Raw genomic sequence first — 251,614 nt, 5'->3', positions numbered from 1 at the left:
CACAGAGCTCCATTGTCCAAAAACACATTAATGAGCCACACTGTTGCACTGGGTGACACGTTCCTTCATTACCAGGAACCCAAACACAACCTCCTGCTACTGTAAATACCCACTAGAACACCAAACGTGTATCAAGCCGTGGAGGAAAATAGTCCCCAACAACACAAATTATTCCCTTTTGGGTGACGGGTCCAGTTCTTTTTTTTTTTAGGTAATTACTGAACCGTTTTTAAAAACATGTTGGCCTATGAATGTGTGTATGCAGGTTTGTGTGTGTGTGTGTGTGTGTGTGTGTGTGTGTGTGTGTGTGTGTGTACACACACCATAAAAATTCAATTAAAAGCAGAGTCCCAATTAGATGCCTGTGTGGGTTTTATAGAAGTCTTTTGGATGTATAAAACCCCAGAAAGCCCACCGGGTCGCCTAATTTTTATACAAGTAATATTCATACTGGTTGAAAAAAACAACTAGTTCTTTATACATACATATATATATATATGTATATACATACATGTATATGTAATAATAAATGTATAATATGTATGTTTATATGTATGAATCCCATTGTACACCTCTTTGACACTGTATTTTCTCTTTTTCCTTGTAAAGCACTGTGCACTCTCTGGTTTTATTAATATATATAAACCTTCCTAGTCTTCTTATTATTATTAAATGAAACTATGTATTTATGACCCATTTTTAAGGTTTAAAACTTCTGTAGGACTGACAGAAGAAAGTTATAAGAGACGAGCTAACGCATTGTTGCTTTTGGTATTTTCATGGAATTTTTTGGCAATAGGAAAAATATAGACCGTATAACACCATATCCTGTACCTGCTGTACAGGGGAATCACTGATGGGTGTGCTCTTACCTCTGTCCATCACTGACCCTGCTCCCCCACACAGAGGAAGACCACTCTCAGCGGGGAGGAGAGGAAAGGGGAGAGGGCAGCTCTGTACCAGCTGGAGAGCGGACGGATGGAGGATGAGATGGAGGAAGGATGGTTGAAATGGGAACATGGATCTTTCAATACAACACTGTTTGGCGCTTTGTGCACAAACCATTAAGAACGCCAGGTGAAGTTTTGGATCTATTACTGATTTGATTGGTTACACATAATGTAGCTCAAAGTGTAGTTGAGAGGAGGAAGAAAAGAAGCCCTCTGGATGGTTGAGACATTAATCAACTCAAAAGCAGGAAGGTGTTCCTGATAGTTTGTACACTAGTGGCCCCATTTAAAATTGAAATATGTTAGAAACTTAATTACAACACATGATATTAAGAGTTTTATTCCATACTGGGATCTCCAATTTTGAAAACTAACAGTACATTTTTAAATAGACTGCACTTTTACAGCACCGACAAAGCGCATAATCCCTAGTCTTACAGAATTAATCACATAATTAAACAAAGTATGGCGCTTTCCAAAGAATAGGGAGGTAACCTAAGCCCTTGGTTTGCCTGTGAATGTGATATAACTTGAACACACAGACTCCCCTCTACATTAGAGGATCAGTCAGTTAGTCAATTTCATATTAAATGATAAAGTTTTTTGTAATGATTTCTATTCAAGTCAGCCAGTTTTATATTAAATGATAAAGTGAATGGAATTGTTTCAATTAAAGTCGCTCCATTTTTAAATATTAAATAATACAGTTTTTGGAATAAAACTCTTCTTAAAGGACTACACCGATGTTTTGGAAAACTGATCAAACTGCAAGGGGGTCGGCATTAAAAAAATGAGAAAACTTCAGGTATCTCCCAGAGACAAAAGAGACGTTACATCGTGAAATCATTGTTTAAATCGTTTTATATGTAAAGTTTTCCCAGCGGTGAAGTCCTTTAAGATGTAATATGAGATGTAAAGACGTGGTGATGACCTGGGGGCCAGGTGGTGGGGGGTGTCCTGGATAGTTGACCAGGATGAGTTTGCTGAAGTTGAACTTGTAGGTGAATCTTTTCCCTTTGGTCTTGTGCAGGATGCGTTTGTTGTAGTAGTATCTGGAAGTAAAATGTTTTCTGTGTCAAACTACACTTTACACTACTCCCACTGTGTGTGTTTATGCTGTCTATGGTATGCACTCATGCTCCTGTAGGGCACTTTAGATAAAAGTGCTTACCAAATGGCATCTGTGGCCATTTTTGGTTTAAAATTTTAATTTGACAGCATATGTTGGCGAGGAGTACATTTTATTTACAGCATCAGCCTGAGGCAGAAACTGCACAGAGAAGGAGGGTTACTCACATTTAAGAACGCAACCCAAGGTGGTTATTTGTGTGCGGTTATGTGTCAGTATGAATATGTTGACTTTACTCGTGCATTTTGTACTACCTGAGAGCCCGGCTGAGCTTGTCATAATTCATGTGTGGTTTGCCCTTCCTCTCCCCCCACAGCCTGGCAAGCCTCTCGGGGTCCCGAATGACAAACTCGCCCCACTCCCCTCCCCAGCCGATGGCTCCGCCCTCGCCCCGCCCCAGCAGCTCCAGCAGGAAGTGCCAAAGCTGGACCTGTCTGGAGCCGGGGGACCAGGCTGGTTTGTAGGCCCAGTCAGGGAACAGCACTGCTGGAGAGACGAAAGGAAGTCGGGAAATCACTGACATGCAACTTATTTTCTTATAGGGTTTAGTTCAGTGATTCTCATAATGGAGGGGCATGGATATTGAAGAGACCTAAAGCTGCATGAATGTGATTCATGTGGTGGCATAAACAAAACAAGGGGTCCTCTGATGCTAGCAAGGCTATTTTGCTAATTTTATTAATGATTGATAAAAACAGAATCCACTTTTGCTGGAGTCAGGGGCTTGAACTTCTTTGGACTTCTAAGACAGAAAACATTTAAGTACTTTCTTGCTGACAGTTATATGAGAAGGTTGTTACCACTGTCATTACTTTACTGAGCAACCATGATGAAGATGTAACCTGTTAGTGAGCTTTCGGCAGAGCCAGGCTAGTTATTTCCCCCTGTTTCCAGTCTTTATGCTAAGCTAAGCTAACCAGCTGCTTGTTGTAGCTTCAAATTAACTGTACAGATATGAGAGGTAGAATTCTTCTCATCTACTGTAACTCTCACCAAGTAAGTGAAGAAGCGTCTCTCCCAAAATATTGAGTACTTTTGGGGGATATTTTATACCATGTAACAAAGGTCCACCATCAGATTCTAACCGGGGACATTACAGTTCATAGTCAGCGCCTTGAACCCCTACACCACTAGGGTACCCCAGTGTTATGGCATTTTCACACTGACTGATCCAAGAGTGGGTCTTTCCATTGTTTGGTGGGTGGTTTGTTTAGTTGAATGAACCATATTTTACATCGTGCAATATCTGATTTGAATATACCTAATGTTTAGGAATTTGTGCACGTTGCTGGTATTTTTACTTCCAGTTAAAAACTGAAAACTACATCATACAGTTTTTCCTCATGTCTGATATAATTTTGATACATATTGAATGACATGTCATGACTTTGATCAAGACAAGTACTTTTTCGAAGTCTGATCTAAATCGTTTTCTCTCCGTGTTCATGACACTTCTTTTTGCCAGGATAATCTTTCTAAGTTCATGTGATTTCTCCACTCTAAACACACATACACAACTTGCTAACACACAATATGTATGTACAATGTGTATATTTTTATATGTGCCTTGTTAGGGTTGGACAATATGGCCAAAAATGTTATGATAAAAAGTTTCATATCTTTCGATAATGATTATTATCACAATAAGTATCAAATAGTTTTTTCTTTCAAGTTTAAAGGCTGATTTTTGCTCTTGAGTGAAAGTTAAAGAAACCTGATGGTTAATTGTGGTTTAAACTTTTCTTTATGGTCAACACTTGATGCCAAACAGTGGATCACATCACAAATCTGAGATAGAACATTCAAAATATTTATGATAAAATCTTTGTCAACAAATATCTTTTAAGTAAAATTAAGTAAAACCTTTTTCAGTCTTTTTCCTCAACAGAATAAACATCTTAATAAGAAAAATGAAGTCCTAATTTGTGTATGATTCAAATGAATAAAATCAAACATTTATTGAATATTTACTGAACATTTGTTATATTGTTATTGAAAAAAATATATATTGCGATAATTATTGTTATTGTTTTATTGTCCAGCCCTATGCCTTGTGTTTAGAGTGCATGGAGAAATTAAAACTCACCTGGAAGAAACCATGAATGCTTTTAGTCCTATTTAGAACATGGGGTAGTGCAGTCCAGCTGAAATGACTATTACAACAACAAACAAAAAGTACCCTAAAACTAAAATCCCCTTTTACACCCAGATTCCATTTTACTGGTTACACATTTTCACAAATAAACACGGGTTTTTATAGTTATGTTCTTTGGATGTATAAAACCTTGTAAAGCTTGACCAAACATACAAATACAAATGTTTAAACTTTTGTCAACATAGATCGGTTAGATTCTCCACAATTCAATTGTTTAGTTCATTTACAGAAACCATGAGAAACTATTTATTTAGGTTTACTGACATTGTGAAGAAAAGAGACGAAAAAATGGTCTAACAGTCACCGATCAAAAGAATCAAAACGGTTTTTCATGAAAACTAATCCAAGTTGAAGTATGGTAATCTTAGCCTTTCATTCTATCTAAGGTACTCTCCTGGTATTTGGATACAGGCTCTCTCTCTGCATAAGGTTGGCCTAGATGCGCTGTCTCGCCGAGCTAGATCAAATTGCAGATTCGTAATTGATATGTTATTCAAAAGCAACATTTTTATACAAGTAATATTCATACTGGTTTAAATAAACAATTTGATAGTATTTCCCATCTTTGCTGAGCAAGAGTTTTGTGCAAAACGAAATAACCAAAATATAGGCAGGGTGAGTTCAGAGGCTGAAGCCAATAAAAGGCTTATTAATTGAAGTTTTACAGTAACTTGATCCTGGCAAACCCCTTTTTTCACCTGTTCAAAGTCATAAACAAAGGAAAGAAAACAATTTACACCATACTTAGGAAATGGATCACCAGAATTTTTATTTTTCTCACATGCCTCTCAGGAATTCCGTAAGAGTGTCCCCATCAGAGTTCACTCTGAAGAAAACATGCTTTATGTCGAAACAGTAGCAACTTATTCAACATCCCCTAATATAACCGTGTGCTCCAGATCTCATTATTCCAGATCTTCAGTTGTCCTGACTTAAGCTTCAAGTAGGCTTCGATTCTTTGTTTGTGCATTTGTTCATCAATTTCTTAATTAGTTTGTACAACAGTGTATCACAAATGACTGTTTATTCAATGAGGACAAAATATGGGGGGAAAAAACATTTCACCACTCATAATTAGCAATTAACGCGTTTTTTGAAGCGGAGAAGTTGGTAAATAGTTTCAACAAGACGTGCCGTGCAAAACTTTATCTAGGGCCAGAGAGGACATACAGAGAGCATGTGTTATCATTTCTTTCATTATCTATTTTTTTTTTGTGATCGTGAAGATTTGTTTTTCTGTGAGCACAAACTAATTACTCCTTCATTATGAGAACACAATTTCAGGCTCATTATGTTGAGTTAACAACATGGCTATTGCAAAGTTTTAAGTTTCTCACAGCAAAACAGATGTCTGCAAATTCTTCAGTTAGACGTGACTTTACAAAGAAAGTTTATGGAGTGTGTGCCCCTCGTACACTGTTTCTGTGTTCCTATTTGTTATGTTAATTGAGTATCAAGAGAAACAGCTTTCTTGTGAGAAGGAACAAAACAACCTTATTTTGTGATCACAAGAAATTTAACTGGCTGCGATTGAGCTAAAGGGGGCACTAAATCTCACAGGTCAAACTTACAATATTTGTTGGTGATTGGTCAAGAGCGGGACTGCATCATTTGCCAGGGATGAGGGGTTGACTGTTGCTGTTGTTTTTCAAGATTTTTCCTCTATTTTTATCATGCTCCTGCGCTACAGGCAGAGCCACACTGGAACGAATGAATGTATAATATAACTCATACATAAAAATGAAAAGATCTCCCAGCACACATGACAGCCCACACACATGTAAATTAAAACAAAGACACACACACACACACACACACACACACACAAACACACACACACACAGACACACACTTACTTCTACTCCAGTAAGGCGATGAAAGGTGTCCGACCGAAGAGCTGCTCTGCATCTGAGAACAAAATAAGAACAGATAAAACTGCTCAGTATCTTCATCACCGGACTGATGTTAGAGAGCCGTGAAAAGTTTCTAAAAGAAATATTAATTAGCTGTCACGTGGTGTTAAATCAGCCATCACAACAAAGCACAGATCACAGCAGCTTCTGCTCTCAGTATCACTTCTACAATTCAATCGTCTTCACACCCATTAATGTAATGACAAATCTAAACAAAGACTCCAGAGAGATTGCATCAATATAAATATATCTGTCAGTAAATATAAGGTTTATAGAACTCTGTCAGTTCATAATGTGCTTGAAATTACATTTACTAATTCAATAGCTGATTTGTGATTGGAGCAAATCAGATTCTTAAACAGTAATGTAAATGTATGAAAGCATCATTTTCCCTGCAGACACTGGTTAGTATTTTCTATATTTGTTCTGCAATATCTATAAACATACACATAGTCCACCCACAGACATAATGACCTTCTTGGGTGATTCGGAGCGGAGAGAGACACCCACCATCTTTCACTGGAAGGCTGAAAACTCATCTCTTAAAGGGGTACTTCACATCACCCTTTTCTCCCACTGGATGATGTCTCCCCTCCTTTGAGCCCTCTTCCACGAGCTGTAATATACTCTTATCTCGGCGAGAACAAGTAAAAAAAAAAAAAAAGATTTCTCCCCATAGCTCTTATTTTATTTCCGTTTCCCATGCAGCCCTGCACTCACACATGATCACTGCAGGGTCACAAGGACATTATGAGGAAACCGAGCTGAGCCAAAGACATTTTTATGACAGCATTTTGACAAAAACCAGGTTCCAAAATATTGTGCTTTCAAAAGACATTAACAAAAAGCAACAGTAATGCAAACAAATAAGAGTAAAATGTAATGTTTCCTCTGCAATTGTTTGCAAACTTTGGCTCTGATATTTCTATTGCTCCCTTTGTATTTGATATTTTGTTACTACTACAAAACTACAAATTAAAGGTTTTTTCCAGTGGGTAAGATCATCAGCCAAGTGCCTAAACATGCAACTCTAAATCCGCCAACAATGTAATGATGGCCAGAATTACACTGGATGCTACAATAAAAACTAATAAGCCAAAATCAGTCAAACACAAAAGGCAGACAGAGAGGTGGTTTTTAGATAAAGTAGAATTCATTTAACTAATCACTTAGAAGAATTCACTCATCTCGTTTACAAAGAGGGAGCTAATTAAAGACTCCTGTGTAAGTGTAATAATAATTCAATTGGTCCTGTTACCTTGATTGGAGCAGGAGTGGAAAATAGCTTCGTTAGATGAATGACAATGTCTGTCTGCCGGCCCCGCTTCAAGTCTGGGAGGACTGAAAGGTGGATGGACCGAATCTTAAACCTTCTATCTCATCTCACCCCCAACCACACACACACACACACACACACACACACACACACACACTTCCACCTCCCCCCTCTCTCCTACAACATCCCTCCCTCTCTCCCCCATCCCAGAATTAGAAAAAAAAAAATATTAAGTTGATTATTTTGATGCCCTTTGAGAAAAGTACTGGACTACATATAAAAAAGGCTTCTCAACTCTCAAACTAACAAAGCTTCAAGAAAAGTCCTCCTGAAAATTGTTTTCTTGGAAGTTGTGATTAACCATTCTGTGGATTAATCAATTAGTTGAATTTTGAACAACAGGGCACTTTACTAACGATATATATGTAAAAAAGGAGCAAATCCTCACATTTGAGGTAGTAAATAAAAAAATCGGCACATTAATTGGCATACAAAATTGTTGCTAATTTATTTTCCATCAACTGACTAATTGATGAGTCCTCTTGTTTCAGCACCATTTGTCCTTGTAAGTAAAAATGTAAAACAGCTTTTCAGATGTGATGATTTGCTGCTTTTTTATTTGTTTTATATCACTGTAAATGGAATATTGCTGTGTATATTTCTTTTAACTGCTGGTAGGAAAAAGCATTCAACTTATTGATATCAACGTTGACTCTCGAAATTATGCAGGATGAATTCTTCACTTTTTATTGACTAAACAATGAATCAATTCAGAGAAGAAACTGTTGAGAGACTAATTTAGAAACCTCAGTTGCAGCCCTATACAGGATGCTCACTAGGAGTTGTTTGAGGGGATGAGTCTAGGTCAACTTCTGCTATTACCCAGGTGAGTGCAAAAAGGGCAACAGTAAAATAGGCTTAGATTACCATCATTACAAGTGAGAGTATAAAGGGTCACACCTGAAGTGAAGCACAGGGATAAAGGGAAAAAAATAAGATGGGAGGAAATAAGTGAAGGTACTATAATTCGCTCAGGATTGAGTGTATTACAGTGAGCCGAGGGGGACGGTATGACTGAGCGGCTTGAAGGTGACTGGAGTTTTTGTCCTTGTTGAATCAAATAGGTGATGAACTCAATACCAGAGCCACACTCCACTACAGCTGCTTTTCACTCGACAGGCGTGACCTTGGGACAAGGTCAGCAGGCTGTAATAGCTCTGCCGCACAGGCTGTTAGAGGAGGAGGCAGCGGTGGCACATTTTGCTCAAGCAGACGTCCTACTAGTGGTGCCTCAGGTCTCAAGAACTTTTCTCACTCCGGTGAAACTGAGGGTGAATTACAGCCAACACCACCAGAGGTAACATTACAGAGCAGACAGACAGTTAAGAAAATCATATCACGTATATCTGATTTTGCAGAGCATTTAATGGCCCATTAAATCTTCTGCGGCAGGGACATGCTTTTAATCGTTCTAATTATTTAAACTCAAAATATTTCACATTCAAAAAGTAGCTTTTTTGTTCAGACATTTAAATTAGCCTAATAGTTTGACATCTTGAGGAATATGCATATTCACTTTGAGTTAGATATGAATAATATCTATACAGTAAATATGAAGCAGCTGTAAGTGGATTAGCTGTGATTTGGTTTTCAGAAGACGTACAGAGAAGCTCCAAGCAGAAATCCATTTAGACTTATGATAGACATGTATCCCTATACATTCCCTCCCATAACACACACACACACACACTTATCGTCCCTCAGATGTGATAGCTGACACCGGAGGCTTTTAATTCCAGTGTAAATACAAATACTCTCCCAGACAGCTATCAATTATGCATGCCGCTAATTGAGTTGAATGTTGTGCTTTTAGCAGCCAAGGGATCCTGGGTCACATGCAAAAAGCCTGAAACCAAACGCATGCACTCTCTCTCACACACACACACACACATATATATATTTGCACTTGTAAGGATTTATATCATGCATTCCCTAGCCTCTAACTTTAACCTTAATTGAGCGTAGCAGTGATTCAGTTTTTAGCCCATCTACTACACACGAAGAATATTTTATATAACTGATGAAGATTTTGCAAACCAAGCTGTAGTGTTTCAGTGCTGTGGGCGGCCACTGGTTGACATTAATTTCCATTTGGTGTGAAAATCAATTGGCAGACTCCTGGAACTTAGAGTAATGTAATCCATCAAAGCAAATGTTCAGGCTGCATTCATTTTTCTTAGCTATATTATTGTTATGAGATATCAGTGTAGATACTGCACTTAAACTGCATTACCATGTAACAATACAGGAATCTTCATTGTGATGGATTACTAAAATCAGTAGTTTAAATATAATAATATACAGCATGCTCTGCATGGTCAGCTAAAATGTGCAAAAACTCTGTTGTGATCCTTTAACTATCACAAGTCCAGCCCTTAACATAAACCTAATTTTAATCCAAAGATCAAGTTTTGAAGCTTGGTTCATTTCAAAGGGAAAAAAAATTAACACAAATAGAAATGTAATAAAATAAGAATTTGGGGTTTTAGTGGCAGTTATGTTAGTACACAGGTCCAGGTCATTCAGGTCACTTACTTCCAAATATTTCTATTATAAGTATTCTTCACTCACCTTTTATTTTCAGCTATGATGCACTATTACCTGCCTAAAAAGGTGGAAGAAGATGATATCAGACATTTCCACCCAAACGTCTGAATTTTACAATTAGATTCTGAATCTAGTGAAAGTTGTGGTGTTGTTTTCTTATGTTGCCGTGGAAACACCACTGCACAAGCTTTTGAGCGTTAACCACACTAATGTATAACTAAGGATGTTATTACCTTTATTATCAATTGTTTGGTCACCCATATTTAATGTTACAAAGGAATACTTGTTTACACTTGTTTTGGACTTCACATCAATTTTGGCTTCAAAGTTGAGCTTTACAGTTCATTCTTGACAAAACAACCACCACTCAATGCCTGTTCTGGAGCTTCCTTTCTCAGCAGATGCTCAGTCATAAAGTTGTTGTCAAGGTTTGACAAGTTACGTGACAACTGAGCAAACTGTGCTGATGAAGACCGTGTGGCGCTGCTGAAAGCTCCAGAATGTGGACCTTGTGTGGAGATGGTTTTGTCAGTTTTCCTGTGCTCCAACCCTCGAGCGGCCCTTTGCAAATGTTTGCCCGTCTTCTCGGCTTTCCAAATATGCTCCCAGTCTCAGCCACCAAAACTCAAACTGGTCTTCTCCAAGATAGAAGTACAGGAGGACACACACAATCAAAACACTGCTGCTGCTGCTGCTGACACACTCAACACAGACAACAAAGGAAGAGGCCCCTCACAGAGTATAAAAGCTGACAGTTTGGAAATTGAGCCTTCGGACTGATGGAATCGCCCAAGCAGCATCCAGAACCAGATGATAGAAAGAGAGATTTAAACAAACAGGCTGGATATTGAGGAGAGCGGCGTTGTCAGGGGAATATTACTGTAAAGATGTAATATAAACACAGGATTGTGAGAAGAAGAAACCCCTCTTCTCTGCCTTATTTATTCTGCGGCGTTTCTGTGCCAGATATTAGCCCAGTCTATCACCAGAAGAAGCTGTGAAAGGGGGAAAAAACAAATATAATGAAGGACTTCTGCCTGGGTATAATAAAACTTCACATTCCCTGAGGGGCAATTTAGGTAGCGGCACACAAAAAAACGGGCCTGGAGACGGGAATTTGCTTTCAACCAAGATTGTCATCCTCTTTTTTTTCCCTCTCATCTCCTTCAGTGAGCGGCATTATCTCCTCTGTGACGAACTGTGTGCGTGTTTGTGTGTGGATAGAGGATGAGGAGGATGGTGGGGGTTAAGTCTGGATTTGATCCCCACTAAAAGGACTGTTTGTTTTACAGCTGACGACCCCGGAGCTTAATCCGGTGCTTAGCTGCCTGCTCAATCTCTCCTTCGTCTCCCTGCATCCTCTCATCCTCCCTGCCTCGCTCTCTTTTTCCCCTTCATCTCTCTCTTTCTCACTCACTCAATCATATCATCCTCTCACAGCGAGTTAACCCCCACCTCAACACCACCACTCCATCATCCTCCTCTCTACATCCCTCCATCCCTTGTCATCTCCTTATTTCTCTTCTCTTTCTTTGCGTGCAACGCCAGGAGCGGTTGTTCGCGATTTAACTGGATCCATCAGGTTGTGTGTTATGCGTAAAATTAAGCGGTGTTACATCATACAGTACAGTGTGTGTGTGTGTGTGTGTGTAGGAGGATGGGAAAGAGTGTAGAGTGATGGTTTCAGGCCCTGAAATGTGTGCATGTATGTGTGTTAGGGCCACCAAATGTGTGTGTGTGTGTGTGTGTGTGTGTGTGTGTGTGTATTGATGTGTGTGAGACAGGAGGACAATAGTGAGAGTGTATGTTAAACAGGATGATGGTGTTGCAGCAGATGAGGGTCATGCTCCGGGACTTAAGGGTCAAATCCTGTTAGAAGTAAGAGGGATCAAGGCTTTAACAAGGCACTGCCTTTTTTACTGCTGCAATATTCACTGACACTGTGCAAGAGGATCTCTGTGAGTGCATGTGAGAGACATTCGGGGTGTGCGTGTGTGTGTTTGTGTGTGTAATAACAGATTAGTTTGATTTGGTTGAGCTTAAAACATGCAAGCAATAAAACAGAGGGAAATTATTTATTGTATCAGGATGACCCCCTTAAGATGCATCATCTAGTGTGGGTGAGAAAACAGAAACAGCAGAAAAAACCCTTAACAAACTGTTCCCCTCTTTTCTTTCCCTTAAGGGTTAAATCACTTCTGTCAGCTAGTTTTATTATTTTCTTCTGAATAGTTCCAGCTTTTCATTAAGCACTATGATGCTCACACCGAGTCTCCCTAGTTTGTATCAGTGCACCAATCAATCGAATTGAAGTATTCAAGTTGTATAATTTTATACACATTTCCCCAAATACAGACACATTTGGTGTCTTTGGATCTGGAATTTAGAAATAAAGTTGGGTTTGAACAATGTTGGAAGAAATGACTATGTAAAGACGTCTGGTGCAGCGTGGCTCATTACAAGAAGATAATTGGGGGATCCATTTTTGATATTACAGGAGTTATTTAATGTCTAATTAAGCTGTGACAGAGTTTTAGTGTGCAGACTCAAAAAATACTACACTTCTACGTTAAGTAATTCTAATTAATTATCTGTTAACTAATCATATTCATAAGATGGGCACTCATCCAAATAATGTAATGTACAGTATTTCACAAAAGTGAGTACACCCCTCACATTTTTGTAAATATTTGATTATATCTTTTCATGTGACAACACTGAAGAAATGACACTTTGCTACAATGTAAAGTAGTGAGTGTACAGCTTGTATAACAGTGTAAAATTGCTAACCCCTCAAAATAACATCACGCAGCCATTAATGTCTAAACCGCTGGCAACAAAAGTGAGTACACCCCTAAGTGAAAATGTCCAAATTGAGCCCAAAGTGTGTGTCATTTCTTCAGGGTTGTCACATGAAAAAATAAAATCAAATATTTACAAATATGTGAGGGGTGGACTCACTTTTGTGAGATACTGTAATAAAGTTTGTATGTTTGATAAAATTAGGGATGTATGGTAAAAGGAAAAAGAAAACAGAGATAAGTAAGAGGGATATATATACATATAGTTAATTAGGCCAATACCAAATTGTCTTTGGTATTAGAAACTGACAAAAAAAAAGAAAGAAAAAAACCTTGTCAAATGTGGACAATGCAAAAGCCATTACCATTCAAACACTGGATTTGTTATAGGGCTGCATTTTTCAAGGCTCAAATAATGCTGTTAAATAAATAAATAAATGTAAATAATTATCATTAAATAGGGCATTTTCCTAAGTAATTGGGTTAACCAAATGGTAAAAGGTTCCTTGACTGTGAAGTGCAAAAAACATATTCTGCAAAATCTTATATTGCAGTACAGTACATACTGGACATCGACTACAACAGCAAACTGAATGTTGTGGTAACCCTCTTGATGTAAGAAAGGCACAGATAAGACAAAACTTTACACCAAATTACATTTCCTTTCTCCTTCCTGCCTTATATCGTCTTATGTGTCCCACAGCTGAATTGTCACTGAAGAATCTCACAAGGGAAAACTGTCAAGATAGCAAAGAGAGAACAAAAGCAGAGAGCAGAGGCAGCAACTTTCCCTACAGAGCTAAAGCTGTATAATATCATGAATGCAAAATTAAGTCAATAAAATGACAATGGACATGAAGCACTTTGAGTAGGACTGGGAGTCCATGTGAGAAAAGAGGCTCAGTGTGTGTTTGTTTTGTTACAGAATGAAAGCAGGCTAATGCAATCTCACTTAAAATCAGATGGTTATGGGACCAATTGTCTTCCTCACTTCCTAGGTTGTTCTTTTTTCCCCCCTTTTTCCCCTCCACTCTCTGGTCTCACAGCCTCTTTGGTTCGTGCTGCTCTCCAGGGAGCTGTGGTTTCTGAAAGGTTTCTCAATGTCCTTAATCCCTCCATCTCTTTGTGTCCAGGCAAAAAATATATCCGCATGAAACTCAAGAGGCCGACAGGGGCCAACTTATGTGAGAAAAAGATGAGCTTCTTTCCAACCTTTTTGAGGAAATAAAAAACAAGGGAGAGCTGCTCTTTACAAATGAAGATAAAAAGTAATTTAGCTTCTTTTTAAAGAGCAGCACAAAGCTTTAAATAAGTGGTTCTAAAACTGGACTCATTCAGGTTCAGCAAAAAGAGGAATGGTTTGATTTCACTTTTTTTAATAACTAGGAATTATCCCAATTAAGAGTGGATGACAGCTTTAATTATGGGTTACAGTTACTAACATTATTTCAAACGTACTCTAGACAGTCGTTTCCATAAAATCAACGAATATATCTGAAAAGCATTACAGGGTCTAGCCTATATATTATGAGCTCCGTGGAAGTCTTGTGTACATAGTGATTCCAAACCATTAGGGGGTAATGGAAAGACTATGGGTCAGCTTAGATAAAATAGGAATTATGATTTGATTAAAAAATATATCAATGTGTCCCCGGGACCCTGTACGCAGGATAAGCGTTGACAATGTGTGTTAAGGATAAAAATGAACATAAATAGCATCAAATCGGTGTATGTTCATCTATAACCACAACCTCAGCTACAATAGGATGACTGCACAGTACATGCCACCAACTTTATAACCCACAGTTATAATAAATTAACACAAACAGATAAAGTAAAATAGTTAGCTATGTTAGTTAAGTTAAAGGTAATGGAAACTGTAGAAACTGTTAGTTAAAGGTACAGTGTGTAATATTTAGGAGAAGCTATTGACAGAAATGCAATATACCATACATAACTCTGTTCATGTAGTGTGTTGGTCATGTAATGAATCGTTATGTTTTTATTAACTTAGAATGAGCCATTTCTATCTACATACATATAGGTCCTCTTATATGGACGTTGCCATGTTGCGCAGCAATGTTTCTACAGCAGCCCAAATGGACAAACTGCTCTACAGAGCGCATTTCATCACTGTGTTGAATAAGAACAACAACAAAAGGTATGTCAGTAGTAGTAGTAGTAGAAGCTGACTGGTTTATTCTAAGTAACAAAATATGTGAAATTTGGACTTCGCGCTTGGAAAGGGAGGGGACGATTGGTGACTGACCCTTTTTCCCTCCTTAAACCTTTATAGAAAAAGAGAAATAAAGTGTACATGGGACAAAAGTATACAGTATACAGAACTTTGATTCATGCAAAATTACATATTGCATGTATATGTTTAGCAATACAATAATATGATTATAACAGTAGGTTTGCTGTCTATGTAGAGTGAACTAGATCTATGTGTGTTGTTTATATGCTCTGATAATGCTAATCTAACAAATCTTTGTAGTAGTGTCCATGTTGATTCTACATTCCGACTTCAGAGCACATGAACACACGCTGAAGATCGGAAGAATGTCTTCACAACTCGGGAAATGGGACCATCCGAGGAGCATGTGAATGCACCGTGAACCGCTAATTGCAATTCGTAACCCTCACCACTAGATGTCACAAATCCTTACAAACTGAACCTTTAAAAGTAATGAATAAACAGTTTCAACAGTAAATAGTAACGGATAAACGGCTAGCTAAAAATAATGGGAAAACAGTTAACAGGTTAAGTGAAAAAAGTTAGCTAAGCTAAGGGAAACACAAGAGAACAGTCAAAATTTATAGAGAACAAGGTTAAATAAATGGTTGGCTATAACTACGGTTACCTTCATTGAACAGTTGATTTAGATGTTTTTTTGAAATTGTTAGAGTTGGTTACTTTACTCTCTAACCAAGTCATGCAGTAATTATTATTAATAATAATAATAATATTAATTATCTTAAGGTAATTACTAATGAAGCTGCTGTGCAAACACCGTACATGGCCACTAGATGCTGCTGTACCAATGGTTAGCTTAATGGAAATACAGGAGAAGAGTCTTAATTGACGTAGCTTCATGTCACGTCAACGTAGGTTACCTTCATTAAACTTGAAATAGATAGCTAGAAGAAATGAATAAAAGGTCGAAAATGTTAAAAGTAATGGATAAAAGGTTGGCCATATTAAGATGAAATAGTTAAAAGTACATTTATTCATTACTTTTAGCAAGTTGAAATACTAAGTAATGGATGGTCCAGCTTCTGCCACTCCAAGTGGTTGTAAAACGTTAGTACTAACTTGACCAAACACTGAAATTTCTACTTAATCAATAGTGTTCAATATAATCCAGTTCAAAATGCACTCAAAATAACATACTGAAAACATGACTGTTGTGTTGATCAAGAAATACTTGAGCTCATCTGAGTGGGCTGTAGGGGTACCTCACACATAAAAGCTTAGGAAACACTGGTGTGAAGTCCAAACCCAGTATTATACAGGTGCAGGACAAAAGCAGCATACAAAGTAAAGAAAGAGGCGCTCCTCACACTGAATATTTCAAGCTCGCAAAATATTTATGATGCAACAGCTTGACTTCCAACATCTTTGTCTGGCAGTCTCACCTGAAAACGTTGCATCACATCATCCCAGGTTTTGTAACATTAATATTTGAGGTTACTCTACTTTAAGCCTTGTGAAAGACATTTATTTTTTCAACTAAATGAAATATAAAAACTAAAATGAAACTTTATGGCATTATCAGATCCTGTGTGTTGGTAAATAAGAACTCATCTCAGCTGTTTTGTACATCATCATGTCTTTAATTGTGTGTAAACAAACTCTGAAAAGAGCATCAGCCAGTTCTTGGTCATTGGCGTTAACATGATTGATTTATTTTGCAGTCATGGATAAAACATGATCACTCCACTGCAACAAAAAGGTCTTCTTAAACAAGTCATGTCATCTTGAATTCTGTCCTACAATCTTTTTTTTAACACTTATTTCCATCAAACTCTTAAAAGTTAATGCACTGACCATAACTTGAAACGGGCAGATCATTGTATTGATATGGAAAAAAAAAAAAAAACCTTGGTCCAAAGTGAACTAACCTCACTTCATATCAGACTTTTTCCACAATAAACAAGATTTTAGGACCTGATAAATGACTTATTTGTGGCCTTTTTTGCAGCGCATAATAAATAACATGACTTCCATCTGCGACCTCAGTTCAGTCTAGCAAGGTAACGTCATCACATCTTACTTGTGTATGCAGCGTTTCTCACTTCTGTATAAGGTGCTGGGTGGGTGTGTGTGTGTGTGTGTGTGTGTGCGCGCGTGAGTGTGAGAGATACAGAAATGTCACTGCTTGGGAATGCGATTCAGTCATGTTTTGTTGGTGTGACTATGTTGATGGGTTTGTGGTTAAGATTTGGACACGACCAGGTGTCCAGAGGCTTATTAGGTTAGTAGTTCATCAAATCATTAAATATGTAATAGGTGAAAAATAACCTTTAAAACAATGAATAAAACGTCCGCAGCGATCACAGCAGTAGTGTTAAACCCGGAGTGCAACATAATTCGCTTAGCCACCTCCATTGTACACAAACAACAAATATATTTACAATCCAAACAAAAATACATGATTCATAACAAAATAAATGTCACCACATTCAGAACCACAGACAAGTCAGTAAGTGACTTACACAAAGTGAGAATGTATGGTGTAGTGTATGTTTATGTTACCGACCTATTCTGATAGACATTAGCCTTCATTAGAGTTAGGTAGAGCTTTTCTCTTCTACAGATGTTCCACTGGCATTAAAGGTGAAAGCTCCATCTGGAACCAACCCGTAAGAGAGCTCAGGACCAGCCTCCAACTTCAATGACAAAAGACGGACATATTTTCACCATGAATGGTCTCAAATGCAATGGCAGACTTCAGCAACCTGGTGCTTTTCGCATTTCGATGTACATCTAAAATTTTTCATTTTTAATTTTATAATAGCCTGACCTGCTGTATTTATTTAGCTTACTGTTGCTTAGCTTTCACAGATTCAGCCTCCGCAACATACAGAACAGGCCTCGTTCAATTCAGCTCTAAATCCTCTTCATATAGACAAACATGGACAGAGGTTTACAAGGATGAAAACCTACATCAAACAACAGGAAGCAATTCCAAAACACACCTTATGCTCACGGGGTGTGGTGGGTATAAGGTGGCAGATATTGACAGTTGTTAAAGCCAATAGCTCTTTGTGTTTAGGTCTGTTTCGGAAAGCCAACCAGAGTAAAATTGACCGAGGTCAAGCCATATAGATATAAGTATTGAAGTAAACCAGTCTCTTGAAAATGGGAGGAAGGATTACGCCACATTTCGCTGTTTATGATGTCAATTGGGGATCGAATCTGGCATTTCTGTATAATGGGTAAATTAATAACAAAAAGTTTTTAAAAAATAAACCTATTGGCTATAGTTTGGATGAAAGAAAAAAAAAAAAGCTGTAGATGTAGTAACGCATGCATGTCGCTGTTTCCTCCCTGAAATAAGGACAACAGTGCAGAGGAAGTCTGTTTGCAGGTCTGTCTTTGAAGAGAGAGGCTGGCATGCCTTTGACAAACTGGTTTCTGAGCTGTTGCAACTCGAAAAAGAGCATCATCCTTTTTGTTGTGTCCCGGTAAGCATTCATGTGGCTGTGTATGTATGTGTGTGTGTGTGTGTGTGTGTTGAATCTTTCTATCACACCTCCTTTTTAAGGCTTTCAAGCTGCTTTGGATCAAAGTCAGTCCCAGGGGATAATTCAGCATAAACATAGAGTTCAGAAACATCATAGCCTACACCTTCACATACTGCTGAATTCCAATTTTTCAGACACATTTCTAAACCTGCTTGATCTTGTGATTCACAAAAGGAGGCTGACGTCCCTCCGGCCACTCATCTTCTACTGGCATCGATTTGATAGCTTCATCTGACTTCATCACCCCCCGTTCACAAAATAATTTGTTTCTCGGTTTAAAAAAAGTCAAATGCTCAAATACTAAACCTAATGTCAAATTAGGATTGAAGAAGGAGTGTCCCCCTATACAAAAACAAGGGCAATATTCACATCTAAGACTTCACTTTAAGCCCTCATCTTAGAAGTTGCGAGAGTGCAACAGATGTGCCACAATCCAAAATGTATAAAGGGCGCAGGGGCAGCGCGAGAAGAAAAATGGTTGTAATTGTTATCATGTTAAAACGAACCCTACACTGGCCACGAGATTAGAACAGATAAACAGTACATTAGGCTATACGCATCATCATAATTACCGATAGATATATAGCAGTCGCAGCCACCGCCATCCAGTTTTAGAAACACATCAGACTAAAAGGAAAGGGACAGGAGGAGAACTGTTTCTTTCTGGAGTTGGATTTAAATAAATATTCTGGGTTTTTTTGTGTTTTGCTCGATTTTTCTTTAAAGCCATCTTTCCTCCTGCCTGGCGGGTTGGGAAGAGGGTGCGGCATGATCTGCAGGGGGCTCTATGTGAAGTTCTGGAGGGGCTGGCTGACCCTCATGCAGGCCCAGTAGAAAGCCCGAGCCAGGGTGACGAGGACCAGGAGCAGCAGCACGGCCCACGAGGCGTAGATCCCCTGGTAGGTCTGAGCCTTCGCCCACGTTCCAGCCTCGGGAGAGACGACAACAGAGGAAGTTTTAGAAAATCAGATGTTACTCAAAAAGCCCTTTAAAAGGGAATTATAAGCACATCCAGAGCGTGGTGTGGTGATTATAATGAGCCAGCTCGAGCCCAATCAGGCTAAATGCAAGAATCCAGACAGATAAAGCTACAATTAGACTTGAAAGTGTTCTGTGCATTTATTATACGACCCATTTATGTTGTCAGAAAATGTATAAAATTCCAGACAAGTATCTGGTGAAACCAGTCTGTTTTTTTATGACTGCACAACATAAATTCACTTCGTTTTCACGCAAAACAAACTAAACCTTTTATTGTATCTATAGTGTATGATTAGTCCACCTGCACCAGACTCATGCAGTGACTGCGTCTTTTACTATTCCAAATGCACACATTTTCATGGAAGAGCACATACTCAATACTTAAGAGTGGCTGAGGGGTAAGAGAGAAAATAGCTTTCCCATCAAGTATTAAGTGTGCAGCTGCTCAGAAGAAAATTATTTAATGAAGATGGCAAAAGTGACTTTGCGAGAACCCACAGGGATTTTGTGAGAATATGGAAATAGAAATTTGTGTTTCAAAGTCGCAACACTAGAGCAAAGCTAATGCGGGTATAAAAAGTCGAAAACAAATTACAAAACTTGATCAAGGCAGGATTTTTTTCCATATATATTGCTATACCGCTTTCAGGATTGTCATACGTTCTTGTAATAAATAACATTCTTTTCTGTTTTGACACTCGCATATCTCCTGGGCGATACACAGCCCTGGCTCAGATGATTAATGCCATTCTTGAATAAACTGCCGACCAAGTCCAGGACTAGACAGCCTGATAAGGTTTTGTGTATGTGACGGGTACGTTTCGGTGCGATTCTCCTTAAATTCATTTCATTGCTCTTCTCCTGTAAATGATCTGTGAAGTTTTAATGATTCAGGCTGCTCTCGAGGACCATGGCATTTTACCTGGCATCTCTTTGCTCATGCTGCCGAGTTGGGGACACACCACAGCTCCAGAAGGTTTACAGCTCTCGTGGTGATGAATCTCTAAGCCACGCTCAATTCGTAACTACCTTCAAGTACTGTAAAGCCACTGCATCCTTATTCCTAATTATATGCAGTCTGGAAAATAAGTTTGATCCGTTACTTGCTTGGGTTGTTGCTGATAAAGTTTATTGATGCAACGCACAGATTAAACGGTCAAAACCCTGTGCTCTTGTACCATTCTTATGATGAAAACAACCTTTTTATTAAATACAACCTGATCTAATGTGACATTTATTGCCACTACACTAGCTTTATACAATGCTGTCAATACAGCACATTTATTGTTTCCACATTGCTTACTCGGTGGTGATGGAACAGTGGATAAGATGCATGCCTTTGGTGTGGGAGACCGGGGTTCAGCTCCCCACTGTGACAAATCCACCAATGTGTTCCTTAACCCCTAGTTGCTCCAGAGGCGTGCGACCTCTGATATATATGTATTGTAATCGTAAGTCGCTTTGGATGAAAGCTAAATGAATAAATGCTTGCTGTTCTGTGTCAAATTAAAATTCTGTGCGGGTAGGCACGTATGCATCCTGCGTTCAATCTGTCTGTACTGTGGGGCGCCGTTTCGTGCTCATCTTGCACCCTCTGCTGTTTCTGAAGCAGAATGTTTCCATTATCTAATTCTTTCCATGTATCCATGTTTTTTTTATCTTTTGTATTTTCTACAGATGTCTATAAAACTGATCTAGTTGATTGATAATTGGGACATAATTCCCCTGTTGCACTGTTATTTTAACCATTTATAGAAGAGCAACAAATACAAAGTAGAAATTACATTGTGAGCCCTGTATGATTGTATGCACACACAGTATAAAGCCAGCCATGAATAATATAATCTGTTCTGCCATCCTGTGGCTGTCGAAGCTGGTGTTGCAACCTGAATACTGCTTACTGTTAAACTAGGCTGCGTTTGTGCTGTATCTCACTGACAAATAGAGGCCTGTCACATAGTGTCTGGAGGGCGGCTATGAGGTGCGGCCCCTCCATGTTAAACAAGCGACAAAAACAGATTGTAATCGTACTGCTTCTTCCTACTTTTTCCTTTGTTTTGTCTGCAGTTGTAAGGTTGTCACATTATAAAAAGACAAAGGGGTGGACGTTCAGAAAAGACGAGACAATATGGTGAAATTATGATTTGTCATTTTTAGCCTGCTAAAAAGATGAATGCCTACAAGACAACGTGCCTACAAACCAGCTATGGATACTCTTATTAATACTGGCCCCTAGCTCAAGTTGTCTTGCGGCGTCCACTCACCATCAGTCCGGCAGTGGAGACGCTGAATAGCAGGCAGAGTAGAAAACACCACAAGCTTCGCCTCCTGGGATACCTCTGGCCAATGGAGGAGCTGCAGGACCAACAGAGGAGATAATCAAAACATTTCAACTTTTACTGTCACATACACAGAACAATGTATGCGAAATTTGTTCTTTGCATTTAACCCATCCTAATTAGGAGCAGTGGGCAGCCACTGTGCAGCACCCAGGGACCAATGCCAGATCTAAGCCAGTGCCTTGGTCAAGGGCACTGACTGGAGAAATTAACTTACATACATGTTTTTATTGGTGCGGGCAACTGGAGCACCCAGAGGAAACCACGCAAATCACACTGCTAAACCCTGAACCACCATGCTGCTAAAATTTATTTTATTAGGAAATTAAATTAAATACAACAAATATACAGATGTGGCCCTGTGTTTTTATGAAGTATTAGCCTTTCTCCACAGCAGGCATTTTGACCTATTTGTTAATGATGTCTTTTCAAGGGTCCCAACAAGCCATGACAGTGACAGCGAGCCAGCATGGACAATATCAGGACCCTGGAATTGAAGCAGCTAAATGGAATTCAGCCATCGTTAATTGTCTTAATTACACCTGTGCTTTTCCTACTGCGACCTGTCAAACGTGTTCTTTGAAAAAGTCCAAGGGATGATTTTTTTTTTTTACTGCTGCCAAAGCAGGTAAACTCTTACTGGAAGGGCTGAAATAAGACATGAAGGATGATGGTTTAACACCTGCAGACATTCAAGCAGCACCTGTCCAGGTTCAATCCAGGTTCTGAGGCTATTTTAGATTTGACAAACTGATGACTAAATCCGTTCATAAAGGCACACCTGTATATTGCAGTAATACAACTGACACGCAGAACATCTCTTTTCAGCACCTTGTGAAGTTAAATGTTGTGGAAAAAGAAGCGAGGAAACGTGTTGCTTTGTGTGCCTGACAGATTCCAGAAACTTGCCTGTAATGTCTGTTCTGATCATTCGTGCGCATGTACAGACGAACACGGACACACATTCTCTCTTTTGTAAATATTTGTTTGATGTTTTACCTTGTCCACTGTTCAGCATAAGTACGTAATTCTAGGCGTAACCAGAAATCCCAAAAAACTATAATGTCAAAATATATCATCAGAGATTTGGCTTGAAATTATAAGTAAGATTTGCATTGTATCTGGTTATGCCCGCTAATTCCTTTCCCTGTAAGTGAACTTTGCTCAGCATGTCAAGAAGCTTATGGAGTGATATAGAAATGTCGTTTGCAGCAAAGTTCAAGGGAAATTCTGGAGGTACAAAATGCACATGGAGCTAAATCCCACACATCAGAAAGCTCATGTTACGAGACACATGCAACACCCTGAGGCTGGAGAGGAAAATGTGCTGCAGCATTTGAGGTAAAAGACAAACAGGATGTCACAGGTTTGATTCACCAAAAAAAAAAAAAAACCCAACCTGTCCTGTCCTCGAAAAAGGTCCTAAAACCACTACTTGCCCACACTTTGTAGGTTTCACTGAGTAAAAGCTTCAGCTAAGCGCCAAAGGATGTAAATCCACAATGTGAAAGTACATTGAGAAGGAGGTGATGTAATGGATGAACTGCGACTTACACTTTCCTGCAGTGTGGGCACCGGGCCAGCGTCCGGTCTGTGAACTCTGTCCACTGAAATTAGAAAGAGAAAGACACGTGACCTTCAGCTTCAGCCAAAAACCAACATGCATGCGTGTTTGACAAATTATCACAATTTCCAATTCTGACTGACCTCTACTCGAACATAAATTACCAGTGTTTCTGCAGCTGCTTACACAAAGCATGGCTGTGCAGGAAATCGAATCAGCAAAACAGCAAATATGTGCAGGTGTGAAAGATGCCAAGTCCTCCACTGCTTGTTTAAAATGTGTTTGTCAGAAGGTTTTTTATATCAGTGACCTGATCTGTAAGTATATAAGTATAAGTCACATGGAGGCAATGTACAACTTTTACGATAGATTACTTGTCTAATTACAGATGGTATTTAAATTGAACTATGGATTTAAATTTGCCCGCTGCTGCATGGATTGATAACATATTTAAAGAAATTAACACAACCATCCCAGTTCTTGCCAACAGGCGCGGCAAGCCATCCGCAAAATGAAAAAGAAAAATAGTCTTCTTTCAGTGTGTAGACATTTATTCCCCCCCTTAACATCGGGGTATGATACATTTGTAAACCCCGCAGAGCAGAATACACTGTGCATGCTGTACATTCTTCTTCTGACAAAAAAAAAAAAACACTCTGTATGGGAAGCACTGAGAACATTATCAGCTGATCCGCGACAAAAAGGATCATCTCTACAATGCCACACAGGGCACAGATTTGTATTTTCATTCAACGCCGCTGTCTTTAAGCAGGTAGAAAGGTGAGCTGAATGCTAAACACCCTGAACCATCCATCTAACCTCTTTTTAGAACTCTATTCTTCTTTTTCTCTGACTCTGCCACCCACTTATCTTTCACCGTATATCTGAACCATCTTTACCTGCCCCACACATTGTTAAAGGGCAGTAAGTTCAAATTTCACTTCCCCTTTAGCACAAAATGGTCCGAATATATCAGCAGAGAGTTGATAGGGTTATTGATCTACACCAGTAACTCAACATCTACTTGGCCTGGTGCTTTGGCTCTTCAATAATTCACCTTTCTGGCTATGCTACAGAACATTTAACAACAAAGACCTCGGAGGTCCACTGAAACTGTCACAAGATATTTCAGCTACAAATGATAAAGCTTCACTTGAAAGCCAAAAAAAGCAAATGCTAAAGTCGGTTTATCATTCAGCTATTATCCACTTCATAAACATATTTTCTGGATCGTGGCTTATTAAAGTGAAGGTGATCTTATTGATCTTTTCAGATACGTGTCACTCAGAGAGACCTGGGCCAGAGACTTAAACAGTGATTGTACTGTTGTTGCAATTCAAAAAGATCAAACTTTTTTCTTTTAAACTTTTGCTCAGAAAATTTATTTTAGCAATATATCTTAAAAACCTCTGATATGTTTCCTGTCATATTTAGTGGACATATATGGTAGGAACAAAGAAGATTTTGTAAAAAAAAAAAAAAACCCTGACCTGTGTGAAACTTGATTCCTTGGCCAGCTCCATTCGCTGAATAAAAACTGTGTGATGTGAATGAAGGCTCTAAAAGCTAGGAAGTGTTCTTCAATTTTGTGACATTTCTTCAATGTCACAAAAATGAATAATAAAAATTAAATTAAAAACTGTTGTGATTAAACATTTTTAAACAGAGAGAGTGTGGTACCAGGAAGGTGTTGCTGCAGTGTCCACAGGAGACGCGGGCCCCGGCTGGCTGGGGGTCAGGACTGGCCGGACCAGGATGAACTGGACCCAGATTAATTATCCTCTTACTATAAAGAGAAAGACAGAAAAACAAGACAGACAAAGTCAACATTCACCCCCCAAATAACTCAAGATATTAGCCCGCATAAGTGCAAGCCAGTTTTCACAGCCTGAGTAGGAGCCTCATTCTGATGGTGAGGAAAGAAAAGTTTCACTTTGTGGGATCCATTAGCAGCAGGTCCTCTCGTCTTCAATACCAGACACCTCAGACGCATACAGTAGCTCAGAATCACTGATCAGACAGCAGCACAGAGATGTGTCTGGTTTAGTCAGCATGTCTGGTTTGAATGCAAAACAGTGCCAGTGGAGGTAAACTCTCTAGAGCAATTTCATGCAGGAAAAGTGGCATACGAAGGAATATATACGACCCTTTGGCATCACTTTAAATGGATAACCTTTGGTCAAGTGTAATAAAACCAGATATGTGAACAGTTACATCAGAAACATGCAGAATCTCACCACTCACCTATGAAAGATGAAGTTTGCTGTTTTTCTGCCAACAAATGTCAGCATCTCTTCCAATTTCAAAGTTATACATGTGACATAAAATTCACAGTTCAGTAACAATATTCAAAGAAAGCTGAAACTGAGACTCATTTTGGGAACAAGATTCCTCCTCTGTTCCTTAGATATTAGGACATTTTATTTGTTTGTTTTAAAAAAAAAAATAAAATAAAAAAAACTTTCTGCCTGGTGCATTCATGAGAAACTACGAAATATTTAAACATGCAAACCTCAATTAGGCTTCCCCCTTACCTAATGATCTGAGCTGACAGATGGATTATGTGTTTCAGATCTTTATGACAACAGACTTTGTGATGTACAGTTTAAAATTAGACACATTTACATAGCAGCAGAAAATTAACCAAAAGGCTAAAAATGTTGCTCTTGCACATTTTATGCCTCAGGCATAAACAAGGAGTCTTATCTGTTTTACTAATTACACTAGGCTGCAGCAGCATGATGTTCAGATGAGCTGCCAAAGCCGTACATTTTCAGTGACTGACATTAGCCTTTTTTACAACAAAAATCCCAACACATTGGCATCTGTTTGACCTGTAAAAGTGTTTTAGGGCTGTTTGTTCAGCTAACTTTCCGACAGAAGGCAAATGAAACTTTTCTTTCTCGAACTGAACTTTCAGCAACCCAGTATTGTTTACTTTACGCACTAGAAAATGAAAAACAAATGCCACACAAGGGATATTTACAACAATTTTCTTTCTTCTGTTTTTGTTTGAGGCTTGTGAATGAATCTGCTATGAGTGGATTTGGTTAGTAGCTACTCTGCAGGAATTTAGTGCATAATTAAAGCATCTACATGCTGAATCCATTTTATGATTTTTTTTTTTTTTTGCTGCAAGGTGCAGATTGAAAAACAAACCTCAGTATAATCCCCATTCCTGAATAAAGTCTGGCCAAACAGAACACACACCACATACTGTATATTACTCATACAGGCACTCTTCTCATATGTTGGCGATATGCTGAAGTGAAAGCAGTGATGCGGCTGTTCTAATGAGGCTGCTATTTCCTCATCCGGCTCGCTGAGCACTGCATGTAAACTGCGCTGCGAGCACAGCCTTAATTGAGGGACTGCTGCTCCCACTGCACCTTGTTTCCTCTGCTTCACTCCTCTCACACACAGACATACAGCGGCATACACACACTTGGGAAAGGATTTCTCACCAATATGGCCTGGGACAGGCAATCCTCTGGGAAGTGACTTTGCAGATGAGCAGGCAATTGCAGGGGCAGCGAACGTACTTCTTCCCTGCTGGGGCATTCTTAATGGGCTGCAGAGGGAGACAGAGACACACAGGAGGAGGAGATAAGAAGACAGCAGAACAACGTATTAGAATAGGAGTAGATAACAAGCCAATTATTCTTGACGGACGACAATTAACTAATACTACATGAGGGAGAGGAGTATTCTTGGAGATATTGGAAGGGGCCGCACTGCTGTCGCAGGTAAGTAACCAAGTGCCAGTGTTCATGATACATCATGATAATGTTGCTGCTTCATTATCCCTAACACTTCAGGGGCGTTAAGACATGAGTTAACACATCAAGAGCTCAGACTTTGCAATCAAAAACACATTTATTGATAAGTGAAAGGACAGATAAGGCCTTTTAGAGGTCTTCTGCAAAGCAACAGGTTTATCCAAAACAGCTTCTAAGCTTAATACCCATATAAAGGGAAATGCAGATACAGGCTTCAAAACTGTTTGGGGCCACAAGCTTGCATTTGATCATATTTGGTTCCATTCTGTAGGCTCCTACCGGATACGTCAACATGCTGTATATAGAATTCACATAACAGAATAATACATCACAGTAATTACACAACTGGCTTGATTTATGCCCAATCATCCAGTTATATTCTTATAAAGCACGTACGGTATTAAAATAACACTTTAACAACTCACTAGGCCAGATAATACTGCAGGCCAAATTCAAGGACATTGTTTGAGCTCACACAGAGAATGGAAACTACAATCTGTTTTTTTTTTTTTTTTTTTACACAAGTACAACTACACAAATTACACACCTTCCTCTGGGCTTAATAGAACATCCTGCTGTCAGACTGTTGTTTGTCCTGCTGATGGGTCTCTCCACTGCATCATTAAACTCTGACTAACCAGAACAGATTGAGTCCTGCGAGTTCCCTGCTCCATTATCAATTACACTTACAACAGCTGTGGGAGTCAAGTTTGTGTCTGCACTAGAGGCAGAGAGGCAATGATAGGGAGAGGAAACTAATATTGCAAGCAATCATTTTATGGTGGATTACCTAAGTCCAGTCACCTTAAGTTACTCAAATTATTGTCATGTGTGTCAGTGTTCACATTTATATTACTTTCAATGCAGTCTACTACAACAGCCCTGCAATAAATCCTTCCGTCATGTGTTTCTGTTTATCATTCAGCCTATTTTATAACTAAATCTATTCATTTAAACAAAATGATGTGTTGTGACAGGAAACTAATCATTCCACAATACAAACATTTGATGTTCTTCGCAACTTTGCATCTGACTTCTCAATATATAAGCATTGCTTCTGCTGTCTCAGCTTACTCCGTGTTGCTGCTACTGAGCTGCTCCGCCTCATGATTATAACCATTAACTGCAACAGACATCTGTGGCAGTGAAATAACCATTTATATTGTTTATTTGCAACTACTTACATTGTGATATCCTCCAACCCCAACTGTCAAATTAAAGCTGGGCTACACAAAATTGTTATTTCACAATGTGTCTAATTAACAATGGGGGACTGACACAAAGAGGAGTGGCCCCATTCAACAACAATAAAGACTCTGCAGATCAAACCTATTTAATTTCAACAAATACTATTTGCCGTCACACATATTTTGCCTCCTATCTACATCACTGTGCAAGTCTTTGGATTTGAGCCAATAGTTGACACTGATGATGGAATCTCCATCTGTACTGTACTCCTTTGCACATGCAGACAGATTTCAGTCTAAATGCATCCTCATCTGTGTGTTTGATAAGGCTGTGGCCAAAAATCTATATTTTCACACCCTGGACATATTTCTCTACATGTACATATGTTTCCTCCATCTGCACATTGCTCATATTGCCAACTGGTACATCTGGACACATTTCACATTTCCTCTTCCATCAGTACATCGATCTGCACAGCCAGTGATGCGCTCTCGTGGAGCCACTTCAACCTGTGAATTTGACAGTGATGGTTGTTGAAATTACGGCATCCAAAACTTGATGACTAAATTTACCTTCACATGTGTTCAACTTTTCATAGCTCAGGAATGTCAAAGCGCAGCTGTGAATCTGGCTTTTTGTTATACCTTGCCACACCTGACCAGTAACACGGCATTCTTTAGTTAGAGGTAGCATTATGAAAAACTTCAGTGTATCTCTGTCATATTAAATGTGATACCTAATCCTGCCTGTGTAACTACTACAAAAGAAACAGAACAATGACTCCATGGTCAGGATGGCAGGCTCTGTCAACTGCCTTTGGTGCTTAAATGTCTCAACATTTGGACCACTTTTGAGCGCTCTTTTGCTCGCTCGGTGCTGGTCAAAAAATTCTGGCACAAAAAAAATAATTCATATGAACTTACATGTAACTAATTTACAATATATGACCTGATCATGCTGAATTATTTATACATTTTATGGCAAAAAAGAAGACCCAACAGATAAACAACAAGGTATAATTGTTAAGCTTTTTAATTTATACAAAGTGTTAAAAATTTAGAGCATATATCTTTTCATTTGTCTACACTGCGTTCACCACCGTGCTAGTTTGGTGCACATACGTGACACCATACTCACCTGACCAAACACACCAGATTAAATAAGTACATGCTCCATGTTTTGGATGAGCGGAAATTACTGTTAGGAGTGAACTTGCCCTTGGATTCCCTGGAAAAACAACTTTCTGTTTAATGTCATAAGACTAACCAGTCTCATGACATAAAACAGAATGTTGATTTTCCGCAAATCCAACTTGGTGGGCAGCTGAAAAACAGACTGTCCATCTTTATCATCTAATTTCTAGATGTTTTCATGATGTTGAAATACTACACATAGTACACTTAAAGCTACTTTCTGCCAAAGAATGTTTTCATGGGGATTATAGGGAGTATTAATGACCTCACTGTGAGCTCTGTGGATTATCCGGAGTAAGGGGGATACTGATACTGGAAATAGATTGTTGAGTTTTCATTGTTTTGAGCACCAAAAAACACTTTAAAAAAAGACACCGGTAAAGTGTGTGTGCAAGTGTTTTACGGCATATCGTAGATAAACACACTGAGTGCGTTACATCTGGCTGTACCGATTCCTCTGGTGACCTACCGTAGCTTCATTGCAAACCCCGCACTTCACCACATGCTGGTGGATCTTTCCCTCCACAGAGATCAGGCTCTGACACACCCGGCAGCTGATTACAGGAGCACTGCCACTCTCTGGGGAGGTAAGAGGGGAGTAGGGCGGAGGGTCCTCCCCTAGGAGCACTGAGGGCTGAGTGGGGCTGGGGAACGGAGGGAAGCCTGCACAGGGCGGGAGACAAGGAAGGGAAAGAATGACGAATACAAAAGTAGTACAACCAGTGACAAATGAATGGATTGTTGAGGGAACAGGCCCAAGAGTTGTGCAATGGCCTGAAATAAAGCCTCAATTCCCATTGACAAATACCGTTTCACATTGCGATTAACAAGATAATAAGATTTGGTCTCGAGTTCAACTGAAAGGAGCTTTAGAAGAAAAACACTCCTGGAATGTGGAGCGGGGTTAGTTTCAACAAATAACAGTGTCAGTATTTGTGAGTGACAGAGAGAACTCAGAGATGGAAGTGAGTAAAGAACACAACATACAGTACTACCTGCTCTACATTTCTAGCATGCAATGTGAATGATAATTTTAATGGTTTAGAGCAGGTTGGATGCAAAACACAATTAGGAGCCATATCTCATGCCTTTTCAATTAATGTATTTAGGCACAGTCCCTCTCCATGTGCGCGGCCATTGGTAGCGGCTCTCTCTTGCAGCATCCCTCAGCAGCCCTCTCATATGTCAATCAAAGAGGTTTCTCGGATGCTAGCTAGCTAAGTGGTACAGTGATCCAGCTTGCGAGTACAATGGGGAACATCAGCTGTTCAAACGCAACAATTTTTGTTGGGAAACGCAAATAAAATATGATTTAGTGACAAAATTTCTGAGCTTCAAACCCGAAGCTTGGCGGGTGGTTTGCCGGTGTTAACCAGAGCTAGCTACCAAGCTAATATAACGGCTGCTAGGTTAGCTAGTTAGCACAACGCTAATTCCCTTCAGTCCCTCCTCACGCCATGATTGGAATAACGCACATTTCATCCCACATGAGACGCTCATAAAGAAATACCCTGGAGGCTAGCATTATATCCTGCACAAACACAGTACCGACAGCCTGATTCACAGCTGAACTAGCAGACTAACCAGAATGCCCTGTCAGTGGAAGCTAACGTAAGCTAGGCTAATTAAGGTTGGAGGAGAGAGCACCATGGATACTCACTCTCTGGTTTGTTGGGCACGTAGGGCGCTGAGCCGGGAGACACCCCGCCGTTACCGCTGCCAAGAGCACCATCTCCCAGATCTGATAGTAACGGGGACCTCTCGCCGTCCGCCATACCGAGAGCGAGGCGTGGGGGGAGAGAGGGAGTGTGAATGTAGACCGGTCCGGTGCTGTATTGTTGTGTCGGAAATGCAGGCGTCACATGATCACACCACCGCTGCTTCTGCTGCGGTAACGATGCACGGAGGTGTGGCACCCTGCACACCCAGATATGCTCCCTTTCCACTAAATGTGTGTTAATGTACCTGTGGAATATGTTTCAATTATTTCCCAACAAAAGTGGCGCATCTGTGTGACTTTTAAACATTACTGTGACGTGTAGTGACAGTAGGCATTCTTCATCTCAACCCTTAAAATGTAACTTATTCTGCATCCAGGCATTTTTTCCACTGGACGACGCAGTAAGATGTCCAGTTTTTCCATATTGCACTGGGCAGCTTCACTTTTGCACTTAGAGGCAAGGGCATGGCACTTAAATAGTTTTTAAGAGTGTGGAGAACTCATTTGTTTTGTCACTTACCTGTTGATCTTGATTTTAGTTGCTGACGTTTTCATTTACAAGTCTACTTCCTCAAATGTTAAGATGTTGCTGGCCTGAAACAGTTAAAAGGTGTTTAATATACCTCCACAGAAACAATAGACAAATGTTCAGACTTTGTCCGCTGTAATAATTCCAAAAGTTATTGGCAATAGTTCAATTTAATGTGTGCTGTTCACACAGGCCCTAAAACGATCTCTTCATAGTGTGACTTCAATGTAAAGTAAACGATGGAGTAGCCAACATAATTCGCATCCCTCTTTTGTGCATTAATGCAGTCCAAAGTGCAGCCGAAGCTAAACAGGCCTGATTAGTCAGGAGATCCAAATCAAGTGGGCATCTTACCAAAGAAAGGGAACGACTACACTCACCAATAACTCCCTTCAACCTAAATATGGGCACAATAATTTGAGCCTATCCTATAATGAATGCCTTTCCCATTAACGCTCATTATTCTAAATATCAGTTTGCAATAGCAGCTCTTATGTGCATTATGATTATACCATCCGTAATAAAGGTATCGGACTAAAACGATGAGTAAAGCTTACGTGGGTTTAATATCCACAAACATCTGTGGCTATCCCATAAAAAAGCAATCATATAATGAGACAAAAGATTTATTAGAAAGACATTTTAATAGTCATCAGTGGGAACAAATGTCAAAATAGCATTAAATCACCATTTACAGAACATAAACAAACAGGTTATGCATATGCTGACCATTTCTCTGACCACCTTTTTCTTTGACCCATAAAAGATGCCTGCGTCATCTCCTCTGTGGACCGGCTTCAGGTCTAACTCTGCATCTTTGTAATAGCGTTCCTTCTTATTGCATGTTGATAAAATCCATGGGACGATTCATTGGGAGAGTTACCTCCAGTTCCTCCCTCTCGCTGAAGAACTGAGCCTTTCCCCCATGGCTGTGGGTCGGATGTGGGAGATGGAGACCCAGTTTACTGAAGAGAGGAGAGAAGACAGGTTAAAGAGACGGAGAGAGAGAGGGGGGATGTTAAGAGCGGTGTGAAACAGCAGTCAAAGCTCAGATCATGATGGGAATCTTTGATTAAAAGGAAATGTCTGTGAATGGGAGCTTTTGGTCTGATCTGCCGGACTGCGTCTTGAGGGGATTAAAAATAAAAGAGAACATTTTCAAAGCATCCCTTACTATTTTGGCGTCCGTAGATCAAGGAACTTCTCTTTTACATCCAGGACTACATCTGTTGCTTTAGTGTCTGGTAGTTTGATTTTCACCTACGAGTGGGGGGGGAGTCAGCATCTTTAATATTGCACATTATGAACATTTTAATCTTGACTTTTATTCAAAAAGGAAACCAATATTCCACTTATATTGTGTTAACCAAGTTATGCCATTTCCTCACTGTTGTTAATATACGCTGCCTTTTCACTTGTAATGCAGCAGAGTCTGAAAAACTATCTAGGATGTAAAAGTGAAATCTCTTTACTTAACTCTGATTTAATTTTTTTAACAGTTACACTCACTCTGCCTTGTCTGTGCTGCTCAACAGCTGGATTTTATGCCCCTTAACAGTTTTTACACTGTCTGCAAATTGTTTAGTATCGGTGAGTCTGAAATGATATAGTTCTTCAAATTAATTCTCTGAAACCAGCCCACACAGCAATAGGAGAATCCTGTAATATTGCTATCTCTAATCTCACATCCTTGTACATTTCATTTTTTGTGGAGTTACCAGCATGGCTTCACAGCACATGGAGGACGGGTCCTTTCCGTTCAAGCCCAAAAACAGATCCTCTGTCCCCACACTCTGCTTCAGGATTATTTCATACCTGCACACAAAAGTTATACACACACGGTCATGCAGGCATAAACACACAAACAAACAGCATTAATTTCATTTGACAGAATCAATAGGGAACAACATCGAACAGAAGCAGGCAGAAGTGAGTGTCAGCTGAGGTCAATGGATAGTGGAAATTGTGGTATCTAATTGTGATTAATACTTTTCTACAGGCTGCCTCGCCCTCCCTTGCACTTCTATAATTAATTTATAGTACAAGGGTAACCATAGCAAAGATTTGTAATAATAAACGAACTGGTTTGTTTTTTTTATTTAAAAAAAAGTAGCACAAGGTTTCATAATTAGAAAGGTGTGTATTACCCTTAACAGCGTGGCTTTTTGGTTTTAAGGCTCAATAAACTCAAGATGTGAGAAAGGTGCAATTGCAGTGAGCGGTGAAAATAAAGTACTTGGTTTTTCCCCAGTGTTTGACCACAGTATATACAATGAGGAAAATAAGTATTTGAACACCCTGCTATTTTGCAAGTTCTCCCACTTAGAAATCACGGAGGGGTCTGAAATTGTCATCGTAGGTGCATGTCCACTGTGAGAGACATAATCTAAAAAAGAAAATCCAGAAATCACAATGTATGATTTTTTAACTATTTATTTGTATGATACAGCTGCAAGTATAAGTATTTGAACACCTGTCTATCAGCTAGAATTCTGACTCTCAAAGACCTGTTAGTCTGCCTTCAAAATGTCCACCTCCACTCCATTTATTATCCTAAATTAGATGCACCTGTTTGAGGTCGTTAGCTGCATAAAGACACCTGTCCAGCCCATACAATCAGTAAGAATCCAACTACTAACATGGCCAAGACCAAAGAGCTGTCCAAAGACACTAGAGACAAAATTGTACACCTCCTGGCTGGAAAGGGCTACGGGGAAATTGCCAAGCAGCTTGGTGAAAAAAGGTCCACTGTTGGAGCAATCATTAGAAAATGGAAGAAGCTAAACATGACTGTCAATCTCCCTCGGACTGGGGCTCCATGCAAGATCTCACCTCGTGGGGTCTCAATGATCCTAAGAAAGGTGAGAAATCAGCCCAGAACTACACGGGAGGAGCTGGTCAATGACCTGAAAAGAGCTGGGACCACCGTTTCCAAGGTTACTGTTGGTAATACACTAAGACGTCATGGTTTGAAAGGTTCCCCTGCTTAAACCAGCACATGTCAAGGCACGTCTTCAGTTTGCCAATGACCATTTGGATGATCCAGAGGAGTCATGGGAGAAAGTCATGTGGTCAGATGAGACCAAAATAGAACTTTTTGGTCATAATTCCACTAACCGTGTTTGGAGGAAGAAGAATGATGAGTAGTAGTGTAGTGTGAAGCATGGGGGTGGTAGCATCATGCTTTGGGGGTGTTTTTCTGCACATGGGACAGGGCGACTGCACTGTATTAAGGAGAGGATGACCGGGGCCATGGATTGGGAGATTTTGGGGAACAACCTCCTTCCCTCAGTTAGAGCACTGAAGATGGGTCGAGGCCGGGTCTTCCAACATGACAATGACCCGAAGCACACAGCCAGGATAACAAGGAGTGGCTCTGTAAGAAGCATATCAAGGTTCTGGCGTGGCCTAGCCAGTCTCCAGACCTAAACCCAATAGAGAATCTTTGGAGGGAGCTCAAACTCGTGTTTCTCAGCGACAGCCCAGAAACCTGACTGACCTAGAGAAGATCTGTGTGGAGGAGTGGGCCAGAATCCCTCCTGCAGTGTGTGCAAACCTGGTGAAAAACTACAGGAAACATTTGACCTCTGTAACTGCAAACAAAGGCTACTGTACCAAATATTAACATTGATTTTCTCAGGTGTTCAAATACTTATTTGCAGCTGTATCATACAAATAAATAGTTAAAAAAATCATACATTGTGATTTCTGGAGTCTCTCACAGTGGACATGCACCTACGATGACAATTTCAGACCCCTCCATGATTTCTAAGTGGGAGAACTTGCAAAATAGCAGGGTGTTCAAATACTTATTTTCCTCACTGTATAAGTGAATCCTATGTATGTGTTTCTTTCTGCCCCGCAGTCTTACTCAGGCTGAGGCCGCGGGTCAGCAAGATCATCATACTGGGAGCCCTCAGCCACCTCTTCCTCGCTCCAGATATCTTTGCTGTTCTTCTTCACACAGGCATTTGATACTAAAAAAACAGCAACACACACACTGCTATCATCAACCCACCAGAGTTACCATCATGACTTTAGGAGGTTTTTTTTTAGGGAATTACTAGATACAATGCATTACCTTCTTTATCTTTTTTGGGTGGGGGGCCAATGTGTCCAGGACCCAGCTGTGCGCAGGCTGATTCATTCTGTAGAGATTAACTGATGTTATTGTAACTTAGTTCAAATAAACACTAGCTCAAGGCATCCAGTTGTTCAATTTGCAGTCATTATAAGGTGGTTATCAGTAAAATGTGCCCAAAAAAATCAGTGTAAACACGCTAGCTTGACTTTCAGAGAAGTAGGCTATTTTGTGTCTTCTTTTTAAGTATAGGCTATATCTACTTGAGCAATGTGAAGGCTACTTACATTAACCATAGCAATAAGGCCAAGTGAATTAAATGAACAGTTCAAATCTTACTTTACAGTCTTCATCATCATCATCATCCTGCTGAGCTGATAACAAAGCAGACAGAGCCTGCAGGTTCTGAAAGGATGACTCTCCAACTAGACACTCCATTCAAATAAATTTCTGCTTTTTTTAATCCCCCAAAAAGCAACAATGCCCTCGAAACCGCAACAGGCAATAGGTAAAACTAAGCAATGATAAAAACTAGCGTTAGCCTGAAAGTGTAACGTTACTGGATCATGTGTTGACGATTTCCTGGAGATTCAGGCTGCCATGGGAACCAGTGACGTCACAAACGAAAAAGAACCTTTGAACAGTGAATGGGGCGAGAGCTGCATGCTAATAAAGTGAAAATAGTACTATAAATAGATAGTAAACAAAACTAATGTAATAATAAGAACAAGCCCGGTGATACCAGGGTACAAAAAATAAATAAATAAAAAAAAAATACAAACTGAGAAAATAAAACTAACCAGTGGTGGAGGACAATGTAGTAATAATTGAATATTCATTAAAACATATATCAAGTAAAAGTTCTAATTACAATATTTTAATAAAAAGTACTTAACTTTTAACGCAAAAGTCTTCTTAAGCCATCTTAAAGTGCTGTATTATTACATGCATTTGGCTAATGTTGCCCGATATCAGCAGAATTGACAAATGTGGTCGGTCCCTGGCAAAAGTTAGTGATGCATAACATGTAGCAGCCTTTTAATAATGAAGTTGGTTTAGGTTGAGCTAATTTTAATCACTTTACATGCTGTATTACGCCATACTTCACAGTTTAATCTAGCCAGTAACAACGCATCATCTATAAATCATAAATCATCATGTTTAATAGCATATATAAAAACGGCAAATAGCTTTCAGTTAAAGGAGGTGGAGCAAAAACTAATATTTACAAATTAAATGTAGTAAAATAGAGCCATAAAGGAGCATTAAAATGAAATACTGAAGTGCCTCACAATGAGTCCTTATTAGCCATTCTCAATTTGTAGGCCTATTTATAGTTAATTTACAAATTCAATTAAATCTATCATTCGAAATAGATAGCATGCTTTCAGGCGTAATGAAGAAACGTCCGTCAAATTTCAACATAAAGGCGGCGTGATTATCGCTTCGACTAACAGTCATGTCCCTCCTCAGCCACCGTAGTGAATGCATGGCACGCGGGGATCGTGTTGAAGGTGACAGGTAGAGCTATGCCGGGAGCTCTGAGTTTGTTGCAGACCACCGTGTTTGCTGCCGGAGACGGGGAGAAAGAGGCGGCCGCCCCGTTCCACCGGGATGAACTATCGTTATACACCGTTCCTCAGCAGGAGTCTCGGTATGTGGAGCCTGAAGCGGGTCAACTGGAGCAGAGTGTCGCCACCGTCAGGAAGTTAGCAGAACCATACACGGATTGGTGTCGGGACACCTACGACAAAGTTAAACCCAAAGTGCAAAGTGTCGTCCGGTTTGGGAATGACACATACGCCTACCTGAAGAACCCGCCGAAGGACTTCTACCCCCGGGCAGGAATTATCGGCTTCACCGGTGTCCTGGGGCTGTTTCTTGCACGAGGCTCCAGGATTAAAAGGCTCATATACCCGGCGGGCCTGGTGACCGTGAGCGCCTCCCTCTACTACCCGGAGCAGGCTGTGACCGTCGCAAAGTCAACCGGAGACACCATGTACGACCGCGCGGTGCAGAGCTACGCTGCTGTGGAGAAGCTGCTGAAGCCTCAGAGCAAAGCTGAAAACGGCACCGGCTCAGAAACTAAGCCCTGAGGGCCCCACTGTGATTCTGCAACAACTCAGCAATAACAAAATAGCAGCAGCCCCCCCGATGCTGTAGATTGACATGTGCTTTCTAGACAGGCTCTAATGTGTGACTTCCTCATGCCCACTTTTTGCACTAAGCTTCACCTCAGGCCGGGCATGGCCTGTCACGGCCTGTCACAAGGGATTTGCAACTTGACTGATTTACTTCTGATCTGAATGTATATTTATGTAGAGAATTAATAAAAATCAGCTGTCTAACGTTTAAATCTAGAGAGATTTGTTTTAGACTGTCACGTGTTACCTCCTTAATTCTGTCTGGAGCACAGTCCCAAACGCAACATGAATACAAAACAGCTTAAATAATGATTAAATTAAGAAAAAAGAAAAGAAAATGGGCAGCAATGTTGAAGTCAGTTAATCATAAATTTCAAGCAAAATGTCAAACTGATGATGGTTCAAGCTTAACTTTGAGAATGTGCTTCCTTGTAACTTGAATTTCTTTGGGGTTTGAACTGCTGTACACTAAAAAGCTATTTGAAGACGTCACTTTGGCACCATGCCAACATTTCTCTGATTTACAGAGCAAACCATGAATTGATTATTAGAAAATTATTTCATTAATAATTACTTGAAGCCCTAAAATATACATTTTAATACTTCTCAAAAGCATATTTAAACATCAAAGGCTGCACAACAAGGAGTTAACAGTGAGCAGTCTAATATGTGACTTTTTAATTAGCAATATAAGCCTTCCAATAATGTTCATCAGCCATTTGTGAGAAACCAAACTGCATTTTGTTACAATATTACCAAGGCAGAACACTGTATGACTGTTTAATGTCTTTATTCAACTCAGCCAAAAAGAAGGGAAAAAAAATAAACAAAATTTAAATATGAATCACTTGAAAGAAATCAGAGCAGCACCAGCTTCTCATTTAGAGCAATCTGTGCTTGGGTGAGGTTAGCCAGGTAGGTCACCATCAACAGGTCCTGCAAATACAAAACAGTGTTTCCATTCTGTTATTACAACCTTAATTATTGTGAAAAAAAAACAAAGTGTCCATCAGTAAAACATGATAATGCTCCTTCAACAGTGTTACAAGTAAAAGTCAAGGACTGTGATGTTAGAAAGAAAGATCCCTGACTACCGATTTAACACCTAAGTTGGCTGTGTGTGCTGGACATGTAATAAGTAAACAAGTATGAGACAAGAGGAGCCAGGAGAGCACTAACGATAGGAAGCAAAGTATAATTAAATGTTTCCTGTAATCAGTGGTAGAGCACCAATGTGCTAAAAACAGCCCTGAGTGCAGCAAGTAAATAAGCAATGCAAGTCTGAAGGGGATGCACTCAATCCAATGGAGGACAAACAACCATCAGCAGAGATTAGAAAAAATATGTTGTTTATATGAGAAATGAGCTTACATTGATGTTGGAATTGAGCATGTTCTCAAAGTCCTCGGCTGAGATGGTGGGCACCTTGTTGACCAGGTCCATCAGAAAGCGGCCCACGCTGTTATCTGCTGTCACTTTGCCAGACTGAGACAGACCAAACAGCATTACCTCTCTAACTACCATCAGTGTTGAATTTGATTACATCACAAATGATCTCTAGAGACACACTGATTAAATACAAAGTGGAAAAGCTGGAATATGAACAGGAAAACAAAAAGCAGGCGTTATCACTCTCCATATGTAAACAACGCACTAATCTGCATTTGCGCTAAAACTCACCAGCACATCCTCAATGTATGCAAGCACAGTGGTCAGCATGTCCTGTATCCTGGATGCAGAGCCAGCCACCTGGGACAGATCAGAGGTAAGCCCCTTGGTGCGACTCGGAGTTATACGTGTCCTCTGTAGAAGATCCACTGCAACAAACAGATGGGAGTTTTAGAGTACAGTATTACAACTGAGAGCCAAGCACTGAGATAAGAGTAAAAAATAAATAAATAAAAAATAGACTGAACAATCTATTATTGGCAGTATCTATGTTGACTTTACATTGATATGAAAACCACTAAGTTATTTTAGACACTGCAATTGAAATATTTACCACATGACAAATTAGAATTTTAAAACATTCCCAAAGAATATATTTGGTCAGGAAGCATTTGTTTCCAACAGTCATCTTCATTTATTGTTTGTGTTCTTACCGCCTATCCTTTCAGTGTCATAGTAGACATACTTGACGGACAATGGGGTGAACATCACACCAACTGTCTTTGTTGGAACACCCATCTGCGCACTGTACAGGAGATACACAAGCACATTAAAAACAAAATAACACACGCACAAAATCTCAGTCTGTAGTTGATCACATAAACAATTAGTCTATGGCAGGAAGATCAGCCAACCTGACGTAGGCACGGATGTTCATCTTGCCACTCTGCAGTGCTGTGTCCATGGTCAGGTGAATGGGGTTGGAGGCCTCACGGCTATAGTACTCATGTATGAGCACTGAGTGTTCTGTGATGTCAAAGCCTGTGGCATACCTGGGAGGACAAATGTCAATGTGGTGATTAAACTGCTTTTTTAAAAAATAAAATTCTTTGAAATTCCAGATTTCATCGAGTGACGCACCATCCAACGATGACCTCTGTAGGCGACACCCTCTTGTGGAGCTCGTACATGTTCTTAGCAAACTCCATGTCCACAGCAACCTGTTGGCAAAGTGGATGACCTTTAAAAAATGGCCACTTCTTTACAAAAGATCTTCACTCTTTTACGATGTAATTAGGCAGCCATCTAGGTCTAAAATTATTTTCAACAAGCTCAACAATGTTACATTTTTCAATGCCGATTATCTGTACCACATACAAATATTCTCTGTGAATACAGAATAGTTACGACTCCCTAACATAAAGCCCCACAAGAATCTGTTTCACTTGTAAAAAAAGACCTGCGGGAATTACACAGGTATTGTACAGCCATTAAAAAAAATTTCCCGCAGAACAATTCATAATACTCCATACAATTGAGAGGTCCGATTTTAAACTTCAACATATAGATCCTAAATGCCATTTCAATGAATTAACTTGCCAATTATTCGCTGTACATCTGTGTGAAAGGAAATATCAAAAATCTAAATGTACTGTTTATAATTTGTTTGTGACTGATGCGTCTTAGCTGCAGCAGCAATACAAAGTGATATTGACAAAAAATAGTCTATCTGGAGATATCCAGCTGCACAATGATGAATGTTGACTTATTAACCAAAACACGGTATCATACTGTGAATAAATGAGCCTAAAGCTGATGACGCACGGAGCAACTTTTAGAGCATACTGGGCAATATTGCCTTCAAGGTTAATGAGTAACGTTAAAAATTACTACCGTAATCCCCACCACCCGCCCCTATCACTATCAGAGATACTAACAAAGATATTAAACAAACAATAAATCTGCTTGACTACAGCTGTGACTGTTTACAAAAAAAGTTCGTACTATCCGTTCAAAAACACAGTCGGACAGCAAGATTGTTCAGCAACATTGCTCAAAAAGTTGGCCCCGTGTATCATCAACTTAACAACATACCTCATCTTCAGACTCATTGTGGGGGACAGAGAAGCAGTTGGTCACCTCAATAGAGTGCTTGTCAATAGTACCTGAGAAGAACACGTTACACAATGAGGCTTTGTTATTTAACGTTGGCTAGCAATTCTGCATAGTTAGCTAACAAGAGGGTAACGTCAACATTCTTCAGGAGGTTAATAACAATCAAGACGATCTCAATGGGCAACGGCTAACGGTAACGCTAATAACAACGTCCAATCCTGATTACTACACGTCTTATCAGTACAAAAAATAACAGAAAAGGTTGGATGGCTTAGCAAATAGCCAATGTATCCATCTGCTAACCCTTTGAACGGGAAGCCAGCTGTTACAAGTGATGATGCTAACCTAGCTATACAGCTATCGCTAGCCAGATGTAACTGCTGGTCTGTCCCTAGGCAGCATGCGTTAGCAGGCAAGCTACAATTAGCAAGTAATCCACCGCCCGTTTTATCAGAAGTCCACCCAACGGACGACAAATATGTCAAGTTCCTTCTTACCCAACAGGGTCCCGATCACACGACTCGCTCCCTCATTTCTTCGCTCGTAAGAGTCGCAGATAGAAGCGAGAACGACGGGGTGAATTTTCACCACTGGCCCGTACACCGACATCTTGGAAAAGGAGGGCTGCTTCCTGGCGCCAGTGAACACATTATACTACCACCTGGAGGCCGGCGTCTGAACTGCATAGACTGCGGTTTATAATTATGACGCTAATTATAATCACTGATAAATTTGATGATACAATGCAGCGAGTGCCTGTAGGCCTATCTGATCCCAGCATAAGTTGTTTCACTTGTGAATAAAGGCTCTATAAATTATTTTCATCGGCATAATAATTTCCGCGTAGCAAAATAGTAGGCCTAAGCTATTAAAAGGAAACGTGCCACATTACAAAGGGAAATCCAAATAGATACTCAACCTACTATATAGCCTACTATCCGTCATTCTGACCAAACATTTAACGAGATCTTTTTTATTACATTGTAATGCGTCACAAAAAAAAAAAGGCCTTTGCATTAATGTGCTCATGTGTGAACTGTGTGCAGATGCTGAGGGTCTGACAGTCAGCGGAGAGGAGGGAGAGGACTGTCTCTTCTGGTGTGGAAATGAGAAGCGTCTGAGGCAGGCAGAGTTGATAGGGGCTGGGCTGATGACAGCATCCTCCGCCGCTCAGTGGCTCCACACCTGACTGACTCCATCAGATGCACAGATGATGGAGCTCTCCGTGCTGCCGGGTTATCCTGTTGCCACCATTTCGCATGCCCACTGCCGGACACATGTTCTACAAATGCCGAAATAATTACACTTGAATTTTTTTTCCTCCCCCGGGACTTTTCTTTTTTTCTTTTAAATGCTGTAGCGTATCAGTCAGTGGCTGCGGTGTGCGCTTTAAATTGATAGTGAATGCTGAGGTCGGATCGAGGTGCTCTTTGTTTTTCCTGGAAAATCGAACAGGAGTGGACTGATGCTGCGTCGCTACTAAACACCAGATATGGGTGTCATTGAACCAAGGCTGCCAATCGCGGTTCGTTCTTGGACCAGATTTTGGTTTTTCTTATGACAAAACATCTGCCAAATCTAGGTCCTATAGCCTACAAGTTGCTACACTGAGCAGGTAAGATTTGGTTCATTCTTAGCTGTCTGACATTGATCCACAAGCTTAGCCTGTGGTTTCTGTAGCGTATTGGCTGGCCAACAGACACCCTTTCATAGAGGCTATTTTTGATCCATCCATCAGGCGTACTGCGTCATCATGATTGTCACTATCAGTCTCCTCTTGCGTCCATCCGCCAATTGTCCAAATGGACGCACATCATCCATTTTACTGTGCACATATCTCAGACAGTGAGCCATGTCTCACTGTCTACATACATATTTAACCCACTTCTTACACTTATGTGTGACTTATGTAAGAAATCTCAGCAGGCCTGTAGCATAAATCCACCACGTTTAACACAGCAGTAAGTGCACTTATACAACACACACACACGGACCACACACACACACACCTACCCCAAGGCCTTTATTAAACATGCAACGGAGTGAAAGTGGCTCTAATGTGCATATGCCACACTGTGCTCCAGGTTTAGGCTTTCTTTCAAAGAAATAGAACACATTTATTCTCCCTTCATTTCTATTTCCAAAGACTTACAAACACTGAGATTTCCTTCCTCATTCTTATGCTTATTTTGCCTTTAAAAGGATGAAATGATGAAACAGGCAGAGACAGGAAGTCAAACCTGTATGACAAGCAACTCCAGAATCTACAGGCCTTGTTGTTAACGTAGAAAAGCAAAAGAAATTAAAGGGACAGAGGGGCTGAAAAGCTCCTGATGTAGGTTGGTCATTGGTCAGTGAATTACTGTGACATATCATTGTGTTCTTCTCCTATATTCCAGGCTTCAGTCAAGCAAACAAATGGTCCAATCAATAGCCACTGGACAGAGTCTGCCATAGGGAGGACATCAATAACACGCTAATACACTTGACATACACGCACACACACACACACACACACACACACACACACACGCATACGCCATGGCGCTGGAGAACTCGGACTTCCCCTCCCGCCCGGACTCTCTCTCGCTCCCTGTGGAGGACAAGGGGGAAGGGGAAGAAGTGGAGGTGGCCACTGAGGCCAAAGCCTCCACCGGAGTCTTCAACCTATCGGAGGAGCTGGGCCATGTGGTCACTACAGAAACGGCACCGTCCCCTCCGCCCTTAGCCAAGGTCAATAGGTCGTTCCAGGCCAAGCTGGCTGAGCGCGAGGCCACCGCCAATCAGCCCAGGAAGAAGACTCAGGGGACAGAGAAGGAGAGGGGACGATTTGGGTGGGGTGAGTGACTCTGCATGTGACTGATGGCCTATTTAATGATGAAACAGATGTTTTAAAAATGTTATGGTGACTTTCCACTCATTTCATTCAAGTCTGGAGAAAACTGAATGAAGGTTGCAAGTATGCACATTACTGACTCCTTTAACTCCTCCAGAGATTGGGAGCTACTGGCTGACTACCCAGTCAACGTACACACACTGTATATTGACTGAACTTGTGCACCTTGTTCTTCCCTGCTCTCTTGCAGTAGTTGTGAATTTTCTGTACTTTGGACTGTGCTGCAGTGCTTCACCCCTCAGTGATTTTCATAGTCTTACACATTTCTTTTCATTAGGCTTCTCCAGTAGCTCTGCTCTCTAGTTTATCTCCTCTTCGCTGTACCTGTGTGAAAGGAAAAATCAACCCTAAAACCTAAAAATATTGTTAATTAATGAACTGGACGTTCAATGTTTTTGTACGAAACAAGACCGTTTTTTACACTTAATCGGTAGTGGACCTAAAAAAAACGTAAATGGCAGATATGTTTGGTCACTTTCTCAAAAAGCTGTCAAAGAGCAAAGACTTTGGAGCCTTCTATTTGCACCAAAACATCAACCTACAGTGATACATGTATAATAAAGGCAGAGAGACGGACATTTTGGACTGAACTATTCCTGTAAACCTTAAGATATGACTCCATAGGTTGACTAGGTGGCACACTGATTGGTCTAAGTCACACACAAAAAAACAGAATAGTTTTGCATCCTGCATGTTTCATAATCTCAGTTCTGGGTGTTTGTACTCATACTAAAAAGGCTCTCTACACAGAAAAAACATCATAAGTTGCCTTCAGGGTTGTACAGTAACTAATGTAGCTTTTTGTCTCTGAGTGTTTGATGATGTAGTCCCATTGTACTTCATCTCCTCTCTTTTCCTCACCTGTCTGTTTTCATTTCTGTTATCCCTTCTTCACCGGCTTGACTTTCCTCTGAACATGTCTCTACAGTAGTACAGTTTGTCCCATGGCACCTTCCTCTGTTGATTCTCCAATCACTCTACGAGCCTTCATTCGACTGCCATCCTCTGACTGCAGTCCGAGTGGTATCTTCAAATAGCAGAACTTTTCAGAAATATCAAAAGGCAGCCTTGTATGTGATTTTGAAGTTTTCTGAGGGGTTTTGAAAGGGTTTCTTGGTACTTTGGGTTGTGAAACACATGCAGACTAATCTTCGACCTTGTTTCAAGCATAGAAAAGCATCAAAACTCAATAGCAAAATCCCCCATTTTGTCTATGTCATATCTCTGTCTACATTTTTTAACTCCAACTTCTGTAATCAGTTTGTCGCTTCTCCTCTCTCCCTCCCATGTCTCTCATGATTCCCCATCACCCTGTCTCTTCACCAGTCCGGACTCGGCGTAAGAGACAGCGCTATGTGGAGAAGAACGGTCGCTGCAATGTGCAGCACGGTAACATGCGGGAGACTTACCGCTACCTGACTGACATCTTCACCACGCTGGTGGACCTCAACTGGCGCTGCTCGCTCTTTGTCTTTGTCATGGCCTACGCTGTGACATGGCTTTTCTTCGGGGCCATCTGGTACCTCATAGCCTACTGTAGGTAAGATTGTTAAGCAAGGGGTTGGATCAAATTTATTTATTTAGATCTCTTTGGTCCTGAGTCATAGAGAAATCTGTAGATTTTCATTCTGCATGAACACTACTGTTGCTAAATCCCAATGACAATGAGCAAGATCAAATGTCCTATAGCACAACCTGACAACAGTATTTGATCACGTTTTAAAAATCACTTTCAGACATTGTTGCAAAATGTGTATTACCAATAACAGGGCGTTCCTTAGTTGTGTATGTTTGTCTTTCCTTCTCCTTCTCCTTGCTTGTTATTGCTTCACATTTTGGGCTGCGCTTATCTGCTAGCTTGCCAAGAGTTAGATGGAAAGATTGATACCACTCTCCTGTCTGTACCTTGTAAATATGAAGCAACAGCCAGGGTATGGTTAGCCTAGTGTAACTGAAGGGTAACATGCAAGACATAAGGTGTTAATTAGTGAGCTTTAGATGTGCTGGTAGGCAGATTGTTTTTGACCTTTGGACAGAACCGGTGTTCTGTTGATTTATGCTACCTATCGAGATATGCTACGGAGCGGTTCTGCGCATGCGTATGACCCACAAGCGCGGTCTGTTTCCACGCCCCCATAAATCTGTGCAACCTTGCTGTTGGGTATGCCGTCGAGACAATGGCTAATCATCAGCAATATCAACAACAACAAAAAAATCATTATACCCCATAATATAGTATTTCAACATTCTCATTTCACATGGAGTGAGTAGTGCAATATAAAATGATTCTGTAGAGGGAGAATTATTTGATAGGAGACATCAGAATACGAAATGATATAATCAAAAAACAGAAGATCTCATAATACTGTGAGAGTTATACTTTTATGGGATTGGAAAAGGGAACACATAAGGTAGCATTTTTCTATAAGGCAGCATACATCTTCAGAACCCAGGCTAGCTGCTTTTCTTCTATTTCCAGTCTTTGTGCTAAGTTAAGCTAACCGTCTTCTGGCTGTAGCTTCATATTCAGCAGGCAGATTCGAAATGTCCCAAAATGTCAGACTATTCCTTTAATGAAATAATCACGAGGGAACTGCGCAAAGATGGAGGAGGATGCTGCGAAAGCTAAAAAATCTTTCAGCCAAAAAAGCAGATGACAAAGCAGTATTAATACTACAGTGTATTTCATCATGATGTGTTACCTCTTCACAAGAAGATGTGTCTGCTGGATCCCCGCTCTAATTAGCTAACGTATTCATCTCATAAAACCGTGACCTCTTTATATCAATTACAGGCCACCTTAAGCTGTGCCAGAGAGCTGTCAGTGTTGCTGCAATTCCTTGGTCACCAACACAGGTCAATAAAAGTCATAGATTATATAAATTACTTAACACCACTTTCATTAATTAGCTCTCCTTTTCTGGCTGGAGCTGTGTTAATCAGGGACATTAGCTTGTGTAGCGAGTAGTTTGAAAGAAAATCAGCACACTCTTAGTGGCGCAGGACTGAAAGACCAGCAGATATAGTGAAGATGCTGTGTGATGATATATGATGGAAAAAGAAAATTTTTGCCGCATCGACAAAGTGACAGGATGAATGTTAAGTTAATCATTATGGTTAATATGAGGAATATGTTTACGTCCTATTTATTATAAGCATTAGCTGAAAGGTGACTGTAAATGTAAAGGGAGAGATGGGTCGTCATACACATATTTCTGCACCTTCATTCTAAATATATAAATCTTCTCGCTCTCTATTTTTCCCTCTTAACACCCACTTTGTCACCCTCCCACCTTCCCTTTCTCACACATTCTCCTTTTCTCCTTCCTAAGGGGTGATCTGGACCATCTGGAGGATGCCACGTGGACACCGTGCGTCAACAACGTCAATGGCTTCATCTCGGCCTTCCTCTTCTCCATCGAGACAGAGACCACCATCGGCTACGGCCACCGCGTCATCACCGACCAGTGTCCAGTGGGCACCATGCTGCTGCTGCTCCAAGCTATACTGGGCTCAATGGTCAATGCCTTCATGGTGAGCACCAGAGCTGGGGGATGACCAGGGGGAAAAACATTTGAGATTCACTGGCATACAGTGATTTGATTTTGACATTCTTATTACAAATTAAATCTGGGAGAATTTCGTGAAACCTAAAAATACTGGACATAACCAATTATGGTGATTTGTAGAGAATTATTTCCACATTAAACTAATTAAAAGATATTATTATAGCATATTATAACGATGAAACATCAATTGAAATTCACATAATGCTTAAGTCTGTATTCTCAGTAAATTGTTTTGCATATAAGAACCAATGTAGGAAGAAAACCTGGATGTCGTTGCCATACTGATACAGAACTTATCATTTACTGTCAGTATGTATTGTTTGCAGAGCTGAGTCTAACACTTAGCGATTATCAAACTTTGCTTGGCTCTCAGATTCTTATTCAAATGTTCAAATGATCTAATTCCATTTGACAAACGCACCTGCATAGTGAAAGCATACAGAAAAGTACATGTAAATACTGTTTGACCTGAGTCAGTTTGATTAGAAGGAGGCCTCCTGTCAGATCAGCTGAATCCAATCAAAAGATACATTTACAATTTATTCTCTTGAGACTAGAGAGATGACTTTGAAAGTGCTGATGGAGCTAGATTTTTGAATCCACACACCAACATCCAAGCATGTTTATGCATGTTTGCAAGCTGGCAGCATGCCATATTAGCAACTGATGGAATCGTGGGCTGTTTTACTATGCGTGTTAAAAAAGGATTGAGTCCGGGGTTAATTCATTTCATGTTATTAAACACTGAACACTGGAAAAAGCAAACTCTATAGAAAATACGAATGAGCCCTGTTTGTATTCAGCCGTCACAACGAATGTTTTACAGCTGTAAAGTCTACATCATTCATTCATTTTCCAATAATCCCCTGCTTTACCACCCGCTCTGTCTGTCTGTTTCCCCTCTCCTTTAAACCTCCCCGCTCGGTCCAGGTCGGCTGTATGTTTGTAAAGATCTCACAGCCCAACAAAAGGGCAGAGACACTGGTGTTCTCCAAACATGCCGTCATCTCCCGGAGAGACGACAAGCTCTGTCTGATGTTCAGGGTGGGCGACCTTCGGAGCTCCCACATCGTGGGGGCCAACATGAGGGCCAAGCTAATCAAATCCAAACAGACTCAGGAGGGTGAGGCTACCAGATAAGACAATTAATGATAGTATTGGTAAATGTTTTACTCACTACCAAAACTAATGTGACTACTATGACTACTACTACAACTTGTACAATTACTACTGTTTACTACAACTACCATAGGTGGAAAATGACAACCTACTTATAAGAACTCTTGTTTCTTTAAATGACTAGATTATTTAAAGAATTATAGATTAGTCTGTGGTTATGCTGTTATGACCCAATCAGGAGGATCTTTTTAAATCCGATGTGATAAACGCGGCAATCTGTACAAAAGCACATTGATAAAGAAAAGCTTTCATGTAAACTCTTTCTCCTCCCTTCCTTCTTTTCTCACCTCACATTTGGTTGTCTCCTTCAGGGGAGTTCATCCCGCTGGACCAGACAGACATCAGCGTGGGCTTCGAGACAGGCGATGATCGGCTCTTCCTGGTCTCGCCGCTGGTGATCTCCCATGAGATTGACGCACATTCACCCTTCTGGGACATGTCGCAGTCCCAGCTGGAGAAGGAGGACTTCGAGATTGTGGTCATCCTGGAGGGAATGGTGGAGGCAACCGGTGAGGAATGGGCCAAACTGTCTATTAAAGAATTGAGATTATGAGACCTTTTTAAGGGCAGTTATGTAAACTGGCATGTAATCTTAAAAATCATGTTCATCACGAAATGCAACATAAAAAGAGCTGAGCTGGAATGCATTTGCATGTTTGCATATACAATGAAAATGTGGGCGATGGAAAAACCATGTGCTGCTCCAAATCACCGTGCTGTGAATGAATACATGGTTACTCACTGGAGATAGTGACAAAAATAAATGTAGCTACTGTGTATTGAGCTGATGATTATTACATTTTAAAACAGATTAAGGTACAGGCCATATAAAAATACAACTAACAATAATTATTTATTTACTTATTGCTCAAACGTCTTTATATGATTTGTTATAGGTGCTTTTGTGATTTAAAATGATAATAATGTTATAAAATAAAACAACTTAACAGCACTGCATTGCATGGGATATAATACCTTACAATTTAGTTTGACTGTAAAGTTCTAATGGCCTCTATGCTGTGAATGCATGTTTGGCTGCATAGCTGCCGGAGCATTAGGAAATTAATCTTGTAGATGCATACAACTGTATGATATTACAGCAATACCATCACTGTTTTACAGAAAGTAAACCCTGCCCAAAACTGTCCATTAGAAAATGAAATTCCCCTTCCAGGATGTCTGAGTTTAGATCTGCATTTCTCTTCTCAGTCTTTCAGGAAGCTTTTAGAGCCTAAGGATGATGTTATTATGGTGGAAATACATATTATATTTAGATATATAATATAAAATATAGTAATATAAAATATAATATAAGTATATTAGTGAATGTGTTATATAACAGGGAACAAAATGGATAAGAAATCGCTGGGGCAAGTGATCTTCATGTGGATGTTTTTGTGTTCAATTATTAGTAGACAGACCATCCACAACTGCGCCCATCCCCTTATCTGCCCTTGAGCAAGGCACTCACGCCTTAAGGACTAACTCGCTAGTTACTCACGCTGGATAAATCATCAGCTAAAATGTGAATGTGTCATGTTATACTTACTTAGAGTTCTCTGGCTCAAACACATTTAACGTTTTCATTTCTGAAGCTCAAATCTCAGAAGAGGCTTTACCAAATCTATCAAAACTTGAAGAGGTCTGGATTTACAGTATATTGAGTGGGGAAATCATTCACACCAGCTGCGCAACACATTATCTCTGCTCAGAGATCACTTCAGAGATTGCATATTTAGGAGCAAAGTTTGACACCTGTGTTGTATTTCATGTTGTTGGCAGGTATAAAGAGAGTCTGGCAGGAACAACTAGCCAGTTACCTGTACCCTGAACGGATTTGGACAGGCCTTGTTTATCTCTTTTTCTTTATCCCCTTCTTAGATTGCCTTATGTCAACTTAATTCTGAGAGGATAATGTACTCAACTGTTTCTCACTGTTTGGCAGGAATTCAGTGTGTCAGAGCTATTCATGATGCATCTCCATGAGGTAAAGGTGGCCTCTCTGCCCACTCCAAATATTGATTCCTTTAGTCAGAGTGCTGCGGAGAGTTACAAAGAAGTAGCTGACAGTCATAACTCGGCTGCAGAGAATATTCCTATGAAGACAGCTTGCCGTTTAAATAGTTTGTGACTAAATGGGTAAATAAATTACCATTGCGAGTTTTTGGTGTGGTGCTTTGACGTTCTGCTCAGATTTCTGCCGCAACCAAGCATAGACAATGCTAGTTAGTTCCTCTGATGTATCACAAGGGCCTGGACAAATGTTGTGAGGCACAATGAATGTATGTGCTTGTGTGTATGTGTGCGCAGGGATGACGTGCCAGGCGAGGAGCTCCTATCTAGCAGAGGAGGTGTGCTGGGGTCACAGGTTCAGTCCGATGATGTCACTGGCAGAGGGCTTCTTTGACATCGACTACGGAGCATTTCACCACACGTTTGAGGTAACGCATTTCGAAGCCGGGGTAAGGACAAACTACAGGCTAATACAGAGGTGTTTAATTTGGTAACCTTGGTGAGCTGTCTCATATGAAATACAACATTCAAACCGTGTATAAATCTGAGAAAGCAGAAAATCAGCCATTTTTAGGTTCTAGATTCTACCTAAAATACCTGTTTGCTGTTAATATGACAGCTGCTGTCAATATGTGTAGCTTGCATTTCTAGCTCACATTCCTTTCTGTCTATAGGAGGACAGAAAAAGCACTGTAGCAGTGTAGTTATAATTAAGCGTGGTGGCAGTAAAGGCTTTGACAATTTAAAACTTTATCATACATTATTAAACATTGATTTCAATCCCTTTTAGCAGTTTAACAATTTTGGAAGAGGCAAACAGCGTATCAGTTATTCCATTGACAGTAGACAAGAATTCAACTACATCCCTATTCCTGTCTCCACCTACATGTATAACCAACAGCTGAATTCTCACACTTGTTCTCATGGGGTTTTTGAAATGCATGCTGGGCAACTATTGTATTTTTTTCATGTTTATTTTGGTAGGGACAAGTGCACAGCATGGACCAGTGCCACACACACCAAAGCTTTCATAACCTATGCCTAAATTTACTCAAACGCACACAACTCAACAGGACAAACAGTAATACAATGGGCAAAAAATCTAAGAAAAAAGCTACTGATCAACATGGCTACATGTTTGACCCCTCTTTAGTTTAAAATGAACCTAGATCACGTTCCATTTTGACTTCTGTGGGTGAATTCCACATATTGATCCCCAAAGTAGGTTTTCCAAAAGGAAGCGTTGCAGTTTTTGTGTAGAAACAACAAAAGTCAAATCTTATGTGCTACTGGAACCTCGTCTTCATAGTCAGGTCAGCTGAACATGACTCCACTTCGACAGAGGTTTGACATTTTGGGAAATTCACTTTCTTGCTGAGGTTTAAAGAGTGATGCCACTCTTCGATTTGCCTGTTAAATATGAAGCTGCCACCAGCAACTGGTTAGCTTAGCATAAAGACCGGAAACAGTGGCGAACATCTAGGCTGGCTCTGTCTCACAACCCACCACCAGGTGCATTGCTGGAGTCGCACTTTTTTTTTTCTTCAAGTTTTTGCATGGATTAAGCAAACGAGCAATGTTATTTATTGAACTTTAGATATGCTGATTTTTTTTTACTTTTAGAAAGAGGCAGGCCAGCTGTTTGCCCGTTTCTAGTCTCTGTGCTAAGCTAAGCTAACCAACTGCTGGCTGTAGCTTTGTATTTACTGTACAGATGAGAGTGGTATCATTTCTAAAATATAACTCTGGGAATGGAACATCTTCTTGTTATCATGGTGATGCAAATATCTAAACTGAGAGTTTTGACCAACTCTCATATTTCCCCTCCGCCAAGGTGGACACGCCCTCCTGCTCAGCACGAGAGCTCTCATTGGCTGCAGCCAGACTCGACGCTCACCTCTACTGGTCCATCTCCAGCAGGCTGGATGAAGAGCCCACCCTGACCAACCAGGCGGCCAAGCATCCGGACAGCGGCTCGGCCAGCAGCAAAGGAGGGGAGCCGACCTTCATCGTCGGAGAGATGACTGACATCCAGGAGCAAACAGGACCGGGCGAGCTGAACGGCTGCATCGCCACCGATCAATCCGAATCAGAGGCCTAGAACAGAGAATGTTTACAAAGACCTTCAGTATATCACCACCACACCACAATTAGTGTTTGCAGACCTTTTCTTTCAAGGCAAATGAATAGTTTCATTAGGTTCAGTTCCACACTATATGCCATATCATAGGAGTTTATTTCTTGATGTTCTTGTCTTTTATTTCTGTGTTGATCTTTGTGAAGATTCACAGTCATCCAGGTCATAGTTATCCAAGGTGGGTTAAAATCAAGGAAAACTTGACTTGGTTGAAAATGCTTCAAGTGTCTTCAACCGTTGGGTATGTTGATCTTTGTTACAAGTGTAGTGTATCTATGATATCTCTTTTCGATCTGTTGTGTTAGCTCCAATCACCCTTGCCTATATCTACATTTAAATGACAATACTGTGCTTTAGGCAGGGACAACAATAGAACATCCTGTGCACCAAGGCTAAATGCTAAACAGAAAGAGGTCATTTGTCTTATTGGGCAAAAAGGTGACAAGGTGGTTTGTTTGTGCACATTGTGGGATTGTTCACGTTTAAAATAGGTAAGGTGCCTAGACACATTAGTTTCACCTGCGCATGAATATCACTAGATGATATTAAGGTATAGGCTGAAATTTTAGAAATCTTAAATTTCTTTAGATGCAAAGATTGTTCTAAGATTTATCATATATCCATCAGGTGTTAACAGAAAAGAACCAACACACAGCCTCTGGTATATTTGTCTTCTCTGGTAGAAACTTCAAACCATCATTTGGTGCTAGAAAAATGTTTGAAAGCTGGTACCCGCCATGGGTGGAAACGATTTCTTATCTTCTGGAGGCACCGAGTATTATGTTTGTTAAACAGTAACTTATCACCATGCTTAAAAAAAAATGTGTTTTGCTGCTTTCTCTGGTTGAAAGTTTCCTGCCTGTTTAACCTCCGACCCAGCATCACTGTTGGCTGTAGTCATAAATGTGCTCTGTTGCATATGTAACCCCAACAGAGCACACATGTACATCACTACAGCAAGGTGAGAAGTTAAGTCTCTGGAGAAAAGCAAAAACAAGATTTTAAGTAAGTGTTTAGTTACTCTTTAATAACACTAATATTATTGCTGCTGATGTTGCTAACTGCACTCACATTATGGTGATTAGGGATATCTATCTAAAACCTTTAACATAGACACAGTTTAACACTTGATCGTGTCTGTGGCTTCGTTTCACATATGTTCACGTAGCACAGGGATTATCTGTCTTTTGTCCCCAGCCAAGTAGAAATTAAAAGCACAGCGTCCTGCTCAGTTCAACAAACTCCAAACTCCTGCTTCTGCTGCTGTGTATATATGTGACCATTTTTACTTGATGTTTTTAATATGTAATATACCACATCAATCAGAAATAATAAACTACAGTATATTCCAGACCTCCTGTCTTAGATTGCGTGATATTCTGGGGAGAGGCCACATGCAAAAAAGTACTACTGCTGTACATACTAAAACTCTGAAACCTCTTTAGGATCTTTAATTCGGCCGTGTGAGATTATATTTGGTAAAGAAAACAGACATGTACAATTCAAAGATTTGTACCGGGTCCTGAAAATAGGCTTCATAGTAAATTACATTGTATAACTAGGACTAGAATTTTAAATACATTTGTCTGGTCTTTCTGTTAGAACACTGCAATTTAACATCATAAAATAAGTGTTGGGATATAATTAAATACATTTAATCTCATACTGGCGACCTGTCCAGGGTGTACCACGCCTTTCTCCCGATGTCAGCTGGGATTGGCTCCAGCCAGAAGGAAATATTATACTTTTTACTCCCGTACATTTATTGGAAAGCTATAGTTACTAGTTACTTTGTAGATATTACACACATAAAATATGACCATCTTACAAATTATGATAAATTTTTACGGATTTAACTTCTCAACAGTTATGAAGTCTTTTTACAATGTGGTATTGCTACTTTTACTTACTTTACTTTACATAAAACACCTGAGTTTAGTTGCACCACTGTATAAAATACATAAAATCAATTATTGGTGGAGCTACTATTTTATGATGTATACTGTTTGTTTATACAGCAGGGTAATTTAATCCATAACCATGCTACATGTTATAAAAGCTAAACATATGTTTGACATGTAAAATCAGAAAATGACTTGTAACTAGTACATATAAATAGTAGTTCAAAGTACACTACTTAAAACTGCTGACATGTATGATTTATGTCAAAGAAGCATAAAATACAAAATACTCCATTAAAATACCTCAGAACTGAACTGGTACAGTACTTGAGTCAATGTATTTAGTAACTTCCCACCACTGGTGTTAGCTCCCTCTATCTAGAAAAAACACATTTATGATTTACCTCTTGATGTATCAGAGGAGTCACTCTTTTAAATAAGTGTGATCATTTGCTCAGCCTCAAGCTTAAGATGCCTTACTGTATTTACAAAAAACATGTTTTTAATCTCATTTTGTAAAACAAATCACTGATTACCAAGTAGGTGACTATTTGACTAATGGACCATATTAGACTTTTCATGTAAAGCCCCACAGTGTGCTGTATGTCATTAGAAATTGTGGGCTGGATTTCAGGACCAGGAGAAGCCAGCATATTGGGTTACCAGGCAGAATCTTGACTTTAAAAAATGTCTTTCTCCATCTTGGCTGCTAGATGGCGATAAAGATCCAACGCTTCTTCTTCCAGCACACAATCATACTGGTGTGTACCAAGATGGGGTCCCCATCTCAGCTGTCTCCTAGGCAACCAGGGCTGGGGACAGGGAGAGGGCAGAGTGTGTGTGTGTGTGTGTTTATGTGAATGTGCATGTGTGTTAATGTGTGTTTGAACTGGACATTCACAACTGATGGGGGAGTTTATGAGGATTGTCTGAGAGTTGATGTGACGTTATAGTTTTGATATTTGTGTAAGACTGGATGATGATGATGATGATGATGCACAGCAGTGACCTTCAGGTGGAAAAGAACAAATGCCCTTGACATTGAAGCATAAGTCAGGAAGGACATGTTTTTATATTTGTTCTTTACCTGTCAAGATAAAACATATATAACACAGAAATATGAATATTAGTATCTAAGTAAGTAATTTTTTGGACATTTTTGTTGACTAAAAAGGACAAAACAGGACAGTTTAGCAAGTGTGTTTCCTAGAGTCCAAACCTTTATAGAACCAAACAGTTAGATTTCAATATAATGCTGCAAACATACGTCTTCAGCAGATATGCAGACGTAGCGTTTAGCTTTCACTTCACGTTGTGTGAGATGTCATAGCCGTTTTGTTTGAGAGTGAAAGGCTAAGTGCAAGTTTAATAGTTTTCAGTGATTTTCGGCTCGCCCCCGAGTTGAACCCCATGTGCCATTTCCAAGTTCTAATTATGAATTTAATGAGAGGCTGTTTTGCATGATCCCCGCTGAGCCGAAATCAATGTTTCTCTTCATGGAAGGAAGTCATGACAGTCTTGTTTCGGTCTAGGCAGACAGCGAGAGGAGAAGACGAACATTTTAAAAATAGAAGAAATAAAATATTACCCAAAACACACTGGCCACCAGTTTCTCCGAGACAAACAGAAAACTAAATGCAAAATGAGGCTTTTGGAGTTCACAAAACTTTCCACACTAACATTAAAAGTTGTTTTTTTAATCTTAAGGTGTATATGAATTTTCTATACACAATCAAATGCAAATGCAAAACCTATGATAATGACAATTATCATTGTATTGAGAGTTATACTGGGTCAATACTGGGTCATTATTGTGTAGTGATATTATAGTCATGGTCAATATGAGCATTATTATAATAATTTGCTTTATTGCTGTTAAAGTTGCTCTAATTAATACTTTTATATTAACTATGGATTAAATGACTACATCGAATGTGACAGGGATCACTCTTAGTAATGAATCCACATAGAATTCTCATTTGATTCTGCAGTTCCCTCAGCCCTACAGGGCATTTTAGCATCATTTAGCTAATTGTTATAGTTTTAAGGCCTTTAACTTTACTGTTTTGCTTCCCTCTCACTGCTGTGTTGTTTCCAGCAGCAGCAGGCAGCTGTTTTCAGCAGATAAGCTCTGATAAATCAACTGTTCACTACCTGTCCAGCAGGAAACACAGACAGAGTTTGCGACTAGCTGGTGAACATATAGGGCAGCATTTAACAGCCAAAGAGCCAGATATTTCTCTCAGGAGTTGGTGGAGAACAAAACAGAGCTAAAAGGAGAGACCGGAAACACAACGCTAAATGCTAATGTTGCCTGTGTCTGTTGGACACAGGTGATCGGTGATCAATGTTGTGTTTACAGCTTTGTGCACTGCCCCCGAGTCAGCAATAAATGTAATTCCTATTTAAATACCTGTTAACAATGTGAACAGAACAGCTCAATATGGAAATACAGAAATATGGGAAGCTGTGTTGCTGTAATTGAGGAAACTCAAAGCTGTAGCAGGTCTACCAAGTATGTGTCTGTGATACACAGTATCTCCTGATAGAGATTTATTTTTTAAATACAGATATGGAAATAACTTCATGCAATAGTCACTTCTGTTGTGCAAAAAAAAATTTAAGTTCACAGTACTTGACTGATTATTTTTCCTGCTGCTTTTAATTGTTCATATTCATGACTCTTTCCTTACTGCATGAACCACAAGGCTCCACCGTAACTCTTTAACATTGTCACCAACCTTCCTCTAGTCTCCAACAACCCAGTCAGATCTTTCTTCCTTCTGTACCACTGATGGTAAAAACATGCAGCAACACCTCCTGTATGTGTAATGAGGACAATCTAAAGTGAGATATTCACCTACAGGTAACAGCTGCTCTGAGAATAAGTTCAGTTAAAGCACAACATTAAATCAATGGCTGGAATTGTTTAATGTGAAGATTAACATATGGTTTGACAAAATCTCAAACCATATTTTTCCAAGAGGTGTAAACAGAAGTGCAGTCTTTAGACAAACCATCTGATGCCCGGAGATGCCTCCTCAATTCCACAGTTGTCTTGTAAAGTGCTTTTTCTTTCACATGTCTATGAGCCCTTTAGTCGATTACTTTAAAGACAGTAAATTAGAAGCAGTAAAAGTCAGCCGGCCATGTGAAGTAAAGCAGAGCTGATATGGGTGTCAGACCACCCACTGTAGCATGCAGCAGGCTACACAATGGGCCATGGAATTCTTCGACTGCCAAATGACATGATTCAGGATCGCATTGCTACAGCAGGCAAATACAAACCTTCTAAGCACATGTCGAGACCTCATACGGTCACTCAACATCAAGACCAAGACACGCAATAAACAACTCAGAGATCATGAACAATCGCAGCTCATTCCATAGCTATGGAAATTTGAACATCTACAATTTCGTGACACTTCTGGTAAGGACAAGCCAGAGTCAGCAAGAGACACGTCAACCGTATTTAACATATGTTTAAGAAAGTTAGAAAGGTCAAATTAGATTAGCGCTAAACAACCTGCTAATTAATACTTCCATGTCTCTCAGGTAAAGCATTCCACTAATAGTGACCCTTCCTGTGCTCAGACTAGAGTCGGGCCTTTGTTTCCCTTCGGGCAGTCGTACTAAAAAAGAAGCACTCAAGTATTATTGTACAAGGTACACGAGCGTCCACCAAATGACATGTTATGTTGCCATAGAGATGGGTATTGCTGGCAGTGCCTTGACAGTATGGCAGGAAGCAGGAGAAGAGCTGATACAGTGGTCTGTATTTAGCAGGTGAAATGACCAGACATCCAACACAAGGCAACTGCACTGGTTGGTGGAATTTAGATTTTCGAAAGCTCTTTACTAGCTGAGACAGAGTGTAATTAGTTGAGGTTTAACAATACATTGATTGAATTTTTATGCGTAGATTCTTAAAGGTATATATTACAAAACAAATGCAGCTGAACTGTGTGAGAATACACTCTAAAACATCTGCACAGGCTGCGTAGTTTGAGCTCATATGTTTAGTCCAACATTAGGGGGGTTATCAACCACTTTCTTTTGTACATGTAATTTATATATTGACTATATATTACTAAACAAGATGTTTGTGCCCTTGCTCTGTGAAACACTCATTTACACAACAAACGCATAAGAGGCAATGGTTTTCGTTTCTTCTAGTTACATATTTTTCATCGTCTTAATGATGAGTGGTTTGGGCAGTATAGGAGGCGGATAAAAAATCTAAGGATAATGTAGTCGGTTGGACGTATGCTGTTAAGTTTGATGTGTGACAAATTGTGTGAAATGCCTTCCAAGCACAGCCAGCCCAGTCAGGCTGATAGGAGCAGACTGACGTGGCTGTGTCTTGGATCAAAAGGCAGCTGCCCATGTTTTGTATCAACATTCAACTACGTACTGAAGATGTGGACTTGGACGAATCTGGAATGAAAACCAGCTACAGTTAGCAGCACTCAGGTCAGCTGTGGGCCAATGTCAGCCAGGTGCTTCATATATCATATCATATATCAGTCAGACATCAGGGTGTCCTACAATAAGGTCAGGATTGGGTCACCTGAACTGCACTCCCTCCGTTCTTAACAGATTTCATTTGCTTTGTCTACCTGGACAAAAAGCGACCAAAGGAGCCAGTCCTGATTTGAATGTATCTCCATTGATCACAACTTGTTGAAGTGCTGTGGCTGAGAGCCGCTGGCCATCCCGAACTGGTTACACTGGGCAACTCCCAGATTTGGATACATGTCAATTAACACCCTTTGCCCAAATAAAAAAAATAAAACGCTTACATGGTGTCTGCTTTCTGCAGCGACCCCTGAGGTCAGGCTTTAACACTTTGTCATCTCTGGGACGTGCGCATTGTCCCATTACTCCTCTTGACGAGGGATCCCTCAGAGTGCAGCATGTCACAGTTGGCACAGGAAGGCCTGAGCCCAGCACACTTAATTAGCCAAGCTGTCTTGGCATTGGATGGGAGGGGGGACACACACAGTGACGAGTCATCAACATCACCAAGGGCGCGGTGCTGCTCACTGCTGTACTGCACATCTAAAACTTAACAGGATGGGAAAGGGGCGTGTGGGCGTTTATCTAGAAATTTGTGACTGAGTGATTTTTTTTATTGGAAAGTCAGCTGAGTAATGCAGCAAAAATGAGCACAAGCAGTGACTGACCTTTCTAGTAGAAATACATCAGGTGTGTTCCTGTCAGGTTTTAATGTACCAAACATGTTTGACACAGATTAAGATACAAGGAGACATCCGCAGCACTCACGGCTCCACATGTCTGTGCTTATCATTCAAGTCAATATGTCAGACTGAATGAAAAAATGACTGTTGCTATGAAAAAAAGCAAAGTTAGGAGAAACAGTTTGGAAGAAACCATTCTGACATCCCTCTCTGTAGTTGCCTGCATGTGAGGAGCCCACCCCGCCTCAGCTGTAGTGAGGAGAGCCCAGTCCAGGCAGCCAGCAACCAGCGCGTCTCTGCCTACCAATAGGCATGCTCGGCTCAGGCTCTGTGCAGTGCTCTCAGTCTCAGCAGCTAAAGCTGGGCGCAGGGGAACTGCGACGGCCGCGCCAAGAATCTTCCCAGGTATGCGCCTCTCTGTTGCTACGCCCTTATCCTGTTTTTGCAATGTTATGGCATCTTGCTGCATGCTGTTTCCCACTTTGCCTCTGACAGTGGCTTATTTCTAGGGAGGGGTTGCTGTATCTTTTTCTTTTTTTTTGTGGCTCACGCAGCCTTCACGGTAGCGCAGGGCAGCGGCTCTTGGTAAACACTCACAGTCAGCGAAGACGCATCTGCAAAGCCTCCTCGTTAACCGCGCGTCAACTTGCACACACCTCAAAATGTTCGCCCTTCGACCGATCAGCGCCGAGCCGCCTCTGCTGGTGGCGAGGCAGGGATGCGCGCTGGCTGCTGCGCTGCGTGCATTTCTTGGGCAAAAATTTGCAACGAGGTTATGATTTGGCCAAGCGGCTTTCGTCAAAACATGACCGCTGACTATATTTTCAACTTACAGTGCGTGCAGGTAGAGGGTTTTTTTTTTTCTGGTACGCGCCACACTTGCGGCACTGAGCGAAGCAGGTATTGGAAGCTGATATGAAAAAATCATTTCATAGCAATCAATTTTATGTAGGCTGTGCCATATAACACTGCAGTATAGTAGGTCATACTGTGTCTATGCAAGACAGCTATTCTTACAACAGTGATACATTATTGAAAGCTACGTGTTATGATACCACGGATCTATTTCAAATCATTATTCATTCATACAGTGAGTTATCATCCAGGGAAAATGATGGTGAGGAAGATGCCCCCCCCCCCCCCCACCCCGAGATAATCAGGTGGACTTAGTTAACACAAAGTGCCGTTAATTATAAACGTGCTGAACTTGAGCTTAAATGAGTTTGCATACGCAGTTTTTTTTTTTATGAATAGCCTTGTCTGTGGCGCTCTGTTTCCCCTGTCACTAGGTAGGATGTAGGTACACTCCCTGAGCAGTTAGGGTGGTGCTGCCTGCTAGTGCTGATGTGCTACAGTGGCCACTACCTGTGCATGCAGTCTGTTAGGCCCGGCTGTGCATTGGGGGCCTCCCCTCCCTCAGCTCCGGGAGTGGTCAATAGAACTCCATTTCTAAAAGTTTAAAGTGAATTGAGACTTATCATCCAAATGGAAGTTGTGTTTTTAGAGCATTGCCTTGAAAGTTACCAATGGAAGCTCCTCGCATAGAAATTGATCTGTGTTTCAGAAAAAGGACTCCGCTCTTAATGGCAGTGCTTATCAGCTGATGAATGACCTCAACAGCAACTTTTACAGCAGCTGACCTTATCCTTAGTTCTCCTCACACACAAAACTATCATATCTCCCTGCATGTCAACACTGTGCATGTAAAAATGTGGTTGTGTCATAATTATTAATGGTGCTGTTGTTGTTGCTATGCAAAAAAAGGCTCATGTGCTATATTTCCACTGCAATCATTTGAAGCTGTGACCTTGTCAAAAAGGGCCACTGTGTGTCTGGTTCGCTCTCGTTCCCCCTGATAAAACGATGTGTTAAAGGAAGCTACTTTTTCTCTATAAGTCTATCTTCACAGGGCATGGCTGCTCTTGGATTTGGCTAATTCATGAAGCCCTTGAGTTGATTTTTGCTGCATTTACCACACTATCTGTTCACTCCACTTGACGAGCCAGGAATAGTTGGAGGACTTATACATCAGAAGCCTTGATTTCTACATGCAGATTTTTAATGTCTGCTCAGGCTCATCCTGTCAGTAAAGTTACAATGACATTCATAAATAGGCTAAACCATTTTCACATGTGTTGCCCTTGAAAATATGATTACACACGGTGTGGTCTTTTCTGCTGAGCCTTTTACATCTGGAAAGTATTCATTTTCTCCAGGCTATATGTAAAGTGTTTACGGTGAATCATACAGTATGAAATAAGCTCCCATGTCGGGGGGGGGGGGGGGGGGGGGGGGGGGGTGACTCCTAACTGCAAAGTGGACAAAGTTACAGCAGGTGGAGTGAGAAATGTTAAGGTCACCTTAAGGTCATGACAAGAGGAGGGGATTTTTCCAAATGATTTGAAATGGTCTTTCATAATGTCAATATTTTGCATCATTGATGTAAATGGAGCAAAAGACAAGCTGACATATTTCTTGGCTTAGGTTTACTGTTCTTGGAGCTGTTTTCTACGTATGTAGCTGCAACAATTAGTCAAGTAATCGATTGGTCTATGAAAAGAAAATTAATCGGCAAATATTTTGATAATTTTTTAATCATTTCGGTCATTTTAATGTAAAAATGCCAACTATTTGTTGGTTCCAGCTCCTCTTGTGAGAGTGAATATAGTATACTTCGGTTCTGGACTGTTGTTCGAACAGAACAGGATGTAAGGGTGTCACTTTGGGCTCTGGGACGTTGTGATGGGTATCAAATGTTTTAATATATTTCTTTTACTAAATCATTTATCAATAATCATGAAAGTAGTTGTCACATAAGTTTATTTAAGTTGATTTGTTATTAAGATCACACTCGTTGTTCAACGTAAACTACCAATATGAAACCAGTGCATTTTGTTCACACACAGAGGAAAACACAATGCACTGCGACAACAGGTACTCTTTCAGAGTTTACTGCAGCACTGTAAAATGTTTTCAGTCTGTGTTATCTTTGGTATTAGATATGAATCTGTTTACATATCTTTGGATGGTCAAGTGTCATTTAAATAAGTCTTCGTTCTGTCACATGACCTCCATCCCTAATGTATAATGTAATCAATCAATATAATTTCTTTAAAAGCATAATAGTGTTAGGAAAAAAAAAAAAACACATTTGGCATCTCATCGCTCTAACTTTAAGCAAGAAGTCTATTCTAACACTCATGTCTTTGATTCAACACTGTACTTGTCCTTTCAGTGTCACCTTCATAATGGAAAACGAATAGTGAGCCACTATTCAAGTCCAAACATGATTAGCCAAAATGCTAATGTGTGCAAAGCCTTTGATCACCGTGCTACTGTTTTATAAGCCATCCGCTGTCATCTCCAGGCAGGAAAGACTGTTATAGCCACTAATTAATATATCAGACAAGCAGGGCTGCTTTTGCATTCCCATACACACACAAGTGAACACACAAACAGCAGAGGAACTCAAGAGAACAGACTCTTCACATAAAACTTTTAGTCTGTGTTAAAGCACTCATAAAACAAGATTCTCCTTTTTTAACCTACTTGCAGAATTATATTTAGATCTGAAATGAATAGTCAATTACACAATAAGATGATCGATAGACAATTTGTCAGTTATTTTGATGTTGATCGTTTAGTAAGAACAATGAGAACAATTCTCAAAAATGTCCCAGTTCCCACAATGTCTTTTGTGATTGAATATCTTTGGGATTTGGACTGTTGGTTGAACAAAACAAGCAGTTTGGTATTACCTTTGGCTTTAGGAAATTGTGATGGGCATTTTCCACTTCACATTACACAATATCTGCAGATTAATCGGCAATTTGGCAATTCATAATCTGCTTGATTTAGTGACAAGACACAGTGACAGTCTGAGAGAAGCGCTAAAAAACGTCATTCATCATGTCGACATGTTCACCTGAAAAGTTTCAGTTTGGTTGGTTTTGGTTTAAATTTAAATTATTATATAAATAAATACAATTTGATGCACCCACAAGAATCTACTTGTGTAGTAATAAAAAAATCATTAAGATGAATTATATGGTCAATATACACATTTCTAGAAGTAAGGTTCATGTTATAATATGACATGAAACCTTAAGATTTACGTTATATTAATTAGTTTCAGTTCTATTTATGCCTATATTTAGTGTTCATTTTAGATTTTTTTGTTAACACTGCAAGTTAGACTTCAACATTGAACTGGATTTTATGATTCGGGAGCTGAATCACTTTAATTACATGTAATAAATGTACCATATTTTTTCCCGATGCCATTACGACAGAAGAAATACTGGCAACTTACAAACTTACACCATGCATGGTGACACACAGCACAGAGACAAACGGCAGTATACATTATGTACAGTACTTTGCTTTATATTGAATTCTCCATTTTCCTATACAGATGGTGTTGTATTAAGTTACCAGAATCGCAGATATATGATGCAAACTATAGTGGAGGTCAGGAGATTACCGTAAGAGTATCTGACACAGACTGTTAGTATGGTGAGGTATTTAATCTCCTCTTTATACTAAATGCTGAAGAATTACTTTTAGTTTCTGTTAACTATTCTTATCTATTGGAGAAAGTACATCATTGTCCACATGCATCGATTAGTGCAGCTGACCAAATGCTGCTTTGAGTATCCGACAATAACAGCGATTGTACAGATGGATGAAGAATGTTCTTCAGAGAAACTGCTTGTGTTGAGATTAAATCATATTTTCCACTGTATTTATCCCAAAGAAAGGGAAAAGAAATCATTATGTAGTCAGTGGTTTAATGGATAGGAACAACTCTCAATTTAGCAATTCTTACGCTGGACAATGGTTCCAGACAATTTAGAAAATTTATGTCTTTCTGAGGATGGAAGGGTACAGCTAAGCGCGCACATTTTCTGGTTTCTAGATTTGGGAGCGAATTGTCCATGTTCATAAAAATCAACTGGACTACTACTACTAACAGTCTGTATGGATTAAAAATAAATTAATTCTGCAGTGTGCACCTTTCAACTTCAGTTGCACATTGCAGAGTTGCCCTTGGAGACACAACATCTGGACAAAAGACTGTGTTTAATTTAGAACACTTAAGTGAGCTTTCAATAAATCTGTATTTTTTGACATTGGCTAGAGTGTTGAAAATGACAATTCATCCATTTAGGTGCATCTAGAAATAATCTGTTCACATGTTACCTCTTCCCTCCCCTGTCCTCCCCTTAGTGATGGCCTCTGCTGAGCAACCGTGCTCCAGCTTCCACCAGCAGCACTGCGCATAAGGCAACACACCCACCTTTGCCCTCCTGCCCAGAAGTGAGAGACACCACCATGTACAGTGTGGAGGACCTCCTCATTTCGCACGGATATAAATTGCCCAAGAGCGGCCCTCCGTCTGCCACGCCTTATGACAAGCGCCCTGCTGATTACCAGCGTGAACTTGTGGACAACAGGGCTGGCCGGGGGACATTGAACGGGTATGAGGCGGACCGGGGGGCATCTATCACAGGCATCTATGGCAGCAGGCAGGCACTGGTGAAGGGCTACCCCGCCACAGACAACGAGAGCGGGGAAAGGAACCAAAGGAGAAAAGAAGCCGGTATCGGTATCCTAGGTGACGCTCAGCCCTTGGGTGATTCTCTTGCCACAGATAGTGGGTGAGTGTTTTTTTCCCTCTGTTTTGCGATCCCCCACACCCTTTACCTTCCCTTTTTTTCCTCTCTCCCCCTTCTCACTGGGGCCCTTCGGTATTGCATGCAAAACTGAGTCTGCACTGCGCAGGGTTTTTTTTCCTCTTCCCTTTCCCCTCCTTCCAGAGCTGCAGAACACTGTGGCTGCAGCAGCACCACTGACATATCTTATGCTATAATATGAGGAATTATGAAAGGTGCCTTTGCACTCGTTAGAGTTGTGTAAATGCCTGCGCAGAGAGGTGACTTGTGCCTCAGTGGAGCCCACCCATGCACTGGTATCGTCTCCACAGCCTCCACCACACAGGCAGATGTAAACAGCAGCACTAGACAGTGAGCAAACTGAGGAGGACTGAACATGCCTCAAGACAGGCGCGTAATCACTCCACTGTAAACACTGGCACACTGAATCACGCCCAGCACGTGCTCTGTGATGTAAGCATGTTGCTGGGCAAGGGTGCACAGCGCGGCTCCCCTCAGCCATACAGTAGCATATGCTGCTGAGGATGATCCACTGACTCTGCTGCTTAAATGAATGAGTACAGTGACTAACACAGTGATATAGTGCAGTGCAGATATGAGATGAAGCGCTTAAAAGGGGCATATTATTCTTTTAATTAATACATTTTTTAGTTATCTTTTATTATTTAATAGACTGGATATTTTACTAACTTATATTCTGGTAGATTTTAATTTGTTTTTTTTATGGAACTGCTAACTGTAAATCAAGCCCCTATGTGGCTGTATCATAAATATGAATCAACTAGCCTGAGAAAATACAATTATTGATTTATTTTATTTGAAGGATCTAATGGTTACATATGAATTTCAGCAAGGATTTCAAATCCACGCTTCCTTGTTCCATTATAACTGACTGTCATCAGGGTGGCTTAAAACATGCTTGAATGTGACTAAATACTGTATATTCATGGATATCACAGTGTTTCTTTCGCTTTATTCAGCACTGCTTTTCCACCACACCAAGAAAACAGCTTAAGAAAAATTGAAAAATAAAATTACAGTGTACTCTTACAAAATGAAAAAGAGTGAACCTCTGTTTTTTAGACTTAATCTTTATGATTAAGTGTCTTTCTAAGAAAATTGTTTTAGCAGTGCAAAATGCATTACAGCCATATCCTGCAGAGGTAAATATGGACCCATAACTAAAATCATCTCCAGGCGGCACACCTTTATCACACTGCAGTGATTACTCGTTGCCCTATTGCTATTTTTTGTTAAATTCAGCAAGGATTTTAAAAAGGATATAAATATTTGTGATACTACATATTTACCCTAGCAACAAAATCTAAATCTGATTTTCTCCTGAATTATCTTTTATTGTGACATAGTGAAGCAGAGTACTTTAAAAGTTATTGCTTATAGGTGGGTCATACTATATTTCCTAAAAGGGTACAGTTTGATCTTGATAATTGAGTTATGTGGTCAATTAAACAGAAAGAAAGAGGTACTTTTGCTTTCGCGTCAAATCAGGTAATGGGATGTTTTTGCTTAGCCTTTCTCTATAAGCCACAGTGAGTGTCCAGATGACCAGCTTCCTATATAAGGTCAGCACAATTTAACATGCAGATCATATTGCAGTAGCATCATAATTTCATGGTTTCTTCAAGGGGCCGCTGACTTAAGCACTTGTGTCTCCTATGGGCTGGCTCTCCTTGATTAAGTCGCGTTGGAAAGCCAATACTGCCAAAACCAAAACACATGCTTGAGATTGGCATGGACATGGCTCTAATATTTGACAATTATCAAATCTCAAAATGGTGGTGTTGTTTTATTATATTATTATAGAAAATTAGCTAATACTAATTTTGATTCATTTTGTTTTGTTTTTGGGAAAGGATGTTCATTGCAGATAATTTAATGTAAGAATATTTTCTTTTTAGTGTTTCTTTCAAACTATGGAGCACTGTCAATCATATAAAAGAATATTGCCTTTTAGATACTATTCTGTGTTTGTCTGCAAATATAACCCTAATGACTGTGTGTCAGTAACTCTTGCAACTTCTGTAACCGCAAGTGTTTGCAAGTGTCAACCTAGATTCAGAGTTCACATCACCCCCCATCTATGACACTTAACTTTTCTGTGTTTGCAGATTTTACGATGTTCCCAGTTTGACTTATTCAGAGCCGCTGAGCTATGATGAGAGGGATGTTTCCTACTGGCGAAGGAGAGGCCAGGACTTCAGCATCCTCCTGGACTATGCTGATGGCAGGGAGCTGAGGGCCTCTGCTGGTGCATGGAGGCCACAGGCCCTGATTGCAGCAGAGGAACACAGAGCAGAGAGGCAAGCGCAGCAGCTATGGGAGGACATTTCCTGGCTAAGGGACTTGGACGCAGCCCCTGGTCAGCTAAGGGTGACAGGGGAGAGGAAGTGCCAGAGCCTTGGTACAGAGGAGTGGAGGCCTGCTGTGGGCCTGGGAAGGCAGCTGTCAGATGGGGACGGGGAGAGGTGGGTTCAAGACCAGTACCGCCGCCTGAGGACACCGGAAGGTTTTTTTCACCCTAGAACTAAAGCAAAGTCTCAGTCTCTCCCCAGAGTTTTGTCACCTGACAGAACTGGTATCAGAGAGCTCATTCCATCCAGACCTAGCCTACCTGATAGACAACAGAGGATAAACAGCACTGTCTTCTCTGGGCCCTATAGTAGGTATATCTATAGCGGTGCTGTTGTCAGGGACCGGTGGGGTAGGAATGCTGGGCCAAGCAGCCATGTTGCACTTTTACCAAAGCCCAGGTTCAGCAGGCCTTTAAAGCCTCCGTCATATGAGATTCACCAGCAGACTAGGGGTAGCGCAGAAATGCTTGCTATAGACCAGGGTGCCAAACAAAAAGACAGGCCTATCTATTATCCAAGGGGTGGGGAGCTGAGACATGACTATTTCGCACAACACTCTGCCATTTCTGGAATGGAGCCCCCAGGCTACATCCCACCCCCATCTTATAAAAGGGCCCCACCCCCAAGAGCAGTTTCACTTAACCGCAATGAAATTGCAAACCTAAGATGGAGGGCAGAAGCTCTGCAGATGCCCAGCTCAGATCCTGGAAGGTGGTTTTCCAGGCAGGCAGGCGGTTCATGGCTGGAACATTATGGAGAGCGAGGTGCATCCTATCGGAAACAGGTACATTCCGGACATGAAGAACAACCAGGCCATGCCCGTCAATTACCCACTGAAGACCCAAGAGGGAAGCAAATCTCAGGAGGGCCTAGCGGAAGTTCTCTCACTGACTCAGACAAGATCCGTAACATCAACAAAGAGACTCCACCCGCTAAGATTTTAGGACAATCTACACATGATAGTGCCTTTCCTCCCCAACAGGGGCCAGCTCTCAATACTGACAGCCGCAAAACAGCTCTCAATGACAACGACAGCAGTAATCGATGGTGCAACAGGGGAATAAACAAAAAAAGTGACAGTGTAGCTTCTGAACAAAACCGTAGTCAGTTTTTTCCTTCATCTATTCTTGGTAAACCACCACCTCCTCCATGCAAGCCGGCTGACCAGGGTGTCTCTGAAACTGTAACAGAAGTAAAAAAGGTTGAACAACCTGAACCACCTGAGAAAGACAAATCCAAGAATCTAAAAAAGAGACTTAGTGAGACAATTTTTTGTTTGGTGTCCGTCCCTGTTACTCCGCAGCTCAGTGGGACAATCCGCGATCAGAATAACAACAATGAGAAGTCACCCGACCCAGCGGACAGTCCTAGTGACAACAAAACTGGCCATTTAACAAACCAAAGTCTCCAAAGCACATCTTCAGCTGAAGCTGAGCTGCAAGCACTAACTGGTAGCATAGCGAGCAGCAAAACAAGCAGCAGAGCAAGCAGCAAAATGTTTAAAAAAGTACCCTGTAGACCCCCTAAGATAAATCATTACAAGGAGATGAAACTGTCAGGAACCTGGCCTGCAAACCAGTATCGTGACCAGGAGACACAAACTAGCCCAGAGGCTAGAAAACCTGCCCCTGAAAACAAGGAAGCACAACAAGAACCTGTCCCTCCTGGCACTGAAGTCCCTCCTGATAGCAGTAGTGCAGTGGGCACTGCCTTCAGTTTTCCTATAAAGGGAGTGAAGAGCCTGAAACTGTCAAGCAACAGCGCCTTCTCCCTGACCTCCACCTTCTCCAACCAGCTGAACAAGAGCACAGCTCAGCAGCCAGCAGTACCACCCTCAGGAAATGATGTGGAGGAGACCAAACCAGCAGCAAACAGTGGGCAGGAGGCATTTGAACAGTCCCTGCTGAAACCAGTGAGCCAGCGACCATGGGATGCTGTCAAAGAGCTGGAGACCATCAAAAAAGAGGTCAAGGATCAACAGCAGCAGAGCAGCAAACAGGCCAGTGTTGACAAGTGCATAGAGGACCTCAACGAGGCCTACAAAGACATATTGGAGCTAGGCACTGCCAGCAATAAAGTCCCAAATGGTTCTGTTCAAATCCCTGAGCGTATCAAAATCCGATTGACATCAGAACCTCTCAACAAGCCCAGTAGCCTTAGGCGCAGTGCAGTAAGCTGGTCTGTTGACCCAGAATACAGGGAAGTCAAGAGCGCCTTCTCCAGGCCTGCGACAAAGTCAGTAACCTTCAGCAAGCAGCTTAGGGAGGAGCTCCCTGTCCCACCCCGGGAGACAGGTTTCAGAGAATACAGGGTTGTAGCGCATCTTTCGCGCAGACGGAGCAATGATGGCAGGACAGTAAAACTAGACCTGCCAGATGAGCCTATTGAGACACCACTTTGTGACTTCAGTCCAACAACAAACACTGCAGCAGCTGAGGTGCCGTGGGCAGATAGACAACCCATGCAGGATGCCTCTACGCTCACTAGTCCTCCTGATTATGAGGACATATGCCAGACTTTGCGTCAGTCTAGAGACCCGATGGATGTCAATAAAGCGTCCACAGGCAATTTTAAACCTAATGACGCAGAGCCTCTTCAAGATCTCAGTGTTGAATCAGAGGAGGAGTGCCCTATTTGTAAAAGAGAGCTTGAGAATCAGATGAGACAGGGCCCATTGCCTCCACTTCACGAGGAGAATAGCTCGGACAGCTCAGCCACTCAAAATGGCAGTCCACCACAATGCGCTGCGTTAGAAAGTCCAGCAGAAGATACAAAAACAGAGCAGCTGAATGACTCAAGTTTGAATCAGTCAGGGTCTGACCTGAGTGCTGAAACAAGGGAGCAGCCTTCATTGACACATGAAAATGTGGGAGGGGGTGGAAAAACAGACAATGCTCAGGCAGAAAACTTGGACAATATATGCGCAGTTAATCCTGCTGAAAGCATACCAGTAAATGGAACTACAGAGGACAGCGCAACCACACTAATTGCAACTGATGTGCCTGCAGACCCCCAAGTCATAGAGGAACATAGTGTCAGTGAAACAGTAACTAAAGAAGTAGAATTAGAAGAGAAGGAAGCCATTGCAGGAGAAACACCTGAAGGCAGTGCAGACATACAGACAGCTGAAGTGAAAAGTGAGCGACAAGATAATACCACTTCTGATGACAAGCAGGAGCAAGAAAAGAAGCCATTAGCTGTCCCAGAGCATAGACTTGGACGGACTCATCTGGGGCGAGACCACCCAGCGCTACCGGAATTTCCACCAGATAGACTGCCACTTTCAGTTCCCCCAAACCTAGACCGCAGGCTGTCTCTTAGCTTGGAGGGAGAGAGGAGGAGCAGGGGCCCCTCCCACCGAATCGAAGCGCTGCAGAACAAGCTGGCTGTTTCTCCAGGTCGGGTCGCAGTTGAGCGCCTGGCCCGAATGAGGGAGGTGGATGTTATGTATCGTATGAGGCGCCTCAGCATCAGGAGTACTGACTCTGGGGAGGGGGAGGCAGAGGCAGAGGGCAAGGACGAACAAAAGCAGGAACCCCACCTTGCTCCTCCGGCAGACAAGGAGAACGATCAAGAGGTCACCGATTCACAGCAGGTCTCTGAGGAGACAGTGTTGCAAGATGAGGAGGAGTCATCTCTCTCAGGTAAGACAAGAAAATTAGATGAAATGAACTATGACATGTGGAAATGTGTTACACAAGTTTAGAGGACTGAGCTGTACACATGTAAACACATTCTGAAATTATCATAGGTAACTTTAAAAGCAAAACATTTATTTACCTTGAGGTTCTTGGTACACACATATTTAGTAGACTACCAAATTGAAAAAAGAAAAGGGAAAATACCAAAAAAACTATTTATTATTGTTATATATTTCTTCAATGCATCATGCAATTTCACTGTCCCTATCCACAGATTTATTATGCACGCCTCAGGATGACTGCAGACTAAACCATGAGTGAATGTGATCATGACATTTAAATGCTGACAAATGTGTGGGTAAAACTAAGTAATTACTTGCTTTGAAAATCAGAATCTTTATATAGACATATGTATTAATAGAAAATTATAAACATCTGGCTGTTTAGAAAACAAAGCCATTTCCAAAACATTATTCTGTAAAGGAGACATCAAAGTGTGTTAAGAGATTTATTAACTGTTATGGGCATTTTCCTTATAAATCTTAAAAATGCAAATTACTAAAAAGGTTATAGTTCCCTGTAAGTAAGGGAGCACAAGTGTGCATAAAAACTTAGGAGCGCATTGCATCATTTACATCCAGACGTCTCTAGTTATCAAAATTGAAGAAGCTGTCAATGGGTCTTGCTGTTAAAGACATCTCCACAAGATGGTGTCAGTGCCCAAAGATAGTGCAAGTATTCTACCCCCCTCAGCAAATTCACATCCATTAAACATATCACTGACAGTCACTGGAATAAATAGAATAAAAGAATACCAGAAAACATGTTTGAATGTTCTGTGAAAAGGAATTATTTTCTGCAATACTACGTAATTTGCTGTGATATATATTGCCATTTTTTTGTCAATACTTTTGCACTTTGCACCTTATTACCCCTATCTTCGGTTAAGATAAACTATATGATAAATACAATACTAGATATAGATAAAAATACGCTTTATCTGAATGAATATTTTTCTCCTTTATGTCCTAGAACCACATGATCCCAGCCGAGTGGAGACAGTGTAGAAAGACTGCGTCCGTCATCTCCATCTGAGGTTTTTAGCTCCAACACTGTGACCTGGCTGCCTACTAGAATGCCTTCATCTCATCTTGACACTGAAATGGCCTTCTTGTCCGACAAGAGCATTGTGTACACCCTCACCCTCGGCGCTGCGTTGACTACTAAGAGTGCTGTTCCACTGCCAAAGGGAGGTGCCCCTTTAACTTGTGGGGCAACTTCCACCCCAAATCCCTCCCCTGCCTTCCCAAACTGACTTCCCACTACCCCTGTCTGTCCTCCATCCCCAAGCCCATCCTCTAATAGGGTTTCTGATAGTTAGTCTTCTTGTAGCGGCTTGTCCTTTCTATTCTATCCTCCCTAAGCTTTTCTCATTGGCAGACATTATGCAATTCTGTCGTGCATACTAGAACTTCAAAAATGTCCATAGTGAATACGGTCGAGACATTTTTTGCATACTGAATGAATCTGTTTGTTTACGGGCGAGCTGTTAAGGATATGAATGTAAGCGTTTATGTTTAACCTAACGTAGACATAGAAGGGTTATTGTCACAAACCTGTTATGTTGCATTAAAACTACACCAAAATAAACTGCGTTTCTGATTGACGTGGTGAGGCGACAGCTGTTTCAGAACTGGACATCACTGTCTCTGGCTCAAGAACTGTTTTGATTTTCAGATGAGAGCAATTAGCCTTTCTTTTTTAAAAATTTATGACATTGTGCCCTGACTCATTGCTTTTGTATACACTGCAACCATAACCCATAGAGCTCTTCAATGAAGAGTGACTCTGCACCATATGACATGATAGATCAGTGACCTAGTATACGATACATTGGTTCTACGCTGGAGAGGGAGAGTTGCCTTCTTTAACCAGATGTGTGTTAGTCCCCTGATCAATCCATTGTATAGCTCCCATTTCCAGGTAATTTCAGGAAGCAATAAAGGCATGGATTGAGTTGAATTGGTGGTCGGCAACTTTGATAAACATAAAAGATGGATATAGGGATATAGAACAAAAAAAAAAAAGACGTAGAGCAATATTGTTGTACAAACAGCTCAGTGGTGTAGTGGAGCTACCTGTAGGAACCATTGTCAGGAGTTTTAATGTAAATGTGTCATTCAGATCATATTACAGGGAAATGGAATCGTGTCAGGGTATATGGGGTCTTAACGGGGGTGGGTGCTTTACTTCATCATATATATCTATGTTCATACGTCTGTATTGCAAAGAGACGACATTTCACTGAATATTTATTTTTGTTATCATCAAATTGTTAATCAGTTTGCATAATGTACAAAATAAAGTATATTTTCACTATTTTAAGAGATATTTTGTATTTAACCATGAAATATTATTTCTCCTCACTTAAATCAAGCTGAAAGTATCATATGTCTGTATAGTATCATACTGAGAGTTAACATAAAGTAAACATAATTTTCTAGTGCTTTAAAATCTAACAGAGTGATATAAGAAGGGATGGCCCTGTGGTGTGCCTTGATCACACGATTTGGTTTCAGTGAGCGATAGGGTTCATCAGTGCCGGTGTTTACGTGATGGAAACGTTTTGATTGTGCCACGATTTCCTATTTGGTAGTGCTTTTTCATACGCTAACCGTCAATGTTGGACACTCCTTGTGATATTCGAGACATCAATCCATCTCAGCTGTGTCTCATATGTTGGTGGTCAGACGTGACCTGTCTTATTTTTGTCTTTGTATGTCTTCCAGTTCAAATCATGTATTGTTCTGTTGTTGGTTCCTCGAAACATGTTTAGAAATAAAAGTGGGAAATTATTTTCTTTCCTTCCTTCTACCCTTCCTTTCTTCTTTCCCTCCTCCCCCAATTTCCTCCTTTGTTTCTTTCATTTCACAGCGTGTCCATTTTGTGTAAATTGTTCTGCTGTCTGAAATACTTATTGCACTAAAGGATACAATGCAGCATGCTATTTTAGGCTAAAAACCACATATTTGCAAAAACTATAAAAATACTTTTTTAAATACAGGGGTTTTTAAGAAATTTCAAATCATAATCTAAAACCTAATTAATGACAAAAACAAGTTTGGATAAATTTTGCAGTTGCGTGGTTTTTCCTTAACAGCAGCGCTGCATTGGTGTAATGTATCAACAACAGATTTGTTAGAATCCATCACTCATGAAGTATGACTTAATTGTTATGTAGCATTTTACAGTTGTAGCATTTTATCAAATCAGAACTTTGTCTTAGTATTTCAAACATTTCTTGTAAATTTGGAATTATCATGTCGCCTTATTATGCGTGCATTACATTATACACCAGGCAATGCCAAATACTAAGTACTAAGCACTGTTTCATACCGTAGGTTTTTACAAACAACTTACTGTTCTGCCATGCCTCTGGCTGGAGAGGTACAGTAGCATTGTGGATAGTTTCTGCTCTTCATGCTGTTTATCTGTAGGAACATTGATTCAAAACTGTGAACTTCAAGTAATACTTACAGTATTGTTTAAAAAAAGTACAGGATGAGATTCAGTGTTTCATGACAAGCCCATAGTCAGCATCACAGGGAGGACAAGCTGGCACGCCCAGAATTACTAACACATCTCATTTTCAGTTTATTTTTAAGACTGAAAGGCCTTGCCTTGGTCTTGTGTGTAAACTGCCCCGACAACATTTAAATAGCTATTTCAGTACATACGTCCCCCAATAATTGGCATGTCAGGTACACTTGAACATAGTGTCATTTGACTTTTTGTACTGCAGGTTATGTGCAACATGAAGTAATTATGCACACTTGTAATATTTTCTATTTTCATATGAGATTTAAGTGCTTTTTGTACTCACTGACATCTTTTTTTCTTCCTTGCATGAAATGCAAGAGAGGAGGAAAAAAAATGTTTTTCATAAAATATATTTGCATTTGGTATTCCAATAGTAAAACCGGTGGGCAAAACATTGTTTCATAATTTCATTTACAAAACTATGCCAAGTATTTAAATGCTATTTTTAGAGTAAATCAAAAGAGAACGCATTCATTTTTTTTCCTTTAAGACATGCCTTTATCTTTGTATCTATAAATATGAGCATAATCCATAGTCATATGATTGTGCTACTGTTGTATGATACTGCAGTCTGATTCATAAATAAACTCTTTGCATGAATGTTGTGTTTGTGATCAATTGCCTACAATTGCTTCATATTCATAACTTGCACTAAAATGTGCATTATTATATGGGAAGAAAGGAGCAAGGCAAACCGAAAGACCAGTCAATAGCAAGTTCAGTAAGAATGCCATCATAAGTGATTTCAAATTTTTCAGAACTTAGATATTTCATTTTCAAATGAAACTCTTGTTTGAGTTGACTTTTTTGTCTTAAAGTAATATTAAGCCAATAGATAATAGCGTAGATAGATGCTTAATTATATGTGTGTTTTCACAATTTCAGCCCAATTACCCTGCCAGACTGTCACACTGAGCTCCACTTGCACGATCAAAGCGCTGGCAAAGACAGTACTTCAGCTGAACCTTGTAAAAACCTCCCAGCGTGCTCTCTGAGGATTGGATGCCATCCATCTTGCAACGCTGTTCAAATTTCTCTGTGTGCCATCTTTTTCTAAAAGGAGAGTGAGAAGTCTGATTAGTACTTCCTCTGATGTGATATTTTATTGATCCCAATTTAGGTAAGCTTTCTTTTCACATCATCCAACATCCTAATGCTTTGCTGTAAGCCACTTTGGCAGGTGCTTGACAGCAGGTAGGCTGAGAAGGAGGATGGGTTATTTGGAGGATGACATAAAAGGTTGTGGCATTGTATACATGCAGCATCTGTTGGTGCTAGTGAATCTATTTAAGAAGCATTATTTAGCTAAATTAGCTCTACAAAATAATTAAAAGGCTGATATTAAATGTATATATACAGACAAATTCACAATTGATAAAATAACCCACTTTGAATGGAGAATATAGCCACATAACATAATGATATAGCCTACTAATACAGACAATCATTATGTAACTATATGCATAGAATAAGTCTAACAGCCACTTTCATTCACTTTCATTCAGCGCAGTTACATAACATTAGCTATTTTGTTTGTATTTTCTATTAACTGCCACGCCTAATGCTAACTTAGCTAAGCCAGGACAGTTTAGCAAACTTGGCTGTAGCAAACTTTGTTACCCCAAATAGGATAACTGAATTTCTGAACTAAATGTTATTTACATTACATTTCCCACAGAATGTTTTGTTGTGGTAGGTTGTGTTCTTACCTTTGTTGCTAACCATAATTCAGTGCAGGTTAACTTGAAAACTTAAGCAAGGCTTGACCATACTTACATCGATTAACTTTGAACTTTGTTTTTTCTATATTAATGTTCACCTCCAATATGGCCATTGCTAACCGTTTTTTTTTTCAGGTAAAACTGTGGATAAGCAGCATATAACTGTTCTATTTTAACTTTTTAACATAATTGCTAAAAGACCCCACTTTTTCAAACTTTGTGTAGGCCTATTTGTCATGTGAAAGACCTAAAACATCCTGCAGCTTTGATTACTAATAGTTTACTACTTCAATAATGTCTACTATTACTAAGTTACTTGCTGTTGCTGCTCACTTTACAAAATGCTACTGCTACTATTAATTTACAGTCTATGCTATTAATACCATTTTAAATGCCAACCTACTACAACTAGTAGTACTACTGCTCTGCAAACACCACCAAAGAACAGTTGAATTCAAAAGTCAAACATTGTGTTTGCCAATGAATTTCATTAATTTAAAACTTATTATAGAATATTATAGTTATAGTAGCCTAGTTACAATAAATCTCATTACATATGAGATGATGTAATTTAATTGTCTGTGTTTTCTAAATATCTGGTAATATAGCACACCTTCTTTTCACTCTGGATATTTGGTGTCCTCAAAAGGAAACAGTCCCACTGCCACTGTTCTTCGGACCTCGCTGCCATTAATCTCCAGCTGTCCCTCCATTGCAGCTGCCCCAGTCTCTGAGACAGACCACAGTGAGTAAACTACTTGTTGGTACTATACACCTGTCAAGTATGCTGGCCTGTGTTGCTTGGGGGAATAAGTAACTCCATTAATGGCACAGTGACAGTTGTCCTCTTTCTCCACCCCTCTGTCCCTTACACGTAGACTGCATTGTCAAATGTATGACAAACTAATACCGTGGAAGAATATTACACTGAAAAGAGTAGATCACTTCTTACATTTAAATTTGTTTGTCTAAACACCTGGAGTAGAATTACAGACAGCAATGACTGTATAGCTATACTTCTTAGGTCCACAAGATGGAGCCAAACTATTATAATAAAATACCAAAAACTTGGAAAAACCCTGAACCAACCCTACTTTTTCTCCACCAGAGGACGTGAAGTCAGAGAATACCTTTACCTGTGTATTCTAGTATATTTCTATACAGCATACATCTTGTCACTTTGTCACATATAGTTTATGCAGGTTAAGACAATTTACCCATCCAGATATGCTCTCACACCCATGTTTGTGTTTGTGTAGGGGAACAACTCAACATGAGCAGCACAGAGGAGATCTTGTTTTGTGCAACTCACAGCTGTCCTGTAGTCCTTTGGCGAAGGATCATGTATTGCATAAAGTCATAAGTGGAGATACTGCAGATTGTGGCTCAACACTTTCCCTTTAGTTTAACAATGCAATGTTTATAAAACATATACAGCTGTTTGACTGAAATTAAACACAATTATATAAACAATAATAATATTATAATAATAATATATTAATTATAACACATATAGTGCCAATGTGTAGACAAACCATGCGTTGCTCAAAGCAATATTAAGTTTATTCCAGCTCTGTGCTGTAAGATCCCAGTGCTGTAGTACAGCAGCCCCTGCAGAGCCTAGATCACACTGCTGGATTGTAGTTTAACAGCTGATTCGATCCCCCTGTGTTGGGAGACCAGCGCTCTCTGGCTATTTATGGCAGATGCCACTATCAAGGCTGCTCTCTTCAGCCCATACATGGTTGCTGTGGGATGAGGTTACCACGCCGATTTTGGCCCACACTCCCCAAACCCCTTGGAAGCAGTGTTGTATCGCCTCACACCGTCAGTCTAAACTATCAGACCAGGGTCCCAAACGTGGTTTACAACAATGGGCATGTTAGGAACAGTTCTGACTTTTGGAATAGTTTGAAGAACCACTTGTAGAAGTATAAGTCTGTTCTAGCACCCTCTTGTGTATTTTTTCTCAGCTTCATCCCTGTCTCTCTCCTTCACCCCTCTCCTGCATACCCCACTCCCTCTTGCTCCCTCACCCCTCTTCTCTTTCTTCTTTGCTCGGCTGTTCCTGGACTGATTTATTTGGCCCGGTGCAGCAGAGCTAGTGGGAAAGCACCAGGCTATATTTGTCGGCTGCTGAGGTTGGACCTGCTTCATGGTGAATGACTTTGGATCTGGGTTTACCTGCTCACACCTGTACCTGCTGCCTCCTCAGCATCTGCTTTGCCCTGAAAAAGGAACTAGCGAGACCCTTTGTTTGGTAGTTTCATACTCCTGAATCCCTCTGTCAGGATAAATGGAATTCAGATGTGAAGCATTTCTCCTAGTCCCTTATTATTGGAGCTAAAGAATTGTAAGTATAGTTTTCTCTTTCCTAGTTTAACCTAATACATGCAACGGTATATAGTAATTCAGCAAGTAAGCAGATGGTTATTTTTTGATGAATCTGACAACGATTCATCATTCAGCTTTGTATTGAGTTGTAAATTGTAGATTCTTGGTTATATGCTAATCAGGTAAAGGGAAGTTTTGCCATTATGTTAGGCTGTTTCATTTACCTTTGAGCTACACTCCCCAATGCCTTAAATGTAAAACAAATTGTAACACCTTGTCATCTGGCTTTAGAAATGGTAATTAAACCCTCCTTTTGGGCTAATTCTGGCATATTTACATTGCTGAAAAGCTAAGATGTCCATTAATATGCACTGTCCCTTTTAAATAAATAAAAAAAATTTAGAAAATGATTTAAATGCGTGGAGGTTTCAACACACCTAATCTAGTAGACTGGAAAAAGAGATCAATTTGTGATGAAACCATCGCACATACAGTGGTTCAAACCCGTTGCATATTATGGTGACAGAGAATCACTTTGGTTGCATCTTGCCCAAAAGAATTATATTGCTGCAGAATCCAGAACCAATGGACAAAGCAGAATAACAGAGGCCAGCAGAACATTTTCTACTGTGTCAGTCACAGTACCTGGTGGATTTCAAAGTTTGGCAGCCAGTTGAAGTATTGTACTAAGTAAAGTGTTGTCACTATTGGGAAAGTCACTCATCATTATTTTTTGCCAAATTATCCAGAAGTGGAGGCAAACTTTGGTGTGATAACTCAGCAGGACTTAACTGATGTCTGGTTGAAAATCCCCCATGGAGGACTGAATGTAGTGTCCCAACCAAGCCTCCCTCTTGTTCCTTTGTGCTGTTTCAAGTAACCTCATGGGTATTAGCATTCCAAGCTCCAGATTATGGCTGTATGTTGGTATGTGTGTGCAGCTGATCTATGGGCTATGTGTTGGGCTGGTGTGTTGTTCCAGCACTGGCCAGGCGTCATTTCTGCATGGTTTTGTTTTTACAGTGGGTGCGTGTGACTCTGCACCTGCTGCGCCCATCAAAATGAACAGACAGGTTTACTGGCCGGCCCCATGCTTGACCTTCTGCCACTGGATTCTGTTCATCTACATATACAGATTTGCACATGACTCTAAGTGTTGTAGACACGTGTTATCTTCCAGCTGTGATGCATTTGTTTATTATTGAAGGCAAATGAAGCTGAAGTAATGTTTAAGGTATTTGCCTATTTGGAGATAAATATGAACAAATGCATATGCTTTACTACGCTATCCTTGTGGCACTTTTGAGCTTCTTTGAAGAGTTCTTAGCAGATTCTTGCGCTTTTTAACTTTTTCGGTGGTGATCTACAGCTCCACCGCTATGTTGTTGTTGGCTGCTGAGCTTCACAGCATGCAGCAGATTGTAGCAGCAGATTGTAGCAGCAGATTGTCATAGTTGTAAGTATAGCTTTCTTCTAAATGAAAGGGCAAAGATTCAATTCTCAGAAGAGAAGAAGAGTGTCCTATTAATATGTCCAACTTTAACTCTTTGGAGCGATGAGCATCTTCTTTTACATCCTTTCATCATTCTCCTCCTCCTATTTAGAGGGGGTTATGACCAAAGTGACTCAAGCTCACGGACCTTCCCTCGTATTTGTATTCAACAGGTGTGTGACCTGTTGAATATGGTCTCATGCACCTATTAACTTATAGCTTGTACTCTGGACCATCCTTGATTATCCACACTGTCTGCTGTCTTTCTGAATGTATTACTGCTGCTGGGGTCACATGTGGCATGGGTCACTGATGATGGCCACTACATCCATGCTCCTAAATGAGTCCTGTATTCCACGCTTGTTATTTATGTGCCACGTAAAACTTAATAATTAATAATTAATTCTGGTATGTGTTTGCATCATCTTATATGTACTTTTATTTAAGTGTGGGGACAGGCATGCTGGTAGTATGCGGTAATTGTTAATAGTGTAATTTCTGGATGTTGCTGTGAAATTTGAATAGAAATATAAATCCAGTCAGTTCAGGTTTTCTTTGAAAAACACAGATATTGTAATCTAAAACACTGGGAAGTAAAGTGGCTGCAGCAGGATTCAGCAGAGAAAAGACTGTAGAAGAATATAACAATATAACAAGAAATGAAACAAAGTCGAATAAATTAAATAAAACCTTTAAATCTATTGTTTGGTCATTTTATGGATGTTTACAAGACAGTATTGGAAGTTGTAATCTACAGGTACCACTTGACTGTCCTAGATTTGTAAATGTGCTGTGGAGACATTGCTAAAGCTATATATTGTTTTGATATGTTATGATTAAATTTTTTTTCTAGTTTATGGCTACTGGGAAAGACACAGGAATGGATTTACCATAGTTTCATAACGTTGACTAACTCTTACCTTTAAATTTGTTTTGGCTAGTTTAGAGTATTCCCAATAATAGTTGTACATATGAATGTCTCAGAGCGTACATACTGTAACGTGGTTTATGTCGCATATGATCTTCTCTCTCCCATCCTAAGTTTCTGTTTTCTATCTAACCAAAAGGAGAAAAGCTGCAGAAATGACCCTGCAATAACTCTGAGAAGACTTACCACACGTTGCATAAAAAAAATGACTGCTCATGATTTACCATACCAGTTACCTCATCATGTTACATGATGTGAAGATGTTCCTGGACAATGTACCTTTTAAGAAAAGACAGCCAAATCCTCAAGTTACCATTTCTGGCATGGAAGCCTCCTCTTCCTGCTCCTTCACTCTCTCTCACTCTGTCTCTGTCTCCCTCTCCTTTTCCTCCCTCTCTCCTGCTCTGTCTAAGAGTTGCAGAACTTCACAAGTGTCCCGTCTCTCCTTAGCAGCGGGCTCTGTGCTCATCGATATCCATATAAGAGCAGGGAAGGCAGATATCTGAGTGTCAGGCTGAGTTGATGCAAGGCAGCAGAGAGGAACGCGGATCTGGATCTAAAGAGTGAACTGCCAGAGTAAATGTTTTAAGGAAGGAGGAAGGATGGAGGTTCCTGCTCTGCTGCCTAAGGCTCTCACTCGTCCCGTGTATTTGTGTGCGTGTACCTCATGTACCGCTTGTGCATGTGTGTGCGTTTATAATAGTGCATGTGTGTCTTGGTGTACACTGCATTTGTACAAGCTAACCTAAACAGAGAAAGTTTCTCCTAATAAAGGCAGGATAGGCTGGAGCACAGTGGCTGCTGCTGCAAAATACTCTATTTTCCAGATAAAACAATAACCAGAATTGTCTGGGAAAGGTCCTCTAAGATGTTACACGCAGTCATGCATTTTATGTATTGTTAAAAAAAAGAAGCGATTAGTTAATATAAGTAGTTTTATACCAGTACGGCCGAACAGAAATCTACAAAATGTCCATTAACAAGGAGGACTACCTCTAGTGTGGGGGTGGGGTAGAGGTTAGAAATGCATGCTTGATTCCCCTAACCAGCAGTCTTGCAATACCTTCCAGTCATGTGTCCATTCCAAGTGTCACCCACCTAGTCACTCACTAACTCAATGATTTAAAGTTACTCTGGATGCAATACTTGTCAAATAAATAAATGTCAAAGCATCTTCAGCAGGGTCAGACAATACGTTCTCTAAAAGCAGTTACTACACTTCATTTCCTTAGTTCTGAAGATTGTAGATCACATTCACACTAAATGGCCTGTCTCATCTAGACATTTTCCTCAGCTGGCAGCCAACATACACTATTTGTTATAAATGACAATCTATTGAACATAATGATAATGTATGACTATTTGAAATGTTGATGTTTAAGTTTTCTCTGCTCAAATAACTTTAATAAAAAGTGTGTGCAGTAGCTGCAGGGAAATGCCCAGGGCCAATATAAATCTGTCTTACAGTGATTAATGTGGCTATCTGGTTAATACTCATACTCATGGCAGAAAATTCCTTAATCCACCAGTGGCTGGAGGATATCAAACCAAGTGACTCCCCCCAGATGGAAATAATTAGAAAAATATCTTTCTTTTAACTCTTTGGCTGGATAAATAGTAAGTAATTGTTATACGTTTGGCCTGTTAAAACAGAAGTCTGTGCTCAACTCCAGTCAGTCATAATGTACTGTATATTAAAGCCTTGAGCCCTGTAAAGCTCAGGTTGTATGAAGACAGACTGAAACAAGGGATCATGTGGTGTTGGTCCATCCTTAGCTGAAGCCCTGTATGACCAGTGTGCTGCTGAGCTTCACAGCTTAAAGTTTGATCAGCAAAGAGATGCTTTCATGTTGAGTCACACAGGGATCTGTTGAGGTGCTTTTCTCGTAGTGTTTACATGATGTCCTCGGTGTTGAGTTTTATTGACTGGTTTGTACATCTAGTGTTGCAAGAAGAAATTTTTGAGCCAGGTTTCACATTTTTGTTTGACTCAACGGGCCAAGACAAAATGAAAGCCAGAGCAAGTGGTCCCATTGGTGCAGGTTTTTCTCTGTAGCTGGTAACATGTCCCCACCAGAAAATGATTCTTCAGTTGACCTGACAGCAGAGGTGGTGAGTAGAAATTGTCAAACTGTAATGAACAGTTCTGCAGACCTTTTAGTTATATGATTTATGTACAGATAAAAACTGTAGTCGGTACTTCTACATTTAAAACCTAAGGTAAAAGTACTTTTTAAATAAGAAATAATGATCCTAAATCCTCACAGTAGTGTTTTTTAAATAAAGTTGTTTTCACTTTTTCCCATGAAGATGGAAAAAGCCTGAGTTTGGGCCAAGATCATCAGTATTCTTTACATTCAAACATTTACATGCAACATGAGCTTATTTATTGTATATGAAAATGCAAAAAATAATGCAGCAGAGCAATGTGCGGATTGTGAATGTGAGATACAAAACTATTAAAGGATTTTTTAAAACATCCAACCAAAATTAAAGCTAATAGACACAAATCTGTCAACAAATATACTAATGTATGACTGTATGTATTATTATTCATACATACAGTCTTGCATTCCTTTATTAGATAATAAAGGTGCTCTGCAAATCCAGAAGTTAACTAGTGTTGTAGATCAAGCTCCCATGTTGTGATCGACTCACCCACCCTAGTCCATCTCAGGTTGTTTACTTTTTTTTATGTGTTATGCCAGTGTGGTTTACTTCTAAGAATGAATACATGTGGCCTGTTATGAAATTTTAAAATGCATTCAACCGGTGAGACAGATACAAAGTGATGTATCCTGTTTGCTGCGCAGACTGGCATGGGAATTGCAATGGAAGGAGGGGCAGACCGAGTGATTCAATGTTAAATGGATATAGATAAGGAAATAGATTAAATAATATAAAACAAAAGAAACACATAGAATGTAAGAAAGAGAGGAGAAAAGGAGATGAGGAATGAGTAGGAGTTTATAGGAATGAGTAGGAGGGGCCAGAGGAGTGAGCAAGATGGATGGCAGGGATGCCAAATCTGGGGAATGAAAGGGAGAAGGAGTGGGAAAGAAAACAAGGCAGAGCAGCGAGCAGGCGTGGTGACGGTCCCCTGGTAAACACGGCCGTCCAGGCCGGCTGACAGGGTGACCTCTCCCAGGGTGACCTCTCCCAGAGGCAGCCACTCACAACACATGTTGCCTTATTAGGGGTGTCTACAGGGAGAGGAGGCAGGCTACAAAAGAAGGGGGTGGGGTGGTTGTGTATGAAAGGGTGAGAAAAAGCATCACACAGACGAGGCGAGCGAGTCTGCAAGTGGGCAAACCTAACACCACAAGGGTGTGATAAGTGTCAGCTCACCTATTCATTATAGTTCAGATTGCTTTTAGATTAGAATGGAGTTCTCTCACCTGTTCAGTGTGATATAATGTTACATTAATGACACATATCATGTTAAGTGGTGTGATACTGAAATTCATAAAGGATAGGAATGTTCGTAATGATGCCTGCTTTTCTAGTGCTGGAGGTTGTACTACAAATGCTAGTATTTCTACAAATAGATCTCTAGTTTCCAATAAAGGTAAACAAACGTAGGTGGCTAAGATTAAGTGAGAATGAACTGACAGATTGAAGTTTTTTGGAGGGTTTCAAGTGGATTCAATTAACCACAGTGAGCACTAACACAATCCTAATAATAAAAGGGTATTACATTAGATTCTTGAGGAAAACTTTTGTTAAGAATGATGCATTCTTTGTCTTCTAAGGAAACATGTTTTGTCTTCTGTGTGTGATGCACACTATGTTTTTTTGTGCCAGCCTTGGTAAACATATGTGTGCGAGGGAAAAAGACAATTTATGGTATTATACTCATGTGCTCATATGTAGCAGTGTCTTCCAGCCTCTACAGGACATCACATTAGAATATTTTATCAGAACCTGTCAGGCAGGTGTGGTTGTATTTTAGCTGTGATCCTGACTTAAAAGGAAGTAAACTTTTTGTTGATTTTGTTCTATTTATTTGGCTCCACCCTCCTGCTGGCACCCTTTTCCTTTGTTTGCGTGTCATTTCTCTAAATTGTGTCAATTTGTTTTTGTTATCTTAGTTTAGTTTATCTTTGTCTACTACATTGCCTGATTAAACCACTGTTGTGTGGATTCCTTTACCTGTAGTGCTTTCTGGGTTACAGTTACATATGTACATACAAACAAATATGATTGTAAGCCCAAAGAGTAAGGTAAATGGCAAACAAGTTATTATCATTTATAATTATATATAAAGTAAATTAGGCTACTTTACTACTTTAGTGATCCAGGTTCTATAGGTACCTGTCATTTGGACAGCTGAGCTTAGATTTTGAAGTCCTTATGATGTACTTTTACTATTGAGAAGTTCAGTCACACAATATATTTAAATATATTTGAGTCTAGAAGTGACTTAGGGACTCTTAGGGATGATTAGTCATGTGACTGTTCTAGACACTCACTGTAACCTCCATTGTCTCCTTGTGTGACTTCAATTCTTGCCTCTCACCACCTGATGTGATGACTTTGACAAGTGGGTTTTGCCGTCTGATGGAGATCGTGTCTGCACCCACTCTGTGGGACTGTGTCTGTACTTCTGAATTTAGGCCAACAGAGTTAAAGCCTGTGTGACTTATGCTAAGTGTGCATGTGCGTGCTGTAGAGTGTGAAAAGATAGAGGAAGACAGCGAGACAGTAAATGAGGAAGGACAGGAACTAGAATAAACTATAACCCTATTAATTAGGTTTAGTCAAAAGAATTTGAATTTGGCAGGAAATTATGAATACTGATCTACTGCATTGCATTTAACAGCTTAATAAAGCATTATTTTAGTGGCTGAACTGGCATCAAGACAAGGCTGTAAGTGTAAACCTTGCAACCATAATGAATCGTATTCCCAGTGGTATACTGAATTTTATGATCCGGTGGACTCCAACTGTATTTAAAAACAGAATAAGAAATATTTCACAGCCAAACCATCTGATGACTTGTTAATGATATTAATATTACTGCAATTTCTGGCTTTAGTTTTTGGAAGTTTCACAGCACCTGGCCATCCTAGCGGAAGCATGCATGATGTGTGCGTGTGTTAAGGATACCATTTGACTTCCAGTAGCCGCGGACCACCCCCATACCACCCCCTGCAGCCCTGCTGGCACCCTCCTCCAATCCTGTTCCAGAGTTTTTATCATCAAGGCTAATTTCTGCCTGTAATCTGATTAGGGCCCTGAGCTGCTTTAGCACCCTGCTGTGCTGTCTCTCTTTCTCAGCTCCCTTGCGTGCACACACACACTGACATGCACACCGACACCGACGCACACTTGTGTTGGCTGTAGCTTGCTGTGTAGTCGGGCGGCAGTCACTGTGGCTGTGTGCTTGTCCGTTTGTGTGTGTGTGTGTGTGTTGTCGTGTCACCACCTCCATCCCTGCCTGTCTGCTTGCCGGTAGCAGCCCTGTTCACCACCGTCCCCACCGCTGTGACCAGAGCGGAGTCCAGCAGCGTGGCTACTTCTGTTTTTCTCCTTAAACATGTTTCGAAACTCAAGGATCTCTAGTTACCATGTGAACCATGTGCAGCCCTGTGGCCAAGGTAAGGCCTTTGAAAGGGGAAGGCTTGGTCTGGCTATAGGATGACTTGCTTAACCCACCCTTTGCTATATAGACTGCTTGGGGGGACTTGGCTAATGCAATTTAGCTCCTTATTGAGATAAATGACGTAAAGTTTGTGAATGTAAGTGATGCAGAAAGCAGGGGGATTCAGCTTGGCAGGAGGCTGCAAATTTTCCTGGTCGACTCCTTATTTTGCTTCTGTTTGCTTGGTTGAATCAGATGAAACAAGGATTCACGACATGTGTAAGAGTTACTCATCCCTGTCTAGGGCATTTAAGGATTTTGGGATATCATGACTAGATATAGAAGATCTATTACTATGGGCATGAATGTTAGCATCAGGCTGCTTTGAATGAATGGAGCGTTTGGTTGAGGAGTGTAAGATCATTTTTGGTGCTGTGTATTCAACAGGTGTGTGCTGCTATGTGCTATGCTTTTCTCCTGTTTCCTCCTCTCTGATGGTTTTCCACGACCACTGCCTGTTGAGATGGAGAGCTGTTCACATTCAACCAGCAACCTTTCCAAACAGATTGTGTTCAAGCGAAGGCCCAGTTCTCTCAGGGAGTCTATTTTGCACCTCTGAATATTTATAGAAAATCCCTCTCCTCACCACGCTCACTTTGGGACCGTCAGCAGCCTAAGCTGCTCTCTGGCACTGCCAGCTTTGAGCCTTGTGCTGCTTTTTTGTTGACAACCTGCAGGCGTTTCCAAAGACAGCCTGACTGACTTCTGTGCAAGGGGCTTTCCAGACCGATAAACAGACAGATATTGTGTACATTTACCTCCACAGGATTCAGAAACCATGAATGTTCGTGGATTTAAGACAAAATAATGCATTTTTGAGTATGAAAATAGAGCACCAAAAGTTGTCACGGCTATCTGTTCTAGGATTTCTAGAAAAACCTCCAAACCAGATTTCTGGCCTCGTAAATGTCTAAGTATGACTTCTGTCATGACTTACATCAAAACTTGTCATTTTTGAGGCCTTGAATTTCTGCGGGTCACCTCACAAAACCCTCAGGAGCCGTTGAACTTCACGTCAAAGTGAGCATTCGGATTCTACATCCACTACTTTCTGTCCTGGCAAACATTGTGCTGCTGTATTGCCACTCAGTCTCTGGAGGCCAAAATAAGCCGGAGGTGTTCTTAAGGCGTCTGGAGCAGTAATATGATCTGTCTCCTATACTGGGATACAACTTTACAACAGGCTGCTGTTGCTGTGACGTGAGAGTGAGAGGGTCAACTATCAGGATGAGAACTTTCTGAGTAACCTTTTTTGAAGAGTGACTCATACTGAATGGCGCACTGTTGTTGTTTACACTCAGAAAAGAGAAGTGATTCTCTTGATCATCTTTTCAGTTGCATATAAACCTTTTAGCAGCATTGTATTTTTATTTTAAAACATTATATTCTTATTACAGTACATATGCCAACTAAATACTGTGGTTGAAGTGCATTAATTAAGCAAGGTTAAAATCAAGGGCAACTGGACTTGGTTGAAGATACTCAAAGACGTTTCATCTTGTATCCGAGGCTTCTTCAGCATTAATGATAGTTATTATGTGTAGGCCTATAACTATTTTCAAAAACATATATAAAAAATAATTACTTCGATTATTAGGATTATTAGGTAAAAGATTTTGTGAAGCATGTTCCAAGTATGGCTCATCATTAAAGGAAGAGTTGTGAATGGGCTGTTTGTTTTTAGTCTGTCAAATACCTGTTGTATTGAAGAAACCATCCAGTATCGTAAGAAAGTAATATTTTTTTCATGGGTAGCCTGAGTGGGAACCAACAAACCACTAGAAGGTGCCTGACCAGGTGTTCACATCAAAAACGACACTGCTTTAGAAACACACAAGAGGCTGCGTCAGTGAGGGCACGTTTCTTCAGATTCCAAAAAGACAATGAAAAATAAGATTCAGGAGGTCCAGTTTGGTTAATACATCCATGAATTTAAAGGCTTATCTGACGGCAAAACGCTGTACAGAAGTTTGTAATACTATTAGACAGGATTTTACAACTCTCAGCATCATTTTGTCCTGCATCCTGGCAGTTTGCGAGGTAAACAGTAGAATTATGCTGCTCAGAGAACTGAAGAAGCCGCTGGGATGAGAGGCGAAACGGCTTTGAGTATCTTCAACCTTGATTTTAACCTTCCTTGGTTAACTATGACCTTGGTGACTAAGAACCTTCACAGGCATCTATGCTGCTCATGTTACGAAGTAGTTAACCTGGAATGTGTGCTTGCACAAAATTGATTGGCAAACTCAGTGCCATGTATGGTGGTATCACATTGAGCCAGGTTTGTTTTTTTGCTGGAGCCCTCTGTGTTAGCACAGCTAAGGTCCTGACGCAGAGGGGTCCAGCAAAAAACAGCTCAGTGAAATTAATTAGGGGGTTGTGGGTTTTTTACACCAGACTCAGAACACAGCCATACTCTTCTCATCTACCATAGCCATCTGAATATTGTCTGAACATCTGTCCTGTGATCAGTTATGTCATTAATCTATGGCTAAAGAACATAAATTGATCCTTTTTACAATGTAGATCTAATGTACTTTCAAATGCCAGAAATGTACAGTTGTTCTGATACTCCCAATGTCAGCACAGACAGCAAAGTCTGACTGAGTCTTGTTTCCCTTTGAAGGAATTGGATCTAAAGCTCCCACCAAACTTTGCAGCTCAGTCTCATTGCCAACAGAAACCTTAAGGTGAGTTTTTTGTTTACATCGCACATAGACATTGGTCAAACTGGAAATTCGTTTTATTAACAAATTGATTGATTTAACCCTATGTGACAAGGAACACCAGTTTTAGATTTTCTGTAGATTAATGGCAAAAAGTGGAGCTACAGAAATTACATGTTCTTTTTTCTAAGAGAATTTACATTCATCTTGTATTTGCTTTGTCATCAAGATAAGGATATAGGTTTACTACAGTAGAGTGCTTTAGCTTATCATGCACAGTAAGCATTAAAAGCTGGAGATGCCTGGAACAGCTTACCCTAAGACACTTTTTTGTTCACATGGCATTAGAGCCATAATACCTCCATCAGGAGTACTTTGCACAAAGCCCCCTTTTAGTTTACAGGGTTTCCTCTGGTTGTTCAGCATTAGAGCTTTAGCATAGCAAGCAAATAAATTTTACTCCTACAGAAAATGTAAGACAAACTTGACTTCACGTAACAATGTACAATTTTCAAGGATCCGGATTTGAAGGTCAAAACCTTTTTTTTTTTTTTTTACTTCTCTCACTTTTATTAGAGGCATATTATGAGCTCATACATATGAATATAAACTCTCAATGACAAGCAGTTTTTACAGATCTGCTCCTTTGAAACAATATAATAATTTACCAGTAGAAAATGACACAAACTGACGACAACAAGGCTCACCAGTTCAGATTAGTCTTTTGTTCCAACAGCTTAATAGTACATGCACAGGTTTTTGGAATGGCTTGGGTGACCTGTTGATTGTGACATGTAAATACATTAAGAGAAGACCTTGATTGTCTGTTTCCACTTGGAGGAGAGTCAGGACTAGATGACCTAGTTCTTAAGCTGGATCCTCAGTGACATCAGCTGAGCTTTACCATTACCTGCCATCACCTCATCACTAGGTGTTTGAAGCATGGCTCTGAATGAGTTGTAGAGCACTGTGGATTTGCAATTCTGTACCTTCAGTATCACCACTTTGCATCTCTTTTATCAAGGAGTAAATTTAAATAAATCACCAGCTCATCCTCCTATAATCATTGATTTTTGACAGGGAAGCATTTCTAATAAACTGCTTCAATGAAATATTTCTTTTGCGTCCATTAAGAATTCAGAATGTAAAAAGTTTCATCTTGATAGCATTTTTTTGACTCTCATGTGTATCTTCTCATTCAGTTTTCAGAGTGACTTCTCTTTGGGTGACAAGACCGCCTTGGTCAAGAGTGTTTCAGATTCAGATGCCAAACTTCTGGCTGTTCTTCCCAAGGGTGTGCATTGGTTCAAAACACATGCAATAACTCAGAATAAAACAAATAGTTTCTTACTTTTGACATTGTTATTAATATTAATATTTTTCTGTTCTAATATTCAGTTTCAGAGTTGAAAAAATACTTTGAGGGAGTTGTCACAAAGGATTTGGGAATGAACAGGTATCTCCAGGGCTCACTACACCGTATTTTCACAGAAACACATCTAAATATTTTCTTAAAGACTAACTCAGCTGAACAGACCAGCTTTACCCTCTGGCTTTTGTCTCCGACAGGAAGGAGAGGATAGCCCGGCGCCTGGAGGGGATTGAAAGTGATGCTCCACCTGCACTGGTGCCTGGCGGTTTAGTAGCCAACAGAATGCTGGAGGAGGATCCTCCGCGGTACACCCGCGCCTCAGATCCCTGTGAGCCTTGTGTGATGGGTAAGCATGGCATGATGCACTGTAAAAATATATGATGCTGCCTCTATTGGACTTGCATTGACTCATATTTGAAAAAGAACCATTGTCATTCAATATTTGTAAACCATATAATTTATACTGTTGAAAATATTGGCCACGTTACCTGGCTCCTCCAATGAAGCTGCTCAGGGCTAACAGTTAATATCTGTGGTTATAGTGGGCAGCTGAACTGCAGGTTTTGTTATATGTGACTGTGTCAGTGAAAACCAAACACAAAAAGATCTGAGTTGTTGCATGTTGTCGCATTTTGCAAGAACGCACCAATTGATGTGAATATCTTCGATATGTTTTAGTAGAATAGTGTCACATTTGTGTCATATGGGATGGAAAGGAGCGAGCTTTTACGTCATTAAACAACTCAAGACGGCTATAAGATCGCAGAGTTGGTCGTATGGGTGTTAAAAAGTACTGTGCATAGCACAATAGCACTATATCCATTCAATGAATTACCTTGAATTTTGGACTGTAGCTGGCACGAAACCTTTTTTAATACTTCCATATTATTTAGCACCAAGTCGGATGTATCTGAGCTTTCAGAAAAACGTCCAATCGTGATGGTGACTTAGAGATTGCCATGAACGGTATTTACAAGTCAGAACTGGTAATTACAGTAACTCCCATGTGACATGAATGTTGTTCGTCGAGGAATGTTGTTGATAAGTAATGGAGTATTTCTGCTATTTACCACAGTGAGGCGTTACAGTCGAGAGGAACTGGAGGCACCCCAGAAGCAGCTGTCATCTCTAGACAGATCACCACAGGTCAAAGGTGGTGTTGGCAGCAGCCGTCCAGAGCCAGTGTTGGTGTATGTTGACCCGATAACATTGTCCACCTCCTCTACACCCACATCTGCCCCCATAGACCCCACCAGCCTCAGTTCCAAGGCTGAACGCATTGCCCGCTACAAAGCTGAGCGCCGCCGGCAGCTGTCAGAGCGTTATGGCATCCTCCTGGATCAGGAGGCGGACGTCGATTACACACCACGCTACCGTTCCCGGCGTGATCCAGATGCCTCTGACCGACAAACGTCTGCCAGGCGAGACAGAGACAGACTGGAAGGAGATGAACAAGGACGGGAACCCAAGGTGCCGTACCGCTCTGGAGTGGGCAGAGTTTACATGAGGACTCACCCGGATCCTGCTTCTGTTTCCACCTCCAGCCCCGCCCACTCAAACCAAGCCCCTCCCCCGACACAAGAAAGACAGAGAGGATTCTCGGAGCGAGAAAGAGTAATGAACATGGAGAACTTCCGGCGCGGTGGGGCCCAAGAGCGCTCAATTGCCTCTAGGGCCAGAACCCAAGAGCAGCATCCGCCCCAGCCAGAACAGCAGCATCACCCCCACCGCCAGGAAGATGCCCACCAGGAGCCAAGCTCCGCCTCCACAAGGGATTACAGCATCACAGCGGTGCCCAGCTCCCCTCGCACCGCTCGCCGGGCCTCCCTGCCCTCCAGTCGCTACGGCATCTCACCTGGGGATTTATTTATAGAGCAGCAGGCCCAGAGTATCCTCAACAGGCAGGGGTGAGTTTATAAAAACCCCATTATATTACATTACATTCATTCAGAAAATACAAGTAAGACTGACCACTTAACAAACTCAAAGACATGGGTCTGATGCAGTGATAACGCTTACTCGAAACCTAATAGGCCTACTGCTAGAATAATCCAAAAAATTAAACTTGCACACCAAGGTTGTGTTAGACTTTTTCATTGTCCGTCATTTTGACAGACAAGTTCTGTTATTTCCCCATTTTAATTTTTTTAATGATAATAATACATAAAGCGTATTTAATAGCATTCCATTATTAAAGTCATCTCAATCTAAATACCATTAAATTTACAGATTATGCATTTACAAGAGCATGGAGAGAAAAGATATAGTCCTTAGTCTTAATCTGTCAAAATGATGGATAGCCTTCAGATTTCCCCATCATTGTTTAAAAAATCCAGTCAATGACCAAAAATATTCAGTTTACGCGACCTCATTTACTTGATTTTGAATATCAGATTTGCAGTAATATGTCCTGTGAAACACACCTTAGATGTCCAACATAACACTAGAATTAGGAATATCCATTTTTCATGTGTTTTCCTGGACACATCTCTGTCACCACATTATAAATGATTCTCCTGTTTTCTACACCTATTAACCACATGAACCGGACAATATCAAGACAAATCCACTGGCTGCTAATAACTTCAGGAGCATGTTATACATCTTTTTTTATTGGAAATGTTTCATCATTACAAAGGTTGTTATTTATTGCTATACTTAAAACTGTGCCAAGAAGAAAGCTGGGTAAGGAGAAATCTCAAAGAGAAACAGATGATTATTCATGAATTGGTGCCGTTTGGGCTGTCCACTGACTGCTGAGCCAGCTAGCCTGCTGCTTTTACCACCATGCCGGTATTAGGATCTGTCTAGCCTGTGGATCCAGCACTGTCACGCTTGCCCTCCTCTAGTTTCACATAGAGAAGTGCTCTGGGGAGCTCATCAGTGAAAGGTTGTGGGGCAGCAGTGTAGATAGCAGGGTTGGGATTTGGAGGAAATATGATTTCCCTGCTTGCCCCCAGAGGTAACCCTGATTTAACAGCAGCTTGATTCATTAGCCTATGTCACTTTCTATTATAAACTTGAATATACTGCCACAAAAGGAATAAGTAATATTTGTTAAGTAAAGTCAATGGGAAAAAATGACAACATTCAAGAAGAGTGACATACTGTAATATGAAGTGAAACCTATAAATAATGTTGTTCATGTTTGTGAAGGTTAAGAAGTGACATCAGCAAAAACAATTGTGCAGCAATTCAAAGTAGTCACACTTTAACAGCAATTTCTGAACTGAACTTTCCTCACACTGTTCTGCAACATCTGAGAAGATTCTTGATTCTAGTTCATCTGATCAGTGCAGCTCACTTTGCTCTGATCTTTAAAAGAATGATAAGAAGTGTCCCTCAGGGATTGACCCTGTCACCACATCATCCTGTAGCCTTGCCGCCCTGTCAAAGAGCGACTGGTCTCTCAACACAGACTCAGAGAGTGACACGCAGTCAGCCTTCAGCTGGCCTTCAAGGTACTGTCTGTTCAGGATACCTTCAGTGTAAAGACCTTCCAAAGCCCTGTAGTCCACCGGGTACATGTGTTAAAGCTGGCAGTTAGATATGTCTTCACAACATTGTTATAGGTCTTTAAAAGTGGTCAGTATTCTGAAATCTGCAGACATCCTGTCGTAATACTGCTGGGAACGCCATATAAAAAGGAAATAATAATGAGATAATGAGCCAGCACTTTAAAAACACGTTCTCGGTGGACATGCACCTAACTCGTTCCAGTAGATACCATATAACAGCATAATATAGTATTTCATTTAGTAACTCTTCCCTTATTGTCGTTTTGGTCTCCCTAATTGGTCTCCCATTTAACAAGTTTGTGGATTTTAATGGGTTAAATTTTTTCCCTAACTTAGTCTTACAACTTAACATTTAGTCATCAAAAGCTTTATTGAATGCACACACCTAATTTTCATCTGTTTTCTTTTTTGCCATCATTTAAGTTATAATCCTATCAAACCATTTAAAAAAAAAGTCCCAATCTGAAAGAAAGCAGTAAATGACCTTCCTTAAGACCATTTCAGTAATAGTCTCTACATCCAAACTGAGAATCAAACTAGGATTTTTTTGATTAGTGCTGTTTCACTAAATACTACGCCTTGGATGCCAATTGTCCTTTTTATTCTCTTTAAAACTTGGCATCATCTATTCGTTTCAAATCAGAAGAACAGTCTCTGTTAACTACCTGTCCAACTTCATGTAACAACTCTTCTGTCACATAAGTCGGATCTTGTTCTATTAACATACCCAGAACTCTGCAAAACTGACCTTTTTTTCATTAACACATCCCCTGCACTTACATCCTTGTTAAATTAGTTTGGCTGTGTGTTGATGGGGCGACAACATTAGTCAGCTGGATGCCCTGACCCAGTCAGTCGCATACCCACTGACTCGGCACTTGTCAGCTGAGGCTGCCCTCAGATCCCCCCTCCTCAGATTCTGGCCTGTTAACCCCTATGAAATTACATCTGAGTCTTGCGCCCTGTCAGTGACTTTGGAAATGTCATCACATAAGACATGAATTTCCCCTTGAGAGTTTGTTTTTCAATCACCTGATATGGTTTTGTGGTGAACAGATTCTAGAGAGAAACAGATAACCTGAAATCTTTGATTTTATTTGAGAGCTCCTGGAGAGTTTTCCATTAAAGTTTTAGGGTATGATTGTATTTCTGGGCCTGACAGTGGCCCAGATTCGTGACATTGCTGGCTTGCTGATAGCCTGTGAAAGGATAAAGGCTCGTGTACCCGCCTTTGAGCTTTATGGACAGGTGAAATTTGTAGAGGCATGGCTAGCATCGTCAGACAAACCTTCCTAGAGTGTTAGTATAGCTTGATTGATTTCACTGGTACACATAAACAACAGCTTTTCTTTGATGCCCCAGTTGCAAAATGCAAGTAATACAGCCTAGTTTTTCAAAAGAAAGGAAACACACGTTAAAATTTTTTCTTACTAGTGTGTCTCAGGAGAGGACATTATGATCACTTTTTAGCTAGTATATGTGCTCAGTGTATGGCACCGGCACAGACTCTTTAGTCTTATCAGCTGCTTATGCTAGCTAGTAATAGTGTTTTCTCACAGTACTGTGTAAGTCCTTCATGCCATGTCAGATAAAGCAGAGGCCCATCAATTATGTCTGGCTTAGTGGTCTACAATGAGATTAGAGCAACCTTTGACTACCAGGGGTTAGAAGGCTGTAGATTAAAATAGTTTGGCTTACTTTTTTGGCACGGAGACGTCAGAAAGAGAGAGAGTTGGTTGAAGCAAGAGTCAAATTTAAACCCAGGACGTGCTGCTACTTGACCTTGTTGCAATTCTAGTGTTGGATTTGGTAGCTTAAGTTGGTCCCATGATGGTTCTTGTGTCATAAACCTTTGTGCAATATGTTTCACAATATGTCCTTTGAGCACACATGATTGATTAGGTTTGTGATATGCCAGAATAACATTTCTAGTGGGAATTAAGTTTGTGCAAAATTAAAAGCAGTCAAATACTTTTAGTTTTGAGCTTTGGGCAGTAAGTTTGTCTGCCCTCCCAGTCACCTAGGAAAATAGGCGATCTCTGGTCAGATACACCACTCTACTAATAATGTCTAGTTGGATAGCCTTTGATTCCCATGGAGAAAAGAATTCTTGGCATATGCCCACTAGATAACCTCTTGTTTGAGATGTGTTCTGAGCTCGGAGAGAGTTGTAGCTCTTTAATTTAACTGGAATCTCAGTGTGCCTTGTCCGTTCCTTTTCCCAAGAATCCGAGTAAGGGAACGATTGTCCAGGGATGAAACTGTCCAGAGGCCCCCAGACTGGAGTCCAGACAGGCACCAGGCTAACAGACACCGTACTCAGGGGAACACTGCTCAATATACGCCGCAGCGCTCAGAACCCACCCAGCAAAGGACTGTTCCCCAGCCTCAGCCCAGCCCAGGCCACCATCCTGCCCACAGCCAGACAGCCTATCCTCCCTCTGCTCCTGAGTACCAACACTCTGGCCCTTCTGTGGACTCTCAGCCCTATTTTGCCAGCCCTGCCCCAGCGGCCACTGCCAAACTTCCTGCACCCCCTGAGGTACAACCACGAAGGAGAGTGAGTGCTGACCAAATCAATGCCACCCACAGGGAGACAAGATTGGAGGCGAGGCAGGCCCTGAAAGAAGAGGCCCATACAGAGGGCCTGCTTAAGAGCAGGAAAGCTGTGTTGCCCTCAGAGATCCGCCGAAGAGAAAGGAGTGTGGATGATACTCATAGGGGCCGGCATGAAGACATGGACTGGCAGAACCGCAGCCCTGAATGGAGGAGAATGAGTAGGGGCGAGGAAGACTGGGATAGGGTGAGGCCGAGGGAGAGAGGGAGGGAGAGAAATGTCGAGAGGATCAGAGAAAGAGGGAGGGATCATCTCTCTAGCCAGGAGGAGAGAGTATTCAGATCTATGCAGCCTTCCCACACCTCTGTACGCCAGCAGCCCAGGCAACATCAATCCGCAGAGCCTGTGTACCATCAAGAGCCCCAAGTTGTGCAGCAAGAGCCTCAAACACACCATCAGTGTGAACCCAGAAAGACACAACATAGTGCTCAAATTCAACAACATCCTCAAAGGCAGCATCAGTATGACCTCTCGAGACAGCCACAAAGACAACAAAAACAGCAGGAGTATGAGCTCCAAAGACAAGAGCCTCCAAGCCAGCAGCAAGACTCTCATAGAAAACAAGAGCCCCAACTAGACCAGGACTTTGAGCCTCAGAGGCAGCCGCAGGGTCCCTCTGGGCACCAGAGGTCTGACTCTGCTGTCTACCTCCAAAAGGGCTCCTCTCTGCCTCAGGCCAAACAAAGAAGCATGGAGATAAGTGGTGGACCCAAACTCAAAATACGAACCCGCTCCATGTCAGATATAGGTATAAGCCAGCATTCTGCCATGTATCATATGGAGAGGGCAGCAGCCAGCAGAGAGACATCGAGGGCCGTCCCTCCATCAGGGATGGCTAATGGGGAGAGCACCCTGGACACCAGGGTGTCAGTAGCACAGCTGCGACACTCTTATCTGGAGAATGCCAACCGGAAACCTGAGCTGTAGGTCCACTGGCATGGGCTCTGTGTTGCATCACTAAATAACTCTAACTCTGCATTAGTAAGCTGCTGCAAATAAAGAATCTAATGATCCAAGAAAATATGATAAAATGTCATTCTGTGGCATGGAATGTGTCAAGGTGCTTATGATATCTACCACGTTTATTGTAGTGTCTGCAGTTTTTCTTTTTTAAACAAGCTTATTAAATTGTGCAAGTTACCGTCAGTTCTTGCAAGTTACCCTTGGAAAACTGTCTGCTGCTGCATGTTAACACTGGACAATGGCTCTTAGCAGTTAGGTTGTGCTCAGTGTGTGCCAATATCAGTGTGTGAGACCCTGCTTTTCTAACTCGAGTGCAGTTTCTGGTAAACTGCTAAAGTACTAAAACAACATCCAAACCAACCATCAATAATAGCTTTCTTACTTCTACTTTTCCTTTTTGTTGTCCTCGTCAATCTTTCTAAATCTATTCACCACTCGAAAAGTGAGACTCCTAAAATAGATCTGCCAGCAATCGAGGTAGATCCGGCTAGCAGCAGTGATCGGGACAGGGGTGCTCGGAGGCCTCGGCGCTACATCACTCCTGGAGACAGTCGCATGTCGGAGAGGTTTAGGACTCAGCCCATCACCTCTGCGGAGCGGCTAGAGTCAGATAGGTACAGGAGGGGCTCTCTGTAGCGATCTGCAGGAGCTCTTCAGAATCATTTTATTTACAAAGAACAATGCACTGAATAGGATGACAGAGCATGGTTCTAGGTTGGCATGATGATATCGAGTGTTTCCTCAAATTAGAAAATGTAGTCTAATTGCTGATGCTTGATGTGTATTAATGTTGTTTGCAGGTCTCGTCTAAGCCCATCACAGCTACAGGAGGCCGAAGGTAAATTCAGTCTATTGCAGAATTCTTTATAATTTATTTTAGAGACATTTTTCCAGAAATGTAAATACAGTTGAAGCCATGTAACATAATTGTTCTCTCTTTTTTAATTAGACGAAGAAAAACTGGATGAGAGAGCCAAGATGAGTGTGGCTGCCAAGAGGTCTCTCTTCAGGGTACACTTCCTACTTTATGTACATTTCAGTCATCGGGACAGATGATTAAAATTGTATATTTTGAAAACTAAATCTCAAATTAAGCTTGAGCTTCGTTGAGATTTACAGCAGACAGTGGTGTTTGTGAATTTCAGGTGCAATATATAATAACTTTAAGTTAACTGGGCATAGCTAGACCAACTCACAAATGCAAAATAGTCTGGAGTAGTGTTGTGTCACTGGTGAATGAGTCAGCTCCTTTAAGTTAGCAGTTAGAGTTGGCTCTTGTCTGAGTGCCTCTGGACACAGTTGTATAAACCTACAACCAATCAGAGCAACCAAATGTGGCCAGCAGGGCCAGTTGGTAAATTAAACTTTGACAAAATCCTGTCAAAAGAATGGCAAACGTCTTTATTATCAACAAAAGCCTAATGTTAGCCCGTAACAAAAAGGTTACGTTAGCTACCAGCTAGCTTGCTAGCACTGGCTGCAGCAAGCTGGTTTCCCCAAACCTTCATGTTAGCTAGTTAATGCCTGTGTTAATGAATCACTGACTTCAAACCTAATTTTTAATATTAAACAGGTTTCAAGACGACTTTACCAAAACGAGTCACACCTAATTAAATTTTATGTGGTGTCATTTTAGGCAAAGCAGCAATAAACTACAAAATTACAATGGAAGTTTGGTGCAATGTTAGGCAGCCCTGCTGAACAAAACAAAATCATTTGTCATGGATTTTCTTAGACAATTTAGTTCATGGATTATATATGTGTCAAACTCTTTACAGTTTGATGGTGAAGTCTCCAGCTTCATGTTCTGAATTGTGATTTCAGTAACATTGAAGGTAAAAACAATGCTACGCGATATGAGAGATAAATTTGTCTGCTTAGAGGCGCTGCTTTACTCAAAAAGGAGCAGGGGCATGACGCATGGGGAAAGTACCCAGATCTATTAGCCTAGCGGTTCTGATTGGCCCGTCATGGGCCAGGTTGGCTGAAATTCTGTTTGAACAGGAGGGGGACCAGACGCATCTGCCAGAGCAAATAAAACATGAGCTTGCAGATTAGTGTGGTTCCCAGGCTAAACTGGGTGTTCATAGACATTCAAATTGATATTTTTTCTTTTTCACTTCAAATATCACTGTTATGGCCTCACCTTTACTAAACCAAAATGCTGACATTTTCTTTACAAATTCTTCTAGGAGCTGGAAAGGACGTCAGAGGGGGGTGTTCCCAAACCGCGCTCTCGAAACGCTGCCGTAGAAAGGCGTCTGAGAAGAGTTCAGGATCGCTCACACACACAACCCGTCACCAACAAGGAGGTGGTCAATGCTTCAAGGTAGATCTTGGATTTTGCTTCTATAGCTACATTTTGCATCATACAGTTTGAAGAGAATATACAATTGGCCTGTCTTTTTCTTTTCTTTTTCTTTCCATCTTCTTTATTATCCTCATTATTTTACCTGTTCTTGTCTGTCATTTTCTATTCCGCTGCTATCGTTTCATTCTGTCTCCTCTTTGGTGCATCTTCAGACATCTCTGGAAACAAGTCTTGTTAATTTTTCCTCTCCCCTCCTTTTCAGTGACTGTATTTTTTTTCTTGGCCTTGCATTATCTGCATTTCATACTTTTATAGCTATACCTCCTTTTCTCCACTTTTAAGTGATCCTGCCACATCGTCACAACCTCTGGGCATCCACACTAATGTAACTTGTGTCCCCAGCCCCACTGTAATCAGCACCAGTGTGACCAGCATCAGGTATAGCTGAGCCGGGCTGCTTACTTATATGTGCTTTGTATCAATATGTGTGTGCATGTGTTGTTTATTTACTTAAATAACATGTATCTATGCTTCTTTTTTTTTTCTTTTTTTACCCCTGTAGGGTATATGTGGCTATGTTACTTCAACCTATAAAATATCTTTATTGCATGAAAATCATCTAAGTTGCAGTGATTTTCAGGATATCAGTTTAATGAAAGCTTTACAGTAGCTGGAACTCTTTGGGTTTAGAAATGACCATGAATGGGGGCAATTTTAATGAATTTGAATCTAGTATTGAATCCAATTAGTGAATCCAATTCTTTTTGTTTTTTGCACATTCCTTTTTTTGTAAAAGCTAAAAAAAAATCAGAAAGATATTTGCTAGACTTTGAGCTTAATTAAAGCCAAGTATTATACCAAGTGGATTAATTTTGATTACTGTAGAGATGACTTTGCAATTAAGCTAAAAACAAATCTATCATCTATACTTTATGACTCTACCACAAAGGAAACTGTTTCATTGCACAATGTATATACATTGATGAAGGCTTCACACCAAAACGCATCAGCAGTTTGTCAAGAACACATTGGAGTTTATTTTTGTTGTTGTTTTTTGACAGAAGCCCCCCAGTTTCCTCATATGAACTTAGTTTGTTATTTGTACTGATTCTGAATAAAGTGAATGTGCCACCATTACATTTTACTCTTCATCTCCCTCTCCTGGTTGTAGTGCTGATCTGCTCATCCAGCTCATCTTACCTTCTTATTTCTGCCCCCTCATGTACTACTTCTTAGCTGTGTGCACCTTATAGGGGAAGGAAGTCTGTGTTTGCACAATAACTTATTTATCACTTTCCATGCACAGTTTCCAAACATTCCCTCTTGTGGTGTTTCTCACATGCAGGTCACAAATGTCAGTTACATATTGCATGGAAAGGGCAGAGGTTGAGGCCAGTTAAAGCCCTCTGCATGTCTGGGTTCACATGTCCTGCAGTTTGTTTACTGACCCCAGTTTAACTTAGCACATTGCTGTGAGATTGCCATATCCCCTGCAACTATCCAAGTGCATTATATGATTATGTGGCATATGTGTGCTGATGTATTTGTGTCTCTGTTGCTGTGCCTGTAATCTGACACAGTTGTAACAATTATTTTACCTGCTAACTGGTATTTGCATGCATGTTCAATTCTTTGATATTTAGCAGATGAGTACAATATTTTCTGAGGGCTTAAGACTGCATGTTTAGAAACAACTTCAGATGTTTTGTTTGAGTGGAGAGGTTACAGTTATTTCATTTAAAACTGATAGTATCAAGCTTTTGATAAAATACTCAAATATTTTCTAGTCATCCAGATCATAGGATATATAAAAGTAATGTTATCCTCTATTACAATTTAGAAACCCCATATTCTAAATTATCAAATTTCTGCCTTGTGGATGCAGGGATGGTGATGATGATGTGTGTTTTTAGTGGTTGGACAAGATCTTTTATCACCAATAAAAATAACAGTATCTTCAGACATTTCTAATCATGTTTGTTTAAGGCATAAGCACTTCCCAGTCCACAAGATGAGCTTTCACCCATTCCTCATCCACTGTGATCTCCCTCTCACTACCCAGCATCCAGGCCTCCTCCCAGCCAGGCTCAGGAGTCCAGGATCAGGAGACGGAGACCCAGGAGCACCAGAAACCAGCTCAAGCTCCCAGTGCTGGGGTGGAGGGAGATGACCTGGAGGCTCTCTCCAACGAGCCTGACCTGTCCACCCTCAGCTTGACCGAGAAGATGGCCCTCTTCAACCGCCTCGCTCAGGCTACGGGCAAGACAGCGGAGGGGGCCAGAGGAGACAGCCGCCAGCGCAGGGCCAACGCCCGGTTTCAGACTCAACCCATTACCCAGGGAGAGGTGGAGCAGGTAAAAAAAGGTTTTACCTCATGCAATGTTTTTTTTTTTCAAAATGTGACCAAGAAATGTTGAAGGAAGGTTTTGTAAAATAAAAGACACTAACAACAGTCAATAATGATAAGGGAGTGCAGCTTCTCAAACATATTAGGTCAGTAGATTTCAGTTTCAGTATATGATGAAGTTTTAAGGAGGGAAAAAGGTCACAAAAACATTTATTAGCAGGCCAAATGTTAGAGGTGCGGAGACCAGTGTGAAATGTTTGCTAAATAATTAACACAAAACTATACCAAGAATAGTCTAAAGTGCCAAAGCAGCCCAGTAGAACTATTGTGCATTATATATGAAGTGAAATTAACTATTCTGAATCTTTAGGATTATTTTAATGTATGACCGTCTTAGAGTAAAAAGACCTAAAGCAAAAGACCATTAATTTCAGGGTCACTTACAGTGCAGTGCTCCAGTTTCCATTGGTGCGTGATGGATCTCTGTGCAGCTGAATGACTCTCAGATACGACAAAATGAACAGAGGTCACAGGGTTTATTCTGCTTTTGCTTTTTACTACAAATGCCTCTAGATGTCACAAATGACCAACAATTCACATGGAACCTCAGAAATACTGTATATAAGGAAACCATTTTGTCAGTGGATATGCACAACGGCACAATATAGTGTTTGTTTAATCATAAAGAATCATCCTGCTTTAAGGAATATATTTGATCTCATTTTGTGGCTGATTATGATGTTGTTGATGGGATGCTTTCCCATCTGCATTGCCAAAACATCAACCGATGCGTCACCACCTTACACGGAAATACTGTAGTCTGTGCAGAAGTTGGGAAATTTGCATCCCATATGCCACGATTCCCGAGAAACATGTTTAAACACTGGGTGAAGTACAGTGCACAAATAAGTTAAGAATTGTTATTCCTCAGCTAATCTATATGCACTGAAACACTGTCCCAAGAAACACAGTGTCAGATGCTTCGTAAAAGGTTGACTTCACCTCCTACCAATTCTCAACAGTGAGTCATAGTCAATCACTGGTGTCCACACAGGAAGCTGAGCCGCCGGTAACCTCTGCGGTGTGTAACGGTGACTTAGAGGCCAATCAAGGAGAACATGTAAGACCCCTGCTGCTTGTGCAGAGCTTCTTGTTGGTTGCTTTGATTGATTTGCTTGGTCCCGCTAGTGACCAGTGTTGTCTTGTCGTGCTAAACAGTAGCCGGGCTGAGTTTAATAATGTCCATAAATGCAATCCAGTGTGTTTTTTTTTTAAGTTTGAAATGATCTTGCTTTGTCATGAGGAATTGATTTGAAAGTTTAGGGCGCCTTGTTTATTCTCCATGGCTCCTCATTTTTGGATGGTAGCAGCTTCTGTGACATGCTTGTTCATTGCATAACAAGCATGGGATTATTTGACAGCAAATGGTGCATGCTAGTTTATTCACGTGTCCTCCCAAACCGAATAAACTAGCATAAAACGAATGCTTGTCCGGGGAATAATAATACTGTGTGCAGAAATGTGTGAGGTTCAATACAAGGCCTTGCAACCGAAATCAATTGACATTAGTCTGGTGTAGAGTCTAACCCTCTCTGCCAGAGCTGTTGGAAGTAGAGATGAGTCACATTTCAATATACAAAACACTAATATTGATGCCAATAGTGATACAAATTTAATGTTCTGTTCTGGCCTTTAATGCTGTATTAAAGGTAAGTAATATCGTTTCCTGAATTTATTTTCCATTTCCAGTTGAGTTAAATGAACAATAAATGACTCCTCCTGCTTGACATTAAATATATTAGAGTTCTATCATTGTCTTGGAGTCACATCACTGTTTAAGTCATTTTTAATGTCACATGATCAGTACAGTGGTATTTATCATCTGATTTTGTGACTATCATCCAGCTCTAGTTTATAGTTAGGTACTGTTCCTCAGGGACAAAGGGGTAAATCGACAGTAGCATGTTAACAGGAGTAAGCATTGCCACATCAATTGGGAAATACTGCAGACAGACACCACATGGACACCAGTGACAGTCCCATGCATTATATAAATCAAATGATATGTCGCTTTACAAGCAAATATGACCTGAAATAAAATGAAAACGTTAACCTGCCCCAGGCTGGATGAATGCCATTGTGTTATAATTATTTATGAATGACAGAGCTTAGATGTTTTACAACTGTCAGAATGAACTGCTGTAAATGAGGGGAAATCTTTTGTCTCATTTATTCAGTTGTGTTGGTCTGTGCTTCCTGCTGCCATTTTGTGAATGACAAAGTTGCACATTTAATCCATCCCTTCTCCGTATCAATCCCTTCAGCTCTCCTTGTCATTCTATCCATCCCGACTTTCTGACATGATTGATGCTGTTCCTGCAGCTGAAAAATGCCGGTGAGATCAAACTGGAGCCCCTGACTGCCTCCCTGGTCCGCTCTGTGGCAGCAGTCACCTCCCAAGCCTCAGTCACAGCGGTAACCATCGCGCCAGGCGGCAGCGGCGATGATGTCGGTCTCCGTCCAGGGAAGTCCACCGCCATCCCCTACATCCCTGCCCAACAGCAGGCTTCCAGCACCACAAGCAGCCACCAGGAGAGGGCGTTGAGGTATTTCTCCATGACCCAGAGCGGGGACCCAGGCCACCCCGAGCCTGAGCGCAACTCCTCCCCTCTCCTCCCTGAGAGCCGAGAGAGAGTGGGGGCTCCTCTTGCTCCCGCTGGATCTGCTGGTCACAGGCAGCAGGGGGAGGCAGTGGAGGAGGGCTGGAGAGAGCGTCAGGAGAAGGAGGTTAGGGGGAGACAACAGGGAGGAGCCAGAGAAGAGAGCGAAGACAGCAGCAGTAAGGGAAAGCTGCACTCCCCCGACAGGGACCGGGACGGCAGGCAGCGGCAGCAGCATCCCCAGCCTCAGCACTCTGCCGAGCCCTCTTTGTGGAAGGGCGAGTCAGAGCCTCTGCCAAGCTGGAGAGCCACAGACAGAGACTCCCAGGAGAGTAGGGAGGGAGCAGAGGGAGGAGGAAGAGGACGAGGAGGCTACCTGAGAGAGGCAGCTCACAGTTCCTCCACACAGGAGCAGGAGAGGAGCAGCGGCCGGAGCCAGGCTGGTATTTCAGGTAGGAGGCTTCTCCCTTGACTTACACAGGAAAGCGATGGAGAGGAGTGGGGGAAAGACTAATAAAGATATGCAAATAGCTGAGGGTAAAAGGAAATACGTGGGAAGAGAAATGAAAACAGAATGGACATAAAGAAAAGGAAGGGAGAAAGGGAGTGACAAAAAAGGGAGGAAGCAATGTCTAGGGAAGGAGCTGTTCTCATTATCCTCATTTTCTTATGCAGTGTACTCCCACGCACAATTTCTTTCTGCCGCCTGCACACACACTTGTCCCAGCTGGGGGTATTTGATTTGGCTGAAACAGAGAGCGAGGGAGTGTGTGAAGGAGAGGCAGACGTCTGAGGCTGCATCTAATTAGCATATTTTTCCATGCATTTGCCTCGTGGCTCTCTTTGTCCAGAAAGAGGAAGTCCTTTCCTGACATGCTGTTTGTCAGCTAAAAGACATCAAAGATTTTTTAGAGCTAACTGTGTGTGCTCGCTGTCATGGCCTATCATAGGGCTGTGGTCCCCGCGCAGCATATTATGCCTGTGGCTTAGCCGTGCACATGCTGCAGTGTAATGGGCCTGACCTGTTTTTAGGTGCTAATACAGAATGTGTCCGGGGGTGGTCTTTTCCCATGCATGCACACAAACAGCACACAGAAAGATGAAAGCACTCAGTGAGAGAGTGCAGAACAATTGGCCAGCACTTACATGAAGCAGGTAGAGGACAGGGAGGACACAATGGAAGCCCTGTCTGCAGGCTATACTCTCATTTAGTTCTGCATGGGTAGATCTTTACTAAAGTATAGTCTATTATACTATACAATCATGAGGTTTGAAGGACTTTCACTAATTCCCTGAGAACTTACCACTACATGCTTAACACCAACTCTTACCCTGACCTCAACAAAAGACACATTTTAAGCCATTGAGATGTAGTGGTTTTTGAGAAATGAGTCTCCGTTTATGGTAATCAAACAATAACATGTTGTCACTTCTGCTGCATCCAACTCTTAACTTTATGGGGACTCCCCTGTAGATTAGGGGTTAAGACACTGACTATATACCACGACATCCCCAATTCTTATCCATCTATCATTTCCTGTCATCTCTCCACTCTTGTTATCAAGTAATATAATAGAAATAATAGAAATAAATGTTGAATTTTGAGGCATCCGTGTATGAGCTAACTAACAAACTAAAGGTGGCAAATTCTTTCCTGTGATGTGTTGAGTTTCAACCTGCTGCAAGTAAATTGTAAAGGTCCTAAGGTGTATACAAACTGTTCTTGATTGGCATCCTTTGACTCTCATTTTAGTTTGGTTGTACCTTTTAGGTTGGGATAACTTGTACCTTTAAGATTGTCCGGAGCAAACTCTCAATTTTGCGTCCAATAGCACCAAACCTCTAAATGTTAAAAACCTCTAAGAGTTTGAATCAGTCAAAATCACTGGCAACACCTGTGCATGTGCATGTGCAGAGCCATTAAACCTCAGTGAAATGAACAGAAAACAGTATTTGCCTGGTAGGACATCAACTGAACAAGAGCCAGCATTAATAATTAATTATGTACACCTCAGTCAGTTTCAGATTTTGCTTTTGCAATACAATGATGAAAAAAAAATGTAATGTGCTTTACTGAATAAAATATTAATTTTAATACATCATTCCTCTAAAGGAGAAAAAAGTTCTAATAATTTTGCCAAGTAAAGGTAATTTTACAAATGATTTAATCTCAGACATTGTACCTGCATGATTATATACTGTATACTTTTCTTTCAGACTTGCCGGATCATCCAGCGCCACTGAGGCCACTGATAGCTAAAGTTTCCTCCAGGACGGTGTCTCACGTTTCAAGCAGCCAGCAGCAGCAAACCAACATCCAGCCTCCTCAAACTCTTCCTAAACCCTTCACACAGCAGCCTCCTCCAACCCAACTTAAACCTCAATCCGACATCCAGGTCCAGCCGTACTCCCAGCCCACCCAGCCGCCGCCAACGTACCCCAAACCTTTCACCAAGTCCCCACAAACCCAGACCAAACCTCAGGGATTCGTTCAGCCTCTCCCTAAGCCTTACCCGCAGACAGCCCTCGAGCCTCACCCCAAACCCCAGGTGCCTCCACAGACACCACCCAAACCCCAGTCCTTCCCCCAGGCGCTGGTCAAGTCCCAGTCCCTGCCCCTGGACCACAGCGAGGACTTCAGCAGGCACAGTGTCAGTTCTGGAGATCTGCTGTCGCCCACAGAGTCTGGGGAGCTACTGTCTGACGGCATGTCCAGCAAACAGATGTCCATCAGGGAGAGGTGAGTGAAGGTTTGAGAGTGATAGATGTTAAAGACACATTACTAGTTAAGTTTGTGAGGCCAACTGACTTGGTAACTATAATACCAATTCAATATTATTTCCAAAATAATTAATAATTTTAAACAGGTGTAGTTTTCTGATAAGTCTGTTATTATATCTCACTGGGTGACCACATTTGGACAGTGTAAAGCAGCTCTGGAATGTGTAATGTGTAATTTCTATGCAAGGTAACCATCTGTGTGAGGACACTACTCTAGAGGTCCGTCTGTATTTTTTTGTTGTACTAACTGACTTTTGAATTAAATACAGAACAGGTTATAGTTTCAGTTTCAGTTTTTATGCTCATCCATTCTCTCCTCTATGCTCTCTTTGTCTCTCCCTCAGTTGTTTTTTTTAACTTGTATCAGTGCTCTGGCTTGTGCAGTGTGTGTTTGTTGGGAGGATAAATAGAGAGAAAGACACTGGGCATACTAATGAGGTGTGGAGAACACACGTTAACGTTTGACGTTCCGCAAAACATTGTCAATATAAAAATGGTTTGAGGTGCTAAAAAAATGTATGAAAAGCTTTGATGTAAAAACAACCTCATTGATAAATGTCCAATTTTGGAACCCGTCAAACATCTAAGAGCAAATAAAGAGCCACAATTTTGCACAGATGTTCAGCAGTCGTGCAAGGTATGAGAGACATTGTAGCACAGACAAACCAACCAGTTATTCTCGTCGGGTGTCATTTGATACACACACCTATTGCTATCACAGAGGCTCTCACTCGGCTTTAAATTGTCAAATGGAAACCAGGTCTCCAATAATAGCCTGTTAAGAAAAACAAAGCTGCAGACACAAGGCACACTTTGAATCCATTCACAAAGGATTTACACATTCCGAGTTGTCAGCACAGATCAGACACTGATAGCGATTTTTTGCTAGCCAGGTCAAAAGCCAGTGCCTCATAAATTTACAGTGTTTGACAGAATCAGGGAGAAGTCACTGTAAGCATGTCCTTGCAGCATACAGGTTTGTTCCACCCTACTACATTAATGGTGGTGAGAGATTCATTTTTAGCAACACTGTGTTTCTCCTCCCAGCCAGCAGAGAGCTGTGTAGACGGGACAAATCCTCGGAGATTTAGCAGATTCCTCCTAATGCCCTCATTTCTGCCCTGTCAACATTCAAGCTGCAGAGATGATGACATACTTTCTGTTACCCCCACCCTCCATTGCTTTATACACCCTTTTTAAGTCACGTTTTCTGTCTGCACAGCAGAAATCTCTGACCTCGTTTTTCATCCTTGAAGGATTTCTTTTGTCGTTTATGGAAATTATCATCATCATCAACATCATGATGATGATGAACATCACCCTGTAATCGAAAACAGTATTGTAGTGCAGAATTTAAACCTCTGAAAATCCGGTTATCCCACTTTTTTCACCTGAAGTTGCTTTAAGGTTGGAAAAACATCTTTTGTTTTAGCTTAGCTTAGTTTATTAGACATTATGAGACAGATGGCATTTCAATAAATAATACACAACTACAGAAATGTCAAGGATGAGATTCAATTTAACGCAGCAGCACAAGCGAATGTAGTAAAAATAAAATAAAATAAGATAGCAAAAATATATACAACAAATAGATGTGTATATACAGTATTTCACAAAAGTGAGTACAACCCTAACATTTTTGTAGATATTTGATTTTATCTTTTCATGTGACAACACTGAAGAAATGACACTTTGCTACAATGTAAAGTAGTGAGTGTACAGCTTGTATAACAGTGTGAATTTGCTGTCCCCTCAAAATAACACATCACGCAGCCATTAATGTCTAAACCGCTGGCAACAAAAGTGAGTCCACCCCTAAGTGAAAATGTCCAAATTAGCCATTTTTCTTCCTCGTTGTCATGTGACTCGTTAGTGTTACAAGGTCTCAGGTGTGAATGGGGAGCAAGTGTGTTCAATTTGGTGTTATCGCTCTCACACTCCCTCATACTGGTCACTGGAAGTTCAACATGGCACCTCATGGCTCTCTGAGGATCTGAAAAAAAGAATGGTTGCTCGTCATAAAGAGGGCCTAGGCTATAAGAAGATTGCTATTGTTTGTTAGCGGTGTACTGTACTTACTTTTGTGAGAATCTGTACATGCGCAATAGATGTATTATATACATATGTGTATACAATATGATGTTTTCACTGAGTGACCCAGTGCTACATGCTCCCAAACTCAGCCCAGCATACAGTATTTTGTATCTTGTGAATCTTTGAAACAGAATGTGTGTTTGAGCAATGATTGGCTGCGCAACACGAGTTTGTGATGTGTTGATGTGTAATCAAGAACAAATTGTATAAATCAGTTTGGTTATCAGCCTGTTTTTCATTATGTCAGGTTACCTCTCGTACCTAATGCTCTTATTGAAATTTAGTTTTTGTTTTATGTCAGAGTGGCACTTCTGAAGAAGAGTGGTGAGGAGGACTGGAGGAACAGGATCAACAAGAAACAGGAAGCGGTTCAGGTGGCGTCCACCGATCAGCAGGCTCAGCTATGGGAGACAGAGCAGACCTGTGAGAAGAAGGTCAGTCTGATTTGCACACCAGCCTATAATAGAAATTCATCATCATAAATCATTTTCACACCCACATTAACCAGAAGGTTACACTGTCACACACATAACATCAACATAACATCTGTAGCCTATATGGAAAATTTGTGTTACAATGTAGACTTTGTTTAGCTCAATCAATATAATCTGTGACCCCTAATATCCTCTAAACTGGTCTTTAATTCATATCATCTCAGTACTTCCCTTTTTCTGGATTATTTCATTCACAGCAATGTCCATTATAGCAAACAGCACAATCAGCAAAACAAATGTGTGCTTGTCCCAACCTCTGATGTAACTTTTAGTTTTGGATTGGAGACATTTGCATCACTGATAACAAAGCAGCCCACCAACCTGGGAATAACTATGAGCTCAGGTGTGCACAGTGTCCGCAGCAGTAACACCTGTCTCAACAAGTACACAGGATCATACAGGGTGCTCTACGTGTTATTATGTTATCACTTAAATGAGACAATTTGAATATGGCTGGTATAATTTTCACATTACAACTTTTATTTACTTATGATTTTACTGTATTTTAAAGCATTTGTGTTGTTTGCTCTAAAGGATTCCACTGTAAATCTGTATTTACTAGAGATCCCTGAAATCTCTGCAATACAGCGGGTTCTATTTTACCATAATTAAAAGGAATGTTGAAATTAATTAAAAATTTCACTGAGTGCTAGAGTGCTAGATTTTTTTTTTAAATGCATACATTTACCAAAATTGTTACACATCTGGGTATAATGGTTTAGCAGCTTTACCAAAGTAGCCAGAGTAAACATAAGTGCCACATTTCACCCCCCCACCATCCTCCATGGTTACCATGCCAGCTCTTGTCCCCTCTCTTTTAGCTAAGTGCTCCTTCCATTTCCCCCTTTAGTCCATCTGTTGTTTGGACCAAGTGGTCCAGAACAGTGCAGCTTGCAGCCCCCATAGGCTGTAAACCAGGAAGCATATGGGACAGTCTGCTAGTAGAATTAGCAGCCTGGCATGGGGTTTTGGGAATTCATTCTCCTTTTTTTAAGATCAGATTTGGGTAAGCTCCAGGCGAAGTTTCAGTAATGACTTTAAAGGCTCATTTGACAAAAGAAAATGGTTTAAGAATCTCTGATATGTATTTATTGGTTTAAACAGGAACTGGAATTAAATTTAGAAGCTCAAAGAACCTCTAATTTTAGGATTTACACTTTTTCCTGCAGCTCATCTACTTCGCATTAGTATTCTGTTGGGCGAAACTGCCTATTTAAACCCTGGATGGTAATCTTCCAGGCGGTCTCAGCCCTAAACCCATTAAAGCAACAATAGCCAACACCCCCCATCCCCTCTGACCCAGTATTTCCCCTGTGTTTAACCCCTCAGGAGGAAGGGGTGGTCGTTCAAGAGTACTCCGCTGTGTCTGTGTCTGAACAGCTGTGGGTAAGATCTGTTGGCGGCCAATCAGCTTCATGTAGGACCTCTGTTATCCAATCACAGCTTTGTGTGGACTTTGTGTGAGGGTGATTGCTTCTCCTGAATCTGTGGGTCTTTGGGTGCTCTTCACTTGCAGTCTGTGATTCTATGGAAATGGAGGGAGGGTAGTTGGAAAGTTGCTGATGCTGAAACTTTTCTAAGCTTTCTTAATGCTGATTCTGTCTTAAAGGCGCATTCATCAGTTGACTTTAAAGTGAACTTGTCTGAGGAATAGTAAATCAGTTACTTCAATTAAAACTGTTGTTCAATAATATAAATTCTACTTTCTCCAGACGTTGTAACACCTGGATGACTGAGATTAACCTTCAGTGTCAAAATAAACCTTTATGGCCATATATTTTATTATATGTGATGGGCTATATACTTTTACAGTTGCTGAAAAAAATACAGTTTCATAAAAGATTGAATTCATAAGAATACAAATGTTGTTGCTTGAGAACAGGATGTCTTCAAGTTTAAAATTAATTCAGTCAGTGCTGTATTATACTAAGGCTCAGTGATTCAGTGGGAGAAAAGTACTTACTTGATACACCTTTAAGATTTAAGCTGTGTTTTCACTGCACTGGAAATTTAATATGGGACTTTCTGTGCCTTTAACAAGCTCTTGCAGTTTGCTGCTTTGTTACTAACAGGAAACATTAATGTTGTATTCAATGGCCTTTAATGATTTTATGTACATTTTGTATTTAGGGATTCATAGTCTTTTAAATCACAAGCAATTTGTTGTACTTTTGAAATGATTTTGTAATTTCTTAAAGATAACACACTCATAAACATTGTGCATGTATGTTCCCAAAACATGTTTAAATTTATGATAAAGTTTTGTTCATTTTGTACAAAAATCATTGCGTACATAACTTTTAGGCCTGAAGAATAGTGAGTAACCTTCGTAGTTGTCATGTGGCATTCCCAGTTTCTTGGCTTCTCTTCTTTACATCCCACGTTGATCTTCCTTCATCTGCATGCTCGTCATTTTCCCTTCCATTTCCTCCTTTACTTTCTTTCACTTTTCCATCCTCCTCTACATCCTCAGGAACCTGTTTTCTCTTCCACCTTTTCTCCTCCTATCTCCCTTGGTCAAAAGTGTCAGTATATTGACCATCACAGTCAGGTAAGAACGTGCACTCGGCACGCTCGAATGCGCTGCATGTTCTGGAGTCTTATCTTTTCTGCTTCGTTTGCAGCTACTGGTTGCTGTTGAGATTTATTTGATTCTGACTGCATGAGTACAGCTCGATGTAAAGCCATCACTTCTGCAGTGGAATAAAGTAGATTATACAGGCTAGAAAGGACATGCACCTAGTATGCTTGAGTGCATCAAATCTTTTTATATCTGCTTGGTTTGACACTGTGGCTACATGATAATTGCTCCTAAGGGAAGTGTAGAGTCACATTAAGTTGTAGTGAAGCCATTTGAGATGTGATTTAGTTTTCTCAATCTTGGTTGATCCTGTGGTGTCTGGAAGAGTTTTGGTTTGGCTCCATGATCACATTTTAAGTTTTAATGCAGCTTAGGCCTGGGCGAAAAATCGATTGAATGAATTAATTCGAATTTTTTGTTGCGGGCGATTTAAAAAATAAGTAAATCGAGTTTTTGTGTAATAGCACATTTTTGGCTCCCCGGGGTTTCCGTAGTGTTCGTTTCCCATAGCGACAACATCATACACTAAACAGCAACAGCAAGCGACAAAATGGCTACCGGTGAGAGCGGGAAGTTTGTTCCCAAGAAAGGAATAAAGTCATCTGTTGTTTGGAACTGGTATGGGTTTGCTGCGACAGATGTGGAACAACAGACACCACGCTGCAACATTTGCCTAAAGCCTATCGCAGTGAAAGGCAGCAGCACCACAAACCTATTCCAACACCTGAAACAGAGACATCCAGCCGAATATGAAAAATGCCAGTCTCTCCGCGATGAACAAAGCCGCACTGACCAACAAACCTTATTGCTTTCCTTAAGTAGGGGGGGAAATCGGAAAAAATCGTAAATTGAATTAAAGTAAATAAAATCGGAGATTTTATTTTTAGGCCATATCGCCCAGCCCTAATGCAGCTCTGAAAAGAATATAACTCCAACATGACTGAAAACGCCTTTTAATTTATTGCTTTGCATGCAAGACCTGGCGCTTTAACTCAATAATCTTTCATCATTTTACGTCTGATTTCCTGTCCAGAAGGTGGGAGAGGATATCGAGGCCAAGATGACCATTGAGGAGAGAAAACAGATGATCTCGATCCGCGAGGATGCCTGGAAGACAAAGGGCAAAGGAGCAGCCAATGACTCCACCCAGTACACCGTGGCTGCACGTATGGTCAAGAAAGGTCAGTGCACAAACCTGCTATTATCCACCCATCTTCACTGAGGTGTTCTCTATTTAGAAATACCAATGGGGATGATTTGTTTGCAAAAATACACCTTAAACAAAACAGACATTGTCCCCAATGTACTTTCATTATCTGCAAGTTAGGTGTGTTTCCCAGTGTTAGATTTTGAAGCCCAGTATGATCATTTAAGGAAAACTTTTTGTGCACAAGTGGTAGTAGAAACTTAAGTGTGGAATACAAAAGTGTCTTCTGTCTCCTATCAAACAACTTCTGCGTGTGTGGATGTTTCAGAAGTAGCTTTAGGTCACGTTAAATGATTTTCGGATTGTCAAAATTCAGATTCTTTCTTCTGCATCAAGTGCTGCTAACGTGTGAAGTTGCATAGGGCAATTTCAAAAGAGACACCTAATCTGAGAGCTGAATATAAGCACAACATTTAAACATGCTGTGATTTGATCTATTTTTACAAATTGATAATATTTTCATATATTTATTAATAATATTTCTGAATTTAATAAAATAGGTGGTAAAGTTATTATGTTTCGAGTTTGAATACAACATGACTAAATCTCCACTGTGCGTTTAAATATATATAATTAAAAGTAAGTAACAATAAAGATTGAAATATACCTGTACAGCATGTTATCTCGCCACAGTGTCATATATTTTGCCCTATCTGGTGTGAATTTCTGTCCGCAGGACTGGCAGCCTCCTCCTCAGTTATCAGTCCCATCCTGTCACCGGTCTCCACCAAACTCAAGAGCAGCACGCCTGCTGTCAACAAACCACAAGAGGGTGAGACAGATTTGCAAGTCCTGTGTCATCACATCAGCTGAGGAATTCCCAGTCGCAGGATTTTATCAACCAGTGTGGTTTAAACCTGAATGGAATGAATTTGTTGTTGTGAACTTGCACTTTTAAAATTATTATATTAAATATGCACTGCCCAATACATACATACAAAGTCAATTTCATCAACAACACACAAGAAAAAACATATGACAAATGCAGTAATTGAACAATCAAAATGAAAAACCTAAATATTAACATGTTTAGTTGGTTAAAGAGCATTTATGGTCATCATTAGTGAATTATTTCATTTATAGAAATTGAGGCCAGACCAAACATGGAATCGGATAAGAAACTAGACAAGTTGGAGAGCTTCTTGGGACGTCTGAATAGCAAAGGTTTGTACTTCCTCACTGCCTTTAAGCTCATTAGGTGATATTTTAAGCAATGTTTTGTGTCATATTTCTGCAAATTGCAAGTTGTGTATCAATGTTATATATTAAATTAGAGGCTAATCTAGTTTCTGTTCTGTTTTTCTTTGTTGATCAGTGGCAGGTCTGCAGGAAACCACCATAACAGTGACCGAGAAGGCAGTGAAGGAAGTGATGAAGCTGGATGATGAAATCTTCTCAAAGTTCTACAGACGCGTTTCTGAATTTCCACGCATGCCCACCAGGATCGAGATCAGTGAGGATTTTGACACCATCTTTGGTTCTCAGGGTCCCAAGTAAGAAAATTATAAAGCTTCTAATGACGGCTGTAGTGGAGGGCTGCACAGAACACATACATGTCATACAACACCTGCATGGATGCCTATATGGTTTTCTCCTTTTCCAGGTTGACGTCGGCCATGGTGCAGCATAAGCGGTCTGTGCGTCCATCCAGGAACGTCCAGTCGTCCAGAAACCCTCTGAAGATGCTCGCAGCCAGAGAAGACATCAGACACGAGTACACCGAGCAGAGGCTGAATGTGGCGCAGCTGGAGAGCAAGAGAATGAAGGCCGAGAAGAAGGAGTGTAAGGAAGACAGCATGTGTTCATGTATTTGTGTTTATGTAGTCCAAAATCCCAGTGGAAAATTGGCAACATTATAATTGTTTACAGCCTACAAAACTACATCCATCTCCACCTCTTTGTTTATACTATTAAACAGTACTAATGCCGGCTCATGTGACCCACTTCTAGCAGTGTTTACAGTAGGGATTTAGTGTCTTTAAACTTTAATGAAGAATTTATTTTTCTACCCCCTGTAGGTCTATACTTTTATAAATGTGTACTCTTTCCCATTCCAGTGAATAAAACCTCGGAGTATTCTGAGGCTGCTCTGGCAGGTCTGGCCAGTAAAGAAAACTTCAGCAGCGTGAGTCTGCGCAGTGTCAATATCTCTGATCAGATGTCAAACAACAGTGCTGTGCCGTACAAGAACCCCATGCTGATGCAGATCAAAGGTAAAAACCCTTTGAGACTGTGCTGAGCTCTATTGTGTGTTTGGTTTTATCATCTTCTGCAGTATTTAGACTGGTAGTGGATATTAAGCTTTAATTACAGCCGGGGCTTATGCCAAACAGAAGTGTCCACTGAAAGTCTGTATATGATTATATTAATTTAGTGTTTTTAGGGAAAGAAAAGTAGGAATAGAATAAACTAGGATTATGAAACATTGACTAGGAACAGTTGCTGGGCAGATGCCCGGAAATCACTGCTCCTAGCCAAGAAATAGTTTGGCACATAACCACCGATAAAAAAGCAAATTGTTGTTTTTTTAAAACAAAAAAGATGTAACATGTTAATTAGTGAACTAGAGGTGCTGGTAGGCAGATTTTGTTACCTTCACACAGAGCAAGGCTAGCTTTTCCCCTCTGTTATGCTAAGATAACTGGCTGCTGGCTGTAGCCTTACATTTAGAGTGAATCTTCTCATCTCTACCAGAAAGCAAATCAGCGTATTTCCCAAATGCTTAGCTACCCTAAATTAACTTTTTTATATTAACAATTAACTTTGTTTATAATCGGATAAGAACTGATTTGTTCCAGGAACTGAGAGGTATAACACAGCAAATTAATAAAGTTGACTGCATTACCTCCAGGTCGTCGTCACGTTCAGACCAGATTAGTGGAGCCGAGAGCGTCATCACTGAACAGCGGCGACTGTTTCCTGTTGGTCACTCCAGAGCACTGCGTCGTCTGGATAGGAGAGTTCTCAAATGTCATCGAGAAGGCTAAGGTGAGCGCTGTACATGTGTTATTACAGATGACGCCTTAAGAGTTTTGGGTGTGCAGCATCAAGGCTGTTGTAATATTGGAGTTTGAACAATGATGAGTCATTGGTGATTCCGCCTCTTTCCATTTCCTGCGTGCGCACACACACACACACACACACACACACACACTGGCACATATACCCATCTGCGCTGCTCATCAAATACATGCTTTCAGGCTATTTCTCCGAAGGATGTCTGTCTAGACACTTTCCAATAAACATTTGTTTGTCTGCTCCGCCTCCTCGTTCAGTGCTGTTTACTCATTTCATTATTATTTTATGCACAAAACAACAAAGATTCTTCACAGTAAGCTTGCTTTGTATTCAGTTTCTGACTCAGCAGTTAAGTTGTACATTTTCTCAGATGTTGTCCATAAATGTGAAGCAGGATGTTGTAGAGGTCACTTCACAATTCCTGGATCAGTCAGGAAAAGTCATATGTCCTCGTTGTTTAAACATCAAAGTCAACATGAGAGCATGAGACACTTTTAAAGGCCAAAAAACAGATCTTTGTTTCTTGCCCGTAGGCGATAGATTTGGCCACCTTCATCCAGACGAAGAAGGACATGGGCTGCAGAGCGAACCAGGTGCAGACCATCGAGGAAGGGGTCAACCCACAGGGTCCAGATACCCAGCAGTTCTGGACAATCTTAGGAGGACAGACTGCTTACCAACGTAAGACATGAACCCCTAACACTCAGATTTGACAAGAAAGTTTAGGTTGTTGGATTGTGTTACAATTAGTGGACAGATACCCTGTTACCACTGTTGTTTTCTCTGGGTGATCTTTGATGCATGCAGACAGTTACTCTGATATATGGCACATTATATCTCTGTATAATTGTGTCATAGCGGCGGGTCCACCAGAGCAGGATGAGCAGTTTGAGAATGCCATTGTGGAAACCAACTGTATCTTCAGACTGCTGGATGACAAACTGGTTCCTGACGATGACGAGTGGGGGAAGGTCCCTCGCACCTCTCTGCTGGCGTCCACGGAGGTCAGTGGGACTTTTCGTGGTACCACAAAAGCCTCTCAACATCCTTTGCTGTCTTGTTTTTATAATTGAATGGAAAGGACGTGCTGTAAGCGTTTATACTGTAAGAGTGATGTCTTTTAAGTTGCACTGTTCAGCTTTGATTTCAGCTGTCCTTTGACTGACCCTGGATGCAGTTTTTCTGTTGCCAATAGCCTCATTACACCAGAAAGTACTGCAGCATCAACACTATGCAACTTTCATCATGCTGTAATATAATTAAGTGCAAGAGTATCTGACAGTGGCCTTTTCTGCTGAGGCACCAAGCTCTGAATATCAATATTTATAATACACATATTAAGAGGAGCTCTTTGCTTCAAGCTGGTTTTAATTTGTTGCCTAGCAACAGCAGGTGCCATGGCAAGCACCTCCTACATCCATCTGTGCACTGCTGCTGAAGATATGGGTTCAGGACATGGGCTCAGACCAAGGAGTGCACTGCAGCTCCATTGCTTTTTTTTGCATATAAATAATGGATCATTGTACAGTCTATACAAATTTTGTCTAAACTGTCTTCTACTGTGGTTGTACTAGTTGAGGTCGGAACAATGTAGTTTGTTGTGATTTCTTTCTTTAATGTTGAAATTTTTTTTTGATTTTTTGAATTACTATTATTTCTAATGGTATTACATGCACATATCACATACATGTAATATACTGTAGATGGGTTTAAAAACTAGAAGAGACCTTCTTACTAATTACCATTGTCCATATGTTGCTTGGTGGGGCATTTATTAAAGATAAAACTGGTGTGTAGTAAGGATGGGTATCTACTCGATATCTTTATGGTATAGACCGCAACAGTCCAGTATCGAGTAGAATCGAAATGTCTCCAACTTTTTGTATCCAGATCGCGGAAAAAAGTTGCTATTTGTATGGTTTTGCTTGCAGCCAAACACACAAACAACACACAGAAAGACAGAGAGGAGCACGCCTTTAGTTTATCACCACAAGCTTGGCTTTCCGGCTTCTGGTATCATTTAACACTTCTCTGAATGTTTTTATTTGCTATTCACATCACTTGTCACTGATCGATCGCTATGTTCCATCACATCAATTCAGGTGGAGTTGGTTTGATCAGCTGGACGTGCAGCCTCTCTTTTCCTCTGTTTGCGTCTTTAGTGTAGTGAAGTGACTTGTTTAACTCCTTATCATTTTATACTTGTGACTGTCGTTTTTGGAGGTTTGTCACCGCTAAAGGTAAAAACACTCGCGGAGATCTTTCAATTCAGTTTATTGATCGAGGCGTATCAAAAAAATACCTTAAATTCATTTGCCACAACTTATTTGGTCACTAAACTATTTCACTCCTCTTTCATTCTAATATAAAAAAACTTTCCCCGTATGATAGCCTACTACCCGTGATGATGAACTAATTAAGAAAATCAAATCTGATACAGTTTTCCAATACTTTTATGTAGCAGTTATTTGAAACAAGAAAAAATAAAATGGATAACCTTGCTTGTCCATAACAACAATAAAAATAATAATAGACTACCAATCAACTACTATGGCTTCAACAGGTGGCATTTTATGCAAGGTATCGAATGAAGTACTCTATTGGTATCGGTATCACTTTAAGGGTACTGGTTTTGGTACTGGTATCATAAACTTTTAAACGATACCCAACCCTGGTGTGTAGTGTTAATTTGGACAGACAAAAGATGACTCACCTCTGCTTTCCCATTGTTTCTGTTGTTGTGCCCTGCATGCTGCAGGTGTTGGTGTTTGACTTTGGCAGTGAGGTGTATGTGTGGCACGGTAAAGAGGTGACTCTGGCCCAGAGGAAAGTGGCCTTCCAGCTCGCCAAACACCTTTGGAACGGGATGTTTGACTACACCTGCTGTGACATCAACCCGCTGGACCCAGGAGGCTGCAATACACTCATACCCAGGTGGGAAACACACACATATCACTTGCCATAAGTAATAATAATAATTGTTATTCGCTTGCAGTCAGTTTCTGAAGGTCAGGACATTCCTTACTATAAAACATCCCCCCTCCCCCCCAACATGAAACTTAACCTTAGCCATACAAACAAGTCTTAATGCTCAGATTGTCTTCTGAAGAAGTCAAGAATGGAGAAATTGTCCAAAAAAATAAATAAATAAATGAGCAAAAGACACAAACACATTTACTTTTTTACCTTCCCTTAGCTTGCCCTATATAATTGCCACTATTGTCACTATGGTTTCTCCACAGCGATGTATCTGAAAAACAATAGCGCACATAAAATACACTCATTTATAATTACACATGCATATTCACATTCACTAGACTGTAATGAGCATGGTGTCTTTGATGTAGCATAGCGCAATGTTTAATCTTTTCTCCTTCTCTTTGTGTCTGTGTCTGCGTTCATTGACAGGAAGGGCCAGGGCCGTCCTGATTGGGCGATATTCGGCAGGCTGACAGAGCACAACGAGACGATCTTGTTCAAGGAGAAGTTCATGGACTGGACCGAGACGCCAAAGACGCCAACCTCAAAGGAGGGCGGCGAGCTCATACCAGAGCAGAAGGTGCGAGACCCACACTTGTTTGATGAGGATAATTGCAACACAGGTCACACATGTCAAAGAGTCTTCATACGTATTCCCAGCTGTTTATCTGTTGGACTATGGCTCAAACTCAGTCTCAGTTAATGTTACCATGAACCTTTAGTTACACACTGGAACCAAAACAAGAGTGAGAGAGCACATTGTGTGGAAGCTGTACAAAGTATCATAGAGAAGAATGAGCACATTTGTATTTGAGTGCATTGTAAAATAATATTTTGCCTGTTAGATCAGGATGAAAGTTGTCGTTATCACTTCTTGAAATTTTTGCCCCTTTTCTCTCTCAGGAGGCCCCGGGGCGAGAATGCCGGCCTTACGACGCCACCATGATGCTGCCCTTGCTCCAGTCGACCATTTCCACCATCTTGGACGGGGTAAATGTCGGCCGTGGCTACGGCCCGGTGGAGACCGAGGACCACATGAGGATTCAGGAGATCAGCACAGTGTCAGTGGACGTCTGGCACATCCTGGAGTTCGACTACAGCCGTCTGCCACGCCAGAGCATCGGCCAGTTCCATGAGGGAGACGCCTACGTGGTCAAGTGGAAGTACATGGTCAGCACCTCAGGTTAGTCACTGCGGACTCTGGTATTTACACTCACTTATAAACACCTGTGTTTACTAGCAGATAACCTCTATCAAACAGGAAAAAATGCATTGAACATTAATTCAAAAGCATTACATTTTAAAGACGCCTGCACTAATTCAACGTGTGAGATGAATATATTAAAATATTCTTTTGTATCTAAATGTAATGAAATTTATTGTTGCAAATCACAACTGCGTATCACCCCACACACTGTAAAAGTACATGCAAGCAGTATTTGACCCTGGTATATCAGTAACTACAGCTGGGCATTTTTACAAGCCTTAAGTTTAAGATTTCGTAGTTTTTCATGTTTTGCACAGGGAGAATACTTTGTTCATTTTGTTTTGTGTATGTGTCTCCCAGTTGGTCGTAGGCAGAACCCTGAGGCGAGGAGTAGCGGGCCGGGGAAGGAGAAATGCTGCTACTTCTTCTGGCAGGGTCGACACTCCACCGTCAGCGAGAAAGGAACATCAGCGCTGATGACTGTGGAGCTGGATGAGGAAAGAGGAGCACAGGTACAGCAGACAAGGCTTCTCACCAGCCACGTCATCAAAACAAAAACTAACATAAATCTAACACAAAGTCGAATGTAGCCATTAATTGGTTTCTAGTGTAAAAACAACAATTTTCATCATACCTTTAAATTACAGGAACGTTTACGCCCAGCAGCCATGCAATATCAGCATTATCTACTGTGATGTGGTCAGTTTGCCAAAACAGACATTTTTCAGAATCTTTTCTTGTGTTTCTTTTCATTTGCTCAACTAATGTAAGAACAGGATTGGACAGAAGTGTTGAAATCTGGAAGGGGAGAAACTATACACTGAGAAGAAGATGTAGAAAACCACCAGACCCCCTCTATAACACAATAACCCTCATATTACAGAGTGTGGGGAAAAAAAACTTATCTTTTTACATCAATGCTAGGCAAGTTAATGAATGATATTCTGATGTTTCCTAATGTTGGTTGCTGCAGGTTCCTGATAGTCTTTGGGCATACTGCTGTATATGGTGTACGTAGCAGTGGTGGACAGAAGTACATCCACTTTCTTCTGCTCCTGCTTCTACTCCACTACTTCTCAGAGGGAAATATTGTACTTTTTACTTCACTACATTTATTTGACAGCTTTAGGTAGTAATTACTTTACAAATTAAGATTTTTATACAGAAAACATGAAGACATATGCAGATAAATTAAACTATGCTGAAACGTTTATTAGATTGACATTGAAATGAACTGGCAACAACTTCCATCGTTGGAGACATTTTCCATGGTTCCACCTTCACAGATGTGAAGATTTGCTGCTTTTCCTTTTAATTACTTTAATTTATTTGTAATAATTTTGAGCTTTGTACTGTTTTTTAGACAAAGCAAGCTTTGTGAAGGTGTCACTTTGGGCTTTCACATCTTCGAGAATCAAATAATGGAGAAAATAATCAACAGACACAAATTACATTTCTGCAGTGTGTACTTTTACTTTTAATACTTTAAGTACATTTTCTAAGGCTAAGGCTACATTATTTTACTTTAGTAACATTTTGCAGGACTTTTACTTGCAACAGAGTAATTTTACAGTGTGGTATTAGTACTTTTACTTAAGTAAAAGATCTGAATACTTCATCCACCACTGATAACACACACATAAGAGCAACTTGAATTATTATTGAAAGAGCAACCTGTTTATAATGAATGCCATTGTTTAATAAATTTGAAAGTAAATTGAAATTCTGTTTGTTATGTCAGCAGCCCCTGACAAACATAATCATACTAAGAGTACTTTTTACTTTCGATACTTTGACTCAAGTAGAAATTTAAATTGAACACTACTTTTAGTGGAGTAATATTTAGCAACTTAGTACTTTTACTCAAGTACAGGATCTGTGTACTTTGTCCACCTCTGGTCATTAAAGTAGTGTTTGGTTTGCATTAGCAGAATCTTTCATAACTGGTTTCCTGTGTCTGTGTGTTACAGGTTCAGGTGCAGCAAGAAAAGGAGCCTCCATGTTTCCTGCAGTGCTTCAACGGAGGGATGATCGTCCACGCTGGCAAGAGGGAGGAGGAGGAGGAGAACACTCAGAGTAAACATTTTAACATTTCAACTGCTTTGTATTCTATTTATTTTTTTATAGTGAGTGTATATATTTTCCTGTTATGCCTGATTTAAAAGGTCCCTGACATTTTTGTCTGCAAGGCACAGTTGTTCACTGCTGCCTTTATGATGCTGATTATTTACTATTTTTACCAGGACAGTAGTTTTTCTTAAACAGAATAGGATCTGCAAATCATGTTTGCTTGAATGCCTAAGAGGTTGTTAGTTTTATGTATGTCATGTAAGTGTTTTCTGCGCAGCCATAAATGACACCTTTCTTATCACTCCATCTGCTCGTCTGTGTCCAGGCGAGTGGCGTCTGTACTGTGTGCGGGGCGAGGTGCCGGTGGAGGGCCACCTGCTGGAGGTGGCGTGTCACTGCAGCAGCCTGCGCTCCAGAGCCTCCATGATCCTGCTCAACGTCAACAAGGCCATCATCTACCTTTGGCACGGCTGCAAGACGCAGCTACACACTCGCAGTGTGGGAAACACGGCCGCGCTCAAGATCAAAGAACAGTGAGTTTTTATGCTGAAATTTGGATGCCTTTCAAGATGTTACCCAATGAATCAGCACCGGATAAAATGGTCAATGGTGGGTGTTCTTTGCTGCCATGATAAATAATCTTGCACATGCAGTGAATTCGGGTTTTCTTCTTGCTTCTGTCAGGTGTCCACTGGAGGCGGGTCTCCACAGCAGCAGCAAGGTGACCATCCATGAGTGTGATGAGGGAGTGGAGCCTCCGGGCTTCTGGGAGGCACTGGGGAGGAAAGACAGGAAGGCCTATGACTGTATGCTACAAGGTACAGTCTGTGCCTATGTTTTCTGTTTGCTTAATGATTTACACTTGTACATCTACTCTCTGGCTCTCAGTTAGACATAACGCCTCACCTCAGAGCTCACAGCTAGTACATTTAGCTTTTGCCAGAAACGGGAGGGATCATGTATTGTGAACTTGACACTATGTTTTGGCTCTTAAAATTGGTTATGGTGGTCAGACCCTTTGAAAAGCCTGTATCCTAGTGCCAACAGTATCCCTAAGATAAAGTACCACTACGAACAGCTTCTTGTTTAAATTTAACAAGACAAGACAAAGGTTTCAAATCCATCATTGCTTAATGTTGTTATCTGATTTTTTTTTTTTAGATCCAGGTAAATTCAACTTCACCCCACGGCTGTTCCAGCTGAGCAGCACATCTGGAGAGTTTATGGCGACTGAGTTCTCCCATCCGTCCAGAGCTCCAGACCTGGTCAGCTCACTGCCATTCCTGCAGGAAGACCTGTACAACGCACCACAACCTGGTAGGGCCTGGACATAAACTTATAGTAGTGAATACTCCACGATGAAGAAAGGACTGTTCTTTGCTTTAACGTTACACACCTACAACTTCACACATATTCCATAGTGATATAATTATTTCTCTCCCCGACAGCGCTGTTCCTGGTGGATAACTTCCATGAGGTTTACCTGTGGCAGGGCTGGTGGCCTCAGGACAGTGAGAGCACCGGCTCGGCTCGTATCCGCTGGGACGCAGACAGAAAGTGTGCGATGGAGACCGTGCTGCAGTACTGCAAAGGTTAGGGCGATGGTCAATAAAGATAATGCTTTAGTGAATGACAGGTGATAGCTGCACTAATGTATTATTATTATTATATTAGAATATTATAAATCCTAGTAACAAAAGAACACCCAATAAATGCACTATTTCACCATGTTGCTACTTGTGTGTAGTTGCAGGTTTTCAATATATACTGTACATGACTTTTTGGGTGTGGGAGCTAGAGGGGGAAAATAATATTTTGGCTTTGCATGTTAAACTTGGTATAATTACCAGTATGCCAAGAAGTGATGGTGGAAACTTTTCACAAGAAAGTATTTTTTATTTACTGTGACTTCAACTCTGGTAAAGTGTTCACAACACTCTACCTGGATCTATTAAAAATATATGAAATATTTTATATTATTAAATTGTAAAATAAAAAGGTGCCACGCCATACCTAAGTGGCAATATTTAGATATTTTGGTGCAAATTTTCATCATGTCAGGAATTTTCATAACTAGAGGTCAAAATTATTGTGATGATTTTCTCTTCCAGAGAAGAACGAGAAGAAGCCTCAGAAGTCGTATCTGATCCATGCCGGTCTGGAGCCGCTCACCTTCACCAACATGTTTCCCAGCTGGGAGCACAGAGAGGACGTGGCTGAGATCACCGAGAGGGTCAGCAACACACACATTGGTGGAATTACAGTGTTCTCATTTATATCGTATAATTATGATATCAGTAAGCAGCCGTCAGTCATGTTTATTTTATTCTACTGTACTTTATCAAAATAAAATGCATGGCCTCTTTCTTCACTTCAGATATTTCCACACACATCTTCTCTCGCACACACACACGCGTAAACTAATTGTCCAAATGTTCATTCAGTGTCCTCTGTTCTGGCTGCAGGAGGCGGAGGTGTGTAACCAGATCATCCTGGTGGAGGACGTGTTGGCCCGGCTCTGTCAGAACACCTTCCCTCTGGCACAGCTGCAGGCCCGGCCGCTCCCGGAGGGAGTCGACCCGCTCCGCCTGGAGATCTACCTGTCCGACCAGGACTTTGAAGTCAGTAAACCCACAAACACTTTGGCACAAAATCACATCTTTAAAAAGTATTTATTGTTTATCATGTTGGGGGGGCAGGGTTAAAAATAAAAATCCCTTTTTAGAGAGCCTGTTTCCCTCCCTTGATCAGACTTTTTGTGATATTTTGGTTATTTTAAGAGGCTAACTACAACTGAGGTTCAACTGAGTTGAAATCCAATTTATGTTTTGCATTAAAAACTTCAGCTGACACTTACACAGCACGGTTTACACTGAACGTTTGTTTATTACTCAAGATAAATTAGAGCATGATGAACAAGGAGATGTGGTGCGGTTTGAGGTTCAAGGGTAAATGTTGGAGTCCCATCATTATCTTTAAAAAGAACAATCTGCTGTAGGATATTTAAAACTGTGACACATTTCTGTTAGTAATACTGTCTGCCTGACAGTTTATTACTTCATGGGTGTATTTTTATAGCTAACTGAGCTGCTGTCCAGCTCTGGAGGCTACTCAGGTGGACTGATATAAAGCAAACAGTTCATCACAAATCTATTTGTTGAAATAGATCATAGTTTATGTATAAAATAGTAAGGCTATTCAAAGGTGGATTTTTCCTCTAAATATATACTAGATTAACACAACACCTCTTTTATATCATCCATCCTAACTCCATCTAACTCTCACTTTACAGACCAAGTTGTAGGTGGAAACAGGTAAGAAGAGCCACTCATTTGATTCATCAGCATTTGGCCACCGTCTTCTTCTCTCGAGCACGTCAGCACTGTGTTGTTGTTTTTTCTTTATGGGGATTTGAAAACTCTGAGTCACTCCTTTTTCACTCACACAAGTGTGGTGCTGGTTGAGGAGGAAAGTTTTGCGCTCGGCTGCACAATTTAATCTGAAAAGATCATCCTGATCATTTGGTTAAACAAATCAAGCACTCACGTCCGGTTTATCAGCTGCAGTCACAGAGGATTTAATACTCCAGCCTTTTTACACAGCAGATGAACAAATATAAAATGACACATAACCCAAACATAGATCCCTTACTGCAAGGGAAAAAAAGAGAAAGAAACTCCTGTAGGAGGGCAGCGTTTACTTTTGGGAGTCAAAATGTATGTATTTATATAATGTTAATGTAAATTATCTAGTAAGTTATATTAATTTATTAGTTAGTTGGCAGGAAATGTATCAGCAAATGTATCTATTTTGATAATAATTTATTAATTGTTTGGTTCCAGCTTCTCTAGCATGATGATTCGCTGCTTTCAGCTCTCTGTAATTTTAAGTCAAATACTTTTTGGATTGAGTGTTGGTCGGTCAAGACTTCACTTTGGGCTCTTGGAAATTAAGGATTTTTCACTATTGTGTGACCTTTTATAGACAAAACGATAAAGCAATAGATTGGGAAAATAAGTGGCCGATTAATTGGTAACGAAAACAATAGTTGCAGCCCTATTAAAACCAAAGTTGTCCTTATCTCACAATTTTCAGTTACTAAGAGACATTTTATTTTGAAAATGTCTTATTTTAATCTTTTTTTTCTGGCAGAAATTGGCTTCCATGTAACCCTCAATAATAACCTTAGATTCAACAGTTTTCAACAAATGTCCTTAATATGAACAACTGAGGTTTTTAAGGAATTAGGTGCTGAAACACTTTTGTCAAATTTATACTATTGTGATAACTGAGACATTAAATTGTGCAGCCATTGTTGCTCTTTTCTCCTCTTGAAATGGTGTCTGTACTCAACACCTTCGACTACACCACACTCCTGCACACTCTCTGCTGCTGCTACTCTTCTCCCACACACACACCTTCCACATGAGACTCTTTCCTCTCGTTCAAATAAATGCACTTGTGATTCACCATCAGCTACACTGCAGTCTGACTCACTGTCTGTCTGTGGAGCACAAAATGGAGGCATGAAAACACTGAAGGAGCTGAGCTGCCCTTTTAACACTGAATTGGTTTGCTGAGGATTCGGTCCAAATTAACAAGCCACAGAGCACTAGATACATTTTTAACATGATGGCACTGTGTTGGCTGTCATATAGTCCAGTACTGACCAAACATCAACTATATTATTATAGACACAGTGAATTAAGACATGTATGCCAAAAATATGTATGTAAGTACAAAATGTACAAGATAATGCTTTACTTTTGTCCTAAAACGTCTTATGGTGCGGTTTAATTTGAAAATTTCTTCTCTATTCATCAACAACTAACTGTGAAAGAACCAAGAAATTACTTTCACTAATTTTATTTAACATGTTTCAGTACCTTTGTGGGGTAATATTTCTTTTTGAGTTTTTGATCCAACATATCTGACAATATGATTTCCTGGTGTAGATGTACCGTTGACATCTTGAAACATTCAGACATGGTTTAAAGCATAAATTTGAAAAATGATCTTTCTACAGATCATAAAATTGGATTTTTTTGTGTCATTTTGGTCTGTAGCTACAATGACCAATGGCTCCACTACTACTGATAGGAACAACACCAATACTTCCCTTTGAAACAGTATTTGAAATTCAACGAAGACCCTGTTGAATTTCCTGTTTCATTATCTGCCTGATTAATGAACTGCATCTGTTTCTTTTAACCAATTGCAGAAAGCTTTGGAAATGAAGAGAGAGGAATACGAAAGTTTACCAGGGTGGAAGCAAGTGAACTTAAAGAAGGCCAAAGGACTGTTTTAAGGAAGTTTTTCACCGAAGATGGCGCGCGAAGCGGATAAAAAGTGGACAGTTGAGATGAAGACACCGGAAATGTCACGTAAATCTGTTTGTAGGTGGTAACATGTGAGGTCATTGGGACAGAAATTACAAATGTCTGAACATGAAGAAAACGTGCATGAAGGATGAGACCGGACATGCACTCGCCTTGCTTATAGTCATGTTTTACCTTTCAACTTTGTCATTACATAACAAAATTAAAATGGTTTAAGAGAAGGTAAAAAAAAACACATTGCTTTGGTTCATACATGGTATTTGTGTGTATTTGGAGTCTCCTCCAAACACTAAAAACACCGCTAATGGACTTTGCGAAAGAAAATGTGCACACTAGGGCACACTCAGAGTGCCATGCTATGGTTGTGTATGTATGTGTGCGCGACTGTATATAATGTTTGTACGCGTGCGTGTAATGTTTATTTGTGTAAATGTGTGTGTAGGTGCGTTTGTAACTTTGTATCTATGTAAAAACAAATCCTGTCACGTCAGTTGTTGTGAGGAAAGTTGTCTCTTTTTTTTTTTTCGTCTACAGTGTCTGGGTGCTATCAGGCCACGTAGGTAACTTATATTGCTCGACTGTGTTAAACTTGCTTAAGTGACTCTGACTTACTGAGCTCCTGAGAGGAGAGATGTAAGAGTTGTAATTTAAAGGTTTGACTTTTACGAGAAGGAGAAGCAACAGCTTGATGATTCTGAATGTATAGTGCCTTGCTTTTTGTGTACAGTTTATATACAGAAATTCTAGTCTGCATTTTTAAAGACTTTCTTTGTGATATCAGACATAGGGAATTAAATCACAGTAATGCTAAACTCAAACCATGAGTCATTCTGTGTCTCCTAAAGATAAACACTACAGGTGCTGATCATATATTAGAATATCATCAAAAAGTTTATTTATTTCATTAATTCCATTCAAAAAGTGAAACTTGTATAATGTATACATTCATTGCACACAGACTGATATATTTCAAGTGTTCATTCTTTTAATTTTGATGATTATAACTGAAAACTAATGAAAACCCCAAAATCAGTATCTCAGAAAATTAGAATATTGTGAAAAGGTTCAATATTGAAGACACCTGGTGCCACACTCTAATCAGCTAAATAACTCAAAACACCTACAAAGGCCTTTAAATGGTCTCTCAGTCTAGTTCTGTAGGCTACACAATCATGGGGAAGACTGCTGACTTGACAGCCGCCCAAAAGACGACCATTGACACCTTGCACAAGGAGGGCAAGACACAAAAGGTCATTGCTAAAGAGGCTGGCTGTTCAGAGCTCTGTGTCCAAGCACATTAATAGAGAGGCAAAGGGGAAAAAAGTGTACAAGCAATAGGGATAACCGCACCCTGGAGAGGATTGTGAAACAAAACCCATGCAAAAATGTGGGGGAGATTCCAAAAGAGTGGACTGCAGCTGGAGTCAGTGCTTCAAGAACCACCACGCACAGACGTATGCAAGACATGGGTTTCAGCTGTCGCATTCCTTGTGTCAAGCCACTCTTGAGCAAGGCACAGCGTCAGAAGCGTCTCGCCTGGGCTAAAGACAAAAAGGACTGGACTGCTGCTGAGTGGTCCAAAGTTATGTTCTCTGATGAAAGTTAATTTTGCATTTCCTTTGGAAATCAAGGTCCCAGAGTCTGGAGGAAGAGAGGAGAGGCACAGAATCCACGTTGCTTGAAGTCCAGTGTAAAGTTTCCACAGTCAGTGATGGTTTGGGGTGCCATGTCATCTGCTGGTGTTGGTCCACTGTGTTTTCTGAGGTCCAAGGTCAACGCAGCCGTCTACCAGGAAGTTTTAGAGCACTTCATGCTTCCTGCTGCTGACCAGCTTTATGGAGATGCAGATTTCATTTTCCAACAGGACTTGGCACCTGCACACAGTGCCAAAGCTACGAGTACCTGGTTTAAGGACCATGGTATCCCTGTTCTTAATTGGCCAGCAAACTCGCCTGACCTTAACCCTATAGAAAATCTATGGGGTATTGTGAAGAGGAAGATGCGATACACCAGACCCAACAATGCAGAAGAGCTGAAGGCCACTATCAGAGCAACCTGGGCTCTCATAAAACCTGAGCAGTGCCACAGACTGATCGACTCCATGCCACGCCGCATTGCTGCAGTAATTCAGGCAAAAGGAGCCCCAACTAAGTATTGAGTGCTGTACATGCTCGTACTTTTCATGTTCATACTTTTCAGTTGGCCAACATTTCTAAAAATCCTTTTTTTGTATTGGTCTTAAGTAATATTCTAATTTTCAGAGATACTGAATTTGGGATTTTCATTAGTTGCCAGTTTTAATCATCACAATTAAATGAAATAAACATTTGAAATATATCAGTCTGTGTGTAATGAATGAATATAATATCCAAGTTTCACTTTTTGAATAGAATTACTGAAATAAATCAACTTTTTGATGATATTCTATATATATATATGACCAGCACCTGTATATGGTCCAACGTACGTGGACACCGAAACATTACACCTCAAACCATGGGTATTAATATTCTCATACAACAGCCTCCACTCCTCTACTGTAGTTTCAGGCTTTACGCCAGATTTTGTAACCTGGCTGCAGAGATTTGCTCCCGTTCAGCCGCAAAAGCATTAGTGAGGTCCAACACTGATGTTGGGTGATGAGGCCTGGGCTGGCTCACAATCAGCATTTCAGTTCATCCCAAAGGTATAAGATGAGAAGAGACGAGAGGCAGACGTGCTGGTGAAAGGGACATGCAGGTGTAAAAACAACAGGGAGTCAATTGTTGGAATTTGCATAAACAATTGTACTCCTTCTAGGGGTCTGAACAAATCTGAACACACAAACATGATGAGTGGCTTACATGAGTGCTCCTTTTAACACTAGAACTTGCCTGAGAATCATCACGTTTTTAAGTTTTCTTCAGTTTCTAAGTAATGCAGTGATAGTTGTGTATACATCTGTGGGTACACTGCAAACAGGTGCTGCTAATAGCTAATTTAGCATACTTTTAAGGGTGTCGATTTGCCTAAATGTAAAAAAGGTTGTAGTCAATCCACAAACTCCATGGCAACATTATACTTCCATTTCACATCCCTCAAGGCATTATGGGACCTGTAGTTCCAAACTTAGAGCATTCCTTTTTGATTATCTACTTATTTTAATGCAGCAAAGAATTGTTTGTTTGATCATTAATTATATTTTATTGAACAAAGGATCAAACACCATGCAAGATGCGCAACAACCCCATCACATATACTATCGTACTGTCTAGATCTCTGCGGTGGTGAAAGACGTAGGCTACTCAGATCTTTACATAACAGTCATGCATTTAAAATGTTACTAAAAGTAGGCCAACAAAAGTAATAACATCAAAATATACTTAAAGTACCAAAAGTAAAGGTACTCGTTTTAGAAAAAGTCCCATTTCAGAATAATTTACTGTATATTATGTTATCTGATTACTGATGTATTAATGATTTAATGTTGCAGTTGGTAAATGTGGAACTAGTTTTATTGTATTTATATATATTATTACTATATACTGTTGGATCGCTTATAAATGTTTCCCCCTTGGGATCAGTACCGTCTTATTGATATAACAATATCAAAATTTATGTGTGGACTATATTTTGTATCATGAAAGAGTAAAAGGTTGCAGTATTTCCCTCTGAATAGTAGTGGAGTAGAAGTATAAAGTAGCAGAAAATGGAAATACTCAAGTACAAGTACCTCAGAAGGGAGCTTAATTACTATACTTGAGTAAATCACCCACCACTGATTTTGACAGATGGGTGCCCTCTGTCGGCCAAAGTGTCAAGTTGCACTGAGCTTTATTTAACAGCAGCAGCTGTTCACAACAGTTTGTTAAGAGGAGGGAGACAAAAAGCTTTGGGTGGACAGTGATTTGTCCAACAGTACCATTGCTGGCAATACCACTTTGCTTCCTGACACCACGGTAGACTTTACATTTTTAGAAAAGAAGAACAAGGATAGCGAGTTTAGTTTGAATTCAGACACCATACAGGCATAGTATATTGACAGTTACCACAGTTATGTCCAGATCTACACAGATGTTTCAAAGAGTTTGATTAATAAAATAGGAGTCACTCTTGTTGTTCGACAGTTTTACATAAGAATAGTGAAAAGAATCAGTGATGAATTATCAGTTTACACAGGAGAAATTCTTGCAATGCAGTGGATAGAGGATATGGGACCAAGCAATCATTTGTTCAGACTCAAGTTCATCACTAGCCAGTATACAGAACAGTCATTCAGTCATTCAGAATTCAAATGATAGGTCTTACAGTCCTATTTTATGGGTAGTACCACACATGCTGGTATCAAAGGAAATGAAGTGGCAGATGAGTTTGAAAATGGTTTTTCAGAGTTCAGAGGAAAGTGGGATGAGTGAGATGTGCAGGGAGGAACAGGAGAGATGAGACAATCCTGTCAAGACTTCGATTTGAACACACTGGATTAAGTAGTCCATTATTCAACATAATTCAGGCAGTTGTGAGTGCTGTGAGCAATAAACAGTGGAGCATGTGATGATACTTTCAGACTTCTATGAGGAAGAAGGAAGGCAGATGACCCAAAACCTCATCATCTTAACATCTTAGACTAACTACAACCCCAGTTCCAATGAAGTTTGGACGTTGTGTATGATACAGATACAGAATACAATCCTTTTCAACCTATGTTCAATTGAATACACCACAAAGACAAGATATTTAATGTTCAAACTGATAAACTTTACTGTATTTTGCAAATATTCACTCACTTTGAATTTGATGCCTGCAACACAAAAAAGATCAATAATCTGTCTAACTAAGAGAGGCCTGCAACACAAAAAAGCTGGGACAGGGGTTTACCTCTGCGTTACATCACCTTTCCTTTTAACAACACTCAATAAGCGTGTGGGAACTGAGGACCCTAATTGTTGAAGCTTTGTGGGTGGAATTCTTTCCCATTCTTGCTTGATGTACAACTTCAGTTGCTCAACAGTCCGGGGTCTCCGTTGTCGTATTTTACGCATCATAATGCGCCACACATTTTCAATGGGAGACAGGTCTGGACTGCAGGCTGGCCAGTCTAGTACCCGCACTCTTTTACTACGAAGCCACGCTGTTGTAACACGTGCAGGATGTGGCTTGGCATTGTCTTGAAAGTGATGAACCTCGCCCCGTCCTTGCTTGTGAATGACTGAGCCTTTCGGGGATACTCCTTTTATACCCAATCATGACACTCACCTGTTTCCAGTTAACCTGTTCACCTGTGGAATGTTCCAAACAGGTGTTTTATGAGCATTCCTCAACTTTCCCAGTCTTTTGTTGCCCCTTTGGAACATGTTGCAGGCATCAAATTCAAAGTGAGGGAACATTTGCAAAAAACGATAAAGTTTATCAGTTTGAACATTAAATATCTTGTCTTCATAGTGTATTAAATTGAATATAGGTTGAAAAGGATTTGCAAATGAATGTATTCTGGTTTTATTTACGTTTTACACAACGTCCCAACATTAGAATTGGGGTTGAGAGGATATGAGTTTTTTTAAAATAGTGTTGTCATTCTGATCCGACCTCCAGGGAGGAAAATGGAGTCCGAGGAGTATATGGAGAGCGAAGCAGTAAAGGAAGAGGACCTGAGAGGTGTTGTGAATAAGAAAAGGAAGAAGGATAGTGTTTCACATGATGCCAGCCAGTCGTGTTGGTGTGACACGAACGGATGGGATCTTTGCACAAGGTCAGAAAGTTTACCAGAGGAAAACTTTGAGATGTGAGGTCAAGTAGGACAACAAGAAGCGGGATCGTTGTTATTGATTGTTTGTCAAGGTGACAGAGAGATAAAGCTCTGAGCTCTTTCCTAATCAGGTCAGGAATCAAGAGAAAAGGAGTGATAAGTGGCGTACCGCTGTCAATGCAGGACAAGGCATTTCGGAGTATTCAAAATGTCTGTGAAGCAAGAAGACTGACACAATTTCGACAAGGGCAGAGGAAGGAAAGTAATTTGGCGTGTCTGACCTTTGAGGGGGAATTGCCAGAAAGAATATATTTAGATTATATATCTTACTGGGAGAGGCTGTATGAAAGAGCTCCACTCAGGCGCTTCTGCTGTCACTAATATGGACATGTTGCTGCAGTGTGTAGAGGAGTCGGAAGATGTGGGATCAACAGCTGTAAAAGAGAGGAGTGTGAAGAAGAGCAGGAGCCAGTCAGCACAATGTCTGAGACAAATAAAAGAAATGAAAGTGAGTAAAATCAGAGTGAAAGAGGGTCTGTCATATATGCCGAAGCTACCAAGAGACTGGAAAGAAAGGAGGAACGAGTGGAAAAGAAACAGCAGCCAAAAAGGAATGGAGAGAGGATCAGAATATGGTCTGCATCGACAAGAGGCAATTTCTGGCATTTATTGCCATGGTGGTAAATTGTGCAATTGAAATAAAGAGCAAGTCAGAGAGGATTAAGATGGTGTTGGATGCTGCAAGCAGATTCTTGGACACTGTGGACATAACAGGAGAAGAAACATCTAGACATTCCTCTGAGGGAAGCGTTTACATCAACTCAGCCAACCGAGTCTGACTCATAAAACTGACAATGCATTGAATGGGAATCCTCAGGGTGGTCACTGTAAAGCGTTTGCACTGGGAAAACTATTTTATACAGTAGCCTAGGTGGCGGTAATGCAACAATTTGGATGCCAACCGCCATAAAACCTCAAAGAAGAAGAAGAAGAAGATCTACCCTCCATACCGGTTGGTGGCGGTAATGCACCAATTCTTTGTTTGCCAACAGTGAAGAGAATTCAGAAGAACAAGAAGAACAAGCGTTTGTTTATGGTTTGTTTGCAAGTTTGTCCAGGCGAGTAGCTATTTGTTGCCTTCTTTCTGAGTAGGTTGACGTGTTATATTATAACAGATACGTTGCAGTACACTTGTAAACTTAAACTTGTAAACTTACTTGTAAACGTTTCAGTGTTTGACGCGCACATCTAATTATCGTTCCTCTTCTGGGAGACGAGCGCACGTCATACAATAACAATAACCAATAACCTAAACAATAACCTCTGAGCAATCTCAGTGCCTACAATTTAAACCAAAGTCCTTATAAGCTCTGATTAAACTCACCAGCTGTGTGTGTGATCATATCATAAAACAGGTGTTACATCTGTCTGTGCATACTCTGCAGATTCTGTGATCAAGGAGCTTCAGCTGTACTGCCTTTGTAAAACTTATTTTTTTACATCGACACATACTGTAACTGCACAGCAAACGTTATTACAGTAGATGGTAAACTCCACTGTATTAAGAAGTTAAACTATAACAAACTATAACGTCGGAAACGTGACCCGCGGCTAGTCTGCCTCTTCTTTTCTAGGCAGGCTAACTTATTGTTGACCTTTACCCTAGAATAACCTGATCTGTCTCTGTCTGTTTCAAGGTAAAAGGTAGAAGGTTGTTTATTTGTTTCAGATTTGTGAAACCTTTATTCTGTTTGTGAAAATGAAAAAAAAAAAGGGCGATTTGGCGTTTGATATTAATTATATTATTTGCAGGTAATCCACATTAGAGCAGGTCCAGATCAAAAACCACCATACCCAGAGCTGTCAAATCTGGACTAGATTGTTGCAGAGTCTTTAAAACACAGTTTCAGGTTTATGAAATGTTTATTCTATTTGTGAAAATGGAAAAAGGGTCAATATGTATTTTTTGCATACCCAGATCAAAAACCACAATGACTAGATTGTCCCAGAGAGGCAAAAGAGTCTTTAAAACACTGTTTCAGATTTGTGAAAGCTTTATTCTATTTGTGAAAATGAAGAAAGGGCCGATTTATATGTATTTTACAGCAAGACTAGACAGTTGGTTGCAATTCACAACCTCCACACTAGATGCCACTAAATACACTTAACCTTTAAAAAGCAACATTTCTGTGCTCAGCTATTTTCATACAAATTTTATTCCATTCCTCAGTCAATATTTAGAAATCTTTTTTTGTGTTGGTAAATAATCAGTGATTAGTGATTTTTTTATTCACTTCATTTATATCAGTCACTGGTGTTGATGAAATATTGTGAGCCAGGTTCAGGTGTGAAGAAGTTTCGGAGACTGATAAAGACTTAACATTGCATGATTATTTGAGCCCAGCCAAGGAGATACAGAGCCAGCATACAACATGTGAACACGTCAAATGCCAACACCAAATCTGAAGCGTAACATCTTTTGGTCCCTTTTATGTTTCTGTCTTCCCCGTAGTGCCTGTGGGATTTCCCTCTTAGGTCATCTTTAGCTGGCCTTAACATAGAACAACTAATCTATCTGATGTTTAGACTCCAAGAACATGTGAAAAATAACTAGTGCTGGAAGGTCAGTGAACACTTGTGGGGTCATCTAATGACTCTAAGGTAGACCTGTCTAACTTTTCCCTGTTACATCAATTAAGCCCCGTAAGAAATATCTTCAACAACTGGATGTTTAATTTCTCTGGTTCCTGATGTAGTTATTAGGTTGCTACTTTTTGGGAGTACAGATGAAACAAAACGTTACAGTGAAGCCCTTCTATGTCGCATTGCCTAAAAAATGTCAAAAGTCAAAGAATGAAAGTATCTTTAGTTTCAGGTGAGATGTCCTCCCAAGTCAGACTGAGGCTGCTGCCGAGCGCCAGGTGTTTGTTTGACGAGCCCATTCAGGTGAAGGTGGCCGGGCTGAGGTCGAGACAGGTGGTCTCCATGAAAGCCAGATCAACTGACGAGAAAGGAGTGGTGTTCAGCTCCTCAGCCACCTACAGGGCTGATGGGAGCGGGGAGATCGACCTGAAGAGAGACCCCTCGCTCAGTGGCAGCTACGTCGGGGTTGAACCCATGGGTCTGCTGTGGTCGATGAGGGCGGACACCTTACATAAGTACTTTTTCAAGAACAATTCCTTAAACCCACATGTGGTGAAGTTCTCTGTACATGAGGGGGAGGAAAGGATGCTGGCAGAGGTGAACAACGAGAGGCTTCTGATTGGAGACGGGGTCAGCCGGCTCCCTGTCAAAGAGGGGAATATGCGTGGAGTCCTGTTTACTCCCCCAGGTAGGAGATTCAACATAGTTTAATTACAACCTAATAGTGTTTTATTATGACTATATAACAACTGTTTATTTATTAGGCCACCATAGCAATACCATGACATCTTGTGCTGCCACAGTCGATAAATGGAATGCAGCCACCATTAATAACTTTAAAAAATATACATAGATTAATCGATTATGAAAATTATTAACAGCTGCAGCCCTATAACGTGTTTCTGTAATGAGGCTTAGAGCTGTTACAGAATACTTGAGTCAAGCTTATATTGAGTTGTACCCCATAGACACTGACCTCAGTATTTGCTGCTTTTTTAAAAAATTTTATTTAATTAGTTAAACTGTGTAAAGGTGTGGTTGTAGCAGTGATATCAGTTTAGTGACTCTGCATCAAAAGGATGCACATTATGTAAGTTTTTATATGATCTACTGTTGACATTTACTCGTATGTGTATGTTCCAGGAGAAGGTCCGTTTCCTGCTGTGTTGGATCTGAGCACCTTTCCATCTGAGAAAAGAGCCTCTCTGCTGGCAAACAAAGGGTTTGTGGTTCTGGCTGTAGCGGTGTACACTGATAAGCCTGACAACGTGAAAGAGCTCCATCTGGACCACTTTAAAGAAGCAGTGGATTTCTTACAACAACATCCTAAGGTGAGTAGTTTGCGTAACTTTTAAACCCAGCAGCATAAAGTCACAAGCCTTTGATTCTGACATGTTCAGTGGTAAGCAGCTATTGATTCAGTGTGTATTTTGCGATTTTAACAAAGTTAAATCTGCAGTAACTAATACATTTTTTGGCCACTGTGGGGCAGCGGAAACACGTTATAATTGCAAAACATATCCCTTTTATGTTGACATGGTAAACGTGCTAGCAAACTTATTTACACATCCAGCTGTTATGCATCAACATTAACATTCATTTGGAGTCATGAAAGTCAAATAGTCACTCTCTTATAGCTCTGTTTATGGACTCCACCAACTCCAGAGGGAAATTTAGCTGCTAAGTGCTCCACTATGTTCTCCAGCTAGTGCTAAACTTTGTCAGCTGAGAGAGCGGTGACAAGTCAGACAGATAAACAATGAGAACTCGCTAAAACTCTCTCTGTTATTCTAAAAATAACAATGTGAAAGGTTGAAACATTATTATTCTAAAAAAAAACCGATTACAACTGCTTCAAATAATATTATATTGTTCTGGACACCCATGGCACTGGGCCTAAAGCCAGCAGCCACTTTTCTGGCTCTGTCTAAAGGTTCCAACGCCCACCTACCAGCACCTCTAAATCTTACAAATTACCATGTAATATCTTGCTGATTTAATCTACACAAAACCCAGTGTAATATCCATTGTGCATTTTACGGGGGTTATATGCTGGACTCTTCTTGGCTGGCTCTTATTTGAAGCTTAAAATTGACATTTATGCGAATTATTGTGTCATAAAGGTTTATTTTGAAGTGTGCTAAGCAGTTAATTGGGTCCTCTGTCAATACACTACACAGTGTGCACTTTTGGTGGTAGTAACGCATTACTAATAAATATGTTCCTTAGATCTCAAGAGCTTGCACTCAACATTGCACTGCCTTGGATCCTCAGCGTGAAGGCGATCGGCTGAACCGTTTTTGAGAAAATCATGAGACAGGCAGAGACTCCTTCCATTTTAGTTAGATTAGCGAAAGGTCGTACTACTTTCAAAATAGGTGTTTTTACATGTTTTTATATAGTTTTATCATACAATTGACTAATTATGTTGATAATACAGTTTTTTTCAAAGTTGATTGATCCACCATGCTTGAGTAGACCTCCACATTTGGTCCAGTTTTTACACTGTTATCCTGATTCACCTTCGTAGCCCAGTTCCTGAGCTCTGTGTTTATTATATCGTGTTGCATTTATTTTCTTTATTTTCCTCCCAGGTGGGCAGTAAAGGAGTTGGTATAATATCACGATCAAAGGGGGCAGATATTGCGCTTTCACTTGCTGCTTATGTGCCAGGTGTTGAGGCCACAGTGTGGATCAACGGCAGCAACGCCAATATAGCTGTTCCTCTATACTACAGGAAACGCCAAATCCTCACACCATTACTGTACGACTCCAGCAAGGTGATTACCACAAATTCAGGGGCTATCGTTATCAAGTACAGTGTTAAAAATCCCCTGGCAGAGGAAAACAAGGGCAGCCTGGTCCCCATTGAACAAGCCAAGGGACGTTTCCTGTTTGTGGCTTCAGAGGACGACCTCAACTGGGACAGTAAAGGTTACATGGATGAGATGGTGGAGAGACTGAAGCGTCATGGGAAGGATAACTTTGAGACTGTGTATTACCCGAGAGCTGGACACCTACTGGAGCCGCCTTATGGACCGTTCTGTCCCTCCGCTTTACATGGGCTCCTCAGCAGTTCAGTGCTGTGGGGGGGTGAGCCGGTGGCTCACGCAGCAGCTGAAGTCCACATGTGGAAGAAGATCCAGGAGTTCTTACGATCTCAGCTGAGCTGTGATGCTACTCGTACTAAAGCCAAATTATAGATGCAAATTGGATGATAGGAAATACTTCAAGGCTGCTAATTGAAGGTGGGGTGTGCGATTCTGGATAAATCCAATACCATGACAAATATCACGATATAGAGCGCACAGCGACACAGCAAGTAATGTAACTAACATTAGATAAGTTGTGGCTACAGTTGCTGCTGCGAAGCTAACACAGACAGCGATACTCACAACTCTCCTGCTACTGTAGCTAACATCACAACCACTGCCTATCCTGGAGAACTAGAAAGTAAGCTTAGTGTGTGTGCAGTAATTTAAAGTTACCTGACACACAAATCATGACTGGAATAGTGTTGTGTGACGTTTTCCAAGCCACTTTGTTTGTTTGGGCTGTTTTCAAACACCAGACAGAACGGACAGCTATCTGAGCGTGAGAAGATATTCACTGAATTTGACAAAAAGATATGTATTGGATTAGAATTGCATACCCCACCTTTAACTCTAGTATAATCATGTGTGAATGTGTGTTAATGTTTTGTAATGAATAGAACCATTTAATATTTGATTGATAATAGGTGATATCGCTTCTTGTAAGGCTATGAAAACAGGGTGCATGCTCACTACATTTAAAGGAGAAAACGTTAAGATGTATTTAGTGCACTGCTAGAATCTGACTGAAATTGAATTGTTAAAATGTGAATAGTGGAAAATAGAACATTTGAGATTGAAACTGATATCATGAAATGGCAGCTTGAGAATCAAAAGTGAAATCGAAAAAGCCTGAAATGGATGAAGGAAAAGCTTAAAGTGAAAAATGCAAAAGGAAAAACAACTTCACTGAGACAGAAAACATTGTTACAACCCAGCTCGTTAGGGTAGGGCAGTAACAAGGTATTTGGGATAAATTAAGGTGGTAAGGACAACTGAATTCAGGTTGAGTCAATTGTTTAATTAAATGAGTTGTCTCCGAAAAAAAAACAACAAAAGGAGGCTATGTAGGTACTGACAAAAAAAACACTTAACAAAAGGAGGTCAGTACCTACATGCTGTACAGGAATGTAGGGTAACCAAACAGATAATTTTCCACCTTAAAGGGTGCCACTCACATTCTGTAGTTCACAAAGTTTTTAACTAACAAGAGTCACTTAAGCAGGCAACCGACAGAAACAGGTAAATTCAACACTCAAGACATTCACAGGGGTACACAACCAACAACAAGGCGAACTGATCACTGGCTCACAGTCACCTTGAACTACAGGAACACAAACTATTAGTAGGCCAGCTGGTGTTGATTGGTGAGTCCTGGTTGGCAGGTTCGGTAGGATCTTCGGCCACACCAATCAGACGCCAGCAACCAGGAAGTGGGTGGTTCCAGGTCCAGGGGAACCAATCCTCAACAGGTGCTTGCAGCGGGGATTTGCATACAGTTCAGACAACTCCAAAACACAACTACTCTAAGGCAGCCAGCGACGGCCGTAACACTCCCCCCCCTTAAATTATAAGCCCCCGTGGCTTGGCAATAAAGCTACTAACTTAGCTAATCTCTACAGTCTCGACAAAGCATCAGCTAGCACATTTTCAGACCCCTTCTTATGTCGGATGTCGAGGTTGAAGTCCTGAACCACCAGTGCCCATCGCATGAGTCGCTGGTTGTGGTTAAACATGCGAGACCGAAAAACAAGGGGATTATGATCAGTGAACACAACAACAGGCAGAGGAGTAGACCCAACATATACCTCAAAGTGCTGTAGTGCTAACAACAGAGCAAGGGCTTCCTTTTCAATGGTGGAATAATTTATCTGGTGTCGGTTGAACTTGCTGGAAAAGTAAGCAACAGGATGGTCAGTACCATCCTCCCCGTCCTGTAACAGGACAGCACCAGCGCCCACTGTACTGGCGCCTACCTCAAGCTTGAAGGGAGCGGTAAAGTCAGGGGCAGCGAGCACAGGAGTGTGACATAACAAGGTCTTTACACTATCAAATGCTACCTGGCATTCTGGGGTCCATACGTAATCCACCTTGGTGCTGAGTAAACTTGTGAGTGGGGAGGCGATACTGGAGAAGTTGCGGCAGTACCTCCTGTAGTATCCAGCCATCCCCAGAAACTGGCGCAGGGCTTTCCGGGTCGTGGGAACAGGGCAGTCCCTGATGGCAACAACCTTGGCCTCAACAGGGCGCACTTGTCCCTGCCCAACCTGCTGTCCAAGATAGGTGACGGTGGCTTTTCCAAATTCGCATTTGACAACATAAAAAAGTATAAAACAGGAAGTTCTCTGATAAAATACTTTAAGCTTAAATTGAAATAGGAAAACATCTTAAGACATCAGAAGCTGAAGAAACCTTAGTTTTTGAAATAAAGTAAAATTTAACCAAGTTAGCATACAATACTTTGTTGTCCATTTTCCTTTTAGAACTTTAAGTCGCATATAAAGTAGGATGACAAGGAAAGTGTCCTATCTCTCATTTTGAATGTTATTCTGTATAGGCTACGGTAATTTTGTATTCTTAATTTTTTTTTGTCTTGTGTACTGACACATATCAATAAACTTGAACTTAACCATCTTTGGCTGGAGCGGGGCCACCTTATAAACACAAGTCTGGTACCTGGCGTATTGGGTGAGTGAGGAAGTTACACCATCGGTCGGTCCAGTGTTGGCCATTGCCCATTACATCCTCAGGAGAATTTTAAGCTTTGCTAAAATGAAAAACCCTGCACACGCAGTGGGCACCTAGTCTTGAAAATAGGGAGATGCACAACCATGCAGCCCAATGACTATGTAAGAAATCCACTGCTTTAAAGTGGTCCAGATGCATCTCTGACATTAACAAGTAAACACTGCTACAGCCAGAACCACAAAACCTATGTTAGCCAGATATGTCAGATGTAAAGGTGTTTAGATCCAACACAGCAGGAAAGGGACCTTCTCTGGGAGCATACACATAGGCCTGCGAGTAAATGTCAACAGTGGATCACATAAAATCCTACATCTACTTACATAATGACCTGATGCGGCCAGAACAGTCTGGAGCTCTGAAGACAGTGGAGATGGTCATGGACTTCAGAAAGCCCAGCCCCACCCTCGCCCATCATCCTGCGTGACTCATCAGTCGCCACTGTGGACTCCTTCCGCTTCCTGGGCACCATCATCTCCCAGGACCTCAAATGGGAGCTGAACATCACCTCCATCACCAAAAAGGCCCTGCAGAGGGATGCATCAATAATACTGATTTCATTGCTACAACCACAGCTTTGTGGTTTATCTAATTATATTAACTTTAACGACAGAAAAGCAGCCAACATTGAGGTCATGGTCTATGGGGTACAACTGAAAATAAGCTTGACTCAATCATTTTGTAAAAGCTCTATGCTGTTACACCTCATGTTGGTGGACCCAAGAGCCAACACAGAACACAGCAGGCGATGTGAAAGTGAGCAGTTTTTTATAAACAAACGTGTTGATGAAGAGGTATGTGGTTGGGCAGACTCGTCATAGATGCTGGTAGTCTTACCACCATGGGGTTAATAACCTTGTTAATCACAAACGGATCCACAAAACAAGGTGCCAACTTATGTCTGGTGCACACCGATTTTAAAATCTTAATCAATTTTAAAAACATGGGATACCACAGACATAACAAACCGATTTTAATTTTAAGAACGCACATACAGGAGGAAGGGTGATGAAGCCAAAATGCAGCACAGTCCAGTGACACTTTTATCCAAAGTGACTTACAATTGCTATACAAGCAACAAGGGTTAAGTGTCTTGCTCAGGGACACAATGGTGGATGGGTAACAGTGGGGGATTGAACCCGGAGCTCTCACACCAAAGGCAGGTATCTTATCCATTGCACCATCGCCACCCTATATGCACTGCTCAAAAAAATAAAGGGAACACTTAAACAACACAATGTAACTCCAAGTCAATCACACTCCTGTGAAATCAAACTGTCCACTTAGGAAGCAACACTGATTGACAATCAATTTCACATGCTGTTGTGCAAATGGAATAGACAACAGGTGGAAATTATAGGCAATTAGCAAGACACCCCCAATAAAGGAGTGGTTCTGCAGGTGGTGACCACAGACCACTTCTCAGTTCCTATGCTTCCTGACTGATGTGTTGGTCACTTTTGAATGCTGACGGTGCTTTCACTCTAGTGTGTAGTAATGGTGTGGGGTGGCATTTCTTTGGGGGGCCGCACAGCCCTCCATGTGCTCGCCAGAGGTAGCCTGACTGCCATTAGGTACCGAGATGAGATCCTCAGACCCCTTGTGAGACCATATGCTGGTGCGGTTGGCCCTGGGTTCCTCCTAATGCAAGACAATGCTAGACCTCATGTGGCTGGAGTGTGTCAGCAGTTCCTGCAAGAGGAAGGCATTGATGCTATGGACTGGCCCGCCCGTTCCCCAGACCTGAATCCATTTGAGCACATCTGGGACATCATGTCTCGCTCCATCCACCAACGCCACGTTGCACCACAGACTGTCCAGCAGTTGGCGGATGCTTTAGTCCAGGTCTGGGAGGAGATCCCTCAGGAGACCATCCGCCTCCTCATCAGGAGCATGCCCAGGCGTTGTAGGGAGGTCATACAGGGACGTGGAGGCCACACACACTACTGAGCCTCATTTTGACTTGTTTTAAGGACATTACATCAAAGTTGGATCGGCCTGTAGTGTGGTTTTCCACTTTGATTTGAGTGTGACTCCAAATCCAGACCTCCACGGGTTGATAAATTTGATTTCCATTGATAATTTGTGTGATTTTGTTGTCAGCACATTCAACTATGTAAAGAAAGGAGTATTTAATGAGATTATTTCATTCATTCAGATCTGGGATGTGTTATTTTAGTGTTCCCTTTATTTTTTTTAGCAGTGTATATAATATACTGTATAATAAAATCATAATTTACTGTATGTGTTGATTATATTTTGTATTATGAATCTGAATGTGCAAGGTAACTGGTAACTAAAGTTATCAAATGAATGTAGTGGAGTAAAAAGTGCAGTATTTCCCTCTGAATTGTTGTGGAGTAGAAGTATAGTTGCAGACAATGGAAATACTCAAGTAAAGTAACACTTCTATTGGTTAACAGTATTTTAACATATACCTACAGTAGGCTACCTGACTGCAGATGTCACACTGCCGCAGGCAGGGAGGTGACAGTTGTGTGTTTGGTTTTGTCTGTCTGTGTGTGGTCTCTGTCTCTCCCTCTGGCCTCACCTTTCCTCCCTCTCCCTCAGGGCGGAGTTGTGGGCTGCACCACTGGGCGGTTCTCCCCAACTGCAGGCAATCTGCTGCTCACACACCTGTCTCCTGTCATCAGGACTGGCTTTTATACCCTGCCATCTTCTCAGTTCCTTGCTGAATTATTAAGTCTAGTTTGTGAGTGAAACTATGACCAGCTTTATCCTGCCTCCTGTTGCTTCTGTACCTGTTTTTTGACTCTGTATTCCTGTGCCCTGCTTAGTGTTCTTGGAGAACCCTGCTCTGCTCTCGTGCTGCTCTGTTACGGAAGACGGCTGGAGATTCCCCATCGCAAACTCACTTCTCTGCCAGCCCTATTTAACTGCCCTGCCAGGCCTCGCACTTACCTGCCACGCCACGCCACACCAGAGGAACCTTACCCCCAGCATCAAGCCTATCTCACCATATCTTGTCAAACTGTGTGAAAATCCTCCTGAGCCATGTTCTTGTCTGCATCTGGGTTCTGAGCCATGAGACAATAAAGCAAATTGTGGGCTATTCATTATTTATTTAGTTCTTTCAATCACAGGTGGAGACCATACATAAAGTGATCAAGAAAAAAGGTCCTCAAGTATAGACTTACAAGGTATGTGTGTATGTGTGTATATTTAAATGATTAATTATGTTGTTGGGGATGGAAACTTGTGAGGACAAAAAGCTGGTCCCCACAAGGATACCTACTTTTTCTTTCTTTCTTTTTTTTTTTTTTTTTTAACTTTTTCCAAATAAACTACCTTGGTGTTTCTTCTGAAGTGTTCTTCCTCTAAAACTATAGATGGATTGCAACATATATGAAGATTATAGATCCAGTAGGCAGCTGAGCAACAGAGAACCCTATGAAAAGAGAAGAGGAGGAGAACTAGAGAGAAAAAGATTGGAACACAGCTATGTTTGGCCACATAAACAAACAGAAGGTTTTCAGAAAGTTCACAGTAAGTAGGTAAGTCCATGTTTGTCAGTAGGTAAAACATTGACTTAGAACTTTGCTTAAATGATCCTATTAAGTAGGTAAGTCCATGTTTGTCAGTAGGTAAAACATTGACTTAGAACTTTGCTTAAATGATTCATCGCGACTGAAACCGACCTGCTGGATGAGAGTATATGGTATGGTATAAGGGAATCCCAAAAGGTACATTTTAAATTTGTAAAGGCCCCAACGGAGTCAGACTGATATCAGTAGGAAGGTTATGTATGAGTTTGACAAATAGCTTTTGTTTCACACTTTGAACAAGGATTTTCATCTTTAATGTTTAAACCTCAACTCTTGGTTATGAAAAGCTTTTAACTGGCGAGGCAGTAGTTAGGGAAGCCCTGTATCTAACTGTGTTACAGTGACTGACACTTATTTTATTAAATATCGCCTACTATTAATTTTTTTTGGCCTCTGTGTCATTTAGCTTCAGTTTGACAGAATACTTGAACTTATGTTTGCATTGTGCAACACAGCCCTGTGCAAACAGAATTACATTAGGATTCAAGTAAATGATTTATTTAATAGCAGCCAGCATTACATTTACATTACATTTATTCATTTAGCTGATGCTTTTATCCAAAGCAAATTACAACTGCTATCGATTGCTGTTCTGAAAAAGTTACAGCTTATAGGACGAAGACAGGAAACACCTACAAGCGAAAGAGGTGGCATAAGCTAGATAACAGTTCTGGTCTATCTCTGAGTGACATTTGTCAAGCTTTTATCGTCAGTCAATTCTGGATTCATTGTAGTGCATGTATTGACTCCTTGAAAGTAAACAATCATTAATTAAGACTCCAGTGACTCTGTCGTTCTTTGGAAAAGATTTTCTTAACTACTTGGTCCTTCGAGCCAGATCCCAATATCCTTCCTCCAGCCAGGTTTGGGACCTGAAACCGTGCACAGGGGGAGTCAGAGATTCCTCGGACCTCCTGCTGAATTGCTGTGACAACAGAGGCCAGGACCCGCTGGAAAGAAGAGGGTGACAGGATCCTACAGAGGAGACAGACTTACTGGACTCCCAGAGACCGGATTGTAGGTGAGGATAAAACATATAGTTACTTGAAAGACAGAAACTTGGTATTCAGATAGTGATGATATTCTGTTCCATTGGCTTGTTTCAGAGTGTTCATGAACCGACTCACTGTTTTAACCACACCCTTGACCTTCTTCTGGTATACGGTATTGAAATTGAACATTTAATAGTGTTCCCACAGAATCCCTCTTTATCGACCACTGTTTTATAACTTTTGAGTTTGTATTACTGAACTACACGCCATTGGGCAAAACATTTCTATACAAGATGTCTGTCTGTAGCTAAATTTAAGGATGCGATTCCATCAGCTCTAAATTCATTATCAAGTCACAAAGTAACGGAGGACTCCTATGCTAATTCCACTCCCTCCCAAATCGATCATCTTGTTGATAGTGCTGCAGGCTCGCTGCGAATGACACTCGACTCTGTAGCCCCTCTAAAAAAGAAAATAATAAAGAAAGCAGTTGCTAAACAGCTGTGTGACTTTCTACAGAGCAATAGTTTATTTGAAGATTTTCAGTCAGGATTTAGAGTTCATCATAGCACAGAGACAGCACTGGTGAAAATTACTAATGACCTCCTAATTGCATAAGACAAAGGACTTGTCTCTGTACTGGTTTTATTAGATCTTAGTGCTGCATTTGATTCCATTGACCATCAGCTCCTATTGCAGAGACTGGATCATTTCATTGGCATTAGCTGGTTTAAGTCCTATTTATCAAATTGATTTCAGTTTGTACATGTTAACGATGAGTCCTCCATGCACGCCAAAGTTAGTCATGGAGTTCCTCAAGGATCTGTTCTTGGGGCCCAAGCACCTCCGTGACGCATTATCTAAAGAAATAGTTTCCCTTGATGGCATCGCCCTGGCCTCCAGCACCACTGTGAGGAATCTTGGAGTTATCTTTGATCAGGACATGTCGTTTAAGTCTCACATTAAGCAAATTTCAACGACCGCCTTTTTTCACCTATGTAATATTGCGAAAATAAGGAACATCCTGTCTAAAAATGATGCAGAAAAACTAGTCCATGCATTTGTTACTTCTAGGCTGGATTACTGAAGAATGCTGCAGCATGTGTTCTGACAGGAACCAGGAAAAGAGATCATATTTCTCCTGTCTTAGCTTCTCTGCATTGGCCTCCAGTAAAATCCAGAATAGAATTTAAAATCATTCTTCTACCTACAAAGCTCTTAATGGTCAGGCACCATCTTATCTTAAAGAGCTCATAGTACCTTACTACCCCACCAGAGCACTGCGCTCCCAGAATGCAGGGTTACTTGTGGTTCCTAGAGTCTCCAAAAGTAGACTAGGAGCCAGAGCGTTCAGCTATCAAGCGCCTCTCCTGTGGAACCAGGTTCCAGTTTGGGTTCAGGAGGCAGACACCATCTCCACATTTAAGACTAGGCTTAAGACTTTCCTCTTTGACAAAGCTTATAGTTAGGACTGGCTCAGGTGAGTCCTGAACCATCCCTTAGTTATGCTGCTATAGGCCTAGACTGCCGGGGGACTTCCCATGATGCACCGAGCTCCTCTCTCCTCTACTTTCTCTCCCTCTGTATGCAACCTCATCCCATTATTGCGTGTTACTAACTCAACTTTTCCCCTTTCCGGAAGTCTTGTGCTTTCTCGTCCCTCTCCTCTTTCCTCCTATCACTTCCTGCAGGTGTTTCTGGCTCTGGAGCTGTGGAGTCTGGATCTGTGGTTGTGGGTCACCTGCTGCTCCCGTGTTCCTGCTTGACACCCTCTGCTACAACAACTATTGTTACTAGTCCTATTGTTATAATCATTAACATTACGATTATTATCATTAACACTACTATAAATATCTGTACCATTATTCATTTAGTCTATAGCAACATCACCTTTACTGTCTGTACCTCTGTGTGTATATTGTGTAGGCTGCCTCCCTCCCCTCTCTGTCCTTCCATCCCTCTCTCTTTCTCTCACTGTTCCTCTCTCTCTCTCTCCTTCACCCCCAACCGGTCGAGGCAGATGGCCGCCCACCCTGAGCCATGGTTCTGCTCGAGGTTTCTGCCTCTTAAAAGGAAGTTTTTCCTTGCCTCTGTCGCCTAGTGCTTGCTCTTGGTGGGAATTGTTGGGCTTCTGTAAATAACAGCACAGAGTATGGTCTAGACCTGCTCTTTTATGAAAAGCGCTGTGAGATAACTGTTGTTGTGATTTGGCGCTATATAAATAAAATTGAATTGAATAATCAGAGAAGCATAGTCCCAACTACTGACTAGAAAAGTAATGAGGAAAGATAGGGAATGTGGGGTTCTGGGAGTCTAGGACTCTGCAGTAGTCCATAGCCTGTGAAGAAGGCTACAGGAATTAATAACTCCGTGTGCATGTTGAAATTTCTGATGTAGGCTAAGAGTAATGGAGAGGAGAGCAAACTTCAGGAGCTTAACAGACTGGTGACTGGTGGTGCAGCTGTTGGTGTACAGGGAGAAGAGCAGAAGGGAAAGAACGCAGCCTTGAAGGGAACCGGTTCTAATGGTCCTGGAATCAGAGACTGCAAACTCTGAGGAGTGGGAGGAGGGGATGGTGGACTGGGGCTGAAGCTGAACGGAGGAGTCATGGGGGATGGTGTCCAAATGACTCTCAAAGTGGCTGTAGAACTGGTTCAGATCATTTGCCAGGCAAGAGTCGTTGATGGAGTGGGGGCTTTGGGTTTGTACTTTGTGATCTGTCTGAAACCCCTCCAGACAGAAGTGGCGTCGTTTGCAGAGAACTGGTCCTTCAGCCTCTCGTTTAGCTTCTCGCACCTCCTTTCTAAACCTGTACTTTAACGCCCTGCATCCGGTCCTGTCTCCACTCCTAAATGTCTCCTCCTTTTCCAACCTAAGCTGTCGGAGTTTGGCTCTAAACCAGGGTTTGTCATTGTTATAACTCACCCTGGTGTGTGTTGGTGTACAGCTGTCCTCACAGAAACTGATGTAGGACGTCACAGCATCAGTAAACTCATCCAGACTATTGGTAGCAGTCCTGATAACCTCCCAGTCAGTGCAGTCCAAATCTGCAGAGTGAACCAGGTGATTCATAACTTGTTCCTGATAGGAGAAATTGGACCTGTTACAACCTTCCCCTCTCTCCCCTACTATGGGGAGGAGGGATATTGAGTGACGTGAACAGGAGTTTTGATAAAACTGCTCAGCTATTTTGATACAAACTTAATTCCATTCTTCAGTCAATATTTAGAAATCTTTGTGAGATAGTTTGTGGTATATTGTATGTATATAGCTTTGCTCTGTGCCTTTCTCTCCTCCTTCTGCTTACTAACCCCACATGCACACACCACGTGATCTCTGAAGCTAACCAGACCTGTGACCCACAGTAGGCTAGCATCAGAGTGCGTCCCCATTTTTTTTAGTTCAGGGGAGAGTGATTTTCCGCCCTCTTGATCTTGAAATGACATGATTTGACCGGCCATCTTGATTCCAAAGTCAGCTGGCCTCTAGCACAACCGGATCTGGCACCACGTGGTTGGATCCATCCCCCTCCTTTGTCTCTCACACACCCACACACACACACACACACACACACACACACACACACACACACACACACACACACAAATGCTTGCTGGATTGTTGTATATTTTTGTATGATTTGTTTATTGACTTTATTTCATTTTTGCTTACAATAGTTAATAGTGATTTACTTAAAGTTATTGATCATTGATCTATGCTTGAGTTGAAAAAATCCTATTATAATTTTAAGAAGTCGTTGCCTGTGATTATTTATGTATAATGTTGTAGTAAGAGTTGGTTGCCACGGCCTGTGTGCGGATTCACCCTTCTGTGTTTGCCATCTATAGGTGGACAAACCCCATTTTAGACTGATCATACTTGGCTCATATTTGGTTATTGGTCCCTGATCCCAGGGTGGTGCCCCGTATTTATTCATTATAATTAATAATTTTCTTAATTGGTTTCAGGTGAGATGTCCTCCCAAGTCAGACTGCGGCTGCTGCCGAGCGCCAGGTGTTTGTTTGACGAGCCCATTCAGGTAAAGGTGGCCGGGCTGAGGTCGAGACAGGTGGTCTCCATGAAAGCCAGATCAACTGACGAGAAAGGAGTGGTGTTCAGCTCCTCAGCCACCTACAGGGCTGATGGGAGCAGGGAGATCGACCTGAAGAGAGACCCCTCGCTCAGTGGCAGCTACGTCGGGGTTGAACCCATGGGTCTACTGTGGTCGATGAGGGCTGACACTTTGCACAGAAAGTTTCAAAAAACAAATGCACTAAACCCCCACGTGGTGAAGTTCTCTGTGCACTAGGAGGAAGGGGAGGAAAGGATGCTGGCAGAGGCAACCAACGAGAGGCTTCTGATTGGAGACGGGGTCAGCCGGCTCCCTGTCAAAGAGGGGAATATCCGCGGAGTCCTGTTTACTCCCCCAGGTAGGAGATTCATCATAGTTTAATTACAACCTAATAGTGTTTTATTATGAATATATAACAACTGTTAATTTACTTGGCCATAGCAATAGCTACAAGCAGCCATTCTGACTTGTCATAGCATGAAAAGCACAGGTTTTATTAACAATGGCTCCGATACCTTTAGATGTCCCAGTAGGCCCAGACAGTGAGCCAGCATGCACAATACCAGGACCCTGAAACCAGTTATGATAAATGTAATGCAGCCATCATTAGTTATTTATGTCCATATCCATAGATTAATCAGTTATGAAAATAAATAATGATTGCAGCCCTATAACTTGTTTATGTAATGACGATTTTACAAAAGTTCAATGACTCTGCATCAAAAGGATGCACAGTATGTAAGATGTAGGATTTTATATGTTCAATTCAATTTTATTTATTTAGTGCCAAATCACAACAACAGTTATCTCACAGCGCTTTTCATAAAAGAGCAGGTCTAGACCATACTCTGTGATGTTATTTACAGAAGCCCAACAATTCCCACCAAGAGCGAGCACTAGGCGACAGAGGCAAGGAAAAACTTCCTTTTAAGAGGCAGAAACCTCGAGCAGAACCATGGCTCAGGGTGGGCGGCCATCTGCCTCGACTGGTTGGGGTGAAGGAGAGAGAGAGAGAGAGAGAGAGGGAAAGGGAGATGGAGAGAGGGCAAGAGAGGAACAGAGAGAAAGAGAGAGCCTATAGCAGCATAACTATAAGCTTTGTCAAAGAGGAAAGTCTTAAGCCTACTCTTAAATGTGGAGATGGTGTCTGCCTCCTGAACCCTAACTGGAACCTGGTTCCACAGGAGAGGAGCTTGATAGCTGAACGCTCTGGCTCCTAGTCTACTTTTGGAGACTCTAGGAACCACAAGTAACCCTGCATTCTGGGAGCGCAGTGCTCTGGTGGAATAGTAAGGTACTATGAGCTCTTTAAGATAAGATGGTGCCTGACCATTAAGAGCTTTGTAGGTAGAAGAATGATTTTAAATTCTATTCTGGATTTTACTGGAAGCCAATGCAGAGAAGCTAAAACAGGAATGAATGATGAATTTAGAGCTGTCAGAACACATGCTGCAGCATTCTGGATCAGCTGAAGAGTCTTAATGGACTTTTTCAAGCAGCCTGATAATAAGGAATTGCAGTAACAAAAGCATGGACTAGTTTTTCTGTATCATTTTTAGACAGGATGTTCCTTATTTTCGCAATATTACATAGGTGAAAAAAGGCGGTCCTTGAAATTTGTGTGTGAGACTTAAACGACATGTCCTGATCAAATTTAACTCCAAGAAGTGGTGCTGGAGGCCAGGGCGATGCCATCAAGGGAAACTATATCTTTAGATAATGTGTCATGGAGGTGCTTGGGCCCCATAACAATGACTTCAGTTTTATCTGAGTTTAACATTAGAAAATTACAGGTCATCCAGGTTTTAACATCCTAAAGGCACATTTGAAGTTTAGTTAACTGATTAGTTTCATCTGGCTTGATCGATAGATATAACTGAGTATCATCTGCATAACAATGAAAGTTTATGTACTATTTCCTGATAATATTGCCTAAAGGAAGTATATATAAAGTGAACAGGATTGGTCCGAGGACAGATCCTTGTGGAACTCCATGACTAACTTTGGCGTGCATGGAGGACTCATCGATAACATGTACAAACTCAAATCAATCTGATAAATAGGACTTAAACCAGATTAGAGCGGTTCCTTTAATGCCAATGAAATGATCCAGTCTCTGTAATAGGTTCTGATGGTGAACGGTATCAAATCGAGCACTAAGATCTAATAAAACCAGTACAGAGACAAGTCCTTTGTCTTATGCAATTAGGAGGTCATTAGTAATTTTCACCAGTGCTGTCTCTGTGCTATGATGAGCTCTAAATCCTGACTGAAAATCCTCAAATAAACTATTGCTCTGTAGAAATTCACACTGCTGTTTAGCAACTGCTTTCTCCAGGATCTTAGAGAGAAGTTGAATGTTAGATATAGCTCTATAGTTGGCTAAAATATCTGGATCAAGTTTGGGCTTTTTCAGAAGAGGTTTAATTAAAGCTACTTTAAAGTACTGTGGTACATAGCCTGTTGATAAAGATAGATTGATCATATCTAGTATAGAAGTGCTGACTAGGGGTAAAACTTCTTTAAGCAGCCTAGTTGGGATGGGGTCTAAGAAGCAGGTTGCTGGTTTAGATGAAGAAATTATTGAAGTTAGTTGGTAAAGATTGAGGGAAGCAAAGCAGTCTAAACATATATCTGGTTCTACAGCTGTTCTAAGGTTCCGGAGTTTAGAGATAAGTTAGTGCCAGTTGAGGGCAGGTGTTGGTGAATTTTGTTTCTAATAGTTAGAATTTTATCATTAAAGAAGCATGAAGTCGTAACTACTGAGAGCTATGGGAATAGTTGGCTCAATAGAGCTGTGACTCTCTGTCAGCCTGGCTACAGTGCTGAAAAGAAACCCGGGGTTGTTCCTATTTTCCTCTATCAATGACGAGTAGTACGCTGCTCTGGCATTACGGAGCCTATAAGTTTTAAGACTATCTTGCCAAATTAATTAATTAATTTCCGAGTTTCAGTGTTACACCATGGAGCTAACCATCTTTGTTTTAGTATTTTCTTTTTTAGAGGGGCTACAGAGTTGAGTGTCATTCGCAGTGAGCCTGCAGCACTATCAACAAGATGATCGATTTGGGAGGGACTAAAATTAGCACAGGAATCCTCCGTTACTTTGTGATCTGATAATGAATGTAGAGCTGATGGAATCGCATCCTTAAATCAGACAGACATCTTGTATAAAAGATGTACCTGTGTATGTTTCAGGAGAAGGTCAGTTTCCCGCTCTGTTGGATCTGAGCAGCTTTAAGTCTGAGAAAAGAGCCTCTCTGCTGGCAAACAAAGGGTTTATGGTTCTGAATGTAGCAGTGTTCTCTGATAAGCCTGATAACATGAAAGAGATGGACCTGGACCACTTTAAAGAAGCAGTGGATTTCTTACTACAACATCCTAAGGTGAGTTTTTTGAGTAACTTTTAAGCCCAGTAGCATAAAGTCACAACCCTTTGATTCTCCTATTCCTCCTATTAATTACTTCTGTTTTCCAAAACTGGAAACAGGCTAAGCCTGGCCTATTCTGCAAAATAAATTGATTTAACAGTTTCATACTGCATACTACTATGAAACGCAGTATGTAGTATACTGCGTCATGGTGGTATGTAGTAGGCATTTATGAATGTTTACGAATTGTCTGTCTGCTATATGAGCAAAGCTGCTGGGTCTGATAACATCCCCGTGTACTAAACACATGAGTCAGTAATGACATCAGCTAGCTTAAGGGATAGGATTCCCACCTGCTTCAAGACAGCCACCATCGTCCCTGTACCTAAAAGTTTGCAGTGTCTAGTCTTGGGACAGTAAAGGTTACATGGAGGAGATGGTGGAGAGACTGAAGCGTCACGGGAAGGACAACTTCGAGAGTGTGTGTTACCCGAGAGCTGGACACCTACTGGAGCCGCCTTATGGGCCCTACTGCCCCTCTAGTGTTCATGGGTTTGTACTCAAGCCAGTCATATATGGGGGGGTGAGCCCAGCTCCCACGCAGCAGCTGAAGTCCACCTGTGGAAGAAGATCCAGGAGTTCTTCAGAACCCACCTGAGCTGTGATGCCACGCAGACTAAAGCCAAGTTATAGATGCAAATAGGTTAACATAAAAGAACAAGTAAGAAAATCATGAAATCAAGGCTGGCAGTTAACCTGATATAATTGGTTTACGAAGCTGAATGTTTTGTAATTAAGTGAACAATTTAATAATTTGATTGTTCATGGAATATATCAAGTTGAAATGTTATGACCGATTACAACCTGTTTCAGGCTTACTAGACTGAACAAAATTATAAACGCAACTCTTGTTTTTGCCCTTCATTCATCATGAGCTGAACTTAAAGATCTAAGACTTTCTCTGTGTACACAAATGGCCTATTTCTCTCAAATATTGTTCAGCAGGGTAGGAGAATATTGCGTGCTTTGAGTTAAATTCGGTGAAGTTTCGCTTACATGTTGTTTCTGTGTTGAGGAAGTGTATCACTTCAGTCTACACAGATATATAGAGTTGTGTCTGGCACAAAACAGTTGAGGAACCAAAAAAGAGTCAAAAAGGCCTATGTAATATAAACTGGGTCCGAGTTAGGCCCGGCAGGAGTCAGGATATTAGAGAAATGTATGTGTATGTCAATATTGCTAAAAATAGAGTCTATAGGGGTGTGTTAACAAAAAGTGTATACAGATGTTAAAATCCTGTATGTAAATGTTAGAAAACTCATTACCAAGGCCAACAATAATAATACCAAGAGTTAATAAAATTTGTGTCTTGAATATAAAGTTTAATGGTAATAGATGAATAGATATGGGGATATAAAAAGGTATAATAAGAAGTTGGAATGGATGGAAGTAGTAATAAAGTAATAAATATATGGATACATATTGATAAAATAGTTAATGTGGACAAGTATAGTGGAAAAGACATGTCTGATGTAGTCTCTGATTAAATGAAATAGTTATGTAACAAATTAAGCTCTGAAGCAGCAGTCCACGGCTGAATAAGGAAGACTGGATGAGAAAAGAAAAAAAGGAGTCCGCTCACACTAACAGAGAGTGCAGCAATAAGTTAATAATAACAGAATTTATTAAAGCTTCTTTAACTAATAAGGGGCCGACAGTAAGCAGAATAGTCATGGCTGCTGGAAAAGAAAAATGTAGTTGAAACAGCCTACTAAAATATTATGATAATAAAGAAAATTTAGTCCAGAATAACAGGCTGAAGACACTTTTTGGCTGGAGCGATCTTATAAAGACAAGGAGGGTGCAGAGCACTGGTGAGACGAGCAGGAAAAAAATTAAAATGATGATAACTGTAGATAACACTAATACTAATAATTACAGAGCAGATTAGAATTTGGGTCAACTAAAATGACAAAATGACAAAAAGACAGACCTTGTATATTCATATATAACCTATGCATACATACGTACTGTGTACATGTGAGATTCAGACTAAAGGCCTTATACTTTACTATAGATTAGTAGCAGGCAGTAGAAGGCATGGGGTATTGATAGCAAGAGTATCTGAGGTATCTGCACTGATGTCAGACACCATGCACATACGCTGAGGCAACATTCCACAACCACACTGTTGCCAGATAGAGAACTGCATGAGGCAGGTCGGCACTCATAGAAAGAATTAGAGGAATCAGCAATGAGTAGATGGCTACTGAGGACAGGAACATACACATAGCACATCAGGTGAGAAATACATTAACACATATACACACTAGGCTGCATTAGATACATATACATACATAGATACAATACATACACACAAGACAGGATAGTGTTTAGGGCAAGTGATGATGAATTAGCAGGAACGATTTTAATGAATAGAAAAACACATACATGAATACTGCTTGCGTTAAAACATGATTTTAAAGAACATTTGTAAATTAGGAAACATGGACAAGAGAATGAGTTAGATGTAGAAAGAATTAAATCAGCACAGCACCTAATATTTTAAGCCTGAAGTAGGAGCTAGGATGCCACATACAAATAATATCTGTTAAAGTAGCTATAGAAGGGATTGGAATTAATTGGCCATTAATTTTGTTTTAGGTTAAAAAACATTCATCTAATGTAACTGTTTATTGTAATTTCTCAACTATTGGTTCACTGTCTCCTGAGTTAGTTATTAGTTTGTATAAACATTCCTTTGAGAGTTTGCTTCAATAAAATAATTCCTTAGGACTAAAGATAAAGTAAGCTATTTTTTTGATTTATTGTTTCATTCTAGTTCCTTGGTTGTGTAGTTTAACGATTAACTGTCTTTTTACTTTTCGAGCTGTGAAGGCCTTTCAACTTTCTAAGGGTCCAAAAATGCAAGTGTTTGCTCGCAGTGAGTGCGATGGCTGTCCCGGGAAACACACAGCAGAGGAAATTAAGGGGCGAAGAGCACAAGAAAAGCACAGAAACGAGCAGTGATACAGGAGGCGCTCCACAAAGAGGCGTGCCAACCTGCTGCACCACAGGCCCAACCTCCACATCCACTGATCCTCCACTGATTTCAACGTCTTTTTAGTGCACTAAAGTTGTACAGTCGACTCATAAAGAGGACAAATACCACCTAAAAGACTGTGAAACTGAAAAGCACAAAGTATAAAAGTTAAGAAGGCTTCAGAGCAAATATGAGCTCCAGCCATAATGCTCTCACATGTGACCGAGTGCTGACAGATACTTCACCAGGGAAGTGCTCTTCTCGATCAACATTACAAATGGTCAGAATGTCAGGGGCCTTGAAAACTGCAACATATGCTGAAAAAGAACAGTTATGACGTTGAAAGAGTTTGGGAGTAGGAGCGTTGATAATTTGTAGGAGAAGAAAAAAGAATAAGGGACTGATGTTAAATCCAAATTAAAGACAGACAAAGAATAGGTGATTCCAGAGTTTAAAACATAGGATATGCCATTAATAATTGATTCATTAGCACAGCTACACTGAGTTTATAAATCTGCTGTGCTACTCAGCCACCTGTTACTTAGTACTACATTTCAGCAAAAGGGATCAGAACATCTAGGAATGTTCATTCTAAATTTGGGAAATGCAATCCTTGTGTTTTTAAACAGAGTTTTAAGAAAAGGGGATCTAGTGGGATTGTTATTATATTATAACTCTTTTGAGATCACTGTCTGCTCTGGGAGGAGCCAGAGCAGAGCTCCTTAGCGTAGCAAGTGCAATGACAGGAAATCTTTCAGGCTTGATTTTAAAGATGCCAAAAGGAGAAGTCTCATTGAAGCCTTTATAAAGCAACTTCAGCAGCCCATTGGTACCGCATGCTTAAATTTTATGATTGTGAGCATTAAATTATGATTGACCTTTGTCATGTATTCCACAGGAACAACCAAGCAACTGCAATGTTAACTTAAGAGACACGTGTGTTGAACACTTGTGTTAATTTATGTATTGTTTTTGTTTTTGTTAGTGTTATTAGTAAACTAGTCTGAAGTACGGAAGAACTTTAGTGCACTAATGGATAATGGAGTGTTATTTTAAGATTTACTATTTTCTACGTCCAATGGCAATGTTCATTCAATGCACAGACATACAGGGGGACACAGGGTTAGAAGGGTTAAATCACAAGCAAATAGAAAGGAAAATCTAAGTTTCCACCCTACAAACAGTAGGATAAAGCTCACTTATTGGTAATAGTGAGAAACAGTTGCAAGCAAGTTAAATAATTCTTCACAGCCAGTGCAACACCAGAGGAGGCCACTCCACTATGGTGCCTCGTGAGACAACACAGCGCAAACGCAGCAGCAGGCGAGATCGAGCACGGCCTTCACTACCACCAGCTATGAGTCCAAGTGAACCAGCTAAAAGAAGAATAGGACTCACTCTACACACGACTGAGCGCCCTCAAATTGGTACCCAGCCTGTTCCCCAGGAAATCTGAACCAAAATAAGTTTCACTGTACCACGGGCAAAACCACTACGCATGATAATTGATCATTTCACAGCGTTTAAACAATAATTTGAGTATTTTCTTACAGGTCTACAGGCTGTGAAATAGGCTCCATGTTGCTAAGTGTACTCCAGATTGTACTTATTTACGCATGTTGAACTTGTACAGTCAATGCACTATTGTAGGTCAACGACTTGTCAGCAGGTGATGTCTCCTGATAATGGCCTGAAAGGGTGAATGTGTTAGAATGTGACTAATAAGTGACATAGATGGGAATGTAGAAGGAATTTAGAAGCAAATTTGTGTGAAAACTGTTCTATAAAACATACACCAATATAATAGACAGCTGAAATTAAGATCACAGTGTTAAACCTCTATAGCCCTGTGTGTGTGTGTGTGTGTGTGTGTGTGTGTGTGTGTGTGTGTGTGTGTGTGTGTGTGTGTGTGCTCCTCTCTGTATCTGACTGCATGGGCTCAACAGAAGGACCTCATGTGTGCTGTTGGGCAGAGGTAGAGGAGGACACACAGCAGAGTGAGAGAGCACAGAAAGACTGCCCTGTCTCTAGCACAGCACAGCTCATTCCACAAAGTCAGGTTATGGCTGTATGGGGGTATTTATGTTTCAATATTATTTGTGTGAACAGATGAGCGATCTGTGTGTAAATGTGTTATCTGTAAATATAAAACACTTTGCACAAACACAAACCTGTCTCTAGCACATAGCACAAAAGACACCAGCTCATTCCACAAAGTCAGGTTATGGTTGAGATATTATGATCAGCAGTAAGCATGCCAAGGCCACAGAGAGGGGGGGCAGTGTAGCCTGGCCAAGAATGCAGCAATCATAGTGAAATAAAAGTGATAATCCACCAATGTTTGTACTCTGGTGTCTATTATTGTTGAAAATAAAAATGTTGGTAAAAGTTCAAGCTTTTTTATCGACTTAAGTCCAAGCTGGGCCCGTACGGCTGCTATCCAGGCTCTCTGCTCTACTCTGGGATGATCACAGCACCTGCGTGGTGCCTGGGCAGTAATACTATATCAGCATAGGTCATGTCCAGTTCAAAGTCAGATTCAATGAGCTGGTCCATACTGGGGTGTTGTGCTGGGAGCAGCTGAACGGAAACGGATGCAGTTCTGGTTTAGAAGGAATGGAAGAAGAAAAGTATTGTGAGGAATGTAAAAATAGTCCTTTAAAATATTCTCGCCGTGACCCTTCAGAGACAGAACTCAAATTGACTAATGACAAGGTATATATTATTATTATTATTATTATTATTATTATTATTAATTAGATTCTTTATTCTAATATTTTGAGATTTGGATTTTGATTTCTGTGAGCTGTAAGCCGTAATCATTAAGATTAAAACAAAAAAGGCCTGAAATATTTTACTTTATGTGTAATGAGAACTTTTTGAATTAAATTACGGGAAGAAAATTGCTTTTCCACAATATTCAAATTTTCTGAGAAGCACCTGTATACAGAATCAATTCCACAAGTTTTAGAGGCCGATTGCCATAGTTGCTTTGTCGCTTCATACCTTTGCCTTTTAGCCTTGTGGTGTCCGAACAATAATGCTACGATGATGTGTTGAGAAGAAATCCGCTTGACACTGTTCTTGATCATAAAAGTTTATTACATCAAGGAATTCAGCATCAATTACAAGCTCTGCAGCAGCTTGGAGAGTGACCCAGCCCGATGGCCACTCTGTCTCTCTGTACATCAAACACAGCTTATATAGGACATGTTTAGGTATCTGCTAAATACCATATAAGGGCACAGTGCTGTAGGATAAGTGTAAACATCTGTTAGACACCATAGAAGGGTTCAGTCCCTTCATAAACACTAATCTCTACTCCCCCTAACACTGGGTCAGAGGTCAAATTCCATAGGAGGGTTCACTGAGCCTCTTTCCAGCTGCTAGAGTGTTATTTTATACTGTAATGGTCAAATACACATATGTTATACACCACAGCCTCTCATCTCTGGACCTTAACCTGCAACGTGAACCCTTCACCCTGAAATCTGAAACCTGTATCTCCCTGCCTGCCTGCCTTCAAACGAATGTACCTTAATCTGGTCAATCAATTTCTGAATCTGCATTTGGGTCCTGTCCTCATTGCCTCTATTCACAACTTTGACATAATGCAAAAACAAAAAGTGTCTAAAATGTGAATAGAAATTCCTCAAACCACTCCTAATCCACTTGTCCCCGGTCAGTCCACATGCTCAGTATGCTCACTGCACTGTCATGGACTTAGTAACCAAACCAAGAAGTTACAGTTTAACTAGTCACACATTCATACATTCTTTGGAGGAAAACAACATTTTGTCTCGACAGATCAGACACAATATTTAACAGGATCAGAACACAGCGAAGCGAAAAGGGAACCCAACCAATATAAATCACTGACATTCAGCATCAGATCAACCATTGGTTTTACTGCAGGTAAGTCACATTTTCACATGTCGTGATAGAAAAGCAGAAGAAGCAAAGGTAAAACAAGACACTATTAGTTAAAAAAGGAACTCTTCTATCTAAGGTTTGAGAAACTAGACAAACAATGGCAAACAAAAGAGGAATGTCTTATTTATTTTGAGTCCCTTTTTGATGGACTGACTAACCCATTACAGCCACTCTCATTCCTGCTCCTTATTAACTTGCACCTTTCCATGCTCTCCTTCGAGTTGCAGCTTCAGTTATCTTTTGCCTTGTTATCTTCTGTCAAATTTTTATATGAGGCAGGGAGACAGCGAGAGGGAAGAGAAAGACTGTTTTGTCATTTTTTCTCTGAGAGGAATGACAGTGGTCAAAGACAATGAGCATGTGCAAGGAGACTTTTACTATTTTAACAATAAATATTGCCAAAATATGGAAATTCGCCTGGTATATTTGAAAATGCTGTATGATAACTGTTGTATTTTAGGCAAAATGGTTGAGGAGTTATTCCTGATTCATTTTGGTTATGTAATTTTAGGCATTTTTTCTGGAAAAAGGGGTCTGTTTTCATCAGGTTAACTGTAAAAAATGTAGTAAAAATTTGCGTAGTTGTTATAATTTGATCTGGCTATAGTTTGAGAAGTAATATCGTTAACGTGAAAACAAGATCTGAGCAGCGTAAGATATGAATTATTGATAAAATATGTGTCTGAGGTACAGGTGTGATGAGACACTTAGCTCACGAGACGATACGAGACACGATATTTGGTTCATGAGATAGAGACAAGACGATATTTTGACACTATTTTTAAGAGATCTTCAATTCTGAATTCTATGAAATCATTAAGCATTAAACAGTTATTTCCTGCATTCTGGTTAATTTTTCTGAACCATTTTATGGTGAAAATTATTCTATTTATTTAAAGGGAAACACAAAATTCAGGTGGCAGGTGACAATTCAAAATCTAAAACTACAATAGATTATAATGAAGTAAGGCTCTCAGGCATTCTTTATTGCTTTCAGATATGTTTTTCCTGTAGATCAACTTTTCTAATGTAATATCATCCAGGGACGGATTGAAAGATGGGGGGGGCTTAGCCCCCAGGGTATGCGTAATTTGCACTTGCAAAATCTTTGCACTCGCATCTTTTGTAACTGTATTAGGACTACACTTATGTCAACAACCAGTGAAGAAGACAAGATGTTAACAAATAAAAAGCAACAGACATACTCATACTTTCCATTTCCCCTCTGTTGAACAAAAGTTACTGTAATGTTACATGGGGTTTGGAAGCAAAAACATTTTTGGTGCATCTTCTCCAGGATTTCTTTTATATATATAGCAAATTTAATCAAAATCCTCATTGATTGCTTATTGCTTATGTGCTATTTTAAAGCTGCTACGTTCAATGTTTTGCTCTAAACTACATTTCGTTGTATTTTGCATACAGTGACAATAGAGTCTCTATCATCAATCCTGAAATCTGTTAGTTAACCGTCTCTCATTGACCAGGATTCAAAGAGCTGCTAACTCTGGTTGATTCATTTTAACTAGCTAGCCTAGCAAAAATGTTAGATAACTCTGTTATAAGTGTTTTAACAACATAATCTAAGTGAAAGTGTTTTAAATTTAATGCTGCAACAAAGACTACATGATGCCTTTAAAAGCATCAGGTAAACAAATTATTCAATTTAAAGGTGTCTTTTTTAGGGACGTATGTATGTGAGCACAAAGACACACCTGAGCAGCCGGTATGCTAAAATGCTTTCTTTACCTCGCTGTGTCGCTGCAGTGCAGCAGGTGCGAGCAGTGAAAATAAGGAATTGAGTTTAACTTATATGGACTCTAAATGAGCCGAGTGGAATGGATTTGAAGGCGACATCTGCATATTTATTTCATTTTTATAGCCAATGAAAGCAGAAAGCTAAGTTGGTCAGAATATAGAAACTATAATACATGTCATAAAATAATTTAGTTTAGAGAGTAGACCTCCCAACCAATGCCTATTGTTTGAAGAAAACAAAACAGCCCACATGTCCTTAGACCTGTACACCACTACTGACCTCAGAATCAGCTGCCCTGCCAATCTCCTGCTTCTCTCTCTCCTAAAATATCTTCAGTATCCATCTGGTCAATGAATGGAAGGATTAACAGTGACATTTAGTTTTCACTGACTGGCTCTCATCTCTGGTCCTCGTACTTTAACTGGTGTGCCAATGCTCTATAGATTATCCAGCTTCCACAAAGGCAAGTTTCTACTTGCACAAAAGGCCTATTTCTCTCAAATCTGTCAAAATCTGTGTTAGTGAGCACTTCTCCTTTGCCGAGATAATCCATCCACCTCACAGGTGTGGCATATCAAGATGCTGATCAGACATGCAGTACATCCAACCGGCCTCACAACCACAGACCATGTGTAACCACATAAACCAAAGGCCAAAAAGGCCTTTTGTGTACATGGCGCTATGGCACAACCATGGCACTGGTTCCAACTGAAGATGTAATTCTTCAGTTTAATTTTTATTAAAAGCTCAATATTTTTTTAAACTGCCACAGGGCCTGGAAGGTTTGCTATCATCAACATCCCTCCGCCAATTGAAGCTCAACAGAAGAAGGGTGATGTAAAAGGACAACGACCCAAAACACAGAAGTAAATCAACAACAGAACGGCTTCAGCAGAAGAAATTACGCTTTCTGGAGTGCTCCAGTCAGACAATGACCTCAAACCAGTTGAGATGCTGTGGCATGACCTCAAGAGAGGGATTCACACCAGACATCCCAAGAGTATTGCTGAACTGAAACAGTTCTGTAAAGAAGAATGGTCCAAAATTCCTCCTGACCATTGTTCAGGTCTGATCTGCAACTACAGGAAACATTTGGTTGGTGCCAAAGAATTGTCAACCAGTTATTAAATCCAAGGATTCACATAGTTTTTCCACCCTGCACTGTAAATGTGTGTTCAATAAAAACATGATAATATATCATTGTTTATGTGGTATCAGTTTAAGCAGACTGTGTTTGTCTATTGTTATGACTTGGAGGAAGATCAGATCACATTTATGCAGAAATCCAGGTAATTCCAAGGGGTTCACATACTTTTCCTGCGACTGTACATAAATGTATACGTGTGTATATGTGTGTGTGTGTGTGTGTGTATGTGTGCTCCTCTCTGTATTTGACTACCTGGGCTCAACAGAAGGACCTCTGTGTATGTGTGTGTAAGCACACAGCAGAGTGAGAGAGCACAGTAAGACAGTGCACAGTAAGACTGCCCTGTCTCTAGCACACAGCACAAAAGACACCAGCTCATTCCACATAGTCAGGTTATGGTTGAGATATTATGATCAGCAGTAAGCATGCCAAGGCCACAGAAAGGGGGAGCAGTGTAGCCCGGCCAAGAATGCAACAATCATAGTGAAATAAAAGTGATAATCTACCCAAAATCTGAAAGGTCAGAAGATGATAAGAGACATTTGGCTTTCTGCGAATTTCCCCAGATCCAGGAAAGCAAGCCGAGAGATGATGTATGGCTTAGAAACAGAGCTATAAAGAGGTCCAAAGAAGTTGAAAGTCAGTTGTTACATGGCTTCATGTATATCAGGGTTCTTGCACCATTTTAAAAGTCAAATTTAATGCTTTTTAAGATGTTTTAAGACGTTAAAAAAATTAATTTAAGACCTCAAATCTAAAAAAAAGAGATGCACGTTTGATCTCTTAATGAACGAAGCAGTGCCACATTTGGCAGTTTTATTTTCATCACATGTGAAAGACTTTGTATATTCCGAATCAGGGAATATAGAGGCTGTTTACACCTGGCATTAAAATGTATTTTGGGTGATCAGATTGTGATCAGGTAGCACTTGACCACATGAAAGTACAGGTGTAATTGCACCCGACACGCATTGAGGAAACATTGGGATCCAATCAGCAAAACAACCTCTGGAGGTGGCCAGGGACACCATGACCACATGGATGCAAATGCCTTGATAACCACAAAAACAGCAACTACTTGGGCGGAAATATGTATCGGTCGCAGTCTTCTGCAAATAAAATCCAAAGGTTTGACAGCACAGACCGGAGCCTACAGAATCCATTCAGTGTTGTGCATAAACATGCTTAAACAGTGCCAATTATTGATCATGCTCAGGTTTTTGGTGAACTGATCGTGTCTGTTTGTGAACATGAACTAGGGCTGGGCAATAAAACAATGGTAATAATCATGACACAATCTTCCTCAATAACAAATGTTCAATAAATATTTGATTTGATTTGAACATTTGAATCACAAACGAATTAGCACTTTCTTTTCTATTAGGACATTTATTGTGTTGAGAAAAAGGGACAGAAAAACGATTTTACTTTATTTTTCTTTGTTTTGAATGTTTTACCTCAGCTTAGTGAAGTAATCCACTGTTTGATACCAGGCTGCTGTTTGGCATCAAGTGTTTGTCATGTTCTGACCATAAAGATAAGTTTAAAAGCACAATCTGGTTTCTTCAGGAACAAAAAATCAGCCTTTAAACTTGTTGTTGTTAAACGCAATATAAACTATTAAAAGAGCAGAAAAGAGTAACTTACACATTATAAAGAAAGGTAGCAAGAAAACGATGCCAGAAAACGATGCCGACTAATATAAACATAACATGTGAGTTATATTAATGGCGGGGTTTCACATCGTCAATTACTAAAAGAAAATCATACAAATGCACGCTAATTAGGCATTTTAGGCAACTGTGCGTGACAATTTTACCACTGGCCTTAAACGCACCAGCGGTAAATTTAATACCTTTCCCTGATTTTATTTTAAGACTTTTTAAGGAGCCGCGGGAACCCTGTATATAAGAATAATCAAAGAATACTATCAGAGAAGGAACAATTTGGCAGATATTTACATGTGCATTTCTCCGGTTTGTGTTGGGCAGACGTATTGCAACGGAAGAGAATATTGTGAACTTAAATATATAAATTGACACAATGTAAAAATATAGAGCAACAAAGATTAACAATTAACAACAAATATGCGCAATGTGCCAGGTTTGTGCATGATATGCAATGACTGACTGCTTACTGTTCTGGCGGCACCAGATGGTCAATCTCCCACCCGTAGGCGGACTCATCCCCACCAGAGATGAGCTCAACGAGGGTGGTGTCATCCGCAAACTTCAGGAGCTTAACAGACTGGTGACTGGTGGTGCAGCTGTTGGTGTACAGGGAGAAGAGCAGAAGGGAAAGAACGCAGCCTTGAGGGGAACCGGTTGTAATGGTCCTGGAATCAGAGACATGTTTTCCCAGCTTCACGTGCTGCTTCCTGTCCGTCAGGAAGTCTGTGATCCACCTGCAGGCACATCCAGCTGAGATAGCTTGTCCTGCAGCAGGGCCGGGATGATGGTGTTGAAAGCAGGCTGAAATCCTGGCGTAGGTTCCTGGGAAGCCTGGGTGCTGGAGGATGAAGTGAATGGCCATGTTTACTGCATTATCTACAGACCTGATGGCTTTGTATGCAAACTGCAGGGGGTACAGGAGGGGGTCAGTGATGGATTTAAGTTGGCAAACTCTGAGGAGTGGGAGGAGGGGATGGTGGACTGGGGCTGAAGCTGAACGGAGGAGTCATGGGGGATGGTGTCTCTCAAATGACTCTCAAAACGGCTGTAGAACTGGTTCAGATCATTTGCCAGGCAAGAGTCGTTGATGGAGTGGGGGCTTTGGGTTTGTACTTTGTGATCTGTCTGAAACCCCTCCAGACAGAAGTGGCGTCGTTTGCAGAGAACTGGTCCTTCAGCCTCTCGTTTAGCTTCTCGCACCTCCTTTCTAAACCTGTCCTGTCTCCACTCCTAAATGTCTCCTCCTTTTCCAACCTAAGCTGTCGGAGTTTGGCTCTAAACCAGGGTTTGTCATTGTTATAACTCACCCTGGTGTGTGTTGGTGTACAGCTGTCCTCACAGAAACTGATGTAGGACGTCACAGCATCAGTAAACTCATCCAGACTATTGGTAGCAGTCCTGATAACCTCCCAGTCAGTGCAGTCCAAATCTGCAGAGTGAACCAGGTGATTCATAACTTGTTCCTGATAGGAGAAATTGGACCTGTTACAACCTTCCCCTCTCTCCCCTACTATGGGGAGGAGGGATATTGAGTGACGTGAACAGGAGTTTTGATAAAACTGCTCAGCTATTTTGATACAAACTTAATTCCATTCTTCAGTCAATATTTAGAAATCTTTGTGAGATAGTTTGTGGTATATTGTATGTATATAGCTTTGCTCTGTGCCTTTCTCTCCTCCTTCTGCTTACTAACCCCACATGCACACACCACGTGATCTCTGAAGCTAACCAGACCTGTGACCCACAGTAGGCTAGCATCAGAGTGCGTCCCCATTTTTTTTAGTTCAGGGGAGAGTGATTTTCCGCCCTCTTGATCTTGAAATGACATGATTTGACCGGCCATCTTGATTCCAAAGTCAGCTGGCCTCTAGCACAACCGGATCTGGCACCACGTGGTTGGATCCATCCCCCTCCTTTGTCTCTCACACACACCCACACACACACACACACACACAAATGCTTGCTTGATTGTTGTATATTTTTGTATGATTTGTTTATTGACTTTATTTCATTTTTGCTTACAATAGTTAATAGTGATTTACTTAAAGTTATTGATCATCTATGCTTGAGTTGAATAAATCCTATTATAATTTTAAGAAGTCGTTGCCTGTGATTATTTATGTATAATGTTGTAGTAAGAGTTGGTTGCCACGGCCTGTGTACGGATTCACCCTTCTGTGTTTGCCATCTATAGGTGGACAAACCCCATTTTAGACTGATCATACTTGGCTCATATTTGGTTATTGGTCCCTGAGCCCAGGGTGGTGCCCTGTATTTATTCATTATAATTAATAATTTTCTTAATTGGTTTCAGGTGAGATGTCCTCCCAAGTCAGACTGAGGCTGCTGCCGAGCGCCAGGTGTTTGTTTGACGAGCCTGTTCAGGTGAAGGTGGCCGGGCTGAGGTCGAGACAGGTGGTCTCCATGAAAGCCAGATCAACTGACGAGAAAGGAGTGGTGTTCAGCTCCTCAGCCACCTACAGGGCTGATGGGAGCGGGGAGATCGACCTGAAGAGAGACCCCTCGCTCAGTGGCAGCTACGTCGGGGTTGAACCCATGGGTCTGCTGTGGTCGATGAGGCCTGACACCTTGCACAGAAAGTTTCAAAAAACAAATGCACTAAACCCCCACGTGGTGAAGTTCTCTGTGCACGAGGAGGAAGGGGAGGAAAGGATGCTGGCAGAGGCGAACAACGAGAGGCTTCTGATTGGAGACGGGGTCAGCCGGCTCCCTGTCAAAGAGGGGAATATCCGCGGAGTCCTGTTTACTCCCCCAGGTAGGAGATTCATCATAGTTTAATTACAACCTAATAGTGTTTTTATTATGAATATATAACAACTGTTAATTTACTTGGCCATAGCAATAGCTAAAAGCAGCCATTTGACTTGTCATAGCATTAAAAGCACAGGTTTTATTAACAATGGCTCCGATACCTTTAGATGTCCCAGTAGGCCCAGACAGTGAGCCAGCATGCACAATACCAGGACCCTGAAACCAGTTATGATAAATGTAATGCAGCCATCATTAGTTATTTATATCCATAGATTAATCAGTTATGAAAATAAATAATGGTTGCAGCCCTATAACTTGTTTATGTAATGATGCTTAGAAATTTTACAGAAGTTCAGTGACTCTGCATCAAAAGGATGCACAGTATGTAAGATGTAGGATTTTATATAATATATTGTTATGTTCAATTTTATTTATATAGTGCCAAGTCACAACAACAGTTATCTCAGAGCGCTTTTCATAAAAAAGCAGGTCTAGACCATACTCTGTGATGTTATTTACAGAAGCCCAACAATTCCTACAAAGAGCAAGCACTAGGGTACAGAGGCAAGGAAAAACTTCCTTTAAAGAGGCAGAAACCTCGAGCAGAACCATGGCTCAGGGTGGGCGGCCATCTGCCTCGACTGGTTGGGGTGAAGGAGGGAGAGAGAGAGAGAGAGAGAGAGAGGGAAAGGGAGAGGGAGAGAGGGAAAGGGAGAGGGAGAGAGGGCGAGAGAGAGAGAGAGGGCGAGAGAGAGGGAAAGGGAGAGGGAGAGAGGGCAAGAGAGGAACAGAGAAAGAGAGAGAGGCATGGAAGGAGAGAGAGAAGGGAGGAAGGCAGCCTACACAGTATACACACAGAGGTACAGACAGTAAAGGTGATGTTGCTATGGACTAAATGAATAATGGTACAGATATTTACAGCAGTGATGATGATGATAATAATAATAATAATAATAATAATAGGACTAGTAACAATAATTGTAGTAGAGGGTGTCGAGCAGGAACACGGGGACAGCAGGTGACTCGCAACCACAGATCCAGACTCCACAGCTCCAGAGCCAGAAACCCCTGCAGGAAGTGATAGGAGGAGAGGGACGAGAAAGCACAAGACTACAGGAAAGGGGAGAAGTCGAGTTAGTAACATGCATTAATGGGATGAGGTTGCACACAGATGGAGAGAAAGTAGAGGAGAGAGGAGCTCGGTGCATCATGGGAAGTCTCCCGGCAGTCTAGGCCTATAGCAGCATAACTAAGGGATGGTTCAGGACTCACCTGAGCCAGTCCTAACTATAAGCTTTGTCAAAGAGGAAAGTCTTAAGCCTAGTCTTAAATGTGGAGATGGTGTCTGCCTCCTGAACCCAAACCGGAACCTGGTTCCACAGGAGAGGAGCTTGATAGCTGAACGCTCTGGCTCCCATTCTACTTTTGGAAACTCTAGGAACCACAAGTAACCCTTCATTCTGGGAGCGCAGTGCTCTGGTGGGGTAGTAAGGTACTATGAGCTCTTTAAGATAAGATGGTGCCTGACCATTAAGAGCTTTGTAGGTAGAAGAATGATTTTAAATTCTATTCTGGATTTTACTGGAAGCCAATGCAGAGAAGCTAAGACAGGAGAAATGTGATCTCTTTTCCTGGTTCCTGTCAGAACACGTGCTGCAACATTCTGAATCAGCTGAAGAGTCTTAATAGACTTTTTCGAGCAGCCTGATAATAAGGAATTGCAGTAATCCAGCCTAGAAGTAACAAATGCATGGACTAGATTTCTGCATCATTTTTATACAGGATATTCCTGATTTTCGCAATATTACGTAGGTGAAAAAGGCAGTCCTTGAAATTTGCTTAATGTGAGACTTAAACAACATGTCCTGATCAAAGATAACTCCAAGATTCCCCACAGTGGTGCTGGAGGCCAGGGCGATGCCATCAAGGGAATCTATATCTTTAGAGAATGCGTTACTGAGGTGCTTGGGCCCCAGAACAAAAAACTTCAGTTTTATCTGAGTTTAACATTAGAAAATTACAGGTCATTCAGGTTTTAACATCCTGAAGGCACATTTGAAGTTTAGCTAACTGATTAGTTTCATCTGGCTTGATCGATAGATATAACTGAGTATCATCTGCGTAACAATGAAAGTTTATGTACTATTTCCTGATTATATATACTTCCTTTAGGCAATATTAAGTGAACAGGATTGGTCCGAGGACAGATCCTTGTGGAACTCCATGACTAACTTTGGCGTGCATGGAGGACTCATCGATAACATGTACAAACTGAAATCAATTTGATAAATAGGACTTAAACGAGATTAGAGCGGTTCCTTTAATGCCAATGAAATGATCCAGTCTCTGTAATAGGTTCTGATGGTCAATGGTATCAAATGCAGCACTAAGATCTAATAAAACCAGTACAGAGACAAGTCCTTGGTCTAATGCAATTAGGAGGTCATTGGTAATTTTCACCAGTGCTGTCTCTGTGCTATGATGAGCTCTAAATCCTGACTGAAAATCCTCAAACTATTGCTCTGTAGAAAGTCACACAGCTGTTTAGCAACTGCTTTCTCCAGGAAAGGAAGACAAATGGAATGTTAGATATACGTCTATAGTTGGCTAAAATATCTGGATCAAGGTTGGGCTTTTTCAGAAGAGGTTTAATTACAGCTACTTTAAAGTACTGTGGTACATTGCCTGTTAAAGATAGATTGATCATATATAGTATAGAAGTGCTGACTAGGGGTAAAACTTCTTTAAGCAGCCTAGTTGAGATGGGGTCTAAGAGGCAGGTTGCTGGTTTAGATGAAAAAATTATTGAAGTTAAGTCAGTGCCAGTTGAGGGCAGGTGTTGGTGAATTTTGTAATAGTATAGAAGCATGAAGTCGTAACTACTGAGAGCTATGGGAATACTTGGCTCAATAGAGCTGTGACTCTCTGTCAGCCTGGCTACAGTGCTGAAAAGAAACCTGGGGTTGTTCTTATTTCCCTCTATTAATGACGAGTAGTATGCTGCTCTGGCATTACGGAGGGCCTTCCTATAAGTTTTAAGACTATCTTGCCAAATTAATTAATTTGCGAGTTTCAGTATTATACCATGGAGCTAACCATCTTTGTTTTAGTATTTTCTTTTTTAGAGGGGCTACAGAGTTGAGTGTCATTCGCAGTGAGCCTGCAGCACTATCAACAAGATGATCGATTTGGGAGGGACTGAAATTAGCATAGGAGTCCTCCATTACTTTGTGATCTGATAATGAATTTAGAGCTGATGGAATCGCATCCTTAAAAAAAAATGTAAAAGATAAATATAAAAGATGTACCTGTGTATGTTTCAGGAGAAGGTCAGTTTCCCGCTGTGTTGGATCTGAGCAGCTTTAAGTCTGAGAAAAGAGCCTCTCTGCTGGCAAACAAAGGGTTTATGGTTCTGAATGTAGCAGTGTTCTCTGATAAGCCTGACAACATGAAAGAGCTCCATCTGGACCACTTTAAAGAAGCAGTGGATTTCTTACTACAACATTCTAAGGTGAGTTTTTTGAGTAACTTTTAAGCCCAGTAGCATAAAGTCACAACCCTTTGACTCTCCTATTCCTCCTATTAATTACTTCCATTTTCCAAAACTGAAAACAGGCTAAGCCTATTCTGCAAAATAAATTGATTTAACAGTTTCATACTGCATACTACTATGAAACGCAGTATGTAGTATACTGCGTCATGGTGGTATGTAGTAGGCATTTACGAATGTTTACGAATTGTCTGTCTGCTATATGAGCAAAGCTGCTGGGTCTGATAACATCCCCGTGTACTAAACACATGAGTCAGTAATGACATCTGTTACAACCCAGCTCGTTAGGGTAGGGCAGTAACAAGGTATTTGGGATAAATTAAGTTGGTAAGGACAACTGAATTCAGGTTTGAGTCAATTGTTTAATTAAATGAGTTGTCTTCGAAAATAAAAAAACACAACAAAAGGAGGCTATGTAGGTACTGACAAAAAAAACACTTAACAAAAGGAGGTCAGTACCTACATGCTGTACAGGAATGTAGGGTAACCAAACAGACAATTTTCCACCTTAAAGGGTGCCACTCACATTCTGTAGTTCACAAAGTTTCTAACTGACAAGAGTCACTTAAGCAGGCAACCGACAGAAACAGGTAAATTCAACACTCAAGAAATTCACAGGGGTACACAACCAACAACAAGACGAACTGATCACTGGCTCACAGTCGCCTCGAACTGCAGGAACACAAACTATTAGTAGGCCAGCTGGTGGTGATTGGTGAGTCCTGGTTGGCAGGTTCGGTTGGATCTTCGGCCACACCAATCAGACGCCAGCAAACAGCAACCAGGAAGTGGGTGGTTCCAGGTCCAGGGGAACCAATCCTCAACAGGTGCTTGCAGCGGGGATTTGCATACAGTTCAGACAACTCCAAAACACAACTACTCTAAGGCAGCCAGCGGCGGCCGTAACACATCAGCTAGCTTAATGGATAGGATTCCCACCTGCTTCAAGACAGCCACCATCGTCCCTGTACCTAAAAGTTTGCAGTGTCTAGTCTTAATTACTACCGCCTTGTGGCACTCACCCCCATTCTGATTAAGTGCTTTGAGAAACTGGTTCTCCAGCCCATACAGAACAACAGTTAGCACTGCACCATGTAAAATGGTTTTACTTCTGTCACTTGTTATTTATCCACCCATCTAGGGTATATCATTTTATGTTTGTATATAACATTTGCCCTTTAGCCCAGTTCCTGAGCTCTGTGTGTTTATACAGACTACCTCTAATTTTCTTCCCAGGTGGGCAGTAAAGGAGTTGGTGTAATATCACGATCTAAGGGGGCAGACATTGCGCTTTCACTTGCTGCTTATGTGCCAGGTGTTGAGGCCACAGTGTGGATCAATGGCTGCAGCGCCAATACGGTCATTCCTCTTTACTACAGAAAACGCCAAATCCTCTCACCAGTAGTGTTTGACTTCAGCAAGTTGATTCCTGTTGAGTCAGGGGCCTTTATTATCAAGTATGGTGTTACAAATCCCCTGGCAGAGGAAAACAAGGGAAGCCTGATCCCAATTGAGCAAGCCAAGGGACGTTTCCTGTTTGTGGCTTCAGAGGACGACCTCAACTGGGACAGTAAAGGTTACATGGAGGAGATGGTGGAGAGACTGAAGCGTCATGGGAAGGACAACTTCGAGAGTGTGTGTTACCCGAGAGCTGGACACCTATTGGAGCCGCCTTATGGGCCCTACTGCCCCTCTAGTGTTCATGGGTTTGTACTCAAGCCAGTCATGTGGGGGGGTGAGCCCAGCTCCCACGCAGCAGCTGAAATCCATCTGTGGAAGAAGATCCAGGAGTTCTTCAGAACCCACCTGAGCTGTGATGCCACGCAGACTAAAGCCAAGTTATAGATGCAAATAGATTAACATAAAAGTAAGAAAATCATGAAATCAAGGCTGGCAGTTAACCTGATATAATAGTTTACCAAGCTGAATGTTTTGTAATTAAGTGAACAATTTAATAATTTGATTGTTCATGGAATATATCAAGTTGAAATGTTATGACCGATTACAACCTGTTTCAGGCTTACTAGACTGAAGAACATTATAAACGCAACTCTTGTTTTTGCCCCCATTCATCATGAGCTGAACTCAAAGATCTAAGACTTTCTCTGTGTACACAAAAGGCCTATTTCTCTCAAATATTGTTCACAAATCAATAAGTTCTGTATATTTGTTATAGTTATTGCTTTTTTCCTAGTGAATGAGTGCTCTAATTTGATTATGATCTGTTAGAGTACCTTCTATCTACTGATTGTTTTCATTTGCCTTTTAGCATCTGTCAGTCAACTGTTGAAGTGAGAAACTTTAAAGGACAATAAACTGTTGAATGGCTCTCATCTCTGGTCCTCATATTTAACTGATGTGCCAATGCAGAAGCTCTATAGATTATCCATCTTCCACAAAGGCAAGTTTCTACGTGCACAAAAGGCCTATTTCTCTCAAATCTGTCAAAATCTGTTAGTGAGTGCTTCTCCTTTGCCGAGATAATCCATCCATCTCACAGGTGTGGCATGTCAAGATGCTGATCAGACAGCTAGAGCCTTTGCCGTTTTCAAACTGCTGAAATTAGCCTAGACTTTCCCTGTGCTCATAGCTTAATACATTGTTATATAATTATACTATTTCTTACTCACCGCTGGTTTGAATTGCTGCCTCTCCCGACAGAACAACACGGTTGAATTTCACGCTGCATTCACATTTGGTTGAAACAGCAGCTGATATTTCCTTCGCGATAGCAACAAGCTTGCACATTCAGGCAGTTGGGAGGCCTTTTTACTTTGAAATGTGGAAATTACGTCATCAGCGGGCGTCAGCAGGCATCATCACGTCGTCTCCGAAAACAACCGAATGACACGAGTCGATTTTCTTTCCATTGGCGTCCAAAACTCCGTGTGTGAAAAACAGAGATCGACAAATACAGGCGGCACTCACAAATGCCTATTTGAAAGTTGTAAATGTTAGGAAGATATTCACAAATGTGGTTCATTTATTTGTAAACTACTAAATATATTCACAGATATTTTTATTATTTGTGGAATTTGTTTTCTATTTGCAAAATATTTTTGTGAGTTTACAAATCTTCATTTTGTGTTTGTGCAAAGTGTTTTACATTTACAGATAACACATTTACACACAGATCGCTCATCTGTTCACACAAATAATATTGAAACATAAATACCCCCATACAGCCATAACCTGACTTTGTGGAATGAGCTGGTGTCTTTTGTGCTGTGTGCTAGAGACAGGGCAGTCTTACTGTGCTCTCTCACTCTGCTGTGTGTGTGCTTACACACAGCAGAGTGCTTACACACACACACACACACCCCTTCTGTTGAGCCAGATTACACATTTACACACAGATCGCTCATCTGTTCACACATAATCATAGTAAAATAAAAGTGATAATCTACCAAATTCAGAAGATGATAAGAGATATTTGGCTTTCTGCGAATTTCCCCAGATCCAGGTGCAGTAGGAAAGCGAGCCGAGAGATGACGTATGGCTTAGAAACAGAGCTATAAAAAGAGGTCCAAAGAAGCTGAAAGTCAGTTGTTACATGGCTTCATGTCAACTCGGGTCTCTTCTGTTAACAGAATGAGACTCTAATTTGCATCGCTCTCTGACCCTCTCCGGTGAAACTTTTTTACTCTAATTCTGATTCAGAATCAGAATATTGCCAAATAGTGTTTTACACATACAGTACAAGCAATTTTGCTTTGGTGATAAGGTGCTACATGTAGACAAACAAACAGTTGACATAAATAAATGTAGAAATATAAAAATATTAAATAAACACATGCAAGTTATATACGAATAATCAAAGAATAGAGAAAACTATTTGCATAGACGGAACAATGTGGCAGATATTTACATGTGCATTTCTCCGGTTTGTGTTGGGCAGACGTATTGCAATGGAAGAGAATATTGTGAACTTAAATATATAAATTGACACAATATAAAAATATAGAGCAACAAAGATTAACAATTAACAACAAAAATGTGCCAGGTTTGTGCATGATATGCAATGACTGACTGCTGACTGTTCTGGCGGCACCAGATGGTCAATCTCCCACCCACAGGCGGTCTCATCCCCACCAGAGATAAGCTCAATGAGGGTGGTGTCATCCGCAAACTTCAGGAGCTTAACAGACTGGTGACTGGTGGTGCAGCTGTTGGTGTACAGGGAGAAGAGCAATAAAACAATGGTAATAATCTTCCTCAATAACAAATGTTCAATAAATATTTGATTTGATTTGAACATTTGAATCACAAACGAATTAGCACTTTCTTTTCTATTAGGACATTTATTGTGTTGAGAAAAAGGGACTGAAAAACGATTTTACTTTATTTTTCTTTGTTTTGAATGTTTTACCTCAGCGTAGTGAAGTAATCCACTGTTTGATACCAGGCTGCTGTTTGGCATCAAGTGTTTGTCATGTTCTGACCATAAAGATAAGTTTAAAAGCACAATCTGGTTTCTTCAGGAACAAAAAATCAGCCTTTAAACTTATAATAAAAATAACGATTAAATAAAGACTTTTCTATTTTTGTCCATATCGCCCAGCCCTGCTGTGTTAAACGCAATCTAAAATATTAAAAGAGCAGAAAAGAGTAACTTACTTACTTAATGGCGGGGTTTCACATTGTCAATTACTAAAAGAAAATCATACAAATGCACGCTAATTAGGCATTTTAGGTGACTGTGCGTGACAATTTTACCACTGGCCTTAAACGCACCAGCGGTAAATTTAATACCTTTCCCTGATTTTATTTTAAGACTTTTTAAGGAGCCGTGGGAACCCTGTATATACGAATAATCAAAGAATACTATCAAAGAACTATTTGCAACGGAAGAGAATATTGTGAACTTAAATATATAAATTGACACAATGTAAAAAATATAGAGCAACAAAGATTAACAATTAACAACAAATATTGATGTTTGTGCATGATATGCAATGACTGACTGCTGACTGTTCTGGCAGCACCAGATGGTCAATCTCCCACCCGTAGGCGGACTCATCCCCACCAGAGATGAGCTCAACGAGGGTGGTGTCATCCGCAAACTTCAGGAGCTTAACAGACTGGTGACTGGTGGTGCAGCTGTTGGTGTACAGGGAGAAGAGCAGAAGGGAAAGAACGCAGCCTTGAGGGGAACCGGTTCTAATGGTCCTGGAATCAGAAACATGTTTTCCCAGCTTCACGTGCTGCTTCCTGTCCGTCAGGAAGTCTGTGATCCACCTGCAGGTGGAGTCAGGCACATTCAACTGAGATAGCTTGTCCTGCAACACAGCCGGGATGATGGTGTTGAAAGCAGAGCTGAAATCCACAAACAGGTTCCTGGTGAAGTTTCCTGGGGAGCCCGGGTGCTGGAGGATGAAGTGAATGGCCATGTTTACTGCATTATCTACAGACCTGATGGCTTTGTATGCAAACTGCAGGGGGTACAGGAGGGGGTCAGTGATAGATTTAAGTTGGGACAACACAAGGTGCGTCGGTGACGACACTATGGGTACGAGATACCCACTTAGGCCGCGCCGAAACCCCGCCTGATCCCAGCGTGCAGAACCTGACGGCATTACCAGGAGGAGAGCGCACGGGTGCCGGGTGCAGAAGGAAGGTCCAGACTGTAGAACCGGATGAAAGTGTGAGGGGTGGCCCAGCCAGCCGCATCACACAAATCCTGGAGCGACGCCCCTGCAAGGAGGGCCCTAGAAGCCACCATGCCTCACATGAGGAGTAGTCAGACGAGCTGAGAAGGGCTTGCCCCAGGACCTGCACAACTCATCATGCAAGTCCGGAAAAAAAGGGAGAGAACGGCGCGGTGCACGGCACTGCAGAAAGCGCTCATCCAATTTGCTCATAGCATGTGTCTCTGGTACATCCTGCGGCCAATCGAGCTGGAGCTTGCTCACTGCCCGCGTCCCCACCTCCAGGAGTTCGTGATAGCTGGGCGCCGACTGATGACGCTCCGCTTTTCTCTCCCGGAAGTCTTCCTCCTCCATGATGCTAAGCACGTCCGGCTCCTCAGAGTCCCGAACAAGACAGAGGGGAGTCGGAGTAGGCAGACGAGACACAGGATGCCTGAATAGAAAAAGGCTAATGTGTCCTGTGTGCCGGCGTGCTTATATACCCCTCCGGTTACGCCGTCACACGCTACCGTTCTAGCAACACCAATAGGATTGGAGTAGTTTCATTCATGTTCAGCCCTGCCACGCCCAGAGGCGTTCCCATAGTGTCGTCACCGATGCAGTTCGAGTTCCCTCGAAGGGGAACTGCATGAGGCAGGTCGGCACTCATAGAAAGAGTTAGAGGAATCAGCAATGAGTAGATGTCTACTGAGGATGGGAACATACACATAGCACATCAGGTGACAAATACATTAACACATACACACACTAGGCTGCATTAGATAGAACAATACATACACACAAGACAGGATAGTGTTTAGGGCAAGTGATGATAAATTAGCAGGAACGATTTTAATGAATAGAAAAACACATACATGAATACTGCTTGCATTAAAACATGATTTTAAAGAACATTTGTAAATTAGGAAACATGGACAAGAGTATGAGTTAGATGTAGAAAGCATTAAATCAGCACAGCACCTAATATTTTAAGCCTGAAGTAGGAGCTAGGATGCCACATACAAATAATATCTGTTAAAGTAGCTATAGAAGGGATTGGAATTGAGGGCCATTAATTTTGTTTTAGGTTAAAAAACATTCATCTAATGTAACTGTTTTTTGTAATTTCTCAACTATTGGTTCACTGTCTCCTGAGTTAGTTATTAGTTTGTATAAACATTCCTTTGAGAGTTTGCTTCAATAAAATAATTCCAACCTCCACATCCACTGATCCTCCACTGATGTCAGCGTCTTTCTAGTGCACTAAAGTTGTACAGTTGACTCATAAAGAGGACAAATACCACCTAAAAGACTGTGAAACTGAAAAGCACAAAGATTAAAAGGTTAAGAAGGCTTCAGAGCAAATATGAGCTCCAGCCATAATGCTCTCACATGTGACCGAGTGCTGACAGATACTTCACCAGGGAAGTGCTCTTCTCGATCAACATTACAAATGGTCAGAATGTCAGGGGCCTTGAAAACTGCAACATATGCTGAAAAAGAACAGTTATGACGTTGAAAGAGTTTGGGAGTAGGAGCGTTGATAATTTGTAGGAGAAGAAAAAAGAATAAGGGACTGATGTTAAATCCAAATTAAAGACAGACAAAGAATAGGTGATTCCAGAGTTTAAAACATAGGATATGTCATTAATAACTGATTAATTAGCACAGCTACACTGAGTTTATAAATCTGCTGTGCTACTCAGCCACCTGTTACTTAGTACTACATTTCAGCAAAAGGGATCGGAACATCTAGGAATGTTCATTCTAAATTTGGGAAATGCATTCCTTGTGTTTTTAAACAGAGTTTTAAGAAAAGGGGATCTAGTGGGATTGTTATTATATTATAACTCTTTTGAGATCACTGTCTGCTCTGGGTTTGTGCGGAGGAGCCAGAGCAGAGCTCCTTAGCGTAGCAAATGCAATGACAGGCAATCTTTCAGGCTTGATTTTAAAGATGCCAAAAAGAGAAGTCTCATTGAAACCTTTATAAAGCAACTTCAGCAGCCCATTGGTACCGCATGCTTAAATTTTATGATTGTGAGCATTAAATTATGATTGACCTTTGTCATGTATTCACAGGAACAAGTAAGCAACTGCAATGTTAACTTAAGAGACACGTGTGTTGAACACTTAATTTATGTATTGTTTCTGTTTTTGTTAGTATTATTAGTAAACTAGTCTTAAGTACGGAAGAACTTTATTGCACTAATGGATAATGGAGTGTTATTTTAAGATTTACTATTTGTACGTCCAATGGCAATGTTCATTCAATGCACAGACATACAGGGGGACACAGGGTTAGAAGGGTTAAGTCGCAAGCAAATAGAAAGAAAAATCATGTTGAAAAAGACAGATACTTTCCTCAAATAGAGACAATAGTTAAAGTTTCCACCCTACAAACAGTAGGATAAAGCTCACTTATTGGTAATAGTGAGAAACAGTTGCAAGCAAGTTAAATAATTCTTCACAGCCAGTGCAACACTAGAGGAGGCCACTCCACTATGGTGCCTCGTGAGACAACACAGCGCAAACGCAGCAGCAGGCGAGATCGAGCACGGCCTTCACTACCACCAGCTATGAGTCCAAGTGAACCAGCTAAAAGAAGAATAGGATTCACTCTACACACGAATGAGCGCCCTCAAATTGGTACCCAGCCTGTTCCCCAGGAAATCTGAACCAAAATAAGTTTCACTGTACCATGGGCAAAACCACTACGCATGATAATTGATCATTTCACAGCGTGTAAACAATAATTTGAGTATTTTCTTGCAGGTCTACAGGCTGTGAAATAGGCTCCATGTTGCCAAGTGTACTCCAGATTGTACTTATTTACGCATGTTGAACTTGTACAGTCAATGCACTATTGTAGGTCAACGACTTGTCAGCAGGTGATGTCTCCTGATAATGGCCTGAAAGGGTGAATGTGTTAGAATGTGACTAATAAGTGACATAGATGGGAATGTAGAAGGAATTTAGAAGCAAATTTGTGTGAAAACTGTTCTATAAAACATACACCAATATAATAGACAGCTGAAATTAAGATCACAGTGTTAAACCTCTATAGCCCTGTGTGTGTGTGTGTGTGTGTGTGTGTGTGTGTGTGTGTGTGTGTGTGTGCTCCTCTCTGTATCTGACTGCATGGGCTCAACAGAAGGACCTCATGTGTGCTGTTGGGCAGAGGTAGAGGAGGACACACAGCAGAGTGAGAGAGCACAGAAAGACTGCCCTGTCTCTAGCACATAGCACAAAAGACACCAGCTCATTTCACAAAGTCAGGTTATGGCTGTATGGGGGTATTTATGTTTCAATATTATTTGTGTGAACAGATGAGCGATCTGTGTGTAAATGTGTTATCTGTAAATATAAAACACTTTGCACAAACACAAACCTGTCTCTAGCACATAGCACAAAAGACACCAGCTCATTCCACAAAGTCAGGTTATGGTTGAGATATTATGATCAGCAGTAAGCATGCCAAGGCCACAGAGAGGGGGGGCAGTGTAGCCTGGCCAAGAATGCAGCAATCATAGTGAAATAAAAGTGATAATCCACCAATGTTTGTACTCTGGTGTCTATTATTGTTGAAAATAAACATGTTGGTAAAAGTTCAAGCTTTTTTATCGACTTAAGTCCAAGCTGGGCCCGCACGGCTGCTATCCAGGCTCTCTGCTCTACTCTGGGATGATCACAGCACCTGCGTGGTGCCTGGGCAGTAATACTATATCAGCATAGGTCATGTCCAGTTCAAAGTCAATTCAATGAGCTGGTCCATACTGGGGTGTTGTGCTGGGAGCAGCTGAACGGAAACGGATGCAGTTCTGGTTTAGAAGGAATGGAAGAAGAAAAGTATTGTGAGGAATGTAAAAATAGTCCTTTAAAATATTCTCGCCGTGACCCTTCAGAGACAGAACTCAAATTGACTAATGACAAGGTATATATTATTATTATTATTATTATTATTATTAATTAGATTCTTTATTCTAATATTTTGAGATTTGGATTTTTGATTTCTGTGAGCTGTAAGCCGTAATCATTAAGATTAAAACAAAAAAAGGCCTGAAATATTTTACTTTATGTGTAATGAGAACTTTTTGAATTAAATTACGGGAAGAAAATTGCTTTTCCACAATATTCAAATTTTCTGAGAAGCACCTGTATACAGAATCAATTCCACAAGTTTTAGAGGCCGATTGCCATAGTTGCTTTGTCGCTTCATACCTTTGCCTTTTAGCCTCTTATCTCTGGACCTTAACCTGCAACGTGAACCCTTCACCCTGAAATCTGAAACCTGTACCTCCCTGCCTGTCTGCCTTCAAACGAATGTACCTTAATCTGGTCAATTTCTGAATCTGCATTTGGGTCCTGTCCTCATTGCCTGTATTCACAACTTTGACATAAAGCAAAAACAAAAAGTGTCTAAAATGTGAATAGAAATTCCTCAAACCACTCCTAATCCACTTGTCCCCGGTCAGTCCACATGCTCAGTATGCTCACTGCACTGTCATGGACCAAACCAAGAAGTTACAGTTTAGCTAGTCACACATTCATACATTCTTTGGAGGAAAACAACATTTTGTCTCGACAGATCAGACACAATATTTAACAGGATCAGAACACAGCGAAGCGAAAAGGGAACCCAACCAATATAAATCACTGACTTTCAGCATCAGATCAACCATTGGTTTTACTGCAGGTAAGTCACATTTTCACATGTCGTGATAGAAAAGCAGAAGAAGCAAAGGTAAAACAAGACACTATTAGTTAAAAAAGGAACTCTTCTATCTAAGGTTTGAGAAACTAGACAAACTATTTTCATCATCAAACAAAAGAGGAATGTCTTATTTATTTTGAGTCCCTTTTTGATGGACTGAGCTAACCCATTACAGCCACTCTCATTCCTGCTCCTTATTAACTTGCACCTTTCCATGCTCTCCTTCGAGTTGCAGCTTCAGTTATCTTTTGCCTTGTTATCTTCTGTCAAATTTTTATGTGAGGCAGGGAGACAGCGAGAGGGATTGTCATTTTTTCTCTGAGAGGAATGACAGTGGTCAAAGACAATGAGCATGTGCAAGGAGACTTTTTGATATTACTATTTTAACAATAAATATTGCCAAAATATGGAAATTCGCCTGGTATATTTGAAAATGTTGTATGATAACTTTTGTATTTTAGTTTATTTTCATCAGATTTACAGTTACAATTGCATTCTAGGTGTATTAGAAGATATTCAGTTGCATTAAAAGCTAACTCAGGATGGTTTTAATGGTTTATTGCATCAAAATATAGCTTTTTTTACCAGGTGAGGCTAAAAATTTCAGATTTTTTCTTTATTGCATCTCCATGTAGTCTGTAAAAGTAAAATAAATATATTAATACACAATGGACTCATATTCCTAAGCTTCTGACTTTTCAAAGGAGATTATGCATCTAGGCAAAAATGGTTGAGGAGTTATTCCTGATTCATTTTGGGTATGTAATTTTAGGCATTTTTTCTGGAAAAAGGGGTCTGTTTTCATCAGGTTAACTGTAAAAAATCTAGTAAAAATTTGAGTAGTTGTTATAATTTGATCTGGCTATAGTTTGAGAAGTAATATCGTTAACGTGAAAACAAGATCTGAGCAGCGTAAGATATGAATTATTGATAAAATATGTGTCTGAGGTACAGGTGTGATGAGACACTTAGCTCACGAGACGATACGAGACACGATATTTGGTTCATGAGATAGAGACAAGACGATATTTTGACACTATTTTTAAGAGATCTTCAATTCTGAATTCTATGAAATCATTAAGCATTAAACAGTTATTTCCTGCATTCTGGTTCATTTTTCTGAACCATTTTATGGTGAAAATTATTCTATTTATTTAAAGGGAAACACAAAATTCAGGTGGCAGGTGACAATTCAAAATCTACTAACTATAATAGATTATAATGAAGTAAGGCTCTCAGGCATTCTTTATTGCTTTCAGATATGTTTTTCCTGTAGATCAACTTTTCTAATGTAATATCATCCAGGGACGGATTGAAAGATGGGGGGGCTTAGCCCCCAGGTTATGCGTAATTTGCACTTGCAAAATCTTTGCACTCGCATCTTTTGTAACTGTATTAGGACTACACTTATGTCAACAACCAGTGAAGAAGACAAGATGTTAACAAATAAAAAGCAACAGACATACACTGTTTTTCCATTTCCCCTCTGTTGAACAAAAGTTACTGTAATGTTACATGGGGTTTGGAAGCAAAAACATTTTTGGTGCGTCTTCTCTAGGATTTCTTTTATATATATAGCAAATTTAATCAAAATCCTCATTGATTGCTTATTGCTTATGTGCTATTTTAAAGCTGCTACGTTCAATGTTTTGCTCTAAACTACATTTCGTTGTATTTTGTACACAGTGACAATAGAGTCTCTATCATCAATCCTGAAATCTGTTAGTTAACCGTCTCTCATTGACCAGGATTCAAAGAGCTGCTAACTCTGCTTGATTCATTTTAACTTTACTGTAGCTAGCCTAGCAAAAATGTTAGATAACTCTGTTATAAGTGTTTTAACAACATAATCTAAGTGAAAGTGTTTTAAATTTAATGCTGCAACAAAGACTACATGATGCCTTTAAAAGCATCAGTTAAACAAATTATTCAATTTAAAGGTGTCTTTTTTAGGGACGTATGTATGTGAGCACAAAGACACACCTGAGCAGCCGGTATGCTAAAATGCTTTCTTTACCTCGCTGTGTCGCTGCAGTGCAGCAGGTGCGAGCAGTGAAAATAAGGAATTGAGTTTAACTTATATGGACTCTAAATGAGCCGAGTGGAATGGATTTGAAGGCGACATCTGCATATTTATTTAATTTTTATAGCCAATGAAAGCAGAAAGCAAAGTTGGTCAGAATATAGAAACTATAATACATGTCATAAAATAATTTAGTTTAGAGAGTAGACCTCCCAACCAATGCCTATTGTTTGAAGAAAACAAAACAGCCCACATGTCCTTAGACCTGTACACCACTACTGACCTCAGAATCAGCTGCCCTGCCAATCTCCTGCTTCTCTCTCTCCTAAAATATCTTCAGTATCCATCTGGTCAATGAATGGAAGGATTAACAGTGACATTTAGTTTTCACTGACTGGCTCTCATCTCTGGTCCTCGTACTTCAACTGGTGTGCCAATGCTCTATAGATTATCCAGCTTCCACAAAGGCAAGTTTCTACGTGCACAAAAGGCCTATTTCTCTCAAATCTGTCAAAATCTGTGTTAGTGAGCACTTCTCCTTTGCCGAGATAATCCATCCACCTCACAGGTGTGGCATATCAAGATGCTGATCAGACATGCAGTACATCCAACCGGCCTCACAACCACAGACCACGTGTAACCACACCAGCCCCGGACCCTTTTTATATACAGTCTATGCCCGGACCTCAACATCCAGCATCTTCTCCTCCAAGATCATCTGAGACCATCCGGACGGCTGCTGCAACTATTTGCATAACCAAAGAATTTCTATGCAAACTGTCAGGAACCGTCTCAGGTAAGCTCATCTGCATGCTCGTCGTCCTCATCGGGGTCTTGACCTGACTGCAACTTTGCAAAGCCATTGAAGAGGAGTGGACCAACATTCCACAATCAACAACCTGATCAACTCTATGCAAAGGAGAAGCTGGATGTGGAGGTCTGGGGCTGGTGTGGTTACACGTGGTCTGTGGTTGTGAGGCCGGTTGGATGTACTGCCAAGTTCTCTGAAACGCCTTTGGTAGAGAAATAGACATTCAATTCACAGGCAACAGCTCTGGTGGACATTCCTGCTGTCAGCATGCCAAGTGCTCGCTCCCTCAAAACTTGCGACATTTGTAGCATTGTGCTGTGTGATGGAACTGCACATTTTCGAGTGGCCAGCCTAAGGCACACCTGTGCAATGGCTATGCTGTCTGATCAGCATCTTGATGTGCCAAACCTGTGAGGTGGATGGATTGTCTCAGCAAAGGAGAAGTGCTCCCTAACACAGAATTTGACAGCTTTGTGAACAATATTTGAGAGAAAAAGGCCTTTTGTGTACATGGCGCTATGGCACAACCATGGCACTGGTTCCAACTGAAGATGTAATTCTTCAGTTTAATTTTTATTAAAAGCTCAATATTTTTTTAAACTGCCCAGGGCCTGGAAGGTTTGCTATCATCAACATCCCTCCACCAATTGAAGCTCAACAGAAGAAGGGTGATGTAAAAGGACAGCGACCCAAAACACAGAAGTAAATCAACAACAGAACGGCTTCAGCAGAAGAAATTACGCTTTCTGGAGTGCTCCAGTCAGACAATGACCTCAAACCAGTTGAGATGCTGTGGCATGACCTCAAGAGAGGGATTCACACCAGACATCCCAAGAGTATTGCTGAACTGAAACAGTTCTGTAAAGAAGAATGGTCCAAAATTCCTCCTGACCGTTGTTCAGGTCTGATCTGCAACTACAGGAAACATTTGGTTGGTGCCAAAGAATTGTCAACCAGTTATTAAATCCAAGGATTCACATAGTTTTTCCACCCTGCACTGTAAATGTGTGTTCAATAAAAACATGATAATATATCATTGTTTATGTGGTATCAGTTTAAGCAGACTGTGTTTGTCTATTGTTATGACTTGGAGGAAGATCAGATCACATTTATGCAGAAATCCAGGTAATTCCAAGGTGTTCACATACTTTTCCTGCGACTGTACATAAATGTATACACACAGGAAGTAGTAATTCTACAGCATTTTAAAAAAAACTGTGTTACAAACATACACCAAGATAATTGACAGCTAAAGTCAAGATCACAGTGTTAAAACTGTGTATGTGTGTGTGTGTGTGTGTGTGTCAGCACACGGCAGAGTGAGAGAGCACAGTAAGACAGTGCACAGTAAGACTGCCCTGTCTCTAGCACACAGCACAAAAGACACCAGCTCATTCCACATAGTCAGGTTATGGTTGAGATATTATGATCAGCAGTAAGCATGCCAAGGCCACAGAGAGGGGGAGCAGTGTACCCCGGCCAAGAATGCAACAATTATAGTGAAATAAAAGTGATAATCTACCAAAATCTGAAAGGTCAGAAGATGATAAGAGACATTTGGCTTTCTGCGAATTTCCCCAGATCCAGGAAAGCAAGCCGAGAGATGACGTATGGCTTAGAAACAGAGCTATAAAGAGGTCCAAAGAAGTTGAAAGTCAGTTGTTACATGGCTTCATGTATATCAGGGTTCTTGCACCATTTTAAAAGTCAAATTTAATGCTTTTTAAGATGTTTTAAGACCTCAAAAAAATAATTTAAGACCTCAAATCTAAAAAAAGAGATGCGCGTTTGATCTCTTAATGAACGACGCAGTGCCACATTTGGCAGTTTTATTTTCATCACATGTGAAAACTTTGTATATTCCGAATCAGGGAATATAGAGGCTGTTTACACCTGGCATTAAAATGTATTTGGGTGATCAGATTGTGATCGGGTAGCACTTGACCACATGAAAGTACAGGTGTAAATGCACCCGACACGCATTGAGGAAACATTGGATCCAATCAGCAAAACGACCTCTGGAGGTGGCCAGGGACACCATGACCACATGGATGCAAATGCCTTGATAACCACAAAAACAGCAACTACTTGGGCGGAAATATGTATCGGTCGCAGTCTTCTGCAAATAAAATCCAAAAGTTTGACAGCACAGACTGGAGCATACGGAATCCATTCAGTGTTGTGCATAAACATGCTTAAACAGTGCCAATTATTGATCATGCTCAGATTTTTGGTGAACTGATCGTGTCCGTTTGTGAACATGAATTAGGGCTGGGCAATAAAACAATGGTAATAATCATGATACAATCTTCCTCAATAAAAATGTTAATAATATTTGATTTGATTTGAACATTTGAATCACAAACGAATTAGCACTTTCTTTTCCATTAGGACATTTATTGTGTTTAGAAAAAGGGTACTTTAAAAAAACGATTTTACTTTATTTTTCTTTGTTTTGAATGTTTTACCTCAGCTTAGTGAAGTAATCCACTGTTTGATACCAGGCTGCTGTTTGGCATCAAGTGTTTGTCATGTTCTGACCATAAAGATAAGTTTAAAAGCACAATCTGGTTTCTTCAGGAACAAAAAATCAGCCTTTAAACTTGTTGTTGTTAAACGCAATATAAACTATTAAAAGAGCAGAAAAGAGTAACTTACACATTATAAAGAAAGGTAGCAAGAAAACGATGCCAGAAAACGATGCCGACTAATATAAACATAACATGTGAGTTATATTAATGGCGGGGTTTCACATCGTCAATTACTAAAAGAAAATCATACAAATGCACGCTAATTAGGCATTTTAGGCACTGTGCGTGACAATTTTACCACTCCTTAAACGCACCAGCGGTAAAGACTTTTTAAGGAGCCGCGGGAACCCTGTATATAAGAATAATCAAAGAATACTATCAGAGAAGGAACAATTTGGCAGATATTTACATGTGCATTTCTCCGGTTTGTGTTGGGCAGACGTATTGCAACGGAAGAGAATATTGTGAACTTAAATATATAAATTGACACAATATAAAAATATAGAGCAACAAAGATTAACAATTAACAACAAATATGCGCAATGTGCCAGGTTTGTGCATGATATGCAATGACTGACTGCTTGCTGTTCTGGCGGCACCAGATGGTCAATCTCCCACCCGTATGCGGACTCATCCCCACCAGAGATGAGCTCAATGAGGGTGGTGTCATCCGCAAACTTCAGGAGCTTAACAGACTGGTGACTGGTGGTGCAGCTGTTGGTGTACAGGGAGAAGAGCAGAAGGGAAAGAACGCAGCCTTGAGGGGAACCGGTTGTAATGGTCCTGGAATCAGAGACATGTTTTCCCAGCTTCACGTGCTGCTTCCTGTCCGTCAGGAAGTCTGTGATCCACCTGCAGGTGGAGTCAGGCACATTCAGCTGAGATAGCTTGTCCCGCAGGAGGGCTGGGATGATGGTGTTGAAAGCAGGCTGAAATCCTGGCGTAGGTTCCTGGGAAGCCTGGGTGCTGGAGGATGAAGTGAATGGCCTGTTTACTGCATTATCTACAGACCTGATGGCTTTGTATGCAAACTGCAGGGGGTACAGGAGGGGGTCAGTGATGGATTTAAGTTGGCAAACTCAGAGGAGTGGGAGGAGGGGATGGTGGACTGGGGCTGAAGCTGAATGGAGGAATCATGGGGGATGGTGTCCAAATGACTCTCAAAACGGCTGTAGAACTGGTTCAGATCATTTGCCAGGCAAGAGTCGTTGATGGAGTGGGGGCTTTGGGTTTGTACTTTGTGATCTGTCTGAAACACCTCCAGACAGAAGTGGCGTCGTTTGCAGAGAACTGGTCCTTTAGCCTCTCGTTTAGCTTCTCGCACCTCCTTTCTAAACCTGTACTTTAACGCCCTGCATTCGGCCCTGTCTCCACTCCTAAATGTCTCCTCTTTTTCCAACCTAAGCTGTCGGAGTTTGGCTCTAAACCAGGGTTTGTCATTGTTATAACTCACCCTGGTGTATGTTGGTGTACAGCTGTCCTCACAGAAACTGATGTAGGACGTCACAGCATCAGTAAACTCATCCAGACTATTGGTAGCAGTCCTGATAACCTCCCAGTCAGTGCAGTCCAAACACACCATTTCAATGGTCCATTTTACACAATAAACACGTAGACATAGACACAATAAATATGAGTTAGGTTTGATCAATTTAACTACAAAGTAGATAATGCTTTAATAAAAAAATATAAAATATACTTTTCACTTTAAATATTTTTCCTTCTAAAATTTGCTGTGCCTGCCACAGGGTGCTACTTTTCCCCATGTGAAATAAGGACTAAATTGGGCATCTGCAGAGTGAATCAGGTGATTCATAACTTGTTCCTGATAGGAGAAATTGGACCTGTTACAACCTTCCCCTCTCTCCCCTACTATGGGGAGGAGGGATATTGAGTGACGTGAACAGGCGTTTTGATAAAACTGCTCAGCTATTTTGATACAAACTTAATTCCATTCTTCAGTCAATATTTAGAAATCTTTGTGAGATAGTTTGTGGTATATTGTATGTATATAGCTTTGCTCTGTGTTTTTCTCTCCTCCTTCTGCTTACTAACCCCACATGCACACACCACGTGATCTCTGAAGCTAACCAGACCTGTGACCCACAGTAGGCTAGCATCAGAGTGCGTCCCCATTTTTTTTAGTTCAGGGGAGAGTGATTTTCCGCCATCTTGATCTTGAAATGACATGGTTTGACCGGCCATCTTAATTCCAAAATCAGCTGGCCTCTAGCACAACCGGATCTGGCACCACCCACGTGGTCGGATCCATCCCCCTCCTTTGTCTCTCACACACACCCACACACACACCCACACACACACACACACACACACCCACACACACACACACACGCTTGCTGGATTGTTGTATGTTTTTGTTATATTTTTTGTTTGATTTGTTTATTGACTTTATTTCATTTTTGCTTACAATAGTTAATAGTGATTTACTTAAAGTTATTGATCATTGATCTATGCTTGAGTTGAATAAATCCTATTATAATTTTAAGAAGTCGTTGCCTGTGATTATTTATGTATATTGTTGTAGTAAGGGTTGGTTGCCCCGGCCTGTGTACGGATTCACCCTTCTGTGTTTGCCATCTATAGGTGGACAAACCCCATTTTAGACTGATCATACTTGGCTCATATTTGGTTATTGGTCCCTGATCCCAGGGTGGTGCCCCGTATTTATTCATTATAATTAATACTTTTGAGTATTAATAATTTTCTAAATATTTATTTTCTAAATAAATATTTCTAGAATATCTTTGATATTCATCTAGTAACCAAACCTGACCACATGTTGACAAAACAACCAACATATTTGAGGCCCCGCGTGAGGCGTCTAAATACCAACTTCCATCCATCCATCCATCATCAACCGCTTATCCTGCGGGTCGTGGGAATACCAACTTTATTGCAACAATTATGCATGAATAATCCAGAATTATTAATTTTGAATTCTTAGAAATTTAAATTTTTTATTTTTCTCTCTTTATTCAAATTGATATTCTGCACAGTTCACCAAACATTTGCAAGCCAGGTTGAGGCCACTCACCTGTACTCTTGCTTTAACACATTAACAGCTTTCCCTACCACAAATTAATTGGTACAGAGTGTCCTCTCTAACAGAGTGGTGAAATGAGTCACCAAGACCTCCGTAAGCTAGGAGCTGAAGCTCTCTATGAGTCAGTTGACCCCTGTCCACGGAAGACAGTCTGAATTTGTCTAGCTACAATGCTAGCACATGTGAGCCACAACGCTCCATCCCCGACGTGCTTGCAGAAATGCCAACGCAGAGCCCAGCTACAAGCTGAAGAACAGGAAGAACGCTTCGCCCAACTGCAGTGTAGCTATCAGGCTGAGCAACAACGCAACGGCAGCCTGCACCAGGACCGCCTGTCCCCTCAAGCCTAGCTCTCCCAAGCAAGAGAAGCTCAGGCCCCACTGCAAGCTTTGCAGACGGAAGACAGAGCCCTCCCTCAACCGCTTAAAACAGCGCAAGGGAGTGAACCAGCAACGCCAGCCAGCCTAGGGACCACGGCTAGGAGCCAAACACCCCCTAGTGGCATATTCTCTGGCCTCGCTATGGTAGACGGCTACCAAGCTCCCCCATCTGCCTGCACGCTAGACACAGACGTCACACTAGCCGACAGAGCACATCAGCCCATCACTAGATGCAACATCTTGCGTTTTGATCAGACTCTCCTCTCACAGGAAAGGGGGGAAGGCTACAAGAGAGCCCCAGGTGGCTTCAGCCCCTCACCTGCTACTGAGCCACACAGACCCAGGGGACACGCCCAGCTAGCATGGGAAGCGCTCATGCGCTTAGTCAGGAGACTGGGAGAAAGTGCCAGAAACCCCTCGCTGGCAGGATGGGTAATTGAGCCTGGTGGATGGGGATGAAACAAGTTCCACATCTAATCAGATGGACCTACAAGCCGCTCCTACACCCAGGAAAGGGGGGAAGCTTCCACACCTGAAAGGGGGGAGCAGCCTAAGGAGATGCACTCAGTAGGATCCATTAACAGCTGCATACTCCAACTCACAATGCGAGTGTGCAATTTCACTAGCAAGGACAATCAACGGGTATGATTAAATGATTTATTGAGTAACGAACAGAAGATGTATGAAGCTTGCAGTAGCTGAATAGACATTAGAAAGCGTTGTGGGGAAGCTACGATAGGGAAATCCGCCGTAGCACCCGGGCACAACGGACCACCAAAAGCTTCCCGTTATTTGAGAGAACATTGGGTGATCTGGGATCTCGAGATCTTAGTGTAGTGGTGGTACGCTTTATAAGACTGGTGCGCATGATCTGTATCGGATGCTCGGGAATGACTCCGTGTTAGCTCAGATCCTGGAGGAGTGACTGAAGTAATGGATGGGAGAATACCTTGTGAAAGAGTACCTTTGGCGGAGCTGCTGGTAGAACCAGAATTGAGTAGCCACTAGAGCGGTCTCAGGCGATCTCACATGGTTGTGCGCCGGATTTCCCTAGTTCACGAGGGTCTTAGAGGGTTCAGAGATGACTGGACTTTGAAGAAAAGATGAAAGTAAGCTGCCCCAATTGACTGGACTTCGGATCACTTTGGTAGAACGTGGTGTTTGAGGAATGACTCAATTGCGGGCATGAGATGCAGTGAAGCGTGGACGTGACGGCTAAGGTTCAAGTCAAGTGAGGGATGCTGTAACTGGCGCAGATGGTGTGGATGCAGACCGGACGGAGAGTCTGCTATAAGAGGAAGGCTGCCGGGGTCTTGAAATGTCTCTTGACGTTGAGTATCTCTAAGAAGTTGGGTTATGCGGGAATGCGTTTGGATGCCAGTGCTTCCGCTAAGATGGACTTCAGTGGAGTGCGTTTGTTGCCACTGTGGGCGTGTTGGTGAAATGAGAAGTGGTGACGAGATTGAATGACGAGGAGGTTGTGTCGTGCTTGTTGTGACGGTGGCTGAGTTCTTCGAAGCAAGCCTGTAACCCGAGAGAGGGCTATGCTGTTAGTAGTAGAGTTTCGGGGACCATTTTCCTGCAATTAGTCTTCTTTGTAGAACCCCCAAAAACCTGCAGAATATGTGGCGGCAGTGTACGATTGGTATCTTGGGGTGTCGCGGTTGTTTGTGAAAAGTTGGTGAAGGTTGAGCCAAAGTGAGGAGGAATTGGTGATCGAATGCTGATTGCATGGGCTTTCAATCCAGATTAATGTGTGAGATGGATTGTGTCAAGAGTGAATCCTAGAAATCTAGGGTCTTGGGAAGACCTGCTGTTTCTATGCAGACCTTGGAACCCAGAGGTTGGAGAAACCAGCGAGCTTGGAGCGGCGGCAATGGGTTAGAATGAGACCGGGAACCGCTTGGGAGGCATGTTAGGGTTGCGTGGTCGAGTGGGCCCTGGTTACACCACTGAAGCAAGCTGTGGCTTGGGAGCAGTGTGGATTTTTGGTGAACCTGTGCCTCTGACTTGGGGACCGAATCTAGGATAATGGCCATGTAATCGTTTTAGTGAATGGAGAAGGTGGATGCAACTTTTCGGAGTGAGTTCCCTCAACCGGGTGGATGTTCTCCCTTTCAGGTAGATGTGCCCTTCGAGGGATCTTTTAGTTGGCGGTTGGTGAGGAAAAGGCATGATGGGAAGAACGAGATATCGTGTAGTTTACAATGTGTTTGAGTAAACTAGTGAGCTGAAGAACGGGAGATGAAGAATTAGGATTAGCTGATGGCAGCATAATGGGTTAAGAGGAAAGACCGAAATTAGAATTGGAAATAACTGGCTACGGAGGAACACTGGGTGCCAGTGCTGGAGCTTCTGGCTGTAGTTGCTGGACTGGTAAGATGAGATGCTGGGGATCCTGGCATCCTGGTGCCAGAATCCCGGACTGGAGCGACCTGCAGAGATTGGTGGATGTGGGCTGCGAGGTGTTTTTGCATCCCGGTGCCTAATGACCCGACTAAGCTAGCCCGAAACTGTTTCCAACCACGAATTGGATGGTTCTATGTAACGAACTGACTGATGTAGTCAGATTGGTGATGACTGGGAGTGAGCGGCATCCCAGTGCCAGAATCCCAGACTGGGGCGACCTGCAGAGATTGGTGGATGTGGGCTTCAAGGGGTTTTTGAATCCTGGTGCCTAATGACCCGACTAAGCTAGCCCAAAACTGTTTCCAACCACGAATTGGATGGTTCTATGTAACGAACTGACTGATGCAGTCAGATTGGTGTTGATTGGGAGTGAGCGGCATCCCGGTGCCAGAGCCCTTTAATTTGAAACGATCGCTTGTTCAAAACAACTTTAGTTTAAATTGTGGTTGGTTTGGAATGACTTGCTTTGAAACGACTGTTCGATCGAAACGACTATCTGTTGAGACAACATTGGCTCTGAACGACATGGTTTAAATGAATGGAAACGACTGTTAGCTGGATGTTAGCTTGAAACGATTGTTCGCTAGAAACGCTGTAGACTCAAAACTATTGTTATCTGGAGACGAATGTTAGCTCGATATGAATATTAGCTCAAAACTAGTTTTGCTCGAAAGCTAGGAAACAACTGTTAGCTTGAAAGACTTAAGAAGAAACGAATGTTTACTTGAAAACGACTATAGCTTTAACCAAATTAGCTAGAAGATGACTGCTCGGACTGACTTAGTTGGAAAATGGCTAAGCTAGGAAATGAGTGGGGCTCAAGACGGTTGTTAGCTCGACACAACTATGGCTTGAAACGACTGTTTGCTCAAAGTGACTTAGCTAGATACGACTGTTTGCTTTAAATGATGTGGTTAGATAACAACTTAGCTAGGTAATGACTCTTTACTTGAAACGACTGTTAGCTCAACGCGGCTGTTAGCTCGCTTGAAGTATGCGCGCCGTGGCTGTATGCTCGCTCAAAGTAAGCATGACGCGGCTATATGCTCGCTCAAAATAAGCGCGACGTGGCTGTTAGCTCAAAGTAAGCGCGACGCGGCTGTATGCTTGCTCGAAGTAAGCGCGAAACAGCTGTATGCTTGCTCGAAGTAAGCGCGAAATGGCTGTTAGCTCGAAGTAAGCGTGAAACGGCTGTTAGCTCGAAGTAAGCGTGAAATGGCTGTTAGCTAGCTCGAAGTTAGCGCAAAACAGGTGTTAGCTAGCTCGAAGTAAGCGCAAAACAGCTGTTAGCTCAAAGTTAGTTTGTAATGGCTTGTAGCTCGAAATTAGCTTGAAACGACTGTTAGTTAGCTTGAAGTTAGCTCAAAACAGCTGTTAGCTTGAAATGACTTCGCTTGTAATGATTAAGACCTCGAAACACAAGATTAGCGAAAAATGGCATGAAGTTCCTATCCTTTGAAACGGTTTGACTTTTCGGATGGTTCTGTGTAATGGACCATTTGTGCCCTTACTGAGGCTGCTGAGGTTGTTCGAAATGTACGACTGGGCGCTAGCATCTCGGTGCTGGGGCCCCTAATGGAACTGGCTGCCGTAGCTGCTGGACGTGTCCAGCTGTGGCGCTGGTGTCCCAGTGCCGAAGGCCCCTAATGAAGCCTGCTGCTGTGGTTGGTAGATGTAGACGGCTGGGGTGCTGGCATATCCCAGTGCTGGGTACCTGAAGCTTTGGGAGCTGGATGGCAAGGTGCTGACGACTCGATGTGGTTGTCCTGTGTGATGTAGGCTGCTGGAGAGGTGGAGGCTTGGAATTCTGGTGTTGGTTGACGTCCTGTTTTGCTGTGGTACCGATTTCTCTGCTATCTTGAGATGGAGGTAATAGGCGAACTGTCCCTTTAACAGTGGCGCTGACATCACGGCGTGCGTAATGTGCCACCTGGAAAGGAGCTGGTGTTGACAGAACTGAATGCATGGCACTCTGACATGATAGCTTGAAAAGTTTGCTGTATTGTCTGTTCTCTAAATCGGAATTGTTACATTTATAACCTTTTTCTGAAGAGTGGCTATAGTTCGTCTCTTGATTGTTCATGAAGACTGTGTGACCCGGGCGTGGAAACGCTGTGATCAGCTGTTTGATGAGAGGCAGGGGATTCTTTGGGTGCAATGTTTCTGATTGTTGAGGAAAGTGGAACGTGGAAGGCGGATGGCGTTAAGGCTGGACTCACCCACTCCCTGGCCGACTCTAGGATTGTAGAGAGCGGGGTCTCAAACGTGGAGACGGAGGAGAAAATTCGGCTTATGGTGCTGGGTCTACTGACGTGAACATGGCAGATGTCTCTAGTCCGTCCGAATAATTCAGCGTCCGATGGGGATAGCGACGTGCCGACACTTCTCGAAGAGGTAAGTGGATGGAAGTAGCTGGTAATAATTCTACGCGATGTTACTTGGTCTCGGTTCGTCTGCGGAATGCGAGGGCCATGCAGGATACGAGGGCGAAGGGGAGGACTTAGGACGTGTGGGTATTTATGGAAATGCTGTCGATGACGAGCTTGATGTGTGGTGCCGCTCCTGAAACTCTGCTAATTAGTACCACTACACCTAACACATTCTCGTTCCTAATGCCCTGCACGCCTTACAGACTCTATCAGGAGTCATTAGAAAAGTTGTCACATAAGTGCCAGTAGTAAGATTTAATGCAAGATCTCAGTTAGAAGTTAGGTCCCCATTCAGCAGGTACAGCAACGAAGGATTCCAGCCAATCTGGTTTCCCTGAACCTGGATGAGCATGCCTGTTCAAATCTGTTTCTACTACTGTTGTGCAATTACTTCTGATGTGTAGTCTTGGCAATGCATTTTATCACAACCTCCTGTTTGTCAGCCATGCTTCCACGCAACAATCAGCAACCATTCAACAGACTAGCTTAATCCTGTCAAGGAGCAAGTCTGATTAACCATTAACCACCTGTTACTTCTGCTCTCCCTCTCTTCCCTTTCACCTTTCAGGTTTTCCCTTTTGGTTATTCAATGTTAACATTGATGACAAGGAGCAACAAAGGACGGTGTATGGATTAATCAAATGTCTGCTTGCAATGTGAATGATTGTGTGTATTGATGTGTAAAAATAGGTCTAGAGTAGTTAGTAGTCTGCCTAGACATAGCCTCAATAGGTCTGCCCGACACTACAGCCTCTATGCCCTATGAACTGTACATACTGTTGAACTCTTCTTTGTTCCCAACACATGGACTGAGTAACCCTCAGGTTACTTTTAGACTCATGGACTGTTCGGTCTTTTGACTTGCTCTGAAGACTGCTGCATGCACCCCACTCTTCACACGTAAGGAGGGGATGTTGGGCCTCACAGTCTGGTAGAACAAAGACTGGGCCTTCTGATGTCCTACAAGCCAGACCCCAGCCTGTTGGAATCCCCAAAGCTGCCTATGCGGCTTGACTACACAAAGGGGGTCAGAGAACAATAGAAAGCCCAGATGGCCCTGGTCAGTTAAATCACACCTACCTATGAACTCTTAACTTTTATAACCAAACCAAAGGTTTGTATTGGCTAAAGCTTTCAGGGGGCGGAGTAATCCCAGGAAGCACAGCCATTTTGTCAACGGAGGTATAAAACACCTACGAACCCTCATTGCCATTCCCAGTTCTCAAAAGGACTGTAAGGTGGTAAACAAACACTGCCTTTCTGCAACTGCACCAGCAGCCACAGGAGGTATTTTCTTTCAGCGCTGAACTTTCTTTGTTCCTGAATACAGACTTCACTTGCCGGACGAGCAACTCTGTTTTCTTCTTTCTTTTTACCTCTATTATTTTTTTTTGTGTTACCAACACAATTTGGATCCCTAAAGAAACTGTTATACACAAGATAACGTTTCGTGCCTGCAGAACAAGACGCATAAACTCCGTGCTTAACTGAGAGAAGATCACCTCCGTGTTATACCTTCTCAACCAACGTCGACTTCACTGATTACTGTTGCTCCCGCCAAAGAATCAGCCGTGCCCTTGAACCTACCGGCATCGTCAGAACCAAGCCGAGAGAAACTCCGCTGGATTTCCCAAAAGGACTCCCGCATCTACTCGCTATCAAAGCGACACGTAAGAGGCTTTAGTATGTCTGGGCAGCAGATAGTTCTTTAACCTTGTTATTGTAACTTGTACAAGCTTCATGCGGTGAGTTTCTGTTAAGAAACTCCGAGGGATATTTAAAGACCGCCGTGTCTTGTTTAATTGCTGTGTGTTTTCCGTGCTACGCACGTTGTTGTGTCCGGTACCACCCGCTGGGCCGTGACTGCTTTGTTCCTATTACTGTGTGAAAACGGATCAGTATTGTTATCAAGCCAAGGAACACGGTTGCTGAAGTTCACTACCGTCCCTTTCATTGATGAAGTTGTAGCTGAGTGTTTGGAACAGTAATTAGGATTTTTGGTGTTTGTTTCTGTTGTCTGAGAACAGATACAATTGCACATTCTATCTAATCCAATGCCAGCAACCACTGCTGAATGAATCATTCACTGCTGGTGGCTGTAAGATATGGTGATGGTTTGTGGTATATTGTATGTATATAGCTTTGCTCTGTGCCTTTCTCTCCTCCTTCTGCTTGCTAACCACACATGCACACACCACGTGATCTCTGAAGTTAACCAGACCTGTGACTCACAGTAGGCTAGCATCAGAGTGTGTCCCCATTTTTTTTTAGTTCAGGGGAGAGTGATTTTCTGCCATCTTGATCTTGAAATGACATGGTTTGAACCGCCGTCTCGAATCAAAAATCAGCTGGCCTCTAGCACAACCGGATCTGGCACCACCCACATGGTCGGATCCATTCCCCTCCTTTGTCTCTCACACACACCCACACACTCTCACACACACTCACACAAACACACACACACAAATACACACACACACACACACATGGTTGCTGTATTGTTGTATGTTTTTGTTATATTTTTTGTTTGATTTGTTTATTGACTTTATTTCATTTTTGCTTACAATAGTTAATAGTGATTACTTGCTAATGTTATTGATCATTGATCTATGCTTGAGTTGAATAAATCCTATTATAATTTTAAGAAGTCGTTGCCTGTGATTATTTGTGTATAATGTTGTAGTAAGAGTTGGTTGCCACGGCCTGTGTACGGATTCACCCTTCTGTGTTTGCCATCTATAGGTGGACAAACCCCATTTTAGACTGATCATACTTGGCTCATATTTGGTTATTGGTCCCTGATCCCAGGGTGGTGCCCCGTATTTATTCATTATAATTAATAATTTTCTTAATTTGTTTCAGGTGAGATGTCCTCCCAAGTCAGACTGAGGCTGCTGCCGAGCGCCAGGTGTTTGTTTGACGAGCCCGTTCAGGTGAAGGTGGCCGGGCTGAGGTCGAGACAGGTGGTCTCCATGAAAGCCAGATCAACTGACGAGAAAGGAGTGGTGTTCAGCTCCTCAGCCACCTACAGGGCTGATGGGAGCGGGGAGATTGACCTGAAGAGAGACCCCTCGCTCAGTGGCAGCTACGTCGGGGTTGAACCCATGGGTCTACTGTGGTCGATGAGGGCTGACACTTTGCACAGAAGGTTTCAAAAAACAAATGCACTAAACCCCCACGTGGTGAAGGTCTCTGTGCACGAGGAGGAAGGGGAGGAAAGGATGCTGGCAGAGGCGACCAACGAGAGGCTTCTGATTGGAGACGGGGTCAGCCGGCTCCCTGTCAAAGAGGGGAATATCCGCGGAGTCCTGTTTACTCCCCCAGGTAGGAGATTCATCATAGTTTAATTACAACCTAATAGTGTTTTTATTATGAATATATAACAACTGTTAATTTACTTGGCCATAGCAATAGCTACAAGCAGCCATTTTGACTTGTCATAGCATGAAAAGCACAAGTGTTACTAATAACATTAACAATGGCTCCGATACCTTTAGATGTCCCAGTAGGCCCAGACAGTGAGCCAGCATGCATAATACCAGGACCCTGAAACCAGTTATGATAAATGTAATGCAGCCATCATTAGTTATTTATATCCATATCCATAGATTAATCAGTTATGAAAATAAATAATGATTGCAGCCCTATTACTTGTTTATGTAATGACGCTTAGAAATTTTACAAAAGTTCAGTGACTCTGCATCAAAAGGATGCACAGTATGTAAGATGTAGGATTTTATATAATATATTGTTGATATGTTCAATTCAATTTTATTTATATAGCGCCAAATCACAACAACAGTTATCTCAGAGCGCTTTTCATAAAAGAGCAGGTCTAGACCATACTCTGTGATGTTATTTACAGAAGCCCAACAATTCCCACCAAGAGCAAGCACTAGGCGACAGAGAAGAGGAAAAACTTCCTTTTAAGAGGCAGAAACCTTGAGCAGAACCATGGGTCAGGGTGGGCGGCCATCTGCCTTGACCGGTTTGGGGTGAAGGAGAGAGAGAGAGAAAGAGAGAGAGAGGGAAAGGGAGAGGGAGAGAGTGCAAGAGAGGAACAGAGAGAAAGAGAGAGAGGCATGGAAGGAGAGAGAGAGGGGAGGAAGGCAGCCTACACAGTATTCACACAGAGGTACAGACAGTAAAGGTGATGTTGCTATGGACTAAATGAATAATGGTACAGATATTTACAGCAGTGTTAATGATGATAATCGTAATGTTAATGATTATAATAATAATAATAATAATAGGACTAGTAACAATAATTGTAGTAGAGGGTGTCGAGCAGGAACACGGGGGAAACAGGTGACTCGCAACCACAGATCCAGACTCCACAGCTCCAGAGCCAGAAACACCTGCAGGAAGTGATAGGAGGAGAGAGGAGAGGGACGAGAAAGCACAAGACTACAGGAAAGGGGAGAAGTCGAGTTAGTAACATGCATTAATGGGATGAGGTTGCATACAGGGGGAGAGAAAGTGGAGGAGGGAGGACCTGAGTGCATCACGGGAAGTCCCCCGGCAGTCTAGGCCTATAGCAGCATAACTAAGGGATGGTTCAGGACTCACCTGAGCCAGTCCTAACTATAAGCTTTGTCAAAGACGAAAGTCTTAAGCCTAGTCTTAAATGTGGAGATGGTGTCTGCCTCCTGAACCCTAACTGGAACCTGGTTCCACAGGAGAGGAGCTTGATAGCTGAACGCTCTGGCTCCCATTCTACTTTTGGAGACTCTAGGAACCACAAGTAGCCCTGCATTCTGGGAGCGCAGTGCTCTGGTGCGATAGTAAGGTACTATGAGCTCTTTAAGATAAGATGGTGCCTGACCATTAAGAGCTTTGTAGGTAGAAGAATGATTTTAAATTCTATTCTGGATTTTACTGGAAGCCAATGCAGAGAAGCTAAGACAGGAGAAATGTGATCTCTTTTCCTGGTTCCTGTCAGAACACGTACTGCAGCATTTTGGATCAGCTGAAGAGTCTTAATGGACTTTTTCGAGCAGCCTGAGAATAAGGAATTGCAGTAATCCAGCCTAGAAGTAACAAATGCATGGACTAGTTTTTCTGCATCATTTTTAGACAGGATATTCCTGATTTTCGCAATATTACGTAGGTGAAAAAGGCGGTCCTTGAAATTTGCTTAATGTGAGACTTAAATGACATGTCCTGATCAAAGATAACTCCAAGATTCCCCACAGTGGTGCTGGAGGCCAGGGCGATGCCATCAAGGGAAACAATATCTTTAGATAATGTGTCACGGAGGTGCTTGGGCCCCAGAACAATAACTTCAGTTTTATCTGAGTTTAACATTAGAAAATTACAGGTCATTCAGGTTTTAACATCCTGAAGGCACATTTGAAGTTTAGCTAACTGATTAGTTTCATCTGGCTTGATCGATAGATATAACTGAGTATCATCTGCGTAACAATGAAAGTTTATGTACTATTTCCTGATAATATTGCCTAAAGGAAGTATATATAAAGTGAACAGGATTGGTCCGAGGACAGATCCTTGTGGAACTCCATGACTAACTTTGGCATGCATGGAGGACTCATCGATAACATGTACAAACTGAAATCGATCTGATAAATAGGACTTAAACCAGATTAGAGCAGTTCCTTTAATGCCAATGAAATGATCCAGTCTCTGTAATAGGTTCTGATGGTCAATGGTATCAAATCGAGCACTAAGATCTAATAAAACCAGTACAGAGACAAGTCCTTTGTCTAATGCAATTAGGAGGTCATTAGTGATTTTCACCAGTGCTGTCTCTGTGCTATGATGAGCTCTAAATCCAGACTGAAAATCCTCAAATAAACTATTGCTCTGTAGAAAGTCACACTGCTGTTTAGCAACTGCTTTTTCCAGGATCTTAGAGAGAAATGGAATGTTAGATATAGGTCTATAGTTGGGTAAAACATCTGGATCAAGGTTGGGCTTTTTCAGAAGAGGTTTAATTACAGCTACTTTAAAGTACTGTGGTACATAGCCTGTTGATAAAGATAGATTGATCATATCTAGTATAGAAGTGCTGACTAGGGGTAAAACTTCTTTAAGCAGCCTAGTCGGGATGGGGTCTAAGAGGCAGGTTGCTGGTTTAGATGAAAAAATTATTGAAGTTAAGTCAGTGCCAGTTGAGGGGAGGTGTTGGTGAATTTTGTTTCTAATAGTTAGAATTTTATCATTAAAGAAGCTCATGAAGTCGTAACTACTGAGAGCTATGGGAATACTTGGCTCAATAGAGCTGTGACTCTCTGTCAGCCTGGCTACAGTGCTGAAAAGAAACCTGGGGTTGTTCCTATTTTCCTCTATCAATACGGAGTAGTACGCTGCTCTGGCATTATGGAGGGCCTTCCTATAAGTTTTAAGACTATCTTGCCAAATTAATTAATTAATTTGCGAGTTTCAGTATTATACCATGGAGCTAACTGTCTTTGCTTTAGTATTTTCTTTTTTAGAGGGGCTACAGAGTCGAGTGTCATTCGCAGTGAGCCTGCAGCACTATCAACATGATGATCGATTTGGGAGGGACTGAAATTAGCATAGGAGTCCTCCGTTACTTTGTGATCTGATAATGAATTTAGAGCTGATGGAATCGCATCCTTAAATTTAGCTATAGCACTATTAGACAGACATCTTGTATAAAAGATGTACCTGTGTATGTTTCAGGAGAAGGTCAGTTTCCCGCTGTGTTGGATCTGAACAGCTTTAAGTCTGAGACAAGAGCCTCTCTGCTGGCAAACAAAGGGTTTGTGGTTCTGAATGTAGCAGTGTTCTCTGATAAGCCTGACAACGTGAAAGAGCTCCATCTGGACCACTTTAAAGAAGCAGTGGATTTCTTACTACAACATTCTAAGGTGAGTTTTTTGAGTAACTTTTAAGCCCAGTGGCATAAAGTCACAACCCTTTGACTCTCCTATTAATTACTTCCATTTTCCAAAACTGAAAACAGGGTAAGCCTGGCCTATTCTGCAAAATAAATCGGTTTAACAGTTTCATACTGCATACTACTATGAAACGCAGTATGTAGTATACTGCGTCATGGTGGTATGTAGTAGGCATTTACGAATGTTTACGAATTGTCTGTCTGCTATATGAGCAAAGCTGCTGGGTCTGATCATCCCCGTGTACTAAACACATGAGTCAGTAATGACATCAGCTAGCTTAAGGGATAGGATTCCCACCTGCTTCAAGACAGCCACCATCGTCCCTGTACCTAAAAGTTTGCAGTGTCTAGTCTTAATTACTACCGCCTTGTGGCACTCACCCCCATTCTGATTAAGTGCTTTGAGAAACTGGTTCTCCAGCCCATACAGAACAACAGTTAGCACTGCACCATGTAAAATGGTTTTACTTCTGTCACTTGTTATTTATCCACCCATCTAGGGTATATCATTTTTATGTTTGTATATAACATTTGCCCTTTTAGCCCAGTTCCTGAGCTCTGTGTGTTTATACAGACTACCTCTAATTTGCATTTATTTTCTTCCCAGGTGGGCAGTAAAGGAGTTGGTGTAATATCACGATCTAAGGGGGCAGATATTGCGCTTTCACTTGCTGCTTATGTACCAGGTGTTGTGGCCACAGTGTGGATCAATGGCTGCAGCGCCAATACGGTCATTCCTCTTTACTACAGAAAACGCCAAATCCTCTCACCAATACTGTGTGACTTCAGCAAGTTGATTCCTGTTGAGTCAGGGGCCTTCTTTATCAAGGATGGTGTTACAAATCCCCTGGCAGAGGAAAACAAGGGAAGCCTGATCCCAATTGAGCAAGCCAAGGGACGTTTCCTGTTTGTGGCTTCAGAGGATGACCTCAACTGGGACAGTAAAGGTTACATGGAGGAGATGGTGGAGAGACTGAAGCGTCATGGGAAGGACAACTTCGAGAGTGTGTGTTACCCGAGAGCTGGACACCTACTGGAGCCGCCTTATGGGCCCTACTGCCCCTCTAGTGTTCATGGGTTTGTACTCAAGCCAGTCATATGGGGGGGTGAGCCCAGCTCCCACGCAGCAGCTGAAATCCACCTGTGGAAGAAGATCCAGGAGTTCTTCAGAACCCACCTGAGCTGTGATGCCACGCAGACTAAAGCCAAGTTATAGATGCAAATAGGTTAATATAAAAGAACAAATAAGAAAATCATGAAATCAAGGCTGGCAGTTAACCTGATATAATTGTTTATGAAGCTGAATGTTTTGTAATTAAGTGAACAATTTAATAATTTGATTGTTCATGGAATATATCATGTTGAAATGTTATGACCGATTCCAACCTGTTTCAGGCTTACTACACTGAACAAAATTATAAACACAACTCTTTTGTTTTTGCCCCCATTCATCATGAGCTGAACGCAAAGATCTAAGACTTTCTCTGTGTACACAAAAGGCCTATTTCTCTCAAATATTGTTCACAAATCAATAAGTTCTGTATATTTGTTATAGTTATTGCTTTTTTCCTAGTGAATGAGTGCTCTAATTTGATTATGATCTGTTAGAGTACCTTCTATCTACTGATTGTTTTCATTTGCCTTTTAGCATCTGTCAGTCAACTGTTGAAGTGAGAAACTTTAAAGGACAATAAACTGTTGAACGGCTCTCATCTCTGGTCCTCATATTTTAACTGATGTGCCAATGCAGAAGCTCTATAGATTATCCATCTTCCACAAAGGCAAGTTTCTACGTGCACAAAAGGCCTATTTCTCTCAAATCTGTCAAAATCTGTTAGTGAGTGCTTCTCCTTTGCCGAGATAATCCATCCATCTCACAGGTGTGGCATGTCAAGATGCTGATCAGACAGCTAGAGCCTTTGCCGTTTTCAAACTGCTGAAATTAGCCTAGACTTTCCCTGTGCTCATAGCTTAATACATTGTTATATAATTATACTATTTCTTACTCACCGCTGGTTTGAATTGCTGCCTCTCCCGACAGAACAACACGGTTGAATTTCACGCTGCATTCACATTTGGTTGAAACAGCAGCTGATATTTCCTTCGCGATAGCAACAAGCTTGCACATTCAGGCAGTTGGGAGGCCTTTTTACTTTGAAATGTGGAAATTACGTCATCAGCGGGCGTCAGCAGGCATCATCACGTGGTCTCCGAAAACAACCGAATGACACGAGTCGATGTGTGTGAAAAACAGAGATCGACAAATACAGGCGGCACTCACAAATGCCTATTTGAAAGTTGTAAATGTTAGGAAGATATTCACAAATGTGGTTCATTTATTTGTAACCTATTAAATATATTCACAGATATTTTTATTATTTGTGGAATTTGTTTTCTATTTGCAAAATATTTTTGTGAGTTTACAAATCTTCATTTTGTGTTTGTGCAAAGTGTTTTATATTTACAGATAACACATTTACACACAGATCGCTCATCTGTTCACACAAATAATATTGAAACATAAATACCCCCATACAGCCATAACCTGACTTTGTGGAATGAGCTGGTGTCTTTTGTGCTGTGTGCTAGAGACAGGGCAGTCTTACTCTGCTCTCTCACTCTGCTGTGTGTGTGCTTACACACACACACACACACACAAACACACGCACACACACACACACACACACACACACACACACACCTTCTGTTGAGCCAGATTACACATTTACACACAGATCGCTCATCTGTTCACACACAATCATAGTGAAATAAAAGTGATAATCTACCAAATTCTGAAAATTCAGAAGATGAGATATTTGGCTTTCTACGAATTTCCCCAGATCCAGGTGCAGTAGGAAAGCGAGCCGAGAGATGACGTATGGCTTAGAAACAGAGCTATAAAAGAGGTCCAAAGAAGCTGAAAGTCAGTTGTTACATGGCTTCATGTCAACTCGGGTCTCTTCTGGTAACAGAATGAGACTCTATTTTGCATCGCTCTCTGACCCTGTCCGGTGAAACTTTTGTGCTCTAATTCTGATTCAGAAGGAGTTTTATTGCCAAGTAGTGTTTTACACATACAGTACAAGCAATTTGCTTTGGTGATAAGGTGCTACATGTAGACAAACAAACAGTTGACATAAATAAATGTAGAAATATAAAAATATTAAATAAACAAATGCAAGTTAGAGAGAAGTATCAAATACATTCCATCAAACTCATTTTTGACAGCTATTTCCGGTCCCGCCCCCACACCGGATGTCTGTATGTAACTGATAAGAGGGGGTGCATCCTGTCCCGCCCCAACCGGAAATATGGCTGTATGTAACTGATAAGAGGGGGTTCATCCTGTCCCACCCCAGCCGGAAATATGTCTGTATGTAACGGATAAGAGGGTTGCATCCTTCCATTGTGTGTTTTTCATTGATTTAAAGACTTTATTAAGTAATACAACTTGAATGAATTAACTAGGAGGTGTTTGTGACAATAAATTTATCATTAAAAAAGTATAGCAGTGAGTTATAAGTAAAGGAGGAATCTCCGGGGCCAGCAAAGGATCAGTAGGAGGTTTCTTTGGAATCAAGTCAGTCTTTATTATTAAACAAGTGAAGAATAAATTGAAATAATGACAGTAAAGCAGTAAAATGGTATAACGGTGAGTAAAAATTAAACAGCATTATAAATTACCTTCAACAGCATGCAGCAAAATAAGAGTGAGTTCCAAAATTAAACTTTGTAAAATCTTTGCTAAAGCTTTGTGTGACAAACTTACCATCATTAAAGAACTAAAGAATAAAATGAAATAATTACAGTAAAATAGTATAACAGTGAGTTCAAATTAAACAGCATTTTAAATTACCTTCAACAGCATGCAGTAAAATAAGAGTGAGCTCCAAAATTAAACTGAAGTTAAACTAAAGTAAAATCTTTGCTAAAGCTTTGTGTGACAAACTTACCATCATTAAAGAACTAAAGAATAAAATGAAATAATTACATTAAAATAGTATAACAGTGAGTTAAAATTAAACAGCATTTTAAATTACCTTCAACAGCATGCACCAAAATAAGAGAGAGCTCCAAAATTAAACTTTGTAAAATCTTTGCTAGTGCTTTATCTTACAAACTTGCCATCATTATCACTCCAAAGCTGTAGCCTAGTCTTAAACTTGTGAGTCTTAAAACTTTAATCCTTCTAGAGTCTGTGTCTCCTCTTCTCTGTCCTCTCTCTTTCTGGTGTAGCATAGGCTGTGGGGTGAATTGAGGAATGTGCTCCACCCCCCGCACCTCCTTCCATCCCTCCCCTCCCTCTGTTTTCTCAATGAGCCACATCAAGTTGTGTGTTTTAACTGTCATTAGCATCTTCAGGTAATCTTGTAGACCAGTTATGGAATAGAGTTATCTATAACCCCAGACTCCGGTTGTTAAAAACGGTCTGGGTTTATCAGACAGAGTTCGTTTTCGAAACAGGAACCTATTTTTATCAGCCGGAGACAAGAGTTTGGAACTGCAGACTATCTAATAATCTGGTTGTACCAGAAGTAACGGCCCCCAACCCCTCACCAGTTATTTCCCACATGCTGTCACATACAAAATAAGAGGGTGGGCAGAGTTACCGTGAGCCAATGATAAGAGACTAGGAGGGGTTACCATAGGCCAATGATGGGGTCTGTGAAAATAAAAAGAGAACATTGTCTTCAAGAAATTGCCAAGAGGGCACTTGGATCCTTGAGCAGTATCTACCTACCAAAGAGGGGACCTCCATGCGGTTAATTTTTTTCAGCTAATGAGTGTTTGTATCTCTTAAAGACTTCTTGTTTCTTTCAAAAATGGAAATTTTAACATCAGTGTTAGTAATATTTAAACATTTCTCTGTGATCCAAAAATATTCAGGGCCACTTTATTGAGAATTTACAGTTTTACCTGTTATTCAGAAATAACTTGGATGCATGCACAAATATCAAGGATTGCAGTATTAGCAGCAAAAGGTACTTTATCCAGGGTTCAATTATATAAAATGTCTTATTACACTAGTGCAGTCATTTAAACTTTCTCTTCAGGTTTGTCTGTGGTGCTTGGTCATTTGGTGAAGTAGGCCTTTTTAAAGGGCCTTCATCTTTATCTTATTTTGTATTTGCTCTTCATAATTATAAATTAGGACTAAAATGCTCAGCAGCATGATCCTATTTTTTAAGTAATCACTAAAACAGGTTTATCAACTTTTACTAAACCTTTGGAATAATTCTGTCCCCAAATATTGTGAAATGAAATTGACCAGTTATAGACAAGATTTCTATCAATTTTGCAATGTACTTGTTTCTTCAATCTAAATTTTATAGGATTGCATTTTATTTATTGACTGCATTACAGAAACGTCCATTGTTGGCTGGCATGTAATGACACGGAGTTCCCTCTTAGTTCCTTCTTAGCTAGCATGGAGCGACACTCCAGCATGGATGAATAAAAGAATGGGGTATTTCTATTAAGAGAATATTGTAATCTAAACTAAATATTTAATTTTTAGTTACACTTACAAAATAAGGACAATTCTTATGTAGCAAAAAAAAAAAAACTACAAGTGTTAACAGCGTCCAAATAACTCTAAATGTAGTCTTTCAGTAACATATAGACTATGTCCCTCATTCTAAACTAAAGCCTTACTCATAACTAAGTCACTAGTCATGCTAATAGGCCTCCTCTTTCCCTTTAGTAAAAAAAAGCTAGAATTATAAAAAAATATAGTTTACAACTTCATCAACTGGAAACTTCAAGAGCTAAAGTTTGATCCTTCTACTGAGAACCAGCTGCCTTTTGCTAATTAGGGTTTATTAGACTATTACAGAGGTCATGAAATCCAGAACCCTTCCCTTGGGGATGAAGTATTCAAATGCTAGTTAGCTACTTTGTTGACATAACAGGACAGTAGTTTTCTGTTGAAAATAAAACAGAAGGTTATAATAAATCTCCTACAGGTAAAAGAATAAAAATCAGCTTCTTTATTTTGGCTCAACCGTGATCTGTGCTAATAACACTTATTGCACGTTCCAAAGCTCAACAGGAACCAGCAGCTTCAACAACAAAAGTCTGTAACAATATCTATCATATGGCTTTTTATTTTTATGTAATGCCCAGATTTACCACGGGGTTCTTGACTAGCCAGAACAGGATGTTCAGCAGTCTTACACTGTTTCATTGCAGGTCTTGCATTCAGCCATAGTGGCTAGTTTGCCCTTGACAATAAGGTTTTAGTAAAAAGTCTCATCACTGCTGCGACCTCTTTTTTGAGACCATGCTGTTTCTATTTTTTTTTCTAGTGTCCCCTTCCATAGCATTTTTCAGAGACACTACAAAAGAGGAAAACAGATTGCCATTGATAACCCAAACTCTGGGTTAACTCGTAATTTTCATTACATTTGTTATGTAGTAAATCTACAACTGCAAAGCAATTTAGTGATCCCTACCATGTAGTGATCAAATGCCAATGCTCTCTCTCTCTCTTCCCATATTTAAAATGTGTAAATCTAATACCGCAATACTCATCAGGATCAATCTTCTATGTGTAAGTTAACATGTTGCAAATTTTACCCTTGCTACTAAGAGTTAGTACAGGACACGCAACATAGTCCTCATTTTCCGAGCTGCTTTCTGAGCTGCTTTTGTCAAGCTTTGTGAGACGTGAAAACATTAATTTCACCCCCACAATGTTTCTACATCACTGAAAAGAGCATGTGAAAATCTAGTTTTGGGGAGAAGTCTGTTTTTGCTTGTGATAAGCTAGCCCAAATCGCACCATCAAAACTTCTAGTTTCACATTTAAAAAATCCTGCCCCCGCCTTCATACTATTTACTTGTTTTGTGAAGCACATGCAGGAAGGATTGAATTACAATCAGCAGTGGTTTTACATGTCAACATTAGGTTATTGCAGAACAACAAAGAAGCCCCCTGCTGTGAAGAAGCATTTTGAGTAACAGAATTACATATCATGACAAATACATTAGTATGTACCACCGGTTGTTGTGGCACTAAAAACTGAGTTGATGGCTCACTATGACTCTGAACTGATAGTAAAACACATACTTTTGCATTTGTATTGTGTATTTACCATGGGGTTCATGCCCTTCCCTTCTCATGTTCGCCTGTTTGTCCCTCTTGTCTGTGTTCTTGTTACACGGTGCAAAAGAAAAAATCTTATCCATTCTAACCAAAACAATACATATGTATAAATATTTACAACTTTACTACAAGTGTTATGTCAGTTACAGGATATTATAAATCTAAAACTTCAAAGCAATGTTAATTACATTTTCATTAGCTTCAGAGTTTTCTACAGCAACTGGCTAGGAGGTGTATTAAGTCATCTGGAAAGGGACATCATGAAAGTGATGGCAATTTTTAGTGAAGTTATATGTTATGGGCACTTATCTGACCAAATAGCAGTCTAAAGTGAAAAGGGCAAATGCTTGAGTGACAAAAACAATGCAAAGCAGGAGAGCAAGAGTCAGAGAGACCAACTGACATAGGTTTATATGGGGACAAGCAGCTGTACTGTCCAACAAAATACTAATGAAGACACTAATTTTAAATTTAAAGTTTGGTGATGTTGACACTGACTAGCATTAAAATAGCTTTAAAAGCGGCTTGCTAGTTAAACATTTCTATTGGGGCATACCTGTAGAGATGTGCCGTTTTAATATATTGGGGTGGAAAATAAAAACATGTATTAAGAATATATTTAACATAATAATTTAATAGAAATACGGTAGCTTTGCTTAGCCTAAATGCAATGAATCAATCGCCTGACTCTCTCCATCCCTGCAGAATGTACAGGCTAGTATACCACCATATAGTTGATCATGTGTTATACGCTAATTCCAACGTTTCTTTTCTTGATTCCCATGTGGAGAGACAAAACTTTTTAAATGACGTGTACATTTTGACTGGTTTTCCACAAATGTAGCAGTAGGTTATTTACTTACTAAAGAGGATGTCTTTAAAGACTGGATGTACTGATCGTCACCAGTTTCAGCACTATCCTTAACAGACGTGTCTTCAGTATTTCCATTAAGAGCTTTAGCCCAAACTCCTGATACTTGTACTTGCTTCATTTCCCTAAATGTGTTGTGTTGACTGCAGTCTTAGGGTTGGACATTTTAATATTAAGTTCTTCTGAGGGTTGCAAATATTTTGAACGTCCTGCTGTGCTTTCCCATGAACTAGTCTGATTGACTGTAAGAATCAGGTACATATTCCTCCTCTGATAAATTCTATTCACTTGGACTTGGTTCTTAAAAAAAGCTTAAAAAGGTCTTAGTGAGTACATAACTTTGAGAATAATTCCGCAATGACACTTACGAGCCTACCTAACTATTAACATGTTTAAGCTTAAATACAGATTTTTGCTGTTGAAAGTAAATAACAAAACTCATTGTATCACGCATAATCTATACTGATAATCATTTAGATGCTTAATTTGGTTGTTTCTTTTGAAGCATGTGCAATTCATCGGTTGGGTTGATTTTTTCACTTCACTTTAATTGAGGTGCAAATTGATGTTTATGTGTCTCTTTGTTATTTATCAAGAAAATTAGTACTAAAACTTTGCAAAGAGGTACAAACATAAGATTCTAAAATGGGAGACTGTATAGTTTTTACATGGAAGCAATTTGACTTTTTATATGGATGTATGTGTTTAAAGTAATTCAGATTGTTTGTGAAGAAAATGGTTGCTGCAAACTTGTTGGATTGCAACCTGCAAGACTTAAGATAGTTGAATAGACTGCTGAAAGTGTTAAATATTTGTCCAGATACTGTTTGGTCCACACTGTCTTTGGTGTGCATTTTGGTGCCATCCATGTTGAGTTCAATGTTCATGTGCACTAGAGTAGCTCTAAGTTCTTCACCAAATTAGAAGTGTAATTTGCTAATGAAAATGTAATTTCATAATCAATACTGTTGTCAGCACAACGGTCAACTTGAGGAGGGCTCCTCAGCAGTACCAGCCTTGGAAAATGTGCCAGATGAAGTGAACCCTTTTCCCCTCTTATGTGGCGTGGTGTGAGATGTAAAGGTGAGTATTTTAATAAATAAATGTTGCATTCATGAATGCTTAACTTTAAACATAATAAGTAATAGCCTTTTCTCTTCTGTTAGAATGCTTTTTCAGTGAAGGTGGTAGTTAAGTGTTTTAATTTAACTTTTTTAAATCTTTGGTTCACCATTATACAGTCTATTGGAACTTGATACATGCAAAGCAGCAAATATTATATTTACAGAGGGTAAAACTTCCTTGTGGTGTTGATTAATTGTGATTCTTCATATGCATCACTTTACAAATTTCTACAATAATCCTCAAGGGTGGGTTCACCCTTGAGGATTATTGTACCCTCTGTAAATATAATATTTGCTGCTTTGCATGTATCAAGATCCAATAGACTGTATATTGGTGAACCAAAGATTTAAAAAAGTTAAATTAAAACACTTAACTACCACCTTCACTGAAATAGCATAGACACTTTCAGCAGTCTATTCAACTATCTTAAGTCTTGCAGGTTGCAATCCAACAAGTTTGCAGCAACCATTTTCTTCACAAACAATCTGAATTACTTTAAACACATACATCCATATAAAAAGTCAAATTGCTTCCATGTAAAAACTATACAGTCTCCCATTTTAGAATCTTATGTTTGTACCTCTTTGCAAAGTTTTAGTACTAATTTTCTTGATAAATAACAAAGAGACACATAAACATCAATTTGCACCTCAATTAAAGTGAAGTGAAAAAATCAACCCAACCGATGAATTGCACATGCTTCAAAAGAAACAACCAAATTAAGCAACTAAATGATTATCAGTATAGATTATGCGTGATACAATGAGTTTTGTTATTTACTTTCAACAGCAAAAATCTGTATTTAAGCTTAAACATGTTAATAGTTAGGTAGGCTCGTAAGTGTCATTGCGGAATTATTCTCAAAGTTATGTACTCACTAAGACCTTTTAAGCTTTTTTTAAGAACCAAGTCCAAGTGAATAGAATTTATCAGAGGAGGAATATGTACCTGATTCTTACAGTCAATCAGACTAGTTCATGGGAAAGCACAGCAGGACGTTCAAAATATTTGCAACCCTCAGAAGAACTTAATATTAAAATGTCCAACCCTAAGACTGCAGTCAACACAACACATTTAGGGAAATGAAGCAAGTACAAGTATCAGGAGTTTGGGCTAAAGCTCTTAATGGAAATACTGAAGACACGTCTGTTAAGGATAGTGCTGAAACTGGTGACGATCAGTACATCCAGTCTTTAAAGACATCCTCTTTAGTAAGTAAATAACCTACTGCTACATTTGTGGAAAACCAGTCAAAATGTACACGTCATTTAAAAAGTTTTGTCTCTCCACATGGGAATCAAGAAAAGAAACGTTGGAATTAGCGTATAACACATGATCAACTATATGGTGGTATACTAGCCTGTACATTCTGCAGGGATGGAGAGAGTCAGGCGATTGATTCATTGCATTTAGGCTAAGCAAAGCTACCGTATTTCTATTAAATTATTATGTTAAATATATTCTTAATACATGTTTTTATTTTCCACCCCAATATATTAAAACGGCACATCTCTACAGGTATGCCCCAATAGAAATGTTTAACTAGCAAGCCGCTTTTAAAGCTATTTTAATGCTAGTCAGTGTCAACATCACCAAACTTTAAATTTAAAATTAGTGTCTTCATTAGTATTTTGTTGGACAGTACAGCTGCTTGTCCCCATATAAACCTATGTCAGTTGGTCTCTCTGACTCTTGCTCTCCTGCTTTGCATTGTTTTTGTCACTCAAGCATTTGCCCTTTTCACTTTAGACTGCTATTTGGTCAGATAAGTGCCCATAACATATAACTTCACTAAAAATTGCCATCACTTTCATGATGTCCCTTTCCAGATGACTTAATACACCTCCTAGCCAGTTGCTGTAGAAAACTCTGAAGCTAATGAAAATGTAATTAACATTGCTTTGAAGTTTTAGATTTATAATATCCTGTAACTGACATAACACTTGTAGTAAAGTTGTAAATATTTATACATATGTATTGTTTTGGTTAGAATGGATAAGATTTTTTCTTTTGCACCGTGTAACAAGAACACAGACAAGAGGGACAAACAGGCGAACATGAGAAGGGAAGGGCATGAACCCCATGGTAAATACACAATACAAATGCAAAAGTATGTGTTTTACTATCAGTTCAGAGTCATAGTGAGCCATCAACTCAGTTTTTAGTGCCACAACAACCGGTGGTACATACTAATGTATTTGTCATGATATGTAATTCTGTTACTCAAAATGCTTCTTCACAGCAGGGGGCTTCTTTGTTGTTCTGCAATAACCTAATGTTGACATGTAAAACCACTGCTGATTGTAATTCAATCCTTCCTGCATGTGCTTCACAAAACAAGTAAATAGTATGAAGGCGGGGGCAGGATTTTTTTAAATGTGAAACTAGAAGTTTTGATGGTGCGATTTGGGCTAGCTTATCACAAGCAAAAACAGACTTCTCCCCAAAACTAGATTTTCACATGCTCTTTTCAGTGATGTAGAAACATTGTGGGGGTGAAATTAATGTTTTCACGTCTCACAAAGCTTGACAAAAGCAGCTCAGAAAGCAGCTCGAAAATGAGGACTATGTTGCGTGTCCTGTACTAACTCTTAGTAGCAAGGGTAAAATTTGCAACATGTTAACTTACACATAGAAGATTGATCCTGATGAGTTTGCGGTATTAGATTTACACATTTTAAATATGGGGAAGAGAGAGAGAGCATTGGCATTTGATCACTACATGGTAGGGATCACTAAATTGCTTTGCAGTTGTAGATTTACTACATAACAAATGTAATGAAAATTACGAGTTAACCCTAGAGTTTGGGTTATCATGGCAATCTGTTTTCCTCTTTTGTAGTGTCTCTGAAAAATGCTATGGAAGGGGACACTAGAAAAAAAAATAGAAACAGCATGGTCTCAAAAAAGAGGTCGCAGCAGTGATGAGACTTTTTACTAAAACCTTATTGTCAAGGGCAAACTAGCCACTATGGCTGAATGCAAGACCTGCAATGAAACAGTGTAAGACTGCTGAACATCCTGTTCTGCCTAGTCAAGAGCCCCGTGGTAAATCTGGGCATTACATAAAAATAAAAAGCCATATGATAGATATTGTTACAGACTTTTGTTGTTGAAGCTGCTGGTTCCTGTTGAGCTTTGGAACGTGCAATAATGTTATTAGCACAGATCACGGTTGAGCCAAAATAAAGAAGCTGATTTTTATTCTTTTACCTGTAGGAGATTTATTATAACCTTCTGTTTTATTTTCAACAGAAAACTACTGTCCTGTTATGTCAACAAAGTAGCTAACTAGCATTTGAATACTTCATCCCCAAGGGAAGGGTTCTGGATTTCATGACCTCTGTAATAGTCTAATAAACCCTAATTAGCAAAAGGCAGCTGGTTCTCAGTAGAAGGATCAAACTTTAGCTCTTGAAGTTTCCAGTTGATGAAGTTGTAAACTATATTTTTTTATAATTCTAGCTTTTTTTTACTAAAGGGAAAGAGGAGGCCTATTAGCATGACTAGTGACTTAGTTATGAGTAAGGCTTTAGTTTAGAATGAGGGACATAGTCTATATGTTACTGAAAGACTACATTTAGAGTTATTTGGACGCTGTTAACACTTGTAGTTTTTTTTTTTTTGCTACATAAGAATTGTCCTTATTTTGTAAGTGTAACTAAAAATTAAATATTTAGTTTAGATTACAATATTCTCTTAATAGAAATACCCCATTCTTTTATTCATCCATGCTGGAGTGTCGCTCCATGCTAGCTAAGAAGGAACTAAGAGGGAACTCCGTGTCATTACATGCCAGCCAACAATGGACGTTTCTGTAATGCAGTCAATAAATAAAATGCAATCCTATAAAATTTAGATTGAAGAAACAAGTACATTGCAAAATTGATAGAAATCTTGTCTATAACTGGTCAATTTCATTTCACAATATTTGGGGACAGAATTATTCCAAAGGTTTAGTAAAAGTTGATAAACCTGTTTTAGTGATTACTTAAAAAATAGGATCATGCTGCTGAGCATTTTAGTCCTAATTTATAATTATGAAGAGCAAATACAAAATAAGATAAAGATGAAGGCCCTTTAAAAAGGCCTACTTCACCAAATGACCAAGCACCACAGACAAACCTGAAGAGAAAGTTTAAATGACTGCACTAGTGTAATAAGACATTTTATATAATTGAACCCTGGATAAAGTACCTTTTGCTGCTAATACTGCAATCCTTGATATTTGTGCATGCATCCAAGTTATTTCTGAATAACAGGTAAAACTGTAAATTCTCAATAAAGTGGCCCTGAATATTTTTGGATCACAGAGAAATGTTTAAATATTACTAACACTGATGTTAAAATTTCCATTTTTGAAAGAAACAAGAAGTCTTTAAGAGATACAAACACTCATTAGCTGAAAAAAATTAACCGCATGGAGGTCCCCTCTTTGGTAGGTAGATACTGCTCAAGGATCCAAGTGCCCTCTTGGCAATTTCTTGAAGACAATGTTCTCTTTTATTTTCACAGACCCCATCATTGGCCTATGGTAACCCCTCCTAGTCTCTTATCATTGGCTCACGGTAACTCTGCCCACCCTCTTATTTTGTATGTGACAGCATGTGGGAAATAACTGGTGAGGGGTTGGGGGCCGTTACTTCTGGTACAACCAGATTATTAGATAGTCTGCAGTTCCAAACTCTTGTCTCCGGCTGATAAAAATAGGTTCCTGTTTCGAAAACGAAAGAAGGATTAAAGTTTTAAGACTCACAAGTTTAAGACTAGGCTACAGCTTTGGAGTGATAATGATGGCAAGTTTGTAAGATAAAGCACTAGCAAAGATTTTACAAAGTTTAATTTTGGAGCTCTCTCTTATTTTGGTGCATGCTGTTGAAGGTAATTTAAAATGCTGTTTAATTTTAACTCACTGTTATACTATTTTAATGTAATTATTTCATTTTATTCTTTAGTTCTTTAATGATGGTAAGTTTGTCACACAAAGCTTTAGCAAAGATTTTACTTTAGTTTAACTTCAGTTTAATTTTGGAGCTCACTCTTATTTTACTGCATGCTGTTGAAGGTAATTTAAAATGCTGTTTAATTTTAACTCACTGTTATACTATTTTACTGTAATTATTTCATTTATTCTTTAGTTCTTTAATGATGGTAAGTTTGTCACACAAAGCTTTAGCAAAGATTTTGAAGTTAATTAAAAATCTGTTTAATTTGAACTCACTGTTATACTATTTTACTGTAATTATTTCATTTTATTCTTTAGTTCTTTAATGATGGTAAGTTTGTCACACAAAGCTTTAGCAAAGATTTTACAAAGTTTAATTTTGGAACTCACTCTTATTTTGCTGCATGCTGTTGAAGGTAATTTATAATGCTGTTTAATTTTTACTCACCGTTATACCATTTTACTGCTTTACTGTCATTATTTCAATTTATTCTTCACTTGTTTAATAATAAAGACTGACTTGATTCCAAAGAAACCTCCTACTGATCCTTTGCTGGCCCCGGAGATTCCTCCTTTACTTATAACTCACTGCTATACTTTTTTAATGATAAATTTATTGTCACAAACACCTCCTAGTTAATTCATTCAAGTTGTATTACTTAATAAAGTCTTTAAATCAATGAAAAACACACAATGGAAGGATGCAACCCTCTTATCAGTTACATACAGACATATTTCCGGCTGGGGTGGGACAGGATGAACCCCCTCTTATCAGTTACATACAGCCATATTTCCGGTTGGGGTGGGACAGGATGAACCCCCTCTTATCAGTTACATACAGCCATATTTCCGGTTGGGGCGGGACAGGATGCACCCCCTCTTATCAGTTACATACAGACATCCGGTGTGGGGGCGGGACCGGAAATAGCTGTCAAAAATGAGTTTGATGGAATGTATTTGATACTTCTCTCTCAATATATACGAATAATCAAAGAATAGAGAAAAATAATACAACTATTTGCATAGACGGAACAATGTGGCAGATATTTACATGTGCATTTCTCCGGTTTGTGTTGGGCAGACGTATTGCAATGGAAGAGAATATTGTGAACTTAAATATATAAATTGACACAATATAAAAATATAGAGCAACAAAGATTAACAATTAACAACAAAAATGTGCCAGGTTTGTGCATGATATGCAATGACTGACTGCTGACTGTTCTAGCTGCACCAGATGGTCAATCTCCCACCCGTAGGCGGACTCATCCCCACCAGAGATGAGCTCAATGAGGGTGGTGTCATCCGCAAACTTCAGGAGCTTAACAGACTGGTGACTGGTGGTGCAGCTGTTGGTGTACAGGGAGAAGAGCAGAAGGGAAAGAATGCAGCCTTGAGGGGAACCGGTTGTAATGGTCCTGGAATCAGAGACATGTTTTCCCAGCTTCACATGCTGCTTCCTGTCCGTCAGGAAGTCTGTGATCCACCTGCAGATGGAGTCAGGCACATTCAGCTGAGATAGCTTGTGTTGAAAGCAGAGCTGAAATCCACAAACAGGTTCCTGGTGAAGTTTCCTGGGGAGCCCGGGTGCTGGGGGATGAAGTGAATGGCCATGTTTACTGCATTATCTACAGACCTGATGGCTTTGTATGCAAACTGCAGGGGGTACAGGAGGGGGTCAGTGATAGATTTAAGTTGGGACAACACAAGGTGCGTCGGTGACGACACTATGGGTACGAGATACCCACTTAGGCCGCGCCGAAACCCCGCCTGCCCCCAGCGTGCAGAACCTGACGGCACGACTAGGAGGAGAGCGCACGGGTGCCGGGTGCAGAAGGAAGGTCCAGACTGTAGAACCGGATGAAAGTGTGAGGGGTGGCCCAGCCAGCCGCAACACACAAATCCTGGAGCGACGCCCCTGCAAGGAGGGCCCTTGAAGCCACCATGCCTCACATGAGGAATAGTCAGATGAGCTGAGAAGGGCTTGCCCCAGGACTTGCACAACTCATCATGCAAGTCCGGAAAAAAAGGCAGAGAACGGCGCGGAGGCGGCGCACGGCGCTGCAGAAAGCGCTCATCCAATTTGCTCATAGCATGTGTCTCTGGTACATCCTGCGGCCAATCGAGCTGGAGCTTGCTCACTGCCCGCGTCACCACCTCCAGGAGTTCGTCATAGCTGGGCGCCAACTGATGACGCTCCGCTTTTCTCTCCCGGAAGTCTTCCTCCTCCATGATGCTAAGCACGTCCAGCTCCTCAGAGCCGGACAGCTGCAGCCTCTCCTTGCTCATACTTCGAGCAGGAGAAGCCGCGAAGCGGGGTCCCGAACGAGACAGAGGGGAGTCGGAGTCAGCAGACGAGACACGGGATGCCTCGGCAATCCCGATGCCATCAGAGATGTCGCGCTGGGAGCCACATGACCGAAGCCGCTGCGCCGCCTCAGTGACCGCCGGGCCCGATCCACAGGGAGAGCGCATCCTGCCGTCTTGGGAGAAGAGAGCCGCACGGGACCTCAGCACCCTCAGGGGCAGGGCCTTGCAATGGCCGCAAGCAGCCCCCTCAAGAGCTGCCTGGGCATGCGGCATCCCCAGGCAGGAAACACACAGGATATGAGTTACATCACGCCCGCCGTGATGTAACATGGGCACGGGAAAACACATCGCCTGAATTGCTCACCAGCCATCTCTCTGTCTGCCATCCTTCCAGGTAAGAGATCGGATTTACTGTAGTCTTTCTTCAGCATGCCAGAGTGCCTACTGAATAGAAAAAGGCTAATGTGTCCCGTGTGCCGGCGTGCTTATATACCCCTCTGGTTACGCCGTCACACGCTACCGTTCTAGCAACACCAATAGGATTGGAGTAGTTTCATTCATGTTCAGCCCTGCCACGCCCAGAGGCGTTCCCATAGTGTCGTCACCGACGCAGTTCAAGTTCCCTCGAAGGGGAACTGCATGAGGCAGGTCAGCACTCATAGAAAGAGTTAGAGGAATCAGCAATGAGTAGATATCTACTGAGGATAGGAACATACACATAGCACATCAGGTGACAAATACATTAACACATACACACACTAGGCTGCATTAGACAGAACAATACATACGCACAAGACAGGATAGTGTTTAGGGCAAGTGATGATGAATTAGCAGGAACAATTTTAATGAATAGAAAAACATACATGAATACTACTTGCATTAAAACATGATTTTAAAGAACATTTGTAAATTAGGAAACATGGACAAGAGTATGAGTTAGATGTAGAAAGCATTAAATCAGCACAGCACCTAATATTTTAAGCCTGAAGTAGGAGCTAGGATGCCACATACAAATAATATCTGTTAAAGTAGCTATAGAAGGGATTGGAATTAATTGGCCATTAATTTTGTTTTAGGTTAAAAAACATTCATCTAATGTAACTGTTTTTTGTAATTTCTCAACTATTGGTTCACTGTCTCCTGAGTTAGTTATTAGTTTGTATAAACATTCCTTTGAGAGTTTGCTTCAATAAAATAATTCCTTAGGACTGAAGATAAAGTAAGCTATTTTTTTGATTTAATGTTTCATTCTAGTTCCTTGATTGTGTAGTTATATGATTAACTGTCTTTTTACTTTTCGAGCTGTGAAGGCCTTTCAACTTCCAAAGGGTCCAAGAGTGCAAGTGTTTGCTCGCAGTGAGTGCGATAGCTGTCCCGGGAGACACACAGCAGAGGAAATTAAGGGGCGAAAAGCACAAGAAAAGCACAGAAATGAGCAGTGATGCAGGAGGCGCTCCACAAAGAGGCGTGCCAACCTGCTGCACCACAGGCCCAACCTCCACATCCACTGATCCTCCACTGATGTCAGCGTCTTTCTAGTGCACTAAAGTTGTACAGTCGACTCATAAAGAGGACAAATACCACCTAAAAGACTGTGAAACTGAAAAGCACAAAGATTAAAAGGTTAAGAAGGCTTCAGAGCAAAAATGAGCTCCAGCCATAATGCTCTCACATGTGACCGAGTGCTGACAGATACTTCACCAGGGAAGTGCTCTTCTCGATCAACATTACAAATGGTCAGAATGTCAGGGGCCTTGAAAACTGCAACATATGCTGAAAAAGAACAGTTATGACGTTGAAAGAGTTTGGGAGTAGGAGCGTTGATAATTTGTAGGAGAAGAAAAAAGAATAAGGGACTGATGTTAAATCCAAATTAAAGACAAACAAAGAATAGGTGATTCCAGAGTTTAAAACATAGGATATGTCATTAATAATTGATTAATTAACACAAGTAATCTGCACTCTGCGCATGCGTTGGCGTCTGTAGCCACCTGTCGGAAGCTCCGTCTTAAACCGGACTCTTATCCAGTTACATTTGTTATATCCTTTTTATTTAACTTGAGTTTTTAACTTAAGTTTTACGTGGGTTAAGGATTTTAGTCATACGACATGGATTTTAAGCTAAATGACCGTAAAAACGCGATCAACGATACTGATCGCAACAAAGCTCCGGTGACTATGCTAGCCGAGATAACTCTGCCCCATGAGGACTGCACACTCCTTAAGAAAGCGAACAAGAATATTGCTGACCTTATGGAAGACATCCGACGACTTTCAGAGGAACTCAAAGAGAAAGATTCCCTGCTGACTGGCTTTATGGATGTGGCTTCAGTACAAGCCAAACAGATTGTTTCTCTTAGCGCAACCGCTAACATCCAGGACACCGTGTTTTGGGACCCCTCTAGCCTTCCGAGGCTTTCCTCCTGCTCGACTCTGAAGCATCAGTCAACCTGGGCTGAAGTGGTGGTCCGTGGCTGCAAGAGAGGCTCGGATGGGGCTGCCTCTCCTCCATCCATCGGCCTCTCCAACCGCTATGCACCCTTGTCTAAAGACACTCCGGTCCATCCAGCTGATGCACCTGCGGCTTCGAGTCTCCCTGATATGGATCTCTTTTGGTGCACAGTGCCTGCCGACACTGTTGCATCTCCTCCACCGGCTACATCTCCTGCACTGGGCTGCCGGTCTGCCGCCGGGCCTGATCAGCGGCCGTCATCCATTAACACATAACCGTGTCCATACACTGGACTTGGTTTTTACCCTGGGTGTCAGCATTTCCTCTGTGGAATTAGTGGACATGACCATATCTGACCACAGATGTATTGTTTTTAGCTGCGATTCGCCTGTTACTCATGCCGCCTCACCAAGCCCTGTGTGTTCTCGCTTCTTTAATGAACAAAGTGTTTCAAAGTTTTGTGCATTCTTTCAGAGCCAAAGCCAACACCTGTCTGATTCCAACACCAACAATCTGGTCGATCACTTCAATCATATCTGCTTGTCGTTACTAAATATTACTGCTCCTCTAAAGGTTAGACCTATGTCTAAAGCTAGTAAGCAACCCTGGATAAATGACAGCATTCGCAGCCTAAAAAGGGAATGCAGGAAAGCAGAGCGCAGATGGAAAAAATCCAGTCTCCAAGTCCATTACCTCAGTCTGAAGGATTTATCAATTAAATACAATAACTTGGTTAAGGATGCGAGAACACACTATTTTTCTCATTACTACACATAAACACAATCCCAGGTTTCTGTTTAAGACTGTGGATCAGCTGGTAAACCCAACCCCTCCTTGTGCCTCAGCTGGAAGTAACGATGATCATCACCAGCAACAAGAGAGTTTTAACCAGTTTTATCCCATCGACTTGTCTGAGCTTTTAAAAACAGTATCACAAATGAGAGTGTCCTCCAGCCCACTTGATGTAATACCTACAAAGTTTTTACTGAAAGTAATAGATTCTGTTGGGCCCCATTTGATCTCTGTTTTCAACAGCTCCCTATCTACTGGTTGTGTCCCTGATTATTTTAAAACGGTTTGCGTGAACCCACTTTTAAAGAAACCTGGTTTAGATCCCTCCCTCCCACATAATTTTAGACCAATTTCAAAACTGCCTTTTATTGCAAAGATTCTAGAAAGAATTGTGTCCAAACAGCTGCTCACTGTACTGGAAAATAACAAATTATTTGAAAAGTTTCAGTCTGGTTTTAGGAAGTACCACAGCACTGAGACTGCCCTGCTTAAAGTCACCAATGACCTTTTAATGTCTGCTGATGAAGGCATGTGCTCAGTCCTTGTACTCCTGGACCTTAGCGCTGCTTTTGACACCATTGATCACAACATCATGTTAGACAGACTGAGGCACTGGGTGGGGATCTCTGGTACTGCCCTAGAATGGTTTTCATCCTACCTCTCAAATAGGAAGTTTTGTGTGTCTGTAAACAACTATGTCTCCTCGTTCTGTCCAGTTAAATATGGTGTGCCTCTGGGGTTGGTCTTAGGACCCATTTTGTTTTCCTTGTATCTGCTTCCCCTTGAACATATTATCCATAAACATGGCATTTCTTTTCATATTTATGCTGATGACACACAAATATACTTGCCCGTCAGATCCACAGACCCTGGAATGCTGAGTTCCCCGAGAAGGGGAACGAGAGACTGCGTCGGTTACGACACTATGGGAACGCCTCTAGGCGAAGCAGGTCTGAACGTGAATGAAATCACTCCAATCCTATTGGCCTGTTGCTAGAACGGTAAGGTGTGACGGAATAACCGGAGGAGTATAAAGCACACCTGTACACACTCATCATTAGCTTTTTTTTATTCAGCAGGCGCTCTGTATGTTGTTTGAAGAAAGCTCCAGTCCTACAAGCAGTATGTCTTACCTGAAGAAAAGTCTACCAGCACGTCCGGCAACCAGATGTACAGAAGGTGTGTTTTTTTCTTGCCCTCGGTACATCACGGATGGAGATTCTCATGAGATGTGTGTCTCATGTTTGGGGATGGAGCACGCACGGGCAGCTCTCGAGGGGGCTGCCTGCGCCCGTTGCGAAGCCCTTTCCGTGCGGGTACTGAGGTACAGCATGGCTCTCTTTCCGAGGATGGCCGGATGTGTTTTCCCCGTGGCGCGGGCCCTGCGGCCGCTGAGGCGGCCCGGCGGCTTCACTCATGGGTTCACAGCGTGATCTGTCGGAGGATTTCGGGACGGCTGAGGCTTTTTCCCGACCGTCATCCGCTGGCTCCGACGCTTCCTTTCCTCGTTCGGGAGCCGGTTTTCGACTTCTCCCGCTCGCGGTTTTGGATCCGGAGACACTGCAGCAATCCGACTCCGAGGAGGCGGACGTGCTCAGCGCAGTGGACGATGACTTCCGGGTGTCGGGGCGGCGTCATCTGGCCGCGCCCGACTATGACGTGCTGCTGGAGGTGGTGACTAGAGCCGTGGCTAAGCTCAACATGAACTGGCCACGGGAGGAGCAGACACCACAGGCTAGTGGTAGCTTGATGAAAGGTTTCTTAAGCACCACACGCCACCTCCACGCCGGTCTCTGCCATTCTTTCCTGATTTACATGATGAGTAAATCATGGGGCAGACCCTTCTCTACATGGCTTTCCACACCCCGATCACTGAACTACAGTAATGTGATGGGGGTTAGGGACCGTGGTTATGGGAGGATGCCTCGGGTGGAGGATGAGCTTGCGAGCTATCTCTCCCCTCGACTTGCGTCCTCCCTGGAGAAGCCGGCATTACCATCCAAACCATGTCGCACCACATCCACGCTTGTGGGGAAGGCGTACATGGCAGCGGGCCAGGCAGGTGCGAGCTTGCACACCACGGTGCTTCAAGCCTACCAAGCCAACCTGCTACAGGAGATGGTTCAGAGGGGGGGTCCCTCCGAGGAATATCTGGCGGAGCTTCGCAGAACCACGAAGCGTTAGACGCAGTGCGAAGCGTTCCGCCAGTACCTCCCTCGCCGGTCTGGACCCAAGGCAGCTGAGGCTGCCAGGCGTAGGTCCCTTCCCTCTACGAGCTCCTACGGAGAGGAGGGAAGCAGAGTGTCGCTTCTCGGGGGCCCCCCGAGGAGCTGGGGCAACGAGACGGCGCTCTCACCCTCAGCCGTCTGAGAGACGCGATCTGAGGACCGTCATCCAGTCCCGACGGAGCTCAGGGAAGACCGGGGTAGGGGAGTCTTTCTCCCCTCCCGCACCCCCCCACCCCCCCGGAGGCCGACCGAGGTCCCCTCCGCCGTGGCAACAGGTGATGTTATCCCGCCGTTTACACGTTCAGGACGCACCTGCCACCACCGAGTCCGCGCCGTACTGCCTGCCCCGAGGGTCTGCAGGCGGACGGCATCCCGACTCACTCACCGTGGATCTTCGGCGGCTCCCCCCTGCCGTTCTGGGGCTTCAGGGGTCCACCAGAAGATCACACGAGACACCGACCACCAGCCCCGAGGGGCTGGTTCCGTTGGCAGACTTTGCAGACGCTTGGCGGAGCCTGACGAACATTTCTCCGCGGGTCCTGCGCACTGCCATAGATGGGTATCGACTACAGTTCAAAACCCGCCCTCCAAATTCAACAGAAGAGAGGGGGTGGTTTGGACTGTGGTCCGCCCGGAGCAAGGTCCGGTGTTGGGACAGGAAGTTTGTACTCTGCTGAGGAAAGGGGCCGTGGAACGTGTCTCCCCCCCAGACAGAGACGCCGGTTCTACAGCCGGTACTTCATAGTCCCCAAGAAGGACGGAGGGCTGCGTGCCCTATTTTGGATCTGCGGGTTCTAACCGGTCTCTGAGGAGATTCAGGTTAAAGATGCTCATCATCCCCGCCACCGTGACGCACATCCAATCTGAGGATTGGTTCGTCACGATAGATCTAAAGGACGCCTATTTCCAGGTCTCCATCCGTCCTTCTCACAGGAAGTTCCTGAGGTTTGCCTTCGGGGGTGTGGCTTACCAGTATCGGGTTCTTCCATTCGGCCTGGCACTTCCCCTAGCACATTCACCAAGTGTATGGATGCAGCACTGGCCCCGCTGAGGCTCCGGGGCATCCGGATTTCAACTTCATCGACGACTGGCTCATCCTAGCCCAGTCTCGAGAGTTGGCAGTTCGGCATCGAGATGTCGTTCTGGCTCGTCTGCGGCGTTTAGGGCTGAGGCTCAACGCAAAGACGAGCGTGCTGGCGCCCACCCAACGGGCTACGTTCCTAGGGGTTGCATGGGATTCGACAACGATGCGGGCACAATTGTCTCCGGCACGTGTCGACACCATATTGGCTGCCGTGAAAGGGGTGAAGTTAGGCCACGCCATCACTATGAAACACTTTCAACGAGTGTTGGGTCTCCTGGCGGCTGCGTCCAGCGTAATACCATCTGGACTGCTGCACATGAGACCCCTGCAGTGGTGGCTAAGGAACAAGGGTTTTTCCCCGAGGGGAATCCTCTCCGTCTGGTTTGGGTTACGCACAAGTGTCTTCGTTCCCTATCAGTTTGGAAGGAAACTTGGTTCCTGTCCCAGGGGCCCGTGCTGGGAGGGTCTTGTCGCCGGCTGGTTCTTTCGACAGACGCCTCCTTCACGGGCTGGGGCGCGGTCATGGACGGCCGCTTTGCAAGGGGATCCTGGCAGGTGCATCGATCCGAGTGGCATATCAACTGTCTCGAGATGTTGGCGGTGTTCCAGGCTCTAAGGAGTTTCCTGCCCGATCTCCAAGGCCACCACGTCCTGGTTCGCTCTGAGGAGAACAACACAGCGGTGGTGGCCTATCTGATTCACCAGGGCGGTCTGCGCTCGCGCCCTCTGGACAGACTGGCGCGTCAGATCCTCCTGTGGTCCCAGCAGAGGTTACTATCGCTCAGGGCGATGTATCTCCTGGGGACGCAGAATCAGGGAGCAGACCTGCTGTTGAGGCAGGGGCTGAGGCCCGGGGAATGGAGACTTCACCCCGAAGTGGTTTGAGCCCCATGGACGTGGATCTGTTTGCGTCTCAAGAGACTACGCACTGCCCGCTATGGTTTCTCTCGTTCCTCCAGCCCCGTTGGGTCTGGACGCCATGGTACATTCGTGGCCGAGGCTACGTCTGTACGCTTTTCCCCCAGTCGCTCTGCTCCCGGGGTTCTGGAGGGTCCGCCAGGACTATGTCGGCCTACTGCTCGTAGCCCCGTTCTGGCCAACCCGGGTGTGGTTCTCGGACATCATGTCGCTCCTGGACGGCCCGCCGTGGCGGGTCCCTCTGAGGAGAGACCTGCTGTCCCAGGCGCAGGGCCGGGTTCTTCACCCTTGCCCCGCCATATGGCGACTGTGGGTCTGGCCCCTGAGGGGGCACAGTACCTAGAGGCGGGTCTAACAGCCGGAGCAGTCGAGACCCTCCTGAGCTCCAGGACCCCGTCCACACGGAGGATGTACGGCCTGAAGTGGAGTGTTTTCTCCACTTGGTGTAGGGAGCGGTCGGTGGACCCTGTTACCTGCCCGGTGGTTCAGGTACTTGAGTTCCTCCAGGACCGGTTCTCTGCTGGTCTTTCCCCTTCCACCCTCAAGGTGTACGTGGCAGCTATTTCATCTTTCCACACCCCTCTGAGGGAGGGGTTCTTGGGGAAACTTCCCTTGGTTGTACTTTTCCTCCGTGGTGCCCGGAGGATGAGACCTGCGACTCGGTCCAAGGTTCCCACTTGGGATCTGGCAGTGGTTCTTGGGGCGTTGGCTGAGGCCCCCTTCAAACCCCTGGAGTCAGCTGAGGCTAAGCACTTGACCCTCAAGATGGCCTTTCTCCTTGCTATCACCTCTCTGAGGAGGGTGGGGGAGCTCCAAGCGCTTTCGGTTTCCCCGCAAGCCTGGAGTTTGCCCCGGGGAATATTAGGGCTATCCTGCACCCTCGTTCAGGATACATCCCTAAAGTGCCTTCTTGTGCGGCAGGGTCCACAGTGCTGCAGGCATTTCATCCTCCACCTCATGTGACGGCGGAGGACGGGAGACTTCATCTGCTCTGCCCTGTCAGAGCACTGAGTATTTACACTCTGAGGTCCTCCCGTTGGAGGAAGGCTGACCAGCTGCTAGTGTGTTTTGGGTCTCCCAGGGCCGGGCTCCCTGCATCCAAACATACTATTGGCAACTGGATTGTTCAGACTATTTCCCTGGCCTATCAGGTGCGCGGTTTGCCTTCACCTGTGGCTGTGAGGGCTCATTCTACCAGAGGCAAGGCGGCCTCTCGAGCCCTCCTTTCTGGGGCCTCTTGCAGGATGTTGTTTAGCGGCTGGCTGGGCCACTCCGCACACATTCATTCGGTTTTACAGTCTTGACCTTCCTTCGGCACCTGGCACTCGTGCGCTCTCCTCTTAGTAGTGCCACTTTTATTGCACACAGGGGCAGGCGGGGTTTTCGGCACGGTTTAGTGGGTATCTCGTTCCCATAGTGTCGTAACCGACGCAGTTCGAGTTCCCTCGAAGGGGAACGTCTCGGGTTACGTATGTAACCCTGGTTCCCCGAGAAGGGGAACGAGAGACTGCGTCGGTTACGACACTATGGGAACGCCTCTAGGCGAAGCAGGTCTGAACGTGAATGAAATCACTCCAATCCTATTGGCCTGTTGCTAGAACGGTAAGGTGTGACGGAATAACCGGAGGAGTATAAAGCACACCTGTACACACTCATCATTAGCTTAAACTATGAAGCAGGCGCTTCAGGCGGGGAGAGAGGTGCGGCGGACCGACGCAGTCTCTCGTTCCCCTTCTCGGGGAACCAGGGTTACATACGTAACCCGAGACGTTCACTTAACAACTGCCTTTGTGAAGTTAAAAAATGGATGTCAAATAATTTCCTCCAGCTGAACTCAGACAAAACAGAAATCCAGGTCATCGGGTCCCAGCAGATGGCAAATCAAATACTGCCATCTGCTGGTTCCCTAGTAAATCACATTAAGCCTGTGGCAAAGAACCTTGGTGTTTGGTTTGATATAGCAAAAATTCGATCTATGTTAACTTTTAAGGACACCGAGACTATTTTACACGCCTTCATCTCATCACGCCTGGATTATTGCAACAGCCTTTTCACCTGTTTAACCCAAAAATCTATTGATCAACTTCGGACTGTCCAGAACTCAGCTGCCAGGCTTTTAACCAGAACAAGAAATATGACCACATTACTCCTGTTTTAGTTTCATTACACTGGCTCCCAGTATGTTTTAGAATTGACTTTAAAATTCTATTGATCACTTTTAAAGCTCTTCATGGCCTCTCGCCTTGTTATATTTCTGACCTTTTAGTCCCATACACACCAGCACGTACCTTGAGATCCTCGGGCAGAGGTCTGCTGTCTGTTCCAGAGTCTCGACTGAAAACTAAAGGGGACAGAGCGTTTGCTGTCAGGGCCCCGAGGCTCTGGAACAGCCTGCCCGAGGAAATCAGGTCGACTGAGTCAGTGAACTCTTTTAAGTCCCTTCTTAAAACATACTTTTATAGGAGAGCCTATCCCTTTTATTTTTATTGTATTTTACTAATTTTATATTTATCTGTCTTTTCAATGTTTTCATGCTTTTATCTTGTATTGTTTTTGTATTATTGTCTCTTGGGTATTATTGTCTTTACACTTGTTAAAGCACTTTGTAACTTGTTTTTGAAAAGTGCTCTACAAATAAAGATTATTATTATTATTAACTGAGTTTATAAATATGCTGTGCTACGCAGTCACCTGTTACTTATAACTACATTTCAGCAAAAGGGATCAGAACATCTAGGAATGTTCATTCTAAATTTGGGAAATGCATTCCTTGTGTTTTTAAACAGAGTTTTAAAAAAAGGGGATCTAGTGGGATTGTTATTATATTATAACTCTTTTGAGATCACTGTCTGCTCTGGGTTTGTGCGGAGGAGCCAGAGCAGAGCTCCTTAGCATAGAGAAAGCAATTACAGGCAATCTTTCAGGCTTGATTTAAAGATGCCAAAAGGAGGAGTCTCATTGAAGCCTTTATAAAGCAACTTCAGCAGCCCATTGGTACCGCATGCTTAAATTTTATGATTGTGAGCATTAAATTATGATTGACCTTTGTCATGTATTCCACAGGAACAACCAAGCAACTGCAATGTTAACTTAAGAGACACGTGTGTTGAACACTTGTGTTAATTTATGTATTGTTTCTGTTTTTGTTAGTATTATTAGTAAACTAGTCTTAAGTACGGAAGAACTTTAGTGCACTAATGGATAATGGAGTGTTATTTTAAGATTTACTATTTGTACGTCCAATGGCAATGTTCATTCAATGCACAGATATACAGGGGGACACAGGGTTAGAAGGGTTAAATCACAAGCAAATAGAAAGAAAAATCACGTTGAAAAAGACAGATATTTTCCTCAAATAGAGACAATAGTTAAAGTTTCCACCCTACAAACAGTAGGATAAAGCTCACTTATTGGTAATAGTGAGAAACAGTTGCAAGCAAGTTAAATAATTCTTCACAGCCAGTGCAACACCAGAGGAGGCCACTCCACTATGGTGCCTCGTGAGACAACACAGCGCAAACGCAGCAGCAGGCGAGATCGAGCACGGCCTTCACTACCACCAGCTATGAGTCCAAGTGAACCAGCTAAAAGAAGAATAGGACTCACTCTACACACGACTGAGCGCCCTCAAATTGGTACCCAGCCTGTTCCCCAGGAAATCTGAACCAAAATAAGTTTCACTGTACCACGGGCAAAACTTCACAATTGGACATTATGCACCATACCATTCATGTGGTGTCACATGAATGATTGTTGAAGCATTGTTATGTCTTGTCACTGTGTTGTTACACAGAAAGTTCATTATGCACCGCGTGATTGTTTTGATACACGTATAAGAAAAGAACAGCCCACTGCATGATAATTGATCATTTCACACTGTGTAAACAATAATTTGTGTATTTTCTTGCAGGTCTACAGGCTGTGAAATAGGCTCCATGTTGCTAAGTGTACTCCAGATTGTACTTATTTACGCATGTTGAACTTGTACAGTCAATGCACTATTGTAGGTCAACGACTTGTCAGCAGGTGATGTCTCCTGATAATGGCCTGAAAGGGTGAATGTGTTAGAATGTGACTAATAAGTCACAGAGATGGGAATGTAGAAGGAATTTAGAAGCAAATTTGTGTGAAAACTGTTCTACAAAACATACACCAATATAATAGACAGCTGAAATTAAGATTACAGTGTTAAACCTCTATAGCCCTGTGTGTGTGTGTGTGTGTGTGTGTGTGTGTGTGTGTGCTCCTCTCTGTATCTGACTGCATGGGCTCAACAGAAGGACCTCATGTGTGCTGTTGGGCAGAGGTAGAAGAGGACACACAGCAGAGTGAGAGAGCACAGTAAGACTGCCCTGTCTCTAGCACATAGCACAAAAGACACCAGCTCATTCCACAAAGTCAGTTATGGTTGAGATATTATGATGAGCAGTAAGCATGCCAAGTCTTTGGTTTAGAAGGAATGGAAGAAGAAAAGTATTGTGAGGAATGTAAAAATAGTCCTTTAAAATATTCTCACCGTGACCCTTCAGAGACAGAACTCAAATTGACTAATGACAAGGTATATATTATTATTATTATTATTCTTCATTAGATTCTTTATTCTAACAATTTGAGATTTGGATTTTTGATTTCTGTGAGCTGTAAGCCGTAATCATTAAGATTAAAACAAAAAAAAGCCTGAAATATTTTACTTTATGTGTAATGAGTGAGAAAATTGAACTTTTTGAATTAAATTACGGGAAGAAAATTGCTTTTCCACAATATTCAAATTTTCTGAGAAGCACCTGTATACAGAATCAATTCCACAAGTTCTAGAGGCCGATTGCCATAGTTGCTTTATACCTTTGCCTTTAAGCCTCTTATCTCTGGACCTTAACCTGCAACGTGAACCCTTCACCCTGAAATCTGAAACCTGTATCTCCCTGCCTGCCTGCCTTCAAACGAATGTACCTTAATCTGGTCAATCAGTTTCTGAATCTGCATTTGGGTCCTGTCCTCATTGCCTGTATTCAGAACTTTGACATAAAGCAAAAACAAAAAGTGTCTAAAATGTGAATAGAAATTCCTCAAACCACTCCTAATCCACTTGTCCCCGGTCAGTCCACATGCTCAGTATGCTCACTGCACTGTCATGGACTTAGTAACCAAACCAAGAAGTTACAGTTTACTTAGTCACACATTCATACATTCTTTGGAGGACAGATCAGATACAATATTTAACAGGATCAGGACACAGTGAAGCAAAAAGGGAACCCAACCAATATAAATCACTGACATTCAGCATCAGATCAACCATTGGTTTTACTGCAGGTAAGTCACATTTTCACATCTCATGACAGAAAAGCAGAAGAAGCAAAGGTAAAACAAGACACTTTATTAGTTAAAAAAGGAACTCTTCTATCTAAGGTTTGAGAGATTAGACAAACTATTTTCATCATCAAACAAAAGAGGAATGTCTTATTTATGTTGAGTCCCTTTTTGATGGACTGAGCTAACCCATTACAGCCACTCTCATTCCTGCTCCTTATTAACTTGCACCTTTCCATGCTCTCCTTCGAGTTGCAGCTTCAGTTATCTTTTGCCTTGTTATCTTCTGTCAAATTTTTATGTGAGGCAGGGAGACAGTGAGAGGGAAGAAAGACTGTTTGTTATTTTGTGTCTGAGAGGAATGACAGTGGTCAAAGACAATGAGCATGTGCAAGGAGACTTTTTTATATTCCAACTGCTGTTTCAATCACTGGTCTGTCATCTGCTCGTGAGACCGCAGGGATGTCTGTGCATGTTTGTGCCTACATTATAATGTTCTCCTTTACTTGAACCAAATTTGGAAACTTATTTCACTGGTGCATGTTAGCCACTTTGGCAACAAGAACCCTGACTATATACCTAAATACCAGATGATTTACTCTTGCTCTTCATAAAATCTTAGAAGTATACTATTCTGATGTAATTACTAAATTAACAGTCTTAATTAACTGTAAAAATTTAGTAAAAATTTGCGTAGTTGTTATAATTTGATCTGGCTATAGTTTGAGAAGTAATATCGTTAACGTGAAAACAAGATCTGAGCAGCGTAAGATATGAATTCTTGATAAAATATGTGTCTGAGGTACGGGTGTGATGAGACACTTAGCTCACGAGACGATACGAGACACAATATTTGGTTCATGAGATAGAGACAAGACGATATTTTGACACTATTTTTAAGAGATCTTCAACACTGAATTCTATGAAATCATTGAGCATTAAACAGTTATTTCCTGCATTCTGGTTCATTTTTCTGAACCATTTTATGGTGAAAATTATTTTATTTATTTAATTCAGGTGGCAGGTGACAATTCAAAATCTAAAACTATAATAGATTATAATGTAAGTATAATGTAATAGTAAGGCTCTCAGGCATTCTTTATTGCTTTCAGATATGTTTTTCCTGTAGATCAACTTTTCTAATGTAATATCATCCAGGGACGGATTGAAAGATGGGGGGGCTTAGCCCCCAGGTTATGCGTAATTTGCACTTGCAAAATCTTTGCACTCGCATCTTTTGTAACTGTATTAGAACTGCACTTATGTCAACAACCAGTGAAGAAGACAAGATGTTAACAAATAAAAAGCAACAGACATACTCTGTTTTTCCATTTCCCCTCTGTTGAACAAAAGTTACTGTAATGTTACAAGGGGTTTGGAAGCAAAATAAAATTTGGTGCGTCTTCTCCAGGATTTCTTTTATATATATAGCAAATTTTATCGAAATCCTCATTGATTGCTTATTGCTTATGTGCTATTTTAAAGCTGCTAAGTTCAATGTTTTGCTCTAAACTACATTTCGTTGTATTTTGTATACAGTGACAATAGAGTCTCTATCATCAATCCTGAAATCTGTTAGTTAACCGTCTCTCATTGACCAGGATTCAAAGAGCTGCTAACTCTGGTTGATTCATTTTAACTTTACTGTAGCTAGCTAGCCTAGCAAAAATGTTAGATAACTCTGTTATAAGTGTTTTAACAACATAATCTAAGTGTAAGTGTAATTAAATGCTGCAACAAAGACTACATGATTCCTTTAAAAGCATCAGGTAAACAAATTATTCCTTTAAAAATTACTACAGATAGGTAATTATCATTAATGGCGTTCACATTATGAACACTAGTGTTTTACATAGCTAACTAATATATCCCCTTTCCTTCAAGTAACCGTTTCTGAAGCTGAGCAAGTAACAGTCACTAACAACTTACAATTTCACTCTGTATCACTCACTATGCTGAATCAATCTTACTTCACCATGTTTGTGTGTCGCTGTGTGTGTTGGAACCATAGACGGTATATAAAAAGGTAGGAACGTTGCTCGGTAGCTCGGCAGAGCAGCGATGAAAGGCAGCCTCCCTCAGGGTCCTAGTGCCGGACCAGAGAGGGGGTTTAAATTATGAAGCAGAGGAAACAACCAGAAGGATTATTTTAAGCCAATAAATAAAAATTATATTTTATTATTCTATTATATCAAAATCTAACCCTGGTTCACAGCGAAACTCAGGCAGCTTCGTCAGACCAAGGAGGAGACCTTCAGAAGTGGGGGCAGAGTCCTGTACAACCAGGCCAGGAACACAATGACTAAAGAGGTCAAAGCTGCAAAGAGGTGCTATGCTGAAAAGCTAAATAACAGCTTTGCAGCCAACGACCCTGCCTCAGTGTGGAGAAGCCTACGGACACTCACAAACTACAAGAGACCATCCCCCAACACTGCTGGTACTCAACGACTGGCAGACGAGCTGAATGGTTTCTACTGTAGGTTTGAAAAGCCCATTGTCACACCTCTCCCCCGCTCCAACGCCATCTTCAAACCTTCCCCCTCTGACCTCTCACCCGCACTCAAGATCTGTGAAGAGGACGTGAGCCACCTCTTCCAAAGGCAGAAGATCAGGAAGGCTCCTGGACCTGACAGTGTCTCACCATCGTGCCTGAAAATCTGTGCGGACCAGCTGGCCCCCATCTTCACTCAGATCTTCAACAGATCACTGGAGCTGTGTGAAGTTCCCTCCTGCTTCAAACGCTCCACAGTCATCCTGGTCCCAAAAAACCCCTCCATCTCTGGACTAAATGATTACAGGCCTGTCGCTCTGACATCTGTAGTCATGAAGTCCTTTGAAAGACTGGTGTTGGCCCACCTGAAGGACATTACAGGCCCCCTGCTGGACCCCCTGCAGTCAGTGGATGATGCTGGACCCCCAACAGGTCTGTGGATGATGCAGTCAACCTGGGTCTGCATCACATCCTGCAACACATATGCAAGGATCCTGTTCGTGGACTTCAGCTTGGCATTCAACACCATCATCCCGGACATCCTCAGTACCAAACTCACCCAGCTCACTGTGCCAGCCTCCCCCTGTCAGTGGATCACAGACTTCCTGACTGACAGGAGTCAGCAGGTGAGGCTGAGGAACATCACATCCAGCACCAGGACTATCAGCACTGGCGCCCCCCAGGGGTGTGTGCTCTCCCCACTGCTCTTCTCCCTCTACACCAACGACTGCACCTCAGGAGACCCATCTGTCAAACTCCTGAAGTTTGCTGACAACACAACGGTCATCGGCCTCATACGGGACGGTGATGAGTCGGCCTCCAGACGGGAGGTTGATCAGCTGGCTCTCTGGTGCGGTCAGAACAACCTGGAGCTTAACACACTCAAAACTGTGGAGATGACCGTGGACTTCAGGAGGAGCCCCCCCACTCTGCCCCCCATCACCATACTCAACAGCCCTGTGTCTGCTGTGGAATCCTTCAGGTTTCTGGGATCCACTACATCCCAGGACCTGAAGTGGGAGCCCAACACTGACACCATCATCAAGAAGGCCCAGCAGAGGATGTACTTCCTGCGTCAGCTCAGGAAGCTCAACCTGCCTAAGGAGCTGCTGATCCAGTTCTACACAGCCATCATGCAGTCTTTTCTCTGCACCTGCATCACTGTCTGGTTTGGATCTGCCACCAAAAAGGACAGGGACAGACTACAACGTACAGTCAGGACTGCAGAAAAAATAATCGGTGACAACCTGCCCTCCATACAGGACTTATACATTTCCAGAATCAGGAAACGGGCAGGACACATCACTGCAGATCCATCTCACCCCGGACACAACCTATTCCAGCTTTACCCCTCTGGTAGGCGCTACAGAGCACTGTACGCCAAAACCAACAGACACAGGAACAGTTTCCTCCATACAAGCCGTAAGCCACCACTCTGATGAACAGCTGATTTCTGACTCACAGTGTCAGGAACAATTCCTGTGCAATAACCCAGTAACTCTGTCTCTAATCAGCACCTGTTTACTGGTTTCCACTTATTATTTATTTATTCACCATTCTCTATTTCAGTGCTGTTCATACTATGTTCATTCTATGTCATATTGTATATACTGTATACCAATACACCTACCTCAGGTCATAAGTCTTATTTATTTTTTCCAGCATCCTTTGCACTATGTTCCATCACACTGTGTACATGTGTAAATGTATGCATGTATGTTTATGTGTACCTGTATATCATATCCACCTTCAACATGTACATTATGAGAATAATAGTTTACTCTTGCATCCTTTGCACTCTGATTACTGCACTATTTGTCAATATGTCAATATTGTTTTGTTTATAGTGTGTATATTAGTGTTGTCTACTCTGTAGTTTGTGTCTGATTTTATTTTATTATTATTATATTATTATTTTATTATTGTATAAGTAAGCACATCGTGAGCAATGTACAATCCTGAGTCAAATTACTCGTATGTGTACACATACCTGGCAATAAAACTGATTCTGATTCTGATTCTGATTATATTTATTAATATTCTTGCTTCTCTTTGTTGAGTACACATCTGCACTGTAAAAAAAATGTCAGGGTTGCTTCAGTCCCCCTACAATAGGTCTAACAATGTCCATGGCAGCTATTGTGCTTCGGGGATTCTAAAGATACAGATTTTACAAAAGTAATGCTTTGATGTACAGTCGAAGTCAGGTGACTTAAAAGGCAACGTCGAGGTGGTAGAATGGTCAACACACGACATTCAACTGCTGTTTGATTCCAAAGTGAAACCAATATAAATTAAATAGGGGGAAAATAATAAAGAACTTGTTTATGTGATATGTCAAAGTTTCCTGAAATAATATGGCTTTTCAATTGATTCTTTCCCAATCACAGGGCAAAGTCTAAACTTGCTGAGAAAAGACCAGTAGATTCAGACGAAATGTCCTCCCAAGTCAGACTGAGGCTGCTGCCGAGCGCCAGGTGCTTCTTCGATGAGCCCATTCAGGTGAAGGTGGCCGGGCTGAGGTCGAGACAGGTGGTCACCATGAGAGCCAGACTGACAGATGAGAAGGGAGTGGTGTTCAGCTCCTCAGCCACCTACAGGGCTGATGGGAGCGGGGAGATCGACCTGAAGAGAGACCCCTCGCTCAGTGGCAGCTATGTTGGGGTTGAACCCATGGGTCTGCTGTGGTCGATGAGGGCGGACACCTTGCACAGAAAGTTTCAAAAAACAAATGCACTAAACCCCCACGTGGTGAAGTTCTCTGTACACGAGGGGGAGGGCAGCATGCTGGCAGAGGCAGCCAATGAGAGGCTTCTGATTGGAGACGGGGTCAGCCTGCTCCCCATCAAAGAGGGCAATATTCAGGGAGTCCTGTTTACTCCCCCAGGTAGGTGGTTCATCATCATTACAACATAAAAGTGTGTTATATGAATGTATAACAACAGTATTTATTTATTAGGCCACCATAGCAATAGCCACTTAGTTTTGTGCTGTGACAGCAATACATTTTGACTTAAAAAGCACAACATTAACGATATACCTTTAGGTGTCCCAGTAAGCCCTAACAGTGAGCCAGCATGCACAATCCCAGGAACCTGAAACCAGCTATGATGAATAGAATACAGCGATCATTACAGTTTTTCTCAGTTGCTTAGGTACTTTCCTCAGATCAGAATTAAAATTCTCAAAACTACTTGTTCAACCTACACATCATCTCATCACTTGTGCATCATAAATGTAGTTTCTCATTCTTTTGAACGAATTGCAAAGGCTTTGCCACATTTATGCAAATGGTTATTTACAATTGTCTGCTGTGCGCCCGATGTCAGCTGGGATTGGCTCCAGCCCCCCGCGACCCTGTACGCAGGATAAGCGGTTGACGATGGATGGATACATTATCAATTGCTTATGTCATGTTGATAACAATGTATTGTACTGGTACTCTGTTGAATAGTCTTACCCCCCAAAACATCTAGGCACAAGTTCATTGCATATGTCACTAAGTGCAGTAACATGCTTTGGCACCATTGTCGAATGACTGACTTTTTCAAACTACATGACTATTTATCTGAACATTAGGTTAGTTGATCACATGACTATGGTCATTTATAAGGATAGGGATAGGGAATTATTCAATTTCCTCACAATTTAGAGCAGCCAAATGCAACTGCTGTCCAATTTAGCTGACAGGTGAAACTCAAAACGAATCAGTTCTCACACACATAGGATGAGGTGTATTGTTACTAAACATCCAGTAGGTGGTGGTATAATACCAAATGGAAACACAGAACAAGAACACAGGTGAGGAGTGATGAACACTACACACACAGGAAATGGCAAAACCCAGGAACCCAAAACAAAAAACTTGAAATATGCCATACTAAAAAAGTGTGGCCTTCAACATTATGGCCTGACAACATTCATTTTGATTATCTTGTTTTAAACAATGAGACAAGAACTTGTCTTTCTGATGGCACTGACATGTTCACTGACATAAATGCATAATTGCTTTTTTTGGTGTTAAATTTAATATAATTTGTTTAATCATATAAAGCTGTGGTCTAGCAGTATATCAATTTAGTGACTCTGCATCAAAATGATGCACATTGTGTAAGATGTAGGATTTCATATGATATATTGTTGATATACATGTGTATGTTCCAGGAGAAGGTCCGTTTCCTGCTGTGTTGGATCTGAGCAGCTTTCCATCTGAGAAAAGAGCCTCTCTGCTGGCAAACAAAGGGTTTGTGGTTCTGGCTGTAGCGGTGATGACTGATAAGCCTGACAACGTGAAAGAGATGCATCTGGACCACTTTAAAGAAGCAGTGGATTTCTTACAACAACATCCTAAGGTGAGCTCATTCGGTGATAAGCAGCTATTGATTTGGATTTTATTTTGTGACTTAAAACCTGCAGCACATAATTTATTGGCCCTAGGAAAAAAGTTGACATATCATCACTTTTTAAGTTGTCATGGCCTCAAGGGGGCTCTCTCTGGCGACATCTCCATACCACTGTCCACTGCCAACTCCCTGCCATCCATCGATGGCCTCGTCAGAGGGCTCCCTGCCATCATCTGGTTGTTCCCCCGGCCCAAGAGTTCACTCTACCGGCTAAGCGGTACCCGGTCTGGCCGCGCTTCCCTCCGATTAAACGATACCAGGAGGTCGCCGCTACAGATCCGAAGGTTCTCTGGGCTCCCGTCTCCACCTACGTTCCCATCACCAAGGGGGAGGGATTTACGGATTTGAGGTTTCCCCCAGTCCCTCCCCAGGAGCCCAACCTCACCACCTTCTTCGGTGTGAAGCCAGGTCAGACGGCATCCGGGCGGCGTCCTGTCCTGGCCTCCCAGGTAGCACAGTGGTTGGCTCGCATCGCTGATAAGAGCCACCAATGCGCCTTCCAGAACTCTGCCTCCTCCAACAACATGGCCTCCTACTTCACCAAACTGGCGGCTAACTCCAGCGTTGCACTCAGCGTTGCATTCCCAGGGTGCCGGTGGTAGCCTGTTTGTGGTCCAACCCCCCGGTGCAGCTTCGCCGCGCTGGGAAGCATTAATAACATTCTTGGGGAGAAATGTGTGCTTTATGTTCTTGTTCTGCTTGAACTTTTGTTCAACAAAACCAAACTGTTTTGAAATAAAACACAAACAGAGCCCTAAAGAGCTTTTTCCTGGGACCGTCGCTGTCTCTGCTGAGTCAGTGGCCGCCTTTTCACACATTTCTTCCACACCACACGGACCAGCTACAGCTGGCCAGATGGCCTTCATGCAGCCTGGCTCCAATGTCATAAGCAGACCCCCCCAGGCCCACCACTGCCTCTGCGAAGCCTGTGGCCGCCGCTCTGCTCATATCTCCCACACTAGCACACAAGCTGCGGCCGGATGGCCGTCATGCATTCTGGCTATGATGTCACTTGCAGATCGTTTCCCCTGCACAGCTATGACCCTCCCTCTCCCCACCAGGAGCTGAGCTCTTGTGCGGCTGAGTGTGGAGATTGAAGCAGGCCATTTCCAGGGTTCCTCCCAGGCAGGAGAATCAGGGGTTTTACACACGCTACTTCCTGGTCAGGAAGAAAACGGGCGCCGTGAGGCTCATCCTAGATCTGTCATTGTTCAACAAAGCGATTATGGAAAGACCTTTTTGCGTGTTTGCAGTGAAACAGGTGCTGGAGTGTGTGCATCAGGGAACCTGCTCACATTCATTGCGTACTTTCATGTTCCTGTTATCCCCAGACACAAGATGTCTTTGGTTCTCCTTCCGGGGCGCTCAGTACCAATACAACCAACTTTGGTTACTCCCTGGCCCTGCAGACTTTCTCCAAGTGTGTCGAGACGGACCTGGAGCCGCTGCGGCGGTTAGGGATCAGGGTTCTGTTTTATATGGACGACCTGCAGCTGCTGCCGCGGTTCCGGGACGAGGCGGTGGTGCAGACAGCCCAGCTCACACACACCTGTCTCGCCTGGGCTTCACGGTGAAGTGGAAGAAGAGTGCCCCTCCCAGCGGCTCTACCTTGGCGTAGTGCTGGTCTCCTCTCTCTGGTGTTGCTGCTCTGCAGTGTTGTCCCACGGGCAGTGGTGACAGCTTGGCCAGGCGGCTGCTCCTGTGGGCACACACACATCTGCTCTCCATCAGAGAGGAGTACATCTCTGGCATGTTGAACAGAGGGGCGGACATCATGTCGAGTGCCTCCATCCTGTCGCAGCACCCGTTCACAGACAGCTGTTTAATTCACACAAATATCCCGCTGTATATTATTTGACCAGAACAAAGTATTTCTTATTTATCAAACGGGTAAGAAGTTCTTCTTCCACGTAGGCCTACATTTACTAATTTGGCAGATACTATTATGTAAGGAAAAGTCACCTGAAGAAGAATGTTCTTTCTACAATTCGAACCCAGACCTCCTGAATGTGGGACAGCTACACTGCTGCTGTACCACTGTGTAGCTGTAGGAGAGTAATACACTGTTACTAAGCGTCTCTTTCGTTGTCAACTTCCGTTGTGGCCTTTGGTATTTGTGTTGTGGCGTTTGTATTTCCGTTGTGGTTTTTGTATTTGTGTTGTGGCTTTTGTAATCGTGTTGTGGCGTTTGTATTTCCGTTGTGGTTTTTGAATTTGTTTTGTGGCAATTTTGTTCGTGTTGTGGCTTTTGTAATCGTGTTGTGGCGTTTGTATTTCCGTTGTGGTTTTTGAATTTGTTTTGTGGCAATTTTGTTCGTGTTGTGGCTTTTGTAATTGTGTTGTGGCGTTTGTATTTGTGTTGTGGCGTTTGTATTTGTGTTGTGGCGTTTGTATTTGTGTTGTGGCTTTTGTATTTGTGTTGTGGCTTTTGTGTTCGTGTTGTGGCTTTTGTATTAGGCCTGAAACCTACTGGCCACCATACTCTGCTGGCAACGGGGCCATATGCAACGGCAATGGTTGCTTAGTGGCTTGGCCGGTGTAATACCAAAATCTATGACCTATCTGATTCTGTGACTAAACCCAAACGACAAAGTTTTCCTAACCATAACCAGGTTCTTTTGGTGCCTAAACCTAACCAACAAAGCCTCTGGTGTTTAACTTCTCATTTGGGTAACAGAATCTGATAGATGACACATTTTGGTGTCACACTGGCTCTGATGGATAGGGTTCCTACCTGCTTCATGACAGCCACCATTGTCCTTGTACCTAAAAAGTCTACAGTGTCTAGTCTTAATTACTACCGCCTTGTGGCACTCACCCCCATTCTGAAAAAATGCTTTGAGAAATTGGTTCTCCAGCCCATACAGAACAACAGTCAGCACTGCAACATGTAAAACTGTTTTATTTCTGTCACTTGTTATTTATCCACCCATCTAGGGTATATCATTTTATGTTTGTATATAACATTTGCCATTTAGCCCAGTTCCTGAGCTCTGTGTGTTTATACAGACTACCTCTAATTTGCATTTATTTTCTTCCCAGGTGGGCAGTAAAGGAGTTGGTGTAATATCACGATCAAAGGCGGCAGATATTGCGCTTTCACTTGCTGCTTATGTACCAGGTGTTGAGGCCACAGTGTGGATCAATGGCTGCAGCGCCAATACGGCCATTCCTCTTTACTACAGAAAACGCCAAATCCTCACACCATTACCGTTGGACCTTAGCAAGATGATTCCTGCTGAGTCAGGGGCCTTTATTATCAAGGATAGTTTTCAAAATCCCCTGGCAGAGGAAAACAAGGGAAGCCTGATCCCCATTGAACAAGCCAAGGGACGTTTCCTGTTTGTGGCTTCAGAGGACGACCTCAACTTTGACACTAAGGCTTACATGGAGGAGATGGTGGAGAGACTGAAGCGACATGGGAAGGACAACTTCGAGAGTGTGTGTTACCCGAGAGCTGGACACCTACTGGAGCCACCTTATGTACCCTACTGCCCCTCTAGTGTTCATGGGTTTGCACAACAGCCAGTCCTGTGGGGGGGTGAGCCCAGCTCCCACGCAGCAGCTGAAGTCCACCTGTGGAAGAAGATCCAGGAGTTCTTCAGAACCCACCTGAGCTGTGATGCTACACAGGTGTCATAGGTTGACATAAAAGGACAAATAAGAAAATCACGAGATCATGCTGGCAATTAACCTGATATAATTGTTTATAAAGCTTAAATAGCTTTTTTAGGAATTTCCCCTGCCATAAGATGGCACAGAACAGCTCCCTCTGACTCTTTTGTTCCCTTTAAGCTACACCCATAGAACGTAACAGATGTATATTATATAAATGTATTTTAGAATGTGGTAAAATATAAAATTAATAATATATAACAAAATGTCTATATACAGTTATGTATATACATATATACACACACACACGTATACACTCAGGAAGAAGGTAATTCTGCAGTGCATTTTTTAAAATTTGGCTCTGGGAGAATATAAACAGCAGCAACAGGATAGCAACAGGCAAATGCTTGGTCTAGTTTTATCTTCATCATCACAATCTGAAGAAACTCAAATACTTTATGGATTCTGGGTAATCAAGCTTGACACAGTAGATGACACCCATAAGCATGGCAAAGCTGCATGCCACATTTTTAATGTTGTGAAGCATAATATTCTCCTCAACCACAACAGCTATCTCGAAGACCTCCCGTGGAAAGGCATCCTGTTCAGCACCTTCACAGCGTATCAGCAGGCTATGAAGGTTAGCCTATCAGCAGGCTAGGAATGTTGCATCCCCTTCATGGCTTGATTTCATCACAGGTATACAGGTTTTAAAAGACAAAGTCATAATCCTCAAAAGACCAGGGAAGTCACACCCTTCAGTTGTTCCCAAAATAGTCTGGACCAACATCAGTCCGGATCAGCAACACAAACTATTTATTCATATTCAGAATTTCAACTCTAGGAAGGGTTAGACTGAAATTGCAAGTTCAGAAACACTTTAGCAATTACGAATATATAAACCACATGAACTCGAAATCTGTCATTTGAGTTAATAGGAGAAAATGCAAAGTAAAGTTTGAATGAATTGAATGAGCTTTTACGAAAAAAACAACAACAAAAAACAAAAAACATATCTGAGTTTTCAACAGACTGAGAAAGTATTAAAATGTCATCACTGAGACACTTTAGACAATAGACACTTTTATTGTTTTCACTTCTACTAAAACCTGGGAATAGAAATAGTTCCACAATAAAAGAATCACCAATATACACATTTACAGTTTTGCATTACAGAAATCATAATGGTCTCATAACATGCTTCAATCTCTCGACTGATTACCTGTCTCTCATGGAACAGAGCTGGCCATCTGGAAATGATCCTGCGATGAATCTCTCTTCTCTGCGCTGAGAAAATGTAGCAACCATCAGGTCTTCCACCAGCTGGTGATCAGGGTCTCTTTTCAGCCTCCATTATCTTGCGGTGATCTGGTGACACTAAATAATCCTCTTCTTCGTTTTCCAAAGGCCTGACTGTGACACTTCACAACAAGGTCGTGTCTGAAATCGACAAACTTTTATGGGCTGTAAAAGTAGAAGAAAAGAATACTCTAGACTTAAAAAGCACCCCAAACATGGGCAATTCACACTCTCTCAATTTCTTAAATGTCTCTTTAGATGAAGAAAATATTGCTTGATGATGGTTGGTGCTGAAAAAGGACAAAGTTCACAGTGTATTTTAGCAACTGGATATGATCCTTTTTTGTGCTCCTTAATATGTTTTGCAAAATCCACATGATATTGGAGGACTGTCAGACAGTTTGGGTAAATGCAGCTCAAGCCCCGTCTTTCACATCCATGTCTTTGTGACTGACTATTGTTTTTCAATGTAAGTGGCAAAATTGCAAAACTTAGAACTCCACTTCATCCACAGTTGCAGCCAAACTTAAATGAATCTATCACTGGCACCTGAAAAACAGAACATATAGTAGATTAATTGAATATGGTGTTAAATTATTATTTTATTATTAATTAATTGTATTATTACAATTATTATAATTGTAAATTATAAACTGAAAACATGACAAAGACATAAAATTGTACACAATTACACCAAAAAGGTACTCCTATTTACTTCAACACACACTTCCACTACGTTTCACTAATATAGACAAGGCAAATATTCACACCTGCCTACTATTTTCTTGATATATATATATTTTCTTGAATTATACAAAAACTAATGAACAGATAGTCATATTTATGGGACTAGTATCTATGCGTGTACAATTTGGTGCAGATCCAAATTGTCGTGGAAATTATATTCCTGGTGAGGTGCTGCGCAAATAATTGAGTTACAACAAACTGTTGTCTTTGAAGAATTTATTTAACAAAAGAGAATAAACAGAGAAGTACTAAAACACAAATCAGCTGGACCAGAGGTTCTGTCTCCTAAGACAGTCACTAACGTCTGGCCCCGAGCAAAGGGATGCATAATCATTTACACAGTCTAGGTTTCTATGTTTTGGGGAACAGAGATCCTCTCTCGGCCTTGAATGAACATTCCAGGAGAGGAGAGGAACAACAAGAGAAGAAAACACCAAACCAATCTCACAGCTCTGACCTAAACCCTGGTAAATGTGGATATAAGGGCAGAAAATTGTTTTCTTCTTACACTTATCATCTTTTATGCAAGTACTTATAAGAGTGCTATTTAATTCAGTTAGTGACTGTCTTAGGAGACAGAACCTCTGGTCCAGCTGATTCTGTTATAGTACTTCTCTGTTTATTCTCTTTTGTTAAATAAATTCTTCAAAGACAACGGTTCGTTGTAACTCAATTATTTGCTTAACCTCTCACCAGGAATACAATTTCCACGACAGTGGACAGACTAACATAAGAAGTATAGGAGAGGAAAGGTTAAGGATAAAACACAATACATAATAATAATAGTAAAAGAACATACATAAAAGATTAAATGTAAGAGGACACAATTTTCTGCCATAACAATCCTCCCTCTGGCCATATATATGGACATCCAGATACAGAGAATTGACAATAGAAAATTAGCCGTAGCCAATTTTGCAGAACATAGACATTATTAAGTTATGAATAAGTAGGGGATCAAACATATTTATATTTGTACTCATCCTAGATGAGAACCTTGACTATCAAATATCATGTATCACGTATTCATAACTGACTTATGGTGTGGTATCTATAATGTCTTCTAGAGTAACCTGCGGTATTAAACAGGGACATCTATGAAAGCTACAGGTGTAAATTTTTCTTTGCAGGACTTCTTTTGTATCCATCAGATAAATGTTTTTCCAAGTGTATGCATTACTCACCAACATAGTGGTTCTGTCACCGGAAAGAAATTGATAATAAAGAGTTTGGTCTTTATTTGTAAATTAATTCCCTAAAATGAATTCAATTAGTCTTTCTGACAATCACATGTTAATATCATAATATTTAACTGTCACTAGCTTTGACGGTTGATTGTAATAAAAGGATCCACCATCTCCACATTTTTTTAATTGTACAACCACATCAAGAGAGACCTGATTCAAACCCAGCTGTAATCTGATTTCTAGCCTTAAATTCATTTGGAACCCCACTGGGTACCTGGTTCATAGGTGTGTGAACACACTCCTGGGAATAACCCACATCTGGGTTGGGGTACTTGGAAATAACTATTTTAATTCATAATCTTCATCTTTGCTATTGTGCTGTTTGAAGAATGTGCATTTCTCATGTCTGGGAAAAGTGGACATCTAGCATAAGTTTCTAACAGGGCCGTGTTGATTTTGTAGCCACGTGTGAGCATGCAGTCCCAGGCCCCGACCGGTCTGTCGGGAATCGGAGAGTGGGAAAGGTTTAAATTTGGAAACTACATGTGAGCGTTTCGCGCAGGCTGTGTAAGGCAGAGGCAACTGTCTAAAACATAGCTTTCCGCATGCATAGCAACTAGAATTTAAAGTGGGGCGCACAGAACCATTCAACACTCGGTACCAGGCGTTCCTGGTACCAGCCACGTCCTTGGCTCCAAGTGAGGAAGAGTAGCTGTGGCTACAAATGGCAGCTGTGAAGGCAATATTGCTTGCGCATATGGGAAAAACAATTTCTTGCTTCACCAAAACATTTTGTCATACACTGTTACCATTTTACAGCACCAGCACTCTGTAAATTGCTGATGCCATTACCCAGGAAGGAAAACATAGATGGATTTCAGTTATTAGGCTTGTTAGGGCTCTGGCCTCCAGTTTATGGAAAACTTTAACCTATTTACTTAACATGCCAACAACTACAAGACTATATTTCATTTATTCACATGGTGTTAGTGCAATTTTCCATAATATCACCTCTGGACCTGTAGGAAAGGTTACCATGGTGTTTCTGCCCAAATAATACTAGATATAGCAGATTTAAATTTGACCCAATGAGATATGGGAGTCTCCCAAGAATATTCAGAGGGTTAGCAAGTATGAGCTACCTGGAGCAAACCTCTGTGCCTCTGTTTACTTCTGTACGACAGCGTGGTGCGTGTGACATCATGTTATTCTTCTGCATGGTGGGAGGAAGCTGGAGCACCCAGAGAGAACCCACGCAGAAACGGGATTTGAATGACCACTCTATACATGAGCAGCAATATGACGCCCAGAGCGCAACAACAGCAGCGGCGCATGTTAGTATTGTTGATTCTTATCCATCATATCTGATCCATTTCCTGATATGATTCCGACAATGAAATATGCCCAATCGGATCGATAATTATCATGCATTCCTATCAGATACAGCCTGAAAGGAGGAGCTGGGTGGCGGTGGTTTATAAGCTGCAGAGGAAGCAGCGAGGGCAGGCAGGCTACAGCAGCTTAAATAAGACGCCTTGTATGGAATTTGCTAATGAATGCAAAGAGATTAATCAGCTGAGCTGTCTGCCAGCTGATGTGGCTGCTTTAAGATGGCTGATATCAGCTGATTTTCTGGGATTGTGAGCTGAGCTAGGGGGTCTGGGGTCTCCTCCCCCAGAACATTTAGAGCATTGAACACTTAATTTCCTGCATTCTGGTGAATTCTTATGCACCAATTTCTGCCTTTCCTGCATCAATTTATGGTGAAAATGTTTTAATTCAAAATCTAAAATAATATGTTTCTTTTGGAGATCAACCTTTCCCATGTAATATCATTCCTGCTGAGTCAGCACACATGCAGATGAAAAACCCATAATTTTGTCCAGTCCACCTTTGGATTAGATTTAGCACTGGTACAACAACTAGCTTCTCTCATTGACCATCTCTCACTCTCTCATTCAAAGAGCAGCCAACACTGGTTGATTAATGTTGGCATTATTGTAGTTAGCTTGCCTAGCAAAACATCAGATAGTGTTATAACAACATAGTGTCAGTGGAACTGTAATACAATGCTGCAACAAAGACTACGTGATGTCTTTAAAAGCAACAGGTGAACACATGATGAACAGTAACTTAAATAGCAGCTTGTTTAGCGACAGTATGTGAGCACACAGCCAGACCCACTATTGGACCCACCTGAGCAGCAGGTATGATATGTTTTACGGAGTTACATTTACTAGGGTTCCTAAAGTGGAATGGATCTGACTGACGGCGCTCTGAAAGGTGAACTTTTGTTCTATACTATATATAGTTAAAATATCTGACTTCCGACCTCAAAGCGTTTCAGTTGCATGGTGGTGCATGATGCTAAATGTGAACAATAAACGTGGCTGACCGTGACAAACTCATGTTTATTTTGGCAAGTTTATGCACAGTTAAACCCTCAGCCTGCACTTTAATTAACACCAAGCTGCACTTGGTGTTAATTAAAAGGATGGCCATTTTATTAAAAACAAGTGACAAATATACGTTAACTGTGTGTCCTTCTAGCTACATCGCTGGTAATCCTCAAAAGTCAGCCAAAGTTGTAGGGTATATTTCCACATTTCTGGGCATTTCCTGAATAACTTTTGGCTATAGAAGATGACTTTCGGAGATTACATTACATTTATTCATTTAGCTGATGCTTTTATCCAAAGCGACTTACAATTGCTAAACATGTCAGAGGTCACACGCCTCTGGGGCAACTAGGGCTTAAGTGTCTTGCTCAGGGACACAATGGTGGATGGATCACAGTGGGGGATTGAACCCAGGTCTCCCACAACAAAGGCAAGCCTCTTATCTATGCGCCATCACCCCCCATAACCACCTAATAACATTTAAAATGTATTTCTACATCTATTTACATGCAAAACAAGTTTAACTATTTGATACTACTATGTATTATTTTGAATAACTACTTTACTTTGCTTTTTAGTTTGTGGTTTACCATTTACAATGTGTGCTTCCATGGGAGCTGCCATAGTCGGGGTACAGATTTTTTCTCAGAGTTCACAAGTGGGCAACCTGACTTGGAGTTCCATAGCCTAGTATATATTCTAGTTTGGAAACCTCCCAGTTCCGAGTAGGTAACACAGCAAAACATTGCCGTAATAAAAAACAGTAAAGTGCACTTACGCTTACATACAACAGTGGCTGTATAAGGAACCGCCTACTACATACTACTGGCAACCGCAGTATGCAGTATGTACTGTACTTACTGCTAGGCCAGGCTTTAGGGGAGACCGGAGGCAATTGTAAAAGGGAGCAATTGTAACACACTCAATTTTTCCAATCAGAAACAAGCTAGAGTGATGACACTTAATCTGCACATGATCAATATGATTCTCTCTCTGTCTGTGGAAAAGGAGCAGGATCATTTCACCTTAGCAGAAATTTTAAACAAAATACTGATTTTGAGGTATGAAAGTAACTTTTGTATGTGCAGTATTTTTCTTCTGGTGTCTAAAGTTTAGATGACTGCAAATCTAAACTTGAATACATTTTATCTCTAGGTTACTGATTAACGTTCAACACTAACAAACTATGCTTATATAGTTGTGGCTAGCGGGCATACAACATTTTATCATGGCTGCAACTATTGTAACACTGTG

The 251,614-nt window shown here is 41.3% G+C and overlaps 11 protein-coding genes across 33 annotated transcripts in view; 8 read left to right on the top strand and 3 right to left on the bottom strand.

The window, feature by feature from the left end:
* Positions 1–16,647: 16,647 nt before the first annotated feature.
* pip4p1a (phosphatidylinositol-4,5-bisphosphate 4-phosphatase 1a) lies at positions 16,648–31,494 on the bottom strand. Its single transcript, XM_038717382.1, has 7 exons — positions 31,287–31,494; positions 30,096–30,289; positions 26,931–27,037; positions 25,147–25,252; positions 23,457–23,509; positions 21,828–21,918; positions 16,648–19,511 (listed from the first exon to the last, which is right to left on the bottom strand). The coding sequence occupies exons 1-7, from the start codon at positions 31,399–31,401 to the stop codon at positions 19,368–19,370; spliced, it is 810 nt and encodes a 269-aa protein (XP_038573310.1). The 5' UTR covers positions 31,402–31,494; the 3' UTR covers positions 16,648–19,367.
* Positions 31,495–32,500: 1,006 nt separating this feature from the next.
* Positions 32,501–36,725, bottom strand: dnaaf6 (dynein axonemal assembly factor 6). 2 transcript variants are annotated; one of them, XM_038717380.1, is made up of 6 exons: positions 36,296–36,725; positions 35,962–36,023; positions 35,747–35,854; positions 33,594–33,690; positions 33,050–33,135; positions 32,501–32,840 (listed from the first exon to the last, which is right to left on the bottom strand). In XM_038717380.1, exons 1-6 carry the CDS (start codon positions 36,392–36,394, stop codon positions 32,711–32,713), a joined length of 582 nt encoding a protein of 193 aa, XP_038573308.1. In that variant the 5' UTR covers positions 36,395–36,725; the 3' UTR covers positions 32,501–32,710. The 2 variants fall into 2 exon arrangements, with proteins under 2 accessions (XP_038573308.1, XP_038573307.1); XM_038717379.1 differs by having other exon boundaries at positions 35,747–35,852; positions 35,957–36,023; positions 36,296–36,710.
* Positions 36,726–37,434: 709 nt separating this feature from the next.
* Positions 37,435–38,312, top strand: apooa (apolipoprotein O, a). The gene has a single exon (XM_038717381.1). It carries the CDS (start codon positions 37,486–37,488, stop codon positions 38,050–38,052), a length of 567 nt encoding a protein of 188 aa, XP_038573309.1. The 5' UTR covers positions 37,435–37,485; the 3' UTR covers positions 38,053–38,312.
* A 561-nt stretch (positions 38,313–38,873) lies between these two features.
* Positions 38,874–42,256, bottom strand: eif3f (eukaryotic translation initiation factor 3, subunit F). The gene is made up of 8 exons (XM_038717378.1): positions 42,102–42,256; positions 41,584–41,654; positions 40,630–40,709; positions 40,404–40,541; positions 40,203–40,294; positions 39,781–39,917; positions 39,472–39,585; positions 38,874–39,036 (listed from the first exon to the last, which is right to left on the bottom strand). The coding sequence occupies exons 1-8, from the start codon at positions 42,211–42,213 to the stop codon at positions 38,959–38,961; spliced, it is 822 nt and encodes a 273-aa protein (XP_038573306.1). The 5' UTR covers positions 42,214–42,256; the 3' UTR covers positions 38,874–38,958.
* Positions 42,257–42,489: 233 nt separating this feature from the next.
* kcnj9 (potassium inwardly rectifying channel subfamily J member 9) lies at positions 42,490–54,751 on the top strand. Of its 2 annotated transcripts, XM_038717375.1 has the most exons (8): positions 42,490–43,219; positions 44,004–44,443; positions 45,827–46,040; positions 47,833–48,034; positions 49,000–49,192; positions 49,560–49,757; positions 51,559–51,689; positions 53,096–53,362. In XM_038717375.1, the coding sequence occupies exons 2-8, from the start codon at positions 44,146–44,148 to the stop codon at positions 53,360–53,362; spliced, it is 1,503 nt and encodes a 500-aa protein (XP_038573303.1). In that variant the 5' UTR covers positions 42,490–43,219; positions 44,004–44,145. The 2 variants fall into 2 exon arrangements, with proteins under 2 accessions (XP_038573303.1, XP_038573304.1); XM_038717376.1 differs by lacking the exon at positions 42,490–43,219 and having other exon boundaries at positions 44,146–44,443; positions 53,096–54,751.
* Positions 54,752–60,685: 5,934 nt separating this feature from the next.
* Positions 60,686–76,378, top strand: LOC119901738 (junctional protein associated with coronary artery disease). Its single transcript, XM_038717374.1, has 4 exons — positions 60,686–60,905; positions 65,730–66,160; positions 68,305–72,191; positions 73,221–76,378. The coding sequence occupies exons 2-4, from the start codon at positions 65,835–65,837 to the stop codon at positions 73,253–73,255; spliced, it is 4,248 nt and encodes a 1,415-aa protein (XP_038573302.1). The 5' UTR covers positions 60,686–60,905; positions 65,730–65,834; the 3' UTR covers positions 73,256–76,378.
* Positions 76,379–79,333: 2,955 nt separating this feature from the next.
* Positions 79,334–130,949, top strand: LOC119901736 (supervillin-like). Of its 13 annotated transcripts, XM_038717365.1 has the most exons (41): positions 87,569–87,863; positions 90,534–90,597; positions 91,776–91,867; positions 91,972–92,029; positions 92,143–92,291; positions 93,021–93,852; positions 97,690–99,003; positions 99,487–99,657; positions 99,844–99,881; positions 99,993–100,054; positions 101,236–101,372; positions 101,697–101,792; positions 103,417–103,708; positions 104,756–104,821; positions 106,084–106,813; positions 108,579–109,101; positions 111,538–111,670; positions 113,060–113,116; positions 114,204–114,281; positions 115,345–115,492; positions 116,195–116,290; positions 116,602–116,682; positions 116,834–117,011; positions 117,122–117,300; positions 117,576–117,731; positions 118,370–118,506; positions 119,070–119,217; positions 119,395–119,540; positions 121,295–121,470; positions 121,945–122,095; positions 122,419–122,698; positions 123,083–123,234; positions 124,693–124,798; positions 125,118–125,325; positions 125,477–125,610; positions 125,954–126,109; positions 126,241–126,384; positions 126,904–127,025; positions 127,258–127,413; positions 128,085–128,106; positions 130,014–130,949. In XM_038717365.1, the coding sequence occupies exons 1-40, from the start codon at positions 87,803–87,805 to the stop codon at positions 128,094–128,096; spliced, it is 8,019 nt and encodes a 2,672-aa protein (XP_038573293.1). In that variant the 5' UTR covers positions 87,569–87,802; the 3' UTR covers positions 128,097–128,106; positions 130,014–130,949. The 13 variants fall into 13 exon arrangements, with proteins under 13 accessions (XP_038573298.1, XP_038573293.1, XP_038573291.1 ...); XM_038717370.1 differs by lacking the exons at positions 87,569–87,863; positions 128,085–128,106 and adding an exon at positions 79,334–79,862; XM_038717363.1 differs by lacking the exon at positions 128,085–128,106 and having other exon boundaries at positions 87,570–87,863; positions 92,143–92,273.
* A 5,927-nt stretch (positions 130,950–136,876) lies between these two features.
* Positions 136,877–157,249, top strand: LOC119901725 (acyl-coenzyme A thioesterase 1-like). 5 transcript variants are annotated; one of them, XM_038717346.1, is made up of 4 exons: positions 136,877–136,971; positions 138,723–139,184; positions 139,640–139,827; positions 141,091–144,222. In XM_038717346.1, the coding sequence occupies exons 1-4, from the start codon at positions 136,947–136,949 to the stop codon at positions 141,697–141,699; spliced, it is 1,284 nt and encodes a 427-aa protein (XP_038573274.1). In that variant the 5' UTR covers positions 136,877–136,946; the 3' UTR covers positions 141,700–144,222. The 5 variants fall into 5 exon arrangements, with proteins under 5 accessions (XP_038573274.1, XP_038573276.1, XP_038573277.1 ...); XM_038717348.1 differs by having other exon boundaries at positions 136,930–137,001; XM_038717349.1 differs by lacking the exons at positions 136,877–136,971; positions 141,091–144,222 and adding exons at positions 146,905–147,046; positions 147,132–147,413 and having other exon boundaries at positions 137,017–139,184.
* Positions 148,012–176,541, top strand: LOC119901728 (acyl-coenzyme A thioesterase 5-like). 2 transcript variants are annotated; one of them, XM_038717354.1, is made up of 4 exons: positions 148,012–148,920; positions 170,201–170,662; positions 173,982–174,169; positions 175,445–176,541. In XM_038717354.1, exons 2-4 carry the CDS (start codon positions 170,206–170,208, stop codon positions 176,051–176,053), a joined length of 1,254 nt encoding a protein of 417 aa, XP_038573282.1. In that variant the 5' UTR covers positions 148,012–148,920; positions 170,201–170,205; the 3' UTR covers positions 176,054–176,541. The 2 variants fall into 2 exon arrangements, with proteins under 2 accessions (XP_038573282.1, XP_038573281.1); XM_038717353.1 differs by lacking the exon at positions 148,012–148,920 and adding an exon at positions 163,107–163,292.
* Positions 176,542–184,349: 7,808 nt separating this feature from the next.
* On the top strand, positions 184,350–206,786 carry LOC119901729 (acyl-coenzyme A thioesterase 5-like). 2 transcript variants are annotated; one of them, XM_038717355.1, is made up of 4 exons: positions 184,350–184,531; positions 201,059–201,520; positions 204,863–205,050; positions 205,687–206,786. In XM_038717355.1, exons 2-4 carry the CDS (start codon positions 201,064–201,066, stop codon positions 206,293–206,295), a joined length of 1,254 nt encoding a protein of 417 aa, XP_038573283.1. In that variant the 5' UTR covers positions 184,350–184,531; positions 201,059–201,063; the 3' UTR covers positions 206,296–206,786. The 2 variants fall into 2 exon arrangements, with proteins under 2 accessions (XP_038573283.1, XP_038573284.1); XM_038717356.1 differs by lacking the exon at positions 184,350–184,531 and adding an exon at positions 199,432–199,866.
* A 27,181-nt stretch (positions 206,787–233,967) lies between these two features.
* LOC119901730 (acyl-coenzyme A thioesterase 5-like) overlaps positions 233,968–251,614 on the top strand; it is a 246,313-nt gene continuing 228,666 nt past the window's right edge. The window contains exons 1-4 of one of the 3 annotated variants that reach the window (XM_038717358.1): positions 233,977–234,222; positions 239,101–239,597; positions 240,875–241,062; positions 244,156–244,988. In XM_038717358.1, coding sequence (XP_038573286.1) covers positions 239,147–239,597; positions 240,875–241,062; positions 244,156–244,755 — 1,239 coding nt within the window. In that variant the 5' untranslated portion in view covers positions 233,977–234,222; positions 239,101–239,146 and the 3' untranslated portion in view covers positions 244,756–244,988. Of the gene's footprint in view, positions 234,223–239,100; positions 239,598–240,874; positions 241,063–244,155; positions 244,989–251,614 lie in introns of those variants that run through there. The other 2 variants (XM_038717359.1, XM_038717357.1) reach the window with 2 other exon arrangements.

The sequence above is a fragment of the Micropterus salmoides genome, unplaced genomic scaffold, assembly GCF_014851395.1.
Source record: "Micropterus salmoides isolate LMB-PRFRI ecotype aquatic unplaced genomic scaffold, ASM1485139v1 Ms_hic_scaffold_14, whole genome shotgun sequence".
In the NCBI taxonomy this organism is placed as follows: Eukaryota; Metazoa; Chordata; class Actinopteri; order Centrarchiformes; family Centrarchidae; genus Micropterus; species Micropterus salmoides.
The sequence above is the reverse complement of the archived record's forward strand: the minus strand, read 5'-3'. Positions and strand labels throughout refer to the sequence as shown.

Coding starts and splice junctions, on each gene's coding strand:
- pip4p1a (XM_038717382.1), bottom strand. CDS start 31,401: ATGGCGGACGGCGAGAGGTCCCCGTTACTATCAGATCTGGGAGATGGT. Junction 23,510..25,146: donor ACTGCAGCAACACCTTCCTG/GTACCACACTCT, acceptor TTCTAATTTCAG/TGGACAGAGTTCACAGACCG. Junction 19,512..21,827: donor TCTCCACTGCCGGACTGATG/GTGAGTGGACGC, acceptor GTCTCTCCCGAG/GCTGGAACGTGGGCGAAGGC.
- LOC119901736 (XM_038717360.1), top strand. CDS start 87,803: ATGTTTCGAAACTCAAGGATCTCTAGTTACCATGTGAACCATGTGCAG. Junction 92,030..92,142: donor AAGGATTTGGGAATGAACAG/GTATCTCCAGGG, acceptor TGTCTCCGACAG/GAAGGAGAGGATAGCCCGGC. Junction 126,110..126,240: donor GTACAACGCACCACAACCTG/GTAGGGCCTGGA, acceptor TCTCCCCGACAG/CGCTGTTCCTGGTGGATAAC.
- LOC119901729 (XM_038717355.1), top strand. CDS start 201,064: ATGTCCTCCCAAGTCAGACTGAGGCTGCTGCCGAGCGCCAGGTGTTTG. Junction 201,521..204,862: donor AGTCCTGTTTACTCCCCCAG/GTAGGAGATTCA, acceptor TGTATGTTTCAG/GAGAAGGTCAGTTTCCCGCT. Junction 205,051..205,686: donor TCTTACTACAACATTCTAAG/GTGAGTTTTTTG, acceptor TTTTCTTCCCAG/GTGGGCAGTAAAGGAGTTGG.
- kcnj9 (XM_038717376.1), top strand. CDS start 44,146: ATGGCGCTGGAGAACTCGGACTTCCCCTCCCGCCCGGACTCTCTCTCG. Junction 44,444..45,826: donor GAGGGGACGATTTGGGTGGG/GTGAGTGACTCT, acceptor TCTCTTCACCAG/TCCGGACTCGGCGTAAGAGA. Junction 49,758..51,558: donor GGGAATGGTGGAGGCAACCG/GTGAGGAATGGG, acceptor ATGTGTGCGCAG/GGATGACGTGCCAGGCGAGG.
- apooa (XM_038717381.1), top strand. CDS start 37,486: ATGCCGGGAGCTCTGAGTTTGTTGCAGACCACCGTGTTTGCTGCCGGA.
- dnaaf6 (XM_038717379.1), bottom strand. CDS start 36,394: ATGGAGTGTCTAGTTGGAGAGTCATCCTTTCAGAACCTGCAGGCTCTG. Junction 36,024..36,295: donor ATGATGATGAAGACTGTAAA/GTAAGATTTGAA, acceptor TAATCTCTACAG/AATGAATCAGCCTGCGCACA. Junction 33,691..35,746: donor GACCCGCGGCCTCAGCCTGA/GTAAGACTGCGG, acceptor TTTTGTGTGCAG/GTATGAAATAATCCTGAAGC.
- LOC119901738 (XM_038717374.1), top strand. CDS start 65,835: ATGTACAGTGTGGAGGACCTCCTCATTTCGCACGGATATAAATTGCCC. Junction 66,161..68,304: donor TCTCTTGCCACAGATAGTGG/GTGAGTGTTTTT, acceptor CTGTGTTTGCAG/ATTTTACGATGTTCCCAGTT. Junction 72,192..73,220: donor GGAGGAGTCATCTCTCTCAG/GTAAGACAAGAA, acceptor TTTATGTCCTAG/AACCACATGATCCCAGCCGA.
- eif3f (XM_038717378.1), bottom strand. CDS start 42,213: ATGTCGGTGTACGGGCCAGTGGTGAAAATTCACCCCGTCGTTCTCGCT. Junction 40,295..40,403: donor AACATCCGTGCCTACGTCAG/GTTGGCTGATCT, acceptor TCTCCTGTACAG/TGCGCAGATGGGTGTTCCAA. Junction 39,037..39,471: donor TGCTCAATTCCAACATCAAT/GTAAGCTCATTT, acceptor TTGTATTTGCAG/GACCTGTTGATGGTGACCTA.
- LOC119901728 (XM_038717354.1), top strand. CDS start 170,206: ATGTCCTCCCAAGTCAGACTGAGGCTGCTGCCGAGCGCCAGGTGTTTG. Junction 170,663..173,981: donor AGTCCTGTTTACTCCCCCAG/GTAGGAGATTCA, acceptor TGTATGTTTCAG/GAGAAGGTCAGTTTCCCGCT. Junction 174,170..175,444: donor TCTTACTACAACATTCTAAG/GTGAGTTTTTTG, acceptor TTTTCTTCCCAG/GTGGGCAGTAAAGGAGTTGG.
- LOC119901725 (XM_038717345.1), top strand. CDS start 138,671: ATGTCGCATTGCCTAAAAAATGTCAAAAGTCAAAGAATGAAAGTATCT. Junction 139,185..139,639: donor AGTCCTGTTTACTCCCCCAG/GTAGGAGATTCA, acceptor TGTATGTTCCAG/GAGAAGGTCCGTTTCCTGCT. Junction 139,828..141,090: donor TCTTACAACAACATCCTAAG/GTGAGTAGTTTG, acceptor TTTTCCTCCCAG/GTGGGCAGTAAAGGAGTTGG.